The following is a 288,358-nucleotide window of genomic DNA, read 5'->3' as shown; positions in this document are numbered from 1 at the left end:
GGAACAGACCCAATGGGCTAAGTGGCCTAATTCTGCTCCTGTGGTCCTGTTGTTATTGTTCCTCTCCACGTAGCAACCTTGCCGTTTCTTTAGCATTGGTCTGTTTTTTTTTATGAGACTTGAGTTACTAGCTCAATTCTCAGCCCAGCGTGAATGGAAAGTGTGCAAGCAGTGGGCAGGATTTGAACCCAGGACCATTTGCTTCGAAGTCTAGTGCGGATGCCCTACACCACCGGCCGGCACTCCTATGGTCTTATTTCTGTATCATTCATGAGCACTGAGATACATTCCAGCCGCTAAGACACAAGTGATGTAACCTGGGCTCATCAGGTGTTTTGGGTCTTTCAACATCCGGCACCCTCACCCAAGTGACCCAGCCAGGGTTGATCAGGCCTCAATTTATATCACACCATAGCCATCCAGACACCATTGCTCCATAGCTATCTGGAGGCTCACTCAGCAGCCTCTGTGATGGTCCTGATGGCTCTCCTTTGCAGCCCCCGTAATGCCAAGGAGAGAGTAGGCCAGTAAAACCCCCACACCCCAACTCGATGGGCTCACATTGTGCCCTCCACCCCTGTCTCTGGCGCTGCTCTACCTGCTCCTGGTATTTGGCTTTCTTATGGTCAAACTTCTCCTGGCCCTCCCAAGGCACTGTCAGACCTTACTTAACAAGGCAGGTGCCAAGAACGATTGCCATCAAAAAGGGGAGGATGGGGCATGATGGAGAGAGCTATGTGGTTCAAAGTAAATATTATTAAATTACTTGTAAGTCAACATATACAGCCTTGAAATTCAATTTCTTGTGGGCATTCAGAGTAAGTCCCTACAGGACAGACGAACAACCTGTGAGCAATCAGGAGAGCAGACAGGGTAAGTGAAGGGGAAGCTACAGTCTGTGGAGCAGCGATTGGGAACCAGGCAAGCCGTCTTGGAGAAATTGTGTGGTGAGGAGTGATCAATACCGCCGGGAGCCAGCCACCACCGCGAACAGCAGGCTGGGATTCACTCAGCCCTTGTCCTTTGCAATCTTAGGGTCATTCAAAATGGATGTCCATACCCATGCTGAGTTCCATCTCAACAATTCTGTTTTTTCCTCACTCTTTTAACCTCTCTCTGTTTCCCCAGAAAGATGGATTGATTTATTTATTTGATGAAATGCAGCACAGAATTGGCCCTTCAAGGCATACCGCCCAGAGGCCTCCGATTTAACCCTAGCCTAATCATGGGACAACTTACAATGACCAATTAATGTACCAACTGGTACGTCTTTGGACAGTAGAGGAAACCGTAGCGCCCGGAGGAAACTCTCGCGGTCACGGGGAGAACGTACAAACTCCTTATGGGCAACGGCGGGAATTGAACCCGGGTCACCTGTACCATAACGCGTTGTGCTAACCGCTACGCTTCTTGCATCAGTCGGATTCTTGGGTCGTTGACTCTTGTGCAAGTCGTTTAGTGAATCTCTGAGATCTGTGGAGGATGTTACCAATCATGAACAGATGCTGGAAATCCAGAGCAAAACACTCAAGGTGCTGAAGGAAATCAGCAGGTCAGGCAGCATCTGTGCAGCGGAATAAACAGTCAATGCTTCAGGTTGAGGCCCTTCAGCAGGACGGAGATTTTTGGACTCAGGATGTGGGCAGGTTTTATTTCCAAGTCTGAAAAACTCAGTCCTGATGAAAGGTCTCGGCCCAAAGCGTCAACTGTTTATTCCTCTTCATGAGTTCTTCCAGCATGGTTATTCCTGCCACTTAATGCACAGTTCAGAGCAGATCTGCGCTGTCACCTAACCTTCTGGTTAGTTGTGCCCATACCCATGAAGAGTGTAAACCTGAATGGTCAACTTTTATCCCCCTCTATATATACTGCCTGAGTATCTCCAACATTCTGTGTGTATGTGTTATCTCCCCACCAACTCTACTCACTGTCTCCTTCCTTTTCCCCAACTCCCAATCCAGGTCTCATCCAATGTGAATCCTCACTGACCCTTCTCAGTGCCCACGTAGACACTATCAATCAGCATTCCTCCACCTTATCAGTCACTGCCTTCAAAAAATTTAGCAACCTCACTAGACATTAGTGACTTTTGACAATCCAGGTGGAAGTGTCAGGCTTTGATCGGCTGGCCTCATATTTCCTTCTGAATTAGAAGTCTGGAATATCCAAGCCCTGATTGTGTAATTTGAACTCTTACTCTAAGATTCAAGATCCAAGTTTATTTGTCGCACGTACATGGAAACATTGTGTTAGCAACTAACACAGCATGGGAGTGCTGGGCAGGGCCCGCAACTGTCACCACACATTCCAGTGCCAACGTAGCCCACCCACCATGCTTGGCAGAACAACACAGGACACAAGAAAACAGAAGGGCAACAACAAAAATAAGCCCTGTTCCTCCCTCCCACCCACACACGTACACAGTTTTTCAACCGCGGCCTCCAGCAGACATGGACTTGGGCCTGTGGACGCTAGGCTTTGACTTTCCCGTCGGCCTCACGGACTTGGCTCCGGCCAGTGGACCTCAACCTCTGATTCATCCCAGGGCATACTGATCACCGAACACCAGTCCTCGGACTCTGGACTTGGCCAGTTAGGAGGATCCCGAACACTAAGCCTCTACGCTGCTACAGCAGTGCAGTACAAGGTGATGGCAGCACTGTTGGAAGCGAAACAACTCCCAGCCACTTTGGGATGTGGATATGAAAGGATACCGTGGATTCTTTTCTTACAAGGGTGGGGCAACTTTCAGGAGTTCATTAGACCATACGATACAAGAACAGAATTAGGCCATTTGGCTCATCGATTCTACCCTGATATTCCATCATGGGTGACTTATTTTCCCTCTCAACCTTATTCTCCTGCCAGCTCCCTGTAACCTTTGATGTCCTTACTAATTAGGAACCTATCATCCTCTGCTTTAAATAGACCCAATAACATGGTCTCCACAGCCATCTGTGGCAATGAATTCCATAGATTCACCATCCACTGACTCCAGAATTTCCTCCTCATCTCTATTCTGAAGGGACACCTCTTTATTCTGAGGCTGTGCCCTCCAGTCCTCGACTCCTGCACTATAGCAAACATCCTCTCCACATCCACTCTATCAATATTTGATAGATTTCAATGAGATCTCCCCTCTTTCTTCTAAATGGCAGTGAGTACTGTATCAGAGCCATTAAACGCACCTCATACATTAACCCATTCATTCTGTGAACCTCCTCTGGACCCTGTCCAATGTCAGCAGATCCTTTCTTAGATAAGGGGCCCAAAAATGCTCACAATACTCCAAGTGTGGTCTGACCAATGCTTTCTAAAGCCTCAGCTTTACATCCTCACTTTTACATTCCAGTCCTTTCAAAATGAATGCTAACAATGCAGTCTTGACCAATTCCTTAGCAACACCTAAAATTGGCCAATTATTTAATTATTGTTATTAGCATCTTGCTGTGTGCAAGTTGACTGTTACCTTTGCTCACATCGGCAGCAATTCCCTTAAAACCACCGCCTTAACCTCAAAGCATTTTGAGAAGCTCGTGGACTGGGAAAGTTGCTGGAGCAGGGCAAGACCTTTGATGTTGAAGCTAATTGGAAGACCAATGTGGATGAACAAAGTGACAACTCGAGGCCTTGGAATGATGAAGAGGATGTTCTGAGAAATGTCGAAATGATAGTCTTGCTGTTAATGTGGCGACAAATTACTATGATGGAATATTAATAATACAGTCCCTACTAAAATCAGAATCAAGTTTATTATCACTGGTATATCTTCTGAAATTTGTTGTTTTGTGGCACCAGTGCAGTGCAAAGCAAAAAAGATACTATAAATTATAATACAAGATATAAATTAGTGGCCACGTAAACTTGAAGCTGCCCATCATTTCCAATGCTGATCCTTCAATGAGGACTGGTGTGTGTTTTCCCAACTTCCCCTTCCCGAACTCCACAATCAATTCTTTGGAATTTCTGAGGCTGAGAGCGAGGGTGTAGCTGTGATAACACTCAACCGACAGAACTACAGTATCTCACTCCTGTACACCTTCCTCATCACTATCTCAGATTCTGCTGACAACGGTTGAGTCATCAGCAAATTAGTCAAATAAACCTTCACTGAGTTACTGTCATTATATTAACATCTTTTCCTTTAGCTTGAGAGTGCTTCTGCATGAATCATAAAAGGTTAGTTTGCAAGTGCAACAGGTTACCAAGAAGGCAAAAGGAACTTGACTAAAGGAATTTAATTTAACAGCAGCTGTACAGGGTATGGATGAGGTCACAGCTGGAGTACTGCATGCAGTTCTGGTCTCCATACAACTTTCAAGATTCAAAGTAAATTTTATTATCAGAGTGCATACTGTGTTTGTCACCATATACAACCATAAGACATAGGAGAAAAACTAGGCTATTCAGCCCATCGAGTCTTCTCCACTATTCCATCATGGCTGATCCTGGATTCCACTCAACTCCGTACATCTGCCTTCTCGCCATATCGTTTGATGCTCTGAAACGATCAACTTCAGTCTTAAATTTACCCACGGACTTGGCCTCCGCTGCAGTCTTTGTAACAGAGCATTCCACAGATTCACTACTCTGGCTAAAAAAATTCCTCCTTACCTCTGTTCTAAAAGGTTACCTCTCAATTTTGAGCCCATATCCTCTAGTTCTGGACACCCCCACCATAGGAAACATCCTCTCCACATCCACCCTATCTAATCCTTTCAATGTTCAGCAGTTTTCAATGAGATCCCCATGCATTCCTCTAAATTCCAATGAGTATAGGCTCAAAGCTGCCAAACACTCCTCATATGTTAACTCTTTCATTCCCGGAATCATCCTTGTGAACCTCCTCTGGTCTCTCTCCAATGACAACATATCCTTTCTGAGATATAGGGCCCAAATACTCCAAGTATGGCCTGACTAATGCCTTATAAAGGCTCAGCATTAACTCCTTGCATTTATATTCTATTTCCCTTGAAATAATTGCCAACATTCCATATAGCAAGTCTGACAAGATGTTATCTCTCTGTGTAACGTGTCCACAATAAGCAACTTTTAACTTCATGACCTTCTCCAGCAGTATCTGTGGTCTATCAACTTTGGACAAAACCCCCTCATTTGAAACTTTCTCTACCCAGCTGATCTTCAACATTCGTCAATAGCACCACATTAATTCGTTTCATATCATCCTTCTTCAGAGTTCATGTTTCTGATCCATACCTCAGCACTCACCATACGTAACACTCGAGGAAGTGGGTTCTACTTTGGATGTCTACTTTCCAATCGCATAATAGGTCTTTTAGTTTCATAAACTGGGTCTTAGCCATACCTATTCTCCTTCTGATCTCAACTTCACATCTCCCATCATCTGTCAGACAACTGCCAAAATACACAAACTTTCGCACCTGTTCAATGTCTTGTCCATTATCATACGTCTCCCAAAACTGTATTCCATCTGCCTCATTTTGCCCATTCTTCCAATTTGTCTAAATCCTACTGCAATCGCATTGCTTCCTCAACACTACCTACCTTGCCACTGTCTTCATATCATCAGCAAACTTTGCCACAAATCCATCAATTCCATTATCTAAGTCACTGACAAACAATGTGAAAAGTAGCAGTCTCAATACTGACCCCTGAGGAACACCACTAGCAATCCGTAGCCAACCAGAGAAGGCCCCTTTTATTACCATTGGTCGCCTCCTTGCCGTCAGCCATTCTGCTATCCATGCCAGTATCTTTGCTGTAATGCCACAGGATTTTATCTTGTTAAGTAGCCTTGTGTGTGGCACCTTATCAAATGCCTTCTGAAAATCCAAGTAAATGACATCTACTGCCTTTCCTTTGTTCACCCTGCTTGTTACTTCATTGAAGAACATAGAACATAGAACATAGAATAGTACAGCACAGTACAGGCCCTTCGGCCCACAATGTTGTGCTGACTCTCAAACCCTGCCTCCCCTATAAGCCCCTACCTTAGATTCCTCCATATACCTGTCTAGTAGTCTCTTAAACTTCACTAGTGTATCTGCCTCCACCACTGACTCAGGCAGTGCATTCCATGCACCAACCACTCTCTGAGTAAAAAACCTTCCTCTAATATCCCCCTTGAACTTCCCACCCCTTACCTTAAAGCCATGTCCTCTTGTATTCAGCAGTGGTGTCCTGGGGAAGAGGTGCTGGCTATCCACTCTATCTATTCCTCTTATTATCTTGTACACCTCTATCATGTCTCCTCTCATCCTCCTTCTCTCCAAAGAGTAAAGCCCTAGCTCCCTTAATCTCTGATCATAATGCATACTTTCTAAACCAGGCAGCATCCTGATAAATCTCTTCTGTACCCTTTCCAATGCTTCCACATCCTTCCTATAGTGAGGTGACCAGAACTGGACACAATACTCCAAGTGTGGCCTAACCAGAGTTTTATAGAGCTGCATCATTACATCGCGACTCTTAAACTCTATCCCTCGACTTATGAAAGCTAACACCCCATAAGCTTTCTTAACTACTTTATCCACCTGTGAGACAACTTTCAGGGATCTGTGGACATGTACCCCGAGATCCCTCTGCTCCTCCACGCTACCAAGTATCCTGCCATTTACTTTGTACTCTGCCTTGGAGTTTGTCCTTCCAAAGTGTACCACCTCACACTTCTCCGGGTTGAACTCCATCTGCCACTTCTCAGCCCACTTCTGCATCCTATCAATGTCTCTCTGCAATCTTTGACAATCCTCTACACTATCTGCAACACCACCAACCTTTGTGTCGTCTGCAAACTTGCCAACCCACCCTTCTACCCCAATATCCAGGTCGTTAATAAAAATCACGAAAAGTAGAGGTCCCAGAACAGATCCTTGTGGGACACCACTAGTCACAATCCTCCAATCTGAATGTACTCCCTCCACCACGACCCTCTGCCTTCTGCAGGCAAGCCAATTCTGAATCCACCTGGCCAAACTTCCCTGGATCCCATGCCTTCTAACTTTCTGAATAAGCCTACCGTGTGGAACCTTGTCAAATGCCTTACTAAAATCCATATAGATCACATCCACTACACTACCCTCATCTATATGCCTGGTCACCTCCTCAAAGAACTCTATCAGGCTTGTTAGACACAATCTGCCCTTCACAAAGCCATGCTGACTGTCCCTGATCAGACCATGATTCTCTAAATGCCCAGAGATCCTATCTCTAAGAATCTTTTCCAACAGCTTTCCCATCACAGACGTAAGGCTCACTGGTCTATAATTACCCGGACTATCCCTACTACCTTTTTTGAACAAGGGAAGAACATTCGCCTCCCTCCAATCCTCTGGTACCATTCCCGTGGACAACGAGGACATAAAGATCCTAGCCAGAGGCTCAGCAATCTCTTCTCTCACCTCGTGGAGCAGCCTGGGGAATATTCCATCAGGCCCCGGGAACTTATCTGTCCTAATGTATTTTAACAACTCCAACACCTCCTCTCCCTTAATATCAGCATGCTCCAGAACATCAACCTCGTTCATATTGTCTTCACCATCATCAAGTTCCCTCTCATTGGTGAATACCGAAGAGAAGTATTCATTGAGGACCTCACTCACTTCCACAGCCTCCAGGCACATCTTCTCACCTTTATCTCTAATCGGTCCTACCTTCACTCCTGTCATCCTTTTTTTCTTCACATAATTGAAGAATGCCTTGGGGTTTTCCTTTACCCCACTCGCCAAGGCCTTCTCATGCCCCCTTCTTGCTCTTCTCAGCCCCTGCTTAAGCTCCTTTCTTGCTTCCCTATATTCCTCAATAGACCCAACTGATCCTTGCTTCCTAAACCTCATGTATGCTGCCTTCTTCCTCCTGACTAGATTTTCCACCTCACTTGTCACCCATGGTTCCTTCACCCTACCATTCTTTATCTTCCTCACCGGGACAAATTTATCCCTTACATCCCGCAAGAGATCTCTAAATATCGACCACATGTCCATAGTACATTTCCCTGCAAAAACATCATCCCAATTCACACCCGCAAGTTCTAGCCTTATAGCCTCATAATTTGCCTTTCCCCAATTAAAAATTTTCCTGTCCTCTTTGATACTATCCTTTTCCATGATAATTATAAAGGCCAGGGAGCGGTGGTCACTGTCCCCCACATGCTCACCCACTGAGAGATCTGTGACCTGACCCGGTTTGTTATCTAGTACTAGATCTAGTATAGCATTCCCCCCGGTCGGCCTGTCCACATACTGTGACAGGAATCCATCCTGGACACACTTAACAAATTCTGCCCATCTAAACCCTTGGAACTAATCAGGTGCCAATCAATATTAGGGAAGTTAAAGTCACCCATGATAACAACCCTGTTAGTTTTGCACCTTTCCACCTCCCAATCTGCTCCTCTGTATCTCTGCTGCTACCAGGGTAAATCTGCTCTAACAGATTTGTCAGCCAAAACTTCCTTTTACAGAAACCATGCTGACTTTGACTTATTTTATCATTGGTCTCCAAGTACCTCGAAACCTCATCCTTAATATTAGGCCCCAACAATTTCCAACCACTGAGGTTAGGCTAACTGGCTTAGAATTTCCTTCCTTTTGCCTTCCTCCCTTCCTCCCTTCTTAAAGAGTGAGGTGACATTTGTAATCTTCCAGTTCTCTGGGACCATGGCAGAATCAAGTGATTCTTGAAAGATCATGACCAATGCATCTGTTATCTCTTCAGCAACCGCTCTGAGGACTCTGGGATATAGTCCATCTGGTGCAAGTGACTTATCCACCTTAAGACCTTTTTGTTTGCCTCGCACTTTTTCCTTCATAATAGCAATGGTGCTCACTCCTGATCCCTGATACACACGGACCTCTGGCACACTCCCAGTGTCTTCCACAGTGAAGACAGATGCAAAGTACCCATTAAGTTCATCTGCCATTTCTTTGTTCCCCATTACTACCTCACCAGTATCGTTTTCCAGTGGTTCAATATCAACTCTCATCTCCCTTTTACTCTTTATATGACTGAAAAAACTTCTGGTATCTTATTTTATATTATTGGCTAAATTGCCCTCATATTTCATCTTTTCCCTTCTTATAGCTTTTTTAGTTGATTTTTGTTGGATTTTAAAAGCTTCCCAATTATCTAACTTCCCACTCACATTTGCTACCTTATATGCCCTTTCCTTGGCTTTTATGCAGTCCTTAACTTCCTTTGTCAGCCACGGTTACCTACCCCTGCCATCTGAGAACTTCTTCCTTGGTGGGACAAATTTATCCTGTGCCTTGTGAAATATTCCCAGAAACTTCAGTCATCTCTGCTCTGCCGTCGTCCCTGCCAGTATCCTCCTCCAATCTATCTGGGCAAGTTCCTCTTTCATGCCTCTGTAATTCCCTTTATTCCATTGCGATACTGATACATGTGAGTTATGCTTCTCCCTCTCAAATTGCAGTATGAATTCAATCACATTATGATCACTGCCTCCTCAGGGTTCCTTTACATTAAGCTCCCTAATAAGGGTTATTACACAACACCCAATCTAAGATAGCCTTTTCCTGTGTAGGTTCAAACACAAGATGCTCTAAAAAGTCAAGCCGTATGCATTCAATAGATACCCTCTCACGATTCGACACCAATCTGATTTTCCCAGTCCACTTGCATACTGAAGTTCCCCAATACAATGGTGTCATTACTCTTATTACATGCCTTTTCCAGCTCCCTTTGCAATCTCAACCCCTATCTTGACTACTATTTGGAGGCCTATATATGATTCCCATAATGGCTTTTTCTACCCTTGTAGTTTCTTAACTCCATCCACAAAGATTCGACATTCTTTTACCCTGCATTGGCTTCCTTACATCCGTCATCTACTTGTAAACCTGCTGGCTCATCCTCAGCTCTATCACACTGGTTCCCATACCCCTGCCATATTAGTTTAAACCACTTCCAACAGTTCTACTAAACCTGGCCCCAGCATACTGGTCCCCCTCAGATTCAAGAGCAACCTATCCTTGAGATTCAAGTACAACCCTGAGATTCATTTTCCTGCGGGCATACTCAGCAAATCTATAGAACAGTAACCATAACAGGATCAATGAAAGACCAACCAGAGTGCAGAAGATAACGAATTGTGCAAATGCAAATTAAAATAAATAGCAATAAATAACAAGAGCATAAAATAACAAAATAATGGGTCCATAAAGTGAGATAATTGGTTGTGGGAACATCTCAATGGATGGGCAAGTTAGTGTAGTTATCCCCTTTTGTTCAAGAGCCTGATTGTTGTTGGGGTAGTAACTGTTCTTGAACCTGGCGGTGTGAGTTCTGAGGCTCTTTTACCTTCTACTTGATGGCAGCAGTGACAAAAGAGCATGGCCTGGGTGGTGAGGATCTCTGATAATGGATGCTGCTTTCCTATGACAGCGTTTCACATGGATGTGCCCAATGGTTGGGAGGGCTTTACCCATGATGCACTGGGCCAAATCCACTACCTTTTGTAGGATTTTCCATTCAAAGGCATTGGTGTTTCCATACAAGGCCATGATGCAAGCAGTCTCTACTACACATCTATAGAAGTTTGCCGAAGTTTTTGATGACATGCCGAATCGCCGCAGACTCCTAAGGAAGTAGAGGCACTGCCATGCTTTCTTCACAATTGTATTTGCATGCTTGGCCTTGAGGAGCGATATACTGATTTTGGAGGAGGTTCACCAGATCTACTCTGGAGATGAAGGATTAGCCTTGGAGGAGAGATTGAGTTGCCTGGGGCTATACTTACTGGAATTCAGAAGAACATGACGGGATCTTACAGAAACACATAGAATTATGAAAGGGATAGATAAGATAGAAGCACTAGGCCCAAAATGCCCAACGCTTATTCGTTTCCATGGATTCTGCCTGACTTGCTGAGTTCCTCCAGCAATTTGTGTGCGTTGCTAGGGGCAGGAAAGTTGTTTCCTAGAACTAGAGGACATAACTTCATGATTTGGGAAAATACTGTAGATTTAGGATATAGATGAGGAGAAACTGTTTTTCCTAGAGAGTAGTGAATCTGTGGAATTCTCTGCCCATGGAAGCAGTAGAGGTTACCTCACTAAGTATATTTAAGACACAGTTAGATACATTTTTGCCTAGCGGAGGAATTAATGGGAGAGGCAGGTGGTGGAGCTGAGTCCACAGAGCAGCCATGGGTTTATTAAATGGCGGAGCAGGCTCAATGGGCCAGATGGCTGACTCCTGCTTCTATTTCTAATGCTATGATCTTATAAGGAGACCAGTACTGTACGGAATACTCCAGGTGAGGTTATACTGATTTATTTTATTTTATTTCATTTAGACATGAGGTAACAGGCGTTTCTGGCCCCAATGAGATTGTGCCGATCATTTACCCCTATGTGACCAATTAACCTAGCAGCCTTTGGAATGTGGCAGGAAACGGGAGCAGCCAAAGGAAACTCATGCAATAAAAGGGAGAACGTACAAACTCTCGACATACAGCAGCAGGAATTGAACCAAGTGAATATTCTATTAATTGAGTCATATCCCCGCTAATTTCACATTTAGAATCAGGTTTAATATCATTAGCGTATGTCGTGAAATTTGTTGTTATGTGGCAGCAGTACATTACAATAGACAATAATAAAAACTGTAAACTACAGTATGTACTGTACATATACTTAATAAGTCAAATTAATTAAATGGTGCAAAAAGTGAAAAAGAAAGTAGTGTGGTTGTGTTCATGGGTTCAATGTCCATTCAGAAATCTGATGGCAGAGTGGAAGAAGCTATTCCTGAATAGTTGAGTGTGTGCTTCAGGCTCCTGTACCTCCTCCCTGATGGTAGCAATACAAAGAGGGCATGTCCCGGGTGATGGACGTCCTTAATGATGGATGTCCTGGATGCTGGGGAGGCTAGTGGCCGTGATGGAGTTGATTGAGTTTACAACCTTCGGAAGCTTATTTCAATCCTGTGTAGTGTCCCCCCCCCCCAGTAAAATGGCAGCCAGTTAGAATGCTCTCCATGGTACATCTGTAGAAATTTGCAAGCGTCTTTGGTGACATATCGAATCTCCTCAAGCTCCTAATGAAATATAGCCGCTGTTATTCCTTTGTAACTGGGTCGATACGCTGGGCAAGATAGATCTCCAAAGATGTTGACACCCAGGAACCTAAAATTGCTCACCCTTTCCATTTTCGATCCCTCGATGAGGACCCCCTGCTGGACTTGACCTTCTTGCTCGTGGAGGTTGTGTGCTTGGCAGCTGCTGTCATGGCCAAGTTGGGTGAGCAACTGCAGTGTATCTTGTAGATCGTACAGCCTGCAGCCATTGTGTACTGGTTTTGGAGCAAGTGAGATTTTGGTTGGTGGATGGGGTGTCAATCAAGATGACTATTTTGACTTGGATGACTGTTAGGGCGTATTCTGGAAATTATATTAATTTCAACAGCAACCAGACTTCAGATCTGAATGTGGATTGCAGCTTAGAGCAGTGGTGTTCTTGGAGCTGCAGACTGGGATCTGGGCAAACCAAGAAACACTCATTGACTTGAGAGTTTTGCATATACGTGAAAGCAGCTCAGAGACAATGGTGATTAGCATTCATTTCTGGTGTCTGGAGTGCTGGGGTGAAAATCTAGGTTGTTGAAAAATTATATGTAATTCAAAGGAAGCATAACAGGTACGTTGTAACTATAGAATTGTCTTGCCATCACTTTTGATCTTTAGCATATAAAAATGTCATGTAATATTGGATCAGGGAGCCCCTGCTTATACGAGTGTCTCCACTATGATGCTTGCTTGTTTTGCTGAATAAAGATTTCTATATCCACCAATGCCTCTCCCTGGTGACTTCGTTTGATCACAACAGATGGTGTCAAGCTTCTTGAGAGTTGTGTGAGCTGCATTTGACCCAGACCGATTTGGAAATATAAATACAAGGCATCCTGCAGATGCTGGAGGAACTGGCCAGGTCAGGCAGCATCGATGGAAGGGAATAAACAGTTGAACTTCCAAACCAAGACTCTTCGTCGGGACTGGAAAGGAAGGGGCCAGAATAAGAAGGAGTACAAACTGTCAGGCAATAGGTGAGACCAGGTGAGGCGGGGGGAGGGAGGTAGGTGGGTGGGGGAGGGGGATGGAGTGAGAATCTGGGAGATGATAGAGATGATAGGTGGAAGAGTGAAAGGGTTGAAGAAGGAACTCGATAGGAGAGGAGTGGACCATGAGAGAAAGGGAAGGAGGTGATGGGCAGGTGAGGAGAAGAGAAGCAGTAAGAGGGAAGCCAAAACCTGATGGCATGAATCTCAATTTCCCTAATCTCTGATCATTTTCCTCCCCCCTCCCATTTCTCACCTTTCCCATTCCCTGTTCTGCCACAGCGCAGTACATTACAAACATGAAAGCAAAAATTGCATAAACTTAAATAGTATAAATTATATAGGACTTATATGAATAAGTAAAAAATAAATATATCATTATTAGTCCAAGCTGAGGTAAATATAGTCTGAGGTAAGTATAATTAGGGTTTTTATCCAGGTCAGTTCAAGTCCTGATAGGAGTGGGACCGAATAGTTATTGAATCTGTCCAACTACGGTGATAGCTCGACTTCCTCAGGAAGCTACACAAATTCAGCGTGTCCCCATCGCCTCTTACCAATTGTTATCGATGCACCATAGAAAACGCTCTGTCTGGATGTAGAACAGCGTTGTATAACAACTGCTCTGCCGGTGACTATGAGAATCTGCACAGCCCAGCACATCACAGGAACCTGTCTCGTCTTTCTCGCTGCCTCAGTAAAGCAGCCAGCATAGTCAGAGACTATGTCCTGAATAGTGGGAAGTTCACATCTGCAGATCTGCTGGGCTGTCCGCCCCACTCTCTGCAGAGTCCTGCAACTGAGGGAGGTATGGTTCTCATACCAGGCAGTGATGCAGCCAGTCAGGATGCTCTCAATTGTGCCCCCGTAGAAAGTTCTTAGGATCTGGGGGCCCACAGCAAACTTCTTCAACTGTCTGAGGTGAAAGAGGCGCTGTTGTGCCTTTTTCACCACACAGCCGGTATGTACAGACCACGTGAGATCTTCGGTGATGTTTATGCCGAGGAATTTACAGCTGTTCACCCTCTCAACCCCAGATCCATTGATGTCAATAGGGTTAGCCTGTCTCCATTCCCCCTGTAGTCCACAAACAGCTCCTTTGTTTTTGCAACATTGGGGGAGAAGTTGTCTTCTTGACACCACTGTGTCAGGGTGATGACTTCCTCTCTGAAGGCTGCCTCATTATTATTTGAGATTAGGCCAATCAGTGTAGAGTGGTCAGAAAATTCAATTAGCAGATTGGAGCTGTGGGTGGCAACACAGTCAAGGGTATACAGAGAATAAAGGAGGGGGCTTAGTACACAGCCTGAGGGGCTCCTGTGTTGAGGGTCAGAGGGGCAGAGGTAAGGGAGCCCATTCTTAACAAATTTCACGTCACATGCCGGTGATAATAAACCTGATTCTGATCTGATTCTTACCACCTGCCGGCAATCTGACAGGAAGTCCAGGATCCAGCTACACAAGGCAGGGTGAAGGCCGAGCTCTCTGAGCTTCTTGTCAAGCCTGGAGGGAATTACAGTGTTGAATGCTGAACTGTAGTCCAAGGACAGCATTCTCACATAAGCATCCCTCTTCTCCAGATGTGCAAGGACGGTGTGTAGAGCTGTGGCTATTGCGTCATCTGTCGAACGGTTGTGTCGGTAGGCGAATTGTTTCATTTTACCCTATTCTAGCTGAATGGACTGTGTAATGTCATGTGATCGGCAACAATGAACATATCGAGTCAAGATTTATAAACAAACAAACATTTATTAAACCCTAATAAACAATGAAAAAAAAACGAAAACCCTAACCGGAAGTAAATGTCTATGTGGCCATTCAGTAAACCACTACTCAGTACTAGCTCTTAAAGCGATAAATGTGAAACCAGTTCTTAAAGCGATAAATTCAAACACAGTTCCTCAAATGGTAATTTTAAAGTCCAAGAGATTTATATATTTATAGGAGAGATTTTCATGAAGTAACGAATTCCTCGAAATCACGACATCACTGCCACTCCCAGCCGGATCCTGCCTTGTCCACAGGATTCACGACGACGGAAATAAAATGGTTTTAAAGGCACTGACCTTTCCCTCCATAGAATAGATCCTGCATAGCCTTTTCTACCCCTTTTAGCAGAGGCTATCTCATGCAGATCACTCTTTCTTGAACGAATTTGATAATGGTCGATCCTTTCCAAACTCATCGAATGTCTCCTTCAGGGTCCCGTCTTCACTCTCCAATGTTACCGAAAAGACACATTAACAAACCTGGCAGCGATTGGTTAAACTGCCGGTCCAGACTTCTGTACCTTACAATAGAACATAAAACTCCGTTTAACATCAAACCTGTGTCATAATGCAAATACGCAGCGGAGCGGGGTATCTCATGGACGTTCTAACTGGAAAACTAACTGCGTCACCAGGGGTCTTCCCTCTTATACCCATGGTGAACATGTCATCACGTGACCTCACATCAGAGGGAAAATTACATCAGGTGACCTCCAAAAGACCGTTACATCATTCTCACAAGAAAATCACAAGATCTCCATGAGGTATGTAACAGTAATGATTTGATCTGTATGAATTGTATGCAAGACTGTCTTTACACTGTATCTTGGTACACATGGCAATAATAAACTATAGCAATACCTTGTGGTGCAGGACTTCAGGTTCCTGTACCTGCATGGCTCGGATGGTGGGGCTCCCTAACGATGGATATCTCCCTCTTGAGACATTATCCCTTGTCGATAACCCTGACAGTGAGAAGAGCTATCCCGTGATGGAATTGGCGGAGCCCACCACCCTCTGTAGCCTTTTCTGTTCCTGTGCATTGGAGTTCCCATACCAGGTTATGATGCAGCCAGTCAGAATGCTTCACGCTGTGCTACCGTAAAGGTAAATATAGGTGAACAAGTAGAAACATGCAAGAGTTGGTCTAGGGGAGGAGAACAAACACTGGCCTTGCCAGGATTTTCAGATCCGGAGAATTATCCAATGAAATGATCCAGATGGTCATATATGAAAGAGATTCTGCAGATGCTGGAAATCTTGATCAACATGCACAAAACACTGGGAAATTCATCAGGTCGGGCCGTATCTAAGGACGGGAATTAACAGTCAATATTTTGGGCCGAAACCCTTCCTCAGGCTGTCGTTGCTTTGGCAACACCATTAGCAAACCCCCCCCCCCAATGCATTCTGGAATATGCTGTCGCCCCCCCCCTTTAACCTTGGTGTCGGAGGATTCATTAACATAGCTAGTGATTTGATAAAGGAAATTCTCCAGCGTTTCTGAGAGTGTTGCAGGCTGTGAGAACAACCCTGTTGCGTTTTTCAATCACAAGCAAGAGAATATCTGCAGATGCTAGAAATCTGAGCAACACGCACAAAATGCTGGAGGAACTCAGCAGGCCAGGCAGCACAGATGGGAAAGAGTATAGTTGGCGTTTCAGGCTGAGACCCTTCAGCAGGACTGGAGAGAAAAAGATGACATCAGAGTTAAAAGGTGGGGGAGGGGGAGGAGAAACTCCAGGTGATAGGTCAAACTGGGAGGGGAAAGGGGTGAAGTAAAGAGCTGGGAAGTTGGTTGGTGAAAAAGACACAGTGCTGGAGAAGGGGATATATCTAATAGGAGAGGACAGAAGGCCATGGAAGAAAGAAAAGGGGGAAGAGCATCAGAGGGTTGTGTTTTTGCTTGAAAGCTAATGGTAAGGAATTTCTGGCATTTCCTGAAGGAGAGAAAAAGTATCGTTTTTCTGGAGAGGTCAGGCAGACTAGATAACATCGGTCTATAAATAGTCAGAGCTGTGCAGGATCAATTCTTGGCCAAGGAGGGAATGACATGACTTTACCCCACAGCTGATGATTACAATCTAGACTTGTAAAACTTCACAGAAAGTGGCTACCTATCCCTGATATCTCAGCATTTGCACAGCATGCGATAACAATCTACTGTTAGTCCCTGGTCCGAATGAACCACCTCAATCCACTGTACCTCTCCCCTGGGAATGGTTTCCCACTTCTAATCACAAGTCTGAGACTCTTGTTGGTAAGTACACAGGCATGGATGTGTGTGTGTGTGTGTGTGTGTGTGTGTGTGTGTGCGTGTGTGTGTGTGTGTGTGTGTACGCATGAAGAAGAAATAAACTTCTTAATAAACTTGGGAACAGAAGTAACAAGCCTGGGTGTATCCTAGATTCAGATTTGAACTTTAAATCCCCCATAAAGGAAATGACCAGAGCAGCATTTCTACACTGAAGAAATATTGCAAAGGCATGTCCGTTTCTGCTTTGTAATGATGCTGATAAACTAATTCACGCCTTTATATTGAATAGACTGGATTACTGCAATGTATATTTTTAACTGGCTTTCCAAAGCAATTTACTGACAAACTTCAAATCGTTCAGAATGCTACTGCTGGACTTTTAACTAAAACCAGGATGAGGGAGCATATCGCTCCTGTCCTTGCTACTCTGCATTGGCTTCCTGTATTTTTAGAAATTATTTTAAAGTTCTCTTGCTTGTTCTTAAAACTCCTAATGGTCTGGGACCGGAATACATCACAGAATCATTTTTGTTTAATAATCCTGCTCGAGCTCTCAGGTCTTAGAAAACCGAAACATAGAAAATCTACAGCACAATACAGTCCCTTCGGCCCACAAAGCTGTGCCGAACATGTCCTTACCTTAGAAATTACTGAGGCTTACCCATAGCCCTCTATTTTCCTAAGTTTTAAAAAACATGAGAGGGAGTAATAAAAATCCTGCTGCTGGTCTCTTAAATTTAAACAACCTCCCTCAAAAGATAATTGTCATCAGCTTTTGTGAACTATGCTCCTAAACTGGGATTCAATACCAGAAACTATAAGGGATGCAGGCTCAAATGAAATTTTAAAATGCCAGCTCAAAACTTATTTATTTGCTTCTAAACAACATTTTTTTGTCTTCCATTTTCATGTTTGGTTTATTTTTTATTTTATTTTCATGTTTGCATTTTATCCCATTGTAAAGCACTTTTAACTACATCATCATATAAAAAGTGCTCTCTAAGTAAGTGATTTTTTGTTGTGCACTGTACTTTGATCCGTGTAAATGCACATGTGACTTTGTATCTCTGTGCACAGTTCGCAGAAAGGTGTGAGTATGAATTTGCACACATGTATATACATATATGTATGTGTTTTGCACAAGCTGATATGTAACTGTGTGCATATAGACACACATGCCTATATCACTGTGGATATGTAGACAATAGCAGTAATGTGAGCACTCAAGTCAAGTGAATATGTAAATACACACGAGTCCATGTATGGAGGTGCATTCTGCACGCTGTTTATTAAAGGTGTTAACCATACAGAGAAAGAACCTAATTCAGTCTGTTTGTTTGTTGCGAGGGCTCCCACCCTGAGAATGGCTCCCTTGTCTGAGTACTGTTCTTCATTGCTTGTGAAGAGAGACAGAGACTTTGTCCAACGAAACTTGCTGGCTTTGTTACTGTGGTCATTTATTCCAAACTGATATCCACAGACTAAATTTGCAACAGCAATGCAGCTTTAATGCAACGTTGCCGGAAAGAATTGCAAGAAAATCTAAGGAAAAAAACTGCAGCATTTCTGCAACCCCCTTCGCATAACTGCAAACCAATAATAGAAGACTTGTGGGAATATCTAATCTCAGTAAAGTTAACATTGTATTGATTGGTACCTTGTTTGCTCATGATGTTTGCTTTGAGCTCCCTCACGGTCCCTGCGAGATCGTCTGGGAAAGCCAAATGCAAAATTGTTCTGCAATAAGTAAACATAAGAGATAGTTTGAATACATCTCAAAAATTGCTTTAAAAACCTTGTAAACCTGACTCCAACATTGGCAGAAGTCTTTGATCTTCAGGCCAAGAGATTCCTGAATCATTTCCCGGAATGAACACTGAAAGGTTCCCGTAAACTTCCTGCAAGTGAACGCTCTAGACCTTAGCCATAACGGAACCACACGCCAGAGTGATACCGATTTTCCAAAGCACATTCCTTGGCATTGTGAGGAAAGTCACAATACAAAGGAAGGTACATGCGAGGTCTAGTCAATAACCAAACTAATTCCATTGACTTTGAGTAGACTCCAGACTCCAGAGCTTGTTTCCAATTGAGTTGGCTGATTTTCATCAAAAAGTTGGGGTACTTATGTGTACTTAAGCAGAGCAATAAATTCTATCAAATTTCAGAACTGATACGCAATTGTGAGGGGCAACAATGATTAGTTCATAGTTGCTGTCATATTTTATTATCACATACGCTCAGAGGCTAGTTTATTAGGTACAGAAGTGCACACCACTGTAGCAATGCATGGTTATTTGAGTTACTGTTGCCTTCCTGTCAGCTTGAACTAGTCTAGCCATTTTCCTCTGACCTCTCTCATTAACAAGGTGTTTTCACCCACAGAACTGCAGCTTACTGTTTTTTTTTATTTTTGTTTTTTTTTGCACCATTCTCTGTAAACTCTAGAGACTGTTGGGTATGAAAATCCCAGTTTCTGAGATACTCAAATCACCCTGTCTGGCACCAAAAATCATTCCACAGTCAAAGTCACTTTGAACACATCTCTTCCTCGTTCTGATGTTTGGTCTGAACAACAACTGAACCTCTTGACCAGGTCTGCATGCTTTTATGCATTGAGTTGCTGCCACATGATAGGCTGATTAGATATTTGCATTAACGATTTGCGCAGGTGTACCTAATAAAGTGACCACTGAGTGTAGAAGGAGGCTGTTCTGCCTTTCAAATCCATGCATTCTCACCATTCCAATTTCCATCCCCCCGCAACCTGCCTACGATCCATTCCCTCACACATTGACTCCTCTTTGATTTTCCCGCCAGACACCTGCAACGGAAGTAATTTACAGAGGCCAAATAGCCTAACAGTCTGCACATCATTGTGAAGTGGGAGAAATCTGAGTAGCCAGGGGAAACCCACACAATCATGAGGGGAAAATGTTACCTTATTCGTTTATAGAGATACAGCGTGGGATAAGCCCTTCCAGCCCTTCGCTTCACACCGCCCAGTGATCCCCCGATTTAACCTGAGCCTAATCACAGGATAATTTACAATGACTAATTGACCTCCTAACCGGTACGTCTTTGGACTGTGGGAGGAAACCGGAAGAAACCTGTGTGGTCATGGGGAGAACGTACAAACTCCTTACAGGCAGTTGCGGGAATTGAACCTGGGTCACCTGTATGGTAAAGCCAGGTGCTAACCACTATGCTACCGTGCCGGCCTGAAAATGTATTTATTGAGATACAGCACAGAATAGACCCGCCCGGCCCTTTGAGCCGCACAGCCCAGCAATCCCATGATTTAATCCCAATTTAATCATAGGGCAATTTACTCTGCAGAGACGGCGCTGGAGTAGGATTAAAGCCAGGTTGCTAGAGACTGCAGCCCTGGCTGTATCAGCATTGTGGGTGGGGTTTGGAATCCCAGCCAATGCTGGTAGGTTATGGTGTAGGTCTCAGTCCAGGGTTGTAACTGATAACGGTAAAGATTAGGTTTTATTTATCACATGTTCATCAAAACATACAGTGCAATGCAGTAGCGTCCAGCACAACCCAGGGATTGCACTCAGCCAGCCCACAGGTTTCAGGTGCCCACAACTCACTAACCCTAACCTGGATGTCTTTGGACTGTGGGAGGAAACCGGAGCACCCGGAGGAAACCTATGCAGTCACGGGGAGAACGTACAGAGTCCTTACAGACAGCAGAGGGAATGGAACATCGATCGCTGGTGCTGTAAAGCGTCACTCTAACTGCTACATCACCATGCCATGGCATAAATAGTTTTGTCTAAACAAAAGCCACTTGATTGCACCTCGTTTTAACATTGCGGTTGTGGTAAACCATGTATATAGGTTGTAACTGGGTTACCCGACTGGACACGCCCCTCTGCTGACTGCTCCTGTGGCTCCTTCCACAGACCCCTGAATAAAGGCAATTGTGTCACTGCTCCTCCCTCAGTCCAGGGCAGATACTCAGCATGGACGTGTGTCCATTTACTGTTAATAAAAGCCTTTCAGTATTTACTCTGCTTCCAGTCTTTTGGAGTAATTGATAGTGCATCAGCGGTAATGACAGCATTTTTCTCTGACTCTACGACATTCCAGATGGACATGAAGGCACTAGGAAATGCACATCTTTCTTGTTTTCCGAGCCACAGGTTTGAAGCCAACACAAAGTCAGAAGAACTTTAGGTCCTCATAAATATATGAACAGGCACTATATTTATCAAGGCAGAGGTGAGCATCACTATAATAAAGCCAGCTTGACACTCTCTCAGCACTAACATTAAACTTCTGCCGCTCCCGGGTTCAAAGGGCATTGGGCCATGTTATTTACTGCTTACCACAATGGACACTGATGAGCATTTTTGGATAATCCTGAAGTTACTGTCATTTTCCCAAAACATGCCTCATCCATCTGAAGCTTATTTTTACCAAGGATTTCACTCGCGGTCCTTAATTTGCTTCTTCACAATTACAGAGTAGAGAATAGCAACCAACATCGGGGGACTCATCAGGAAAGAAATGTGGAGACAGCTCACAAAAGAGAAAGCTGGCTCTGTTACCAGCCTAGTACTGGATTGGTCTGCGTTAGAGACCTGCAGACATGAGTTCAAATCCCCAGTGGAAATTGAAATTTTCAATTCAGTTCATCAAATAGTCCAAAACAACACTTTATGGCTTGGCCCGTAAGACCGTATGCTTCACTAATACCTCTCTAGTGAAGGTACTGGTGTGGATTAAAGAAAAGATTAATTTTATTTGTCACATGGTCAAAGTTCAAGGTAAATTTTATTATGGAAGTACATATATGTCACCATATACAACCCTGAGATTCACTTCCTTGTGGGCATAATCTATATATCCATAGTAGAATAATAACTATAAGTCAAGTCAAGTCATTTTATTGTCATTTCAACCATAACTGCTGGTACAGTACACAGTAAAAACAAAACAATGTTCCTCCAGGATCATGGTGCTACATTGAACAACACAAAACTACACTAGACTACCCGAAACAACACAGAATCATTGAAAGACCGCACCAACTTGGGCATTCAACCAGTTTGCAAAATACAACACACTGTGCAAATACAAAAAGAAAGAAATAATAATAATAAATAGATGAGCAATAAATATCAAGAACATGAGATGGGTCCTTGAAAGTGAGTCCACTGGTTGTGGGAACATTTCAAAGATGGGGCAAGTGAAGTTGAGTGAAGTTCTCCCCTTTGGTTCAAGAGCCCGATGGCTGACGTGTACATTGAAACATCAAAACTTACAGCGGAGAGCATTCTGACAGACTGCATTATTGTCTGGTATCAAGGAGGGGTTGGAACTACTGCACAGGACCGGAAGGATCTACAGAATGTTGTAAAATTAGTCAGCTCCATCTTGGGTACTAGCCTCTGTAGGACCCAAGACATCTTCAAGGAGTGGTGCCTCAGAAAGGCAGCATTCATTATTAAGGACCCCATCACCCAGAACATGCCTTCTTCTCATTGTTACCATTAGAAAGGATGTACAGAAGCCTGAAGACACACACTCAGTGATTCAGAAACAGTTTCTTCCCCTCTGCCGTCTGATTTTTAAATGGACATTGAACCCATGAACACTACCTCACTTATTTTTTAAACATTACTTCTGTTTTGCACTATTTTTGATCAAACTATTTAGTATACAAATATACTTACTGTAATTGATTTACTTATTTATTTTTTCTTTCTATATATCATGTATTGCATTGAACTGCTGCTGCTAAGTTAAAAAAATTTCACGACACATGCCAGTGATAATAAACCTGACTCTGATTCTGAAATGTCTTGTTTTTGTGCCAGCAACCAACAAGGTCAGAGCAACTCAGTCCTGATGAAGTGTCTCAGCCCAAAATGTCAACAGGTTATTCCTCTCCGTAGATGCTGCCTGACCTGCTGAGTTCCTCCAGCATTCTGTGTGTGTTGCTCTGGATTTCCAGCCTCTGCAGAATCTCCTGTGTTTAGCACATCCTGAGGATTGTGTTTGGGACAGCAAGCCTTCATAGACTGTGTGACCCCATGTTCTTCGGTGAGCCTTGGCAAACCGCACAGTTCACAGGTAAAGTAATGGTGACTTTGAGAGAGTTTCCCTTGTCTTGTAAATGAGACAGTTTGGAATTGGGAATGGAATTGGTTTATATTGTCACATGGAACACAATGCAGTGAAAAACTTTAGTTTGCATGCTATCCAAACAGATCATTCCATACATAAGTACATCAAGGTAATAAAAAGGAAAAGCAAATGCAGAATAGGGTGTTACAGCCACAGAGAAAGTGCAGTGAGGGTTCAGCCTTGCACTATTCCCCCCCCGCTGCCTGTTGAAGGAGTTTGTATGTTCTCCCAGTGACCGCGTGGATTTCCTCCTGGTGCTCTGGTTTCCTCCCACAGTCCAAAGATGTACCAGTTGGAAGGTTAATTGGTCATTGTAAATTGTCCTGTGATTAGGTCAGGGTTAAACTGGGAACTGGTGGGAAGTGTGGCTTGAAGAGCTTGGAGGCCTATACCACGCTTTATCTCAATAAACAAATAAATATACCACCTTGAGATTCATTTTCTTACAGGCATTCACAGGAAAACAGAAATATAGTCAAATCAATGAAAAATCACACACAAAAAACTGACAAGCAACCAATTGACAACTCGTGCAAAAATTAGAACTAAACAAACAAATAATAAATAAATAAATATATGCATACATAAATGAATGAAGGAATAAATAGGTAAATAAATAAACAACACCGAGAACGAGGTTTCAAAAGTTTCAAAGGCACATTTATTGTCAGAGAAATGTATACAATATACATCCTGAAATGCTTTTTCTTCGGAACCATCCACGAAAACAGAGGAGTGCCCCAAAGAATGAATGACAGTTAAATGTTAGAACCCCAAAGTCGCCCCTCCCTCCCCTCCCTCCCGCGCGAAAGTGACAGCAAGCAACGATCCTCCCCTCCCCCTACCGGCAAAAAAAAGCATCAGCACCCACCACCGAGCATGCAAGCGAGAGCAAAAGCAACAGGAAAGACACAGACTTGCAGTACTCCAGACTATGCATTCACCCGGTACACGACACGCCACAGGCTCTCTCTCTCCCCCTAATAAGGGAGAAAGAGATGTCTTTGTTTCACGGTGAGAGGGGAGACATCTCCTTCTCTACATGGGTTGTAGAGTCCTTTAAGTGAGTCCATGCATTGTGCATTCGGTTCAGAGCTAAGGTGAATGAAGTTATCGACGCTGGCTCAGGAGCCTGATGATTGAAGGGTAATCACTGTTCCAGAACCCGTTGCTTTGGGACCTTAGGCTCGTGTACCTTCTGCCTGATGCCTTACCAATACCAAAACCAACTCATGAGCTTTGCTTTGTCCGCACCAGTGGGAAGATGCATAACTTTGGTGAATGGCTGGAAGAGGGAGAAGGTACTTAGCACCAGAATGTATTTATCTACTCCTGAGGGGCTCAGATTGTCAAATCTCTGTAAAGGTTTGGAGACTGTGTACTTAGGAAGGAGGGAGTGGAGGTGAAGAAAGGGCAAGGATGAGATGAGGTTGCAGTTAGAAGACGGTCGTTCAGATTGCTGTGGTTCATGATGTTCACACAAGAAGGATCAGTTTCGGCAGCAGAAGGCTCATGCATTATTCAGGACCCTGTCAGCAGAAACCTCCCTTCAGACTAAAGGCTCTGTTCTATCTGTGCACACCACTATGACTGTTAAACTCAGAAGCTGGGGAGGTTACTGCTGGTATATTATCAGATGACTGACGTGCTTAAACTGAATAAACTGAAGCTTTCACAAGTCTGGCGTTGTGCGGAAGGGTGATTTGAACTGGGCTGAGTGCAGTTGGAACTAGAGTATGTAAACCACAGAACACGACAGCATCATGCAGACTTTTCGGCCCACAATGTTGTGCCAACCTTTTAACCTACTCCAAAATCAATCTAAACCCTTTCATCTCTTATAGGCCTCCATTTTTCTTTCATCCATCTGCCGATCTAAGAGCTTCTTCAATGTCCTGAATGTATCCTCCTCTACCAGCGCTTCTGGCAGTGCATTCCACAAGTACTCGGGACATTGTCTTGTGAAAGGATACGACCAGCAGTTATTCCATCAGTTATCCTGGGAAAGCTCACTAAATCAGAATCAGTTTCTAATTACACTCAGCCCACCTCCACTGATGAGGCCAAGTCACCCGTATGCCCAACACCTGAAACCCTAAGTCTATTCCAAACTACAGTACATCATCGCAAGAGATTTCCAGGATGACGGAGAAAGTACTTTGGGGAGACTCACAGAGTCTACCTGCCCAAATGTAAAATACCCCTGTCCCATGATCTCCCAACCATTTTTCCACACGTAGCACCATCTGTCCATCTCACCTCGGCTGCATTAGCCGTCACAGAGCCTGCAGGTCTGGAGGGGTTGGGAGTTGTCCTCAAACCTGAGGGACTGGGTAGGAAGAAGAGCCCACGGCTGTCTGTGAGGAGTTTGTATGTTCTCCCCGTGACCGTGTGGCTTTCATCTGGGTGTTCCAGATTCCTCCCGCGGTCCAAAGACGTCCTGGTTGGTAGGTTAATTGGTCATTGTCAGTTGTCCGATAATTAGACTAGGGTTAAATCAGGAATTGCTGGGCAGTGCAGCTCAAGGAGCCGGAAGGACCAATTCTGCACAGTACCTCAATAAATAAATTAAACCTAAGAGGACTGGGGGAGCTAGAGTGACTGTAAATCATTTTCCCCATTAATGGGGCGGGACAGTGATTGTTCATGCTGTCAGACTGAAATAGCTGACTTCTATTGAATTTCCCACATGGCTTTCTGATCATCTCCCACACTTTACCCAATTTTCATTAACCCCCTCTTCCCTTCCACCTGCCCCAGCTCGCTATCTCATACCAATCCTCCACTCATCCCCCGTTTTATCACCTTTCCCTCATCCACCTCCTTTACCCCCCCCATCGTCTATTTCCATCCCACTCTCCCTCCTGGTTCCACCCACCGACAATCCATACATTTCACCTTCTCACCTCCTCCCCTTCCTCCATCTCCTCCTGGTTCATTCTGAACTTCACCTCTCTGCTAACAGTTCCCTTGATCATCCACCTGACTGATCAGATTCTGGCGCTAGTAACCTTTGTGTCACTGCCTCTCGTCTTCCAGCAACTGTCTCCATCTTCACCCTCACCCTCCTGCCCTCTGGCTCCCTCCTCCTCCATTTATCGTGTCCTCCCACTCTTTTTGACTATCACCAATCAAAGACATGTAAGACCATAAGATCATAAGACATAGGAGCAGAATTAGGCCATTCAGCCCATCGAGTCCACCCGGCCATTTCATCATGGCAGATCCTGGATCCCATATAATCCCATACATCTGGCCTCTCACCCTTGACGCCCCAACCAATCAGCAATCTATCAACTTCTTTTAAATACGAGGGGTGATTGATAAGTTCGTGGCCTAAGGTAGAAGGAGTCAATTTTAGAAAACCTAGCACATTTATTTTTCAACATAGTCCCCTCCTACATTTACACACTTAGTCCAGCGGTCGTGGAGCTTACGCATCTTGGACCTCCAGAAAGTGTCCACAGCAAGGGTGATTGATAAGTTCCTGGCCTAAGGTAGAAGGAGATGAGTTATATGGCTCTCGTTACATGCACATGCAGTTCAACACTTTGAGTGATTATGCAGAAAGTTTAAAGTTAATAACTCATCAGGGGTGGTTGATAAGTTTGTGGCCTACGATAGAAGGAGATTAGTTGTACGGCTCTCATTACACGCACATGCAGTTCAACTCTTTGAGTGATTGTGCAGAAAGTTTAAAGTTAATGACTCATCAGGGGTGATTGATAAGTTTGTGGCCTAAGGTAGAAGGAGCTAAGTTATTAACTTCAAATTTTCTGCATAATACCCACAGACTTGGCCTCCACCACAGACTGTGGCAGAGCATTCCGCAGATTCACCACTCTCTGGCTAAAATAATCCCTCCTTATCTCTGTTCTAAAAGGTCTCCCCTCAGTTTTGAGGCTGTGCCCTCTAGTTCTGGATACCTCCACCAGAGGAAACATCCTCTCCACATCCACCTTATCCAGTCCTAGATACATACAGAAAGGTGCTGGAAAAGGGCCAGTAACATCATGAAGGATCCCACCCACCCTGCTCATGGACTGTTTGTCCCACTCCCATCAGGGAGGAGGCTACGTAGCATTCACACCAGGACCACCAGACTCAAAACCAGTTACTTTCCCCAAGCGGTAAGAGTGATCAACACCTCCAGCCACTAACTCCACCACTACTTTATTGTTTCCTTATGTGCAGTCTAGCATCGCTTTATGGACTTGGAATCAATCTATATATATATATATATAACCTGTCTTATGTATTCAAATTGTGGTTTTTTTTATTACTGTGTTCTTTATCTTTTGTGCTTTTCGTGCTGCATCAGCTCTGGAGTAACAATTATTTTGTTCTCCCTACGCTTATGTACAGGAAATGACATAAAACAATCTTGAATCTTGAGTCCCACCTAGCTTGACCGGCCTGTTGTCCTTCTACATCTGTTCTCCAGCAATCACCACTGGCCCCCTGTCTCACCACCCCACCCCACACCCCACTTTATACTGGCCATCTCCCCTCTCCACTCTCTGGTCTTGATGCAGGGTTTTGATCCAAAAAATTAACAGTTCGTTCACCCTCCCATTACACTGCTCAACCCATTGATTCCTTCCAGCAGATTGTTGTTCTAGATTCTAACATCTGCAGTCTCTTGTGTCTCCAATATTGAATCCAAATACATAGCTTTACTTCTGTCTCACGCACCTAAGCACCCTTTAGGTCTCGTGCTTGACTTGGTGAACAATGACAAAAGTTTTGATGTACACTCAGTGGTTCTCTGCTGCTGTACCCCATCCACTTTAAGGTTCGAAGTGTTGTTCAGAGATGCTCTTCTGCACACCACTGTTGTAACACGTGGTTATGTGAATTACAGTCGCCTTCCTGTCTGCTTGAACCAGCCTGGCCATTCTCCTCCAACCTCTTTCATTAACGAGGTGTTTTTGACCACAGAAATGCCACTCACTGGATGCTTTTTTGTTTATCACACCATTCTCTGTAAACTCTAGAGACAGTTGTACATGATCAACAGTTTATGAGATACTTAAACCACCCCACAGTACACAGTCAAATTCACTCAGATCACATTTCTTCTTCATTCTGATACTTAGCCTGAACAACAACTGAACCTCTTGACCATGTCAGCATGCTTTTATGCGTCGAGTTGCAGCCACACAATTGAATGATTCAATATTTGCATTAATTGTGATGGTTTTGGGTTTCCGAACTGCAAAGTTCTAAACTCAGGTGAAGACTTTAAACCCTATTGGATATAAATAACCAAGTGTACCCTCACTAAAGAAGGTTATACTATAACTACCCAATCTTCAAAAACTAGTTCACTTCTCTGTTTATTCTCCATGGCATGTTTAGCTGCCAACACTCACTATTGGAGTGGTGAGTCCCCTTTCCCTACCAAGGAGAAGATACTTCTAGCTAACAAAGTAATTTAAAACACAGTTAATTAATTTTCAGTGATACACATTTAAGTTCAAACAATGTTCTTAAAATGTATTTGAAACTCACGTAGGATTTCCAAATTACAAGCCATTTCTAAAATACAAAGCATTTGTTAGACACAAAAGATCTCCAAAAGCACAGGTACAATTCCTATAAACTAAAAGATATACTAATGATGCAGATGAACAAATTATCCATTGCAGAAATCAAAGCCAGAAGAATGGATCCTAGTTCACTCCATGTTTCTTTCATGCTTCTTGATGTTTCTTACCCTATTCCTAATAAGCTTGAACTGCTCTCTACATTTATACAGTTTTTCTGTCACTTGTGTGACTTCTCAAGTATATGATAATTCCTCGGATAACTTTTTATACAAATGGTCTAAAAGCTTTTTGGAGACACAAATCCCAGCTGCCCATAATCAATGCTATGAAGCTAACTTCTTTGAGTACATAAAACTTCCAACATTAATAGATCAGTTTTTGATATGATAAATTTTATTATTCATTGGGTCTACAAGCCTCCTTGACCTAAACAACTTAGTCAGCTTGTCTGCTTTGAAACAAGCCAAATTAATTAATCCATTGTCCTATACTACATGTCTTGGGCTTGCAGTTTGTTCCTTAGACAGAACTAGTTTGCAAAGTTGTGTTTTTGGCTTCAAACTGATTACTGCTTGTCACTTACATTTTAAGAACTGAAGACTAGCTCCTGTTTATGACAAAAAGCTAAACAATGTTAGTTGGAAGTTTACTTACAACCGTTTGATCTTACAAGTAGTAGCTGTTGTGTTTAGAAAGTAAGCTTAGCAAAATATGAGGCTCCCTGATGCAGAATGCATCCATCGCATAACAAGCACACGTACAGGTTCACCTAATAAAATGGCCATTGAGTGAATTTTCCTCAGGGGATAAATCCCATGGGTCCACTATTTCAATGGATTTGTATTCAGGTTTACATTTTTCAATCGTAATTCTCATTCCTGGGATTTCCCCGGAGTCAGCATCCCTTGGAAATTCAGGAAGGAGATTACACATGAAGACCTTTATACTTAGATATCGGCTTCAGCTCATCGACCTGCCCAGAAATCAGCAGGAATGTCTGTGCTTCCTGAAATTTCCCAATTTCACTGCCAGTTCAAATAAAGAAGTCAAAATCATAGCCATTGCTGTTTTTATTAATACCATTGAAAGAAATTGCAGATTCTTTTATGTCATACACTGAAGGGCAGCGTTGTTAGTGTCAGCATCTAAAACAATCAAAGCCCTGTTGTTTTCCTGTAGTGTGAGTGCTGGCTGTGTTGAGTGAACCATCGGCAATTATGGATAGAATTACAGAATTGACAGGAAACACTTCACAACAATACAGGAAAAAAATGCTTGTATCATTAAATGGGAGTCTGTTTAGGGATTTGCCTCAGGAAACCTTTACGCTGGTGCTTTTTTAAAATAAAGCTTTAGAATGCAGAAATTGAAATGAGCATGGTTAGTGCAGGAGCAAGTTATTAGAGATGAAATTTTAAAGGTTTTCATTGTCATGTCGTTCCACAACCAATTCACAGAATATTAAATATTTGAGTGCAGTACAGGATCTTTGGCCTACTCTAAGGTCAAACTACACCTTCCCTTCTAACATAGGCCTCTATTTTTCTATCATCCCTGTGCCTCTCTAAGAGGTTCTGAAATGTATCCCCTAATGTATTTGCCTCTATCACCAATCCTGGCAGTGGGAATGAGACAGAGCTAGCATTGAGTCAATGGACTGAATGGTCTTCTTTTGTGCCTTCACGATTTTATGGTTTTGCAGTGAAAACAATAGACGAAATGCATCGTTCACTCAGTGGCCACTTTATTAGGTACACCTGTACACCGGCTCAATAATGCAAGTATCTAATCAGCCTATCATGTGGCAGCAACTCAATGCTTAAAAGCATGCAGACATGGTCAAGAGGTTCAGTTGTTGTTCAGACTGTTACAACAGTGATGTGCGGAGGAGCATCTCTGAATGCCAGCGTTTACCCTGCCAGGCATCCTAAGAATCTTATGTATCATGACAGTGTAGAGCTTTACAGTGCCAGCTGTAAGATCGGGGTTCAAATCCCGCCGCTCTCTCTGAGGAGTTTGCACGTTCTCCCTATGACTATATGCTTTTTCTCTGAGCGCTCCAGTTTCTTCCCACAGTCCAAAAACATACAAGTTAGGGTTAGTCAGTTGCGGGCATGAAGTTAAGCTTGCAGGCTGCCCCAGCATATCTTATACTGTGTTGGCCGCTGATGCAAACGACGCATTTCACTGTATGTTTCTTTGTACGTGTGACAAATAAAGGTGATCTCTCTTTCTTCTTTCTTATCATCAGTGAACAAAGTTTAACAGGTCTGTTTAGCCTTTCCTAGTAAAGCAAAATTACCACACTCTAGATCATCCTGGTGAAATTTCCCTGAACAGCTTCCCATGGGATAATATCTTTCTTTAAATAGAAGGGACCAAAGCCTCTTGCAGTTACCTTGGAAGCGCTTTCACCTACGCCATAGACATTTGCAGCCAGAGCTCCCGGGTTTTATACTCCGACTCTGTTGTAGCGAGGGTCAGCGTTTCATTACCTGCTGCACTGGAGTGCACTGACAAGGGGGTGGCTAAAAGGCATTTACTTACACAGCATCTTCTGGCTCCATTTACTTCTTTGCCTCAATAATTTCGATACCTGAGATTTCCTCTGAACAGCGTCCACTCTGCTCGCACTGCTACAGCTTTCACACTACTCTAACACTGTAAATGAACACTTTAGAATATAAAGTGACATAGGCTCTGTATTTACCTGTGCCTAAAACATAATTGCACAGACCTCTGTTATCTACTATACTCAGATGGACAGCTGCAGAAATGTTAACAGAGCCACGAGACTCAGACTGCACATTGGTTCAGGGGAGCCTTGTAACCGTGACATCTCTAAATTATCTGGCAGAATACTTCAGTCAAACCTGTTTTTCTCTCTTTTTCAGTGAAATTAGCACATACGTTAGAGCATGCATGGCAAACGAAATGGAAAGCACACTTTGCAAAGCATAGGAGTCTGAGCCCTCTGTATTTTCTCAGCTTCAAGTAGATGGAAGAAAGGAGATTTTGAGAGGTGATGGCGTTAGAGCTGATCAAAAAAAAACTGACGTGTGAAAGAACTTCCAATATTTAAATCAGATATAAATTCAATTTGAAGATTAGCTTTACATGCACATTGAAACATTGAAAGATACAGTGAAAAGCATTGTTTGCATCAAAGCAAATCGTCGAGGATTGTGCTGGGCAGACTGCAAGTGTCACCATGCTTCAGGCACCAACGTAGCATGCCCACAACTCACCAGCCCTAATTGTAAGTCTTTGGAACGTGGGAGGAAACTGCAGCACTCGAAGCGGTGATCGCTGGCGCAGTAACGTTATGCACGTACCACTACGCTAGCATGCCGCCCACTTACTGATTTGGTCTCGCACGTCCAATTCATACCTTTCCCAGCGGATTACTTACAAGCATGTGTGGCGCGTGGCCAAGTGGTTAGGGCATTGGACTAGCGATCTGAAGCTCGTGGGTTCAAGCCTTGGCCGAGGCAGCGTGTGTGTCATTGACCAAGGCACTTAACCATACATTGCTCCAGTCCACCCAGCTGAGAATGGGCACTGGCAAAAATGCTGAAGGTTAACCTCGCGATAGACTGGCATCCTATCCGGGGAGGGGGTGCGGGGAAGAGTCTCATACTCTCAGTCGCTTCACGCCACGGAAACCGACATGAGATTTGGCCTGATGGGCCACAAAGGCTCGTGACAGACTTTATTTACACGTTATATCACTCCAATGAACATATCCTAAGGCTGAATAGTAAAACTGATAAGATTATTTTTATTATTTAATAGCCTAAACAGACTGGTGGACCTTAACCAGTCAAGGCTGGTTAAGCACTGATTAAAAACCATGTGTGTTAATGCTTGAATAGTTTTCTGCAACTTGATGTACTGTAGTCTATTCTATACTTCTAAAAGGAAGTAGGACTTACCTTAGAGCCTCAAACATCCTTAAAGGTTTAGGAGCCTTTAGAACTGAGACACAGTAGTGTAATGGTTTGTGCAATCACTTTACAGTGTCAGCGATCACTAATCGAGGTTTGTTACCCGCCACTGTCTGTAAGGAGTTTGTATATTCTCCTTCTGGCCATTTAGTTTCCTCTAGTTGCTCCAATTTGCATCCACATTCTAAAAATGAATGAGCTAGGGTTAACACATTGTACTATGTTGACACCAGAAGCTTGACACTTGCAGACTGCTACCACAGGACATCCTTGGACACACAAATGATTGGTCAGCGCAAAGAATCCATTTCACTGTATGTTGTGTTCAAATTCAAGTTTAATTATCATTCAACCATACGTGAATACCCATGAATACAGCCAAACGAAACAGCGTTACTATGGGGCCAAGGTGGAAAATGTAGTACCAACAGTCATACACAGCACAAGGCACATAGAGCACATATAAGCTAGAAAGTAAACAGACCATCACACAAAAATTATATACATACAGCCTGAGTCTCTGAGTGACATGTACTGTAAATTGATGGTGCATAGATATTATCAGCAAAAACAAGCAGTTCTCAACAAGTCTGCAGATTAACGTATTCACACACACAATCCAGTTTGTCATTCCACTGACGGAGGAACCAGCCCCCAGTCCAGCACGGACGCTGCGCTGCGCCGCCTCTGGCGTCTCCTCTCCTTGACTGCTGAAACAGGCTTGAGGCCTAGTTCTTGAGGCTGTGCAGCTCCCCCGCCATCTGTCTCACCAGGCAAGCAGCACCTTCCATTATCAATGTTCAAAAAGGTCTCGCGATTGTAAGAAAAACATCCAAGTCAATCACTCACAGTTCGGCTGCGTGCTGCCTTCGCACACTAACTCTGATGCCATCCTGTGGCATGCAGTAACACGGTCCGCACCAAGTCCAGCTCCTCCGCCGACGAGCAACTCGCTGATGGGCTAGCCCTGCAGTAACTGAAGTTGTTAATGTCTAGCGTTATCCTGCAATCATAAAGAAGACATTTTAAAAAGACAGGGAACACCTCTGGTTGGCCCCTGAGAGGTCGTTACGCCTGAACGTATCGCCATCTTACCAGGAAGTGTTGATGCTTCGATGTACATGTGACAAATAAAGCTAATCTTTATCTCTTTAGAGCTTGCCGTGGGTGGATGATAATTCCTATGAGACAACACTGACTGCCTCATTTGTTGTAAAGCCGCAAGGTGGTGAACGGCCTTGTAGAGGTCTGTATAATTCCTTTCATGCAGCAGTGACATCTTGTGAACAATCTGCTAATTCTGCATCTCATTCTGGATTGGTCAACCTTCACAGTGACAAGGAACTAGCTGGGAGTGGGCCATTGCTCCCTCACTTCACAACTTAATGAACCGACCTGCGAGCTGAGATGTTCCTCGGTGTCCTGTAGGACCTCACTCTGAAGTATCCCCAGAAGACAATAATCCTCTCTTCCAGCGAAGCTAAATCTGTGCAAGCAGGAGGCACATGGGGGCATGAGGACTGTTGAGCTGTTGTGCTCGGAGTTCAGCATCCCATCATCGGCTAGACCGGGGATCAATGTGGGAGATCGAAGCCTGAAGGCTGATTAGAAGTCTGCAAGTCAAAGCTCAATGGCTGGAGTCTGGAATCTGGAGTCTGGAGTCTGGAGTCTGGAGGTGTGTCCTGTGCGTGGGTCGGGGGGGAGGGGATGGTGGAGGTAGAAAAGGAGCTTGTTCTGCTGTTGTTGTTTTGTTGCTTGTTGTGTTCTGTGTTGTTCTGCTGAGCTTTGCGGGCACGCTATGTTGGTGCCGGAGAGTGTGGTGACACTTGTGGGCTGCCCCCAGCACACCCTTAAGCCTGATTTATACTTCTGCGGCAACTCGACGCCGTAAGTACTGCGTCACCGCAAACCCTATGCAGAGCCGACGCGGATCCCTACGCCAGAGCCTGACACACACCTCTCCCAAAGTATAACTATGCGTCGCGGTAACGCAGACCGCAACAACTATGATTGGTCCGCTTGGTAGCATCGCATTGCCTCCTACGCTGCAATAGCTTCCCATTGGACGACTGAAGGGCAGGGAAGGGACACTGGCTGCAATGCTTTCCATAAAGCTTTACAGACCTCCGAAAGTATGGAGGACACATTTCGCTTTTACGAAAAAAGACACTTGCTTTAAACTTGTTTACCCCCAGAAAGACTACCATGATCATGAAGCCTTGCGTGGGCAGGTGTGTGCACATGCGCGACGTGCCCAAATTGCAGAGTGATGCAGACACACCAAAGCACAAGTATAAATGCTTGCAAGGCGCGTAGGCCACTTGCGTAGGTTACGGCGTCGAGCCGACGCAGAAGTATAAATCAGGCTTTAAGTGTGTTGGTCGTTAACACATACAAAATGTTTCACTGTATACTTTCATGAACATGTGAGAAATAAATCTGAATCTGAATTGCAACAAACACATAAATAGTTAAAGAAAAGGAAACTCACAGCTTTAGGTCAAGATGAATCAAGTCGAGTTCATTATCATATGCACAAGCACAAGTGCAGTGGGATACAGTTACAGTGAAAGCCTGATTGCAGGACCATCAGAGGCACCTAAGTACCGAACACATAGAATATGAATTATACATAAGTTATGCAAGACAGTCAAGAGAGAGAAAACAAAAGACTGTAAAAACAAGAGCTTAGTGCAAAAAACAAAGACACAATCAGAGACAAGTCCACGGTCGTGCAAGAGGTGGTCTGTAGAGTTCCTTTGCTGAGGTACGAATGGGGTTGTGCAGGTCAGCGCAAGAACTAGATTACACAAGAGATTCTGTGGGAAATCTTGAGCAACACACACAAACTGCTGGAGGAAATCAAGTCAGGCAGCGTTCTCAGAGGGGGAACAAACAGTCGTCGTTCTGGGCCGAGGACCATCCGTCAGGTGATAGAACATAGAATAGTACAGCACATTACAGGCCCTTTGGCCCACAAAGTTGTGCCAACCCTCAAACCCTGCCTCCCATATAACCCCCCACCTTAAATTCCTCCATATACCATATTCCTCCATAGGTGATGATGAGAAGCTAACTCCGAACCAGAATTAAAATCAGATCTATAAATACTGGTATAGAGTATGCCGTGAAATTTGTTGTTTTGTGGCAACAGTATAGTGCAGTACATAAAAAAACTATAAATTACAATAAGGAATATTAAAAAATAAATAGTGCAAAAGCAGTGAGGTAGTTTTTAAGGAATCATTGAGTGTGTGCCTTCAGGCACCGGTACCTCTTCCTTGATGGTGGCAATGAGAAGAGGGCATGTCCTGGGTGGTGGGGGTCCTTAATGATGGATGCCGCCTTATTGAGGAATTGCCCCTGGAAGATGTCCTTCATGGTGGGAAGGCTTGAGTCCATGATGGAGCTGAGTCTACAACCCTGTACAGATTTTCCAATCCAGTGCATTGGTGCCTCCATGCCTGATGGCAATGCAACCAGTTAGACTGTTCCTGAAACTGATGGTGTGGGCTTACAGCTTCTGTACCTCCAGCCCAACAGGAGCGTCGAGTTCAAGCCAGCAGATGAACTTGATTGGATTTATTTACTGGCATACCCTTCCTCTTGGCATCACGTATAGTGCCAGCAGCGTGATCCCTCGAGTCGAGCTTGATGTTTTCCTGAGGGATCATTCCCTTTCTTCAGAATAACTGTGTGTGACTTTGTTTAACGTGGGAGACTGATACATTGGCAGCCACTGCATGGTCCTTAACAGATCAGGGTCGGGGTGCATCGGCATGGCGTGCAAGACTAGTGGGTCCCTTCCCTGATGCAGCCTTCCTCCGACTTTACTGCCATTCTAATGTGTCGCCATCTTCCACAAGCTCTGCCATTGAGGTCTTGGTTTGTCGGGAATCCCCCTCTCCTCTTACTAACCATGGGTAACCCTACTATTTGGCATCACTCTCAGGATCGCAGATAAACTCACAAGCCTCTCCACCCCGACAAGGTGATGATCCTCAGAGAAGATTTTTACATTTTATTTTATTGAGAGATACAGCGTGGAACAAGCTCCTCCGGCCCAACGAGCTGCACTGGCCAGCAACACTCCTATTTAACCCTAGGACAGTTTATAATGACTGATTCACTTACCAACCGGTACATCTTTGTAATGTGGGGGGAAACCGGAGCACCCGGAGGAAACCCTCGCAGTTCACAGTTCATCCTTTGTATGCCCTTGCAGAGGATGCTGGAACTGAACTCTGAACCCTGACACCTCAAGCTGTAACAGCATCGCACTAACTGCTACGTTACCATGGCATCCAAGATCATGTAATTCACGTGTATTAAGTTGCATAAAACCTATTTAACATTAACACGAAGAGCAAATAATGGGTTAAAAGCTGAGAGGTCAGCATTCACATTGCTTCTCATTGATGTCAACAATGGGCATTTTTAAATCCTTCAGCAGTATAAATAGGTTACTTGTTCACCACACTTACAGTAATGTAATATTTAAGGTCAACGAGAGATCAGTTTACCATGTGTCAGTGGTTAACACTTGGCAGGCACTTTGGCAATAGTTGTTCCTTCAAATGTACTGCTCCAGAAATGTTCCCATCATTCCCTTTGAGCAATACACCAGGGGAAATAGGATCAAAGTTCAAAGTAATTTTATTATCGACGTAGGTATATGTCACCTTGGGATTCATTTTCACAGTAAAAAATACAATTTAATCAATGAAAAGCTACACACAAATACTGGCAAACAACCAATGTACAAGTGAAGACAAGACCATAATATATAGAAGCATAATATATTTGGCCCATCAAGTCTGTTCAGCTATTTCATCATGGCTGATCTATTTCTCTCTCAGTCCCAGTCTCCTGCCTTATAACCATATAACCATATAACAATTACAGCATGGAAACAGGCCATCTCGACCCTTCAAGTCCGTGCCGAACTCTTACTCTCACCTAGTCCCACTGACCTGCACTCAGCCCATAACCCTCCATTCCTTTCCTGTCCATATAGCTGTCCAATTTAACATTAAACAACAACATCGAACCTGCCTCAACCACTTCTGCTGGAAGCTCGTTCCACACAGCTACCACTCTCTGAGTAAAGTTCCCCCTCATGTTACCCCTAAACTTTTGCCCTTTAACTCTCAACTCATATCCTCTTGTTTGAATCTCCCCCACTCTCAATGGAAAAAGCCTATCCAGAACAACTCTATCAATCCCCTTCATAATTTTAAATACCTCTGTCAAGTCCCTCTTCCGTATCCCTTCATACCCTGACCAATCAAGAGTCTACCAACCTCTGTCTTAAATAAACCTAATGACTTGGTCTCCACAGCCACCCGTGCAACAAATTCCTTAGATTCACCACTCTCTGGCTAAAGAAATTCCTCTTCATCTCCATTCTAAGTGGACTTCCCTCTATCCTGAGGTGGTGTCCTCTGGTTATAGAGTCCCCAAGAATAGGAAACGTCCTTTCACATGCACTCTATCCTTTCAACATTCTATAGGCTTCAATGAATTCCAGTGAGTACAGGCCCAAAGCCATCAAGAAAAACTGTGCAAATAAAACAATAAGTAAATAAATACATAATACTGAGAACAGGAGATGTAGAGTCCTTGAAAGTGAGTCTGTAGGTTGTGGATTCAGTTCAGTGTTAAGGTGAGTGAAGTCATCCATGCTGGTTCAGATGGTTCTAGGCTAATAACTGTTCCTGAGCCTGGTGGTGTGAGACCGAAATCTCCTGTACATGCTGCCTGATGGCCTGGATGGTGAAATATGGTCTTCAGAGGCTTCTCTGTCAAAGGAAAATGAAATGTAATAACAGGAAAGCCACTGCACAATCAGCTCCAGTGCTCTAGCACCCTAATAGTGCAGTTGTAACAGGAATGTTACAATTAGAAATTAGACGAAGAATTGAGATTGCAAGATCAACGTTCTGGAGCCTGAGTGATGTGCTGTGTGGCAAGAGGTTGGACTCTGGGCTGCGTTGTTGAATTTGGAAATGCTACGTCTGGAGCAGTCTGTTGTATGGAGTCGAATCGTGGACCTTATGCAAGGAAGCGCAACGACGACTGGAGGCATTTGAAATGTGGTGTTTAAGGAGAATGCAGAAAATTAGATGGGTGATGAAGGTCGGTAATATGGAAGTGTTGGAGAGAGTGAGGAGAGGAAAGGAGTTGATGAAGAATGTGCGGAAAAGGAAGCTGGAATATGCTGGGCACTTGTTAAGAGGTGGTGGATTGCAGAAATTGTTCTTGGAAGGGATGATAGAAGGAAAGAGGGAAAGAGGAAGGCAGTGAACCACTTGGTATGATAATGTGAGGCAATGGACTGGGTTGGGTTATGCTGAGGCCAGAAAAAAAGCGCAAGATCGAAGAAGATGGAGGTGCATAGCCGCCAACCCCGGATTCGGGACGGCATCCACTGACTGATTGACTGAACAGGAATGAATTTCATACAATCTGCTGTCCATAACACCATTAAGACATATACCTGCCAGTTAAACAATCTCCTTCCTCTCTCCTCTTGATACGCTGATGAGTATTTAGCTGAGTCAACGTGTGGAATAGGAACATGGAATCCTGAACAAGGAATAGGAATAGGAACAAATAATCTTTAGAAACACACACAAGACACTGGAGGTACTCAGCAGGTCAGGCTGCATCTATGGAAGGGAATAAACAGTCAACATTTCAGACTGAGACTCTTCATCGGGACTGGAAAGAAAGGGGGCAGAAGCCAGAATAAGAAGGTGGGAGGAGGAGAAGTACAATTTGACAGGTGAAGGAAGATGATGCATCTTAATGGTGCTCCCCTTGGTAAAATGGCTAACCAGTAAATGGCAATAGAGTACATTATGGTGGGCTTAGTGTCCTCACAATTCAGGGGTAGGTGGCGGCAGGAAAGGAGCTGGGGAATGAAAGGGGGCTAATATTAGGAAGGACTGCAATGGCAAGGTTGATCAACAGGTTAACTATCATGTAAAAGACACGCCATCAGCACTACTTCATTAGGATTTGGACGAGGCTGATGCACGTTCCTACCCTGTCCTTGGGCACTAGTACAACAGATGCCTGTCTGAAACAGGTGGGAAGCTCAGAGCACAGAAGGAAGAGATTGAATATGACACAAGAGGTACTGCAGATGCTGGAAATCTACAGCAACACACACCCAACTTGCTGGAGGAGCTCAGGAGGTCAGGCAGCATCTACGGATAGGAACGAACTGTTGATGTTTCAGGCGGAGACCCTTCATCAGGACTGGAAAGGAAGGAGGAAGCTTAAATACATCTGTAAATACTGCAGTAAGCTGATCTTTAGAACTTGGCCAGGTATGCCATCAGGATTGGATGCCTGTCGTGGATTCACCCTCCTGTAACGATGCCCAGACATCAATGTAAGAGACTGAGATTACTGGGCCATCTAGGGATGTGGAGGCTCGTGCGGATGTGTCATAGTTCTCCCTATCAAAGTGTGCGCAAAAGGGCAATGTGGGAGTGATAGCTCTGTCATTAGGAAGGAAATGAAGAGACAAAAGGTGCACAGTGTGCTGATGACTGATAGTGTGTTTCTTTGTGATCCGAAATGAGCAAAAAACCATTGCCCATCAAGTGACAGAATACAGCCATAGACACAAGAGATTCCGCAGATGCTGGAAATCTTGTGCCAGGCACACTAAATGCAGGAGGAGCTCAGCAGGTCTGGTCAGGCAGTATCTATGGAAAGGAATAAGCAGTGAACGCTTCAGGCTGAGACTCTTCAGCAGGATTGGAAAGGGAGGGGGAAGACGGCAGATTAAGAAGCGGGAGGGAGGAGAGAAGGAGTGCAGACCGGCAGGTGATAGGTGAGACCAGGTGAGGGGAAAGGTGGGTGGGTGGGGGAGGAGAAGGATGAATGAGAAGGTGGGAAGGGGATAGGTGGAAGAAGTAAAGAACTGAAGAAGAAGGAATCCAATAGGAAAGGACAATGGCTGGTTTTGCCTATCACCTACCTTGTTCTCTGGCCCTCCCTTCCAGCTTCTTATTCTGGCTTCTTCCCCTTTCCTTTCCAGTCCTGATGAATGGTCTTGGTGGCAATGTCAACTGTTTAATTCCTCTGCATTGATGCTGCCTGACTTGCTGAGCTCCTCTGGCATTTTGTGTGTCCTGCTACTAAATACAGCCAATGTTTAACTATATGGGATTTGAAGGTGAAGCAGCCCCAAGTCATCGGGGAGTCATTAGGATGACGAGGCTGGCTGACGAGGAATATTGAATAAGGAAAACGAAGGAAGCAAACATCATGGTTACGCAGCTGGGTTTGAATGAATCCTGTGACAAATAAAAGACCAGTCTTAAGAGGAAGATTAGGACGGCATATGAGATGGATTTAGCAGGCAAGGTTAAAGATAATCCCAAGTGGTTCTTCACTTATATTAATAGTAAAAGAGTGACTAGGGAGAGACTCATTTGTTCGTTATGTGCCATATCGTATGACTTAGGCAATCATGGTCTTTCCATGACCATGATTGTTCTTGGCAAACTTTTTCTACAGAAGTGGTCTGCCATTGCCTTCTGGACAGTGCCTTTACGAGACGGGTGACCCCAGCCACTATCAATACTCTCCAGAGATTGTCTGTCTGGCGGCAGTGGTCACCAGGGCTTGTGATATGCTCCAGATGCTTATGTGACCTTCCACCATTTGCCCCCATGGCTTCATGTGACCCTGATCAGGGGGAGGGGCTAAGCAGGCGCTACACCTTGCCCAAGGGTGACCTGCAGGCTAGCGAATGGAAGAAGCACCTTATACCTCCTGTCATCATCATCATCATCAGGTGCTGTGCCCAGTTTGAGCTTTGACTGCCTTGGCCCACACACTCCTGTTTCGGGTCAAGCGGATCAATTCATTGGTATTCATTTCCAGTTCTTTGGCTGCTGTCTCCATCATTATTTGCCTTTGTCTTCCTCTTGCTTTCTTCCTGTCAATCTTTCCCATAATTACCGTGCATTCTAACTCCTCTTTCCTAATCACGTCCAATGAAGTTACGTTGCCTTTTCATGATCTCATACATTATTTCTCTTTTTGTGTTTGCTCTGTTCATGACATCCTCGTTACATATTCGTTTCGTCCATAATATTCTTTGCATCCTCCTCAAAAACCACATCTCTGCTGCTTCAATTTGTTTCCTCATGTTACTAGATATTGTCCAACATTCTGATCCATATAACATAATTGGATAAATGTAACATTTCAGTACTCTGAGGTGGGTTGTCATGCCTAGTTTAGTATTGGTCAGTATACTCTTCATTCTCGTAAAGGTGTCTTTTGCCATCCCTATTCTTCTTTTGATGTCCATGTCACACCTGCCATCTGATGTCACCCAACTTCCTAAGTAGCAAAAGTTCTGTACTTCCCCATTTATTCTCAGCCTGCAGATAGGATTCTCCTTCTTTTTGGATATCACCATACATTCTGTCTTTTTGCAATTGATAGAAAGATCCATTTTTGCACATTCTTCAACAATTATATCAATTAAGTTTTGTAGTTCTTCCTCCGTACTTGCAATTAACACAGTGTCATCTGCATATCTGAAATTATTGATGTTTTCACCGCCAACTTTGATTCCCAAGATGTCTCTTAAATTTTGTAATATTGTTTCAATGTACACATTAAACAAATCAGGGGAGACAACACACCTTTGTCTAATGCCTCTCTTGATTTTTGTAAACTGATTCACTTCTCCATCTATTCTTACAGTGGCATTTTGTTCCCAGTACAGATTTCTGATTAGGCAGAGGTCTTTCAAATCTAGATCTAGAGTTTCCTGTAATATTTCAAATAACTTATTGTGCTTCACTTTATCAAATGCCTTTGTGTAGTCGATAAAACAAACAAACAAATCTTTTTGTACTTGAATAGCTCGTTCTGATAGTATCCTTAACATCAATATTGTGTTTCTTGTACCTTTGTCTTTCACAAAACCACATTGTTCTTTGCCTATTTCAGCCTGTATCTTACTTTTAGCTCTTGTCATCAAAATTCTTAGAAGTATCTTAGTGATATGACTCATTAAACATATGGTCCTATGTAATTCACATCTTATTGCTCCATGTTTCTTAGGAAGAGTGATAAATAATGATTTTTTCATCTCTTCTGGTATTATTCCAGTCTCATAAATGTCATTAATTAAATCAGTAAGTTTTCAATTCCAGAATCATCAATGGCGATAATTTGTTCTGTTATTAATTCATCAGAACCTGCTGCCTTTCCTTTCTTCATTTTACTTATTGCATTACGAACTTCAGATTTTAAAATACTTAGACCTTCAATGTTCTTAATTTCTTGTTTTTCACCTCGATCGTCTTCAAACAATTCCTGAACATACTCAGTCCATCTGTTCATAATCTCATCTTTTTCCATGATAACGGTACTGTCCTTTGCTTTCAAACATCCACCTGAATAACAGAGGAGCTTTTTACCAGCGATATTCTTGATTTGTTGATGTAACCTTTTTGGATCAGTAATAGGGATTCTTTCTAGTTGCTTACGTTCCTGGTTTAACCATTCTTCTTTGGCTTTTTGACATAAACTTTTAACTTTTTTATCTAAGGACTTATATGCCATAGAATTTACTTTCTTCAGTCTCCTTTCTTCCATTAGATTTTTGATGTTACCTGTCATCCATTTATTCTTTGTACTTTTTTCTTGTTCAGGAATCACTGACTTTGCTGATTCTACCAAAGCATCCTTTAGAGAGTTAAACTTCATTTCTACATGATTGCAACAGATTCTATTTCTAGACTTTGATTCTATTTCTATACTATATATACTTAGTGTAATTCACACAGTTTTTCTTTTCTGTATTATCATGTATTGCATTGTACTGCTGCTGCAAAGTTAACAAATTGCATGACATAAGCCGGTGATATTAAACTTGATTCTGATTCAGATTCTGAACATTTTGTTCTTGTCAGTTTTCGCCCCACATCTCCCTGAGCCGGGCTGCTGCGCAGGCTCCCAGAGCTGGGGAGGTTGACAGCTCATTTGCTGCTCCCAGTCTCCAGGAGCTGGGGGCCAGTGGCCCCAGTTTCCTTGGAGATGCTGTGTATTGGATGCCGTGCTCCTCCCAGTCTCCTGGAACCGAGGGCCAATGGCCTCTGGGCTGTCCCTGCCTGTGTCGTCAGTTTCCCGTCTTTACTTCAGAGGGGCTGCTGGTGTCTGTTTGCTGTCTTGCCTTTTTCTTCCTGTTTATTTTTGTTCTTTGTCTCTTCGATGGTGTTTTCTGGAACAACTTCTTCACAACCCACCCATCTTCTTGCCCCACACACAAAATGCTGGAGGAACTCAGCAGGCCAGGCAGCATCTATGGAAAAGTGTACAGTCCACACTTCAGGCCGAGACCCTACAGTAGGACTGTAGATAAAAAGTTGAGGAGTAGATTTAAACGGTGGGGTTGGGGAGAGAGAAACACAAGGTGATAAGTGAAACATGAAGGGGAAGGGATGAAGTAAAAAGAGGGGAAGTTGATTGGTGAAAGAGATACAGGGCAGGAGAAGGGGGAGTCTGATAGATGAGGACAGAAGGCCATGGAAGAAAGAAAAGGGGGAGGAGCACCAGGGGGAGGCAAATGGGCAGGCAAGGAGATAAAGTGAGAGAGGGGAAAGGGAATGGGGAATGGTGAAGGAGAGGGTGGGGGACATTACCGAAAGTTCAAGAAATCAATGTTCATGACATCAGGTTGGAGGCTACCCAGACAGAATATAAGGTGTTGTTCCTCCAAGCTGAGTGTGGCTTCATCATGACAGTGGAGGAGTCCATGGATGGACATATCGGAATGGGAGCAACACACATCAAAGTTGCTGGTGAACGCAGCAGGCCAGGCAGCATCTTTAGGAAGAGGTACAGTCGACGTTTCAGGCCGAGACCCTTCGTCAGGACTAACTGAAGGAAGAGTTAGTAGGAACTCGGTCTGAAACGTCGAATGTACCTCTTCCTAGAGATGCTGCCTGGCCTGCTGCATTCACCAGCAACTTTGAAGTGTGTTGCTAGAATTTCCAGCATCTGCAGAATTCCTGTTGTTTGCATATCGGAATGGGAATGGGAAACGGAATTAAAATGGGTGGCCACTGGGAGATCTGGTGGATGGAGCCTAGGTGCTCGGCAAAGCAGTCTCCCATTCTATGTCGGGTCTCACCAATATACAGGAGGCCACACTGGGAGACAGGACCAAAGAAGGCTCATTCTGAGTGTAAACTTCATCATGGATCTGATGAGCTGAATGGCCTTCTTTGTTTATGGCAAGTGCTCTTGTTTAGACATACAATAATGCTGGAGGAAATTAGGATTTCCCAGTGGTAAGCCATTTTAGTTCCATTCCTCATTCCCATTCCGACATGTCAGGCCATGGCCCCCTCCACTGCCATGATTGAGGTGACTCTCAGGTTGAAGGAGCATCACCTCATATTCCGCCTGGGTAGCCTTCAACCTAATGAACATCGATTTATCTAACTTCTGGTAAACTCCCTCCCTCTTCTCTTTCTTCCCATTCCCCATTCTGACACCCCTATCACCCTCTCTCTTTTCCTCACCTGCCTAACACCTCCCTCAGGTGTCCCCCCTCCTTTTCTTTCTCCCAAGGTCCACTCTCTTCTCCTACCTGATTCCTTCTTCTTCAGCCCACTGCTTCTTCTACGCATCACCTCCCAGCCTCTCACTTAAGCATCCCTCGCCTGCCCATCCTTCCCCTCCACCCACCTTCCTATTCTGGCTTCCTCCCCCTTCCTTTCCAGTCCTGTTGAAGGGTCTCGGCCCAAAACAACGAATGCTTATTCCCTGACCTGCTGGGCTCCTCCAGCCTTTTGCTTGTCTTGCTTTGGATTTCCAGCATCTGCAGAATCTCTTGGGTTCTTGTTTAGAGATTACTGCCAGTGAGGGATGCTAAATGCACCATATGGTCACATTTGTCTTATGCTTCAACTCATTCTGTCAAAAGTCAACAGGATGCATTTTGAAGGCAGAAGACTAAGTGCTTACTCAAATAGATTTCCAGACATGTAGTTTATTGCTGCAGATAACTCTCCTGCCTTCCTTCAAAATAGCTCTGTGGAATTTTTCTGTCTGGGAGAAGTTGCAAGGAACCTTGGTTTAACTCCTCATGTGAAAAATGTCCCTTCTGACAGGGAAGCAGGGACATTTCTGAGGGCCAGTTCGCATCTCTTGGGTGTGACCTGTCTCAATGGTCAGATGCTGGTTATGGAATAATGAGCTTGAGCCCCAGTGCATTCATAAATCCGGGCACATGGACCTGCATTAGAAGAAGGAGGAGAAGATGGCGGCGCGATGCAGTGCGCGCGGCCTCGCCGGTGAATGATATCTGTAATCTGTCAAGTAGGGGACCATGCACAATTCTGATTTGATGGAGGCAGACATGAGAGTACGGAGGAACATCTGGAGAAACTTCTGAAATGCTCGCTTCGCTGCTGCTGCTACTGTGTGGTAACCGGAATCTCCGGAGCAGAAGGCCCTGAATCCTCGGCTTTGCTTGTTTCGGCGGCCGGGGCGAGGTCGAAGGCGCTCGGCAGAGGATGGCGCTTGGGAGGCTGTTTTGGAGGGGCTGGTCGGAGGCTTGAAGTTTTCGGATGGACGGACTCAGTGTCGGCTGTGGTCGGTTGCTTCCAAGGCATCAGCAGTTGTCGGTGCCTGGAGGTTTATGGCAGGGAGTTTCTCCCTTTTGCCTCCTGCTATCGGGGACTTGGGAGTCAATCGGGACTTGAGACTTTTTTTTACCGTGCCCATGGTCTGTTCTTTATCAAATTATGGTATTGCTTTGCACTGCTGTAACTATATGTTATAATTATGTGGTTCTGTCAGTGTTAGTCTTTGGTCTGTCCTGTTTTCTGTGATATCACTCTGGAGGAACACTGTCTCATTTCTTAATGCATGCATGCATTTCTAAATGACAATAAAAGAGAACTGAGTGTTCTCATAATCTAAAAGCTTAGCCTGGAAACAGCGAGACCTTTGTGTGAGAGTGTGTCATTTTGTGGAATGAGAAGTTGCAAGATCCCCTAAAGGGAGCAAATGAATCTGGTAGGGCGGGGGGTAGTGGGAGGACAAACATTACTGACATACTTCTTGTTAAGAGAGCACATGAACACTCAGTGGCTAATTTATTTGATACCTTCTGTACCTAATAGAGTGACGTCTGAGTGTACGTCCATAGTCTTCTGCTGCTGTAGCCTATCCACTTCAAAGTTCAACTTGTTGTGCGTTCAGAGATGCTCTTCTGTTGTAACATGTGGCTATATGAGTTACTGTCGCCTTCCTGTCAGTCTGAACCAGTCTATCCATTCTGCTCTGACCTCTCCCATTAACAAGGTGTTTTCACCCACAGAACTGCCGCTCACTGGTTGTTTTTTTTTGTTTTTTGCCCCTTTTTTTGTGAATGTTAGAGACTGTTGAGTGTGAAGACCTCAGATCAGCATTTTCTGAGATACTCATAGTCATAGTCATAGTCACACTTTATTGATTTGGGGGGAAATCGGTTTTCGTTACATTTGCACCATAAATAATTAACTAGTAATAAAACCATAAATAATTAAATAGTAATATGTAAATTATGCCAGGAAATAAGTCCAGGACTAGCCTATTGGCTCAGGGTGTCTGACCCTCCAAGGGAGGAGTTGTAAAGTTTGATGGCCACAGGCAGGAATGACTTCCTATGATGCTCAGTGTTGCATCTCGGTGGAATGAGTCTCTGGCTGAATGTACTCCTGTGCCCAACCAGTACATTATGTAGTGGATGGGAGATATTGTCCAAGATGGCATGCAACTTGGACAGCATCCTCTTTTCAGACACCACCATCAGAGAACCACCCTGTCTGGCACCAACAATCATTCTGCGGTCAAAGTCACTTCACCCACGTTTCTTCCCCCATTCTGATGCTTGGTCTGAACAACAACTGAACCTCTTGACCATGTCTGCATGGTTTTATGCACTGAGTTGGTGCTTAAATATTTGCATTAACTTAACACGCAGGTGTACAGGTGTAACTAATAGAATTAGCCACTGAGTGTACACTTGCCAGATGCTTTACATATTACAGTATTGCTCTCGCCAGCCCTGCTTTTGATACGAAGCAGTGTTGCTAGGCACTGGTGTTCATTTCTCTGTGCCCCATCACACCAAAGTAATAAAATTTGCTTAACTCCGCCACGCTGGGACCGCTGAGAGGGAGAGTGTGGACCTGCTGTGTGCAGAGAATTAATCCCAAATGTATCATTTGCACCATTTTGTACCAAGTGTGACAATATCGATCTGAACATTCTGTAAGCAAGGAGAAATACAAGAAGAAATAAGAAACGATGTGTCGCCTTTTCAGCTGGATTGCTCCAATCTAGAGGAAATGAATTTTCTCTATTTACACAATCCACTCATTTTAAACAGAGCGAATAATCAGTGCTTGACCTTCAGACCCCACGAGAGTGCAAGCAAAGGTTATGCATCAGGGCCCCATAATTTAACCCTTTTACTCCAGCGTCATCCTGGTGAGGGGTGGATGGGGCGCATGGGAGGGGTAGCACCTCTAGCTGGGTGGTCTTGTCGCACTCCTTGGAGTGGCTTGTCATCTACTGGTCCCCACCAACGCCCAGCTCTCACCTGTGGCTCCTCGTAGATGTTAGCATGTGACGGTGGCCACACCCCGGGCAACGGCTTCGACAGGCCGGCTAGGTGGGGGTAGCGGACGGGTCTGAAACCCTCGGTGAGATAGGAATTTGCTCATCCCAGCATGCGAAGACTGCCTCGGGGGATCAGGCAGAAGAAACCCCGGGGGTTCAACGGCTGAGAAGGCGTTGCAGCAGCGCATTGTGGAGTGCACAGGGCGCAGCAGAGCACTTAAGAAGACGCGGCCATCCAGTGCAGCCAAGGAAGTTGCCAGACGTAACGATACTTCGTGCCACTGGATCCTGACTTCTGAGGCCGAGACAGTGGGATCGCCTCTGTGCCAGGCTTTTCCACTTTAATATCTTCCACACACTGGTTACATTGTGCAAAAGGTTGGCTGGTGGCGCAGTGAGATCAGCACCGGGCTCGAGAATGGAGGTTCCCAAGTTCGATCCAGTGACAGACCGCCCCCAAGCGCACTCTCCATCCGTTCCGGGTTGATGTTGACCTCGCAACTCGGCCTCGTTAAAAAAAACAACGCCGCCACCCCTCGGACCCCGAGAGACAACCAACTAACATCCTGGTGAAATTGAGCTGCGCGTCTCCTCCTTAAGGCTGAGGCGTTCACGACTGGGTTCGGGGTGATAGCAAGATCAGCCAGTGAGATGGTGTGGGTGGAAGTTGGGCGCAAGGAAGGGAGTTTACTGCAAACAGGCGGAGCAAACTGGCTAACTTAGCCGAAGTGCGGATACAATGGGCCTCTATGAGTAAAAGAAGATTCCCCTAAGTTAATTAGGGTTACATCAGGATAAAAACTGTAAAGTAGGCATAAGTCTCAAAATCACGCCAGCCAAACTTGTTTCTTCATTTGGCATCATGTCTAACTCTCTGCTGCCCCGCACTCCGCTGGAATTTGGGGCAGCAATGAAGGTCCCCCGTCGCTGGTGGTGTTCAAGATTTCCTTCATCAGGTCAGTAGCTCTTCACAACTGTCAGTCACGCACATCCCGGGTGGAGACTCAGGAATACCATCGCACTCAGATGTAGAAGGATTCTTCATTGCTGTTTCCGTAGCAACTTTGTTTTTACCAGTCAGCGTTGTTAGCCCTGAGCTGGACAACCTGGAGGGCCGGCGGACCACTCTTAGTCTGGCCTCCCCCACCCTTGACCTGTTTGGCATGGGTGACCCTACCAAGAGCCAAAGCATGAAGCCCTGACTCCAGCCAGCATAGCTCTCCGGGTTATTGAGGCACGCAAGCCTCCAAACCACAACAAGGCTGTGGTCCTCTTGGAGACGCGTCTAACTCAGGGAATGCACTCTCAGGAGAACTGCTGTACCATGTCCACAGGAGGTAGCCGGTGTACCGCATCCGCAGGTTACTCGGGCTGTACCATGTTCCCTGACTGTGCTGATAGGTCATTACAGGTTCACCGTGCCTCGGAGGCTGTGTCTAGTGTACCGTGCCCGCAGGCTTTCACTAGTGCGCTGTGCTCGCACGTTGCTCTCGTGTATCATACACCATGCACACAGGTTATTACTGACAACGTCAGAGTCAGCTGAAACATAGTTCAATCACAAAAACTATCTGCACTGAAAGACTGATGAATCTTGAAGTTATATATTAGCTCTGTCAAGTACCAGGGTGAGTTGGGTTTAAGTATTGATAAAAGAAATTATGTTTTGCCAAAATATATTCCAACTTGTCATTAATAATTCAAGTTTTCTTTAATCTGACTGAGGTGTTCAGAAAGGAATTCTCTTATCAGAGCTCTGGCATCCAGTCCCTGACAAGCAACAAATCTCCTTGAAGGACGAAGCTGTGATAAATGAATCCACTTGCTGAAACATCAAAGACCTCTCATAATTCAGCCCGAGACTTCAGTTCCGGAGAGCCCTCTCCGCATTACCAGAACTCCATTATCCCTTCTCGACCCTCAGAAGTGAGGGCCTATTTATGTTCAGAGACCATCGAAACTCTTGGGGCGCGGACCATGGTGACTGGCAGCCACTTTAATCAGTACAGTCGAAGAGTTATTAATAAAATATAACAGGAAATAAAGTGTGAGGCAGGAGGCGTTTACTGCAAGAGCAGACTCTGATTTATTGTAGACTGGTTGTGATCTTCTTGTTAAAAACTGTGTAGGTAAATAAAGATTGTAGAATGTTCAAAATATTCAGTAGCTCAGGTACAAAACTGATGTTTCAAATGTTATGGTGGGGTGACTACCATAAGCAGTACAACCGCACAGGGCCAGGGCTCCTGGTTCAATCCCAACAGCCAGGGCAGCCCGTGTGGCGTGTGCATGACCTCTTCACGGCCCAGCTCCTCTGGTCTTCCCACACATCCCAAGAAAATGCTAATTTTATTTATTTGGGGATCAGACCCTCCCAGTCTAATGGGCCACACTGCCCAGCAACCCACCTAGTTAAGACTAACCTAATCACAGGACAATTTACAAAGACCAATTATGCTACTAACTGGTATGGCTTTGGGCTGCGGGGGGGGGGGAAAGAAACCAAAGCTCCTGGAGGAAACCCACATGGCTCATGGGGAGGACGAGCAAACTGCTTACCAATGGCGCCAGAATTGAACTCTGAATTCTGGAATGCTCCGAGCTGTAATAGCGTCACACTAGCCGCAATGTTACCATAGCGCCCTTGATCTTAAGTTACTGTGGGCAGGTGGGTGGAGAACTGGGGGCAGTTAACAGGATGCAAAGAGGGGGTGGGCTGAAAGGAAAGATAAGAGTGGACGATGAGGTGATGTTTCCTGTTGTTGGAGGGTCTAGGGCCAGAAGGCACGTTCAGGATACACTGATATCTCTTTAGGACATGGATAAGGAGGAATTACTTTCACCAGAAGGTGGTGAACCTGTGGAATTCATTGCCACATGTCATCTTTCAGCTTGAACCATTCCGAAAAGGATTGAAAGCCATCATATATAAACGGCTATTGAATTTACAAATGATGTCTAATGATACTGTTAAACGTGCTTGGGAATTGGAACTTCAAGAGTCATTTTCAGATAATCAATGGAATAAAATGTCATTTAGTTAATAATTCATCTACTTGTGCCCGTCACTCCTTGATTCAAGGTAGTGCATAGGGCGCATATGCCAAAAGATAAACTAGCACATATTTTTTCTAATATAAATCTTACTTGCGCTAGATTCAACACTGAGGTGGCCACTTTAACTCATATGTTTTGGTCCTGCATAAAGTTAAATAATTTTTGGAGAGATGTTTTTAGAACATTATCAAAAGTCATAGGTCTGGACATACAACCTAATTCACTTACAGCAATCTTTGGGATTATTCCAACGGAAGTAGGAAACATTTCCTGCTTCCGCTCAACGCATGACGATTACTTTTCCAGTTAATTTTTTTTCTCCGCGGTTTTAGATTTGATCAGAAGGATTTTCCCTTTTTTTTAAAAAACTGTATCCTCAAAATGGACTGCCCAGTCCCCCTTTTTTTTTGTTTTAGGTTAGTTTCGTGTGTTTTTTTTCCCTCAATAACAGGAAATCTTGAGCCTTTTTTTTCGATGAACTGTTAAGAGGAGAAGTGGTTCTTTTCTCTCTTTATATTAGCTTAATACAATATATGATTTTGACAGTGTATATTCCTTTCTTTGTTCATACTATTATTGAAATATGTATATATCCTTATGGTTTGTATATATCCTTATTCTTTTAAATCAATAAAAAAGATTGAAAGAGGAATTCATTGCCATAGATGATTGTGGAGGCCAAATCATTGAGTATAACTAAAGCAGAGGTTGACAGGTTCTTGATTACTAGGAGTTTCACCAGTTACAGAGAGAGGATGGTATGGTACCACGGGGCACCATGGTAGGATAGTGCAATGCAATTACAGCTAGTGATGTCGGTTATCGGATTTCAATTCTGGCACCCTCTGGAAAGAAGTTTGTATGTTCTTCCTTTTTAACGTGTAGGTTTCCTCCAGATACCCCGATGTCCTTGCACAGTCCAAAGACGTATCAATTAGTAGGTTAATTGGTCACTGGACGTCGTCTTGTGATTAGGCTGGGGTTAAATAAAACAGGAGGATGCTGGGCTGTACGGCTCTTTGGATTGAAAGGCCTGTTCTCCAAATACAAAATAATGAGACAGGAGAATGTATTTGAGAGGGATAATAAATCAGTTGTTATCAAATGGTTGAGCAGATGATCCAACAGGCCAAATGGCTTAATTCTGCTCCTACATCTTAAAGTCTAGGTGGGGACAGTGCATTGGTAGGATTGCCCTGAGAGTTTGCATTAAGTCAATGGGCTGAATGCCCTTCTTCCCAGCTGTAAGGAGATGGGAGAAGTATGGGATTAGCAAAGCCACATTTAAATGGTAACGAGATGAAAGGAAAAAAGTTATTAACTAAATGTAACAGGAAGCAAGTACGAGGCAGAAAGTGTGTAGTGAAATAATAGGCTGAGATTCTCTTGTAAAGCACTGTGGATATTGGTGATATGAAACGAAGACACTAAAATGCTCAAAATATTCAGCAGCTCAGGCACAAAGTCAACATTTCAAATCTACATCTCAAATAATTTACAGTGTTTCTGAAGTGATAGTAGAACCGAGACAAACACAGCTGTTGCTTGCGCAGAGCAAGTTTTCACAGACAGCAACAGGATAATAGCAATCTTATTTTGCGAGATAAACTCCCCAATGAAAGGTCATTGACTCAAAGAGTGAAGCGTGTTCCTCTCTCCACAGATGTTGCTAGAGTTTCTGAGTATTTCCGGTACTTGTTTTTTAAACACAGAACATAGAGCCCTACAGCCCACCAAGTATGCAACGACCACAATGCCAACCTCAGCCTATCTCATCTGTCTGCACATAGACCACGGCAGCTTAACGGTTAGTGCAAGGCTCTATGGCGCCAGTGACCCGGGTTCGATTCAGCTGCTGTCTGTAAGGAGTTTATATGTTCTCCCCACAACCACGTGGGTTTCCTCCAGTTGTTCTACTTCCCTCTCACATTCCAGACATGTACAGGTTTGTCATCATCATCATCTGCCATGTCAGATGATGTGGGCGAACATGGTCTTGACCATGATTGTTCTTGATAATTGTTTTCTACGGAAGAGGTTTGCCATTGCCTTCTTCTGGGCAGTGTCTTTACAAAACAGGTGACCCCAGCCATTGTCAATACTCCTCAGACATTGTCTGCCTGGTGTCAGTGGTCGCATAACCAGGACTTGTGATATGCACCGGCTGCTCGTACGACCATCCACCACCTGCCCCTGTGGCTTCACGTGACCCTGATTGGTGGGGGGGGGGGGGGGTGGTGTTGTGCTAAGCAGGTGCTACACCTTGCCCAAGGGTGATCTGCAGGCAAGCGGAGGGAAGGAGCACCCTGCACCTCCTTTAGAAAAGACGCATCTCCACCCCGTCACCCAACAGATTAGTAAGGGTTAATATGTTAGGCTGTGTTGGCACTGGAAGCATGGTGACACTTACAGACTGCCCTCAGTACATATTCAGACTGGGTGTTGGTCGTTGACACAAACTACACATTTCACTGATTGTTCTGATGTACCTGTGACAAGTAAAGCTAAAGCTAATCTCTCGAGTCCCTGCCTGTTCATGTGGCTGTCTGGATGCCGTTATTTCAACTTCCACTGCTTCCCCTGGCAGTGCATTCCAGCAACTTACCATTCTCCATGTAAAAGAAAACTTGCTTCACAAACTTCTTTTAAGCATTCCCTCTCTCATTTTAAATCTAAGTTCTCTAGTATCTGACTTTTGCCTGCCATATCTATGTCTTGCGTAATTTTATATATTTCTATCTGGTTTCCCCTGCATCTGAAAACAATACAAGTTTGTACAACTTTTCTCATAGTTGGTACCTTCCCGTCCAGACAACGTGCTGGTGGGCCTCTTCTGTACCTTCTCCAAAGCCTCCTCATTCCTTCAGCAGTGTAGCAAGCAGTACTGCACTCAATGTTCCAAATGTAACCTAACTACAGCTTTAAAAACGCAAACAACAGGAATTCTGCAGATGCTGGAAATTCAAGCAACACACATCAAAGTTGCTGGTGAACGCAGCAGGCCAGGCAGCATCTCTAGGAAGAGGTACAGTCGACGTTTCAGGCCAAGACCCTTCGTCAGGACTAACTGAAGGAAGAGTGAGTAAGGGATTTGAAAGTTGGAGGGGGAGGGGGAGATCCGAAATGATAGGAGAAGACAGGAGGGGGAGGGATGGAGCCAAGAGCTGGACAGGTGATTGGCAAAAGGGATACGAGAGGATCATGGGACAGGAGGTCCGGGAAGACAGACAAGGGGGGGGACCCAGAGGATGGGCAAGGGGTATATTCAGAGGGACAGAGGGAGAAAAAGGAGAGTGAGAGAAAGAATGTGTGTATAAAAATAAGTAACAGATGGGGTACGAGGGGGAGGTGGGGCATTAGCGGAAGTTAGAGAAGTCGATGTTCATGCCAACAGGTTGGAGGCTACCCAGACGGAATATAAGGTGTTGTTCCTCCAACCTGAGTGTGGCTTCATCTTTACAGTAGAGGAGGCCGTGGATAGACATGTCAGAATGGGAATGGGATGTGGAATTAAAATGTGTGGCCACTGGGAGATCCTGCTTTCTCTGACGGACAGAGCGTAGGTGTTCAGCAAAGCGGTCTCCCAGTCTGCGTCGGGTCTCGCCAATATATAAAAGGCCACATCGGGAGCACCGGACGCAGTATATCACCCCAGCCGACTCACAGGTGAAGTGTTGCCTCACCTGGAAGGACTGTTTGGGGCCCTGAATGGTGGTAAGGAAGGAAGTGTAAGGGCATGTGTAGCACTTGTTCCGCTTACACGGATAAGTGCCAGGAGGGAGATCAGTGGGGAGGGATGGGGGGGACGAATGGACAAGGGAGTTGCGTAGGAAGCGATCCCTGCGGAATGCAGAGAGAGAGGGGGGGAGGGAAAGATGTGCTTAGTGGTGGGATCCCATTGGAGGTGGCGGAAGTTACGGAAAATAATATGTTGGACCCGGAGGCTGGTGGGGTGGTAGGTGAGGACCAGAGGAACCCTATTCCTAGTGGGGTGACGGGAAGATGGAGTGAGAGCAGATGTACGTGAAATGGGGGAGATGCGTTTAAGAGCAGAATTGATAGTGGAGGAAGGGAACCCCTTTCTTTAAAAAAGGAAGACATCTCCCTCGTCCTAGAATGAAAAGCCTCATCCTGAGAGCAGATGCGGCGGAGACGGAGGAATTGCGAGAAGGGGATGGCGTTTTTGCAAGAGACAGGGTGAGAAGAAGAATAGTCCAGATAGCTGTGAGAGTCAGTAGGCTTATAGTAGACATCAGTGGATAAGCTGTCTCCAGAGACAGAGACAGAAAGATCTGGAAAGGGGAGGGAGGTGTCGGAAATGGACCAGGTAAACTTGAGGGCAGGGTGAAAGTCTGAATCCCAAAGCATTTTCATTTGGGTCACTGCCCGGCTAGCTCAGTCAGTAGAGCACGAGACTCTTAATCTCAGGGTCGTGGGTTCGAGCTTCATTCTCCATTTACTGAGGAATCTGAATCCCAAAGCATTTTCATTTACTCGCGGATACCTCCTCTTATTTACCCCTCGATCGTGCTCACGGATACCTCCTCTTATTTACCCCTCGATCGTGACCCCACTAAGGAGCACCAGGCCATTGTCTCCCACACCATCACCGACTTTATCCGCTCAGGGGATCTCCCATCCACTGCTACCAACCTTATAGTTCCCACACCTCGCACTTCCCGTTTCTACCTCCTACCCAAGATCCACAAACCTGCCTGTCCTGGCCGACCTATTGTCTCAGCTTGCTCCTGCCTCACCGAACTCGTTTCTGCATACCTCGACACGGTTTTATCCCCCCTTGTTCAATCCCTTCCTACCTATGTTCGTGACACTTCTCACGCTCTTAAACTTTTCGATGATTTTAAGTTCCCTGGCCCCCACCGCTTTATTTTCACCATGGATGTCCAGTCCTTATATACTTCCATCCCCCATCAGGAAGGTCTCAAAGCTCTATGCTTCTTTTTGGATTCCAGACCTAATCAGTTCCCCTCTACCACCACTCTGCTCCGTCTAGCGGAATTAGTCCTTACTCTTAATAATTTCTCCTTTGGCTCCTCCCACTTCCTCCAAACTAAAGGTGTAGCTATGGGCACCTGTATGGGTCCTAGCTATGCCTGCCTTTTTGTTGGGTTTGTGGAACAATCTATGTTCCGTGCTTATTCTGGTATCTGTCCCCCACTTTTCCTTCGCTACATTGACGACTGCATTGGCGCTGCTTCCTGCAAGCATGCAGAGCTCGTTCACTTTATTAACTTTGCCTCCAACTTTCACCCTGCCCTCAAGTTTACCTGGTCCATTTCCGACACCTCCCTCCCCTTTCTAGATCTTTCTGTCTCTGTCTCTGGAGACAGCTTATCCACTGATGTCTACTATAAGCCTACTGACTCTCACAGCTATCTGGACTATTCCTCTTCTCACCCTGTCTCTTGCAAAAACGTCATCCCCTTCTCGCAATTCCTCCGTCTCCGCCGCATCTGCTCTCAGGATGAGGGAGATGTCTTCCTTTATTAAAGAAAGGGGCTTCCCTTCCTCCACTATCAACTCTGCTCTTAAACGCATCTCCCCCATTTCACGTACCTCTGCTCTCACTCCATCCTCCCGCCACCCCACTAGGAATAGGGTTCCCCTGGTCCTCACCTACCACCCCACCAGCCTCCGGGTCCAACATATTATTCTCCGTAACTTCCGCCACCTCCAACGGGATCCCACCACTAAGCACATCTTTCCCTCCCCGCCTCTCTCTGCATTCCGCAGGGATCACTCCTTACGCAACTCCCTTGTCCATTCGTCTCCCCCCATCCCTCCCCACTGATCTCCCTCCTGGCACTTATCCGTGTAAGCGGAACAAGTGCTACACATGCCCTTACACTTCCTTCCTTACCACCATTCAGGGCCCCAAACAGTCCTTCCAGGTGAGGCAACACTTCACCTGTGAGTCGACTGGGGTGATATACTGCGTCCGGTGCTCCCGATGTGGCCTTTTATATATTGGCGAGACCCGACGCAGACTGGGAGACCGCTTTGCTGAACACCTATGCTCTGTCTGTCAGAGAAAGCAGGATCTCCCAGTGGCCACACATTTTAATTCCACATCCCATTCCCATTCTGACATGTCTATCCACGGCCTCCTCTACTGTAAAGATGAAGCCACACTCAGGTTGGAGGAACAACACCTTATATTCCGTCTGGGTAGCCTCCAACCTGTTGGCATGAACATCGACTTCTCTAACTTCCGCTAATGCCCCACCTCCCCCTCGTACCCCATCTGTTACTTATTTTTATACACACATTCTTTCTCTCACTCTCCTTTTTCTCCCTCTGTCCCTCTGAATATACCCCTTGCCCATCCTCTGGGTCCCCCCCCCCTTGTCTGTCTTCCCGGACCTCCTGTCCCATGATCCTCTCGTATCCCCTTTTGCCTATCACCTGTCCAGCTTTTGGCTCCATCCCTCCCCCTCCTGTCTTCTCCTATCATTTTGGATCTCCCCCTCCCCCTCCAACTTTCAAATCCCTTACTCACTCTTCCTTCAGTTAGTCCTGACGAAGGGTCTCGGCCTGAAACGTCGACTGTACCTCTTCCTAGAGATGCTGCCTGGCCTGCTGCGTTCACCAGCAACTTTGATGTGTGTTGCTAACTACAGCTTTATACAGCTGCAACACGATTTTCCATCTTTCACCTTCAAAGCCCCCTGACCGATGAAGGCAATCAAACCACAAGCCTTCTTTACCACCCCATCATCTTGTGTTGCAGCTTTGAGGGAGCGATGGACATGCATGCAAGATCCCTCTGTACATGGTGCTGCTATAGGTCCTGTCATTTACAGTAAACATTCCCCTTGCACTTGACCTCCCAAATGTACCTCTCCCCTTGCCAAGTTAAAGTCTCTTTGCTGCTTCTCCATCCAAATTTCTAACTGATCTATATTCTGCTGTATCTTTTGACAATCTTCCTCGCTATCCTCAAGTCCACCAAAACTTACCATTCGGATTAGTTCTGATTTCCCGCACCACGATTCTTCAGAATTTCCAAGCTCTTTATGAAAATTAAAACACCGCGGGATATTTACTTCCAAACAAAACAGTAAGGAGAGTCTTGGTTTAACCCTTCAGGAGAAAGACTGCACTTCTGATAGGCAGCACTCCCTCAATCCCGTACCGTGTCCGTCTGTATTTTGTGCTCAAGTCCCTGGAGTGGGATTTCAATGCATAAACTCATGATTCTTTTATTCCTGTTCATCTTGGAGGGCATCAGTGAACAACACAGAAATCCATTGTCCTCGTCTCTTGGGCTTATTGATCTTATATATTATACAAATAAAAAAAACTAATGTTTTATTGGGGCACCCCATTCAAAGTCCAAAGCTCAAAAACATTTATTACCGAAGTATGTATACATTATACCACTTTGAGATTTGTTTACTGACAGGCAGCCACAAAACAATGAAACATTAAAGAACCCATTAAAAAAAGACCATCAAACACCCACAAACACGAGGAAATCTGCAGATGCTGGAATTTCAAGCAGCACACATAAAAGTTGCTGGTGAACACAGCAGGCCTGGCAGCATCTCTAGGGAGAGGTACAGTCGATGCTCCCGATGCAGCCTTCTATATATTGGCGAGACCCGACGCAGACTGGGAGATCGTTTCGCTGAACACCTACGCTCTGTCCGCCAGAGAAAGCAGGATCTCCCAGTGGCCACGCGTTTTAATTCCACATCCCATTCCCATTCTGACATGTCTATCCACGGCCTCCTCTACTGTCAAGATGAAGCCACACTCAGGTTGGAGGAACAACACCTTATATTCTGTCTGTGTAGCCTCCAACCTGATGGAATGAACATTGACTTCTCTAACTTCCGTTAATGCCCCCCCTCCCCCTCGTACCCCATCCGTTATTGCCCATCCTTTGGGCTTCCCCTTCCCCCTTTCTTTCTTCCTAGGCCTTCCGTCCTATGATCCTCTCATATCCCTTTTGCCAATCACCTGTCCAGCTCTTGGCTCCATCCCTCCTCCTCCTGTCTTCTCCTATCATTTTGGATCTCCCCCTCTCCCTCCCACTTTCAAATCTCTTACTAGCTCTTCTTTCAGTTAGTCCTGACGAAGGGTCTCGGCCTGAAACGTCAACTGTACCTCTTCCTAGAGATGCTGCCTGGCCTGCTGCGTTCACCAGCAACTTTGATGTGTGTTGCTTGTCCATCAAACACCCAATGTACAGAGAGAAAAACAAAACAAAGCAAATTGTGCAATCAATGAAAGTAAACAAATAGCATTCAGACCGAAAGTCAGTCCACAGACACAACATCTGGAGCAGCTGGACTAGGCCTCAGCCTCAGCCTCAGCCTCAGCCTCAGTTCAGTGTAGATCCGAGTAAACGTAGTGGAGCAGCAAGCAAAATCGGCCCGTCCCTCGCCTCTGGTCCCGACACCCTGCCTTTTCAATCCATCTGGCCCAGTGTTTAAATCGTCCAAGCATCATGTCGTTCCTCGCTCTAGGACCTGGGCCCTGTTGCATAGGCCCTGTCGCCATGTCTTGGCCTGTACTTGACCTTTCCAAATCAGCCTGACGCTTCGATTGATCAAACCTTGCTCTTGGTTTAGGTGGAAGGGCCTCGTATCTGCCTCTCCTCCATTACGACTTTGCTCTGCTCCGTTCACCCCAACTTTAACTCGAATATGCCTCGACCTCACCTTTGCCTCATACCCACACGCTTCGACCCTCGATTCAGCCTCACCTCTCCATTGTCTGCGGTGATCATTTACCATTGATTTTTACCAGAAAAAGTGTTAATAATAAAGCATTTATTTGTATTGTTTTTTTTGTTTGTTGCCAAAAGGTAGTCACTAGGCTTCACCAGCACCATGTTAAACTAGATATCACATCTGCTTTCAAAGAGTCTTTGAAGGATAGTTCCAGTATTGGATGTATTAGCATTGGAAGCTAAACTGCCCCATTGAGTCATGTTTACAGGCATATCCAAGGCTGAGACATCAATACTGCCTAACCCAAGTTAAACAGCTTGCTAACACTCACCCTACCTAACCTTCTTTTGATAAACACATCAACTGAACAAGGTGTCTTTTGTTTCTCAGTTTCGCCCTGTGGTGTGAATGTTCCTGCCTTAGGTTCCTGACTGTGACTCAGATCCCTATTATCCCAACTACTAGCCAGTTTCTCCTTCACTCAATTTGGCTATCTGGTGGAGGAGAGATAAGAGTAGCTGACTGGTATGGCTGACAAAGTGCTCAACTATATCCTCCAGTTGTCCTGCATTGCAAGGGTCTGCTGCAGCCAATGTTTCTAAGCGACCTGGTTGCACTGATCTGTCCACATTGAGCACTGAGTCAAGGCAGCAAAAGTTATCTGCAAGAGTCCCCACCATCCATCCAGGACAGGCAATCTCCTGTCCTTGGCTTCTCTTGTCACTCTAACCTTTGGTGACCTGAAGAATCAGTTCTTGCTCCCCATATTTTAGATCTACGTCGTTCAGCAACCCCCGCTGGTCGACTGACAACACGCTGTCCTGCCTGACTATCACCCATATCATAGAATACAGTACAGAGCGGCACAGTACAGGCCCTACAGTCCCTCCGAGATGTTGTGCCGACCTTTTAGCTACTCCAAGATCAATCTAATTTTTCCCCTTTCCACATAGCCCAGCATTTTTCTTTCATCCAGTTGCCTAAACGACTCTTAAATGTCCCTAAAATATTAGATTAGATTGGATTAGATTATGAGGATACTCAGTCCTCATTTATTGTCATTTAGAAATACATGCATTAAAAAATGATACAACGTTCCTCCAGAGAGATATCACAGAAACACAGGATTAAAACTGACAAAACCACATAATTATAACATATAGTTATAACATATAACATACAGTTAAAACAGTGCAAAGCAATACCGTAATTTGATAAAGAGCAGACCATGGGCACGGTAAAAAACGTCTCAAGCCCCGATAGCCCCATTATCTCACGCAGACGATAGAAGAGAGAAACGCCCCCTGCCATGAGCTTCCAAGCGCTGCAAACTTGCCGATGCATTGGAAGCTCCCAACCGCAGCCGACCCTGAGTCCGTCCAAAAACTTCGAGCCTCCGACCAGCCCTCCGACACACAGCGCCATCCTCTGTTGAGCACTTTGACCCCGCCCCGGCCACCAAGCAACAAGCAAAGCCGAGGATTTGGGGCCTTCTCCTCCGGAGATTCTGGACCACACAGTAGCAGCAGCAGCGAAGCAGGCATTTCAGAAGTTTCTCCAGATGTTCCTCCGTGCTCTCACGTCTGTCTCCATCAAATCAGGATTGTGCACGGCACCCTACTTGACAGATTACAGATATCATTCAGTGGAGTGGCCGCGCGCGCTGCGTCCCGCCGCCATCTTCTCCTCCCTGTATAGAGATATAGAGATATAGAGATATATCTCTATCACCACTCCCAGCAACGCACCTACCACTCTAACCTACATCTGACATCCCCCCCAGTACCTTCCTCTAATCACCTTAAAATTATGCCCCCTTGTATTAGTCATTTCCGCCCTTGGAGGAAGTCTCTGGTCGTCCACTTCTCCTATCATCTTGTACACCTTTATCAAGTTACCTCTCATCGTCCTTCACTTCAAAGAGAAAAGCCCGAGCTCACTCAACTCATCCTCATAAGACGTTTTCTCTAATCCAGGCAGCATCTTGCTAAATCTCCTCTGCACCCTGTTCTAAAGCCTTCCAGTGACCAGAACTGAGCGCCAAATTCCAAGTGTTATCTAACCAGGGTTTTTTAAATAGGGCTGCAACATTACCTTGCTACTTTGCCATGGACGGTCTCAAGCCCAGCTGTGAAAGGAGGAGGAGGATCAGGCATGGGGCATGGGGCTAGCAACTCCATTCCATAAAACCCAGAGCTCTAGAAACACCAAAGACCAAAGCTCCAAAGACCTCAACACAGGGTGACACCTGGACTTGAAAAAACTGGCCCAGGACAGAGTCCTCTGGCAAGTTGCTGTCGGTGGCCTAAACCCCAGTAGGCATGATGGCCTTAAGGAGAAGAACATTACCTCTCAGCTCTCAGACTACCCCCTCTTCTTCTTTGTTCACCATCCATCGCAGGATTGGCAAGATATCCTCCAATTTCTCAATGATGATGTGTTAAGGGAGGGAAAAACAACTTGTTTTTCCATGAAACACACATCAAAGTTGCTGGTGAACGCAGCAGGCCAGGCAGCATCTCTAGGAAGAGGTACAGTCGACGTTTCGGGCCGAGACTCTTCGTCAGGACTAACTGAAGGAAGAGTGAGTAAGATCTAGTAAGAAACCAAATCTCTTACTAGCTCTTCCTTCAGTTAGTCCTGACAAAGGGTCTCGGCCCGAAACGTCGACTGTACCTCTTCCTAGAGATGCTGCCTGGCCTGCTGCATTCACCAGCAACTTGGTGTGTGTTGCTTGAATTTCCAGCATCTGCAGAATTCCTCGTGTTTTGTTTTTCCATGGGCCATTTTTTCCTGAATATATGGAAGAGACAACTTTAAATCCTTGGCATTGTGTGGAACGTTGGTTGTTAACTTTGTGTTTTCCTATTGTTCTTCAATCCATTGTACTCTACTGAAGGCATTGATCCACAACAGAAAGTGGATACAGGCACCAGGTTTCTCCTCTTGAGCATTGACCGACTACTTGGCTGAGGTCAATCCTGGTTTCTCTTCCATCTTGTGGTTCAACATTTTCCTCTATCCAATACGTATTGAGCACTTCATGGGGAAAAATGGCCCATGATAAAGAAGTTTTTTTTCTCTCCCTTAACACATCATCATCAAGAAAGGTCTCCGTAACAGGAAGAAACGTTTGCAGCTCATTAGCTGGGAAGTTGGTTTATTATTGTCGCACGTAGCAAGGCTGTTTTTGCATGCCACCCATACAGATCGTCTCATTACAACAGTACATCAAGATCGTACATGGGAAAACAATAACAAGAATGCAGAATAAAGTGTTTCAGATACAGAGAAAGTGCAGTGCGGGCAGGCAATAAGATTCAAGGCCATAACAAGATAGATTGTGAGGCCAAGAGTCTATCTTATTATACTAGAAGGCCATTCAGTAGGCTTATAACAGTGGGATAGAAGCTCCCCTTGACCCTGGTGGTATGTGTTTTCAGGATCTTCTCAATGGAGTGGGGGGTGTGTGTAAGAGAGATTCTCTGGGTTGGGAGAGGTTTTGGATTACCTAGGCTGAGACAGTGATAAGTATAGACCGACCCCATGGAGGGGCATTAGGTTTCTGTGATGAGCTGAGCTGTGTCCACAACTCTGTGCGGTTTCTTGCAGTCTCAGGCACAGCAGCTGCCATACCAGGCCACGATGCATCCAGATAGCATACTTTAAAAGGTGAATCAATAAAAGTTGATAAGGGTCAAAGGGGACTTGCCACATTTCTTCAGCGTCCTGGGGATGTAAAGACAACTGTGAATTTCCTTATTCATATTTAAGTTGATATCAGTTATATCCTCTGGACCCAGTTTGTTAGACTTCACCATCCCACCTGTGGTTAGAAACATAGAAAACCTACAGCACAATACAGGCCCTTCAGCCCACAAAGCTGTGCCGAACATGTCCTTACCTGAGAAATTACCTAGGGTTACCTATAGTCCTCTATTTTTCTGGGCTCCATATACCTGTCCAGGAGTCTCTTAAAAGACCCTCTTGTATCCACCTCGTCCACTGTCGCCAGCAGCCCATTCCTCACACTTGCCACTCTGCGTAAAATAACTTACCCCTGACATCTCTGTACCTGCTTCCAAGCACCTTAAAACTGTGTCCTCTTGTGCTAACCACTTCAGCCCTGGGAAAAAGCCTCTGACTATCCACACGATCAATGCCTCTCATCATCTTATACACCTCTATCAGGTCACCTCTCATCCTCCACTCCAAGGAGAAAAGGCCGAGTTCACTCAACCTATTCTTGCAAGGCGTGCTCCCCAATCCGGGCAACATCCTTGTAAATCTCCTCCGCACCCTTTCTATGGTTTCCACATCCTTCCTATCGTGAGGCGACCAGAACTGAGCACTGTATTCCAAGTGGAGTCTGACCAGGGTCTTATATAGCTGCAACATTACCTCTCGGCTCCTAAATTCAATCCCACAATTGATGAAAGCCAATGCACCATATGCTTTCTTAACCACAGAGTCAACCTGCACAGCAGCCTTGAGTGTCCTATGGACTCGGACCCCAAGATCCCTCTGATCCTCCACACTGCCAAAAGTCTTACTATTAATACTATATTCTGTCATCATATTTGACCTACCAAAATGAACCACCTCACACTGATCTGGGTTGAACTCCATCTGCCACTTCTCAGCCTAGTTTTGCATCCCATCAATGTCCCGTTGTAACCTCTGACAGCCCTCCACACTATCCACAACACCTCCAACCTCTGTGTCATCAGCAAATTTACTAACTCATCCCTTCACTTCCTCATCCAGGTCATTTATAAAAATCACGAACAGTGATTTAGTAAATTTGAAACAGTAAATGTGAAAAACTATGAAAAAGCTGGGGTTCTAACTCAATCATGTTCTTATTAAGAGAAGTGAATGTTTAATTAATACATTCCACCAGATAATGTAACACTGGCTGGCCCACGGGCCAATAATGTCTCCTGAGTTTTCTGATTGGGGATGTCAATATATTTTGTGGAAATTTAATACATGGCCATAACTGCAGAAACTATTGAATAATGGGATAGTTTCATTGTAAATGAGAGCAACCAGATTCTTTTCAGTAAAAGGAACAATAGAACAGATTGAATTTGAATCACAGAATGATGATAGATTTAGCATTACGTGCAACAGTAAGATACAATTTATACATGGACAACTGAAAGGTCCTATTTCCAATCCAATTGTCCAGAGGCAATTGCATTACCATTGATCTGGTGGGGTGGAGATATGTCTCTACCAAAGGAGGTGTAAGGTGCTAGCCTGCAGGTCACCCTTGAGCAAGGTTTAGCACCTGATTAGACCCCCAACCTGATCAGGGTCATGTGAAGCCATGGGAGCAGATGGTGGATGGTCGTATGAGCAGCCAGTGAATATCACAGGTCCTAGTGATGCAACAACTGACGCCAGACAGACAATCTCTGAAGAGTATTGACAATGGCTAGGGTCACCTGTCTTGTAAAGACACTGCCCAAAGGAAGGCAATGCCAAATCACTTCTGTAGAAAAATTTGCCAAGAACAATCATGGTCAAGACCATGATCACCCACACCATATGGCATGGCACAACAGACAATAGGTGCTGGAGTAGGCCATTCGGCCCTTCAAGCCAGCACCACCATTCACTGTGACCATGGCTGATCATCCACAATCAGTACCCTGTTCCTGCCTTCTTTAAGAGCTCTATCTAACTCCTGCCTTCTTTAAGAGCTCTATCTAACTCTTTCTTGAAAGCATCCAGAGAATTGGCCTCCACTGCCCTCTGAGGCACATAATGAATGAATTAATACACTAAATTTCTTAGTTTTTAATTGGCACAGACAACATCAATTATCCTGAGAATGAAAGGGTTAATGTATGAGGAGCATTTGATGGTTCTGGGCATGTACTCACTGGAGTTTAGTAGAATGGTGGGTGGGGGGTGGGGAAAGAGATAGGGGTGGAATCTCATTGAAACCTATTGAATATTGAAAGGGCTGGATAGTGGACATGGAGAGGATGTTTCCTACATTGGTGGAGTCTTGGACCAGAGGGCACAGCCTCAAGGATGGTCCTTTAGAACAGAGATGAGGAGGAATTTCTTCAGCCAGAGGATGGTGAATCTGTGGAATTCATTGCCACAGATGGCTGTGGAGGCCAAGCCATTGGGTATATTTAAAGTGGAGGTTGATATGTTCTTGATTAGTAAAAGGGTTAAAGGTTACAGGGAAAGGCAGGAAATCAGGCTTAATAGAATGATGGAGCAGAATCAATGGGCTGAATGGCCTAAATCTGCTCCTATGTCTTATGCTTTTATCAGCATAGCCAGTGCAATATTTTGAAGGTGATGTGTCTTTACCAACCACTTACCATATTATACTTCAAGATTCCTGGCCAAGTTGGTACCACATTTTCCACGTTCTGATAAATCGACACAGTGGGCATCTTTTACTGAGAAAAGCCCCCTACGCGGCATGATATAAGCACTGTAATAAAATGCCCAAGGGATCAGATGAGTTCCTCCTGCTCTTGTTGATGTTGTTCTTGTTTGTGGCAATTGGTGGATTCGCATTGCCAACTACGATGCATGCATTCACAGCACATTCAATTAACCCTGTCAACTCCTATTCCTTGTATCACCAAGCCTATTGCTTGGTCTGCAAAGGTCACTTTGAGCTATGAAGAAATAACTTAAAAGATTGTGCTTTGCAGAAGCTTCAAGGCATCACAGCTTTAGATGTACGCTCTGTGGACACCTTAGAAACCTGGTACAGTCTTCCATTGCTGTAGCCTATTCAAGGTTCATTGTGATGAGCATTCAGATATGCTCCTCTGCACACAACTGTTGTCACACATGGTTGAGTTACTGTCACCTTCAACCAGTCTGGCCATTCTCCCCTGACCTCTCTCAGTAACAAGGCATTGGCTCCCACAGAACTGCCACTCACTGGATGGTTTGTTTTTCCTCACCATTCTCTGTAAGCTCCAGAGACCGCTGTGCACGGAAATCCCAGGAGATCAGCACTTTCTGGGATACTCAAACCACTCCGTCTGACACCAACAATCATTCGATGGTCACTTTAGATCACATTTTGTCCCTATTCTGATGTTTGATCGGAACAACTTAACCACGTCTGCATACGCTTATGGATTGATTGCTGCCACGATTGGTCGATTAGACATTTGCATTAACAAACAGGTCTACAGGTGTATCTAATAAAGTGGCCCCTGAGTATATAGCTCTTTAAATTGGTAATCATATTAGTTACCTAGCTTGAGCCCAACAGGAAATGAATGTATTGAAAAAAAATGTAAATTAAGGCTCTTTTGTAGAACCTCAGAGTTGATCACCAAACCATTCAGATATACCAACCACCTGTCAATTGCATAAAAACTTCCTTAAAGCAACTATGAATGGGCAGAGAGCATTATCTAAATGTTGCCTATATCCTAAGACTGATTAAAGGAAGCAACATTGGCATAAACTGCCAACACAATGAGAATAGATGAATGTAACAGTGATGAAGTATTTTGAGAGGTTGATGGTGAAGCACAACTCCTGCCTGAGAAGCAGTGTCTTGGATCTGCACTCATTTTCCTACTGGAGCAACAGGTCCACAGCAGATGGACCTCACTGGCTCTTCACTCCACACTGAAACATCTAGACAGTAAAGATGTATACATCAGGAGGCACTTCATTGACTGCAGCTCGGTATTCAATACCATCATCTCCTCAAAAGCTTCAAGAACTTAGCCTCAATACCCCTTTGTGCAATTAGAATTTCGATTTCCTCACTTGCAGACCTCAGTTCATTCAAATTGGCAACATTTCCACAATCTCTATCAGCACAGGTGCACGAAAAGGCGGTATGCTTAGCTCCCTGCTCTACTCCCTTTACACATGACTGCGTGGCCAAGTACAGCTCCAATGCCATATTGAACTTTACTGATGACACCACTGTCGTAGGCCAAATCAAAGATGCTCATGTATCTGCATACACAAGGGAAATTGAAAATCTGGCTGCCAATGTCAGCAAGACCAAGGAGCAGATTATTGATTTCAGGAGGAAACCAGAGGACCACGAGCCGGTCCTCATTGGAGGATCAGAAGTGGAGAGAGTCAGCAAATTTAAATACCTCGGTATTATTATTTAGGAGGACCTGTCCTGGCTCAGCACACAAGTGCAACTATGAAGCACGGCAGTGCCTCTACTTCTTTAGGAGTTTGCGAAGATTCAGCATGACATCTAAAATGTTAGCAAACTTCTATAGGTGTGTGGTGGAGAGTATATTGACCGACTGCACTACAGTCTGGCATGGAAATACCAATACCCTTGAACATAAAATCCTACAAAAAGTAGTGGATACGGCCCAGTCCATGATGTGTAAAGTCCACACCCCTCCGACGCCCACCCCACCATTGAGCACATCTACACAAAGCATTGCTGCAAATTCATGGCAGATGCAATTTAATGTGGATAAATGTGAAGTTATCCACTTTGGCGGCAAAAATAGGAAAACAGATTATTATCTGAATGGTGGCCAATTAGGAAAAGGGGAGGTGTAATGAGACCTGGGTGTCATTATACACCAGTCATTGAACGTGGGCATGCAGGTACAGCAGGCGGTGAAAAAGGCAAATGGTATGCTGGCATTTATAGCAAGAGGATTAGAGTACAGGAGCAGGGAGGTACTACTGCAGTTGTACAAGGCCTTGGTGAGACCACACCTGGAGTATTGTGTGCAGTTTTGGTCCCCTAATCTGAGGAAAGACATGCTTGCCATTGAGGGAGTACAAAGAAGGTTCACCAGATTGATTCCTGGGATGCCAGGACTTTCATATGAAGAAAGACTGGATGAACTAGGCTTGTACTCATTGGAATTTAGAAGATTGAGGGGGGATCTGATTGAAACGTATAAAATCCTAAAGGGATTGGACAGGCTAGATGCAGGAAGATTCTTCCCAATGTTGGGGAAGTCCAGACCGAGGGGTCACAGTTTGAGGATAAAGGTGAAGCCTTTTAGGACTGAGATTAGGAAAAACTTCTTCACACAGAGTGGTGAATCTGTGGAATTCTCTGCCACAGGAAACAGTTGAGGCCAGTTCATTGGCTATATTTAAGAGGGAGTTAGATATGGCCCTTGTGGCTAGGGGGATCAGAGGGTATGGAGGGAAGGCTGGTGCAGGGTTCTGAGTTGGATGATCAGCCATGATCATAATAAATGGTGGTGCAGGCTCAAGGGGCTGAATGGCCTACTCCTGCACCTATTTTCTATGTTTTTCTATGAAAGCAGCATCCAACATCAGGGATACTTACCACCTAGGTCATGCTCTCTTTGTGCTGCTGCCACCAGGAAGAAGGTACATGAGCCTCAGTACTCACACCACCACGTTTAGGAACAGCTATTACCCCCTCAACCATCAGGCACTTGAACCAAAGGGGATAATTTCACTTGCTCCATCGTTGAAATGTTCCCACAACACATGACCCAGTTTCAAGGTCTCCTTACCTCATGTTCTCAATATTTATTTATTTTTGTATTTGCTCAGTTTGTTGTCTTTTGCACACTGTTTGAACACCCAAGTTGGTGTGGTCTTTCATTTGATTCTTTTATGATTGCTATTCTGTTATGAGGTTATTGAGTATGCTCACAAGAAAATGAATCTTAAGGTTGTATATGCTAACATATATACACTTTGACAATAAATTTACTCTCAAACTTGAACATACAGCCAACGAATACCTAGGAGAATGTTTTGTAGTCCAGGAACGCTTGCTTCCCTTGAAAAAGGGAAACAAAGATACTATGGTCTGAACCTTTGAATTCACTTAAATTAGGCTATTGCTTAAATTTCTTGCCCTAGGAAAAGTGCACAATAGCAGCTTTCTTTTTTTAAATTGTGTAAGTGTCTTTTCAATATAGATGGATGGGAGAATGAACTAATGTAAAAGGTATGCCTTGGTTGAGCTGTCTGTTGTGAACCTGTAAGATCCAAGCCAAACATTACTGAACACGGTTCCAGCAATCTACCCTGGTGAGTGCTGTAGGGAATTAAATCAGCTGCATTTTAATCCTCCACAGAGGTACAGAGAAGCTACTTTGTGCAACGCCTATATAATTCTAGGATTTAGTCTCTAGTTGCTAGAGTTGAAAGGTCTCAAAGTGTAAATGCTTTTCTCCCACACTTTTAAAATGTTGAAATGGCTCTTCAGATGATTCAAATTTTAATATTTTTAGTAAACCTCAGTCCAACAGCTCTGAAGGGGCAATAGACAATAGATGCAGGAGTAGGTAATTCGACCCTTCAAGCCAGCACCGCCATTCACTGTGATCATGACTGATCATCCACAATCAGTACCCTGTTCCTGCCTTCTCCCCATATCCCTTCACTCCGCTATCTTTAAGAGCCCTCTCTAACTCTTTCTTGAAAGAATCCAGAGAATTGGCCTCCTCTGCCTTCTGAGGCAGAACATTCCACAGAACCACTACCCTCTGTGAGAAAAAGTTTTTCCTCAACTCCGTTCTAAATGTTCTACCCCTTATTCTTAAACTGTGGCCTCTGGTTCTAGACTGCCCCAACATCGGGAATGAGTAATCTAGGCTTCCACTATGAATGTTAAAGGAGCTCAAGTAGCATCTGTGCAGGGCAATGTTTTCGATCTCATCCGGGACACGGACATCCCATTTCCCTGCACAGGGGTCACCAGACTTGCTGGGTTCCTCCAGCATTTGTAAGTTGCTCCAGATTCCGGCATCTGCAGTCTTGTGTGTCTTCAAGAATGTTTTAAAGATAGTTTCCACCCAGTCTTCGAAATTAAATACTTGATCTGGGCCTGCACCACAGCACAATGCTGACAGATAGAGACCCCTGTTGGTATTCAGAGAACAAGCCTATAGCCAAGGCAGTGCCTACTCTTGAAGAAAACAACAACCCACAACCAGTTAGCTGGGTACTCAACACTGCTGTGTATAAACTTCATCCCAAGTGTTTCTAGGAAGCAAGGTTTATAAAAGGTTTGTACTTTATTGGTCATTACTGGACTTCAGAGGGAGACAATGAAACTGGAATGAAAAACCATTACTGACGACGGTCACATAATTTAGAAGGGGGCATAGTCGCATAGGGGTTAGTGTAACACTACTACAGCAGAGCCAGCAATCAAGTTTCAATTCCTGCCACTGTCTGTAAGTCGTTAGTACATTCTGCCTGTGATCACATTGGTTTCCTCCGGGTACTCTGGTTTTCTCCCTCATTCCAAACACGCGCGAGTTAATTGGTCACTGGTGGGGGGGGGGGGGCGGGTAACTGGGTGGCATGGGCTCTTTTGACCGGAAGGGCCTGTTACCACACTGCATCTCCAAATAAACTAAATAACAAACAATGCCCTGACTGTAGTTAAATACAATATCCTTCAGAAGAGGAAATTTGCTCTCTGAATCATTCTGGTCAAATGTGAAATGGCTGAGCCATTCATTTCCAGTGCAAATACAGCTGGGCAGAAGTGGGTGTACAAATCAGCAGATGACAGTATGTAACAGTGATCCTGTTTGAAGTGGATCCTGGATTTGGAAAGCCACTCCTTTTAACTTTGTCTCACTCAACTGCTTCAGCTCAATACAAATTCACTGGAAATTACTCACAACTGCCAAAGCATCCAGTGTTAAAAATCTAATTGGAAACAAAGCAAATGTCATTTTATTTTTGGATAAACATTTTTTTTCTTCTTCTGTAATGTCAATATAATCAGTCACAGACTGCTGCCACTCAGTTCAGAGTCAAAGCATACATTCCACTTTTTATATTTTTTAATAATTAATAGATAAGGTTCCCCCTTTATTCAATAAATAACTTTAAATGAACAGACCACATCATCTGTGTTAAACTTTATGCAGAAAATTTTAAAAGGGCAATGTTAAATCCACCTACACATAGAAAATGCTGGATGGAGGAGCTCAGTAGTTCAGGCAGCATCTTTGGAAAGGAATAAACAGTAGGTACTTCGGGCTAAGATCCTTTATCTGGACTCCATTCCATTGCGATCCTGATGAAGGGCCTCAGCCCGAAACATCTACTGAGCCTGATCCGCTGATTTCCTCCAGTATTTTGCGTGCTCCTCTGGTTTTCCAGCATCTATAGCATCTCTTGTGCTTTAAATTCATAAACCTTACTTAGAAAAATAAGTTTTAAAAATGTATTAATTTCCATCATGCAACACACATCAAAGTTGCTGGTGAACGCAGCAGGCCAGGCAGCATCTCTAGGAAGAGGTACAGTCGACGTTTCAGGCCGAGACCCTTCGTCAGGACTTCCATCATTAAGTTCCATCATTTCTTTTTTAATGAGTGTACACAGACTTGCGACAAATATGAGCCCACAATCGCTCCTTAAGCATTAACCAAGGCCTGCATTATTTCACAGTTCAAACAGATGGCACTCCCTGGAACATCAGAAGGATTTGCAGCCGAATTAGAAAACTTGGTTGCCATTTGACGTTGCACAGGTGGCACTTCTATGGCAACTCTTGAGGAGAAACAAAAAAAACCGTTTCCAAGATAACAGGATCCTCATTGTAAGCATGCCAGATTTTTTTTTGAGTGTTAGAAGTTCATTATTTCCAAGGTAAACATTTGTTCACCTTCAAGTATTTATTCATCCTTATCTACACAGACTGGTATGGATCTCACCGCAGTGCACTTTGTTAAAGGGGGAGAAAAAGGGAACTCTAGCAAGATTAGCTGGACTTCCTCCAAGTCACCCCACTGATGTAGATGTAAAATGAAAGCAGGGGAAGGCTTGGTTCCAATAATAAATATTGCACATTCCCTCAGGCTCCTATTTGCCACACGTCTGTGTGCACTCAGAACTTACACACTTTTGAAGACTTGTTTTAAAGATGACGTATATGGATTTAATCTTGCCCTTCAGCAGAGTGTGTGGACAAGCTGCCTGCCAACAAGACTCTGCCAGTGCCATTTTGACACCGGCCAACCCAAGCTGCGGAAAGCAGGCTCTCACTCCCACCCACTGGGCACAAGTCCTGTCGCCCAGCTGGTGGACCAGTTTGCCTTCAGGTAAAAACATGCCCCACAGGGTATTTGCAGTACCAACTAGTAATCTTCCACTCTGCTGGAAAATACAATCCTAGTGTTACCCATGGATGGTTATTCAACCAAGAATGCAGTGACAGCATCACCAATTATCAAATGAATTTTCCTGTAATGTTTACTTGAGAGAACAAAAGCATCAATTTTCCTGCTCCGCCGCCCCCCAACTACCAAGCTCAGCGACACTCAGCTCAAAGGCATTACTTCAAGATGGGCTGGTATCCGAAGACTGGGAATTAAATGTAAAGATTGGAGCTGTATAAATCTTTGCTACATTTGTTGGAAATACAACTGTTGTGTAATTTATAAACAGTAAATATTCTGCAAATGCTGGAAATCCAGAGTAACACACACAAAATGCTGGAGGAAATCAGCAGGTCGGGCAGCAGTCGATGTTTTGGGCCGAGACCCTTCTCCAGCAAATGTCTACAACTGTTCCAAGCACACGTTATATATGGAAGCTCCAGCACAAATCCAGGAATGGCACATTAAATCACACATTGAATTTTCTCTGTATGCATGGCTTCTTAAACTGACAGTCCACTGTTAAAGATAAATTGCAATTAAGCTGCTTGTCTTTATCTGACTTCCATTACAAACAATTAACAAATTAGCTAGACAGGCAGTGTAAACAAAAGTAAATGAAGCTAAACTGTGAAGCACTGGGAGGACTTTATTTACTGAGACGTGGACAACACTGGCTTCATCAGTATTTTCATTGCTCGTCCCCATTTCCCACGAAGAATGGTTGGTCAGACCACTTTAGTGGCCAGAGTCAATCACAATGATGTGGGTCTAAAGTCACATATTGGCTAGACCAGACAGAAATTGCGGAGTTCTTCTCCTGAAGGACATTATACAACAATCCTGCATTTTCATGCTTAGCAATAATAAATTTAGCTGATCTTTCTTAAATAAAATTTAAATTCCATTTGGCTCATCTCTGCCATTTCATGTCTCATTTAGATAGATAGATATACTTTATTAATCCTGAGGGAAATTTGTTTCGTTACAGCTGCACCAACCAAGAATAGAGCGTAAATATAGCAATACAAAAAACCCCAACAATCAAACAACAAAATGCAAACTATGCCAGATGGAAAATAAGTCCAGGACCAGTCTATTGGCTCAGGGAGTCTGACCCTCCACGGGAGGAGCTGCATGTTCGATAGCCACAGGCAGGAACGACCTCCCGTGCTGCCAAGTGTTGTATCACGGTGGAATGTGGCCAAAGTCCAACAGTAAAAAGTTCAATATCCAGTCTGCAAACAGGCTCCTCAATTGTAATATACCCTGGATTGCACTATCCATTGTTAGCCAGAACAGTAAGCACCGAACTCCTTTACGCTTACCGCTCTCAGTGCACTTCCGGTCAGTCGGAACGGTATTACCCACCGAACTCCTCTTCTCCCTAAGTCTTTATTATCCCTCTCGACCCCATTCTCCTGCCTTCTCTCCATAACCTTTGATGCCCTTACTAATCAAGAACCTATCAATCTCCGAGTTAAATGTCCAATGATTGGACTCCCCAGCCATCTGTGGCAAAGAATTCCACAGATTCATTATCCTCTGGCTAAAGAAATTCCTCTTCTTTGTTCTAAAGGGACATCCTCCTATTCTGAGGCTGTGCTCTTTAGTCTCCACAATAGGAAACATCCCCTCTATGTCCACTCACTCCAGCTAAGCCCTTCAATATCCAATAGCTTTCAAACAGATCCCCCCTCATTCTTCTAAACTCTGGTGAGTACAGGCCTGGAGCCATCAACCATTCCTCATACATTAACCCTTTATTCCTGAGCTCGATGGTATTATGTGAACTCAGGATTCTGAATTACTTGCCCAGACCTCTGATTTACCAGTTCAGTAATTTAACCATAGTGCTATCAACTTTGGGTGGTAGGGTGGAAATACTTCTCTACCAAAGGAGGCATAAGGCACTCCTTCCCTCACTAGCCTTCAGGCCATCTCGGGGAAGTGTACCACCTACTTAGCTCCCCCCGATCAGGATCACATGAAGCCATTGGAGCAGGTGGTGGATGGTCATATGAGCAGCTGGTGCAAGTCATACCAGTCCTGGTTATACGACCACTGATGCCCGGCATTCAATCTCTGAAGAGTATTGATAATGACTGGGGTGACCTACTGCCCAGAAGGCAGCAATAGCAAATTACTTCCGTAGAAAAATTTGCCAAGAACAACCATGGTCATTAGACCATGATCACCTATGTCATACGACACAGCACATAATGACGAAGGTGATGCTATCAATTACTTAGCGAATCTTCAGCCATTGGAAAGAGTTTCTCTTCACCCATTCTATCCAAAGTTTACCAACTCTCCTCTTCACCTTTTCCACTCTGTCGCGTACAGTTTGAAGTACAAACCAAGCTGAAATGTTGCTCCAATGTGGCATTTATGCAGGCACATGTATAGGCAGGGAAGAGAGGCCATGTACAGGCACTTGGAATTAGTTAGATTGGACTCACGGGCAGCACATGAATGGTGGGCCGAAGGGCCTGTTCCTGTGTTGTACACTGGCAACGTACCAAAATTATCAAATGTCCCCATTCGTAATACAAGCTAGCACATTTAATTCCAATGCACTCCTGTATATATTCTGAAAGTTGACTTCAAAATGTCAAGTACTTCTAAGGAAATCCGCAGGAAACTCTTACCAAGCTCCTCCAATGTTTATTGTCAAGGGAGCTCGCCTTTTTAAGTATTCGAGATTGGAAGTCTGCTTTTAAAATCTGCAATGTAAATCACACTTGCACATGATGGAAAATTAGATTTACAAGAGTGTTACTGTTTATCAAAACACAAATCATTCAATTTAAATGATTACCATCTTTTTTTTTGCAGGAGAAATTGCATCCCTACTCATGTGCCTTCATTAGAAACTATTACAAATAGTTGTCCCCCCTCTAACCAAAGAGAACAGAGGTATATAACCCTTTTTTAAAACACGAGTGATCTGCAAAATTCTTCCAGACAGCTACATAAAAGTCAATGGAACACAACTGATAAGTGTGCTTGCAAATGAGAGTAATAACAGCACAGGTGGCCAAGCCTGATACACTAATGTTTGGCTTGGATCACATTTTGAAGTTTGCAGTGGATTTTGTTATGTCCAAATACAATTTGCAATGCTCACTGTTATTTCTCAGTACTTTCCACATCTGCACAGGTCCATATATTGACTTGATACCTCTAAGCAATCTTAAACACTTTTCTAAAAAAAAAAGGGTACAGTATAAATCCAAAATTTAGATGAGATGAAAAGTCAGAGCATGGAACAGCAACCAATTTAAGAACATATTAAATGAGTCATTAATCATAATCATGGATTCCTCAAAACTAACGTGGGCTGTAATTTCCTAACCATGTGCTTGTTTTCTCATGTAGTCGGACACACTGACAATTATAAGCATAAATCCACAACCCTTAAGGCTCAAAAGCTCTTGAGGATTGATTATTTGCTGAACTTTTCAACTAGCTGTCGTTCATTAAAGCTCAGCATCCATTCAGAGTAAGACTCACTGATTTGCTCTTGTAAAGAGCAGGTAGACCTCAACAGGCTGAAAGGCCTTCTTCCATACAGTAACAACGTTGGGAAACAATGCTTCTCTGAAAAATCCTCTCATTTGCCACCTTTTGCTTTTCCATACTGAACTAGTTCTGGGCCAGTGCTTGTAATTTCTGTTTCTTCAAAGCTCTATAGGCCTTGATGACCCTCTCCCGCTCCTCCAGCATAATCCTCTGGCGAGCCATCGACATTCTGGGCAACTCAACATCTGGGGAGATCACCTTTGTCCTTTCTGAGCCACACTTGCTGTCACCAATCAGAGACTTCAGAAGCAACTGTCTTCCACCGGGCTAGAAGGAACAAAGTGAGTTGAACACAAAGCCATAAAGATGACCGAATTCTGATAAAAGGTTACACTTCACGGCCCCACGGATAATGGCAAGCACTTAACTACTTCAAATTGTTTAAGAAAAGTTTTAAAATGTAAAAGCTATAATAGCCTTAACTTTTTATTGTCAAGATTGGATTAAAATCTTAAATCACAAAGCTCCACGGTATGGAAGCATAATAACAAATGTTTACTAATATTAAATATTAAAAGCTACAGGCCACTACATCTGTTCTGGCTGTTTTTCTTCATGAACATCCTCTATTGCTCACTAATTTCTTTTAATACCTCTTCACCAAGCAACTATTTAACATCCTTTTAACAGCATTTCAGGTTGAATATCACCAGCAAATGTTGTGAAATTTGTTAATTTGCAGTACAATGCAATACATGATAAAATAGAAAATAATTGAATTAAAGCAAATGTATATTAAATAAGTAGTGCAAAAACAGAAATAGAAAAAGTAGTGAGGTAGTGTTCATGGGGTCAATGTTCCTTTAGAAATCGGATGGCAGGGGGGGAAGAAGCTGTTCCTGAATTGCTGTGTGTGTGCCTTCAGGCCCCTGCACCTCCTTCCTGATAGATGAGGGCATGTCCTGGGTGCTGGGGTTCACTTATGATGACATCTGCCTTTTTGAAGATTACCAAACTACTTCAAAAATTATGTAACAGAGAATTCCAGCCTTAATTTGGCGATATTTTCCCTCAACTCCTTTTATTATCCTGATTTTCTTAATATTTTTCCCATCGACTTAGCACTGGAAACTTAATCTCAGGGTAGTATATGGTGGCGTATACATACTTTGACAATAAATTCACTTTGAATTTGAATGCGGAAGCAGCTGAAACAGTTTATGGTTCGGGTGACTGGTGTCCCCGACAATCTTCCGGGCCCTCTTTCCGCACCTGCTGTGGACGTGAACTTCCCTCCATTGCGGACATTTGTAGCATTCTAACTGGTCGCATCACAGCCTGGTACGGAGCGGCTACCACTCAGGATCGGAAAAAGCTGCAGAAAGTTGCACTCTCAGCCAACTGCATTATCTTCTTCAGCATCAGGGATACCTTTAAAACACGATGCGTCAAAAAGGCTGCATCCGTAATTAAGGATCCCATCACCTAGGACATGCCCTCTTCTCATTGTTACCATCAAACAGGTGGTACAGGAGCTCAAAGACACAACTCAGTGTTTCAGGAACAGCTTCTTCCCCTCAATGTACAATGAACCCATGTACACTACCTATTTTTTCTCCTCACTTTTTCTACTAAATATATATTTCTTATTATAATCTATACTGTCTTTTATTGTGTATTGCATTGTACTGCTGCCGCACAACAAATTTCATGACATACGCCAGTGATATTAAACCTGAATCTGATTAGTTTGGAGGTCAGAAATGGAGAATAGGGGTAAAGAAACATATTTAAAAGGGAAGTGGCAAGTGGTACTCTTTCAGGATTTGAATTGAATAGAATTGACTTTATTACTTACATCCTTCAAATACATGAGAAGTAAAAATCTTTACATTTTGTCTCAGTTCAAATGTGCAATTATAGTAACTTATAATAAATATTACGTACAACAGGATAGTCAATACAACATAGAAATACAGTTGTGTCAGCATGAATTAATCAGTCTGATGGCCTGGTGGAAGAAGCCATCACGGAGCCTGTTGGCCCTGGCTTTTATGCTGCGGTACCGTTTCCCAGATGGAACAGTTTGTGGTTGGGGTTGACTCGGGTCTTCAATGATCCTTCGGGCCCTTTTTATACAGCTGTCTTTGTAAATGTCCTGAATAGTGGGAAGTTCACATCTACAGAAGCACTGGACTGTTCTCACTGCTCTCTGCACAGTCCTATGATTGAGGGAAGTACAGCTCCCATACCAGGCAGTGATGTAGCCAGTCTGGATGCTCTCAATCGTGCCCCTATAGGAAGTTCTTAAGAGCTTGGGGTTTTCGGATTTGGAATTTGGGATTTGAATCTAAATGTCCACTTTGCACCATTAGACAATAATGGAGGTAATTATGCAGATGACTAAATTATATAACATTTAGTAAATGTGTGGGCACGTGACCAAATGGTTAAGGTGTGGGCACGTGGCCAAGTGGTTAAGGCATTGGACTAGCGACCTGAAGGTTGTGAGTTCAAGTCCCAGCCGAGGGAACGTGTTGTGTCCTTGAGCAAGGCACTTAATCACACATTGCTCTGCGATGACACTGGTGCCAAGCTGTATGGGTTCTGATGCCCTTCCCTTAGACAACATCGGTGTCGTGGAGATGGGAGACTTGCAGCATGGGCAACTGCTGGTCTTCCATACAACCTTGCCCAGGCCTGCGCCCTGGAGAGTGAAGACTTTCCAGGCGCAGATCCATGGTCTTGCAAGGCTAACGGATGTCTTTATTTATTTAGTAAATTTCATAAAGAGGCAAAACATGAAGAGACTAATTGAAATTGTGAAAACAATGCAGGAGAAAAATGTAGTACAAAAAATAATCTGCTGGAATGTTGGGCCTTTATCGCACTGATGCTAAAATTTAGAAACGAGAGGTACTGGTGCCTCTCTGCCCAGATTGTGTGTTTAATATTCAGAACCCACCACTGAGCACATGTACAAGAAGTGCTGCATCTTACGGTCATGGTACAAAAGCAAGTTTAGAAAGTCTCAACAGTGGGTATGCTAAAACAAGAAATCAAAACTGTGGTAAACAGTTCATATAAAAAAGGAACAAAGAGAGCAGGAACTAAAACGGAACAATTCTGGCATGAAACAGCACCCATTGAACAGTTTGGATTCAGTGTAATCAATTCTGCATGAGGAAACACGCTTACCTTATCAGTAGTCTGGCTCTTCCTGGGTTTAGCAGTGAGGGTGGGCGGTTGCATGGCTACTTCCCCAAATGGCACAATATCTGCAAAACAAGACCACAACATCATAAGACGTAGGAACAGAATTAGGCTATTCGGTTCATCAAGTCTGCTTCACCATTCCATCTTGGCTGATTTAATATCCCTCTCAACTCCCTTCTCTTGCCCGAGCAAGATCAGCTCCATTCAGAGAAATAAGCTTTAATCCTAATGAAGTTTCAGAGAGCTTTGATCCTTACACTACAAGCACGCTGAGACAATGGTCTATTCTCACAGCTTCTCATAACATGACTTCTCCCCTCTACACTTCCAGCCAGCACAGTTCATAGTCCTTCCAGCGTTCACCAGCCACTCCTCTTCTCATAGCACAGCCCACGCAGTTATGGGAGGTGCAACATCCTTTCCCTTCATCTGATCCTCTACCATCATCCAGGAGCCCAAACAGCCCTTCTAGGTGAAGCAATTGGTTCTAATTGTTCTGGTTCTAACTTACTGCCCTTTATGCTGCTGGCATTTAGGGCAGCAATGAAGGTCCTCTATTTCTGTCTGTCCTTGGCCATCTTCTCTATTATGCTCCAGGAGTGGTTGAGGGTCCTCATTTCTGCCGCTACGGTACGGCGCCCAGTTGTCCTTCGTCTCCCGTGTTGCCCCCGCCCTTCAGGGGTCCAGTGAAGTGCTGTCTTGATGAGGAGTTGGCCTCTCTTCTCATCACATGCCCAATCCATCTCCAGCGTTTCTTCATGATGAGTGTGGACATGTCCTCTTGATAACACTGAAAGTGTAGGGCGTGACCGGTGATCTTTCTTGGCCAGAAAATGCAGAGGACCTTCCCCCAGAGGCTCACGACGACAGCTTTGCAAGGTGGCTCTCTGTCATGTGCCAACGTCCTGACCCGTACAAGAGTACGGACAGAACATCACCTTGGTGTTGATGCTGTACTTGGCCAACCCCCATATGCTGTTCACTGATCTGACGATGTTGCTAGTTTCGCCAAGTCTACACAGGTTGTCACTCCTAGTCCCACCATCCTGTCGAATTATGCTGCCGAGGTAAGTGAAAAAGTACTGGTTCTAAGTTAATGCCACACATTCAGTGCTCATGACAGCTTCTATCCCACTTTTATAAGCATATTGAACACTTCCTGATACAAGACAGAATCGACCTCAACCTACCTCGTTATGGCATTTTACATTATTGTCTGCCTGCACTGCACTTTCTCTCTAGCAGAAACACTTGATTTGCATTCTGTTATTGTTTTGCCTTGTGTTACCTTTCTGCACTATTGTGATGAAATTATCTGCGTGGATGGCATGCAAAATAACAATTTTCACTGTAGCTCAGTACATGTGACAATAATAAATGAACTTACCAATTTAGTGTAGCCTTTTCTACACTGGAGCAGCCAAAGCACATGAAAGCTTTGCTCAGAGCACAAGTATGACCCCAACCTTCCAGACAGCTATCATTAAAGCCCACTTCCACACTGACCTCTCTGCCTTTGCCTCCAAACCATTTCCAACACTGCCCAATGGAAGCTCCAAGAAGAGCATCTCATCTTCCTTCTGAACAATGCAGCCCTCAGGACTAAGTTCAAAAGTCAAATGTATTATTAAATACATATGTTTCACCATATGCTACCCTGAGATTCATTTTCTTGTGGACATTCACAGTAGATACAAAGAAATACAATGGAATTAATGAAAAACTACACACAAAGATGGACAAAAGCGAGTCCATAGGTTATGGAATCAGTTCAGTGTTGAGGTGAGCGAAGTCATCCACACAGGTTCAGGAGTCTGATGGTTGAGGGGTAATAACTGTTCCTAAACCTGGTGGTGTGGGACCCAAGGCTCCTGTAGCTCTTTCCTGATGGTAGCAGCGGGAAGAGAGTATGGCCTGGATAGTGAGGGTTCTTGGAAGATGGATACTGCTTTCTTATGGCGGCACTCTCTGCGAATGTGCTCGATGGTGGGGAGGCCATTCCTCACAAATACAATAGCTACAAGTTACCAGCCAGTTCTTCTCTCATGGATGTACCTGGGTATTTCAGTTTCAATTGCTCCTTTACTGTGACTGCCAGGACTTAAATATTTATCTTGCTAAGTTGGGTCTGTAGCCCATCATAGACATGATCTCTGCACCCATCCCTTCCTGCATCTTAAAATAATTTGATTTCTCACTTTTCTAGTTGTGTTGACCTAAAATATTGACCATCTACCTCCCCCAGATACTGTCTGATTCACATCTCATTTCCATCTTGTTTTCCCTGTTTTGAAACACCAATACAACTGTTTCTCAAAATCCAACCTTAAAATTATGCGTTTAACTTTGTCCCATAAATGGGATTAATTCCAGGCTCTTATGACAATTTCAGCTGTTTGCCAGAGAACTACAAAATGATATGGCATTTGAAAGCAAAATGTCAGCACAAATATCTAGCAGGCAGCTACTGAAAGAGAGGGCCATATAGATGAAAGTCTTCCGTACCTTCTGATGGTTCAGCAATTCTGTGACATAGCTCACAAGAGGTTTAAAATGCAGAGCACTGCTGATGTACTAGTGAGTGAAGTGCCCCACCTAGTGGTCACTGAGAACAATTCCAGGATTGTAAATTTGGGGGAAATGGTCAGCAAGGCACCACAACGGACCAAATGACAGAGGCCAATAAAACTATTATACCCATGCCATTTTTAAAATCTAGGCTTGTCATATAATGGAGTAACTGAAACAAATTTGTAACCCGTGGGGAAAAAAGTATAGTCAGGAAGTAGTTCTTACTATGGGTCAACAGGAAGTTCACGAAAATGACACCGAAAACAAGAGTTAACATACGAGGAGTATTTGATGGATTTGGGCCTATACTCACTGGAGTTTACAAGAACGAGGGAGGATCTCATTGAAATCTATTGAACATTCAATGGTCTAGATGGAGTGGATGTTTTCTATAGTGGAGGAGTGTAGGACCAGAGGGAACACCCTCAGGCTAGAGGGGCATCCTTTTAAAACACAGATGAGGAGGAATTTCTTCAGCAAGAGCAGGGATTCTCCACCCTTTTTATACCACGGACCAAGGGGTCCGTGGATCAGTGGATGGCAACCCCTGAACCAAAGGGTGATGAATCTGTGGAATTCATTGCCACAGTCGGCTATAGAGGCCAAGTCATTAGGTATATTTAAAGTGGGGGTTGTTAAGTTCTTGATTAGTCAGGGCGTCAAAGATTATGGGGAGAAGACAAGAGAATGGGGTTGAGAGTGATAATAAATAGGTCATGATGGAATGGCAGAGCAGATGATGACCTAATTCTGGTCCTATGTCTTATGCTAAAGGTCAACAAATTGTTGATGTAATTTCACCTCTGAAGCCAACATTCATACATAAAGCTACAGGACAGTCAGAAATAACTCACAACTTCTCCTTTCAGGATTCCAAAAAGAACCGTTCCCTTTGTGATCCTCCCCCCAACCCCCCAGTCTGTTCTTCCATTTCTACAAAGCACAGTACACTCCCATTCAACCCCTGGAGATGCCACACCTGTCATTGTGCCTCTTCCACGCCTGCCATCCCAGGCACACATCACTGACCTTGCTTCACTTCAATAACTTCTGAATCAGTCAGGGAGTGCAGAAACAGGCGTTTCACCAAACCATCAACGACCTATCTACAGAGCGGTGACTTGGTAATGTATTGCACTGTACTGCTGCCGCCATAAAAAAGCAGATTTCATGACATATGTGAGTGATGATAAACCCGGTTCTGATATGGGTCTCTACTGCGGACTGAGAGTGGGAAGGGGGACAGGGACAGGGAAATCTTGGTTGGGAAAAGGAGAGGGGATGGAGCGGGAAGCACCTGAGAGATCAATAAACTAATTCTTTGGAATTAAATGACCTTGCCTGGTGTCTCAAGACTGTGTGTGCCCACATCCGTTCCACCCTCTGCTCCTTGTACTCCTCCTTCTCTGCCACCTGTCCACACACCTCCCACGGCACTGCACCCTCACCATTCCCAACACCCTTCACTCCCGCCAGATTTACAAACTCACTCTCTGCTCCTTGTGACAACAACAGTACTGTGCAAAAGTCTTAGGCACTCCAGCTCTATATATGCACATAAGACTTTTGCACAGTATTGTATAAAATGATTAAAAGGAACAGGTAGAGTAGACACGCAGCAACCTTTCCCCCTCGATGGCAATGGCTAATGTGGGAGACCATAATTTTAAGGTCATAAACAAGAGAAAAATCTACAGATGCTGGTAATCAAAGTAATACACACAAAATACAGAAGGAACTCAGCAGGCTAGGCAGCATCTGTGGAAAAGAGTGAACAGTCGACGTTTTGGGCTGAAACCCTTCGGTCCTGATGAAGGATCTTGCCCCGAAAAGTAGGTTGTTTACTTTTTTCCATAGATGCTGTCTGGCCTGCTGAGTTCTTCCAGCATTTTGTGTGCATAATTTTACAGTGATTGGAGGGAAGTATAGTTTGGGGGGAGAGAAAGAATATCAGAGGTAGCTTCCTTTTTACAGAGTGGTGTGTGGAACACGCTACTGGAGTAAAGGTAGAAACAGATACATTAGAGACCATTAGAGACATTTAAAAGACGATTACACAGGCACATGGATGAAAGAAAAATGGAGGACTATGTAGGAGGGAAGGGTCAGATTGATCTTAGAGTAGGTTAAAAGGTCAGCACAATATCATGGGCTGAAAGGCCTGTACTGTGCAGTAATGGTTTATTGTTTATGTTCTATACTAATCTCATTTACCAGTGCTTATCGATAGCCTCCTAATCCATGGCAGTTTATCTAGCTAGTACTTGCATCTAACATCCATTCAGACATGATATACTAGAATCTACCATCTGGTTGAAAAATATTCTTCCTCTCATCCACTCTAAAATTCTTACCCCTTACCCTATGTTTTTGAAACCTAGTTACCACTGCTATGGGGAAAATCTCCTATCTACCCTATATATACCCCTCATACTTCTGTTCATCACCATAAGGTACCCCTCAAGCCGACGATGCTCCAAAGAAAACAAGCTCAGCCTATGAAGTCACTGTGTTCCTCAATATGCTGTACCATTCATTATGTGCACCCTACTCTTAATAAGATTAAATTCCACTTGACATTCATTACATTGCCAACATACCAACTGATCAGTATCATCCAAGATCCAATAGTTACCCTCCTCTCATATATCAACAGCACCCATTTTCATGTCATCTTCAAATTTCTCTCTTCTCATCACCATCAGGGAAGACAAACTTCTCTCCTTATTCCCGCCATCAGGGAGGAGGAACCAAAAGCATGAAGGCATTTTAGGAACGGATTCTACCCCTTCGCTGTGAGATTTCAAAATAGTGTTTCAAAAAGAGATCACAAATAGTTTATGGGTTCATAGACCATTCAGAAATCTCTGAATGGTCCACAAACACTACTTTTGATCTCTTTTTGCACAATGTTTTAATATATAGATTTCTTATGGGTAGCTTATAATGTACTGCTACCATAAAACAAGAAATTTCACAACATAGCAGTGATATAAACCTTGTCTGATTCAAAATCATTATTTAAAGATAACAGCAAGGGTTCCATTACAGATCCCTGTGACACAAGGCTTCCAATCACAAAAATAAACCACCATCATTTGATCTCCTAATACCAAGCCAATTCTGGATCCTATGGGCTCTAATCTTCTGGACCAGTCACCCACATGGAACCTTGGTAAAGACCTTCCTGAAGTCCATGAAGACTACATCAAATACACCATCCTCATTCATACATAATTTGTCACCTCTTCAAAACTTTGAATCTGATTAGTCAGACAGGATCTTCTCCAAAGCCTCGCTGCAGGAACAACTCAGTGGGTCAAGGAGCATGTGTGATGGCTGTTGCTCATCAGCTCTTGCAAGAAGCAAGGCAGTTATCCTCATTGAAAGAGAGAAATGGCTTGGGCAATCTACACTCAGTGGCCACTTTATTAGTTACACCTGAGCACCTGCTCATTAAGGCAAATAATTAATCAGCTAATCATGTGGCAGGAACTCAATGCATAAAAGCATGCAGACATGGTCAAGAGGTTCACTTGTTGCTCAGACCAAACATCAGAAGGAGGCATAAATGTGATCTGAGTGACTTTGACTGTGGAGTAATTGTTGGTGCCAGATGGAGTGGTTTGAGTATTTCAGAAACTTGGATTTTCACACACAATAGTCTCTAGAGTTTACAGAGAATGGTGCAAAAAAAAAAAAAACCACACACATCCATTAAGTAGGAGTTCTATGGGCGAAAATGCCTTGTTAACGAGAGAGGTCAGAGAAGAATGGCCAGACTGGGTCAAACTGACGAGAAGGCAACAGCAACTCAGATAACAACACAGTACAACAGTGGTGGGCAGAAGAGTATCTCTGAACACACAACACATCAAACCTTGAAGAGGATGGGCTACAGCAACAGAAGCTCATACCAGGTTCCACCCTTTAATGTAATAAAATGGCCACAGAGTGTGTATGCCATTGCTATTTCCGGGTACTTGCTCGACGAACAGAGCCACATTTCCTACGTTACAACAGTGACCAGACTTCAGAAGTAACTTATTGAAGTAAAATATCTGAGGATGCATGAAAGGGTTGGAAGCAGCTCTATACAAATACAAAAACTAAATACTTTCTATTCAAAAGCATATTACAGGAAAATGGAAGCTATAGTCACTCTAATTGAAAAAATTAAAAGAATGCAAAGTTCAAATACCAACTACAAACAGCGATTCTAATTTATTTTGCCATTCATTTCACTAACGCAAAATAAAAAAAAATAGGTGAAATATGACTTGCCTGAAGTAATAATGTGCTAGTACCACTTAGACTAACAGCGATATAAGTGGAAAATCCTAATTATACAGAATGTCATGAAGAACATGAAGAGGGTTTAAAGAACTATAGGCTTTAATAGTTAAGTTTAGTAAGAGTAGTTAAAAATACCAGCATTATTCATCAAATGTAGGCAAGCAGAGGTGGCAGTTCCAGTCTTGCTCTGAATAGTCTCGAACATGAGGGATTTCAGCTTCGAAGTTTGACTGGAGCAGCCTGGTTTTTCACGTTGGAGCAAAAATGGTTGAGTGATTTGACAGAGATGTCATCATCATGAGATTAGATAGTGTAAACAGAGTGAAGAGTGGTTAAGAAAGGGAAAATAAGCTGCTCTCATTAAAGGATGGCTAAAGAACCAGCTATCACAGATTTAATGTGAGGGGTGAAGTGGTTTTATTTTTACAGACAATGGTTACAACTTTAAACCATTGCCTCCATTGGTGTGAGTTATTAAAAGGAATAAGTACCTCGGTGAACTTATAATTACAGGGCTGTACAGAATAGGGGAATGGTCTACAAGATACCATCTACAAGACCAAATGTCTTTCTTCTATGATTGACCCAGCAAGGTATGCATGCCCAAAATGGAGTAGAGTGGAATTGCTAAACTATTTTGCAATGTATCTCACAGACCCTGTGAGAGGGGACTGAGAGTATAAGACAGGGTTTGTCTTAAGCGCTATTCGTCATGGAAGACAGAAGGTAATCATATGTGACTGTAGAACAAATACACCTAGCATTGTATTATTGCCCCAAATCAAGCTGTCTGTTGAGAGCATTAATGGAACAGTTCTACCACCACCAGAACAGAGCACAAGGAGGCAGCACACTACCAGGACTTTCACTGCAGTCACTCACCTGTAAACATTTCTTTCTCCTGCTTCATCATCTTTCGTTCAATTTTCTTACCAACAAGTCTTCTCAACCTTTTCTTATCAGATCTATTTAATACAAAAATCAGAATCAGGTTTAATATCATCAGCATACATTGTGAAATTTGTTGTCTTTGCAGCAGAACAATGCAATACATAATAGGGGGAAAAAAAACAAACTACAGCAAGTATATATACATTTTAAATAGTTAAATATTTAGTGCAAATAAAACTAAAAAGTAGTGAGGTAGTTTTCATGGGTTCAATGTCCATTCACAAATCGGATGGGTGTGCCTTCAGGCTTCTGTACCTCCTTCCTGGAGGTAGCAATGAGAACAAGGCATGACCTGGCAGAGGGCAGTCCCTAACGATGGACGCCGCCTTTCTAGGGCACCGCTCTTGTCCTGGACACTGCGGAGGCTAGTGCCCATGATGGAGCTGACAGAGTTTACAACCCTGCAGCTTATTTTGATCCTGTACAATAGTGCCCCACCCCCCCGCCCACCATCAGCAAAATGCATAACTGTGCACAAAAAAAGTTCAAAGACACTTTTACCCCTTGAATTCTCACATTCGTTTCATCTCCACATTTATTGACTTGCACCACATTCTTTACTAAAAAGTGACAGATGGAGTTTCAAGTTCTGAACTGGCATTATTAGATCAAACAACGTACATTAGATCAAACTTTTTGTTTAAGAGCTTACAAGACTGTATACTGAAAACAAAAAGAGTATGACATAGAATACTTAATGGTTGCACAGGTCTACGCATATAGTTCAAAACTCAAAACTTGTGCAAACTAACAGAATGTTAGATGAAGTATTGTTATACATAATCTCAAAAAAACATTACTCGTAATGAAAAACACAAGATGACACTGTCTACAAATACACGTTCTTCTACTTAGAGCTGAAGGCAGCTCCAAGACATAGGAATAGAGTTGGGCCATTTGGTTCACAGTCTGCTCCAGCACTCCATCATGACCAATTTAGTATCCCTCTCAACCCCATTCTCCTGCCTTCTCCTTCTCATAACCTTTGAGACCCTTACTCATCAAGAACCTATCAACCTCCACTTTAAATATACCCAATGACTTGCCCTCCAAAGCCGTCCGTGGGAATGAGTTCCACAGTTTCGCAGCCCTCTTGGTAAAAGTCTACTGTAACAAATGAATGACACACTGACTTAGATCCTAAGTAATTAATGGCGATTGATCTTTTACAAGGTTGGGGAGGAGGTACAGTGGGTTTTGGGGAATGGCCGAGGTAGAACGAACTTTGATACGTTTGTTTTGGTACACTGTACACAGATAAAAGTGATTTAACACCAAATCACACTATCATTTCAGCACCAGTTTTCAGGCCAACTTCCACTAAAAGCCTCTGGAAATTTGAGTCCATCAGAAGTGCAATTTTTTTTTGTTCAGGGTCTATTTTGAAAATAGTTAACGGAAGGTAATAGCAAATAAAAATTTATCTTATGGTTGCACATATATGCTACACTTTGGAAATAAATGTTGCATTAAATATTTCAGTTTACGTATCTGCAGTATTAACTTGAATGCAAAACACTGCAAATAATGGAAATGTGAAATAACAGAAAACTCTCAGGTCAGCATGATAAAGTCATTAATAGTTTATGTGAGCTCTGTTTCTCTGCCCACAGACACTGAAAACCATTACGCCATGAAGTTTACGTCGTTACACCATTACGCCATAAAACCATGAAGTTTTTTTAAAAACTTCAGCATCATAGAAACATAGAAAATAGGAGCAGGAGTAGGCCATTTGGCCCTTCGAGCCTGCACCACCATTCAGTATGATCATGGCTGATCATCCAACTCAGAAACCTGTACTTGCCTTCCCTCCATACCCCCGATCCCTTTAGCCACAAGGGCCATATCTAACTCCCTCTTAAGTAAGCCAATGAACTGGCCTCAACTGTTTCCTGTGGCAGAGAATTCCATAGATTCACCACTCTCTGTGTGATGAAGTTTTTCCTCATCTCAGTCCTAAAAGGCTTCCCCTTTATCCTCAAACTGTGATCCCTCGGTCTGGACTTCTCAACATCGGGAACAATCTTCCTGCATCTAGCCTGTCCAATCCCTTTAGGATTTTATACGTTTCAATAAGATCCCCCTTCAATCTTCTAAATTCCAACGAGTATAAGCCTAGTCGATCCAGTCTTTCATCATATGAAAGTCCTGCCATCCCAGGAATCAATCTGGTGAACCTTCTTTGTACTCCCTCTATGGCAAGAGTGTCTTTCCTCAGATTAGGGGACCAAAACTGCACACAATACTCCAGTCTGATAATAATCAGTCTGATTAGCAATACATTTTATATCTTGTGAATATTCATAAATTTATTAGATGATATTCACAATGACAGATCCTCTTTCCTTTTACGAAAAAATGAAAATATTGCAATTATCCTTAACGATAGCATTTGTACATTGATAATAGAACATACTCTTTTTTTCTCTCAGACTTTGATTTCACATGGCTATCCTTTTCTTTCCCCTTGTCCTCCATCTCAGGATAACGTGGCAGCTGATTTTCGCTCATGAATATTACGTGCTTTGCCTCCTGCTCCATGCGTTGAATATAATTTTTCACTGACTCCCGTTTCTTCCTCTTAAACTTCGGAACCCGTACATCCCCATGCGGATCTGAGCCTCCTAAAGCAGATGTCCTTTTTGGCTTTTCTGGGTGTTTAAAGGAAAGCAAAATCAGAATTTCTCTTCACATAGTCACAGATTATTCAGCTAATATTTAATTTATACATTTGTAAATAACAACTGGTCCCAAAACAGATAGCTTACAAGATTTATGCTTGACTGTTATTTCCCCTCTATAGAAGCTGTCCCACTTGCTGAGCTCCCCCAGCATTTTGTGTGTTGCTCAAGATTTCCAGTATTTGCAGAAGCTTGTGTTTATAACTTACAAGAGGCCTGGGGTCAGCCATAGGAGTTTTAAATTTAACTTCATTTATTTAGAGATACACCGCCTAAATATGCCCATGTGACCAATGAATCTATTAACCCATACGTTTTTGGAATGTGGGAGGCAGTCGAAGCTCCTGGAGGATACCCATGCTGTCATGGGGAGAACAACATACAAGCTCCTTACAGGCAGAAGCGGGAATTGAACCCAAGTCACTGGTACAGTAATAAGAGTTATGATAACTGTTATGCTACTGTGCGTAGGTACACACACAGCGGTTGATATCTGAAACTCTCTGCCAGAAGAGGCGGTGGAGTGAGATATAATCACTACGATTAGAGGGCAACTGGACAGGCAAGGCATGAAAGATTCTGTACCCCCAACGTGGGCAAATGGGATTAGATTGGCATGGGCATGATAGTCCAAAACCTGCTGTAGAACTGTATGACTTGCTGAGATGCTGGTGCTCATAGAACCATCAAGAAGAGAGAAGATCGGCAAATTAAAAAGCTTATTATTGGAGAAGTATCAAAGGCAATGGAAAATAAGAAAGATTGCTATAATTAAAATATTAGTGGCTGAAGTGAGTAGATCAAGGGTTCCTAGGCTTTTTTATGCCATGGACTCCTACCATTAACCAAGGGGTCCACAACCCCAGGTTGGGAACCCCTGGAGTAGATTGATGTTGATAAAACAAATGAAAAAAATCTCAGAAATTCTGCCTTTAGGCATGTATAGTTTGATACTTATGCAATTTATTAAAATGACCATGGTTTTCTCATTCACTAAAAAGTTATTCTATATGTAAAATATACTTATGAATTTACAGATTACGATATATTAAATCACAATGTACAATTTAAAATCTGAAATGACTCAAGTGCCAAGAGAATAAAAAAACATACCTGAATACATGTATATAAATTTGTAGGGTACCACTGGACAGAATCAAGATTATAAAACTGAGACATACTATGCTGATTGTAACAAGAACAAAGGTGACAAAGAGCCACAAATAAGTAAAGAGTCTGATTTTTTAAAAAATGGTAAATTAAATATAATTGGGGAGGAATTGTTGGAATTGCAAGTTTATCTACAAAGAAATACCAAAACAGAATATAACTTAAGTGGAAGAAGACTACAAAATCAGGGATCAACTTTATTCAACAGTTATTACCCCTCAACCATCAGGCTCTTGAACCAGAGTGGTTAACTTCACTCACCCTATCACTGAACTGTTTCCAAAACCTATGGGTTCACTTTCAAGAGCCCTTCATCTCATGCTCTCGATATTTATTGCACATTTATTTACTTTTTTGTATTTGCACAGTTTACTGTCTTTTGCACATTGGTTGTTTGTCCGTCTTGTGCGCACTTTTTCATTGCTTCTACGGCGTTTCTTTGTATCTACTGTGAATGCCCACAAGAAAATTAATCTCGGGGATGTACATGGTAACATACATGTACTTGGATAATAAATTTACTTTGAACATACATATTTAGATACATTTGGAATTTGCTGCAGTGTGTTAGCATGACATGCAACCAGTGTGCATAAACACCATCATGTAAATGCAAACAGCATTATAAAATACTGTTGGAGAGTGACATAACCTATGAAATAATTTAACCTTTCAGGTTTAACAAATAATTAAGAAAAGCAAGTGAATGCTGATGGGCATTGCAAGTTGGAGAAGGAGAGGTTTTTCCATCTGTAGGGGCTGAGTGGATCTGAGACCTAGGTTAGATTAACCACGATGTGAATGAATGGCTGAGCAGGCTGAAAAAACATGTCCTTATGTCCTATGTCCTTATGCAATGGATGAAATATTGTGTAGTATAATATTTTAAACTAAAGCATAGTCGAGACATGTATAGGAAACATTAAATTACTTCCATTTTTTCTAAATGGCTGTGTATTGTATCATATATGCCACATTGGAATCAATAAGACCTCAGAGAGAACAAAAGAAATCAGATAATTTCCGTTAGCATTTGGCCATTCCTGAAGACATCAATGTAGAGATGACTTTATTTTCTTGCACATCATTACATTAATTGTGATGATAAAGTCAATATCCCACTCACTACAGCAATAATTCCCCAATTAAAGCCTTTGATTACTGCCACAGATATTCCCACTGACATAAAGGTCAAACAATTTTGATAACAAATCTACTCTCAAGTTAAACAAGACACGTGATTAAAATCTTCACCAAAAGCAGAACTTCCCAGTGGCCAAACATTTTAATTCTAACTCCCATTCCGACATGTCAGTCCATGACTTTATCTTCCACAGGTTGAAAGAGCAAAACCTTATTTAACACCTGGGCAGCCTTCAACCTGATGACATGAATATCAATTTCTCCTTCCAATAAAAATATTTTCCCTTCTCCGCTCCCCCTTTTCTTCTATTCCTCACTCTGGCCTCTTACCTCTTCAACTTGCCTGTCTCCTCCCCCAGGGTCCCATCTTCCCCTTCTCCTATGGTCCACTCTCCTCTCCTATCAGATCCCTTGCTCTCCAGCCCTTTACTTTTGCTACCAACCTGGCTTTACCTGTCACCTTCCAGTTATCCTCCTTCCCTCCCCCCATCTTTTTATTTTGTTATCTTTCTCCCTTCCTATCCAGACCTAATGAAGGGTCTCAGCCTGTAATGTCGACTGTTTATTCATTTCCATAGATGCTGCCTAACTTGCTGAGTTCCTCCAGCAGTGACAGAGTGACAGATTAAAAATATTGTTCAAAAAGACGCAGAACAAACTCCCCCAACAGCATTGTTTGATGGCTGTTTCTCTGTTTGGTTTCAATTTTGACTTAAACTGAATCTTCACCACCTTCACCTGATTACTGACTGACAGCATGTGCTAGTCCCTAGGTTCCTGAATGAAATAAAACAAAAAAAGCCTTCAGCTGCTCAAGAGGAACATATAAACAATATCACCCACAAGAGAATTTGATCTATTTATATACCGTACTCTGAAAAAATCTTAGGCACATATATACATAGTTAGGATGCCCAAGAAGTTTGCACCATATTGTATTTGTCAATGTGGAGTGGAGAGCGAGCTTGTAAATCTGGCGGGAGCAAACGGTGTTGGGGATGGCGAGGGAGGACTGCCGCGGGCAGGGTGTGGGACAGGTGGCAGAGAAGAAGTGCCACCTAAGTCTTTTGCACAGTACTGTAGATAAATCAAATCCACTAAAAGCCAATACACCATATCAAGCTTGAGCAAACTGATATGCGTCCAATGCTCAACATGTGATTCAGGCTCATGGTAACATGAGCAAGATGAGTAATAATTACTAATGGAATACTGGTGACCCCCACCCTCAGAGTGGAGAGGGGCAGGTTGTTGCCTTCCTAGAAAACAGTCCAAACCACAATTTTCCTGAACACAAAGGCACATCATCTGTGCAAGCATCACGAAGCAAGTAATTTGTTTGTTTATTTACTTTTATTTCTTATAAGTTCAATGAGAGTTAATTTTATTCCACATCTCACAGTTTTGGAGCGTGATCTGTGAATTTTGAGGATAGATTTCTGATACCCAATCAGCCATGATGCAGGGCTCATCCGTAACACTAAAAGCATTTTTTACCTGGTTTTGGCTTCCTTTTTTTCATCTTCCGCTTCAATTCCTCTTTACTTCTCATTATCTCACGGAGTTTGAATGGAATTTCTTGTTCGTCAATATTTTTGGGCTTCATATTGCTCTTCCTTGGTTTGCTAAGGAGTTAAAAGTGCATTGTCAGTTGATCATGTATTCTATTTCCAACACAATTAACGAAATATCTGGATTCTTTGCTTCAACTACACAGTGATGACACAAACTAAGATTGAGTTCAAGGAGTGCATCTGGGTGCAGATTCTTATGGACTGTGCTAGGGAACCGGAACTGTAGTTGAATGATCCGAGAATGAGGTTGATAAAGAGCTACAGGAAGGTAGTCACCCCTAAGTTGCAGGAGGCAGGTAGCTGGGTGACTGTTCTGAGGGGGCACAGAAATAGGCAGATAGTTCAGATTACCCCGTGGCAATTTCCCTCAGTAACAACTATACCACATTGGATTCTTTGGGAGGGTGGGGGTGAATAACCTTCAGGGGGAAACCACAATGAACAGATCTCTGGCACTGAAGGGGGGGGGAGAGAAGAGGAGAGCAGTGATGATAGGAGATTCAATAGTTGGGGGATTCTGTGGATGTGAAAGAGACTCCAGATGCCAGAGTCAGGGACATCTCAGATCAGGTCCACAGCATTCTAAAGGGGGAGGGTGAGCAGCCAGAAACTATGGTACATATTAGTACCAACTACATAGGTAGGAAAAAGGTGGACTTGAAGAGAGAATACAGGTATCCCCCACTTTCCGAAAGTTCGCTTTACGCCACTTCGCTTTTATGAAAGACCTACATTAGTACTTGTTTTTGCTAACTGAAAGAAATCCGGAGGATTTTCACTTTTACGAAAAAAGGCGAAAAGCGAAAATAGCATTCAGCGTTTGTTTTGCAGCGAGCCGTTACAGAGGCAGCGCACCGCCAAGCTCCTTCCCCAGGAACTACACTCAGCATCTCAGCATCAAGCCGCCATAGCTTTGAACTGTGTCTGTGAGCATCTGTGCTTTATCTCGATTTATTTTGTGCATCCGTTAGCAAGATGTCCTAAGGTATCAGAAAAGCCTAAGAGAGCTCGTAAGGATGTTACGCTTAGCATAAAACTGGACGTAATTAAGCGTTTTGATCGTGGTGAATGAAATAAAGACATTGTGCGCGCGTTGAACTTGCCTGTATCCACCATTCATACTATATGTTACTGTTATTTTAGGTTTTATGTGTTATTTGGTATGATTTGGTAGGTTATTTTTTGGGTGTGTGAACGCTCAAAAATTTTTCCCATATAAATTAATGGTAATTGCTTCTTCGCTTTACGCCATTTCGGCTTACGAAAGGTTTCATAGGAACGCTGCACTTTCGGATAGCGGGGGAAACCTGTATACGGAAATAGGTAGGAAGCTGAAAAGCAGGACCTTAAGGGTAGTAATCTCTGGAATGCTGCCTGTACCACATGCCAGGAAGGTAATAGGATGATATGCTAGATGAATGTGTGGCTGATGATTTGGTGCTGGGGCAGAATTTCAGATTTGTGGATCACTGGGATCTCTTCTGGGGAAGGTATGACCTGTACAAAAGGGACGGGTTATACCTGGGGGCCAATATTCTTGTGGGCAGGTTTGCCAGATCTGTTGGGGAGGGTTTAAAGTACCTTGGGGGATGGGAACCAGAGTGAAGTCACGGTTTCACTGTGTTCATGTCTTGTAATGTTCTATTTACAGGGACTTGAAGATCAGGGAGTGATCTCAAGTTTGAGGTTCTGAGATACAAAAGGGAAGCTGATAGGAAGAAACAATGTTCCCCTGCCGGGTATTACTGTCTAATAATAATAGCTGGGTACACTGCCATAAAACATAGAAAAGTTCGGAAAGACTTCTCAATATGAAGTTTGGCACTCCCATTCACATCAGAAATAAATGCCACATAAAACGTAAGCTTTAACTCTGTGATTGCTAGATAATTTGTTAAATACATTACAGTTTATGGGATAATGCAGATATACGAACTTGCACAATGTAAGCATTTATTAATTAAAGCATAAACAAGAGAAAGTCTGCAGGCACTGGAAATCCGAGCAACACACACAAAATGCCGGAGGCACTCGGTCCAGGCCAGAAGGCATCTATGGGAAAGAGTACAGTCGACGTTTCGGGCCAAAACCCTTCGGCAGGAATTAAAGCATATTCCTTCAAGAGCCTAAACCATTCTGCCGTCACCAGCATACTTGTGAAGTGCAATCCCTGTGGCAGTATAAACAAAACTACCAGAATGTTCATCAGAATTCCACAGAGTGCAATGTGACACCAACCAAGCAAGTTTTTTTTCTTCAAACATCAAGTTACAAGAAGATCTTTTCCCTTCAGTATTGTCATGCTTTCCTCTGGTCTCCTATGGAATTCAAAAAATTAATTGGACAGTTAATCAACCTATGTTCCAAAAACATAATAAATTGACTTTTGACAAATTGCCACGAATTTAACAGAATGAGACCTGGGCTTTCTGATTCACACAGTAAAAAGTAAAAAGAGATGATATACGTTATATACCTAGGAATCTAAAGATACGCTTAATCTAATGCCATTCACCTGCTTGATCGTAGACCAGCTATGACTATATTGTAATGCACAACAGACTCTATAAGTGGTCCAAATACCCCTATGCTTCAAAGACAAGCATACCAAAAAGACAAACTTACTCCAGTTGGCTTTAGGATTCGTTTCCAAGCCTCTCAATTTGGACCTTCTGAGGATCCCAGGTACTCACATTTTATTGACTCTGCCTCTCGCCGCTTCTCCCGTCAAGCTCTGAAGGCGACTCTCTCCGCCATGAGGAGGTACTTGGTGTCCCTATCCCAGACCCTTCCACTCCACCTTCGGGACACTTTCTTTGCTGTCTGTAATGGTCCTACCCGTTATTTCATCCTCCGTCGGATCCGCGCCTGCAATCGCCGTTTTTTTGACTTTGTCATGTTAGGCAAAGATCGCAAGATCCTACATCTACGGACTCCAGAGCCTGCTGGCCATGAAACTAGCAGGCATGAACTTCAGATTACCTCTGCCATTGATCTCACCGGCTCCAACACCTCAGGGCATATTCAAAACCCGGACTCCAGCAACCACCATGGACACCTTCAAAGTGATTGCGCAACCACCAACTGCGACTCCAGCCTTGAACTCCAGGCCGGGTCTTTATGTGCTGCTATTGTGACTCCCGTCTCCCCTTCCCCCACCAATACTCTGCAATCCCGTCTCCTTCAGATCCCACCATCAGCTCCTGGGCCCTCAGAGGCTCCATCTTCCTCTCACCCCAACCATCCCCTCTTCACTGACACCCCCAGCCTCCCCCCTCCCCCCCTCTGATCCCAGCTGTCATCCGTGCCGGGTCTTTACCATCCCCTCCGACCTTCAACTGTCGGAGGCAGAGCGCTCTGTCCTCAGTAAGGGCCTCACCTTTGTCCCCCTTCGCCCACACCTCAGCGAGTTCCGTGTTCGCCATGATGCGGAACTGTTCTTCCGCCGTCTCCGTCTCCGAGCCTACTTCTTCGGCAAGGAATCTTCCACCCCCACCGATGACCCCTTCTCCCGTCTTCAACCCTCCTCTTCTTCATGGACACCCTGCTCTGGTCTTCTGCCTGCTCTGGATCTCTTTATCGCTAACTGCCGACGGGACATCAACCGTCTCGACTTCACCGCACCTTGTCCCCATTCCAACCTCACGCCTTCGGAACACTCTGCTCTCCACTCCCTCCGCACTAATCCTAACCTTATTATTAAACCCGCCGATAAGGGGGGTGCTGTTGTAGTTTGGCGTACTGACCTCTACCTTGCCGAGGCGCAGCGACAACTCGCGGATACCTCCTCTTATTTACCCCTCGATCGTGACCCCACTAAGGAACACCAGGCCATTGTCTCCCACACCATCACCGACTTTATCCGCTCAGGGGATCTCCCATCCACTGCTACCAACCTTATAGTTCCCACACCTCGCACTTCCCGTTTCTACCTCCTACCCAAGATCCACAAACCTGCCTGTCCTGGCCGACCTATTGTCTCAGCTTGCTCCTGCCCCACCGAACTCGTTTCTGCATACCTCAACACGGTTTTATCCCTCCTTGTTCAATCCCTTCCTACCTATGTTCGTGACACTTCTCACGCTCTTAAACTTTTCGATGATTTTAAGTTCCCTGGCCCCCACCGCTTTATTTTCACCATGGATGTCCAATCCTTATATACTTCCATCCCCCATCAGGAAGGTCTCAAAGCTCTACGCTTCTTTTTGGATTCCAGACCTAATCAGTTCCCCTCTACCACCACTCTGCTCCGTCGAGCGAAATTAGTCCTAACTCTTAATAATTTCTCCTTTGGCTCCTCCCACTTCCTCCAAACTAAAGGTGCAGCTATGGGCACCCGTATGGGTCCTAGCTATGCCTGCCTTTTTGTTGGCTTTGTGGAACAATCTATGTTCCGTGCCTATTCTGCTATCTGTCCCCCACTTTTCCTTCGCTACATCGACGACTGCATTGGCGCTGCTTCCTGCACGCATGCAGAGCTCGTTGATTTTATTAACTTTCCCTCCAACTTTCACCCTGCCCTCAAGTTTACCTGGTCCATTTCCGACACCTCCCTCCCCTTTCTAGATCTTTCTGTCTCTGTCTCTGGAGACAGCTTATCCACTGATGTCTACTATAAGCCTACTGACTCTCACAGCTATCTGGACTACTCCTCTTCTCACCCTGTCTCTTGCAAAAACGCCATCCCCTTCTCGCAATTCCTCCGTCTCCGCCGCATCTGCTCTCAGGATGAGGCTTTTCATTCTAGGACAAGGGAGATGTCTTCCTTTTTTAAAGAAAGGGGCTTCCCTTCCTCCACTATCAACTCTGCTCTTAAACGCATCTCCCCCATTTCACATACATCTGCTCTCACTCCATCCTCCTGCCACCCCACTAGGAATAGGGCTCCCCTGATCCTCACCTACCACCCCACCAGCCTCCGGGTCCAACATATTATTCTCCGTAACTTCCGCCACCTCCAACGGGATCCCACACTAAGCACATCTTTCCCTCCCCGCCTCTCTCTGCATTCCACAGGGATTGCTCCCTACGCAACTCCCTTGTCCATTTGTCCCCCCCATCCCTCCCCACTGATCTCCCTCCTGGCACTTATCCGTGTAAGCGGAACAAGTGCTACACATGCCCTTACACTTCCTCCCTTACCACCATTCAGGGCCCCAAACAGTCCTTCCAGGTGAGGCAACACTTCACCTGTGAGTCGGCTGGGGTGATATACTGCGTCCGGTGCTCCCGATGTGGCCTTTTATATATTGGCGAGACCCGACGCAGACTGGGAGACCGCTTTGCTGAACACCTACGCTCTGTCCGCCAGAGAAGGCAGGATCTCCCAGTGGCCACACATTTTGGTTCCGCATCCCATTCCCATTTTGACATGTCTATCCACGGCCTCCTCTACTGTAAAGATGAAGCCACACTCAGGTTGGAGGAACAACACCTTATATTCCGTCTGGGTAGCCTCCAACCTGATGGCATGAACATCGACTTCTCTAACTTCCGCTAATGCCCCACCTCCCCCTCGTACCCCATCTGTTACTTATTTTTGTGCACACATTCTTTCTCTCGCTCTCCTTTTTCTCCCTCTGTCCCTCTGAATATACCCCTTGCCCATCCTCTGGGTTTCCCCCCACCTCCTTGTCTTTCTTCCTGGACCTCCTGTCCCATGATCCTCTCGTATCCCCTTTTGCCTATTACCTGTCCAGCTCTTGGCTCTATCCCTCCCCCTCCTGTCTTCTCCTATCATTTTGGATCTCCCCCTCCCCCTCCAACTTTCAAATCCCTTACTCACTCTTCCTTCAGTTAGTCCTGACGAAGGGTCACGGCCTGAAACGTCGACTGCACCTCTTCCTAGAGATGCTGCCTGGCCTGCTGCGTTCACCAGTAACTTTTATGAGTGTTGCTTGAATTTCCAGCATCTGCAGAATTCCTGTTGTTTGCATCCCAAAATTCATTTATTTTGCCTTTTCATTTCCAATAGCAAGTTGAAGTAAAACGATTCAATCACTGTACAGTCATCCCTCGATATCCGCGGGGGATTGGTTCCAGGACCCCCCCACGAATACCAAAATCCGCGGATGCTCAGGTCTCTCATGTAAAATGGCATAGTATTTGCATATAACCTACGCACACCCTCCCGTATACTTTAAATCATCTCTAGATTACCTATAATATCTAATACAATGTAAATACTTCGTAAATAGTTGTTATACCGTATTGTTTAGGGAATAATGACGCTTTGAAGGAGGCTCAATAATACTAATGTCAGGATCTGTGGAGGTTGAGGGCTGAGGATCTTCAAGCGTTTCAGGTCAAGGCCTTACAATTGCAGATGCTTTAGTTAGAAACGTTTTCATAGGAAGCTGTTTCTTCTTTTTCTTTGCATCATCAAACAAATCTTGCAGTGGTTGTAGGCATGTTGTTATCCTTCGGGTGACACGCAGGCTTCGTTCCATCGAAGGATCGTACTCGAGGATCATATCCTTTAACACTTGCGCCTGTTGAAAAACTGCTGCAAATTTTTCAAGTGTCCAAATTGATGGTTCTGCCTCCTCCAAATCTTCTGCATCATCAGCTTCTGTAGAGGATGTCAGCAGATCTTCGGGTTCCTCGTTGGTAATGGTTTCTCTATGCTCTTCTATGCGATCTTTCCAGGCCTTGGACCCCGGGGCCTGCTTGGCACTCTTATGGATGTAGGTACGATTGGGCATCTTCTTCCAGAACAAGCCCGTTTCATCACAATTGAAGACTTGCTCTGCAAGGTAGCCTTTCTCTTCTATGAGTTTCTTGAGCTCCTCTGGGAACGCTGATGCTGCCTCGGGATTAGCCGATGACGATTCTCCCGTGATCTTTAAATTCCTGAGGCTTTAGCGCTTTACATAGCTAGCCAGCTATCCCTTACTAGCCTTAAACTCCTTTCTCTCGCTCTCCTCAACCCCCTCACAGTAGTGCTCATAGAGGCTAAGTGCTTTTTCACACATAATTTTGCCATCAACAGGGATATGCTTCTATGACATGTCCTCTAGCCACACACTTAATGCTTTCTCAGTCTTTGCAAGCACTTTATCATGAACCAGAGAGACCATTTTTGCCGTTGTAGGGGTAGCACTAACACTTCCACGAATTTCAGCTTCTTTCTGCTTTATTGTGCAAATGCTCCATTCGTTCTTACCAACCTTACGGCCCACTTTGGCAAACATGCCACTTTTCAAAAGATCTAAGATTTTTATTTTCTTGGCAAGAGACAGCACTTTTCGCTCCCTCATAGGCTTTGAGAATTGCTTTGACCACTTAATTGCTTTTTAGGAGGCATTTTTTCACAGAAACAAAGGGTGCACACAACACAAGTAGTGAATGAATGAGTCGCGAGGTGAACAATGCTCAAACAACGAGTGCTAGAGAGAGACAGAGGATCTGTGAAATGGCCGGAGGCTACAGCAGGGTATGCCTACACATCACTTCATTCGTGTGGATTAAACGCAGTGCTTGGCGCACGGCAAATTCAAGTTTTGCTTTTTGGAACTTACTGGAATTTTTTTTCCGAATATTTTCGATCCGTGGTTGGTTGGATCCACGGATACGGAGGGCTGACTGTACATTTCAATCATTTCTACTTCGGCTCCCAAATCTTGGATCTGACTACAGAACCTTTTTAAAGTGTCATCATCTTCATTATGTGTAGTGTTGTATGCCATCGGCAATCATGGTCTTTCCACGGTCATGATTGTTCTTGACAAATATTTTTCAACAGAAGTGGTTTGCCATTGCCTTCTTCTGGGTAGTGTCTCCACAAGACGGGTGACCCCAACCATTATCAATACCCTTCAGACAATGTCTGCCTGGTGTCAACGATTGCATAAACAGGACTGGTGACATGCACCCACTGCTCATACAACCATTCACCACCTGCTCCCACGTGATTTGCTTGCTCACAGGTAGCTACAAAGCAAGAAACTCGAAGGAACCCAATTAAAGAAAAAGAAATAAAAATAAAAGACAAACATTTTATGTGTGAGAAAAAGGAAAAAAAACAAATGACGCAAACAACTGAAGCAAACAACATTCTGAACCAAAATTGAGTCCTCAGATCCGAACCCTGGAGTACGCCCAAAGCCTCACTTATCAGTTAATCGTATTAGTGGGCACAGAGCACCACTCCAAGGCAGTCTTCACAGCATCGGCACCATGGAGAAAGGAGTAACCATCGTGGAGAATGAACAAAATTGGCTCTCATACCGGATGCCAACACCCTGTCTTTTTAGTCTGTCTGGGCTGGTGTATAAATTGACCAGATGGACAGTGAAAGGCTCCGGCATACAGCAGAGGACTGACCATCACGGAGAGCGAATTAAATCAGCTCTTGCCTCCGATATGGGCCGGTACTTAAATTGTCTAAACAGCAAATCGTATCTTGCACTAGGACCCGGCTGCAGTGAAAGGCCCTGGCCCTAGACCACGGTACCCAGCGACTCGCTCCGGGCCTAGATTTCACCGTCCAGCCCAAAGCCACTCTCAAGCTCTTCATATCAGCTTGGCACCCAAAGTGATCCAACCTCAAACCCAGGCCAGCTGTACAGGCATTGGAACTCCATCTACAATGATTCTGCCACACACCATCTCAGCTCATCCCCCAAACTCACCTGGCTATTGTTCGCTCCTTCACTGTTTGCGGGGATAACAATACACAAATCACCTCAGAAAAAGTTTTTTGAGTGATGTCTTTGAATCGGGTTTCTTAGTTTTTGATTACCAGAGCACTGTCGCACGTGTTCAGTTGTGCCATCTTAACCAGGAGATAGGGTTAACAAATTAATAAAAACACTGACCAACAAACCTTCTGCTTCCTGAATATTTTGGGTGTGTCTTATGGATTTTGGGCTGCTGATCATGAAAATCACCATGAAATTTCCCTATCACACACCATTTTTTAAAAAATTGTCTACATTTGTTACTTTAAGTCATAATTCAAGCCAGAATAATTGATGCCAAGATTAAGGAAGGCATTTTTGTTGGTCCACAAATCAAACAGGTCATCAATAACAGGCAATTCGAAGAACTTCTAGCGGGACCAGAGAAAATCACATGGAAGACATTCAAGGCTGTTGTTGAAAAATTTTCTTGGCAACCTCACAGCATCAAACTACTTGCAGCTGGCTGACAACATGCTTCAAGCATACAAAACCAGGAAGTGCAGTATCTCACTAAAGATTCACTTTCTGCATTCACATTTAGATTTTTTCCTCTGCAAATCTTGGTACTGTCAGTGACGACCATGGTGAAAGGTTTCACCAGGACATTGCAGTCACGGAGAAACAGTATCAGGGCAACTGAAATCCATCAATACTGGCTGATTATTGTCCACCTCAGACACTGAGTACAAATGAAAATCATCAACAAGGCATTCTTGCTTGGTTGAACATCAGCACCATTGTGCAATTAAATGCATTACATGCAATAAAAGTTCTTTTCTTGTTTCTCCAAATTCCTATGTGATACAAGCGGTCTGAAATTATGCGTTCAGCTTCAAGCAGTTTATCAGAAACAAAAAAAAATCTGATGAAGCAACACTTTCAACAAAATTTGCTGTCCAGTGCATCTGTCATCTCAAAGCACTGCCAAATATATACACGTACACATATATAACACAAGTACAGCTATTTACAGTGCATCTATAATACCCCTTTTAGAGAATCCCAAAGCATTTTACAATAAATACTTTTGAAGTCAATGCTATAGGAAACAAAATAGCCAAGTTGCAATATAAATGAGACTGACTACGAGCTAAATTTTGGCCAGAATACTTTTCTGCGCTCCTTCAAACTGAGCCGTGGGGTCTCATCCATAGGCAACATGGCATTCCCTCAACACCACACCAGAGGTCTTAGACCTCGGGTTCATGGAGTGGGTCCAGAGTTGAGAATGGCTCAAAGAGGTATCCTCGCAAGATCCCACGGGCAGCGAGGGGAGAAAAGACCAGCCTGTGGATTGCAGATATTAATCTAACCTCCAGCATCGGGGATCAAGCGGGCTAACTCCAGTAACATGGCCCGAGAGACCCGGTACCCGGAGCCGAGAGGACGATCCATCCCAGTACTCCGGACCCCCACCTTGCTGCGCTCAATCAGCGAAGACGGGCTAACCTGTCTCGCCGCTGCTGGCGGTCCCTGAGCCCCGAGGAACCCGGCTTCGCTCGCTGGACCTTCCCCATCTCCGGGGGCCGCTCCACTCCAAACACACGCGGTCCGCGTCCGTCAGCGGACTCTCCCCGCCCCCTTTGTACACGTGATCTACCTCGCGGGAACCCCATTGGCCCGGGCTGCTGTCCGTCATTCGGCGGGCGGCCGGCGACTTCCGTTGCTAGGGAGCGTTTCTGGGCCGGCGGAGCTGAAGGACATTTTGGTTGTGTTAAGTTCTGTCGGATCGTCGGTGAGTATCGTCCGTTGTACCGGGTATTATGTTGGGAGAGGGAGCAGCCCCGAGTCTGTGTCCCTGTAGACTCTACCTCATGGTGACCTCTGCCACCGAAAAGGACAGTTTAGGACTCCAGCGCCGTGTAGTTGATTTATTATTGTCAAAAGCATTGAGATGCTGTGTGAGACTTCTGGAAGCTACTTGGACAGATCATTTCATACATTGAAAGAAGAAAAAAAAACATTTATATAATGCAGAATATAGCGCTTCGGTAACACACAGTGTCAAATACAGTCTAAGGTCCATGATGAAGATGATTGTAAGGTCGAGCTTGTCTTTATTGTAGAAAAAGTCTGTCAAGAGTGCTATAACAGAGAGGTAGAAGGTGACCTTCAGCCTGGTGGTACAAGTTCTCGAGCTTTTGTGTCTTCTGCCCAACTTAACACTGACTATATAGAAACATAGAAATCTACAGCACATTACAGACCCTTCGGCCCACAGTGTTGTGCCGACCACGTAACCTACTCTAGAAGCTGCCTAGAAATTCCCTTCCCCATAGCCCTCTATTTTTCTAAGCTCTGTGTACCTATCAGAGAGTCTCTTAAAAGACCCTATTGTATCAGCCTCTACCACCTTCACTGGCAGTGCATTCCATGCATCTTCCACTCTGTGTGTGAAAAACCTGCCTCTGACATCCCCCTTGTACCTACTTCCAAGCACCTTAAAACTATGACCCCTTGCGTTAGCCACTTCAGCCCTGGGGGGAGAAAGCCTCTGGCTATCTACACGATCAATGCCCCTCATCATCTTATACACGTCTATCAGGTCACCTCTCATCCTCTGTCACTCCAAGGAGAAAAGGCCAAGTTCACTCGACCTATTGTCAGAAGGCATGCCCTCCAATCCAGGCAACATCCTTGTAAATCTCCTCTGCACTCTCTCTATAGTATCCACATTCTAACTGAAGTGAGGTGTCCAGAACTGAACACAGTACTCCAAGTGGGGTCTGTCTAAGGTCTTGTATAGCTATTTATGTCACTAAATAGTTGTTTTGCTTTTACTTTTGTTGTGCTGGCTGTTTTTCCAAGACAGCAGAAAGCCAGTGGAGGGGGGGTAGGCTGGTTTTCATGAGAGACCGGGCCATGTTCACAGCTCTCTCTTGTGGTCTTGAGCAGAGCATCTGTGATGCATCCCATCCTGACTCACAGATACTGGGTAGCTGGGTATTCTGGAGCTTGCTGTGGGGTTCCCAACACCAAAAGGACTGGAGTGGTTCAAAAATATCACTCACCAGCACTTTCGTACATGATGTCTGCTGGCTAATTTGCAGGGTGAGGAAGGCAAGTACAATTCATCTCGAGAGGACTTGAATATAAAAGCAAGGATGTAATGCCATAACTGAGACCACCATGGTAGAAGTTAGAAGGTTGGCAAGGTGTGCCTTAGTGTAGTTCAATCCAGAGTTAACAAAGACATGGTAGAGGGTTTCAGCAGCAGAAAAAGCCAAGGGTTGGTCACAGATGTTGCACATGTGTAGAGGTGTTTGTGAAGTCACACTCAGCCTCTCTACCAGTTGCATTAAAAAAGTGAAGATGGTGGTTCAAAAGTAGTGGTGCTGTGGACCTAAGAGGATGATCTTCCCAATATTTATTAGGAAGAAACTTCTTCCCAATCATTGCTGGATATAAGACAGTGGCTTTGATCTTCCCAGTATTTATTAGGAAGAAACTTCTTGCCAATCATTGCTGGATATTGGACAAGCCACATAACAAATTGATGACAATGACGGAGTCAAGGTATGTGGAGAGCACTAGTAAACACTGGACGTTACATGTTACTCCTCATTGCATTACCTTTCTTTATTTTCTTCCTCAGGAGCACTTGGACTACTTTCAACATTTTTCTCCAGTAGAATTAGGTGGATGCCGAGCTTGCCTCTTTCATCTTGCACATCTGGACTAATCAAATCTCTTCAGATATTTTCTTATTACCGAACCATTACCAACAGCCAACGGTTTTTCACTCTCTCCAGGAACCTGAACTGTATGAAGGACAAAAAAAACAACCCACATCATCTTAAAGATAAAGAACGAAAAAATAGGGAGAGTGAAAAATGTTGGGTAAATAACACCCCTCCCCCAATACCTCCTACCTGGTGCTGTATGAAAGGATGCCATAACTGTGTATGGATTTCATATGCAGAAGAAATGACAGACTATTACCAGGATTCAGGACTGAGAGCCTTGAAGGCTATTAATGAACATGTTGATGATGAAAGTCTGAAGGCATTTATTAAAATGGAAATAAAATTAAGACAGAAAAAATAATCAAGTATGAGAGCATTTTTAAGCATATAGTTTAGCAATGTTTATTAGAATCCCGTTAAGGGAAGATTGAGGTAAGGAAGTTACTCCTGGTGAGTGGTAAAAGCAGAAAAATAAAAATCAAAGAGCTGCCAATGTTGGAAAAATAAAATTGAAAATATTGGATCCTGATGCTTTTGTGATCTGAAAGTTCTTCAGAAGTTATGATTAAGGCATAAAACGTGTTGATAATATAATCACGTTTATATTAGGTATATAGGTGATAATATAAAAATACAAATAAGCATAAGGAACTTAAACTACAAGAAAAACATAACAATTTTACAGCCCAATCCAACAAAAGCAAATATCACAAGCAAGACAGCAAATATCAGAGTTAATCTTATGTTGAAAAAGAGAAAGTAAACTTAAGGCGGCAGAGAAGACAAGACTGAGGTATTTAAATTGATGAAATGATAGATAAAGGTAGACTGCAGAAATTATTTGGCCTTAACAGAGGTGAATATAACTATAGGCCATAGATTTAGGATGAAGGAGATATGAGGAGGACCTCCTTCACTCAGAAAATGGCAAGAACCTGAATCCACTACCTGACATTTGCAGAAGTGTCAACAGCATTTAAGAAGTGTCTATATGAGCACTTGAATTGCCTGGACATTGAAGACTTTAGGCCAAGAGGTGAAAGATGGGATTAATGTGGATGAGTGCCTACTGGTTAGTGTGGATGTTGTGGACTGAATGGCCTATTTCCATGCTGTATGACTGAGGATAAGACAAAAGGGAGCACAACTGATGATGTGGAGTCAGAGTTATCAATATGATAAGCTGTTGATGATGCTTATTGAGGGAAGTTAGAGAAAAAGGAAACAGACATGAAAGAGCTGTGAAATACAAGTTAGAGCTGTTGGAAATACCAACCAGTTTAGAGAGTTTCAGTAGAAATATTAAAACTGCAGTAATATTGCTGATCGAATGCCACAGAACTATGCAACTGTACTTACAATTCTTATTTGTACTATTAAATTCAATTTGTCTTCATATTAAAATGCACCTGTGGTACCCAAATGAATTGGCAACAGCACATGACGAACATTGAACTCTATAACAACCTACCGATTCTCTCCACTAAAATCGAGGCAAGAAGACTGCAACTAGCAGGGCACTGGCTACGCCACCCCGAGCTACCTGCCAGCCTAGTCATCACATGGGAGCCCAATCATGGGAGGATGAACCTTGGGCGCCCTCCCAAGACTATGGTCAACATGCTCCTAGAAGACAGCGGCGCAGCTAATGTAGATGAACTGAACACACTGATGAGGGAGAGGGAGAAGTGGAGAGTCCATCATCGTGCCCAACGCCGGCCCCCTAGGCCTGAGTCGACATAGTAGTAGTAGTATGCTACCCAGTGCGGCCTTCTCTACACCAGTAAGACCTAACGTAGAATGGGGGAACTGCTTTGTCGAGCACCTTTGCTCCATCTGCCACAAAAGGTGGCATTTCCTGGAGGCCACCTGTTTCATTTCAACTTCATTCCCATTCCTATTCTGGTATGTTGGCCCATGGCCTTCTGTACTGCAACAAGGTGTCCTCACTCAGGTTGATGGAGGAATACCTCATATTCCCTCTGGGTCAGACCCAACCTGATGGCATAAACACCTGTCCTCTTCTCCTCACCTACCCACCACCTCCCTCTGGTGCCCCTTCGCTTTCCCTTTCTTCTATGGTCCACTGTTCTGTCCTATCTGATTCCTTATTTTTCAGCCCTTAACCTCTTCCAACTATCCCTTTGTAAATTATACTCTTTCTCCTTCCCACCTTCTTATTCTGGCTTCATCTCCTGATGAAGGGTCACAACCCAAAACATCAACTGTCTATTCGCTCCACAGATGCTGCCTGACTTGGAGTTCCTCCAGCATATTGTATGTATAAGCTTAAATGCTAGGCTTTATTAACCTCAGGTGAATTCTAAATAAAACTGCCAACAATGTGTGGTTGAGATCATCTATTGAATGGCAATGAAAGCCGCAGATTTGGTTTAATCAACATCTCTGTCAGTAGTGACATAGTCTGAAACGAACTTAAAAGAAATTTATCATTGGACACATTAAATATTGGAATTAAATTCTTCAATCATCATTTTACAAAGCAGAACACTTCAATAAATACTGCATTATAAATTCAATTAGCTTAAATGAAGTGTTTAAGCACTAAGAAGAAAACTTGCTTGTTGCTAAAATGGATACAGTGAATCATGGTAACACATGGAATCTGAAAATTAACCCTAAAGTTAAAGACAAACAAAATTATAGATAGCCTATGTGTATGAACTTAATGAAACAAGGTTTAAGTTGCCGTCAAAAACAGTAGCTTTGGAATTACAAATTGACTTGGATATAATCATGGCTCATCCTTCTGTGTCAACATCTGTAATACTAACATATTTTTGAGAGCTTATACTTGAAATTTAATTCAGAGACGGGTAGGATGATGGTGGTGTAAGTGGAGTGAACATGGAGAGGATGTTTCCAATAGTGGGAGAATCTAGGACCAGAGGCACAGCTTCAGAATACAAGAGACGTCCCTTTAGAACGTAGATAAGGAGTTATTTCTTTATCCAGAGGTGGTGCATCTGTGAAATTCATTGGCACAGATAGCTGTGGAGGCCAATCCATTGGGTATATTTAAAATGGAAGTTAATAAGTTCTTGGTTAGTAAGGGCATCAAAGGTTACGGGGAGAAGGCAGGAGAACTGGGTTGAGAGGGAAAATAAATCAGCCATGATGGACTGAATGGCCTAATTCTGCTCTCGTGACTTGTGGTCTTTAAATTCCTCAATACTGGATGAAAGACATTTCAACTAAATAACAAATTACTTTGTGATCTATTTAATTAACAATCAAAACTGATGAAACATTAGTATTTGATGGTGCACTTTATGTATAAATGATTAACAAAAAAGTATTAAAGATGGAATGTCCACAGTGAAATTGGGTCATTCTGAGATACCCAGGGGAACGTAACATTGTTCAAAGATTCAATTGAATGTCATTCATCCCACACCCTGAAAAACAAAAGACAAGTTTTACCCTGATATTACTTTTATTCTACTCTTATTGTCTGTGAACTAGCTATTCATATTTATACAATAAATTGGAACCAGCTTTACATAGGTCCAGTTTATTCTGTAATGATATTTTTAAATAGAGACAAAGGCTGGTCTCCAAGAATCCAAGTTAATAAGATGCTCTGAAACCTTAGTTTAAGCTTGAGACACTGCACAATGACCAGGACCTGAAAATAAAAGACAAACTAATAATCACCCTTCAAAACAATAGTGACTACATTTTAAAATTGGTGGTCAGAGATGTTCACTAGCTCTGGCTGTAAAATGGCATAGAAAATACAGAGTTAATAACTATAAGTCAAAAATATATAACTGTATTTGGAGAACTGTGAACAGAGCAATTTATGTAGTTACAAGTAATGTAGTTACAGAGGATCTGAAAAAACCTTGAGGCCATGCATCAGAAACTAACAGAAACAGAAGAGAGTCTGCAGAGGTTGGAAATCCAGAGTAACGTGCACAACATGCTGGAGGAACTCAGGAGTTCAGGCAGGATCTATCCCAACCTTTTTCATGCCATGGACCAATACCATTAAGCAAAGAGTCCATGGATTCCAGATTGGGAACCCCTGATCTATCAAAAGTCCTGATGGAGGGTCTCAGCCTGAAACATCAACTTTTTTTTACTTCTTTCCATAGGAGCCAGCAGTTCCGTATCAATGACATCTGTAATGAAATTTGTTGTTTTGTGGCAACAGTACCTGGCAAGACATAAATAGTTACTTTAAATCTTACACATAACAATCCCACCAACCACCTCCAAGAGTTTGCATTTCCATTATGTTAAAGTCGAAACTCAATAAAACTCAGGAGACCAGCTTCTTATAGTTACCTCAGTTTATTGCGTACCCTCCTGCAGGAGTTTGAGACCCAGTTGTCAGAGGGAAGGCACGTAAGTACTGCCACCATCTGACAAGTGGACCCTCTTGGTCAGGTTACAGCCGTATATTTATACATAGTAAGCCCCATACATTACTGTTGCAAGATGTTATTTGAACTGGTACGCCCACTAAGTCTGTTGGTGAGAAACTTAGTTACAGATAAGAGAGTCTGCTAGATCAAGGCTTAATTACAGATGGATGTGCTTCCAGTCCTTATCGGTTATTCCCTTTGCTAGGCCTTGACTTAATTACAGATGGATGTTCATTCCTGTCCTTATTGGTGAGTCCTCCTCTCCCTAATCAAACGAGGGTACAATGTACAATGTTATTAAACTCTCAATGTCTCCCTGCAAACCAAGGGAGAACTAGTATAAGCCGGATTTAGCTAACTGCTGAAGATAGACTTTACTTCAGTTCAGAAATTCCTATTCAGTCCCAATTATTCTTTTAGTCAGAGGTTACATAGGTTCAAGATGATTTCTTAATATCCTCAATTAATGGCTTCATTGAATACTTAAAGGCTCAAAAAGCACAAAGTAAATATAGATATTACCATCTACTAACCTGAGATTCATTTTCTTGCAGGTATTCACAGTAGAACCGAGAATTACAATAGAATCAGTGAAGGCTGACAAACAACTAATGTGCTCTACAAAAAAAAAGACAAACCGGGCAAATAGGAAAAAAAAGTAAATAAATAAATAGTACTGAGCATGAGTTGTACAGTGTCGGTTCACTTCAAAACCTGCAAAACTGGAAGTAAGTTATTCTCAATCTCAGGAAGAGAACTTCTGTATTGATTCCTCTAATTGTAAGTGTAGACAACAATTTTTAGAGACAATTTGACCTTTGATATTTATACACATCATTTCACAAGTCGAGTTTTGGATGACATCGAGTTGACAGAGTAAAAGCAGAAAGGCCGGTGAAGAACATGACTGTGCTTTAGCAGATTTGGTATGTCACCAAAGACACACACAGATTTCTACAGAGGTACAATGGAGAGCATCCTAACTAGCTGCATCACCTTCTGGTATGGGGGGGGGGGTGCTGCACAGCATCAAAATAAGCTGCAGAAAGATGTAAACTTAGTAAGCTCCAGCATGGTCACTGACCTCTGTAGTATCCAGGCCATCTTCAAGGAGTGATGCCTCAAAAAGGCAGCATCCATCATTAAGGAGTCCCATCACCCAGGACATGCCCTCTTCTTATTGCTATCACCAGGGAGGAGATACAGGAACCTGAAGACAAACATTCAACAATTCAGGACCAGCTACTTCCCCTCTGCCATCAGATTTCTGAATGGACATGAACCCATGAACACCACTTCACTACTATTTTTCTCTTTTTGCACTAATTTAACTTTTTTAAATCTATATACAGTATATATTTACTGTAAATTATGGATTTTAATTATGTGTTGCAATGTACTGCTGCCACATAACAAATTTCACAACATATGGCGGCATTATTAAACCTGATTCTGATGCTGAAATAATCAGAATCTTGAAATAACAAAGGCAAGTTCCATCTCAACTGTAGAAAATTTTCAGATTCATTTATTTTATCATATGTACAGTGCCTATAAAAAGTATTCACCCCACCTCCCAACTGCAAAAGTTTTCACATTTTATTGTTTTATAAGTACTGTTTTATTGTTTTATTTGGCCTGTGAGTTTGACGTCAGTGGTGGGTAAATTGATGGAAAGTATTCTTAGAGATGGTATATATAATTATCTGGATGGAAAGATCTGATTAGGAACAGTCAACATGGATTTGTGCGTGGAAGGTCATGTTTGACAAATCTTACTGAATTTTTTGATGAGGTTACTAGGAAAGTTGACGAGGGTAAAGCGGTGGATGTTGTCTATATGGACTTCAGTAAGGCCTTTGACAAGGTTCAACACGGAAGGTTAGTTAGGAAGGTTCGATCATTAGGCATTAATATTGAAGTAGTAAAATGGATTCAGCAGTGGCTGGATGGGAAACGTCAGAGAGCAGTGGTGGATAACTTGTGTCAGATTGGAGGACGGTGTGTAGCAGTGTGCCTCAGGGATCTGTACTGGGTCCAATGTTGTTTGTAATATATATTAATGATCTGGATGATGGGGTGGTAAATTGGATTAGTAAGTATGCAGATGATACTAAGATAGGTGGTGTTGTGGATAATGAAGTAGGTTTTCAAAGCTTGCAGAGAGATTTAGGCCAGTTAGAAGAGTGGGCTGAAAGATGGCAGATGGAGTTTAATGCTGAAAAATGTGAGGTGCTACATTTTGGTAGGACTAATCAAAATAGGACATACATGGTAAATGGTAGGGCATTGAAGAATGCTGTAGAACAGAGGGATCTAGGAATAATGGTGCATAGTTCCCTGAAGGTGGATCTCATGTGGATAGGGTGGTGAAGAAAGCTTTTGGTATGCTGGCCTTTATTAATCAGAGCATTGAGTATAGGAGTTGGGATGTAATGTTGAAATTGTATAAGGCATTGGTAAGGCCAAATTTGGAGTATTGTGTACAGTTCTGGTCACCGAATTATAGGAAAGATGTCAATAAAATTGAGAGTACAGAGGAGGTTTACTAAAATATTGCCTGGGTTTCATCTCCTAAGTTACAGAGAAAGGTTGAACAAGTTGGGTCTTTATTCTTTGAAGCATAGAAGGTTGAGAGGGGACTTGATAGAGGTATTTAAAATTTGATAGCGGGGGATTGATAGAGTTGACGTGGATAGGCTTTTTTCATTGAGAGTGGGGGAGATTCAAACAAGAGGACATGAGTTGAGAGTTAAAGGGCAAAAGTTTGGCGGTAATATGAGGGGGAACTTCTTTACTCAGAGAGTGGCGGCTGTGTGGAACGAGCTTCCAGCAGAAGTGGTTGAGGCAGGTTCGATGTTGTCATTTAAAGTTAAATTGGACAGATATAGGGACAGGAAGGGAATGGAAGGTTATGGACCGAGTGCAGGTCGGTGGGACTAGGTGAGGGTAGGAGTTTGGCTCAGACTAGAAGGGCCAAGATGGCCTGTTTCCGTGCTATAATTGTTATATAACATTGAATCACATGTAGCGATGTGCTACACACCGAGCTAGAAATAACGACATGCAGTCTGTAAGTTGCACTCGAGACTCGTTTATTCAAACTTCACGGCACTGGCTTTTAAGCAGTTCCCTTCCAGCCCTCTCCGGGCAGAAATGACATCAGAGGTGCATTACAAAAGTCTCTCCCCGCACACGGGCTATCTTGTGAGCTGGTTCGCTTGTGTAGGAAGTGGGTCGCCACATAACCACCCCCCCCGCCCCCCAGAACCGGCGATACAACCCCAATGTCCACAGTCTGGATCAGTCTCTGTTTGGGTGGTCTGCCTCTGCACCATGGTGCCTGAACCTCGACCGGCTGCGTCAAGTCCACATGGACTGGTTTGAGTTGGTCCACCGTGAAAACCTCCTCTTCCTCCCCCAATGTCCAGAACGTACGTGGATCCGTTGTTACTGATCACCTTGAACGGCCCCTTGTACGGCCGCTGTAGCAGTGCCCAGTGTGCGCCCCTTCGTACAAATACAAACTTACAGTTCTGCAAGTCTTTGGGTACGCAGGTCGGAATCTGTCTGTGTTGTGAAGTCGGTACAGGGGCCAGGTTGCCGAGCCTTTCACATAGTCTGTCCAGGACTGCTGCGAGTTCTTCCTCTTGTCCCCTTGAGGCTGGTATGAACTCTCCTGGGATGACCAGGGGTGTGCCGTACACCAGCTCGGCCGACGAGGTGTGCAGATCCTCTTTGGGTGCAGTGCGGATTCCAAGCAGGACCCAGGGAAGCTCGTCCACCCAGTTAAGCCCTTTCAGGTGGGCCATGAGAGCCGACTTTAAGTGAAGGTGGAAGCATTCCACTGGTCCGTTTGACTGTGGGTGGTAGGCAGTTGTGTGGTGTAATTGTGTTCCCAACAGGCTGGCCACAGCCGACCACAGGCTGGAGGTGAACTGGGCGCCTCTGTCGGAGGTAATGTGGGCCGGTATCCCGAAGCGTGCTACCCAGGTTGCAATCAGCGCTGAGGCGCAGGAATCGGTGGTGGTGTCGTTGAGCGGGACTGCCTCTGGCCATCCAGTGAACCGGTGTACCATAGTTAGGAGGTACCGCACTCCTCGCAACACTGGCAGGGGCCCCACGATATCCACATGAATGTGGTCGAACCTCCGTCGGGTGGGTTCGAACTGCTGCGGTGGGGCTTTGGTGTGCCGCTGCACCTTGGCTGTTTGGCACTGCGTGCACGTTTTCACCCATTCACTGACCTGTTTGCGAAGTCCGTGCCACATGAACTTGCTGGAGACCATCCGGACGGTTGTCCTGATAGATGGGTGTGCCAAACCATGTATGGAGTCGAAAACTCGCCGCCGCCGGGCTGCCGGGACGATGGGGTGAGGTTGGCCGGTAGCCATGTCACACAGAAGGGTCCTCTCACCGGGCCTACGAGGAAGTCTTGCAGCAGCAAACCCAAGACTGCGGTCCTGCAGCTGGGCATCTCGTCGTCTGCCTGCTGCGCCTCTGCCAGTGCTGCATAGTCCACCCCCCAGGACAGGGCCTGGATAGCTGGTCTGGAGAGTGCGTCCGCCACGACGTTGTCCTTTCCTGAGACATGCTGGATGTCTGTCGTGTACTCGGAGATGTAGGGCAGATGTCGCTGCTGGCGGGCCGACCAGGGATTGGATACCTTCGTGAATGCGAAGGTCAATGGTTTGTGGTCCGTGAATGCAGTGAAAGGCCTGCCTTCTAAGAAGTATCTGAAATGCCGGATTGCCAGATATAGTTCCAACAGCTCCCGGTCGAAGGCATTGTACTTGAGTTCGGGTGGCCGTAGGTGCCTGCTGAAGAACGCCAGGGGTTGCCAGCGCCCCTCGATGAGTTGCTCCAGCACCCCACCGACTGCTGTGTTGGATGCGTCCACTGTGAGGGCGGTTGAAACGTCTGTTCTGGGGTGCACCAGCATCGCGGCATCTGCCAAGGCTTCCCTGGCTTTAATGAAAGTGGCCGCGGCCTCTTCGTCCCAAGTAATGTCCTTGCCTTTACCCGACATCAGGGTGAACAAAGGGCGCATGATACGGGCTGCGGAGGGGAGGAAGCGGTGGTAGAAGTTCACCATACCAACGAACTCCTGCAGGCTTTTGACTGTGTTGGGCCGGGCGAAGTGGGCAGAGGTGTTGCCCCGTCTTTGGTAATCCTGTGGCCCAGGAAGTCGATGGTATCAAGTCCGAACTGACATTTGGCCGGGTTGATCGTGAGGCCGAAATCACTCAGGCGGGAGTAGAGCTGGTGGAGGTGGGACAGATGCTCCTGACGACTACCGCTGGCTATGAGGATGTTGTCCAAATAGATGAACGCAAAGTCCAGGTCGCGTCCCACCGCATCCATTAGTCGCTGGAACGTCTGTGCAGCATTCTTCAGGCCAAATGGCATTCAGAGGAATTCGACCAGATCGAACGGGGTGATGAGTGCTGTTTTGGGGATGTCTTCAGGGTGTACTGGGATTTGATGGTACCCCCAGACGAGGTCTACTTTGGAAAAGATGCTTGCCCCGTGCAGGTTTGCTGCAAAGTCCTGTATGTGCGGCATGGGGTAGCGGTCTGGAGTTGTAGCCTCGTTTAGTCTGCGGTAGTCGCTGCATGATCTCCAGCCCCCGGCTGCTTTGGGCACCATGTGCAGGGGGGAGGCCCATGGGCTGTCAGACCGCCGTACGATCCCCAATTCCTCCATCCTCTTGAACTCCTCCTTCGCCAGGCAGAGCTTGTCCGGGGAGAGCCTTCGTGCACGGGCATGGAGGGGTAGTCCCTGGGTCGGAATGTGGTGCTGTACTCCATGTCTGGGCATGGCTGCTGTGAACTGCAGTGCCAGAACCAATGGAAAGTCCGCCAGGATTCTGGTGAATTCATTATCAGACAGCGTGATGGAGTCCAGGTGTGGGGCCGGCAACTTGGCTTCACCCAGGGAGAACATCTGGAAAGTCTTGGCATGGACCAGTCTTTTCCCTTGCAAGTCGACCAGCAGGCTGTGGGCTCGCAAGAAGTCCGCCCCCAGGAGTGGTTGGGCCACGGCTGCCAGTGTGAAGTCCCACGTGAACTGGCTGGTGCCGAACTGTAGCTGCACTGTGCGGGTGCCGTAGGTCTGAATCGTGCTGCCGTTTGCGGCCCTCAGGATGGTTCCCGTCTCCGTTGCGGGTGTCATACCCTGTCGGGGGTAAGACGCTTATCTCCGCTCCGGTGTCGACCGAGAAGCGGTGTCCCGACTGTTTGTCCCAGACGTACAGGAGGCTATCCTGGTGGCCAGCTGCTGTAGCTATTAGCGGCGGCTGGCCCTGGCGTTTCCCGTGAACATGCAGGGCGGGCGACAACGGTGGGCTTCTGTGCCCCACCGCTGGTGGTAGAAACACCACTGTACATTGGCCTCCTCACTCCTTCCTCTGGGTTGTGTGCGCTCTGTTGCCGGGCCTGGTCTGGTCTGCTGTTGGGTGCGTGGCTTGGTAATCTGTCCGACGGACGCCCCACTCTCCCTCTTGGCTTTCCACAGCATGTCTGCCTGGGCCGCCACCTTCCGGGGGTCACTGAAATCTGCGTCGGCCGGCAGCAGATGTATGTCCTCAGGCAGTTGTTCCAGGAATGCCTGCTCAAACATGAGGCAGGGCTTGTGTCCTTCAGCCAGGGCCAGCATTTCGTTCATTAATGCTGACGGCAGCCTGTCTCCCAAACCATCCAGGTGCAGCAAGCGGGCACCTTGCTCACGCCGTGAGAGGTCAAAGGTCCCTATGAGCAGTGCTTTGAATGCTGCACATTTGCCTTCTTTGGGGGGTGACTGTATGAAATCCCCAACCCGTGCGGCTGTCTCCTGGTCAAGGGGGCTCACCATGTAATAGTAACGTGTGGAATCCAAAGATATCTGCCGAATCTGGAACTGGGCTTCTGCTTGGTCAAACCACACGCGTGGTCGCAGCATCCAGAAAGTTGGCAGTTTTAGCGAAACTGCGTGAACAGATGAAGAGTCGATCATCTTTGGTCCAAATCCCGTTTGGACCGTCGGGGTCACCAATGTAGCGCGTGGGCTATTTTGTGAGCCAGTTCGCTTGTGTAAAAAGTGGGTCACCACATACAGAGGATTTAATTTGGCTTTATTTTTGACACTGAGCAACAGAAAAAGACTCTTTTGCGTCAAAGTGAAAACAGATCTCTACAAAGTGATCTAAATTAATTACAAATATAAAAACACAAAATAGATGATTGCATAAGTTTTCACCCCTTTTAATATGACACACCAAATCATCACTGGTACAGCCAAATGGTTTCATAAGTCACATAATTAGTTAAACGGAGATAACCTCCACACCTCCAGATGGAGAGTCAAGATGTTTCAATTGAATGTAGTAAAAATACACCCGGATATGGAGGGTCCAACTGCTAATGAGTCAGTATCCTGATAAAAACTACACCATGAAGACAAAAGAACACTCCAAGTAACTCTGCAAAAAGGTTATTGAAAAGCACAAGTCAGGAGATAGATACAAGAAAATTTCCAAGTCACTGACTATCTCTTGTAATACAGTTAAGTTAATCATCAAGAAATGGAAAGAATATGACTCAGCTGTAAATCTGCCTAGAGCAGGCCGTCCTCAAAAACTGAGTGACCGTGCAAGAAGGGGACTGGTGAGGGAGGCCACCAAGAGACCTATGACAACTCTGGAGGAATGGTTGAATGGTTGAGGTGGGAGAGACTTCACCAACAACAACTGTTGCCTTGGTGCTTCACCAGTTGCAGCTTTATGGAAGAGTGGCAAAGAGAAAGCTGCTGTTGAAAAAAAACTCACATGAAATCTTGGCGAGAGTTTGCCAGAAAGCATGTGGAAGACTGAAGTCAGCTGGAAGAAGGTTCTATGGCCTGATGAAACCAAAATTGAGCTTCATGGCAATCAGACTAAATGCTGCCAAACACTGCACATCATTAAGATCACACCATCCCTACTGTGAAGCATGGTGGTGGCTGCATCATGCTGTGGGGATGCTTCACTGCAGCAGGACCTGGAAGTCTTGTGAAGGTAAAGGGTAAAATGATTGCAGCAAAATACAGGGAAATCCTGGAGGAAAATTTGATGCAGTCTGCAAGAGAACTGTGACTTGGGAGAAAAGTTGTTTTCCAGCAAGACAATGACCCCAAGCATAAAGCCAAAGCTACACAAGAATGACTTAGCAAGAACAAAGTTAATGTCCTGGAGTGGCCAAGTCAGAGTCCAGACTTCAACCCAATTGAGAATTTGTGGCTGGAATTCAACAGGGCTGTTCACTCACGATCCCCATGCAATCTGACAGAGCTCGAGCAGCTTTGTAAAGAAGAACGGGGAAAATTTGCAGTCTCCAAATGTGCAAAGCTGATAGAGACCTATCCACACAGACTCAAGACTATAAATGCTGCCAAAGGTGCTTCTACTAAATACTGACTTGTGTAATTGATTATTTTGTGTTTTATATTTGTAATTGATTTAAACCAATTTGTAGAAATCTGTTTTCACTTTGACGCGAAATAGTATTTTTTGGTTGATCAGTATCAAGAAAGCCAAATTAAATCCACTGTGATTCAATGTTGTAAAACAATAAAACCTGAAAACTTACCGGGGGGGGGGGGATACTTTTTATAGGCATTGTACATCGAAACACAGTGAAATGAGGCATTTGCATTAACAACCAGAACAACCCAAGGGTGTGCTGGCGTCAGCCAAGAAGGAACTAGATGTCAGAAAGTTGCTTGAGTTCTGGATTTTGATCTGATGTTTACTCTTTATAAAAATGTGCCTTTTACATATTGTTTAAATGTAACGATCTGCCACTCATTGCTACAGTAGCTGGAGGGACTTTTTTTTAAGGGAACCATAATATTTGGATCAAATAATTGAAGATAAACTGTTTCCACAGGAAGGAGCACCAGAAACCAGGAGAATCAGACTTAACCAAATTGCAAATGAAATCCATGGAAAAGGAGTTCCTTTCTGAAAAAGTGGGAATAATAGTCTGTTCTACTCTCCTTCTGCTATTTGGTACTGCAGCATGACTAGATCAAAAGTTTACAACATGTGACTGAGGACTGACTTCCACCAGGCATTTATAATGAACTTTAATGGACTGACGGCTGAAGCAGATTCAGCAGTGACTTTCAAAAGAAAAGTCAGCATACATCCTCTTAGAGGAAAATAAATTGCAAAGTTATGGAGAAAGGACAGGGTGTGACATAATTAGGCAGTTTTTTTCAATAAAATTAAAACTGAAGAAAGATTTTCTTCCATGCCACATCATTTTATGATTCTGCACAATGCTTTCACTCTCAGACTGAATTTGAATTATTTTACTTTTAACGCAGCAAACACCTTGTGTCTTTTGAGGAATTGTTTACTTAGAGATACACTATGGTGATAGGCCCTTCTGGCCCAATACCTGCGCCATCCTATTAACCAGCTAACCAGAACGTCTTTGGAATGTGGGAGACAACCAGAGCACTCAGGAAACCCACAAGGTCACGGGGAGAACATGCAAACACTTTACAATCAGCAGTGGAAAATGAATTGGGATTACTGGTGTTATAAAATATTATGCTAGCTACTGTGCTGCCCCATGGCAGGTAAAGCAGAGTTAAAGAGGCAAGGAAAGATGCCCTGTAGGTGAACAGAAAGCAAAGATACCCATTTAAATGAACACTACCATTCTGCAGTGTTGTAATATCATGTGGTTAGATATTTACTTACTGCCCATTACCTGCTGGCGTTTAGGGCAGCAATGGAGGTCCTTCAACTCTGGGTTTCCTTCATCATGTCAGCAGCTTCCTCTTGGCTTTCACCACGGTCAGTCATGCAAGTCCCAGGTAAAGGCCAAGGAATACTGTCTCACTCAGATGCAGAAGGATTTTTCGATGCTGTTTCCATAACAATTTTGTTTTACCAGTCAAGGTTGTTAGCCCTGAGCTGAACCCCCGAACCTGGAGGGCTGATGACCCACTCTTAATCTGTCCCCCACCCTTTCAATTGGCATGGATGACCCTACCAAGAGCCAAAGTATAAAGCCCCGATTCCAGCCAACACAACTTTCTGGGTCTTTGAGGCACACAACCATCCAAACCACAACAAGGTTGTGGTTCTCTTGGAGGATGTGGTTAGATGTTGGATCAGCACAAATGCTGGATGCTTGAAAAAAGAAAATGAGAAAATGTTAGATGTGCTTCAATCAGATAAGAGAAACATTGCAAAAATAAAAATAAACTGCGGGTGTTGAAAATTTGTAATAGAAACAGAAAATGGTGAAAACACTCAGTAGGCCAGGCAGCATCTGTGGAAGCAGGGAAACCCTTTTGTCAGAACTGGGAAAGTAAGAAAACAAATACAGTAAGGCCTCAGCCCAAATCATCGACTCTTCCTTTCCATAGATGCTGCCAGACCTGCTGAGCTCTACCACCAGTTTGTGTTTGCGTTAACTCTGGATCTCCAGCATCTGCAGAATCTCTTGTGTTAATGTTTCATTCTAAGTTGTAGTAAATGTGGAAGGGGGGGTGGAAAGGACAAAGAGAATATTTCTGTCGTGGTGAGGTCACCCAGGCAGTGGGATAATGTGTAGTTAGTAGAAGAGAAAATGAACGAAAGCTAGGAAATAAAGGCAGGTCCCAAAAATCTGCAGATGCTGGAAATCTAAGCAACACACACAAAATGCTGGAGGAACTCAGCAGGCCAGGCAGCATCTAAAGAAAAAAGTACAGTTGACATTTCGAACTGAGAAATAAAGGCAGGTAAAAGTCGCCAAAAGCAAGACAGTAGGTCCGTACTTAGCAGCTCAGGCTGTGCTGGTGGTGAGATAACTTAGTCAATGTCACACTTGCAGCAGAAATAGCTAACAGAAAGTGAGTTACCCAGTATGTTACTAGATACTTAGACAGCTGATGCTCCTCAATCTACCTTGGGCCTCACTATTTGCAGAAAAGGAAGCCACATATAGTATACGTAGGTCAGAATGAGAAGGGGATAGAGCGTGAGAGAAACATTTCACTGGATTGAAAGATGTTAACTTTGTTTCTCTCTGGAGATCTGCTTTAGGTTCTCTTCAGAGAATCAAAGCGGACATAGGAGCAATTAAAAATAAAATTCTAACTAGGGAGGTATTTAAAAGAACGCTTGCAAAAACTGGGATTAATGGCAGATTCACAAAATGAGTCAAAATGCCGCTCACTCCTATAAGTGGCACAGCACTGGGCTGCACTGTAGTACTGTACTGTATAGCAGTTAGCGCAATGCTGTTATAGCTCGGGGCATCTGGCTTCTGAGCGCAATCCCAGTGTACTCTGTAAAGGCAGTTGTATGGCCTGTCCATGGCGGGTGATGGGATGAGATGGGGGTGGGGCGGTGATGGGATGAGATGGGGCGGGTGATGGGATGAGATGGGGGGTGGGGTGGGTGATGGGACGAGATGGGGAGGTGGGGCAGGTGATGGGATGAGATGGGGGGGTGGGGTGGGTGATGGGATGAGACGGGGGTGGGGTGGGTGATGGGACGAGACGGGGGGGTGATGGGATGAGACGGGGCGGGTGATGGGATAAGACAGGTGGGGGGGTGATGGGATGAGATGGGGGGGTGATGGAATGAGACGAGGGGCGGGTGATGGGATGAGACGAGGGGTTGATGGGAAGAGACGGGGGGTGATGGGATGAGATGGGGCGGGTGATAGGATGAGACGGGGGGTGATGGGATGAGACAGGGGGCGGGTGATGGGATGAGACGGGGGGTGGGGTGGGTGATGGGAAGAGACGGGGTGGGTGACGGGATGAGATGGGGGGGTGGGGTGGGTGATGGGATGAGATGGGGAGGTGGGGCGGGTGATGGGATGAGACGGGGGTGGGGTGGGTGATGGGATGAGACAGGGGCGGGTGATGGGATGAGGCAGAGGGGGCGGGTGATGGGATGAGGCGGAGGGGGCGGGTGATGGGATGAAACGGGGGAGTTGATGGGATGAGGCGGGAGGGGAGCCTGGTGATGTGAAGGAGTCGGGGAGTGGAGAGGGATGGGCGATGAGGAGTGGGCTGAGATGTGGTGGGATAAGGGGGATTTGGTGTGGTGAGTGTGGGGGATGGTCGACGTTTCGGGTTGAAACTCTCCTTTCCACTCCCCCCCCCCCCCACTAACTGTACATTATCCGAAAATCTCTCCCCCACCCCCCAGATGCAGCCCGACCCACTGAGTTCCTCCAGTATATCTTGTTACTGCAGATTGCAGCTTCTGCGGTCTCTCAAATCCTTCGAGACTGGGAAAAAAAATACAACAAACCCTGAATAATATTCGGAATGTTTTGTTAAACTAGCTTCTTCCAGCCTCCTCCCCTGTAGCACTGTGTGTGAGTTTTCCCACTGCTGCTGTTTGGAAGCGTTCTGCTGCGCGGGGTAGCGAGCTGTAAGTGGAACACGCCAACTCCGCCGTACGTACTGGTGTTGTTGACTCCGGTTCAGGTGCCGTCACATGATGTCCTGACCCTTTCACTCTCACTCGCTCAGTGCACTGACGTGTTCCGTGAGGTTGCAGTGCGGTCCGGGAACTCCGAACGGAGGCATTAACCCGCAGTCCTCGCCCCGGCGGCTCACATTTCTCCCCTCATTCCCTCCCCTGCAAAAGCAAGAGAAAGAAAAGCTTTCCCGACCACCTCCGGCAGCGGGCGAGATGGAAGGAAACGCGTACGGCGCAGCCATGGCGGGCGGGGCGTTTGATCTGAAGAACTTTCTCCAGAAGCCGTATGTTATCGCTCGGATCGTAAGCTGGGTGAGTGACGGGGGGGGGGGGGGTCGGGGACCCCAGTATTGGGCTTCTGTGGCGGAGGTGGGTCGGGCTACCGGTCAGTTTCAGGAACGGGTGGCACTTGGCACAGCCAGATCTAGGAAGCGAGAATGGCCTCCGCAAAAACTTCAAATGGCGCTGCTAAACTTCAGCAGAGTCTGGCAAACGCATGGGCAAGAGTTGGTGACAGTTGTTTTTTGCAACTTGTGTTTCTTTGGTTTATTGTCCTTTGTGACCAGGCCCCGGTACAGGGCAAATATCCGTGTTTTTCCAACGGCTTCCACTCTGACGCCGAGAAATCACATGTCCGGGATGAACCGTACTTTCAACGGCGGGGTTGCTGCAAGGAGGAGAGAGGGAGGGAGCAAGGATGTGATGCTGAGGCTTTATAAGCTACTGCTAAGGCCTCAGCCTTGAGTATGGTCAGCAGTTTTGGGCCCTCCATCTCAGAAAAGATGTGCTGGCATTGGAGTGAGTCCAGAGGAGGTTCACAAGGATGATTCCAGGAATGAAAGGGTTATCATACGAGGAACGTTTGATGGTTTTAATTGAAAACTTTGGAATGTTGAAAGGCCTGGACAGAGGAAAGGATGTTTCCCATGGTGGGAGTCTTGGACAAGAGGACACAGCCTCGGGATAGAGGGGCGCCCTTTCAAAACAGAGATGCAGAGAAATTTCTTTAGCCCAAGGGTGATGAATTTGTTGCCACGTGCAGCTGTGGAAGCCAGGTCGTTGGGTGTATTTAAGGCAGAGATTTTCTTGATTGGACAGGGCATCAAAGGTTACGGGGAGAAGGCTGGGAATTTGGGTTGAGGAGGAGGAACTAAAAGGATCAACTATGATTGATTGGCGGAGTAGACTCGATGGCCTGATTCTGCTGCTATGTCTTATGGAATACCAGCTGCCTCCTTGCAAACATTCCGACGGCCGGTTTGGTTGGCAGTTGCTGGTTCTGCTCAACATTGGGCCGAATGGCCTGTTCCTGTGCTGTACTGGTCTATGTAATTAAGACGGGGATAGGGTGACTTCTCCCGGCTTCCCTGTGTGACTACTATGAAAAGCCAGAGAGAGACTTGGGCTCCTTCCTACCGAATGCTTCCATCCCGCCGTCACCTTCCCCGTTACACGGCGCCAATAATGAGGCTTTAATAAAAAAAAAGCTCTTTTATTTTGCAAGTCGTGTTGCTCGTTTTGTAGGCGCACCAAGGTGTGTGGAGAGAAGGCGGGACTGGTATCTGCCTTCTTCCGTGTTTTAGAATCTGTGGCCTGTTCGCAGAGGCTGGCACATTTATACAGCGCGTTTAACTGAAGTTATACGCCGAGGCTTCATGGGCGAATGACACGGAGCGTTTTTTTGTGGGAGGGGGCTCTGATTTTGTTTTAAGATTTTACGACTTGGCCTCTCCGAACTTGAGCAGAATGATAGCTCCGGCCTAGTTTTTTGGGGGGTGGGGCTTGTGTTGCTACTATTGGTTTATGTGATCGTATGTCAGCCCAGAATCGGGAGGATTTTTAACCCACACTTCCTCATTCTCTTTTAGTGGCGCTCTTGCTTTTCCCAGTTTGACATTGCGCAGGTTTGTATATTTTCCTCTGGTTCTGGCAGATACAGCACAGGAATGGCTTTCATTACTCAGGAACTTCCCCTCATAGATTCCAGACCCCGAAATTACACTCAGTGGCCACTTTATTAGGTACAGGAGTTAGAACCCCTTGTCGTCTTCTCCTGCCATCGTCCATCCACTTCGAGGTTTGACGTGTTGTGCGTTCACAGTTGCATGGTTATTGTCCCCTTCCTGTCAGCTTGGAGCAGTCTGGCCACTCACCTCTGACCTCTCCCATTAAGGCGTTTTTGCTCAGAGAGCTGGATGTTTTTTTTTAAAAATTGTTTTTCACACCATTCTCTGTAAACTTTATTGAGACTGTAGTGCGTAAAAAAAATTCCCAGGAGATCAGTTGTTTTTGAGGTACTGAAACCACCCTATCTGGCACCAACAATCAAAGTCCCTTAGATCACATTTCTTCCTTATTCTGAAGTTTGGACGGCAACTGAAACTCTTAGAACATAGAAGAGTACAGCACAGTACAGGCCCTTCGACCCACAATGTTGTGCCGACCCTCAAACTCTGCCTCCCATATAAGCCCCCACCTTAAATTCCTCCATATACCTGTCTAGTAGTCTCTTAAACTTCACTAGTGTATCTGCCTCCACCACTGACTCAGGCAGTGCATTCCACGCACCAACCACTCTCTGAGTAAAAAAACCTTCCTCTAATATCCCCCTTGAACTTCCCACCCCTTACCTTAAAGCCATGTCCTCTTATATTGAGCAGTGGTGCCCTGGGGAAGAGGCGCTGGCTATCCACTCTATCTATTCCTCTTATTATCTTGTACACCTCTATCATGCCTCCTCTCATCCTCCTTCTCTCCAAAGAGTAAAGCCCTAGCTCCCTTAATCTCTGATCATAATACATACTCTCTAAACCAGGCAGCATCCTGGTAAATCTCCTCGGTACCCTTTCAAATGCTTCCACATCCTTCCTATAGAGAGGCAACCAGAACTGGACACAGTACTCCAAGTGTGGCCTAACCAGAGTTTTATAGAGCTGCATCATTACATCACGACTCTTAAACTCTGTTCCTCAACTTATGAAAGCTAACACCCCATAAGCTTTCTTAACTACCCTATCCACCTGTGAGGCAACTTTCAGGGATCTGTGGACATGTACCCCCAGATCCCTCTGCTCCTCCACACTACCAAGTATCCTGCCATTTACTTCGTACTCTGCCTTGGAGTTTGTCCTTCCAAAGTGTACCACCTCACACTTCTCCAGGTTGAACTCCATCTGCCACTTCTCAGCCCACTTCTTCATCCTATCAATGTCTCTCTGCAATCTTTGACAATCCTCTACACTATCTACAACACCACCAACCTTTGTGTCGTCTGCAAACTTGCCAACCCACCTTTCTACCCCCACATCCAGGTCGTTAATAAAAATCACGAAAAGTAAAGGTCCCAGAACAGATCCTTGTGGGACACCACTAGTCACAATCCTCCAATCTGAATGTACTCCCTCCACCACGACCCTCTGCCTTCTGCAGGCAAGCCAGTTCTGAATCCACTTGGCCAAACTTCCCTGGATCCCATGCCTTCTGACTTTCTGAATAAGCCTACCGTGTGGAACCTTGTCAAATGCCTTACTAAAATCCATATAGATCACATCCACTGCACTACCCTCATCTATATGCCTGGTCACCTCCTCAAAGAACTCTATCAGGCTTGTTAGACACGATCTGCCTTTCACAAAGCCATGCTGACTGTCTCTGATCAGAACATGATTCTCTAAATGCCCAGAGATCCTATCTCTAAGAATCTTTTCCAACAGCTTTCCCACCACAGACGTAAGGCTCACTGGTCTATAATTACCCGGACTATCCCTACTACCTTTTTTGAACAAGGGGACAACATTCACCTCCCCCCAATCCTCCGGTACCATTCCCGTGGACAACGAGGACATAAAGATCCTCGCCAGAGGCTCAGCAATCGCTTCCCTCGCCTCGTGGAGCAGCCTGGGGAATATTCCGTCAGGCCCCGGGGACTTATCCATCCTAATGTATTTTAACAACTCCAAAACCTCCTCTCCCTTAATATCAACATGCTCCAGAACATCAACCTCACTCATATTGTCCTCACCATCATCAAGTTCCCTCCCATTGGTGAATACCGAAGAGAAGTATTCATTGAGGACCTCGCTCACTTCCACAGCCTCCAGGCACATCTTCCCACTTTTATCTCTAATCGGTCCTATCTTCACTTCAGTCATCCTTTTTTTCTTCACATAATTGAAGAATGCCTTGGGGTTTTCCTTTACCCTACTTGCCAAGGCCTTCTCATGCCCCCTTCTTAAGCTCCTTTCTTGCTTCCCTATATTCCTCAATAGAGCCATCTGATCCTTGCTTCCTAAACCTCAGGTATGCTGCCTTCTTCCACCTGACTAGATTTTCCACCTCACTTGTCACCTATGGTTCCTTCACCCTACCATTCTTTATCTTCCTCACCGGGACAATTTTATCCCTAACATCCCGCAAGAGATCTCTAAACATCGACCACATGTCCATAGTACATTTCCCTGCAAAAACATCATCCCAATTCACACCCACAAGTTCTAGCCCTATAGCCTCATAACTTGCCCTTCCCCAATTAAAAATGTTCCTGTCCTCTCTGATTCTATCCTTTTCCATGATAATGCTAAAGGCCAGGGAGCGGTGGTCACTGTCCCCCAGATGCTCACCCACTGAGAGATCTGTGATCTGACCCGGTTCATTACCTAGTACTAGATCTAGTATGGCATTCCCCCTAGTCGGCCTGTCCACATACTGTGACAGGAATCCTTCAACAAACTCTGCCCCATCTAAACCCTTGGAACTAATCAGGTGCCAATCAATATTAGGGAAGTTAAAGTCACCCATGATAACAACCCTGTTATTTTTGCACCTTTCCAAAATCTGGCTCCCATTCTGCTCCTCTGTATCTCTGCTGCTACCAGGGGGCCTATAGAACACCTCCAATACAGTAACTGCTCCCTTCCTGTTCCTGACTTCCACCCATACTGACTCAAAAGAGGATCCTGCTACATTACCCACCCTTTCTGCAGCTGTAATAGTATCCCTGACCAGTAATGCCACCCCTTCTCCCCTTTTTCCACCCTCTCTATCCCTTTTAAAGCACTGAAATCCAGGAATATTGAGAATCCATTCCTACCCTGGTGCCAGCCAAGTCTCTGTAATGGCCACTACATCATAATTCCATGTATGTTTCCAAGCTCTCAGTTCATCACCTTTGTTCCTGATGCTTCTTATATTGAGGTACACACATTTCAGCCCTTCTACCTTACTGTCTTTACACTGTTTATTCTGCTTCTCTTTCCTCAAAGCCTCTCTATACCTTAGATCTGGCTTTACTCCATGCACTTCTTTCACTGCTCTATCGCTCTGGGTCCCATCCCCCTCGCAAGTTAGTTTAAACCCTCCCGAACCATGCCAGCTAACCTAACTGCAAGGATATTGCTCCCCCTCGAGTTCTGGTGCTACCCATCCAATCTGTACAGGTCCCACCTTCCCCAGAAGAGATCCCAATGATCCAAAAAATCTAAAACCCTGCTCCCTGCACCAACTCCTCAGCCACGCATTCAACTGCCATCTCCTCCAATTCTTACCATCACTGTCACGTCTGCATGCTTTTATACGAGTTGTTGATTAGATATTTGCATTAATGAGCAAGTGTATAGGATGTACCTAATAAAGTGTCCACTGAGTGTATATATAAAAAAAATAGTAATGCAAAAATACTGGGAGTGTGTTCATGGGCTATCCAGCAATCTGTTGACAGAGAGGAAGAAGCTGCTCCTAAAACGTTGAGTTTGTGTTTTCAGGCTCCTGCACTTCCTCCCTGAGGATAGGATGATGACTGAAGATAAATTTCTTTACTTGGGGAGTAGTAATGTTTAGAAGTCTCTTCCTAAGAGGGTTGTGGAGGCCTAGTTGCTCTATATATTCAAGGCAGAAATGCATTGAGCTGCTGCCACATGATTGGCTGATTAGATATTTGCATAAATGAGCAGGCGTACTTAATAAAATGGCCACTGAGGGTACGTCTCAATTTTTTTTTGTAAGTGCAGCCCTGTGAACGTTTATCCCATTGTGCGGTTGTTTCTAGTTTATTATTTGGTAAAATTAGCTTTAATGATTAATAAAAAAAAACAAGAGGTTCTGCAGATGCTGGCAATCCAGACAACACAGACAAAATGCTGGAGAAACTCAGCAGGTCAGGCATTATCTTTGGAGGGGAATAAATGGTCAACAAAATTTTCACCCACATTGTTCTGCAAAGATTTTCTATCTCTTTGATAAACGACTGTAAGGTTATTTTTTTGTTATGTTTGCTCCCATTGTAAAGGGTCTTGCAGCAACTCTGTGTGAGTGTGACGACATCAGTGTTCCTGGTTTGATCCTGAAGTGTATATTGGTTCATTAATATTGTTACCTGTATCCAGCAAGATCTATTGAAAAGATTGCCTTGCATACTGTGTATACAGATCACATCATTACACAACTAGCATAAGGTAAAACAGTAACAATGCAGACGAAAGTGTAAAAACTGCTTTAAAATTGCAATGCGATCACTTGAGTCAAGCACCATGTTCCTAAGGGGTTGTGTGTTGGGGAATCAGGGTTGTTGGAGTGGGATTCCCCTAATGACAAATGTCTGTGTGTGATTTTATGTGAGGAGGCTGATGCATAGGTAGCCACCTTAAGGTCCTTGACGGATCAGGGTCAGGGTCCAGAGGCCTGGAATGCAAGGGGACTGGGGACCCTTCTCTGCTACAGCCTTCCTCCATCTTCACTGCCGTTGTGATGTGTTGCCATCTTCTACCAGCTCCACCACTGAGGTCTTGGTTGGTTGGTTCTTTGTTTGGAACCTCTCCCTTGACCTTTGCACCCTGGACCTACCAGGAGCTAAGCTTCAGGTGGCTAAACTCTGCACAGCACCACTTTTGGGATCTCAGGAACTGACAGGCTTCTCCAGCACTACAAGGTGAACAAGATCTTAATGAGGTACATAGTGAGGCCAGGAGTCTGATAACAGTGGGATACGAGCTGTCCTTGAGCCTAGTGGTATGTGTGTCTGCCTGATAGGAGAGGGGAGGGAAGATAAAATGTCCAGGTTTGTGAGGTCTTTGATTATGCTGGCTGTGCCACTGAGGTAACAAGAAGAATAGAGAGAGTCTGGTTCCCATAACGTGCTGACCTGTGACTACAACTCTGCAATGCTGTGGGATTTTGAGCCCCATTTGAGATGAACATGATATCCCATGCTCTAGATATCACTGGGGGGTGGGGGTGCTGTGCTGTTGTGTTCCAGGGAGGTGTAAAACAGAGGCCTCAGCAGGCTCTGTGAGGCGAACATAAAGCAGGGATGTATCCCTCTTCATCCTTCCCCATCTCTGCAACTTTGGACACGTGTTCTTTCAAAATTCTCTCAGTTCCATTAAAAAGTCATTTAGTTGAAATATTAACTCTTTATTTCTCCATCTTCAAATGTCACTGGCCTGCTGAAGTTTTTTTTAGCATTCCACTTTTAATTGTTTTTCAAACTGCCCTGGTTGAGTTTTGTTCATCAGCCAACAATCCTTGGATGTGGGACTTAGTGTATCAAAGTAGATGTCGTGTTTCTTCCATTGTGGTTGGTGTTATGCATTAGGAGTGTCTGATATTATGAAGTGTTTGTGATTCTTTGTAAGATATTATGCAAATGCAGACAGTTTTTTAATGCAGATGACCTTTTGATTTATGTCACACAATGAATGCTACGAGAGCCAAGGCTCTTCTGACCAACTTCTTCCTCTGCTTCTAAAGGAAATGATTAAACCTTGGGCTTTCGGTTATAACTTCTGATATTTTACCCTTGGTTTCTACAACATTTCACCCAAATAGAGAATTATTACTGAACTCTAAGGAATGAGAATTAATTACCTTCCTTTAGTTAGCCCTGCTCAGATGCTAGCTACAACCCTTTTTGATATCTGACTCAAAGAATTGCGCATTTCTGACATTAACAACATAAAAACCAGCTGTTCCTTTAGATACCACAGTTCTCTAGTTCCTTCATGAACACTACCTCTCTCACACTAGGAAATCTGCAAATGCTGGAAATTCAAAGCAATGCACACAAAATGCTGGAGGAACTCAGCAGGTCAGGCAGCATTGATGGAAACGAGTAAACAGTTGACGTTCTGGGCCGAGACCCTTCACCAGAATATCAGTCCTGAAGAAGGGTCTCGACCCAAAACATGGACTGTTTGCTCATTTCCATAGATACTGCCTGACCTGTTGAATTCTGCCAGCATTTTGTGTTCATCTTTACCTCACTGTGTTTTCCCCCAAGAGATGCACCGCAGAGCGTAACTGTCTTATCAAAGGCCATGATCATCTGCCCTAATGTGTTTCTGCTAAAGCCATGAGACACATTTCAAGTGTGTTAATGAGATTCAATGAATGGGCACTGCAGGTCTGCCCCACGTTCCAGCAATTTGCCTAATGGAAGTTCGCCCTCGCAGAACTTGCCAAACACTATCAAAAATTTCAGGAGATGGAATAAAATTTTAGTTTATGGAATTACAATTTTTTTTCAACCTTCTATCTCCTGGGTTGATAAGAGTCATGCAGATGAAGTGATTTATTGATATGAAACATCACAATGTGGATAGTTTTCTAGGAACGCAACCCCCAACCGTCCCCCCTCCCCCATAATGTGGGGGTTACCCTTTTGTGTTCTGTTCCCTCTGTTTGTGACCAAGGCTCAGTGGTAGTAGTCAGGAGGAGAATGAGCAAAGGTGGGTGAAGACTGGAAGTTCTATTTCACCACTCAGTCCTCACCCCCCCCCCCCCCAAATCATCCCAAAATCATGCAAAAGAAGAATAACCTGAGGCAGTGGACAGAGCTTGTACACTTGTTAACCCCATTAGTGTAAGGACACCTTGTGAATGTTATCTTACCATTAACCATCCTCTGCCCTGACCCATTAGGCCTGGTCGCAGCTCTCATCTCTTTCCTAATTGAGACCTGTTATAGACCCGGCTAGTGGCATCAGTGCCGGACTTGGGGACGAAAGGTCCCGGGTTCGAATCCAGCCGGCTCCCCTGCTCGCTGTCCATCCGTCCTGGGTTACGAGCTGGTGATCTCTTTAGAAACTCACCCGGCAGAAGGTGATGGCAAACCACTGCTGTAACTTGCCTCGTACGTGACTTCCGTCTACATCACAGCGGTGTGGACGGAAGTCATCCGCTAACCCGGAGAAATTCCAGATGCGACGTACCTTTCCTTTCCTATAACAACATAACACAAGAGGAAAGGGTGGGATTAATAGCTGACCAGGCCTCTCAAGCCTGCCCTGTCATTCTGTGTGATCACAGCTGATCTGTTCTGGCATCCTGTCCTCTTCTGTGCCACTTCCTTCCACGGCCCTCAATTCTTTAATCATTCTTTCAAACCTGTACCTACCTACCCACAAGACATAGTTGAACTGGGCCATTCGTCCCGTTGAATCTAGTCTGCCGTTCCATCATGGCTGATTTATTACCCCTCTCAACTCCATTCTCTTGCCTTCTCTCTGTAACCTTTAAAACCCTTACTAATCAAGAACCTGTGAACCTCCTCTTTAAATATACCCAATGACTTGGCCTCGACAACTGTTTGTGGCAATAAATTTCACAAATTCACCATCCTACCCTTGGGTATTGAGGCTGGTGGTAATTAAACTATGTTGACTTGGTCTTGAACTTGTTGGGATATCTTTCTCCAAAGATGATGCATTCACTCAGTCCTGGGTCTAAGTGGGTGCATTCACCCCTCCGTGGGAGCATCTTATTGGCTCTGTTGTAATGTTATCTCCCTTCCCACTGCTGCACTTGCTTCTGCAAGTCACTAAGGACCCTCACCATTCAGGATATGCCTTCTCATGACTACCATCGGTGAGGAAGTACAGGAGCCCGAAGACCCACACTCAACAATTCGGAAAAGGCTTCTTCCCTGCCACCATCAGATTTCTGAACGCAAACTTGATATTCCTTTTCAGCTCTATTTAAACATTTTTGTAATTTATGGTATTTTTATCTCTCTGCACTGCTGCCACAAAACAACAACGTTTACATTAAATAAATTGGTGATAATAAATCTGATTCTGTCTTGCTGTGTGTGAGGTTGCTCTCTCCAGTGTGACACAGGAGGATAAGACACGTTATGTAGCTGGGTGTCAGTACATATCGCAAGTAATGGCAGCGTCATTGTTCTGCTGTTCCTTACATTCTGTTGTCACGTGAACAAAGTCACCAGAGAGAAGTACTGGTAGACATGAAGCAGGCTCTATATTCTACAAATGAGATACAGCAGGTAACATTTTTTCAGAGGACGAAGGTCTGCTTGAGCCAATACTACATGACATTTTATGTGCTAAAAATCAAAGAACAATTCTATATTTACATTGCTTCCTTTGAACTACACACAAAGTTCTCCCACTTTGCACCCACAGACGCCCAAATGATTTTTAATCAGCATTGTCTGGCCTTCCCATTAACTGTGTTTCACGGCTTTTAGGAACTCATTGTTCAGAGCTGCATTTTAAATTTAATCTACAGTCTATACTCAGATTTGAAGATTGGTGGTTGAAGTTAGTTGCTGAAGTTATTTGCTATATGTCCTAACCCCAAAAATGCTCTAACACAATCCATGCTTGTTCTTTACATGTTGGGTATGTTGGAAATGAGAATACTGATTATTTTGTCTTTTTTTTAACCCCTCAGACTCAGACAATTACAAATCCCTGTTTTTCCTACCTTAGCTAGATCACTAACCTTGTGTGCCCCAAGATGATAAGGGTATCAGGATTGGGTCAAAAGAAAATGAGGTACAGGATTTTCATGATCAAATTGATTAGGGGAGTAGACTTGGAGTGATAGCTCCTGTACCTAAAGTCACTTTATGTATATATAATCAATCTCTGTAAATAAATCATTTTGTGTATTTTTGTTTTTATAATTCTCTTCTTTATTGTAGTGTTTTTTTAATATGCTACGTTGGAGTAATAATTGTTTTGTTCTCCTTTACACTTGTGTTCTGGAATCAACATTAAACATTATGGGAATGAATTTAGACTGTGCTGAGGCTCTGCAAAGAAAATACTACGGAGCGTTTATGTGAGTAATTCCATATCCCCAATGCGGGGCTCAGCCCAAGCCATTGACGGTTCCTTACTCCCCATACAGATGCTACTCAGACGCACTGAATTCCTGCAACAGACTGGTTTTTAACCATATTTCCCTGCTTGGGTCTCTGCTGGTACGGTTCCAAAATTTCCATCTGTAGCCAATCCATTAAACCTCTGCCCTCCCACACTCTGGAACTCCACCCTTCCTTCAATTAACATCCTCCTCATCCTTTCTAACATATTTGTTTATAACACCCTGACCATCTCTAATCCACACCATTTCCCTCAGAATCAGAATCTGAAACTGGTTTAATATCACTGGCCTATTTTGTGAAATTTGTTGTTTCCTGGCAGCAGTACATTGTAATACATAATAAAAATTATAAATTACAATAAGTTTATATAAAAATAGACAATTAAATTAAAAAGTCGTGCAAAAAGAGAAGGGAAAAACTGAGGTGGTGTTCATTCAGAAATCTGATGGCGGAGGGGAAGAAGCTGTTCCTAAAACATTGAATTACTGTTTTCAGGCTCCTGTATCTGCACCTTGATGGTGGCAATGTGAAGAAGGCATGCCCTGAGTGATGGGGGTACTTAACGATGGATGCTGCCTTTTTGAGGCATTGCCTTTTGAAGCTGCCCTCAGTGCTGGGGAGTCTAGAGCCCATGATGGAGCTGGCTGTGTTTCCAACTTTTGGCAGCTTTTTTTCAATCCTGAACTAATTAAAACAAATGATTAAGACCCTACAAACCTGGTCCCTACTGTCTGTGGCGAGAGGGCAGGTGTCTGGGGTTGAGTGGGATCAGGAATCAGCCGTGATGGAATGGCAGAGCAGACTCGATGGGTTGAATGGCCGAATTCTGCTCCTATCTTTTATGGTCTTTTAGTCTACACAAGTCCATATGCCTCCATTCCTGGCATATTGAGGTGCCTGTTAAGACCCATGCCTCCACTATCATGCTTGGCAATGCATTTCAGGCTGCTCTTTGTGTTTTTATTTTAATATTGCCCCCCCCCCCATTTCCTTTTGAACTAACTGTCCCTCACCTTAACTACATGCCCTCTAGTATTTGACATCTTGACCCCTGGAAAAAGATATTAGCTATCTACTTTCTGTGTCCCTCATAATTTTATAAACTTCTGTCAGAGATCTTCCCTCAGCTTTTCCAGAGAAAACAACCCAAGTTGTCCTATGTCCTTCTATACTGTACGCTCTCTAATCCAGACAGCATCCTGGTAAACCTCTTCTGCACCTCCACATTCTTCCTGTAACGGGGTGATCAAAATTGAATGCAGCCTAACCTGAGCTAAAGCTGCAACATAACTTCTTGACTCTTGAACTTAATACCTCATACACACTGACCACCCTGCTAGCCTGTGCAACCACCTCCGTGGAGCTCTGGACTTGGACTTCAAGGTTCCTCTGTATATGTTGTATATCAACACTATTAACACTACATCTCAGTGTGGCATGGCAATTGTCCCGTATCGGACCACAAAGCACTCCAGCATGTGGTGAAAACTGCCCAGCCGATCATCGGCACCCAATTGCCCACCATTGAGAACACCTACCATAAACGCTGCCTGGGCAGGGCGAAAAGCATTATCAGGGATGCATCTCACCCTAACCATGGACTTCTTACTCTCCTCCCATCCGGTAGGCGCTACAGGAGCCTCCGCTCCTGCCCCAGCAGGCACAGGAAGAGCTTCTTCGCTGAGGCTGTGACACTGCTGAACCTCTCATCACAGCGCTAAGCAGTATTGCACCCATGTTGTACTGTCTCAGTACTTTTATATTTGTGTGCTGTAGCACTTACTTTTTATTCACAGTTATTTTGTAAATAACACTATTCTTTGCATTCCTGGTCAGATGCTAAATGCATTACATTGGCTTTGTATCTGTACTCGGCACAATGACAATAAAGTTGAATCTAATCTAATCTTAAGGGTCCTGGGCACACAGCCAGCAACCAGCTTGCTGCCTCCAGTCTTCCGTGTACTCCCATGACACATCAGTCAGTGGCGGTAACACCAGCCTTGGATCAGCCCATCTCCAGAGCCATGAAAATCCGGCCCCCTGAAGGCACACTAGTCTTCCAGGCCGCGTCCTTGGGATATGGAAAAGCGGCTGGTTGTGAGGCCCTGAGAAAGGGTCCGTGTGCAACTCCAGGTCAGTGTCTTCAGAAGAACCCTGAAAGGGAAAAAAGAGGTATCAAAGATTGAAATAGAGCTGTTTCCAAAGATGCAAACAAAGGATTCGCCGATAGGTGCCGTCATCCTTAAGCTCTGCTACTTCATAATCTTCTATGCTAATCCCAATGCCATTATTCTTTGTATCATTTACAAATTTACTAAACCACCCATTCATGTTTTCATCCAATACATTTTATGTAATAATTGTAAGAAATGTTATAATGGAGAACCAAATCTTTCAACCAATTTTCTACTCTTGAGTCAACCCCTTACAAAATATGAAATAAAGAATAAACATGCATTCAGTTCAATTCTAAATACCTCTGTCTTTCTAAATGCACCCAGATCCCTGGGGATAACCCTGAGGTGTATTCACTATGTTTCGCAGCCTGGGTCTTTTGCTCGTATGGTGTCAGAATTCCCACTTGTCCAGAATCCTGATGGAAGCTCTCAGCCTGACAGGTTGATTTTTCATTTCTCTCCAGAGATGCTGCCTGACCAGCTGAGTTCCCCCAGCATTTTATGTATGTTGCTCATGACTTCCAGCATCTGCAGAATCCCTTGTGTTTATGGACGTAATCACTGGGGCAGTGTAATGAAATATGGAGGGAAGTTTGAATTCCTGGACCTTGGCTGAACCCTCATGTACTTCTGACTGGCCAGGGATCTTGAATATCAAGAAAGGTTGGAGTCTAGGTTTAACATCTCCTCTGAAAGGCGGCTATCTTTGGCAATGTGGCATTCCCTCAGTACCAGGCTGGAGTGCTAGCCCAGATGATGTGCCTGAGTCTCTGGAATGATGCTTAACTCCATAACCCTGATGTGGAGTAAAGGGAATGCCCCTGAGCCAAGGCTCTATCTAATGATTGGGATCAATGGTTCTGATTCTGCCTAATACCAGCTTCATTCCCAGTTGGACCATTAAGGTGTCAGAATTACTAATAATACGTTGTCCACTCTCGCCCTGTGTCTTCTATAGCTTGTCCCTCAACTGTTATCCCCTCAACCTGAAACGTGCGCTGAACGGTAGGAAATGGAAGTGGAGCCAACAGGAGAAGGGTAGACCTGGGAACCATTGTTCTTTCTTCCGGTTTCTATAGTAATACAGTCTCACCTCTGTTCCAGATAACTACAGTGAGGTAATCATGACACCTTTTGTAAGCTCCAATTCCTTTCAAGTCCTTTTTCTCTGCCTCCTGAAACTTGCATTAACTATATCTTATCTCTCAATACTTGTCACCGTGAACAGTTATTGCCGTCTGCTCCTCCTCCAACATTGCAGGTGTAAATTTTTTTTATACCATGGAGGGAGTGGAGATGCGTCTCTGCCAAAGGAGCTGTAAGACGAGCCTTGCCTCCACTAGCCTGCAGGTCACCCTTGGGCAAAAGGTGTAGCACCTGCTTAGCCCCTCCAGCCTCCATCAGGGTCACGTGAAGCCATGAGAGCAGGTGGCGGATGGTCGTATGAGCAGCTGGTGCTCATCACAAGTCTCGGTTAGGTGACCACTGATGCCAGGCAGACAATCTCTGAAGAGTATTGATAATGGCTGGGGTCACCCGTCTTGTAAAGAAGGCTATGGCAAACCACTTCCGTAGAAAAATTTGCCGAGAAGAAACGTGGTCAAAGACCACGATCGCCCACGTCATACAACACGGCACATCATGATGATGACCATAGAAGGAGGCCATTGGGCCCATTGAGTCTATGTTGGCTTATAGAGAAATATTATTCCCCATACATTTTCCCTGTAACCTCTTCTCCCCACTGTCACATCAACTCTTTCCCCCTCGCCATGTACTCACTGTCATATCAATTCTTCCCTGCCCTCTCAGATTCTATCACTCACCAACACACTAGGGGCAATTTGCAGTGGTTAATTAACCTACTGACCTGTATGTTGTTAGAACATAGAATAGCACAGGAACAGGATATTCAGCCCACAATATTGTACTTAACCGGATAAAAGCAAGTTTTAAAAAACTCAAACACTAATCCCTCCCACCTACACCGTGTCTATATCCCTCCATCTTCCTTATTTGCTTATCCTAACATCTCTTAAAATCCTCTAATGTATTTGCTTCAGTCACCACACCAGGCAGCGCATTCCAGGCATCCACAACTCTCCGAATTTAAAAAAAAATCTTGCCCCTCGTATCCTCCTTGAACCTACCTTTAATGCACATGAGAGGATACTGGACTACCCAGAAGAAACCGGTTGCGAACACCCACGCTTAGATTCAAACCTGGAGCTAAAGGCAGCAGCTCTGCTGTCCCTGTCTCTGTGTTTGACAGGATGGTATGAAGCCTAATTGTGCAAACTTCCCCGGGACTTGTCCACTATTTCGCAACTCTTCCTTTTTATAGCACTTCTATTCATTTAAAGCAACAAATCACAACCCTAACAGCCCGTTTGACATGTGGGAAGGGATTGGGTATGGAGTGATACAAGTTTTCTCCAGCTAATTTTCCAATTAATCCTGAGGACTTCTCAACTTTAGAGTAAATGTAAGTGAGCTCCAGTATCCAATTCCCTTTACGCCTGGAAGATGTATTACATCCAGCCTGCATTGTCTGGCCTGTGACCAAAGCAGAGTCATGCATGCAGTATGTGTGTGAGATCCTGTGTACCATGCTGTGTGTAAACCGAGATGGAGGTGTCACGTGGTGTGCATGTTGCTCAAACGCGGAGCTAGAAACTTGCTGTTGTGCCACTCTTGTCAGTTGAGCAATCTCTGACAGGAAAGCTGACTGTGGTGTTGAGGAATATTATGCATTTATTTTTGTTCTCTTCTGATGGTGGGTTGTTAGACAATCAGAACCCTGCTGGTCAAGCACCATCTGCAGAGGGGAATAAACTGTCAAAGTCTCAAGACCCTCCGCCAGGATTGGAAAGGACAGGGGCAGAAGCCAGAATAAGGTGAGGGGGGAGGGAGAGAGGAAGAGCTCAAGATGGCAGGTGGTAGGTGAGACCATGTGAGGGAGAAGGTGGGTGGGGGGAATGAAGTAAGAAGCTGAAAAGTGATAGGTGGAAGAAGTAAAGGGCTGAAGAAGGAGGAATCTGATAGGAGAGGAAAATGAACCGTGGGAGAAAGGGAGGGAGGGAGGAGGTTCACCAGAGGGAAGTGAAGAGAATAGAAAGGGTGAGAGGGTAACCAGAATGGAGAAACGAAAAAGGGTGGAGGGGGGGGGGCGCGGAAGAAATTTTGGAAGTTAGAGAAAGCAATGTTTATGCCATCGAACCAGAGGATACCCGGATGGAATCTGAGGTCAGCTCCTCCAACTTGAGTTTGGCCTCGTCATAGGAGTAGAGGAGGCCATAGACAGACATGTCAGAATGGGAAGTCGAATTGAAATGGTAGCCGGCAGGAGATCCTGCCTTTTACGGCGGACAGAGCAAAGGCACTCGACAAAGTGGTCCCGCAGTCTGCGTCATATCTCACTGGTGTAGAGGAGGTTGCACTGAGAGCACTAGTTACAAAAGATAACCTTTCCCTCGCCTTATTCTAGCCTTTCCCCCCTTCCTTTCCTGCTTTGTTGAAGGGTCTCAGCCTGAAATGTTGACTGTTTATTTCCCTCCATAGATGCTACCTGACCTGCAGTTTGTGTGTGTTGTTCAAAGTTTCCAGCATCTGCAGAATCTCTTGTGTTCATGTTATAAACATCAAGCTAGATTTTGCTCTTTGGCCATTTCCCCACCTCCTCGCAGACCCGACGAAGAAATTAAACAAACTAGCCCGTGTGTTAACTGGTGAAGCAACTAGGGCTGAGTCGTCATGGTTCTGAGGTACTGCCTATGGAACCCCTCGAGTCCTTGAAAACGTGCAAAGCTAGGGGAGCTTTCTGTAGACTTTGTGGACATGAGAGACTGCAGAGCCAGGATACTGGAGCAGCAAGCGATCTGCCGGAGGAACTTAGCACATCGAGCAGCATCTGAGAGAGAAGAGGAGCTGCCGACAAATTGAATCCCTATGCAATATTTCGACCTGAACCAACATCAGTTCCTTTACTTGGATGGTGCTTGACAACCCCCGCCCCCTGAGTTCCTCCTACAGATAGTTTGTAAAAGTTCTGTAATATTTTTAATTTTGATATTCAAAGTTTTAGTAACTATTAATATGAACAATTAAAGTTCCATGTTCTGTATTTTATGTCTGTGTTTTTTGTTCTGTTTTCTATGTTCTGTGTTCTATGTAAGAAGTTAATATTTTATTACGGCAAAAAGAATTCTTGACCTGCATATACTGTCTGTGCCAGTGATGTAATGGTATCCACATCGGCAAATCCAACCAGCTCCTCCTTTTGGATCTCCCCCTTCCCCTCCCACTTTTAAATCTCTTACTAGCTCGCTCTTCAGTTAGTCCTGACGAAGGGTCTCGGCCTGAAATGTCGACTGTACCTCTTCCTGGAGATGCTGCCTGGCCTGCTGCGTTCACCAGCAACTTTGATGTGTGCAGCTCCTTGCGTACTTTCCATCTGTGCTGGGTTAAGCATTGAGCTAGCAACTTGGCCTGGTAAAACAGACAAAAGCTAAAGAAACAGCAAGGTTGCTGCCCGACGTGCCAAACAAGACACGGGGAGGAACTTTACCTACCTTCCCTTTCTACAGTAGATTGAAATAAGCATTTAAACTTGGCGCACTTGTTTGTCTTTTCCTCCGTGCTGTGCCTGATTGGTGCAGGGTGGGAGAGGCCAATTTGCCGGTGGGATTTCAGCTCCATTGGGCTCCTCTGCTAGAGTCCAGGACCGGAGTGGGGTGACGGATAGCTGGCATCTGTCACTTGGCATATATGGGCTCAGTCTGGGACTGGCACACTTGAGCAGCTGAGTGTCTGACTGACTGACCAGTCACAGCCAAGGCAGTTCGGCACAGTGCCTCGAGCCAGGACTGGGAAAAGCAACGTTTCGGTGAAACAAGGTGCAAATGAAACAGCTCAGTGTGGTGGAGACTTGTAATCTCCCTGGTCACAGGTTGGGAGCAAAGTTCAGGTTTCAAATCTCCTACTATCCTGTGCACGAGGGAAGTTGTTGAATGGTTCCTCACAAATGAACAATGACAGTCATTCTGAGACTTTGAATAACTTTTGAAGTTCAAAGTACACATTTATTTACTTATTGATATATAGTGTGGAATAGGCCCCTACTGCTCCTTCAAGCCACACCGACCAGCAATACCCTGATTTAATCTGAGCCTAATCACGGGACAAATTAACCTACCCACCGGTATGTCTTTGGACTGTGAGGGGATTCCCGAGCACCCAGTGGAAACCCACGCGGTCACGGGGAGAACATACAAACTCCTTACAGGCAGCAGCGGGAATTGAACCTGGGTCGCCTGTACCATAAGGTGTTGTGCCAAGCACTATGCTACCGTCCCACCGCATATTCTACCTTGGGACTCATTTTTTTTTCCTCCAGGAATTTACAGGAAAATGAGGGAGTACAATAGAATAAAAAACCACACATTAGCAAAGACAATATGTAAAAGAAGAGAAATTGTGCAAAATAAAAAGTAAATAAATAACACCGAGAACGTGAGTATAGAGTCCTGGGAAGTGTGTCCGTAGCTTGTGGAATCAGTTCAGAGTTGAGATGAGTGAAGTTGTCCAGGTTACTAGTTCAGGAGCCTGATAGTTGTAGGGTTATAACTGTTCCTGAACCTGGTGGTGTGGGACCTAAGGTTCCTGTACCACCTCCATGATGGCAGCAGTGAGAAGAGAGCATGGCCTGGATGGTGGGGGTCCTTGACGATGGGTGCTGCTTTCTTGTGGCAGTGCTCCTTGTAGATGTACTCAATGGTAAGCCTTCATGGAAGCTCTACTTAATGACATTTGAACCAACATGCTAAATAACAGACTTGTGGTTTCTTGGGCAGTAAGTTTTCATAATGCATGCTATTTTCTCAGAATTAAAGCTTGCTTAACTAACTTTCTTTTAGGCTTTGAAGTAGAGTAGTTATCCCGTGAGTTGTAATTGGCTATAACAAAATTAAATTGTAGTAATGAAGTTAACTTCTGAAGAAATTAGATGTCAGGCCTTGCACAATTTGCCAAGTGAGGACCCTTATAAACTGTTATGACAAATCCACTTGGAGCATCTCATGAGACAGCTATAGTTGGGTGAGCCATAATTTGTTGAAGGAACTCTGCATGTTCTAAAGTGTCACGAAATGCTAGAGGAACTCAGGAGGCTAGGCAGCATCTATGGATGTCCTGACGAAGGGTCTTGGCCCGAATCGTCGACCGTTTGCTATTTTCCATAACTGCTGCCTGGCCTGCTGAGTTCCTCTAGCACCTTGTGTGTGTTACATTTTAAAGTGTAACATTTTAAAGTGTAACTTTTCAGTGTAAAATCTCATAAACAACTTAATAAACCTCTGGCAGATGTGAAAGAAAGCCTTTCTTCTCCTATCAGTTTCCTTCTTCACCAGCCTTTCACCATTTCCACCTATCACCTCCCAGCTTCTTACTACTTTCCCCTTTCCCCTTGCCTGGCTTCACCTATCTCCTTCTAGCTACCCTCCTTCCTCCTTCCCCACCACCTTATTCTGGCTTCCCTCCCCTTCCTTTCCAGTCCTGATGAAGGGTCTCAGCCCGAAACATAGACTGTGCCTTTCCCTAGATGCTGCCTGACCTGCTGAGTTCCTCCAGCATTCTGTGTGTGTTGTATTTTGTAGTCTTTCACAATGTTCCAATATGTTTTGAGCCAATAGGGCACTTTAGAAGTTTAATGACTATGGGAGTTTCAGCAGTTAATTTGTGGACTGGCTCTCCCCCTTTGAGGTGAGTGGGTTTCTCTTCACAGTCCAAAACTCCTTGCCCTGTGTCCTGAGGTTCGGGTGTTGTTCTTGACACTCATCCATCTCATTCGGGTCCACTGGAGGCTGATGAATACAGACAGTCTTGTGGTTAGTGGACCATATTGGCGTGGTTGAGGTTGGGGGGGGTGGGGAACCTGGCTTGTTTTGCTGTTATTATTTTATTTTGTTGCTTGTTGTGCTCTGTATTGTTCTGCCAAGAATTGTGAGCATGCGGTGTTGGTGCCAGAATGTGTGACAACACTTGTGGGCTGCCCCTGGCACACACTTGTGCGTGTTGGTTGTTAACGCAAGCAGCACCGTATGTTCTGATGTACACATGATAAATAAACTTGAACCTTGAATCTCGAATCTTGTCTCCCTTTAAAATTGGTAGTGTCAATCAGATCCCCTCTAGCAAATGCAAACTTTCTCAATCGCATCTTTCCTCAGATGGGTCTTGCCATGTGGAGAGGGCAATTCCTATAGTGGGCAAGTCTAGGACCAGAGAGACAGCCTCAGAATAGAATGACGTCCTTATAGAACAGAGATAAGGAGGAATTTCTTTTGTGTGGTGAATCAGTGAAATTCATTGTCACAGACGGCTGTGGAGGTCAAGTCATTGGGTGCACTTAAAGTGGAGGTAGATAGATTCTTGATTATTAAGGGCATTAAAGCTTATAGGGAGAAGGCAAAAGAATGGGGTTGAGAGGGATAATAAATCAGCCATGATCTATTGGTGGAGCAGATACGATAGGCCAAATAGCCTAATTCTACTTCTTTGACTTAATGTGGAGAAACTTCCCCGTCTCCTGTGGTATTTGTATCCTCTTTTGGGCAAGACTGCCCAGAATACACCAGGTGGCATCTCACCAAGTACCTGACTATACCAATATGTCTTAGTTCTTGTACTCAAACCCTCTTGCTATGAAGGTCAATGTACCATTTGACCCATTGACCACTTAATATTTGCTTTGGTGCACTGGAGCCTCCAAGTCTTTGTACATTAACACTTCCCAGCTTAACACTATTTAAATACTGCAATGTCCTGGGATCTTTTATTTACCTGGGAGAGCAGGTGGGACCTCCAGTTTAATATTGAATTAGAAACAAGTTCCTCTGATAGACTAGCAACACACATCAAAGTTGCAGGTGAACGCAGCAGGCCAGGCAGCATCTCTAGGAAGAGGTACAGTCGACGTTTCAGGCTGAGACCATTTGTCAGGACTAACTGAAGGAAGAGTTAGTAAGAGATTTGAACGTGGGAAGGGGAGGGGGAGATCCAAAATGATAGGAGAAGACAGGAGGGGGAGGGATGGAGCCAAGAGCTGGACAGGTGATTGGCAAAGGGGATATGAGAGGATCATGGGACAGGAGGTCCAGGGAGAGAGACAGGGGGGGAGGGGAACCCAGAGGATGGGCAAGGGGTATAGTGAGAGGGACAGAGGGAGAGAAAGAATGTGTGTATATAAATAAATAACGGATGGGGTACGAGGGGGAGGTGGGGCATTAGCAGAAGTTAGAGAAGTCAATGTTCATGCAATCAGGTTGGAGGCTACCCAGACAGAATATAAGGTGTTGTTCCTCCAACCTGAGTGTGGCTTCATCTTTACAGTAGAGGAGGCCGTGGATAGACATGTCAGAATGGGAATGGGATGTGGAATTAAAATGTGTGGCCACTGGGAGATCCTGCTTTCTCTGGCGGACAGAGCATAGGTGTTCAGCAAAGCGGTCTCCCATTCTGCGTCGGGTCTCGCCTGATAGACTGTAGCATTCCCTTTGAGCTCGATTGAGACTTGAGTCTATATCTTTCTGACACTGAGGTGACCCACAGACACCAGGACCCTGCCACGAGAATTCTTCCGGACTACACTGGTTGAGTCCCTGGCATTGAGATGCCTTTTGTTTAAGTTGTAGTTCTTTGTCCAAATCGGCAATAGCCGATTTAGTTGGCAAGATTCACCAGGACTTTGCCGCATTGGAGAAGTTTAGATATGGAGCAAGATAGGACAGACTGAGCTTGTTTTTCCTGGAGCAAAGGAATTGAGAGATGGCCTGAGAGAAGTATATAAGATTGTGAGGACGATCATCATCGCTATGTGCCATGTCATACAAACTGATCGTGGTTTTCCCATTTGTCTTCAGTCTGAGTTGTTCTGATGAACTCCTCAAATCTTTTGCCTGTCCATCCCTTGATGTAACTCATGAATGTCATGAACTGTCGACCACGATTTTTTCTTCCATCACTTTTTCCCTTCACTGCAAGATGTTTGAGTTTCTATTTCCTCAGTATATGTCCCAGAAATTCCAGCTGCCGTTTCCTGATTGATGATATCAGCTCTCTTCTTGTCCTGGCTTTTCATAGAACATAGAAATTTACAGCACGTTACAGGCCCTTTGGCCCACAATGTTGTGCCGACCATGTAACCTACACTCTGGAACACTTCCTCATTTGTTTCTCTGTCCTTCCATGATGATTTCGTCATTCTTCTCAAAAATCTCATTTCTGCAGCTTCAAGCTTTCCCTCACTTTGCCTTGGTATTGTCTAGCATTCACTTCCAAATGTTATAGGCAGCCGTTAGTCTCATGAGACCATGGATTTGCGCCTTGGAAGGTTTCCAGGGCGCAGGCCTGGGCAAGGTTGTATGGAAGACCAGCAGTTGCCCATGCTGCAAGTCTCCCCTCTCCATGCCATCGATGTTGCCCAAGGGAAGGGCATTAAGACCCAGACAGCTTGGCACCAGTGTCATTGCAGTGTGGTTAAGTGCCTTGCTCAAGGACACAACACATTGCCTCAGCCAAGGCTCGAACTAGCGACCTTCAAGTCACTAGACTTACGCCTTAACCACTTGGCCACGCGCCAACACAATATCACTTCCATATGTTACTGTGAAATGAATGTAGCATTGCAACACCTGAGCTCTGTACCATTAGAAATTATGATATTCTTTATTACCTTGCTCAAACATGCATTTAGCAGTTCTAATCTTCCTCCTAATTTCAACATCAGCCCTACCATTAGATGCTATCGTGCTCCCTAAGTAACTGAAATTCCATGTTTGTTTAATTGTTCCATTGCCCGTTTTCAGTTTGCTTTTCTGTATTTCTTTCTTTCTTCTTCGTGACAACCATACTCTCAGTCTTCTCGCAGTTGATGGTCAAACCTCCCTTTGAACTTTATTCGCCTTTCTCTAGTATTTCTTGGAGCTTCTCTTTAGATGTGGCTTTTAGCACTGAGAGAGATAGATAGTCAAGATCATTTCTGCACCAGAACATAAGGGTATCAAGAACAAGAGGGCGTCGGTTTAACGTGTGAGATGCTGGAGGAACTCGGGGTCAGGCAGGAGGAAATGGATGGTTCACATTTAGGGTTCAGGCCCGTCTTTTGGACTGAGAGCATAGGTTTAAGGTGGGAGAGGGGAGCTTTCAAAGTTCAAAGTACATTTATTATCAAAGTGTGTATACATGATACAACCTTGAGATTCGTCTCCTTAAAGGCAGCCACAAAACAGAGAAACCCAAAAGAACACATTTTTAAAAAACACATCAAACATCCCATGTGCAGGGGGGGGGGGATGGAAAACAATTCATGCAAACACTAAAACTAAATAAATAGCTTCAGAACTGGAGTTTTACAGAAGATAAGAAGCCAGACGTCATTGCAGCTGGAGCAGTTCATGGCAAAGCTGAGTAAAAGTCGCGGATCGGCAAGCAAGCCTGGCCTTCTGATCCCGACACCCTGACGTTTTCAATCTGGCTCGGTCCAAACATCGGGTCGTTCCTTGCTCCCGGACTGCTCTGGGGCCTGGACCCCAGTACCACAATTTGGCCCGTACCTGACTTTTCCATTTCAGCCTGGTGCTTAAATGGATCAGACATCGGTTCTTTCCTGCTTTCCTCGTTCTCAGGGATGCCACAACTCTGTTGCCACTACCTGGCCTTCCCTGCACCTCCACCTCTGCTCCATTTGCCATGACCTGGCCTGCGCCTTCACCACCGCACGCCTCGATTCCCCCCCCCCCCCCCACTTATAGTCGCCTCTCCATTGTTAGGCTTGTTGGTGTTGATCTGTATCAATTAAGTGTTGATTAATAAGGTATGTAGTAGTTTCCTTTGTCTTAACTTTTGTAAGTAGTCACTGGGCGTCACCAACACCGTCTTAAAATGGATTCAATAGGTCAGTAGGTTTCAATAGGCGCATTTAATGTCAGAGAAATGGATACAATATACATCCCTCCTGAAATTCTTTTTCTTCTCAATTATTGGACTTGAGAGGACATTGACACAGAATGGTTGATATCTGAAACACTCTACCAGAGGAGCTATAGTCGCTAAGTATGAGAGGGATTTAGACAAACGCATGAGCAAGTCTGAGGACATGGGCAAATGGGATTAGTGTAGATGAGCAGAAGTTCAGTGTAGACTTGATGGGCTGAAGGGCCAGATGACCCTATAACTCAAGCAAAGTCTACCAGCCCTATGTAAAGGAGGATGTAAACAAATTTGTACTATATAAATTATGAAATAGAAAGTCTGCTTTACACATTTTGAGCAAACTTCATTGCGGACATGATGTCAAGTGCCCGTGACTTGTGTAGGTGTGTGGTGGTGGCTCTGCATTTTTGTCTTAATGTACAGACCACCCAATCCATTCCAGCCTTTTCCAGAATCCGGTTAATTATCACTGACTCGTATGTCATGAAATTTGTTGTTTTGTGGCAGACCAAAGACATAAAATTATTTCATTTCATTTTTAAAATCTTTTTATTGATATATAATCTTCTACAGCTTTAATATGGTACAAAATTCCAGCAAATTGATATATATACAGTTAATGAAGCTGAAGAAAAAAAACTTATCAAAAAAGAATAATATATGATAATGAAAAAATATATTTTTTATAAAGAAAAGAAGGAAAAAGAGAACCCTAACTGCTAAAAGAAAAAAAACCCAGTAACTACAAGAGAAAGAAAAAGAAGAGACATAAAATTATTTCACGGGACTAAATAAATAAATAGTGCAACAAATAAAGAAGTAGCAAAGTACTGTTCATGGACCATTCAAAAATTTGAGGCGGAGGGGAAGAAACTGTTCCGAAAAAATGTTGATTATGGGTCCATGTACTTATCCAAATTTCTCTTCAATGTTGAAATCAAATCCAAATCCACCATTTCCACTGGCAGCTTGTCCCACACTCACACTGTGCTCCGTGGAGAAGTTCTCCATCATGCTCCACTTAAATAGTTCACCTTTCACCCTTAACCTATGACCTCTAGTTTTAGTCTCACCCAAACTCAGCCTTCCATTCTTCACAGGAACGGAAGGGAAATTATCTTTCATCTCAGAGTGCCTGGAGAGCAGTGCTTTGGATAGTCTGAGGTTGTGGAAGTTGGAATGTCTTAGTTTGTGAAAATTAAGGTGTTTTGTTTTGTTCTTGTCTTTTGCAGATCTTCTCAATCATTGTGTTCAGCTGTATTGTTAGCGAGGGTTATTTGAATCCGCCACAGTCTGGAGAGCTGCACTGCATCTTCAATGACAATGCAGGTGCCTGTCAGTACGGTGTAGGCATCGGAGTGCTTGCGTTTATCATCTGCTTTGTCTTCTTTTCTCTTGATCTTTACTTCCAGCAGATCAGCAACGTCAACCAACGCAAACACATCGTCATGGCTGACCTTGGAGTTTCAGGTAACAATTTTTGCTCTTTGTTTTAAGATATTTGACATAGAAGCAGAATTAGGCCATTCAGCCCATCAAGTCTGCCAATCCATCATAGCTGAATTATTTTCCCCATCAACCCCATTCTCCTGCCTTCTCGACACCCTTACTAATCAAGAACCTATCAACCTCCAGCTTAAGTATACTCGATGACTTGGCCTTCACGGCCCTTTGTGGCAATGGGTTCAAGTTTATTTATTATCAAAGAATATATAAGGTATACAACCTTGAGATTTGTTTGCTCACAGGTAGCCACAAAGCAAGACACCCAAAATAACCCATTTAAAAGAAATAATAAAAATAAAAGACCAATACTCAATGTGCAAGAAAAAGAAAACAAAATACAAGTCATGCAAATAATTGAAGCGAACAACAGCATTCCAAACCAAAAATGAGTCCTCAGATCCGAACACCGGAGCAGTCCAGAGTAGGCCCAAAGCCTCGCTTATTAGTTTGTCATATTAGCAGGCATGGAGCACAGCAGCCTGAGTAGTCTTCACAACCTCAATTTCACAGATTCATCACCATTTAGCTCAAGAAATTCCTCTTCACCTCTGTTCTAAAGGGACATCCTTGTATTCTGAGGCTGGGCCTTCTGGTCCGAGGTTCCTCCAATATAGGACTCATCCTTTCCACATTCCTAAGCCTTTCAACATTCGTTTTATATGGGAGTTTCCTTCCTGATCAGAATTTCCATTGGTTATTTAAATTGGAACATCGCTTGAAGTTCTTGGGTTTGCTACTTCATTGCAAAATGAAATTTAGGACATCTGATTTAGCATTCATGATGCAATTTCTGTAGCTCTGTTAAGGAATATCCCATCCAATATATAATGCCAGCCCAGACAGACTGAAAAGGCAGGGTGTCAGGACTGGAGGTGAGGGTCGGGCCAATTTCACTCACTCTTGTGTGATGTTCACTTCTCTCTCCGTGGTCCTGAGGCTGACAGACTGCTCCTGCTGCTACGTGCTTTGTGTCTGCAAGCTTCGTGGTGATTAGCCCCACTCTGTGATGATCTGAGATTGAGGCTTTGGGCCTACTCCGGCTGCTCTGGGGGATTTGGGTCTGTGGACTCAATTTGATCTGGAATGTTGTTGCTCCTATTGTTTGCAAGATTTGTGTTTTTTTTTCTCTTTCTCCGCACATTGGGTGTTGGTCTTTCTTAATTGGGTTCTTTTGGACTTCTTGCTTTGTGGCTGCCTGTAAGCAGACAAACCTCAAGGTTGCATAATTTATACATACTTTGATAATAAATGTACTTTGATCTTTATACAATGAGTTGTGTGCAATACAGTTTTGTATCCTCCTCCAGGGATAATTCACAAACTATGAACTTGCTGTCAAAGAATCTACGTCTCTCGTTCTCATTATTAATTTATTTACAGTGCCTATTCACCCCCCCCCCCCACTTTGGAAGTTTTCATGGTTTATTGTTTTACAACATTGAATCACGGTAGATTTAATTTGGCTTTTTTGGCACTGACCAACATGTCAAATTTGGTCTAAATTTATTACAGTAAACACAAAATAATTGATTGCATAAGTATTCACCCCCTTCAAGTAGGTATTTAGTAGATGCAACTTTGGCAGCAATTACAACCTCGAGTCTGTGTGGATAGGTCCTTGTACATCTGGAAACTACAATTTTTCCACATTCTTCTTTGCAAAACTGCTCAAGCTCTGTCAGATTGCATGGGGATCGTGAGTGAACAGCCCTTTTCAAGTCCAGCCACAAATTCTGAATTGGATTGAGGTCTGGACTCTGACTTGGCCACTCCAGGACACTAACTTTGTTGTTTTTAAGCTATTCCTGTGTAGGTTTGGCTTTATGCTTGGTGTTATTGTCTCGCTGGAAAACAAATCTTCTCCCAAGTTGCAGTTTTGGTTTCATCAGACCATTATATCTTCTTCCACCTGACTTCCAAGTCTCCTACGTGCCTTCTGCCAAACCCTAGCTGAGATTTCATGTGAGTTTTTCTCAGCAGTGGCTTTCTCTTTGCCACTCTCCCATAAAGCTGCGACTGGTGAAGCACCCGAACAACAGTTGTTGCATGCGCAGTCTCTCCCACCTTAGCCACTGAAGCTTGTAATTCCTTCAGAGCTGGCGGCCTCCCTCACTAGTCCCCTTCTTGGACGGTCGCTCAGGTTTTGAGGACAGCCTGCTCTAGGCAGATTTACAGCTGTGCCATATTCTTTCCATTTCTTGATGATTGACTTAACTGTACTCCAAGGGATAGTCAGTGACTTGGAAATTTTCTTGTATCCATCTCCTGACTTGTGCTTTCCAATAACCTTTTTGCAGAGTTGCTTGGAGTGTTTTTTGTCTTGATGGTGTAGTTTTTTCAGGATTCTGACTCGCCAGCAATTGGACCTTACAGATTCAGGTGTACTTTTACTACAATCAATTCAAACACCTTGATTGCAACAGGTCTCCAAAAACAGATCTCCTTTTAACTAATTATTTGATTTCTCAAACCAATTGACTGAACCAGTGATGATATGATGTATCATATTAAAGGGGGTGAATACCTATGCTATCAATTAGTTAGTGTTTTATATTTGTAATTAATTTAGATAACTTTGTAGAGATCTGTTTTCACTTTGACACGAAAGGGTCTTTTTCTGTTGATCAGTGTCAAGAAAAGCTAAATTAAATCCACTGTGATTCAATGTTGTAAAACAATAGAACATGAAAACTTCCAAAGGGATGGGGTGAATACTTTTTATAGGCACTGTATATATTGTATTTGCACCGTTTGCCTTCATTTGCACATTAGTGGTGTGTATTTTTTCATAGATTCTACTGTACTTTTTGTATTTATTGTGAATGCCTGCATGAGAATGAATCTCAGTGTATGGTGACACATATGTACTTTGATAATAAATTTCCCTTTGAATTTTGAAGAGATCAGCAAGAAAGGTAATCTGTGTGCTCTATTACAGGGGTCCCCAACCTTTTTTGCACCATGGACCGGTTTAATATTGACAGTGTTCTTGCGGACCGGCCGACCGGGGGGCTGTTCAAGTAGGGTTAAACTCACCTCAGCATGTCTTTTACAGTTAGGGTTGCCAACTTTCTCACTCCCAAATAAGGGACAAAAGTAGCAGTCAACTACGGGACAGTGTTTACCCCGAGAAAGGCTACCATGACCATGAAGCCTTGCCAATTTTTTTTCTACAAGTCGGTTTTGACTTAATCTTCCTGACTACACTGTACATACATTATTTCTACTTTATGTAGGCTGTGTATTTATCATATCATTCCTGCTTTTACCATATGTTAGAGTTAGGTTTTATGTGTTATTTGGAATGATTTGGTAGGTTATTTTTTGGGTCTGGGAAAGCTCAAATTTTCCCATATAAATTAATGGTAATTGCTTCTGCGCTTTATGCCATTTCGGCTTACGAACAGTTTCATAGGAACGCTCTACCTTAGCGGGGGAAATACGGGACAAGAGCGGTCCCGTGTGGGACAAACCAATTTAGCCCAATATACGGGATGTCCTGGCAATACGGGACAGTTGGCAGCCCTATGTTCAAGTTCAACAGTGCGTGACAGGGAATGAGAAAAGGTGCAGCTGACTCATATTGTTTCCTCACGGCCCGGTAGAACATGCTTTGCAGCCGGTACTGGTCCACGGCCCGGTGGTTGGAGACCGCTGCTCTATTACACAAATTGACTGGATGACTTGGTGAATGAAGACATAACTGAGAATTGGATGAGAGGACAGCAGTCAAATAGTATCTGCATAGATGCTGCCTGACCTGCTAGGTTCCTCCAACATTTTGTATGTTTCTCTGGATTCCCAGCATCTGCAGAATCTCTTGTTTTTACCAACAATACTCAAGGATGTTTGCAGCTTAGATCCACAGAGTAAACTGCGTGGAAAGAGGCCCTTCAGCCTACCCTTCCCATGCAAACCACGGTTTATATGTGTTTAGCCCACATCTCACTAAACCTCCTCCTACAGCGGCATGCAAATGTTTGGGCACCTCTGGTCAAAATTTCTGTTACTCTGAATAGCTAAGCGAGTAAAAGATGAACTGATTTCCAAAAGGCATAAAGTTAGAGATGACACATTTCTTTAATATTTTAAGCAAGAAAACTTCTTTCATTTCCATCTTTTACAGTTTCAAAATAACAAAAAAGGAAAAGGGCCCGAAGCAAAAGTTTGAGCACCCAACATGTCAGTACTTAGTAATACCCCCTTTGGCAAGTATCACAGCTTGTAAACGCGTTTTGTAGCCAGCTAAGAGTCTTTCAATTCTTGTTTGGGGGATTTTCGTCCATTCTTCCTTGCAAAAGGCTTCGAGTTCTGTGAGATTCTTGGACCGTCTTGCATGCACTGCTCTTTTGAGGTCTATCCAGATTCTCGATGCTGTTTAGGTCAGGGGACTGTGAGGGCCATGGCAAAACCTTCAGCTTGCGCCTCTTGAGGTAGTCCATTGTAGATTTTGAAGTGTGTTTAGGTTCATTATCTTGTTGTAGAAGCCATCCTCATTTCATCTTCGGCTTTGTTACAGACGGTGTGATGTTTGTTTCCAGAATTTTCTGGTATTTAATTGAATTCATTCTTCTCTCTACCAGTAAATGTTCCCCGTGCCACTGGCTGCAACACAAGCCCAAAGCATGATCGATCCACCCTCGTGCTTAACAGTTGGAGAGGGGTTCTTCTCATGAAATTCTGCACCCTTTTTTCTCCAAACATACCTTTGCTCATTGCGGCCAGAAAGTTCTATTTTCACTTCATCAGCCCACAGAGCTTGTTTCCCAAATACATCAGGTTTGTTTAGATGTTCCTTTGAGCCTTTTGAATAGAACAATAATCTCACAGAACGAGAAGCCTTTTGCAAGTAAGAATGGGCGAAAATCCCCCAAACAAGAATTGAAAGACTCTTAGCTGGCTACAGGAAGCGTTTACAAGCTGTGATACTTGCCAAAGGGGGTATTACTAAGTACTGACCATGCAGGGTGCCCAAACTTTTGCTTCGGGCCCTTTTCCTTTTTTGTTATTTGAAACTGTAAAAGATGGAAATAAAGAAGTAATTTTGCTTAAAATATTAAAGAAATGTGTCATCTTTAATGTTATGCCTTTTGGAAATCAGTTCATCTCTTACTCGCTTAGCTATTCACAGTAACAGAAATTTTGACCAGGGGTGCCCAAACTTTTGCATGCCACTGTATCTGTGTACTTAACCTTTTTAATTGTATCTGTCTCTACCTTTGGCAGCAATACGCTGTACCCTCTGTGAAGAAGTTACCCCTTGAGCCCCTTTTAAAATTTTTTTTCTCCCCTCACGCCTTAAACCTATGCCCTCGCTTTTTTGTACGGAAGGAGAACTAAAAAAACAATGTAGGCATTCATCCCATCTGTACGGCTCATGATTTTATACTCTTATAAGGTTACTCCTCCACTGCCTACGCTTCAAGGAGTAAAATTGTAGCCTGTCCAATGTCACTCTGTGACTAAGGCCCTCGAGACTTGGCAGCTGGTAACTGATACTAAAGATAAGCAGTATGAAAATCTTTAACATTGTTCCTTCATGAGGGCATAATACAAGTCATTGTACTTGAATCTGGAGCAGTCTTGTGCACTATGATTTGCACTAACTTCTGTTGATGTGTGCTGTGTTGACTGGCTACATCACAGCATGGTATGGAAACAGCAATGCCTTTGAATGGAAATTCCTCTTAAAAAGTAGCGCATACGGCCCAGTCCATCATAGGTAAATTTAATTTGAACTTTGAACTTTTGTCCTGTTGCCCCGTAGGCTCTGATACTTCATTGAAATTCAAGCACTTCGCGTACTTTAGTTACACTCACCACCCTTTCTTTCTTCCCCTTTCGTTGCTGGTGTTTGTGGTGATGTTGAAGGTGTGATTTGACCTTTTAGCTGAGTGTCTGAAGCTGGCAGCCACTTTCCAACTCTTCTACCTTTTATATCTTTTACAAACCTACTGATTTCCACAGTTATCTCGAGTATACCTCTTCCCACCCTACCTCCTGTAAAAATGCTATTCCCTTTTCTGGGTTTCTTTGCCTCCGCAGCATCTGTTCCCTGGATACAGGTTTCCACTCCAGGACAGCAGAGATGTCCTCCTCCTTTTAAAAAAAAACAGGGTTTCTCCTCCCTCCACTGTTGATGCTGCTCTCACCCACATCTCCTCCGTTTTCCCGGACATGCACGCTCACCCCATCTTCCCAGCACCTTAACAGTGACAAGAGTCCCTCTCGTCCTTACCTACCAACCCATCTGCTTCTGTATCCAACACCTCATCCTCTGCAAATTCCACCATCTTCAAAGGGATTCTACTACTAAATATATCTTTATGCTCCCCCTCCCCCCACCACTCTCCACAGGGATTCCCTTGTCCATTCATCCCTCCCTGCTAATCTCCCTCCAGGCATTTATCCCTACCAGTGGCCTAAGTGCTACACTGACCCATACACTTCCTCCCTCACCTCCATTCAAGGCCCCAAAAGCCTTCCAGGTGAGGCAACAACTTCACGTGCCAATCTACTGGAGTCGTCTATCGCGTCCGGTGCTCCCGATGTGGCCTCCCCTACACTGGTGAGATCCGTCGTAAACTGGGGGACTGCTTCGTCGAGCACCTCCACACCATCCCCCACAAGCTGGACTTCCCAGTGGCCAAACATTTTAATTCCAACTCCCTTTCCAACGTGTCAATCCATGGCCGCCTCTTGTGCCGAGATGCAGCCAGGCTCAGGATGGAGAAGCAACACCTAATTCTGTGTCCAACTGATGGCATGAATATTGATTTTTACCTTCCCCGCCTTCTTCTATTCCCCAATCTGACCTTTTACTTCTTCTCACCTGCTTATTACCTCTCTAGGTATCCTCCTTCCCTTTCTCCTACGGCCCACTCTCCTCTCATAGCAGATTCTTTCTTCTCCAGCCCTTGACCTTTCCCACCCACCTGTCTTCACCCATCACCTTTCAGCTTCCCCTCCCCCCACCTTTTTATTCTGGCATCTTCCCCCTTCCTTCTCAGTCCTGATGAAGGGTCTCGACCTGAAACGTCGGCTGTTCATTCTTTTCCATAATTGCTGCCTGACCTGCTGAGTTTCTCCAGCATTTTGTGTGTGTGATTTGTTGTGGATTTTCCAGCATCTGCAGACTTTTTTCTGTTAGCCATTTTCATAAATGTGACTGACTGATTCAGGCCAAAGTTATATCAAATTACAGTGTAAATACACTCCCAGAGTAAACAATGATTCATTTAAAAAGTCATAACTATGATTTAACAGTGTAAACGGTGCCCTACCCATTCCCTGAAATACTGATTGGTCATGTTATGAAACCCATCCAGTCACAGGCAGAACGTACAAATTCCCCACAAGCTGCAGCAGAACCCGGATCTGAGAGTCAACTGCATTAACGGTTGCAGCACAGTTGTATGCAGAAACTTTGGCAGAGTTTTTGAAGTTTACTCTCCTGACTGCAGTAAAACTGTAGTGTTGGCTCACAGAAGCAATAAATATACTTACCGAATAATTGATCTCTATGTTTTCGCTTGGAGATGCACAACTGCTAATTAGGTTTGAACAGAAGGCCACTGATCCATGGAAACTAGTATCAACATCCAAAGTAAATTTATTGTCAAAATATGTATATGAGATCATATATTGCCCTGAGATTTGTTGTCTTGCAGGCATTCACAGTAGAGCAAAGAAATACAATAGGCTCATTGAAAACTACACACCAAGACTGACAATCAATGGGCAAAAGGAGACAAACCTCGCAAATACAAAAAAAAAATCCTAATAATAAATAATACTGAGAACATAAGCTGTAGAGTCATTAGGTTGTGGAGTTAGTTTAGTGTTGAGGTGAGCGAAGGGGCCTGGTGTTGAAGGATAATAACAGTTCCTGAATCTGGTGGTACGGGACCTAAGCCTCCACCTGTACCCTCTTCCCGATGGCAGCAGCGAGAAGAGAGCATGGCCGGGCTGGTGGGGGTCTCTGATAATGGGTGTTGCTTTCTTCTGACAGCACTCCTTGTAGACATGCTCAATGATGGGGAGGGACTGGGCTGTATTGGCCACTTTTCCATTCTTGGGTATTGGTGTTTCCACACCAGGCTGTAACACATTCACTGTTTTGCCAAACCTTCAGATTCCTGTATCTTGTTTCTGGGATTTCTAGTCCTGCATCACTTATCTGAGTAAGAACTCATTGAGTTTGTCTAAAAAGTGATCCTCACATTTCACCTTCATCCCAACATCCAGATTCTTATTTATTGACCCTCTGTCCACACTAAAATGGCGTTTTCATCCCCCGAAAACGGAGATTTTCAGAAACGGTCTCCAGAGTGAATAAACCTGAAAACGCCTAATATCCATTGCAGTGTGTACGGGGTAACTGGAGCTTTTTAAAATCACTGTCATGACATGCCGGAACAGATGGCAGCGCTCCTCCTCCTCCTAATCCTCCTCCTAATCCTCCTCCTAATCCTCCTCCTCCCTTCTCCTCCCCCTCCCCCTCCTCTCCCCCCTCTCTCTCTCTCCCCCCCTCCTCCTCCCCCCTTTATCACCAAACAATTGATACTAGAGCATGCAATCATCACAACGATATTTGATTCTGTGCTTCGCAGAACTTAACAACTTCAGAACAGATGGCAATGAGACTGAAGCCAGAAGGGTTAGAAATGTACTCACCAAATACTTTGACCCATAACTTACTGAATAAGTATACTTACTTTGCCCTGTTTTCTGTCCTTGCTTGTATGAAGGTGGTTTACCTATTTATGCAAGTACTTCTCTGACAATAGATGTGTAACAGCCTGATGTAACATTGTATGGAAATACAAGATAACACTGATGCAGACATGCTTTGTACATTTAGTCATAGTCATACTTTATTGATCCCGGGGGAAATTGGTTTTCTTTACAGTTGCACCATAAATAATAAATAGTAATAAGACCTTAAATAGTAAAATAGTAATATGTAAATTATGCCAGGAAATAAGTCCAGGACCAGCCTATTGGCTCAGGGTGTCTGACCCCCCAAGGGAGGAGTTGTAAAGTTTGATGGCCACAGGCAGGAATGACTTCCTATGACGCTCAGTGCTGCATCTCGGTGGAATGAGTCTCTGGCTGAATGTACTCCTGTGCCCAACCAGTACATTATGTAGTGGATGGGAGGCATTGACCAAGATGGCATGCAACTTGGACAGCATCCTCTTTTCAGACACCACCGTCAGAGAGTCCAGTTCCATCCCATAACATCACTTGCCTTACGAATTTAACAAGGTGCTTTATTAATGCAACAGAGTTAGTCAGTTTTTCAATGTTCGTCATCAGCTGGGTCATACTGTCCGTGAACTCCCTATCGGTTGCTTCCATACGCTCCAGGATTTATTTTTTTTAGTTTTAAGTCCTCCTGCGTGAGAGCCAAGAGCATTTCCTTTTAAGTTTTTCTACTCTGTAACTGGGCAAACGCGCACTAAGTGTACCGTTTCCTCTTCGCTTGCTTTCTGTGTGTCCTGAGCATGCCCAGTAGAGGGGATTCGCCCAAATATCCATGTTAGTGTGGACGGAGATATTTTGAAAAACGCCTAGTGTGTACGCCTGTCGTTTTTACTCGAAACTGGCGTTTTCAAAATTATCCGGCGTAGTGTGGACGTAGCCTGAGTCTAATCACTGGACAATTTACGATGACTAATTAACCTGCCAACCGGTAAGTCTTTGGACTGTGGGAGGAAACCAGAGCACCTGGAGGAAAACCATACAGTCACAGGGTGAACACACAAACTCCTTGCAGGCAGCAGTGAGAATTGAACCTGGGTCGCTGGTCCTGTAAAGCGGTGTGCTAACCGCTAGGTTACCGTGCCGCCCCTCGTACCTGCTTTGACGGCATTGATGTACACCTCGACTGTGCCATCCTACAGGTTGTTAAGAAAACAGATGAACTATTAGCTCTGTCTCTGGTGGCAATGAATCTCCAATGTCTCTACCCCTATCACCCCTATCTACCCTTCAACTCCAGACTTACAGCATGGATTCTGGCCCTTTGGCACAACTGGTCCATGTTGATCAAGATGTCTAACTGAGCTAGTCCCATTTGACCCACATGCTGATAATCCTTTTTCATCAATGAACCGGTCCGATTGTTTTTGAAAAGTTGCAATTATATCTGCCTTTAATGCTTCCTCAGGCAGCTCATTCTATGTACCCACCACTCTTGCGTGGAAAAACTTGCCCTTCAAATCGCCTTTAAATCTTTCCGCTCTCACCTTAAACCTCTGCCCTGGTTTTTGAAAAAACAAGACTGTGACCAATTGTTGTGACGGGAACAAAGTCACCGGAGAGACACTGAAGCTGGTGGATATAGAAGTGCTAATTCATCAAAAACCAGCAGCAGGTATTATATTCAAGGCACTCTTAGAAGAAGAGGCCTGCCTGACCCAATATTACATGACATTTTTATATGCTAACAGTTCAAAGGTAGTAGCAGGACAATTCTATAGTTACAATGCATCTACAATGCTTCCTTTGAGTTGCGTATAATTTTCAAATACCGCCACCTTTGTACCCACGCACCAGTCACCCAAAATGAATGCCAATCCCCAGTGACTCTCAGCTGCATTTGTGCACAGGCAGACATGTGAGGTCCAGGTGGATTGACCCCAGTCTGCAACTCCAGGAAGCTCATTGTTCAGAGCTGCATTTTTACATTCCATCTGCAGTCCACTTTCAGATCTGAAAAATGGCTGCTGTTAAAATTAATATACTTATACTTTGTCGCCAAACAATTGATACTAGAATGTACAATCATCACAGCGATATTTGATTCTGCGCTTCCTGCTCCTTGGATTACAAATTGATAGTAAATATTAAAAATTTAAATTATAAATCATAAATAGAAAATAGAAAAATGGAAAGTAAGGTAGTGCAAAAAAAATCGAGAGGCCGGTCTGTATATTTGGAGGGTACGGCCCAGATCCGGGTCAGGATACGTTCAGCAGTCTTATCACAGTTGGAAAGAAGCTGTTCCCGAATCTGGCCATACAAGTCTTCAAGCTCCTGAGCCTTCTCCCGGGGGGAAGAGGGACGAAAGGTGTGTTGGCTGGGTGGGTCGTGTCCTTGATTATCCTGGCAGCACTGCTCTGACAGCTTGCGGTGTAAAGTGAGTCCACGGACGGAAGATTGCTATATACCCTAGCTCCAGAATATGCCCTAACACCATATACACCTTTGACATACTAGTCATGAATTTATAAATCTCTAAGTTGTTTTATTACTGTAATATTTACTGAGGGACAGTGGAAAAACTTGTCTTGCAAATTGTTCATACGGAGACAGATCAATTTGTGACTTTAGTGCATTGAGGAATTACAAGGGAAAGCAGAATAAAGTGCCACAGTTACTGAGACAGTGCAGGCAGACAACACGAGGCACTGTCATAAAGAGGTGGATTGTGAGGTCAAGAGTCCATCCCATCTTACTGTAAACTGTTCAATGGTCTCAGAACGGCTCTGAGCCTAGTGGCACATGTCCTCAGGCTGCTATACGCTGTCCCGAAGGGAGAGGGGAGAAGAGCGAACATAAGGGTGGCTTGGGTCATTGATTGTGCTGGCTGTTTTACTGAACCGTACCTCAGGTCACACCTTTATGGTCACCAGTCTCTTCCCTCCCCCCGTTTTCACTTCAGGGAAAACAGTCCCATCTTATCCTGTCTCTCCTTCTAACTCAAGCCCTCGAGTCCAGGTAAAATCGTTGTGAATCTTTTCTGCACCCTCTCTAGCTTAACCACATCCTCCCTGGAGAATGGCAATTAGACTACACACAATACTCCATGCGCAGTCTCAGAGATACCCTACTTGGTGCCCTCAACTCTTGTACTGAGTACTCTGTAAGATTAAAGGCAAGCACGCCATATGCCTTCTTCATCACTTTAGGGAGCTGTGTCCTTAAACCTTACCATTCTTCGATGGGCGCTGACTGTTATGTATGCATGGAGCAGTAGGATTAAATGTTTTTACTGAGTCTAGTCAGCCACCCCACACGCTGGACAACTTGCAGTGCTTGAGCAACAAACCAAGCGCGCCAAGATGAAAATACGCACACTGGAAAGCCCATGCTCCTCCCATAGGAGGCCCAGTCGATTCACCATGCAATCAATTGGCTGCATGCGCAGTTGCCACATTCTCGCGATCAATCCAGTACGGCTCATGTGACCTTTGATCCTGTGTACAGGGCAGTTGGGCAGATATTATTTAAATGGGGAGAGAATTCAAAGTTCTGAGATGCAACGGGACTTGGGAGTCCTTGTGCAGGATACCCTTAAGGTGAACCTCCAGGTTGAGTTGGTGGTGAAGAAGGCAAATGCAATGTTGGCATTCATTTCTAGAGGAATAGAGTATAGGAGCAGGGATGTGATGTTGAGGCTCTATAAGGCGCTTGTAAGACCTCACTTGGAGTACTGTGGGCAGTTTTGGTCTCCTTATTTAAGAAAGGATGTGCTGACATTGGAGAGGGTACAGAGAAGATTCACTAGAATGATTCCGGGAATGAGAGGGTTAACATATGAGGAATGTTTGTCCGCTCTTGGACTGTATTCCTCGGAGTTTAGAAGAATGAGTGGGGACCTCATAGAAACATTTCCAATGTTGAAAGGCATGGACAGAGTGGATGTGGCAAAGTTGTTTCCCATGATGGGGGAGTCTAGTACGAGAGGGCATGACTTAAGGATTGAAGGGCGCCCATTCAGAACAGAGATATGAAGAAATTTTTTTAGCCAGAGGGTGGTGAATCTATGGAATTTGTTGCCATGGGCGGCTGTGGAGGCCAAGTCATTGGGTGTATTTAAGGCAGAGACTGATAGGTATCTGAGTAGCCAGGGCATCAAAGGTTATGGTGAGAAGGCGGGGGAGTGGGATTAAATGGGAGAATGGATCAGCTCATGATAAAATGGCGGAGCAGACTCAATGGGCCGAATGGCTGACTTCTGCTCCTTTGTCCTCTGGTCTTATGGTTTTATAACCTCTGCAACGTTGCGCTTTCACTTGCCTCACAATTGGTGAATGGTAATCTGATGTATCTCTGACCTATGCTGGCTCTCCTAACACACGTTATCATTCCACATCTTTCTTCTGTCCCAAATTCTCCAGCCCTCCAGGCAAAATGACACAAGCCTGCCTGTAACTTGAGTTTCATTCTTTGTTTAACCAAGAGAGGTGTTTGCCAATTTCATTGGAATGTCACTCAGCTTGATTCAGCCCAGGTTGTGGTGGAGAAGGATTTTGCAGTGCCCTCGACCAACTGTGTCACTATCTTTTGAAATCATCAGAGGCTTGTGCATGTCAGCACCCATGTATCTTTTCATCACGTCTTTCCATCCTATGATGAGGTTTTCTGCCCCATGTAAGTTGTTTTTAGAGATAGTATTGTAACAATGGTTTTGCTGTAAGAATTCTTCTTCTTCCAACATCAGTTTCTACCACCATTGGTAACTTGACCATATCCTTTGCTCCCTCCCGTCAATGTTGAGCAGTGCTTTATTCACTATCCATTAAAGATGGCGCCGGTAACTGGCAACTTTGTGCGTGCTCTCCCGAGCAAACTGCCCTCATTATACTGTTCTCATTTTCCTTCTTTGAACCTCTTACTGGTTAGTATTAATTTTAAAATCTCCCAGTCGTGGTTTTCCTGTTGGTTCTGAACTTCATACACTCTTCCCATCTCGATTTCTTTCTGCCTCACCACACTTCTTTATTTCCCTTTAATCCAACCCATTTCATTCTTGTTCTTCTGCTTTTTAGGTTAGACTTGTTAGTGCAAAGTCATTTCCCCCCAAACCGTTTCTATTCAGCGTACGTCTTTCACAAGTTGTTCCTTTCTCACGAAGCCTTTCACGTCTGAGATCTGCTCTCCTGAAATCCAGTGCGTCAGCTGTTCCAAACTTTCAATATTATCAACTTACAGCAGAGAAGAACGCTGGCTTTCCGGTTCTTGGGTTGCTAGTTTTGCGAGATGAGTTTATGATTACTGACATATGTCATGGAATTTGTAGTTTTGTGGCAAGAGTACAGTGCAATACATCAAACATTACTTTTAGTTACAATTGTGGGAATGCTATATTGGCGCCAGAATGTGTGGCGGCATTTACAGGTGTGTGTTGTTGGTTGTTGACTCAAACGATGTTTCGATGTATGTGTGATAAATAAACTTGAATCTTGAATAAGAAATGCATATTTTTTCAAAAAAAAGTGTTAAAAGAGTAAAATAGTGAGGTAATGTTAATGGAAGAATAAAAATTGAGTTTAGTTCTTCTTTCCCTCTGCCGTCAGATTTCTGAATGGACATCAAACCCATGAACACTACTTCATTACTTTCTCATTCCCTTTTTTTTGCACTACTGATTTAACTAATTTATTCAGTTTTTTTCTTTTTTCTCTCTATTATGTATTGCATTGTACTGCTGCTACACAGTTAATACATTTCATGACATATGCCGGTGATATTAAAACTGATTCTGATCTCCTCCCTGATGGTTGTACTGAGAAGAGGGCATGTCCTGGATGGTGAATGATGATGTCACCTCTCTTGGGGCACTGCCATTTGGAGATGTCTTTGCTCTTCCTGGCCTAGTTTTCTTCACCCACTGGTTGATGCTGTGAATTAGTCTGGAGCTCTCTTTTGCAGTGCGCATCCTAAGCCACACCTCAACTGCCCTTTGTCCAGGCCTGGTTAATGCATGGGTTGAGACTGGTGCACGTTTGGACAAGCCCTGGTACTTGTTAGTGCAGCAACCTGGGTTTGATTCTGATCCCTGGTGCTGCCTGTGTGGAGTTTGCATGTTCTCCCTCTGACTGCTTTGGTTTTTGTTAGGGACTTCTGCTTCCTGCCCGTCCTCAAAGATGTGTGGGTTGTTTGGCTCTTGGGTGCTTAAAAAGGCGTGTGGTGTGTTGGCCTTCATATGTCAGGGGGTTGAGTCAGGAGCCCTGAGGCAATGCTGCAGCTCTGTAAAATCCCGGTTAGACCACACCTGGAGTGTTGTGCTCAATTCTGGTTGCCTCATTATAGGAAGGGCGTGTAAGCCTTAGCGAGGGTGCAGGGGAGACTTGCCAAAATGCTGCCTGGATTAAAGAGCAGATCTGAGGTTAGGCTGAGCAAGCTAGGGCTTTTCTCTTGGAGTGAAGGAGGATGAGAGGCGTCTTGATAGTGGTGTATGAGATACATAGATGGTGGGCAGCCGGAGACGTTTTCCCAGGGCAGAAAAGGCTAATACAAGGAGGTGTTTGACAGAAAGTACAGAGGAAAAGTTTTTTTTGACGCAGGGAGTGGTAGGTGCGTGGAATGTACTGCCTGGAGTGGTAGTAGAGGTGCCTTAGAAAGGCACCATCCATCATTAAAGACCACCATTACCCAGAGGATACCTTCTTCTCATTGCAACCATCGGGAAGGAGACACCAAAGCCTGAAGGCACACTCTCAATGATTCAGGAACAGCTTCTTCCCCTCTGCCGTCCGATTTCTGAATGGACATTGAACTCATGACCACTACCACACTACTTTTTTTAATTTCTGGTTTTTTGCACTACTTTTTTTTAACTTAAATTTTTAATGGGTGTATATATATATATATATAGATGCTCCCTGTCTACTCTATCTACCTCTAGCAGATTTCCCCTCAGCCTCCGGTGCTCCAGAGTAAACACCCCAAGCTTATCCAGCCTCTCATGATAGCAGATGCCCTCTAAACCAGGCAGCATCCTGGTAAACCTCTTCTGCACCCTCTCCATAGCCTCAACATCCTTCCTGTAGAAGGGTGACCAGAGCTGCATGCAATACTCGAGATGTGGCCTAACCAGAGTTTTATAAAGTTGCAACATAGCCTTTTGGCTCGACTAATAAAAGCAAGCATTCCATAAACCACCTTATCGACATGTTTAGCCACTACCAAGGAACTATGGGCTTCAATCCCAACATCTCTCTGCTCAGCACCACTGCTAGGGATCTTGAATTAGGGGCATTTATGAAACTTAAATGGGCACATGGATGATAAAAAAAAAGGAAGGATGTGTGGGGGGGGGGAAGGGTTAGATTGATCTTAGACTAAGTTAAAAGATTGGCACAACATTATGGGCTGAAAGGCCTTTACTGTACTGTAGTGTGCTATGTTCTTATAACTGTCATTGACTAAGTTCAGAGCCTTTTGATGAGAAATGCTATTTTGTGAAATGTCTGAAGATCAGTGAAGTTCAAAGTAAATTTACTATAATGATATTTATATGTCACCATATACTATCCTGAGATTCATTTTCTTGGGGGCATTCACAGAACAAATAAATAAAATCGAATCAATGATAAACTACGCACAAAGACTGACAAGCAACCAAAGTACAGAAGAAAATAAATACAAAGAAAATCTAATAGTAGTAAATAAATAGTATTGAGAACATGAGTTGCAGAGTCCTTGAAAGTGAGTCCACAGGTTGTGGAATCAGTTCAGCATTGAGGTCAGTGACGTTATCCACGCCAGTTCAGGAGCCTGATGGTTAAAGGGTTATAACTGTTCCTGATCCTGGTGGTGTGGGACCCAAGTCTCTTGTACCTGCTTCCCAACGGCTGCAGCGAGAAGAGAGTGTGGCCTGGGTGGCGGGTGTCCTTGATGACGGATGCTGATCTAGAGGTCATTATCTCGGAGTAATTACGATAGCAATCTAACCTGCTCTTCTTCCTCTTTCAGGTCTCTGGACTTTCCTGTGGTTTGTTGGCTTCTGTTTCCTCACCAATCAATGGGTGTCGGTTATTAACCAGCCCCCTATAGGGTCGGATAGTGCCCGGTCAGCCATTGCCTTCTCCTTCTTCTCCGTTTTTAGCTGGGTAAGTAGAAAACGGCCGGCTGGTGGTGTAGTGGCATCAGCACTGGACTTCAAGGCAGATGCTCCTGAGTTCAAACCCAGCCGGGTCCCAACCTGGGCAGCAGCAGCATCTGTGCGGAAGAAAGGCCTGGCAATCTGCTTCTGTGAAAACCCCATGGACCCTGTGGTCCATGAGGTCACAAAGAGTCAGGCTGAACAACAACGATAACAACAACAGTAGAAACAGCTTCGGTAAAGCAACTTCTTAGATGCCAGCAGCTTTGAAGGAACCCTTTTCTCAGGGGAGAAGATGGTGCCTTCAATGAGAGGCCATGCCCTCTTCTCAATACTATCATTGAGCAGGAGGTACAGGAGGCTAGGGTCTCACTCCACCAGGTTCAGGAATATAACCGTCAGGCTTCTGAACTGGTGTGGATAACTTCACTCACTGCTACTCTGAACTGCCTCTACAATCTACAGACTCCCTTCCTGGGACTCTTTACAACTCGTGTTCTCAATATTATTTTTTTGGTTGCACGGTTTTATCTTTTTGTTTGCATATTGGTTGTTTGTCAGTCTTTATTTATATAAAATTTAACATAAATTCTATTGTATTCTTTATTTTCTTGTAAAAGCCGGAAAGAAAATGAATCTCAAAGTAGTATATGGTGACATATACGCACTTTGATAATAAATTTACTTTAATCTTGGAAATCAATTAAGTATTGAAATGCATAATTGCCATCCTCTCTTCGTCACCCACTATTCAGACCAAACTAAAACACATGTAGTTCCTTCTTCTCCAGCGGTTTACCTTTTCCACCTGTCACCTCACAGCTTCTCACTTCATCCTCCCCCTTCCCCCACACACCTACCTGGCTTCACGTATCACCTTCCACCTTGTACTCAATTTCCCTTTCCCCCACCACCTTATTATGGCTTCTTCCCCCTCCCTTTCCAGTCCTGATGAAGGGTATTGGCCCGAAACGTTGACTGTTCATTTCCCTTCATAGATGCTGCCTGACCTGCTGAGTTCCTCCAGCATTTTTTTTGCGTGAGAGACTATGACCTAATCTCTTGTACTGAAGTGACTACGTCTGGGTAGTTACCATGCATCCCATTCCCTACTGCTGATGTTATCCTTAATAAATGCACACCTCTTAACTTTTAGTTTAGTTTCCAACAGCAGAGATGGTCAGAAAGTTAAGTCGACCTGTATCAGAGGTGCTGCTTATGCCGGGCCCTTAACATTGCCTTTGCTCCCGCCCATCCACCTCACGATCTCTTTGGCCCCCTAATGTCAGGCAGAAGGACTACTAGGATCGGAAGCAGCTTCTTCGCCCGGACTATGAGACTGCTGACCTCCCTGACTCTACCCGTATCTTATCAAGTACCAGCAGTGTAATACTGTTTACTTTCTAATTTGTGTCGTAAATGCCAATCTATTGGAGCATATTTTATTATTTGTAAATTTACTTGTAGTAGTGTTACCTTATGGATGTTGTACTGCGTTGTGCACCTTGGTCTGGAGGAACGTTTCGTGGTATACACGTAGGCATTTGAAATGATGGTAGGCTTGAACTAGAACTTAAGTTGTTGCCCACACTCAGAAGGGACTGATGCTTTCAGCAGATTTCGGCTGTTATCTCCAATGATATAATTCCAGCCTTATGATCAGCAATTAGAGTAATTGGAAGAGGGAAGACCTCACGAGTTCAAATTCTTTTTTTCGTAACGTGAAATCAGAATCAAATAAAGGGCAAATGGTCCACTTTGCATGTTTCAGGAGTTAACTGCAACTTTCAAAATACTCAAAAACAAAAAAACCCCACTTTCCTGCCACCAGAACGTACATTCAGTGGCCACTTTATTAGGCACACCTGGTTCATGCAAACACCTAATCAGCCAATCGTGTGTGGCAGCTCAGTGCATTAAAGCATGCAGACATGGTCAAGAGGTTCAGTTGTTGTTCAGACCGAACATCAGAATGGGGAAGAAATGTGATCCAAGTGACTTTTCCTGTGGAATAATTGTTGGTGCCAGATGGAGTGCTTTGAGTATCTCAGAAACTGCTGACTTCTGCGTTTTTTCGCGCACGACAGTCTCTAGAGTAGGGGTTACCAACCTTTTTTAAGCTGTGGACCAATACCATTAATCCACTACTTATATTTAGAAAGCATTAATAGCCAACAGGTAAGACTGAAAAGCAGGAAAATAGACTACAGTCATGCTTAAAAAGAAACCCTGCCAACATTTAATAATGTATTACTATGATATGCTGGACTTGGCATTTTTGAGCTTAATTAATTTGGTAATTAAAGACTTGCTTCCTGAGCAAGAGATTCAGCCTCAATAGGTAACAGGAATGGGTTGAAGTACAGATGAGATGTGCAGTGCGAATCAATAGAACAGTGGTTATTAAGGAACATTGACGTACTACCTTTTAGTGAGAAAGTTAATTTAGTGTGACAAAGCCCATTTAGCCACTGACATTTTAGTTCCATTTGGATCTTGATCCAGTTGGAAGGTGATATTTGCATAGAGGTAGATGATGGATACTTTTTTGATCCCAAAGGAAATTGTCACAGTAGCATTACAAGTGCACAGATGTACAAATATTAGAAGAGAAGTAAGAAAGAATTTTAAAAAAAATTTACCTCAGACAGTCTTACTGAAGGAGGTCATCACTTCCCTGAACATGGGTTGATTCATTATAGAGCCCTAATGGCCGAGGGTAAGAGTGACCTTGTATAGCACTCTTTGGAGCAGTGCAGTTGTCTTCGGTGTGGGAACCATTTTCCACAAGTCATTTTGTGTCTGTATTCACTAAGATATACACCCAGTGGCCACTTTTCTTAGGTACAGCTGTGCACCTGCTCATTAATGCAAATATCTAATCAACCAATCATGGGACAGCAACTCAGTGTATAAAAGCATGCAGACATGGTCAAGAAGTTCAGTTGTTGTGCAGCTTAACATCGAATGGGAAAGAAATGTGATCTGAGTGACTTTGATTGAATGACTTTGGTGCCAGACAGGGTGGTTTGAGTTCTCAGAAAGTTCCCTTGGGATTTTCGCACGCAAGTGTCTAGAATTTACAGAGCAAAAAAAAACCACTCAGAAAACATCCAGTGAGCGTCAGTTCTGCGGGCAAAAACACCTTGTTGATGAGAGGGGTCCAAAGAGAATAGTCAGACTGATTCAAGCTGACAGGAAGGCGACGGTGTCTCAAAGAGCCACATGTTACAACGGGTGTGCACAGGAGCACAACACATCGAACCTTGAGTGGATAGGGTACAGTAGCAAAGACCACAAACATCACTCACTGGTCGACAATCATCCCCAGCATCAGAGACTGTTGTATGGCTGTAGAGAAGCAAATAGTAGATTGTGAACAGCCAAAGGTGGCGAGACCAGCTTCCAAGGGGAGGGATCATTTATAGGCCTTTGAGTACCAGTCAAATATTTTGGACCAAAATCCAGTCAGTAATGGGCAAAACCAACATGGCCTCTGTCCCTTGGCATCTGTCACACATTGGCGAGACAGAAGGGTAAATCCTGTGCAATCTAAGTTTAGAGTAGTGGAGATGGTGGACAACTTTAAACTGGATCAGTTGGTTGTCTGCTGTTAACAGAGCAAGCCTGTATCATAGACAAACTCTTGTCTAAGGCAGCTTCAGATAATTCAATGCCCAACTCCTCTCTCCAGGCGTCTCTAATCTTCACTGGTCACTTTATTAAGTACTATAAATGCATACTTTGGTAGTGCATTCTTGAATCGTCACTCTGGTGAGTGTCAGTTTCTAGATGTCATTTAAGTGGTTAAAAAAAAGTTCTTAGGAAGCACGTTGTAATCCCCTCATTTTAAAGGAGGAATTTCTTTAGCCAGAGGGTGGTGAATCTGTAGAATTCATTGCCACAGATGGCTGTGGAGGCCAAGTCACTGGGTATATTTAAAGTGGAGGTTGTAGATTAGTAAGGGTTTCAATTTTTACAGGAAGAAGGCAGGAGGATGGGGTTGAGAGTGGAGCTAATAAATCAGCCATCATAGAATGGTGGAGCAGACTCGATGGGCTCCTATGTCTTATCATCTTTTCAACTCCACTCTCACCTCGTATATATCAGCAGATGGACCCAATAGTTTCCTTTCCCTGATGCGAAGTTGCACAAAAATAATTCATGACGTGAGGGTATGTCTGTGAATTCAGCTGCTTCCTGAGTTCACTGTTTTAATCAAGTCGAGTTTAATCAGGTTCAAGTTTAATAATCATTCAACCTTGAGTGAATATAGCAAAAAAAAGTAAACATGAGGAATTCTGCAGATGCTGGAAATTCAAGCAACACACATCAAATTTGCTGGTGAACGCAGCAGGCCAGGCAACATCTCTAGGAAGAGGTACAGTCGACGTTTCGGGGGAGACGAAGGGCCTGACGAAGGGTCTCGGCCCAAAATGTCGACTGTACCTCTTCCTAGAGATGCTGCCTGGCCTGCTGCGTTCACCAGCAAATCAAAAAAAAAGTGTTTCTTTGGGCCAAGGTGCAAAATGTATTACCCACTGCACACAGCACAAATAATTACGATTTTAAAAAAATATGGTCACAAAGAAAAAAAAATATTGCCCAGGTCCCTGAGTGTTCAGCTTGTTCTTCCATGGAGCGAGTACTGGAGGATCGTGCTGGGAGGGGTCATTCCCCCCACTTCCAGGGATTCCAGCGTGCTCACAGAGGCCTCTTTCACACCACCTTGGGCGCCTCCTCTCCTGGATGACTGCAACAGGCCTGATCCTCATCACAACCAAGGCAACACAGCTCCCCCGCCATCAGTCTCACCACCGAGCTGGTAAACTGGACTTGCAGTGCTCTACGTTACCAATGCCCAAAGGGGTCTTGCGATCACAATATAGACATCCAAGGCAATCATTCACAGGTTTTTTTTTGAACTTGTGCCATCTAACAGTACACAGCACTTCCACGCAACAACACGGCAAGGGTACGCTCCATCACTATTGGGCAACTTGATGAGTGGTGCATTGATTGAGTGAGAGATCCATGTTGTATGCAATACCTTGCCAATGCTCCTGTGATCCTGGGTCAATTTGAAAGTCTTTGCTAGGACAAGGACCACCAAAGTCTTGAAAAGTAAATGTCCATTTTCCTTAAGTATTGAGTCCTCAGGAATATGTTGGGCAATGTTACCAGATTGTACTGGAGGCACTATCTGTCCCCCGCAAGCTGCTACTCTGTTTTTCACAAAGCTATAAAAGTTTATTTGCATCGCATATACACAAGGTACAGACAGTAAATATTTACAAGGCAGTAAGTATTCTCAGACTAAAAGGTGGTTACCACCATCTATAAAACACCACCCTCCAAAGTTCCCCACTGTACCCATTGTGACCGCGTGCTCCCTCTCCAGGGACAGCCGATGCACGAATGTATGCTCGGAAAAGGGGCAGGCAGTCAGCCCGGGCAGCGCCCGCCACTTTCCGCTGCCCAGTCCCGTGAACGGCCATCTTGGCCAGGCCCAGGAGCAAGCCCACCCCAGGAATCCTCCTCACGCCCCCCGTCCCCTTCCGAACTGGGTGCCTGTGTATGCGAGGAGCGCGGGACTGAAGTGCAGGCAGAACCTCAGCAGCAGCCCCTTTGGAAGCCCAAAGGTGGGGGGCTGCAGCCTCTCAAGTTCTGTGTAAGCGTGGTGCACTGACTTCCCTGGCCCACAGAATGGACGGGTGGACAGGGTGTCGGTGAACTTGCTCAAAAACTTGTTGTACGGTACTGCCCGATGCAAGACCTTTCAACCCAGGTCTGCTACAGCGACCAGATCTGTCTGCTATTGAGTGTAAGGCAGGGGGGTGGGGACTGAGCACGTGATTGATATCATGTTAAACAAACAGAGTTGCTGTATGAAGACCAGGTGCAGTGAGAGGTTTTGTGTTAAAGATCTTAAAGATTGGCTTTATTTGTCACAAGTTTATGGATTTTAATGGTCTAAGAACCTGAATCCCTCCTTCCTGCGCCAGGAGGTTCTGGTCCCCTAGAAAGATTGAAAGAGAACAAAGAAAATTAAAAATGCTTGCATATTGTAGAGACAATGAGGCAGGAATTCACCTACATCAGGCCTCTTCAGCAACTTTTAATCTGATGTAATCACTTTCCTTGTCAAAAGTAATGACATGGAACAGTTTGGATAGATAAAATTGTGTAGCAAGATTTTGTCATATGGTTACCAGGCACAACGAGACGCTGGATACACACATAGAAACCTTTTTGGATTTCAGTATGGTCTTTGTCCTTGAATAGATTTGTGCAAGATCAGACCTTCACACATTTAAGCTGTAAAATGGAGAATGGCAGATCTGGGCTGAATGGCCTTGCTCGTTTACAAAGATGTTGCTGGGACTTCAAGACATGAGTTATAGGGAAGAGTTGAGTAGGTTAGGAATCTGTTCCCTGGAGTGTAGGAGAATGGGGGGAGATTTGATAGAGATATACAGAATTATGAGGGGTACAAATAGGGTGAATGCAAGCAGGCTTTTTTTTCCACTGAAGTGGGGTGAGACTGGACCTAGAGGTCATGAGTTAAGAGTGAAAGGTGAATATTTAAGGTGAAATGGAGGGGGAGCTGCTTCACTCGGAGGGTGGTGTGAGCGTGAAGTGAGCTGCCAGTGGAAGCGGGTTCCATTTCAACATTTAAGACAAGTTTGTATGAGCACCTGGATGGGAGAGCTACCATCCGGGTGCAGGTCGATAGAAATAGTCAAAGTAATAGTTCGGCACAGACTAGATGGGCCAAAGGGCCTGCTTCTGTGCTATAGTTTTATATGACTCTGTGAAACATACAGTGAAATATGTCATTTGTGTCAACAGCCGACTCAGACTTAGGGTGTGCTGGGCACAGTCTGCAAGTTTCGCCGTGCTTCTGGCACCAACAGAGCATCCCCGCAACTTGCTGACCCTAACACATTCGTCTTTTGAATTTGGGACACAACTGGAGCACTTGGAGGAAACCGATGTAGTCACATGGAGAACGCACAAACTCCTTACAGGCGGCAGGGGAAAATGATCCCCGAGTTGGCGCTGTAAAGTGCGGTGTGATCCACTGTGCTACCATTCTGCTACGGGCTATGCACGCTGCGCTGCCATTGAGTTCCCAGGAGACGGGCAGTGGTGGATGAGCTTCCAATCAGGACTAATTGGAACCCGTGAGAGTTTATGTGGATGGAGGAAACTCCCTGGTGGTTCCATTAAGGAAACACGAGAGAGAAGCCTTAGTAAAGAATTGGGCATGTGGGACTGAGGTGAGGAAAAATATCTTTGCAGAGAATGGTTGAGTCTTTGGAATGTTTTACTCCAGCAGCTGTGGAGGCTTGTGTATTCAGTTCCATTAGAAAAGAGATTGACCTGGATATTAAGGGAATTGAGGGATATGGAGCTCTTTCAGTGACCACTCCGCATCTAATCAGAGCTTTATTTGTTTGTATTGTACACCTTTTTTATGATTGCAAGTCACTGCTAGATACTAAAAACATCAACTACTTCAGATAGATGAAGTGTAAAAGAGAGGTGAGAGTGACATCGGACCGCCGGAAAACGATGCTGGAGAGTTGGTAATGGACAACAAAATGGCGGATGAACTGAATAAGTATTTTGCATTACTCTTCACTGTGGAAGACACTAGCAGTATGGTGGAAGTTCCAGGTGTCTGGGGCACGAAGTGTGTGAAGTTAGCATAACTAGAGAGAAGGTTCTTTGGGAAACTGAAAGGTCTGAAAGTAGATAAGTCACCTGGACCAGATGGTGTACTTGCCAGAGTTCTGAGAGAGATGGCTGAAGAGATCGTGGAGGCATTAGTAATGATCTTTCAAGAATCACAAGATTCAGGAATGGTTCCTAAAGGCTGAAGAATTGTAAATGTCACTCCATTCTCCAAGAAGGAAGAGAGGCAGAAGAAAGGAAACTATAGACCAGTTACAGAAGGACTTGCATGAGGAGAATGGGCAAAGAAATGGCAGATGGAATATAGTGTTGGGAAGTGTATGGTCATGCACTTTGGTAGAAGAAATGAAAGTGTTAACTATTTTCAAAATGGAGAGAGAATACAGAAAAAAACTGAGTTGCAAAGGAGCTTGGGAGTCCTTGTGCACGATTCCCTAAAGGTTAGTTTGCAGGTTGAGTTCCTGGTAAGGAAGGCAAGTGCAAAGTTAGCACTCATTTCAAGAGGATTAGAATTATAAAAGCAGTGATATAATGTTGAGACTTTTTAAAGCACTGGCAAGGCCTCACTTGGAGCAGTGTGAGCAGATTGAGGCCTGATTTCTTAAAAAGGATGTGCTGAAACTGGAGAGAATTCAAAGGAGCTTCACGAAAATGAATTCAGGATTGAATGGCTTGTCACATGAAGAGTGTTTGATGGCTCTGAGCCTGTATTCACTAGAATTCAAAAGAATGAAGGGTGACCTCATTGAACCCTATCAAATGGTGAAAGGCCTTGATCAAGTGGATGTGAAGAGGATGATTCCTATGGTGGGAGAGTCGAAGTCCAGAGGACACAGCCTCAGAATAGACGGGCGCCCATTTAGAACGGAGACGAGGAGGAATTTCTTTAGCCAGAGAGTGGCTAATCTGTGGAATTCTTTCCCACAGGCAGTTTTGGGGGCCAAGTCTTTACGTATATTTAAGGCAGGGATTGATAGATTCTGGATTGATCAGCATGAAGGGATATGGGGAAAAGGCAGGAGATTGGGGCTGAGAAGAAAAATCAGCTTTGCCATGATGAAATGGTGGAGCAGACTCGATGGGCCAAATGGCCTAACTGCTCCTGTATCTTATGGACTATCCCATCAGCGAGTTGCTCAATGACGTCGGAGCTGGGCTTATTGCATGCTTTTGTGTTTTCGCCTGGACTTATGTACAGTTGAATGGTGCCTGGTCCAAAAAAGGGTGCGAATGATTGTCTTGGAGTTTATATTGTGAATGCAGGACCCTGTTGGACACTGGTAATGTGGAACAGTGCAAGTCCAATTCACTGGCTCAGTGGTGAGACCGATGGCGGCGGAGCTGCGTTGCCTTGATTGCGCTGTGGACTAGGCTAGGCCGCAGGGTCACCTGTTGGAGTCACGTATGGGAGGAGATGCTGAGCCGGTGAGGGAGAGGCCTCTGAAATCTGAACCGAGGGGCCAGGCCCTCCTGTTGGTGCTGTACTTCGGTGTGCACTCAGTGAAAGAACAAACTGGATGCTCAGGAACTTGAGCTATTTTTTTTTCTTCGTGACGTGTTTTTTTTCTGAAATCACAGCCACCTTATGTACTATGTGCAGTGTGTTGTGTGCTGTTGGTAATATGCTTTGCACCTTGGCTGCGGAGGAACTTAGTTTCGTTTGGCTGTATTCCAGTATGGTTAAAGATCAGCCATGATCTGGAAGGAACTGTGGAGGTGGCAAAGAGCCAAATGGACACCACCTACAACTCTTCCTTTCCTAAGCTCCACCATGCCACCTTTTTTTTTGGTCTGATACCGCAGAGCATTTTGGGCACGCTGTTGAACTTAACACGTTCAAAGCTTGTGTACAGCTGACCCCTGCATTACGGGGATATGAAGGTGGGTGGGGGCGCAGGGTGGGACATCACTTTCCTAGAAGCTGATCCATATCGTCACTTTCTGTAATGCAAAGCTGCATTATCTGCATGTGCATTAAGAAATATGAATTTGAAAACAAAAATCAGTTTTGTTTTTATTTGTATTTACTTTTATTCATGCATGTTCAGTGAAGACAATTTGTATTCTATAATTCAAGTATTGTGGATTGTGTGAGGGCATATTTCTGTTTCCCAAATGGCTTTAACACTGGGGTTGGGGGAGCATTTGTGGTGCATAAAAAAAAGTCCAAAACTCAAGATATTATATGTTAAGCAAAACGGTGAGTGGTACTGCACAGAATCCTTGCAAAACCAGAAGTTTTTGTACTTATCAGGGGGCATAATTTTTAAGGTGTTTGGGAAAGTACAGCGGATTGTCAGAGGTAAGTTCTTTACACAGAGTGGTGAGTGCATAGATCACTTTGGTAATGGTCGAGGCAGATACATTAGGGGCATTTGAGAAACTTAGATGGGCACATGGATGATAGAAAAATGGAGGGCTATATCAGGGGGAAGGGTTAGATTGATTAAAATTAGAGTAGGTTAAAAAGTTGGCACAACATTGTGGGCCGAAGGACCTATACTGTGTTGTACAGTTCTATGTTCTAACAGAACTGAAGCCCAGCTTTTGCGCTGAGGGGATTTTTGTGGGACAGGGATGTTCCGTCGGACTGAAAACTCCCAATCTTAACTCTTGCTGTTTTCTTCTGTCTAGGCCTTTCTGACTATTTCTGCCTACCAGAGGTTTCAGATGGGCGTGACCGACTTCTCTGACCGATACACAGATCCATCGAGTGACTACCCGCCGTACCCCAACGTTGCAGAGAACTACCAGCAGCCTCCGTTTGGTAATGCACCCCAGCCGGGCACCAATGAGTACCGCCCGCCCACGTACTAAACCCGCTGGGCACCCTCCTGAGAGCTCCACCTGAACGTGAGGCCAAAACTGGACTGTGCATTGACGAATAGGAAAAGCCACTGTTGCCACAAACCAAGCTTTCTACTGATTTAAGGATTTGGCCTTCTATTTTTTTTCTTCTGTACCCTTTTGCCCCCTCCCAGTCTTGTCATTGCTTCCCCTGACTTTATTTTATCTTCCTGCCCCCTCCCCCTGGCAGGGTGGCAGGTGTTCTGCTGAGCATGCCCTGATGACACTGGTGGGTCTGAAAGGGAGCCTACTGGGTCAACACTCCCGTTCTGTTGTGAGGAGGAAATCGAGGCTTGTGAAAGGGGGAGGGCATGGGGTGGAGCCCATAATCCCTTCCTTTTGCAAGGTTTCTTCTATAAAAGGTCTTTGTTCTTCCAAAGGCACAACCTTTTCCAAGCTAGAGATTTGTCATCAAAATTACGGCCCACTCAGCGGATCAGTAAATCTCATTCAGCAGTGAATGGTTGGTGTTGACTACTGCTTGGGCGTTGGTAGGAAATGGTTTCAATCTGGGCTAATATGATCTAGTACCAATCTTCACGATTAACATAGTGCGAAGGTAAGACCCACCTTTGAACTTGTGGCTTCTTAGCCATTCTTTGTCTCGAATGAGTTTCTGTGTGCTAACGGACTCCCACTCTTGATTTGTGTTTCTAATTTGGACATGTCAGGGATGTTGATATCCAGCTCCATGAAAGCTGCTGTTCCCACTTGAGTTGCACCTGCTGAGCACTGAGGCCACTATTAGTAACCATTGTCCAACAAGACGAGCCTAGTCCCAATGCCATTGGAGGTTATCAAGTGCAGTTGGTGGGTGCTTTTCCTTTTGACATCATTGTGTGCCAAGCGCACTTGCCCCCCATTGTTAGAACCCAACCTATCAGCATTGAGCCTCCAGAAATGTTGATGTGCACAGACAGTCCCCACTGTTGTGAGAAAGGTTTTTTGAGCCAGGTTTGGCGCATCAGATCACCATGCACAGTGTCTGTCTGAGCAGTGCTCAACATGAAAGGGCTGGACTTCGCATTGTAGGCTTGGCCCCTCGAGCTTCGAGTCAGCATCTCCCCACACTAACTGTGTGAACTCCACTCGGCACAGTATCTAGTGCTGTAGACCGTAGTTTAGGCTCGCAGCTGTTGTTGGTAGAAGGTGCTTCTAATCTGGTTTAATGTGACCGCCATCATAGAAGAAGAATTTAGAACATCCCACATGGATGTTTGTTTTATCTTCACCACAATTCCCTCGGTTTTACAGATAAAGGCTTAATGATAAAGGCAAGGGTGATAATGTAGAAGTGACTGGCGAACCATTACCTAGGGTATGTGAAACAGTATCTGCAGTTAAGAGGGATAATGTTGGTAGGGGTGAGTTGGTGGTGTGTTTCTATGTACAGTAGAGAGATAGGGACCTTAATAATCATTCAATGATGCTAATTAGTCAAAACAAAAATAAGTTCTACATTTTTAACATTATTGGGGTCTGCATTTACAATAATTGAATAACCTGACACAGGGACCTGTTTCTGAAAAGTGTATTCATCTAATGCTCTAAAGCCTTTCCACACCAAAACCCTGATCACTTAATTATGCTCTGCATCTCAAACCTTAATCGTCTCATTTTCTTTGGTGCCCTAAACCCTAACCCCTTGCTCTGGGTCCGACACCTACTTTTATATAATGTCATGCTTGGGAGTTTTAAAATTCATCTCTTTAGCTCCTGTTGGTCTCTAATGTGGTTTTTATGGTGGGTATGTTTTCTCCTAAAATGAGTTCATAATCTCTTTATTATGGGGGTGGTAGAAATTGGAGAGGTCTATATCTTCCCCAGTCCCCCGACACTTCCTTGCATGGCAGGCATAATTAATCATAATGTTACAGCCAAATTCAGATCACTTCTTCCTGATCTGACTTGGTTTGTGCTTATCCTATGCAGACTCCAGACCTAGGTTCTGATTATTTCACTGTTTTTTGCAGTCAGGAATTGAAAAGATAGAACTTACTGTCCAGCTTGTGTCCCATTATAGCTTAATAGAAATTGCTGAGATGGGGTAAAGCAAACTTTATGAAGTCTCTCCTTGTTCTCCCAAATTTGGGCTTGGGAGAAATTACAGGCATGTGCCTCTGTTCAGGGATTGCATAACCTCATACACTTTCAACTTGTGAAGACAAAATTCCAAAATACTGCAACCCCAAGTTGACAAGATAAAAAAGTCAAGAAACATTGGGCCAAATACACATGTTGGAAGTTGAGATTTGTGTCTGTTTCTGAAGTCTCTGCCCCATAGAACTAGACATAACCATGAGGAAAAATCCTTAGGAAATTGTTTCAATTTCATTATTCAGTGCTGTCACTAATTTACTTATGAATTGTGTCCTTGATAAAAGGAATCCTGAGAGAACAATTGAGAAACACCAAACATTACATTTTGCAGATTGTTGGATTCCATTGTTGTAGATCCTTGGGAATTGAACTACATGTGGCTCTTGTGTGTTGCTCTTCCCTTGACAATGTGTTTTGGAAGTTTTGAGCAGTTGAACCTCCACTGGTTGTGGTTTGGATTGTCACGTGCTGTAACCAGTTGCATTCTCGGTAAGAGGAAGCTCATCAAGCTGTCCTGGAAGTGAAATCTAGGGTGTGAATCTTTCACTGCTCAAATTATTTATTTTTAAGAAATGCTTGGATAAGATGCTTATTTTAATTAACCTGGCAATGGGGATTGTAAATACCGAGTGCATATTTACAGCGCCTTTGTAGATTTTCAAGAGCTTGGTGCACTTTGAGTCACCTGAACAGTGTTGGATACTGGAGCACAGGGATTCCTGGGTTTTCAGGTGTACGTGGCATGGATCCTGACCTGAGCAAGCACTGTGTACATAGTTCCATTTAACAGAAAACAGGGGAAATGGGGCAATGTTATGGTTGGGTTAAGAACCAGCAAAGAGGCTAGAGGTTGTGCATAATGAGGGATCTAGTTGGAGATTAACTCCTGGTTTCGTGGCATACAAGGAGCCATGGTTTTGTTTTCTAAAGGCCTACAGATTTTTATGAGAAGTTCATAACCTCTCTTAATTATGGGGTTGGGGAGATGTTCCATGCTCCAGCTTTTGTCAATATTCCCCTTCCTCCAATGACTTAAATATTGCTGATGTTTCAGCCAATCTTCACCTCTCAATCAGTAACACATAGTGATCTCTCTCTAGTTACATAGCTCACTGTGGAAGCTTGCTGTGCATTGATATCCTGCATCACAACTATGAATATGTTTTAAACTGAACTTCATTGTCTGCAAGACATTTTTTGAGATAAGGCCAGGGAGGAGCCGGTTAATTGATTTTTGTTTTGACCCGATACCCAGTGCAGAAGAGATTAGCTTATGGGAGATCAATATTGCTGGAGGTTGCAGACGCTCCTGTATTTGAGCATCAGAGTTCAGAAGAGCTGGTTGTGAACCCTGTCAGCTGATTTTGGTGTCACAATCTTGTTCTTCATTTGCATCAGGAACAAAAGCTTGCTTGTTCACATAGATCAGGCCAACTGTTCACCTCCCTATCTCTGCCCCACCCACTACGGCTGCACACACTTAATAGCGTCGATATCAAATTGCTTTTGTTTGCTGGCTGGCCAGGACCATGTGGATTAATTAAATGAAACATCAAACTAATTATAACTCTGTAAATAGAAACTTCTTTCAGAATTTTCATGTTATTCTGCATAAAAGTATGTGGTGCCAGAATCAAAGATAGACGACTAACTGAAGAAAGCCTTAACTTGCCAACTTTTGTGTTCCGGCAACTCTTGCAATTCCTGTTTTGACTTGTGTATAGTTTTCAAGTCCGGGGTGTTTCTGTGGGAAGTGACGTCAGTACGACAGCTGACCAACCACGGTGGATTTTGTGTTTTTTGGGAGGGAAGATAGCCAAAATATTGCGCTCTGTAAAGCAGTGGAGAGCTGGAAGAGGCTAATTAGTTCTTCTAGGCACCAAAATGATCAGTTGCACAATTTGTGTGACCTGGTATCGGGGGAGGGTGATTATTTCATTGTTTGAATTTTTTGTACCTCTTTATATTTGCGATTGCATCGATAACCAAAATCACTTTTGTAAAAGGATTCTTTTGTATTCTTTGTGCTACTGAAACAGGGCTTTAAACGATGGAGTAATATTACTTAGCTTTTGGTTAACTGTGGCAGTGGCTGATTGAATGTTTTTAAAAAAAAACAAAATCAAACTAACCATGCGCGAGGGGAAGTGTTGTCTGATGAGCTCCAAATTTTAAGTTGAAACGATACCAGTCTGGAGCTGTTCCGTCACCCAGTCGAGGGGATATGAGGCTGAGCTTCTTTGCTATCTTCAGGCTGAATCCCTGCTGGAGCTGAACAGTATAGTGTGTGATGGGATGGAATGGATCCGAGGATTAATCATGTGTACCCCTACTGGTCTATAATGCCAAATGGTATTTCTGAAGCGAAAGACTATTCTGTCACTATTTGTGTGTGTGTGTGTGCGCCATATATGGATTTCATATCTAACACAGCAAAAAGAATGGTTTGTGCCTGTAAGTATTTATATGCATCAGTGCAAACAAAGTCAACTATTATTTAAATTAATATGTTCCTCGGTTATTTCTCGCACTCAAACAGGATCCAAAGTGCTATGGCCAGAGGTGACCTCCAGTATTCCAGTTTAAGCTAACGCTGAGTATTTGCACTGCCCTCTGTCTTGGTCATCGCTCAGCGTACTTAATTTGCAAAGTAGTGGAAGTCAGCTTCATCTGGTTCTGGGCAAACCTTTCTGTGAGACTTGCAGTAAACGACCTCTGGTTTTCCTTTCAGGGTTAGACTTGACTTCCCATCTCCTAAAGACTTTCCAGCGATCTAGTTACTACTAGCTGGAAGGTGCAATTATGTGGGCTTTGACTATACTCAGTGGTACAATGAGCCAGACACCAACTAGTGCCTTTAGGATAAAGCAAAATAAAATTTATTTTAATTCACTTTATGATAGAGCATTACATTTTAATGACCTTGTTGCCAAAGTAACATGGACAAGGGAGTGATGGTTAATAGTTTTATTTAAAATATGTATGTCTAAGTCACATGGGCTACATATTTAAACTATCAGTGTCTGTACCAAAGATTTAAATTACTAAAGAATATTGGATAAACTGGCATGGGTTTCTTCATAATACCTTGTGGCACTTGTTTACCTTTATATTGCGTGTTCATTGTTAACTAATTGTATTACGGCTCACGTAGTAGTGCATTTTCCTCCTCTCCCTCTAAAGCACACAAAATGGTCACTGTTCAACAATAATTCAACCTGCTGTACCAATAAACTTTTTTTGACTGATGTCTGGTGTTACTGACTTCTATATTCCAGTGGTTGAGTATAATGCTGATTGAAAGCTGTTCCAATTGGCCAGTTTCCTGGAAGTAGTTAAAAATGTTCTTTTTTTAAAAGACCAACTACTGTTTGAGTATCAACTTGTGCATTTAAATGAAACACAAAACAGATTAGAATTCTAAAAATACTATAGTACTATAAAATTTTAATTCCTAATAGTTGGGATTTATCTACCATGGCTATGCTTTTGATTGACTGTGAACGTATCAGTGCAGAGACTGCCTTCATGTGTTTGATGACTGCATCCTCCAAATTTTCATTTTCATTGTAACATTCAAGGTGATTGTTGAAACCTTCAAATTCTTTGTAGTTCCTAACTTGTTGAAGTGGTGAAATAGTTTCATTTTCATGCTTGGAGATGCTAGACATGGCCAAACCTGAGTGCTTAAAATTACAGTGAGCACAACAGTTCTAAATTGTTTTGCTAATTAGCAGTTACAAAAATTGCTGCTTTTTGAACTAAGCACATGTGATGTCCTGATTTAAAAACTGTTCACTTTAAGCAGTGTAGTGTTTAGTGGCCATATAATTGCACAGAACAAATGTTATTTAGGAACTTTGGCAAGTCTTCTGGCCCAATTAAGCATCATAATGTCCTAAATAATAGGCTGGCCAGATTAACTGATGGCCCAATTAACCAGAATCCATGGCACAGTACTGTAGTTGGCAACATGGAGTAGAGAGCAAGTTTGTAAATCTGGTGAGAGCGAATGATGTTGCGAGTATTGAGGGTAGAGTACTGCGGGAGGGATGTTGGACAGGTGCAGACACACTCAGTTGAGACACCTAACAAGGTCATTTGATTCCAAACAGATGATTATTGATCATTACAGAAAGTCACTCTGGTGCTCCCCTTTTCCCAACCATGATTTCTCCTCTCCCTGCCCCCCTTCCCACTCTTAATACACAATAGAGACCCATATCAGAATCGGGTTTATCATTCACGTCATGAAATTTTGTTTCTTGCAACAACAGTATACTGCAATAATAAACTTTAGAGTACTGTGCAAAAGTCTAAGGCTCCCTAGCTATATACATATAAAACTCTATAATATATGCCCAAGACTTCTGCATAGCACTGTATTTGCAACAGTACTAAGGATAAGAGGAAGACTTTTTGCGGATTAATATTCTCAGCAGCATTAAGACTTCTATCACCCGCACATCTGTAGGTGGCTAACCCATACGGGGTTCTGAGTTGGATGATCAGCCATGATCATACTGAATGGCGGTGCAGGCTCAAAGGGCCAAAATGGCCTACTCCTGCACCTATTTTCTATGTTTCTATGCCAATGTTATATCTGGACTTAGCGACAAGCTGATGTTGAACAGCAGAGTAACTGGTACCTTGTTTGTTATATTTAGACATCTCTCGTCCTGGATATTATGCAACATGGTCCATCACTTTATCCCCAAAAACTGAAACAGTAAACTGGCAATAGCCCTATTTTATCGCATTTGCTGACATCAGTTCCATAATATCTGCGCCCCCCCCCCCCCCACAGCCATAAAGGTACCACAGTAGTGTAGCGGTTAATATGGTGCCATTACAGCTGAATTCTGGTGCCACTTTGCAAGGAGTCTTCCCGTGGAATGCAGGGGTTTCCTCCAGGTCCTCCAATTTCCTCCCACAGTCCAAAGACTGGGTAGGTTAATTGGTCATTGTAAATAGTCCTGTGATCAGGTCAGGAAGGACCTACTACATGTTGTACCACTAAATAAAGAAACACACCTCATCTCCATCCCTGTAATGTCTCGCACCTTTACCCTTTGTAACCAAAGCTCTTAGTATTTAAAATTGGTCAGTAAAAGATCAAAACTGTATACATTAGAAATCTGCAACAAAATACTCAATTTTCAGGTTAAGATCCTTTTGTTAAAATGATTTTAGAAATGGTTATGAGTGAGGTTCCCACACCCAAGACATTAACTATTATTTTTACAGATGCTGAACAGCCTACTGAGTGAACCCAGAACTTGTTTCAGAACTAATCAAAATGTTTCTCCCTTTTGACCAAACTGTCAGTTATTAACAAAGATTTCCTCTTCTACATGCCTGACAAACACAATGCAATTATTTCATTAATAAGGATGTAATGCTGTGACTTTATAAGGCATTGGTTAGGCCACACTTGGGAGTATTGTGAACAGTTGTGGACCCCCTTATTAAAGGAAGGATGTGCTGGTATTGGAAAGGGTCTAGAGGAAATGATTCTGGGAATGAAATGGTTAATGTACAAGTTGCATTTGATGGCTTTAGCCTGTAGATGCTGATGTTTACAAGAATGGGGAGGGGGGTCTTATTAAAACCTATTGAATATTGAAAGGTCTAGATAGTGGATATTTCCTATAGTGGGGGAGTCCAGCATCAGAATACAAGGACATCCCTTTAGAACAGATGAGGAATTTATTTAGCTGGAGGGTGGTGAATCTGTAGAATTCATGGTCACAGATGGCTGTGAAGGCCAAGTGTAATATTGAATCAGATTCACGGTCTGGCAAGAGAGACACAAAACACTGATTGCAAGTATATTACATTATTTATTTACAAGTGAAAACATACTTAACAAAGCATGCACACACAGCGTCCCTTCCCAATGGTCATGTGCACTTCCTGCCTTAAAGCAAAGGAAGAGCAAAATTCTGTGTTATTTGATACCCAGTACATTTGAAACAGGCTAATCAATAGGAAAAGCAGCTGCAGTTTCTAAACTTAATCACGACATAAGTGACTTTCAACAGAATAAGCCACCCCCTTCCCTGCCCCCCCCCCCCAACCACAAGACACCAAGCTACTGGGTATATTTACAGCAGAGATTGATAGGGTTTTGACCAGTACAGCTGTCAAAAGGTTATGGGGATAAGGCAGGAGAATGGTGTTAAGAGGGAGAATAAATTAGCCGTAATGAAAAGATGTGGCAGAAGCTATGGTTGGGCAGAATAGCCTAACTTTGGTCCCTACCTTACATTCGCTGAACTATTTGATCTGACAGAGAATTGGTTGGCAGACAGGAAGCAAAAGGTGGGAATAAACGGGACCTTTTCAGAATGGCAGGCAGTGACTAGTGGGGTACTGCAAGGCTCAGTACTGGGACCCCACTTGTTTACAATATATATTAATGACTTAGACAAGGGAATTAAATGCAGCATCTCCAAGTTTGCGGATGACATGAAGCTGGGCGGCAGTGTTAGCTGTGAGGAGGTTGCTAAGAGGATGCAGGGTGACTTGGATAGGTTAGGTGAGTGCGCAAATTCATGGCAGATGCAATTTAATGTGGATAAATGTGAGGTTATCCACTTTGGCGGCAAAAATAGGAAAACAGATTATTATCTGAATGGTGGCCGATTAGGAAAAGGGGAGGTGCAACGAGACCTGGGTGTCATTATACACCAGTCATTGAAAGTGGGCATGCAGGTAAGGCAGGCAGTGAAAAAGGCGAATGGTATGCTGGCATTCATAGCAAGAGGATTAGAGTACAGGAGCAGGGAGGTACTACTGCAGTTGTACAAGGCCTTGGTGAGACCACACCTGGAGTATTGTGTGCAGTTTCGGTCCCCTAATCTGAGGAAAGATATCCTTGCCATAGAGGGAGTACAAAGGTTCACCAGATTGATTCCTGGGATGGCAGGACTTTCATATGATGAAAGACTGGATCGACTAGGCTTATATTCATTGGAATTTAGAAGATTGAGGGGGGATCTTATTGAAACGTATAAAATCCTAAAGGGATTGGACAGGCTAGATGCAGGAAGATTGTTCCCGATGTTAGGGAAGTCCAGAACGAGGGGGTCACAGTTTGAGGATAAAGGTGAAGCCTTTTAGGACCGAGATAAGGAAAAACTTCTTCGCACAGAGAGTGGTGAATCTGTGGAATTCTCTGCCACAGGAAACAGTTGAGGCCAGTTCATTGGCTATATTTAAGAGGGAGTTAGATATGGCCCTTGTGGCTAAAGGGACCAGGGGTATGGAGGGAAGGCAGGTATAGGGTTCTGAGTTGGATGATCAGCCATGATCATACTGAATGGTGGTGCAGGCTCAAAGGGCCGAATGGCCTACTCCTGCACCTATTTTCTATGTCTCTATGATCTTGGAAATTGTGTCCTCCAAACCCAATAGCAATAGGATTGATACTCCCATATACGTTTAACCACAGACAGGATTAATATGTTTACAATTCATGGAGGTATGATGTGCAGACAAATTTCAAAATTCTGCCCTTGCTGTACTGTTAATGGAAGAATCAAGATAGCACCAGCAAGATACTCAAGTATATGATATAGATGAAAATTTTCCAATTCGATTGGAGAAAGTGATGAATGATGGATGGTCAGTTGAGGAAGTCGCTCTTTACTGGATGGTGTTAAAACTCATTGGAGCACACATATCTAGGTGAAAGGAGATGCACTCTATTCACAATCCCAATTGAAAGGCAATTAGATTAGATGAATCACTTGTCAACAAGGCTGCTTGACCTTTGAACTCATCTAGCTGAAGCCTTGATCACTAATGAACTCCCAGGATGTTAACTGGTGGGGGATTTAAGAATGGACAACGATTAGACTCCTTGCTAGAGATAGTCTGTGCATAGATGGCATATCTAGCAGACAACTTCATCACCTGGGAGAAATTAATAACTTAAAAGGGCATTACTTACAGCAAAACATTCACTTCAAATCCAAAGACACTCCGATGAAGCAGCATGAAAATAGATAGGCGAGAGTTGCCATGGAGACAAACAGAAGATCTAGAAGCAATTAGTTGATGCAAGAGGCAGAGTAAATTCATGAAAAGTGAAAATACATTAACTATTTTAACCAGTAGTAATATTGGCATCAAAACTTGATTTTGATGCCACATATGCCAATTCCTCTTCTGTGCCACACTGACCTCTTCTCACCCTGCCCCCCGTGCCCCTCTTTCTTCCCTTTCTCCCATGGTCCACTCATCTCACATCAGATTCCTTCCTCTCCAGCCCTTAACCTTCCCAAACCACCTGGCTTCACCCGCCACCCTTTAGCTATCCTCCTTCCCCTCCCTCCCACCTTTTTATTCTGGCATCTTCCCCCTTCCTTTCCAGTTCTAAAGGTGGTCTCAGCCCAAAACGTCAACTGTTTATCCATTTCCATGGATGATGCCTGACCTGCCGAGTTCCTCCAGCATTTTGTTTGTGTTATGCCAACTGTTAAAAAAAATCATTACATGCAATATTTACATCCTTAATGCAACATCTGTCACCAAAACTTTACCTCCTCCCCTTACCAATATTGCATGGTCAATCTCAGTCTCCAGTGTTAGCTTACTGTAAAGTTAATAAGCACCAACATAAATGAATACCTTCATACTAATACTAAATCAGGGGCTTCCCAACCTGAGGTCCACAGATCCCTTGCTTAATGGTATTGGTCCATGGCATTAAAAAGGTTGGAAATCCCTCAGATGTGTACATTTGGTAGGGGGAGTCAGAAAAATCCAGTGCTAGTAAACATTGATGAACATGGTGTAAATTTCAGCAACACACATCAAAGTTGCTGGTGAATGCAGCAGGCCAGGCAGCATCTCTAGGAAGAGGTACAGTCGACGTTTCAGGCCAAGACCCTTCGTCAGGACTAACTGAAGGAAGAGTGAGTAAGGGATTTGAAAGTTGGAGGGGGTTTCAGGCCGAGACCCTTTGTCAGGACTAACTGAAGGAAGAGTGAGTAAGGGATTTGAAAGTTGGAGGGGGAGGGGAGATCCAAAATGATAGGAGAAGACAGGAGGGGGAGGGATGGAGCCAAGAGCTGGACAGGTGATTGGCAAAAGGGATACGAGAGGATCATGGGACAGGAGGTCCGGGAAGAAAGACAAGGGGGAGGGGGGGGACCCAGAGGATGGGCAAGGGGTATATTCAGACTTCAATTAAAGTCTGAAAAATTAGCAGTCTTCATCCAATGCAAATTTTCCATTATTAAACATGGGTTAATTGGGGAAAAGGGTAACCTTTAGAGATTCTGCTCATTGAACTATGGAGAAGCTGCTAAGAGCCCTGATAGAGGCATTTTCTGTTTCTATAAAGCACCTCCATTGCCTAGATGGTGGGCAACTAACGACTGAAAAAACAGCCCTCCGTAACAGCTCACATCTCAAAGGAAAGGGAACGCTAAAGGAACAATGACTGCAACGGTCAGAGCAGGGTGGACTTCAGTTACAGCCACTGGCTACACAGCTTGAAGGCTGCAAGTTTTCGAAGAGTTTCCTTGGTAATATGCCCCTGTCTCCATAGGCGGGATGATTTGAAGGTAACAGTTGTCCGGTTTTCGCTGCCCAACTTGTGACTTCGTTTTCCTTGCAATCCTGCTTGGTTGTCAGATTATCACTTGCAAAGTAGCAGACCCTACAGGTGGCTCGGTACATGTCCATTCCGCCAATCACCTCAATCTGGAGGAACACAGCAAGGTGTTAAATTAATACACGTAAACAAGACCAGAGGGCTCTGTTACCAAAGGTTCCCGGGTCTGAAATCATTTAAATACCCTGAACAGGCCTTAAACTCCACTCAGTCTTGAGTACCATCTAGTATCTCATCAGATTGTGGCTCATTTCAACCCTCTTCAACCACATCCACTACGTCTTTAATAAAAACCTCTCACCATCACTCCTGGAAACTTAAATTAACCGAGCATTCATTAGTTGCGGTAAAGAGGCCTCAACATACTTGAGCTTACTTTCCAAACCATGTTAATGGGGTTGTTTCTTGAGACAAGACAGTAGTGCCTTCAAGTCCCTTGTCATAAAGACTTCTAAAAATGAATGCATTTATTCACTGGACGCTGCTGACTGTAATTCACTCTTCACTGTTGCCCTGGAATTTTTGAGATAGCTAGGAGTTAACCATTTTGATGGGTTTAAGGCCACAATTAGACAGGGTAAGGATGGCAGACGTATTTTAGGTGAATGCTAATAAGTATCTTTTTGGCCTCGACAACAATCCAACTTCACCTGGCTTCACCTATCACTTAGCTTGTACTCCCTCCCCCCAACCTTATTCTGGCTTCTTCCCCCTTCCTTTCTGGTCCTGATGAAAGGTTGCAGTCCAAAACATCGACTGTTATTCCTCACCACAGATGCGGTCTGATCTGCTGAGTTCCTTCAGCATTTTGTGTGTTAATCGAGCACCTTGTTGGATCTCACACCAATTTTCTTTCAATTCCAGATTGAATCAAAAAAATGTAAATGCTTCAAAAATCATAAATTCATATTAATGGCACTAGCTGCAGATCCACTGCCTTAATCACTGTTATTCTATGCAAGTCCAGCTTGGCCATCCAGTGCAGTACTGAGGGAGTGCTCCTGTCAGAGGTGCTTGCTCTCACATAGATGGGAAAGATGCTGCAGCACTGTCAAAGTAGCAGATGCTCATGCAGGACATGCTCACCCATATTCAACCCTCAGTCAACATCACAGGAGCAGAATTAGGCCATTCAGCTCAGAGTTTGCTCCATGGACAATCCACTATCCCTCTCAACCCCATTCTCCTCCCCTTCCCCCCTAACCTATGACGTCCTTACTAATCAAGAAACCATCAACCTTCACTTTAAATACACCCAATAACTTGGTCTCCATACCCATCTGTGGCAATGAATTCCAGATTCACCACCCTCTGATGAATTCTACAGATTCACCACCCTCTGGCTAAAGAAATTCCTCCTCATCTGTTCTAAAGGGATGTCCTTCTATTCTGAGGCTGTGCTCTCTGGTCCTAGACTCCCTTACTGTAGGAAACATCTTCCCTACCTAGACCTTTCATTATTCAATAGGTTCCAAAGAGATCTCCCTCATTCTTCTAAACTCCATTGAGTACAGGCCCAGAGGCATCAAATACTCATATTAACCCTTTCATTCCCAAGATAATTCTCCTGAACCTCTTCTGGACTCTCTCCAATGCCAGCACATCCTCTCTTAGATAAGGGTCCCAAAACTGCTCCCAATACTCTAAATGGAGTCTGACCAATGTCTTATAAAGCCTTAGCCTTGCTTTTATATTACAGTCCCCTCAAAATGAATGCTAAGATTGCATTTGCCTTCCTTACCACTGCCTCAACCTGCAAGCTAACCCTTAGGGACTACTGAATGAGGACTCCCAAGTCCCCTTGCAGCTCTGATTTTTGAATTAGCTCCTCGTTTAGAAAAGTGTACACTGTTCTTTCTTCTACCAAAGTGCATGACCATACACTTAACTACACTGTAGCCCATCTGCCATCTCTTTGGCAATTCTCCTAATCTGCCCAAGTCCTCGTGCAGGCTACCTGCTTCCTCAGCACTACCTGCCCCTCCACCTATCTGCAAAGTTGGCCACAAAGCCATAATTTCTGTCATCTAAATCTCTGACAAAGGATGTGAAAAGTGAAGTAGTGAAGTGGACTTAGTCATCACATTGCTGACTGTGGGATCTTGCTGTGTATCATGGTAGCCATCGTCATTCTTACACACCACCAGTGCTGAAGACATGGATACAGCACAGTCCAACGAGCCCGCATCCAATTACACCCATGTAACTAACGTACAAACCCATAGGTCTTTGGAATGAGAAGGGAAACCGGAGCACCCACAGAGACATGGGGAGAACACAAACTCCTTGAGTAGCAGAATTGAACTCTGGCCACTGGCACTGTAAAGCTAACTACTATGCTACCATGCCACCCAGTTGATAAACACGTCCTTTCTTCTTTGTCCCAAGATGCTTGACAACAGGAGTAACACTCCATCTGGCGTTCAGCATTGAATCACACCAGAGTTGGGAGGAGATTAGTGGGATCAATGATTTTAAAGTAATTGCATGCAGCCATCATTCCTATTCTTAGCCCAGACCCTGCACCAATACTCGTGTTTAAAGTCTTCACGATACTCCCTTCTGCTCCACCACCCCTGGCTGCCCAACAGTCTCCTTGCCAAAGCACCGAGCAGACCAGAAAGATGAACAAAATGTAAGTGGGATTAGTACGGTGGTCAGTGTGGAGATGTTGAGCCGAAGAGCCTGATTCTGTACTGTACACTCACTCTACCTATGCCTCAGATGCAACTTCCCCATTCACCCTCTGACCCAGTCTGTGCCTGCTGGGGTAGCTGAAGGCCTAATGTATGTGTACCCAAGTCCAAATCCAGATCCTTTGGAGGCTGAAGAATACAGACTGCCTTGGGGTTTGTCAGTGGGAGGGAGGACTGGGCTTGTTCTTGTGTTTTGATTTTTGTGTTGCGTTGCTCTTATTGAACATGCTATTTTGGCACCAGAACGTGCAGTGATATTTATGGGCTGTCCCCAGCACACCCTTGGGTGTTGGTTCCTGACGTAAACCCATTTTCACTGTCTGTTCCAATATATACATGTGGCGCATGGCCAAGTGGTTAAGGCACTGGACTAGCGATCTGAAGGTCGTGAGTTCGAGCCCCAGCCGAGGCAGCGTGTTGTGTCCTTGAGCAAGGCACTTAACCACACACTGCTCCAGTCCACCCTGCTGAAAATGGTACTGGCAAAATGCTGGGGGTTAACCTCGCGTCCTATCCGGGGGAGAGTCTCGTACTCTGTCGCTTCACGCCACAGAAACTGGCATAAGCACCGGCCTGATAAGCCTATAAGGCTCGGGACAGACTTTAACTAACTTTAACTTCCAATATATATATTTTATATATGATAAATGAATCTTGTAAGCCCTTTAAATCCCACACCCTCACTCCATCTCTAACATCCAGCTCCATGACCAAGGCTGTGATCATAACTGTTTCCTATTTTGATTGCATCCCACGATGCAGCTGGAAACATTGTCCGACAGGTAACAAACATCTGAAAGGTTACTCATTCACAGAATCAACCCGCCATCACTATTTTGCAGACTTCTCTTTTACGATTATATTTAAAATCCCTCCCCAATAGTGGGGCTGATTAAAGTTTCCAAGAACAAGCAAGGTATCAAATTGCCTTTCCCTGCGAGGTACAATTTTATAAAAATGGTTGAAACTCCACCAGCGCCCCAGTGCCTCATCACTATATTCATGTGGATGCTGATGGTTCTACGTGACCAAAAAAGGGATGGTTCTCAGCATAATGATCTGCGGAGGGCACGGTAACATAGCAGTTTGCGTGCTATTACAGCACCCGCAATCCCTGATCAGGGTTCAATTCCTGCCAGTGGCTGTAAGGAGTTTGTACGTTCTCCATGACCACATGGACTTCCTGCGAGTACTCTCCTTTGCTCCCACATTCCAAAGATGCACTGGTTAGGATTAGTGAGTTATAGGCATGCTATGTTGGCACTGGAAGCATGGCAACACTTAAAGGTCGTCCCCAGCACATCCTCAGACTGTTGGTCTTTGATGCAAATGACACATTTCATGGTATCTGATGTTGTAACAGCTCAAAGGAGAAGAGTGACAAACACAGACCTCTTTTTCAACGCCAATTCTACTGGTGTAGGCAGCCTCTCGGTAACACTTCATGCACACAGCATTCAGTTTCACCACACTCTCTGCAAGCGGAACCAGGTTCAGAATGTTGCCAAAAGCCTAAAGATAAGAGTAAAATTATTTAAAGAAAAATCCCATGCTGAAAATGACTACATTCAGTACGACATTCTATTTAGAGAGATTAGAAGCCTTGTGTATCACATAGTAAGCAGCCCCTATCAACACCAACACCACGTAATTGTATACAAAATTGAGGGGTGTAGATTGGGCACATGCCGGTGGGCTTCTTCCACTGAGATTGGGCAAGACTAGATCTGGAGCCCATAGGTTAAGGGTGAACCTATGAAGTATTTAAGGGGAACCGGAGGGTGAACTTCTTCACTCAAAGGATGGTGCAAGCGTGGAACAAGCTGCCAGTGGAAGAGGTGGATGTGGATTCAATTCAGCATGCAAGAGAAATTTGGATAAGTACATGGATGGGAGAGGCATGAAGGGCTATAGTCCAGGCCAACAGAACCAGGCAGAATAATTTATTTTTCGCATGGACTAGATGGGCCAAAGGGCATACTTTGCTATGTTGTGCTCCATGACCATCTCCCCTGCAAGTATGTTCAAGAATGTAAGCACCTGTCATCATTTTTCATCTCAACTATGACCAAATGTTTAACTAAGGTGTCTGCCCACACCGCCACAGCACTCCAAGGCTAAGGATTTTATTGTTGGTTGGGCTGTGCTTTTATTGACCAGAGCAGCAGAACCATCAAATCTCCTGCCACCCAGATCGTGCAGAAAATGATATGGTCTCCACTGAATGTGGAATGATCAGGAATTCAGAAGTCCGAGGATATTTTGTGTAAAGTATCAACTCTCTGCCCAACGGAACACAAAACTCAGTGTGGTTTGGGTGGTGTTGAAGATATTAACAGCACAGAGTCCACACAAGATGACCGCACTGGGCTTCCCGACAAGGCTTGTAAGCTTGTTCTCACTTACTTTCCGCTGGAATGTTCCATCCAATGCTGCCACAATCACAGTCTTCCCTTTGTTAGCCATTTCCTCAGAGAATTCTACGCAATCTGGAAACTGCAGGACGAGAGGTATTTAATCACAATGCTGGACACTTCTGCCTGTGTTGTGGTTAAGGCGAGAAGAAAGGAGAATGGAGTTGAGAGAGATAATAAATCAGTCCTGGTGGAACGGCGGAGCAGACTCGATGGGCCAAATGGTCTAATTCTGTTCCCATGTCTTATGGGCTTGTGAATCAATCAACAGTTTGCTCCTCCATCAGTCATCATCATTATGTGCTGTGTCATATGAGGTGGGTGACCATAGTCTTGACCATGATTGTTCTTGGCAATTTTTTTTTTTTTTTTTTTGGGGAGTAGTTTGCCATTGCCTTCTTCTGGGCAGTGTCTTAACATGACGGGATACCCCAGCCATTATCAATACTCAGAGATTGTCTGCCTGGCGTTGGTGGTCGCATAACCAGGCCTTGTGATGTGCACCAGCTGCTCATACAACCATCCACCACCTGCTCTCATGGCTTCATGTGACCCTGATGGTGGGGGGGGGGGGGGGGGGGGGCTAAATAGGTGCTACATCTTGCCCAAGGGTGACCTGCAGAAGGAAGGAGCACCTCACACCTCCTTTGGTAGAGACGCAACTCAACCCTGCCAACTTCCTCCATCAGTTTGTGTAACAAAAGGGTCTCAGCCTGTAATGTCTACTGTTTACTCCTCTCCATAGATGTTGCCTGACCTGCTGAGTACCTCTAGCATTTTGCATGTGCTACTCTGGATTTCCAGCATCTACAGAACCTTGTGTTTGCGTGTAACATTAGGAAGTGCTCCAAGATGATGCAAAAATCAGACCTCCCCAGATTCAAGAGCATTTACAAGTCACATTATTCTCTCAGTGTTCAATATAGAAAAGTTTCCACATTGAGCTTCTTTCTCTAATCTGATTGGTTAGCCTTCTCAAATAATAACGAGGCAGCCTACATCACCCTGACAGTGGTGTCAAGAAAACAACCTCTCCCTCAGTCGCAAAAACAAAGGAGTTGGTTGTGGACTACAGGAGGAACAGAGACACCCCTATTGACATCAGTGGATCTGGGGTTAGAGGGAGAACAGCTTCAGGTTCCTCGGTATACACATCAGAGGATCTCACTTGGCCTGTAAATACCAGCTACGTGTTGAAAACAAGCACAGCAGCGCTTCTTTCACCTCAAACGATCAAACAGGTTCGGCATGAGTCCTCAAATCCTAAGCAATTTCTACAGGGGCACAATTGAGAGGATCCTGACTGACTGGATGACTGCCTGGTATGGGAACCGTACTTCCCTCAATCGCAGGACTCTGCAGAGAATAGTGCGGACAGCCCAGCGCATCTATAGATGTGAACTTCCCACTATTCAAGTCAAGTCATTGGGTGTATTTAAGGCAGAGATTGATAGGTATCTGTGTAGCCAGGGCATCAAAGGTTATGGTGAGAAGGCGGGGCAGTGGGACTAAATAGGATAAAATGGCAGAGCAGACTCGATGGGCCGAATGGCCTACTTCTGCTCCTTTGTCTTATGGTCTTATTCAGTACATTTACAGTGACAAGTACATAAAAAGGGCCCAAAGGATCATAGGGGACCCGAGTCACCCCAACCACAAACTGTTCCAGCTACTGCCATCCAGGAAACAGTATTGCAGCATTAAAGCCAGGACCAACAGGCTCTGGAACAGCTTCTTCCACCAGGCCGTCAGACTGATTAATTCACACTGACAAAATTGCATTTCTAAGCTATATTGACCATTCCGTTGTACATATTTTACTGTACATACTATTTTATTACAAATTACTATAATTTTCAATTTGCACATTTAGACAGAGACATAACAAAGACTTTTACTCCTCACAAATTTAATTTAAATCCTTCGCATATAATTCAATTTTAGATTGAAAATGCACAGATCCAAGAACAGTTAGCACAAGGATTTTGAACAGCCTGGACTACAAGCGTACTTACAAACTGTCCTTCATCAATTCCAATAACCGCTGCTTTTAAAGCTTCTTGATAAACTTCACTCAGCTTAGTCGCAGGAACTGCGTGCATTGTAAATCTGTAAAGAGAACAGAGTCACTAAGTATAGCTTTAGGAAATAGTTTTACATCATTGAGAAATTACAGTAACAGTTCCAACTGAGGACTGAAAATCACACAAACTGAATAAAGATAAATCCAGCCAGATGGCATGGTAGTATAGTGGTTAGCACAACGCTTTACAGTACAAGCAACCAGGGTTCACTTCCTGCCACTGCCTGTCAGGAGCATGTACGTTCTCCCTGTGACTGTGTGGGTGCACTCCAACATCTCCTACAGTACAAAACCGTTCTGCTTGGTAGGTTAATTGGTCAACATAAATTATCCTGTGATTAGGCTTAGAAGGTTCTTGGGCAATGTGGCTCCTAGCACCAGAAAGGCCTGTTCCATGTGGTATCTAAATAAATAAATAGCTACATCACCTGTTTGAGAACCTGGACAACCAACATGGACATAGTAAAACTTCACAAAATCATTGTAAGCAAAAGATGACAAATAATTCAAATGACCCAAGCGTGGGGTGGAGCAGTTGCTGAGACAAGAGCTTTAACAGAGGTAAGGCATAGGTTACACCAAACCAGAAAGCTCCCAGTTGTCACAAATTGGGACGGAATAGAAGAGGAAATCAAAACAACAGCATCAGTAAAACATGTGCAATGTACCAGGGAGTCAATAAAGGGAAAATCCACAAGGTCACAGAGGACATCAGCATAACTCAAAATTAGTTACGAGTACTGATATTTGATTCTAATTTACCCTGGCCAGATTTAGTCTCACCCCATTGACTAACTGACTCTCCTCTAATTGACTTATGGTCCACATCCTCACATCTACATTAATACAAGGGGACATAATTTTAAAGGAATTGAAGTATAGGATTATGATGGAATGGTGGAGCAGACTCAATGGGATGAATGGCCTAATTCTGTATGTCCTATGATCCATGGATGTCAGAGGTAGTTTTTAATTTAAAAAAAGAGGTGAGTGCATGGAACACACTGCCAGAGGTAAAAGGAAGAGATAGATATTACATTAGGGACATTGCAGAGACTCTTGAATTGGACATTCTGAAAGAAATGCGGGGGGGGGGGGGGGCGGGTGGTGAAGAGAAGAAAAGCATGTCACTATACAAGAGTCAGATTAATCTTACTGCTTGTTACACCACTGGCATTTAGGGCAGCAATGCAGGCCCTCCATCTCCGGCAGTGTTCACGGCTTCCTTCACTGTGTCAGTAGCTTCCTCTTGGCTTACACTACTGTCAATCATGCAAGCCTCCAAATGGCCTGTATGGTTCTATGTTGCAAGAAACCCAATCTCTTCTATCAAGTTATTTGTACATACACTTATGGTATGTGGTGTGGTATGGTACGTTACGTTACCAAAGACCAGAGAAAATTTCTACAGATATATTGTGAAGAATATTCTAACTGATTACACCACCACACCATTTGATATGAAGAGGCCATTGCACAAGATTAGAAAAAACTGCTAAGTGTCGCAAACACAGCCAGATCCATCACTGGCACTAGCCTCCCCAGCAACGAGGATATCTTCAAAGAGGCAGCATTGCTAAGGACCTTCATCACCCAGCACGCACTTTCTTCTCATTACTACCATTAGAAGGAAGGTACAGGAGCCCGAGGACACTCAGTGTTTTAGAACATAGAAGAATACAGCACAGAAACAGGGCAATCATCTCAGTGTTGTGCCAAGCCAGATAAAATGCAAATCAAAAACACCTAAATACTAATCCCTCCTACCTACACCACATCCATATCTCTCCATCTTACATATGTCTATGTGCCTGTCCAAACATCTCTTAAAAGCCTCTAATATATTTGCCTCTACCACCATACCAGGCATCCATGACTGAGTAAAAATACTTCACCTCTCATTTCCCACTTGAACTTGCCCCCTCTCATCTTCAATGCATGACTTCTGATATTAGGCACTCAAATACTGGGAAACAGATACTCTCTGTCCACTCTACTTATGCCTCTCAATCTTGTAAACATCTATCAGATCTCCCCTCAGCCTCCAACACTTTGGAGAAAACAACCCAAGTTTATCCAGTCTCTCGTGATAACATGTGCCCTCTAACCCAGCCAGCATCCTGGTAAATCTCTTCTGCACACTCTCCAAAGCCTCAAAATCCTTCCTATAGTGTAGTGACCAGAACTTGTAGGCAATACTCCAGATATGGCCTAACCAGAGTTTTATAAAGTAGCAGCCCAAGCTCCCGATTTTTGAACTCAATGCCTTGATGAATAAAAGGATTCCATAAACCTTCTTAACCACCTTATTAACCTGTGTAGCCATTTTGAGGAGGTATGAACTTGGATCCCAGAATCCCAAATTGAAAAGAGTGAATATAGGACTGAAGGTGTTGAATCTGAATGTGTGCAGGATACGGAATAATGTAGAACTTGCAATACAGTTGCAGATTGGCAGGCATGATGTTGTAGGCATCACTGAATCATGGCTGAAAGATTAATTGCCAGTCCTCCAGGACCTCACGTGTAGCTAGAGAGGACACTAAGATACTGGTCAAGGACCCAGCAATCTCACCTCTTGCCTCCTTCAACAACCCGCGGTAAATCCCATCAGACCCTACGGACATCCACTTTAATATTCATTAGGAAGCCCACCACTTCTGCCTCCTTGACCTCTAAAGGCCCTAACGTATTTATTTATACACTCAGCACTGATCTCCTGGTCCTCCATATCCCTCTCCTTGGTAAATACTAAAGTACCATTAAATACCTCCCTCACATTCTCTGCATCCAAGCAAATGCTCCCTCCTTTATCCTTGAGTGACATCACCTCTCTGTTACCCTCTTATTCCCTTCTTTAGTTCTTTTCTGGCTTCTTTATATTCCTCATGTGCTTTGTTAATCCTAACTTCCAAAGCTTTACACTTTTCCTTTTTCATCTTGACGAAATTCATCACCTCTCTGGATATCCAAGGTTATCTTATCTTTCCATCCCCATCCTTCCCTCTAACAGAAACACGCCTTTCCTGTACACTGTGCAATGGATCTTTAAACACGTTCCACATGTCTGATATGGACCTGTCACAGAAAAGGTGTTCTCAAATAAAGCTTCTTAGTTCCTGCCCAATGCCCTCATATTCTGCCCTATTCCAATTTAAAAGCCTCCCACAAGGACCATATCTATAGCTATCCTGAAAGTTAAGAAGTTGTGATCACTGTTCTCTAATTGCTCACCCATTGAAAGCTCATCTGGCCAGGCCCATTACCTGACACCAGGTCTAGTACAGCCCCTTCTATCATTGCACTGTCCACATACTGATTTAAGAAGCCTTCCTGGATACACAAATTCAGCCCCATCTGAATCCCTTACATGAATATGGTCACAGTTTATATTAAGGAATATTATCTTTATATTATTCGACACTAGCCCCCTAGGTCTGAGTCGACGTAGTAGTAGTTATATTAAGGAAATTGAACCCCCCCACCTTAATCTGATTATATATCTGTTCCTCAATATCCCAGTGCTTATTAGGGGGGTCTGGAGTACAATCCCATCAGTGTGACTGAACCCTTTCTATTCCTGAGTTCCAACCAAATGAACTCAGGGTCTGACCCCTCGATTTTGATTTTGCCTTTCAATACCTTCCCCACATCCACGTTCTGGTTGACCCTTTCCTTACTGACCTGGGGCTCTGGTTCCCAGTCACCTGCAAAACTAGCTTAAACTCTCCCGGGTAGCATCAGCAAACCTCCCAACTAGGATATTGGATCCCCTCCAGTTCAGGTGCAACGTGTCCCTCTTGAACAGGTCTCCACTCCCCCCTAAAAAAGGTTCCAGTGATCCAAGAACTTGAAACCCTGTCTCCTGTACCATCTCTGCAGCCATTCATTCACCTATGTTATCAACTTATTCCTACCCACACCCACCCATGGCACAGGGAGGAATCCAGAGATTACCACCTTGAGGTCCATCTCTTCGCCCTTTTTCCTAACTTTATAGACCCACTGCGTAGGACCTCTTCTCCTTTCCTGCCCATCTCATTGGTAGCACGGTCTTCACTTCTGCCATCAGATTTCTGAATGGGCAATGAACCAACCCATGAACACTGCCTCATTACTTTTGCTTTCATTTTGCATTTTTTAAAAAATATATTCATATTGTAACTTAGTTTGGTTTTGGTATTTCACTGTGCTGCTGCCACAAAACAAATTTCACTTGTCAGTGATATTAAATTTTCTTCAGATTCTTAAACTTACCCTATTTCATTTTCTACCTACTGCAGATTTAAACCAAGTTTAGTCAATGAGCAAGTGTTATTAATGACTGCAATTTTTTTTTGTTTTAAAAACTCTTTTTCCTCTCCAAATTCTTTTGCTCAAATTGCTGGTATGAATTTCTACCGAATGCGCTTTTCGAAGTAGCGAAGTTCCCTGTAACATACAATGCAAGAAATGTAACCATGGCCACACAAGAGAAAAGCCTTTTTTAGTGGCTGTTTCATGAATTCACTTACTCAAGGTGGCTTGTATCTGGTCCAAGTTGTAACAGCAAGCTCTTGTCTGCTTTGTGTTGAGACTGAGTTTTCACCTAGATCAATAGTTCTTTCTTCGGTATTTTTTTTTAAAAAAGCATTTGCGTCTGAAATAGCAACCGCTTCCTTGGTCAGAAAGTCAATACATCACTTCTGTTTGCAACATTTTAAGCAGTCTATTCCATTATATACTGTGAAACTATTGACTTACTGCCAGTGATAGATTGAACCTGGCTACAGCAGTGAGCGGAATTTTTTTCAATTTTGCGTTACTGTTTTAAAAAAGATCTTTACCACATGTATGTCAAAACAGTGAAATGTGCAGATTGTGTGAAATCAGTTAGGATTGCGCTGGGGCAGACCACAAGTGTCGCCACATTTCCAGTGCCAATACAGCAGGTCCACAACTCACTAACCCTACCCATGTCTTTGGAAAGCGCAAGGAAACCTGAGCACCCAGTCACAGGGAGAAGATACAAGCTCCTTGCAGGCAGCGGCAGGAATCAAATCTCCATCAATGATCGCTGGTGATGCAATACCATTATGCCAACCTCTAAACTACCCACTCTTATGACACTTCAGAGATAAACCAGATGAAAGTAACAAATATTTGATCCAAGACATGGGCTTAAGAGAAGTGGGGCCCTAAAAGGTGTGAAAATGTGGAGAATTCAAAGGAACACACAACAGAATGAAGATAGGGCCAGTTAGGGCTTTTCTCTTTGGAGAGCAGGACAATGGGAGGTGACTTGATAGAGGTGCACGAGCTAGAGGGGCTCAAAGTGATCTCGGGCTTTTCTCTTTGGAGCAAAGGACAATGAGAGGCAATTAGACAAGAGCTGCAGAAGAGAAAATGCAGAGGCCGAGTGGATAGCCAGACTTTCTCCCCCAGATAATACCCAGGGGCCATAATTTTAAGATAATTGGAGGAAAGTAATGGGGGGGGGGGGGGGGGGGAAGAAGAGAAGAGATGTCAGAAGTAAGTTATTTACACAGAGTGACGGTGCATGGAAAGCCTTGCCAGGGGTGGTGGTGGAGGCAGATTCATTAGGGGGATTTAAGAAACTCTTAGATAGGCTCATGGATGAAAGAAAAATGAAGGGCTAGGAAGGAAGAGTTAAGTTGATCTTATGATAGGAAAGGTGCACTCTGGCAAGGGTATGGGTTAATGAAGGAACAGGAACGCAAGAATAAAAATAAAATTTGGGACAAAAAGAAGAAAAAACAAAGATCAGTTCGGAAAAGGACCTCAGGACAAGCAGCAAGATGCAGGTGGGACACTGGCGCAGGCAGGACGCCAGTTCAGAGTATGAAGAAAGCCAGACAAGACAACAAAGGTATGATTCCATATACAGTACAGTAGACCTGATGTCTGGCCACGTCAGCATTTCTCACATACCTCTAAAATATGGGATCCCAACAGTTTAATGTTCATGCTCTTTCAAATGGGTAAACCCCACAGGAGCTAGAAACAGCTGTCACTAATCTAAGGGCCCTGACTGCCTGGCCAACTGCCACTCAGCAGGCTACATCGCAGATAGGCCAGCCAGGATTTCCGCCCAGTCAGAGAGCAAATGGACACGGAGTTGCAGACCATCTCGTGCTTCTCTAAGGATCGTCACCTTGCCACAGTGGAGAGGCTTGTGAGTTCCTGAGATACCACCCCCCCCCCCCCCACCCCCAAGAGCAATGTGCCTGGAGGTTCAGTCCTGGTACGGTCACCCACAGCGGTAAGGTCAGGCGGAAGGCATCAGACAAAAGGCTGATTTATACTTCTGCGTCAAATGTACGCTGTAGGTACTGTGTACCCCACGCCGTGGAGAGGCGCACGTCACCCCAAAAATGTAACTCGCGCATCGCAGCGATGCAGACCACAACTGTGATTGGTCCGCTTGGTAGCATGGCATTTCCTCCTACGCATTTCTGGTTGCTTTTCTCCTCCATGTCTGTACACTGATTGAATTAAATGGTTGGAGACGATGAACCAAATCGTCAAACCTACCTGCTGGCATCCGAAAATATTTGAAATGCATTTCCTTGTCCATGTCTCTCACGAAGAAACTCAGTGGCATAGAAACCCCACCGCCAGCTAGCGTTTTGGCGGTGAATTGCAGAGTGATGCAGACACAACTACGCATGCTTGCTATGGCGCAGAGCTGCGCAAAAGTATAAATCAGGCCTACGGTATAGCCTGTACGCACAAGTATAAATCAGCCTACAGAGCAATCCAACCAAAACCTCAAAAGTGGAGCTGGTCAAAGATGATGACACATCACAAAGGCAGTAAAGAAAGAGGAAGGCTGCAAGAGTGAAGGGTCACTCACCATCTCGCACTCCATGTCACTGGACCCTGACCCGGATCCACCAAGGATCGTGTGGTGGCTGCCCGTGCACCAGCCTCCCCACGTTAAAAAAAAAGCCACGCATACAGTCATTCCCCCTCAAGAGAATCCTAGTTATGGGTATCCATAGGCAGCTGATGTCCCACTGTGACACCAAAACAAGCTATCAGACAATTGATGCGAATGAGAGATGAGAGACAATGGAGAAACATTCAAAATGTTAATGATAGAGGAGAGAGAGATTAACAGAAAAGAAACACAATTCAGCTATTGACAGACCGGTTACTTTTAACCTGAACTGTTTGAAGTTTGACGGACGTGATACCCCAGCAGGGGGATAAAAAGAGCAGGTCCGCTAGGCACGGACACACACCATGAGATAACGAGACCCTGGAAGAGCAGTGTGCCCCCACAAGTTGGTAGGAGTTTGGAGCCCGGTTCGTGGGAACCGACCACAGACTCACAGGGTGTAAAGGTACAATCGGTGGGAACCTTGGCGTGTGTGTCTGCCCTTGCCTGGGTGCTGGGTTCACCACGGAAGAACGGTCGTATCCGGAATGGAGGGGTCACAGTTAGTGACCACAACAGGATAGAAGACATAAAAGGGTCCGCCCAAAAACCAACTGCGAAGACATCAAAGGTCTGCCCGAATCAAATTGCACACCTCCCCAACGGCACAACTGCAAACTGTACTAAGCTGAACTGAGCTCTGCGTCACTTAAGACTGATCATTTTACCCCTAGACTACGATAGAGCTTGGTTTGATTCCTATTACCCTAGTTCTGTGTACATGTGTGTATTATCATTGCTAACCTGTTGCATTTATATCCTTACGATTAGAGTACTGTGTTACTTATTTCTTTAATAAAACTTTATTAGTTCCTAGTAATCCAGACTCCAACGAGTGGTCCATTTCTGCTGGTTTGGCAACCCAGTTATGGGGTACGTAACACCACCAATAAACAACCTCTTTGGAGGGCATCGCACTGGACTCGAGTGATCACATGAACGGGCCTAGAATCTCAGGAGAGAGCTTCTGCTTAAGGAATTGTCAGGCAGATTTGGAGATGCTACAAACATATTACTTGATTTCATTTTAATATTCTGAGCTGTCAGCATTTAGTAATTGGACTATTACTAAATGAGCTATAATTTACTGTTATTAGTGATAATTAGATTGTTGATATGATGCAGCACAACTCCCAGTCCAAAGTCAGCACTCAACACTCACTTGTCATGTGTAGCCAGATCTTGCTTGCTGTACCGAACATCCTTTGCGTACTTTACCACAAGACACCGATATTGAGCAATTTGAAACCTCTTCACCCTGCGCATCAGTTCTGTACTGCGGGAGAAAGAACGGGAGCTTAATAAGAACTGCTGCCTAGTTATCAAGATTCAAAGTGCATTCATTACCAAAGAATGTATAAACTATACAACCTTGAGATTCGTTTGCTTACAGGCAGTCACAGAGCAGGGAACCCGAAGAACGCAATAAAAAAAATAAGACCAACCCCTAGTGCTCACAGAGAAAGAAGAAGAAAAAAACAAAATAAATCACGCAAACAACAGAAGCAAGCAACAACAACATCCTGAGCCAAATTGTGTCCTTCGATCCAGTAGGCCCAAAGCCTCGGTATTCAGTTCATCACATTAGCAGGGCAAGTCTCCACAAAGTTCACAGACACGAGGCACAGCAGCCGGGTGCAGTCTCACAGCCTTAGCGTCATGGAGAGAGGAGACCCCACACCATCTGGGCCAGCGTTTTAAGTTGTCTGAATTTCACACCAGGAATCGGGATCCACCTCAGCAAATTGCTCTGGGACTAAATTTCACTGTTGGAGAAGCTGCTCTTGATCTCTTCATATCGGCCTCAGCGTTTGGAGCGATCCGACCTCACCCGACTCTCGACTCCCTGCCTTTCCAGCCTGTGTAGTCCAGTGGTTAGATTGCCCAAACAGCATATTGTGCCTTGCATTAGGACCTGGATCTCACCATGGCAAATCACTCCGGGCCTAGCAATTTGCTTCGGACCTGGATTTCGCCGCTGTTCTCTACCTCACCAAATCGGCTCGGTGATGAGAGTGATCCACCCTTGGACTCAGGTAAGGCGGACAGGTATCAGAACTCCTTTGCCCCGCCTTCTCCCCTCCGAATTGTCCACTCCAACTCCAAGTGTGTCAATTTTGCAGCACACCAGCAGGGGGCGCATCTCTCGAGTTCGGTTTACCCTTACTCACCTCATTGTTTGCAGTGATAGTTTACCACAATTTTCTTCCAGTGTTTTTTACTTCAAAAATTTATTAAATGTTTTTAATTGAATTCCCTTGCTTTCGAACTACAAGTAAGCTGTCACATGTCTTCGGTAACGCTATCTTAAACCAGATCATGCCATTTTATACATGCATCATAAACAAGATTCCCCCACCCACCAACATAAAATGTTTGTTTCCCCAATGTCATTCAGTTGGCTTTGCCTCAGCTTTTCTACTGCAGAAATCATCATCCATTCCCATTATCACCTGATCTGCATTTAAATTATTCAACCAGTCTATATTAAAACAACACCTTGGTCCCATGCAAACAACTGCTGTAAGATTCATTATCATTTGTATTAAGTTTTGTTTTCCATTCACCCACACAACCCTACTGGGTTTCAGATCAAAGACACAGGGGAGCTGTTGGAAATCTAAAACAACACACACAAATTGCTGGAGGAACTCAGCAGGTCAGGCATCAAGTATGGAAATGAATAAAGAGTTGAAGGTACGGGCCGAGATGCTTCTTCATAACAGAAGAGGGCGGGGAAGGTGCCAAAACAAAAAGGCCGGGGGTAGGGGGTTGGGGGAAGAGAGTAAGGAGAAAAGCCAGGTGATAGGGGAAGCAACACACACAAAATGCTGGAGAGGGGAAGCAACACATACAAAATGCTGGAGGAACTCAGTGGGTCAGGCAGCATCTACAGAAATGAATGAACAGCTAACGTCTCAGGCCTTCATCAGGACTGGAAAAAAAAGAGGTCAGAGTAAGAAGGTGGGGGGAGGATAGGAAGTAGTACAAAGTGGTAGGTGATGGGTGAAAATAGGCCAGAGGGGAGGGGTGAAGTAAAGAGCTAGAAAGTTGATTGAAGGAGATAAAGGGCTGGAGAAGTGGGTATCTGCCAAGAGAGGACAGAAGAGCATGGAAGAAAGGGAAGGCGGAGGAGCACCAAAGGGAGGTGATGGGCAGATAGGGTGAAAGGGGGAAAACAGGAATGAGGAATGAAGGGGACAGGCAAAGGGGGCAATTACCAGAAGTTTGAGAAATCAATGTTCATTCCATCGGTTTGGAGGCTACCCAGATGGAATACAAGGTGTTGCTCCTCCAACCTGACCATGGCCTCATTGCAGCAGTAGAAGCAGCCATGGACTGACATGTTGGAATGGGAATGGGCAGCCACTAGGAGATCCCGCATTTCCTAGTGGACAGAGCGTAGGGCGCTCGGCGAAGCAGTATCCCAATCTACGTCGGGTCTCACCGATACACCAGGAGCACCAGATACAGTAGGTGACCCCAAGAGACTCACAGGTGAAGTGTCACCCCACCTGGAAGGACTGTTTGGGGCCATGAATGGTAGTGAGGGAGGTGGTGCAGGAGCAGATGTGGGACTTGTTCCGCTTCCAAGGATAAGTACCAGGTGGGAGATAAGTGGGGAGGGGCAAATGGACAGGACAGGCGCGTAAGGAGCGATCCCTGTGGGAAGGAAAGATGTGCTTAGTGGCAGGATCCCATTGAAGATGGAGGAAGCTTGGAAATTTCAGAGAATTATGTGCTGAATGCGGGAGCTAGTGGGGTAGTAGGCGAGGACAAAACAAAAGGAACCCAGTCCCTGGTGGGGTGGCAGGAGAACAGAGTGATGGCAGAGATGTGGGTGAGGGCAGTATTGATGGTGGATGTAGGAAAGCCCCTTTCTTGAAAGGAGAACACCTCATTAGTTCTGGAATGAAAAGCCTCATCCTGTGAGCAGATGCAGTGGAGACAGAGGTGGAGGCCCGAAAAGAGAAGTTGGGGGCGGGGGGGAATGACACAGGGGAGATGACAGGCAGGTGAAAAGAGGTAGAAGGCCAGAGTGGGGAATAGAAGCAGGGGGGGAGTGAAGAAAGGGATTCTTTTTCAAACTGGAAAGCAAAATTGATATTCATGCTGTGGTATCCAAGACATCTTCAAGAAGTGGTGCTTTAGGAAGGCGGCTTCCATCGTTAAGGAGCACAGAAGCCTGAAGGCACACACACAGGAACAGTTTCTTCCCCTCTGCCATCCGATTTAGAAATGGACACTGAACCCATGAAAACTACCTCACTATTGTTTTTAAATTTCTGGTATTTTGCATTTTTTATTTTAGCCTAACTATTTAATAGACATAAATACTTAATGAAACTCAGTTTTTTCCTCTATATTTATTTATCATGTATTTCATTGCTCTGCTACCACAAAGTTAACAAATTTCACGATATATGCTGGTAATATTAAATCTGATCCGAAGCCAACAGGTTGGAGGCTACCCATATGGAATATGTGATGCTTCTCTGCTCTGAGAGTGGCCTCATTCTGGCACAGGAGGCCGCCATGGACTAACATGTCAGAATGGGAATCGGAATTAAAACATTTGCCCACTGGGATGTTCCGCTTTAGGTAAGTGGGGCTAAATTTGTCAGGCATGTTCAAGAAGGATTCCTGACACAGTGTGTGGACTGGCCGACGAGAGGAGAGGCCATACTGGATCTAGTTCTGGGTAATGAACCTGGTCAGCTGGCAGACCTCTTGGTGGGGGAGCATTTTGGTGAGTGACCACAACTCCCTCAGCTTTAGCATAGCTATGGAAAAGGATAAAAACAGACAAATTGGGAAAGTGCTGGGGAAGGGCCAACTATGAAGGGATGAGGCAGGAACTAGCGAGAGTAAATGGAAAACAGATGTTCAAGGGTGAAAGCACAGAAGTAATGTGGAGGAAGTTTAGGGGCCACTTGTGCTGGGTTCAGGATAGGTTTGTCCCACTGAGACAAGGAAAAAATGGTAGGAAAAGGGAACCATGGCTGACGAAACACATGAGGCAACTCGTCAAGAGGAAGAAGGAAGCACATGCTAGATATAAGCAGCAGGAGGGGCTCATGAGCAATATAGGGTAGCCAGGGAGGAGCTTAAGAAAGGACTTGGGAGAGCTCAAAGGGAGCATGAGAAGACCTTAGCATGTAGGATTAAGGAGAACCCCAAGGCATTCTACACGTATGTAAAGAACAGAAGGATATCAAGAATGAAGGTGGGGCCACTAAAGGATAAAGAAGGCAACATGTGCCTGGAGGCGGAGGAGGTTGGGGAGGTCCTAAATGAATACTTTGCTTCAGTATTCACAAGTGAAAAGGACCTTGATCAGGGTGAGGTCGAAATAGAACAGGCCTGTGTGCTGGACAATGTGGAGATAAAGGAAGTAGTAGTGTTGGATCTTCTTAAAAACATCTAAGTCCCCAGGGCCAGACATGATATACCCCAGGTTGCTGTGGGAAGTGAGAGAAGAGATCGCTGGAGCAGTAGCTATGACCTTTGAATCCTCTTTGGCTGCAGGGGAGGTGCTGGAGGATTGGAGAATGGCAAATATAGTTCCCTTGTTTAAAAAAGGTAATAGGGAGAATCCTGGGAACTATAGACCGGTGAGTCTTGCGTTGGTGGTCTGCAAACTATTGGAAAGGATTCTTAAGAATAGGATCTACAAGCACTTGGAGAAGTACAGTCTACTCAAGGATAGTCAACATGGCTTTGAAGGGAAGGTCGTGCCTCACGAGCCTAACTGAGCTTTTTGAAGAGGTAACAAAAGAAGTTGATGAGGGTAGGGCAGTAGTCTTTGTGATTTTTATAAATGACCTGGATGAAGAGGCGGAAGGATGGGCGAGTAAGTTTGTGGATGACACGAAGATTGGAGGAGTTGTGAATGGAGTTGTAGGTTGTCGAAGGTTACAAGAGGATATAGATAGGATGCAGAGATGGGCAGAAAGGTGGCAGACGGAGTTCAATCTGGATAAGTGTGAAGGACAAACCAGAAGGCTGAGTATAGGGTTAATGGTTAGTTACTTAAGTGTGTGGACCGAACAGAGGGACCTTGGGGTTCAAATCCATACATTCCTCAAGGTCGCTGCACAGGTTGATAGGATAGTAAGAAGGCCTATGGGGTGCTAGGCTTCATTAATAGGGGGATTGAGTTCAAGAGTAGAGGAGTCATGTTGCAACTATACAAACCTCTGGTGAGACCACACTTAAAGAGTATTATGTTCAGTTCTGGTCACCTCATTATAGGAAGGACGTGGAAGCTATGGAGAGGGTGCAGAGGAGATTTACCATGTTGTTGCCTAGATTGGAAAACAAGTCTTATGAGGCAAGCTTAGCAGAGGGCTGGGACTTTTCTCTGTGGAGTGTAGAAGGACGAGAGGGACTTGATAGAGATCTACAAGATTATGAAAGGCATAGCCAGTACCCGTTTCCCAGGGCACAAACAGCAAACACCAGAAGGCATATGTACAAAGAGAGAGAAGTTTAGGGCATCAGGGGTAAGTTTAAAAAAAAGAGGGTTGTGGGTGCCTGGAATGACTTGCCAGGGATGGTGGTGCAGGCTAAAACATTAGGGGTATTTAAGAGCCTCTTGGACAGGCAAATGGACGAAAGAAAAATAGAGGGTTACAGGGTAGTGTGAGATTAGTATTTTTTTTAAAAAAAGGAATATATGGGTCGGCACAACATCGAGGGCTGAAGGGCCTGTACTGTGCTGTAGTATTCTAGTGTCTAGTAATGGAGAGGGGGTGCTCAAACGAAGCAGACCCCAATTTACAACCCCAGCAGATTCACAGGTGAAATGTTGCCTCACCTGGAAGGGCTGTTTGGGGCCTTGAATGCTGGTGAAGAGGTATACAAAGGATAAACACAAGCAGGCTTTTTCCCCACTGAGTTTAGGCTAAGCTAGAACTAGAGGTCATGAATTAAGGGTGGAAGGTGAAATATTTAAGTGGACCATGAGGTTGTGAGAGTGTGGAACAAGCCACCAGTGGATTAGGTTTCTACTTCAACATTTAAGAGAAATGTGGACAAGTACATGGATGGGAGGGGTATGGTTCTTGGGACTATGGCCAAATCGACAGGACTAGGCCCGGACTAGACACCCAAAAGGCCAGTTTCTGTACTGCAACTCGTTTTTGGGACAAACCATCAAAATCTTTAGCAAAACTTATTTTAAAGGTGCGTCTTAAAAGCACAATTATTTTGTTTACAGCGCCGGCTCCAGAGTTTGATCCTGCAAAGCCAAAGCGTTTTCACGATAAGCGGAGATTAAATTTGAAAACGACTTGGCGGAGTTAACGCTCCAGCGGGTTACAGGGTTAGCACAGAATTAAAAAAATAACCGTTTTCAAATAATATCATTGCACTGTTTCCAAAGTTGGCACCAATATCAGCGCTGGAGGAAATTAACCGGACATGTTGTACTGCCGCCTCTTTTAACAATGAGAGATTACAACCACGCAGCATTTTCCAGAGCTGTTTATAAAGGTAACGTGAGGTAAAAAGATTAAAAGAAAACTTGCAGTTTTTAACTGAGTTACTACTGGAAACACGACATTTAATAAAACCGCCTGAAATGAAAGAACGAATGAAAGCCGAGGTCAGGGCGGAAACGCGGGAAGTCACCGAAACAAAAGGGTGGTGGAACTATAGAATACCAGTACAAGAGAAAAGGGCAGGTAATAACATTTATTCAATCTACTACAAAAATGGCAAAAAAAAAAACAATGGTTTTACCTTTTCCCTGAGAACATCGGTCCGAAGATGATCTGAAATCACACAAAAAAAAAATCAGTTAAATGTGTTCAAATCTGGCGCCTTTAGGAAAGGAATTGCGATGGTCACGTACGCTACATCCTCTTCACAAACGGCAAACGCCGGCCAGAGAGCCGACGGTCGTATTTTGCCTACCTGAATTTGTCCCTTCATTTTGTTGGGAGACGGCAGCGAGGGAGACAAGCAGTTCATCCTGCGGCAGATAATACAAAAAGCTCTAAGGTAAAATAATTTAAACCCACGTAGTTGCAAATATGCTTCTTTCCCGTAAAGATTAGCAAATAACACGTAGAATGACAAGAGACAAAACTGAAAATTTCCACACACACACTGCAGCGCGACTGAATTCAAATCACTCAACGCGCTGCTGAATAAAAGTTTGGTCACTTTTCAACCAAGTTTTCGTCATGAGGAAGAATAAGCCAATTGGCTATCTATCAGTTAGCCACCCAACCGTACAGCTGGAAGGAACCAATGGGCTAAATTTGTCTACTGCCGCAAAGTGTCCAAATACTGTAACGGCTAACTCGTTAAAAGGTGGTACATTAAATATATAAAAAAAACATGTGAAAGTTGCAGTTATAACAAAGTTGATACGTGTCTGTGATGCTGCTACAAGCAAGTTTTGCCTTTGCACATGCGCATACATGTACTTGCCCCTAACAATTCGACTTATCATTGACCGTTCGGAAAAGAAACCAGCTTCCAGTGTAGGCAGATAAGCGACAGCTGATTCTGTCAGCATGTCGTGTACCTACACAGGGTTTTGCGGCCTTGTGAATTGCCAGAAAGTTACCACTAATAATAAATCAGAATCAGGTTTAATATCACTGATCTACCGTGCAATGTATTGTTCTGAGGCAACAGTATAGTGCAATACATAAAAATATTAAAGAATTACAATAAAATGCATAATTAAAATTGGATTAATTAAGTACTGCAAAAATAGTGCAGTAGTGTTCATGGGTTGGTTCATTGTTCGTTCAGAAATCTCATGGTGGAGGGGAAGAAGCTTTTCCTAAGTCATTGAGTGTGTTACTGATGATAATAAACTGAAGATAGGCCTCGTGCAAAGAGATGAAAATGTATTTTTATGCTTATGCAAAATATGATCGTTATGTTTTAAACCACTGCTGCTGCAGAACAAGTGATAATAAACATGATTCTGATTGGTTCTAAATTAACCTAAAAAATAGGAGCAGGAGTAGGCCATGCAGCCTGTCAAGCCTGCTCCGCCATTCAATAAGATCATGGCTGATCTGGCCGTGGACTCATCTCCACCTACCTGCCTTTCCCCCCATAACCCTTAGTTCTCCTAAGGTGCAAAAATCTATCCAACCTTGTCTTAAATATATCTACTGAGGTAGCCTCCACTGCTTCATTGGGCAGAGAATTCCACAGATTCACCACCTCTGGGAAAAGCAGTTCCTTTTCAATTCCATTTAGATTCAAAATCATACTTTACTTTTTTAAAATGTCTGTCACAAGCAGCAGCAGGTGTTGGCCGTCGCATAGCAGTGAGCCCGACGCTGTTACAGCTCAGGGCATTGGAGATCGGATTTCAATCCCTATAAGGAGTATCTACGTTCTCCCCATGACTTCATGGATTTCCTCCGGGTGCTCTGGTTTCCTCACAGTCCAAAATCGTACCGGTTAGTAGGTTAATTGGTCATTGTAAATTGTCCTGTTATTGGGCTAGGGTCAAGGGGCCTTTTCCATGCTGAATGTCCAAAATAATCCTTCATCCAGCTGCACACATCAAAGTTGCTGGTGAACGCAGCAGGCCAGGCAGCATCTCCAGGAAGAGGTACAGTCGACGTTTCTGGCCGAGACCCTTCGTCAGGACTAACTGAAGGAAGAGCTAGTAAGAGATTTGAAAGTGGGAGGGGGAGGGGGCGATCTGAAATGATAGGAGAAGACAGGAGGGGGAGGGATGGAGCCAAGAGCTGGACAGGTGATTGGCAAAAGGGATATGAGAGGATCATGGGACAGGAGGCCTAGGGAGAAAGACAAGGGGGGGAGAAACTCAGAGGATGGGCAAGGGGTATAGTCAGAGGGACAGAGGGAGAAAAAGGAGAGTGAGAGTAAGAATGTGTGTATAAAAATAAATAACAGATGGGGTACGAGGGGGAGGTGGGGCATTAGCGGAAGTTAGAGAAGTCGATGTTCATGCCATCAGGTTGGAGGCTACCCAGAGGGAATATAAGGTGTTGTTCCTCCAACCTGAGTGTGGCTTCATCTTTACAGTAGAGGAGGCCGTGGATAGACATATCAGAATGGGAATGGGATGTGGAATTAAAATGTGTGGCCACTGGGAGAGCCTGCTTTCTCTGGCGGACAGAGCGTAGGTGTTCAGCAAAGTGGTCTCCCAGCTGCACAGCTTGCACTAGTAGTGAAAAACCGATTGAAAATCTGCTTTATTTGTCACATGTACACCAAAACATATAGATGGAAAAGAAGGGGGAAGAAGCCAGATTAAGAAGGTAGTAGGGGGAGGGAGGGGAAAGAGTACAAGCTGAAGGTGGGTGGGTGGGAGAAGGGTTATCAAATACGAAGCTGGGAGGGGATAGGAAGAAGAGATAAAAGGCTGATGGTAGAGGAAGGGAAATCCCAATGTTTCCTCTACCATCACTGCTGCCCTCACCCACTTCTCCTCCATTTCCCAGACATCCACCCTCATCTGATCTTCCTTCAGCCATAACAGGGATAGCATTCCCCATGTCCTTACCTACCACCCCACGAGCCTTCATATCCACAAAACCATAAGACCTAGCAGCAGAATTAGGCCATTCAGCCCATCGAGTCCGCTCCGCCATTTCAGCATGGCTGATCCCAGATCCCATTCAACCCCATACACCTGCCCTCTCACCATGTCCCTTGATATCCAACTAATCAGGAATCTATCAACTTTTGCTTTAAATATACCCGCGGACTTGGCCTCCACCGCCATCTGTGGCACAGCATTCCACAGATTCACCACTCTTTGGCTAAAAAAATTCTTCCTTACTTCTGCTCTTAAAGGTTGCCCCTCAATTTTGAGGCTGTGCCCTCTAGTTCTAGATACCCCCACCAGAGGAAACATCCTTTCCACATCCACCTTATCTAGTCCGTTCAACATTTGGTAGGTCTCAATGTGATCTCCACGCATTCTTCTAAATTCCAGTGAGTACAGGCCCAAAGCTGCCAAACACACCTCGTATGTTAGCCCCTTCATTCCTGAAATCATCCTTGTGAGCTTCCTCCAGACTCTCTCCAATGACAATATATCCTCTCTGAGATAAGAGGCCCAAAACTGTTGACAATAGTCCAAGTGTGGCCTGACTAGTCTCTTATAAAGCTTCAACAACGTTTTCTTGTTTTTATATTCTATTCCCCTTGAAATAAATGCCAAATGGTACTTATGCACAAGAAATCCACTCACCAATAAGATGCTGGAGGAACTCAGCAAGTACATCATTCTTTGTAAATTCTGTGATCTACATAGAAACATAGAAATCTACAGCACGTTACAGGCCCTTCGGCCCACAATGTTGTGCCGACCATGTAACCTACTCTAGAAACTGTCTACAATTTCCCTACCACATAGCCCTCTATTTTTCTAAGCTCCATGTACCTATTTAAGAGTTTCTTAAAAGACCCTATCATATCCGCCACTACCACTGTCACTGGCAGCGCATTCCACGCACCCACCACTCTGTGTGAAAAACATACCCCTGACATCTCCCTTGTACCTACTTCCAAGCACCCTAAAACTATGCCCCCTCATGCTAGCCATTTCAGCCCTGGGAAAAAGCCTCTGACTATCCTACGACCAATGCCTCTCATCATCTTCTACACCTCCATCAGACCACTTCTCATCCTCTGTCGCACCAAGGAGAAAAAGCCGAGTTCACTCAACCTGTCTTCATAAGGCATGCTCCCCAATCCAGGCAACATCCTTGTAAATACAATAGGGTCCTACCACTGAGCACATAGTTCCCTCCCCTCTTTCTCAGCTTTCCATAGGGATCACTTTCTGCGAGACTCCCTTATCCATTCAACTATCTCCACTGATCTTCCTCTTGACACTTACCCCTGCAAGCAGTAGAAGTGCCACACCTGCCCCTACACCTCCTCCCTCGCCACCATTCAGGGACCCAAACAGTCCTTCCAGGTGAGGCAACACTCCGAGTCTGTTGGGGTCATCGATTGTATCCAGTGCTCCCAGCGCAGCCTCCAATTCCTCAGTGACACCCAAAAGAGATTTGGAGACCACTTCATCGAGCTCTTTCTGCCATAAAAGGTGGAATTTCCTGGTGGCCACCTATTTTAATTCTACTTTCTATTCACATTCTGACATGGCGGTCCATAACCTCCTCTATTGCCACACTGAGGCCAGTCCCAGTTTGAAGGAGCGACACCTCATATTCAATCTGGTCTGTCTCCAATCTGATGGCACGAACATTGATTTCTCCTGCTGTTGTTGTTCATCTCCATGTCTTGTGGCATACCGGGAAGCAGCTTTGCCGTTTCCTTAGCAACGCCGGTTTTTACAAGACTGAGTTGCTAGCTCGATGCTCAACCCAGCGCAGGTGGAAAGCATGCGAGGAGCCAGCCAGATTCAAACCTGGAACCACACCACTGGCCGGCTAATTGATTTCTCTAACTTCTGGTAATTTCTTCCCCCCCCAACCCCTACCTTCTCTCTTTTTCCATTCCACATGCTGGTTCCCCTCTCACACCTTTGGTTCTCCTCACTTGCCCAGCACATCTCGCCCAGGTGTCCTTCCTCCTTCCTTTTCTGCTATGGCCTATTCTCCTCTCCTATCAGATTCCTTCTTCTTCAGCTCTTTATATTTCCCACCTATTACCTCCCAGCTTCTCACTTCACCCCCTCGCTCCTCCACCCTCCCACCTACCCCCTCACCTGGTCTCACCTGCCACCTGCCAGCTTCTACTCCTTCCCCTGCCCCCACTTTCTTATTGTGGCTTCTTCCCCCTCCCTTCCCACAGCCCGTAATGTCAACTGCTTAGTCCTCTCCATAGATGCTGCCTGACCTGCTGAGTTCCTCCAGCATTTTAATGATGAGTAGGTTACTTGTGCATAAGCACCATTTGATAGAAGTGCTACGTTTGCACGGCGTGGGATAGTCATAATCACAAACAAAAGAAAATTGCAGATGCTGGAAATCCGAGCAACACACACAAAATGCTGGAAGAACTCAGCAGGCCAGGTAGCATCTGGACCCTCATAATCATTCTAGACCCTCTTGCCATCAGATTAAGGACTTCTTCCATTGACACCTCATGTTAGCGAGTGTGCAATAAAAATCACCTTGTTTTAAAAATCATGAAAGAACACTTCTGGCATTTAAACTCGAAACTGGAGCAGAAGTGGGCCATCTGTAACCTGAGAAAAAATGCTTTCTGTGAGAATTCTTAAGTGTGATTGTCCTTTCAGCCAGATGGGTGACATCACCATTTTAAGTCATAACAAGTTGCCGCCTAATTGAAATACAGTAAAAGGGGAAATGTATAAGACAGATATTACTATCTTTGTGGGAAGCTTTCCTGTTATGGGTGCTATTCATTGCTACTGACCACATGAGCTGAGACTTTATAATTTACACTAACAATTGCACATATCACTCCCAGCAGCAGCTACTGGTATTGGTGCTATCAAAGAAAAGGAGATGGCTCCTTCAGCCTGGCCTCCATTCAATAAGGACTTCTTAAACACAAGATGTACTTATCTGCAGGTGCTGGAAGTCTAGAGCAGCACCCACAAATCTGTTGGAGGAACTCAGCAAGCCAGGCAGCATCTATGGATAGACATGAAGAGTCAACAGTGCTTCCGGTAACTTCTCCCCTTCTCTCCTTTTCCATTCCCCATTCTGGCTCACCTCTTACCCTTCCTGTTCTCCTCACCTGCCTCTCACCTCCTCCTCCTCCTCTTTCACCCATAGTTCATTCTCCTTTCCTATCAAATTCCTTCTTCTCAGCCCTTTACCTTTTCCACCCATCTCCCCCTAGCTTCTCACTTCACTCCCTTCCCCCACCCAACAACCTTCCCCCTCGCTTCGTCTCACCTATCACCTACCAGCTTGTTCTCCTTCCCCTCCACCCACCTCTTATTCTGGCTTCTTCCCCCTTCCTTGCCAGTCCCGATGAAAGGTTTTGGCCTGAAACATCGACTGTTTATTCCTCTCTATAGATATTGCATGACCTGCTGATAAGTACATCTATTTTTTAATATGCTGCCCAATGCCCCTTATCTCTCCGTTCTCTTCTCTTTCTACCCAGAAAGTAGAGATAATCAATGGGAACTCATTTTGCTAATATGGGGAAAGACCCAGTTTTATTGACTGGTTCACCTCCAGTGAATGGACTTTACAACAACACAACAAATACTCCAACACAACATGGTTAAGAGGCCTAACACATCCATGCTTACAATTCTGCGACATATACACTATATTCAGTGGCCACTTTATTAAGTATAGGCAGTCCCCGGGTTACGAACGAGATTCGTTCCTAAGTCTGTCTTTAAGTCGAATTTGTAGGTAAGTCGGAACACATACATACGGTTCTTGTTTAGTGCCAGTTAGTCAAATGGTATATAGTACATATTTTACCTTTCTTTGCAGAGCTTTTTTTTTTCTTGTCATAAATGGCCTGGTAGCAGCTGAGGCCCTTGGTAACTGTACAGTAAGCTTTGGTGAACCTCTCTGTATTGGGATCTTGCTCCTCTAACTTTGCCATCCCTGCTTCAATGAGACGAAAGGCTTCAGCTAACTCTTTTGTCAAAAACTTCTTGGTTCTGGAGTTTTTAGGTCCCAGTCTTCTTCCTCAAATGCTATCGTCACTTTATCCTTTAAAATTGTTCTGATTGTTGACCGACTGTAGCCTAACACTTTTCCAATGAGTAATGGCATTTCACCTCTTTCCGATCGCTTTATTATTTCCACTTTATTTTCAATCGTGATCGTTTTCCTTTTCCTTGATGCATCACCAGCATTTGCATTGGATTTACACTTTGGAGGCATGGTTGCAAGGGTAAATAAGAGGAAATTTTAAGCCAAATACAAAGTTACTGTACGGTGATGTGAGCCAACTTAAAATGGCGGATGGTGTTTTCCTTCCTCGAGCCGATGAACTGCTGAAGCCGTGCAATGTTTTCACGAGCGTCACAAAGTACTGCGTGCGTTCGTTATTACAAACCATTGTATTTAACTCACATTTTTAATATAATAGGCTTATTGCACTCCGTTCATAAGTATGAGTTGTCCGTAAGTCAGACGTTCGTAACCTGGGGACTGCCTGTACACCAGTACACCAGCTCGTTAATCCAAATATCTAATTAGCTAATCATGTACAGAGTAAATTTATTATCAAAGTACATATATGTCACTCACTATATACAAACTGAATATTAATTTTCTTGCATGCATACACAGCAAATCCAAGAAACACAATAAAATCAGTGAAAGACCGCACCCAGCAGGATAGATAAACAACCGATGTGCAAAAGAGAACAAATGGCAAATACAAATAAAAATTACTAATAACAAATAAGCAATAAATATCGAGAACATGAGATGAAGAGACCTTGAAAGTGAGTCCATCAGTTGTGGGAACAATTCATTGATGGGACAAGAGAAGTTGAGTGAAGTTATCCCCTCTGGTTCAAGAGCCTGATGGCTGAGGGGTAATAACTGTTCCTGAACCTGGTAGTGTGGGTCCTGAGGCTCATGAACCTTCTTCCTGATGACAGCAGCAAGAAGAGAGCATGAACTGGTTGATGGGGTTGTCGTTGATGGATGCTGTTTTCCTGTGACAGTACTGGTGTAGATGTGCTCAGTGGTGGGAAGAGCTTCACCCGTGATGGTCTGGGCCATATTCACTACTTTTTGTAGGATTTCCCATTCAAGGACATTAGTGTTTCCATATCAGTGGTGGAACCAGTCAATATACTCTCCACCACACATCTATGAGGTTTGTCAAAGCTCTAGATGTCAAGTCAAATATTTGCAAACTTCTAAGGAAGTAGAGTCACTGCAGTGCTTTCTTCATAATGCTATTTATGTGCTGGGCCCAAGGCAGATCCTCTGAAATGAGAACACTGAGGAATTTAAAGTTGTTGATCCTCTCCTCCTCTGATCCCCTGATGAGGACTGGCTCATGGACCTTCAGTTTCCTCCTCCTGAAGTCAACACTCAGCTCCCTGATCTTGCTGACATTGAGTTTAGTTGTGGCACCACTCAGCCAGATTTTCAATCTCATTCCTACATGCTGATTCATCACCACCTTCGATTTGGGTGTTGTCAGCAAACTTAAATATGGCATTGGAACTGTGCTTAGCCACACAGTCATACATGTAAAGTGAGTAGAGCAGGGGACTAAGCACACAGCCTTGTTGTGCACCCATGTTTATGGAGATTGCGGAGGAGATGTTTTTGCCAATCCCAACATACTGGGGTCTGCAAGTAGGAAATCGAAGATCCAATTGCACAAGGAGATATCAAGGCCAAGGTCTTGAAGCTTATTGATTAGTTTTAAGGGGACGATAATATTGAACGCCAAACTGTAATCGATGAAGAACATCCTGGTGTGTGCTTCTTCACTATCCAGATGCTTCAGGGTTGACTGAAGAGCCAATGAAGTAGCATCTGCTGTGGACCTGTTGGGTCAGCAAGCAAATAGGAGTAGATCTAAGTAATTTCTCAACCAGGGATTGATACGTTTCATCACCAACCTCTCAAAGCACTTCATCACTGCGGATGCAAGTGCTACTGGATGATAGTCGATGAGGCAGGTTACCACGTTTTTCTTAGACACTGGTATAATTAAAGTGGCTACCTCAGACGGTTAAAGATATTGGTGAACACTCCAGCCAGTTGATCAGCATAGGACTTTAGTACTCAGTCAGGTACCCCATCTGGGCCAGATGCTTTCCATAGTTTCACTCTCCTGAAGGACACTCTCACATTGGCCTCAGAGCCTGCAGTCAGAGGGTCATCAGAGGCTGTGGGAGTTCATGATGATACCTCCATGTTTTGACGTTCAAAGTGAGCACAGAAGCATCAAATTCATTTGGTAGTGAAGCTCTGTTGTCACCCATGCCACTTGCTTTTATTTCGTAAGGGGTAATAGCATTCAAATCTGGCCACAGCTGTCAAGCATCATTCAGTGATTCAAGTTTGGTCCAGATTTGCCACTTTGCACATGAGATGGCTTTCTGGAGATTGTATCTGGACCTCTTGTATCTTACTTGGTCAGCAGCCCTGAATGCCACTTATCTGGCCCTCAGCAATTTGCGGATCTCATGGTTGATCCAGGGCTTCTGTTGGGGAAGACTGAATGACTTTGTGGGCACACACTCAACTACAACTGTGTTTTATTCATTCTGATCCTTTGATCAGTCCTCGAACACCAACTGGAAGCAATCCCGTAGCTGCTTCTCCACTTCCCACAACCACCTCTTCGTTGTCCTTATCTCTAGGGCCTTGCTTTGTAGCCTGTGCCTGTATGCAAATAGGAGGAGGACAGACAAGTCATCAGATTTCCTGAAGTGCAGTCTAGCCATTCCTAATCTTAGAGTAGCAGTCGTTGAGCGTGTTTTTTTGCTGTGTGGCATCACAGCAACTCAATGCATAAAAGCACGCAGGCATGGTCAAGAGGTTCCGTTGTTGTTCAGACCAAACTTCAGAATGGGGAAGAAATGTGATGAAAGTGACTTTGTCTGTGGAATAATTGTTGGTGCCAGATGGGGTGGTTTGAGTATCTCAGAAACAGCTGATCTGCGATTTTCACACATAATAGTCTCTAGAGTTTACAGAGAATGGTGCATGAAACTAAAAGCATTCAGCGAACAGCTTTTCTGTGGGTCAAAATGCCTTGTTAATGAGAGAGGTCAGAGGAGAATGGCCAGACTGGTTCAAGCTGACAGGAAGGTGACAGTAACTCAAATAACCATGGCTTACAACATTGGTGTGCAGAACGCATTGATCCTTGAAGTGGGTGGGCTACAGCAGCAGAAGATCACGAACGTACATTCAGAGGCCACTTTATTAGGTCTCCTATACTATCTTATTTCTTCTATTGTGAAAATCCAGGTGGAAATATTGCAGAAACTCAAGACTATGAAGTAATTACATGCATTCTGCCATTTCAAATCTGATGACTATTCCTCCCCTCTATAATTTCTGCACTAGGATACACAGTATATTAACTCTTGAGGTCATGGTATGCAATTTTGTTCTCTGTGATCCACCTACTCCATATCTTGGCACTAAGATTGGGCCACGTTCAGTAAATTGACTTACTGGGGTGGATATAACAATCTAAATCATTATAATCAGGACAACCCACATTATACAGTGCTTAGTAACTTGCTGATGGCCAGTTAATATTTGCATTAGTTTGGTTCACATCCAAAAGCTTAGTCATAGTGGTAGGTTTGAAAAGAGCAGCGTGTTCTATTCAGTGACACACATAAAATGCTTGAGGAATTCAGCAAGTCAAGCAACATCAGTAGAAGGAAATAAGTAATCAATATCTTGGGCCAGATGAAGGGACTCAGTCCTCCAGCATTTTGTGTGCGTGTGTTGCTCAGGATTTCCAGCAGAGTCTCTTGTGTTGGCTGGTGTACTGTGGTGTGCACAATATTTTTCTTTAAACCAGGATTTAGTCTTCTGCTCTTTTGCTGATTAGCAGTGATGAAAGAATAGAACCATTGTGGACACCATGGACAGATTTGTGTCGCGTCTATAGTTAACTTACATGATGGATTTTCTGAATTTGCACCAACAATTAGAAAGAAACAACATTGATCCAACGCTCCCTGTCTAATTGATGCAGTTTGCGAAAATCTAAGGTAAACTGTGATGCCAAAATTATTTTTGAAACTTATACTTTTGTTGAAGAACTGTATGGTGGAAAATACAATGATATTGGGGTATGAATTCAAGCATTGATCACAGCCAGGATCCAAATTTAAGTGAAATTGTACTTCAGGCCACTTTGGGAAAATACAGGCAAGGTGAGCATTAAGATCAGACATTATTTTCAATATTCAAAAGTTAAAAGTAAATTTAACTCAGGGCTCCACCACCAACTTACAACAACAGATTCAGGGGAAGATGAGCAACACAGATAAATTAGAAAATCTTACTATTGTATAAAATAGGAATGCTTTGTCTGTGTATGCATTACTATTCAGTTGGTTGGTGGAGGGGAGAGGGATGGGGGGAGAGAGGGGTGGAGGGGGGGATGGTGATGAAGGTTGGGGGGTGGTTGGGATAAACAGTCAAGATGCAATTGGCAACTGGTTGTATTGAATGTAATTTGTTGGTGTTGCAATAAAAAAAGTTTAAAAGTAAATTTATTATCAAAATACATATATGTCAGCATATACAACCCTGAGATTAATTTTCTTGTGGGCATACTCAGTAAATCCATAATAGGTAATAACCATAATAGAATCAATGAAAGACTGCACAAACTTGGGGGTTAAACCAGTGTGCAAAAGGCAGCAAACTGTGCAAATACGAAGGATGTCATGCCAAATCTTCGCCAACTCCTACAGAAGTAGAGGCACTGCTGTGCTTTCTTCGTAATTGCTCTTACATGCTGGGCCCAGGCCAGGTCCTCCAAAATGCTAACACCGAGGAATTTAGAGTCGCTGACCGTCTCCGTCTTTGATTCTCTGAGGAGAACTGGCTCATGGACTTTTGGTTTATCTCCTCCTGAAGTCAATAAACAGAATAGGAATCAGAATCAGGTATATTATCTGGCTCCTTGGTCCTGCTGACATTGAGGAAGGAGTTGTTGTTGTGGCACCACTCAGCCAGATTCTCGGTCTCGGATTGGTGCAGAAAGACGGCTTGCCTGCCGGTTTACACTTACTTCATTGATTGGTCCAATCTATTGCAATTTCCACTCCTGTGAATTAAAGTAACCCGTAATTGAACGTGGCCCACTGTTAATGCCAGGAAAATGGAGTAAGTGGGTCACAGAAAACAAACTGTGCAGTGTTTGCCCTTGAGAGTAAGTGTCCATGTTTTTAGAACTGGAAGTGTACTCTCCAGTACCATCCTCTTCCACCAGCTCCAACGCTGAAGTTTTGGTTGGATCACTCTTTCCCTGCAACCTCGCCCTTGACCTTACTATCACGGGTAACCCTATCAGGAGCTAAATGTTAGATGGTATCGCTTGGGAACTCACAGATCTCCCTTCAATGGCAAGGTGAAAAATCCTCAGAGAGGTCTTTACAGTACAGATCAAGCCTGTAGATCCTTTCCAGTTCCTCACTCTCGCTTGTTCTAGATGTAGTATCATCAGAAAGTGTACAAACATTGGGGAAGCTGGAAAGCAAAACAGCTGGTGTTTTTGATTTTCCAATGACCAGGAGTGAAATTAAACCATGAAATTTATTGTAAGATTCCCCAAACTTGTTTTGGTTGATGTATTGTGCCATCCTATTACCTGAGTGCAGTGAGACACTTTTGAAGCATGACCTTTGCCCAGATGTTACCGGGACTTTGATTGTGACTTTTGAACAAGCTGTATTTGAACAGATATTTACCAATGATCTAAGTGGTTTCAAAACATTCCACTCTTCTGTATTTCAAAGTTCACCAGGTGAAGCACTGTTGTTGGGTAAGTGTGAAATTAAAGTTATAAGCTGTGGTTTCATTTTTAGGGTTAAAATCAAGATTGTTGGTCTAGTGTTGTTGTTGCCGCTGCCTCGAGCTTCTGGAGTGGTGAGGGGTAAAAATTAGTGGAAGATTTACGATGATGGAGGAAGCTGAAAATGTATTTCACACTGTGTTTTTGCCGTGTTTCACTACACCCATGCCTCCGTCTGCTTTCTTTCCTGTCCTGATGAATGGTCTGAACCTGAAATGTAAATTGATGTATAGGAGAATGAGGAGAGATTTGACCGAGGCATACAAAATTAAGAGGGGTATAGATGGGGTTGATGCAAGCAGGCTGTTTTTCCATTGAGGTTGGGTGAGACAAGAACCAGAGGCCGTAAGTTAAGGATGAATGGTGAAGGGTTAAGGGGAATCTGAAGGGGAGTTTCTTCACTCAGAGGGTGGAGTGAATGTGGAATGCGTATGCCAGACAGGCTGTGGAGTTGATTTCAACATCTAAGAAAAGTTTTGATAGGTACATGGATGGCGGGGGGTGGGTACGGAGGGCTATGGTCCAGGTGTGGGTCGATGGGACTAGGCAGAATAATAGTTTGGCATGGACTAGATAGGCTGTAAAACCTGTTTCTGTGCTGCAGTGTTCTATGATTCTATGGTGCCTGATCTGCTGAGTTTCTCCTGCATTTTGTGCGTTAAACCTCATCTAAATCGCCTTCTAGGATTCCCGCCAATTTAGATTGCCAAGTGGAAAGTCGGCGCAATGGAGACCATGATGCATGGAAAGCAGGCAATGATTTGGGGCGGGTGGTCAGGGAGAGATCATGGGAAAGTTAGAGGAGGAGGCAGGGAGAAAGCAGGTTGGGGATCCCGGGAGAAGGGGATCAAAGGTTGTGGGTGACAGGGAAGGCAGATCCTTTGCAGGAAGAAGGTTGGAAGCCCTGGGCAAGAGGGAGATGAGTCACAGGGGAAGGCTGCGGGCCTTGGAGAAGGGAGATTATGGATCAGGAGAAGGTTGGAGGTCAGGAGGGAGAGCGCATGGGTCACCGAGAGCAGAGGTTATGAGACCAGGGGACGCTCAGCGGAAGGATCGGGGTTTAAGCAGTGTGGTGTGGGGGGAGTGATTATTACAGATCAATGTGAGATTTAGGTTGATCAGTGAGAGAGTGTGATCAGTGAGGCTGGCTTTTGTATGGACGGATATTGGGACAGGATGAACTCATGTGTTGGCGGGGGGAATAATCTGATTTTTAGATTATACTTGCCTATCATTACATGTGTAATTTTCTACCATTGTTTCATGTTGAAGGCCTGAATTGTATATCTGATTACCTGATATGGTGATTAGATTAGCAGAAGAAAAGTTGAGCAGCTTTAATTTCCTGGATGTAATGATTGACTATTTATAGAATAAATTATTGATTTCTTGTAAGATACCTGCAGAGTATTGCTAACCCTACATCATTAATTCTGTCTCTATGTGGTTGTTGCCTGAGCTACTAAGCATTTTAATATTTTTCTGGAAAATGATAAAATAGGGTCTTTTAAGAGACTCCTAGATAGGAACATGGAGCTTAAAAAAATAGAGGGCTATGCGGTAGGGAAATTCTTGGCAGTTTCTAGAGTAGGTTACATGGTCAGCACAACATTGTGAGCCGATGGGCCTGTAATGTGCTGTAGATTTCTATGTTTCTATGTGCGCTTCATTCTTAGAGCGAGGTTATGAATACGTACAACAATATAACAGCATAATTTTCAAGCATGCTCAAAGTCAAAGGTTCTGAAACTCTGGTGCACATTCTCGTGCCAAACAAAAGCTAAAGCAACACACCCAAAATACAGGAGGAACTCAGCAGGTCAGGCAGCATCTATGAAAATGAATAAACAGTCAATGTTTCGGGCCAAGACCCTGCTTCAGGATTGAAATGAAAAGGGGAAGGTACCAGAATTAAAAGCTGGGGGGAAGGGGAAGGAGGGTAGCTGGAAGGTGATAGGTGAAACCAGGTGGGTGGGATAGGTAAAGGGCTGGAAAGGATAGTGGACCACAAGAGAAAGGGAAGGAGGAGAGGATCCGGGGGAGGTGATAGGCAAGTGAGAAGAAGTAAAAGGCCAGAGTGGGGAATAGAAGAGGTGGAGAGGGGAAGGGGAAAAATTAACTGAAAGAATAAATCAATATTCACGCCTTCAGGTTGGAGGCCACCCAGACATTTCTGGTGACGGAGAAGAGTGGGTAATATCCAGCAGACGCTGATCCATGACAGATTTGTGGATGCCACATCTTGTGGGGGAAGAACGATGGGGTTGGAGTGAGGATTGTAGCAGATGGTCAAACAAAAAATCCCAGGAGATGGTTTTACAGTATTTTTTTTAATATATTCTTATTGTAACTTAGAGTCATTTTTATTTACTGCTGCCGCAAACAAAAAACAAACCATGGTATATGTCTGTGATAACAAACCTGATTCTGATTCTGAACGTAGGTGATCGGGAATGGTTGTTTATTATTTATTTACTTACTTACTTATTGAGATACAGTGTGGAATCGGCATTTTTGGCCCTTCGAGCTGCATCCACCAGCAATCCCCCAGTTTAATGCTAGCCTAATCATGGGACAATTTACAAAGGAAACCCACATAGTCAAGGGGAGAACATACAAAGTCCTTACAGGCAGAGGCAGGAATTGAACCGGGGTTGTCTATACTGCAAAGTGTTGTGCTTAACCACTACACTACCTTGCCACCCTAATGGTGGACTGTTGGACTGATTAATTCACATCTCAGGGATTAAAATATAAAACTTAAATTGATGTGCATATTTAGGCAGGTAGTAAGTCTGGAAATTTGTATACAATAATGCCAAGTTTGGGAACCTCTGCTCTAAGCAACGTACTGAATACGAATCATACAAATGTCTGGTGATATCTTTGACCGCTTTGCATTAATACTGTATGTAATCTATTATCATTCTTCATTAAATATGGCTTGAGATTAAACAGGCAGTCATTTACTGCTCAGTGCATCTCTGACGTTGACGCTTTCATTTCCGATGCTGATACCAGGCTGTGGAAGTTTCAAGGAGGATATTGAATAACAGGCAGAATGAGCTCGTGGAGGGCAATGAATAAAGAAGTCAGTACATTTATTCTCACATCTTTAATCTCAGGGAAGAAAAAAAAATCTATTTACTCATGTGCATTTCACTGCTTCTGTCATCACTAACAATGAAGCATTTCTTGTCAATGAATTGTTACACTGAATGGTCCTTCTAGGACCTTTGATTTATTTATTTATTGAGAAATAGCATGGAGTAGAGTCTTCTGGCCCTTTCAGCTGTGCCACACGGCAAACCACTAATTTAACTCTAGCCTAATCGTGGAACAATTTACAATAACCAATTAACCTTCCAACTGGCACGTCTTTGGACTGTGGGAGGAAACCAGAGCACCCGGAGGAAACCCATGTGGTCACAGGGTGAGTGTACAAACTCCTTATAGACAGCGGCGGGAATTGAACCTGGGTCACCTGTATTGTGAAGCGTTGTGTTGACCACTACACCACGGTGCCACCCCAAATGGCAATGCCCCCACAACCTTAAATGGTGACAACACCCAATATGGTTAGAAACTGCAATGTAAGCATTGTAGTGAAGGGAAGTGCTGAAGACATGTAGGTAGCACTGCTTTCGAGTTGTATGGAGGCATCACTTTACCAGGAACATTATCTCAAGTTTCTGTGATTTCACCATGCTGAGCTGTGTCTAATTGAGGGCAGAATTCTGCGGATTTTGAGCGCAGTTCTGTACGTATCCTATGTCAGGATGTTTTGGAACTCCTTGTCCCTTATCCCACACAAGGGGTGGTCAGGTTGAGTAAACAAAAGTTAAATATAAAATGGGAAACTTGAGATCCATCTGCTCTCTGAGTAGTATTTACGTGACGAAAATAGCAACAAGTATCAGTGAACCAAAAGCACTCAGCATTTTGAAAATGTAACAAGTTTTAAAAGGCAGATGTGTCAGGACCACCACTATTTCAATGCTCCCTCCAGTGGTCACAAAAACAACATAACTAGCGATCTAACTTATTTTATTGTGGTACTTCTTGGACAGGGTTGACTTCAAATATAAAACAAATCAGTACGTGACTATTCTATGCTCTGAGGCATCCTCCAGCTGTTTGATTCCACTCTGATTTGGGGGTTTCGAGATGGCTAAAGAGACTAACATGGGAGCTTCAGATTCTCCCTGATAGAGCAGGAAACTGGGTTGCTGGTGGTCCACCGCTGAGACATAATTTCGACGTGTTCCTGATGTTCTCAACAGCATCAAAAATGCTGTCCCTCCAGGTGAAGCAACATTCCTCCTGCAAGCCTGTCGGGGTCATCTGTGCCTCAAGGATCTGTACTGGGTCCAATGTTGTTTGTAATATAAATGATCTGGATGATGGGGTAGTAAATTGGATTAGTAAGAATGCACATGATACTAAGATAGGTGGTGTTGTGGATGATGAGGCAGGTTTTCAAAACTTGCAGAGAGATTTAGGCCAGTTAGAAAAGTGGGCTGAAAGATGGCAGATGGAGTTTAATGCTGCAAAATGTGAGGTGCTACATTTTGGTAGAACTAATCAAAATAGGACATATGTGGTAAATGGTAGGGCATTAAAGAATGCTTTAGAACAGAGGGATCTAGGAATAATGGTTCCCTGAAGATGGAATCTCATGTAGATAGGGTGGTAAAGAAAGCTTTTGGTTTGCTGGCCTTTATTAATCAGAGCATTGAGTATAGGAGTTGGGATGTAATGTTGAATTTGTATAAGGCATTGGTAAGGCCAAATCTGGAGTATTGTGTACAGTTCTGGTCACCGAATTATAGGAAAGATGTCAATAAAATTGAGAGAGTATAGAGGAGGTTTACTAAAATGTTGCCTGGGTTTCATCTCCTAAGTTACAGAGAAAGGTTGAACAAGTTAGGTCTTTATTCTTTGGAGCGTAGAAGGTTGAGGGGAGACTTGATAGAGGTGTTTAAAATTATGAGGGGGATTGATAGAGTTGACGTGGTTAGACTTTTTCCATTGAGAGTGGGGAAGATTCAAACAAGAGGGCATGGGTTGAGAATTAGAGGACAAAAGTTTAGGGGGAACATGAGGGGGAACTTCTTTACTCAGAGAGTGGTAGCTGTGTGGAATGAGCTTCCAGCAGAAGTGGTTGAGGCAGGTTCTATGTTGTTGTTTAAAGTTAAATTGGATGGATATATGGACAGGAAAGGAATGGAGGGTTATGGGCTAAGTGCAGGTCGGTGGGAATAGGATAGGTTAAGAGTTCGGCACGGACTAGAAGGGCTGAGATGGCCTGTTTCTGTGCTGTAATTGTTATATGGTTATATGGTTACATCTTCTGTATCCGATTCTCCTGGTGTGGCCTCCTCTACGTCGGTGAGACCCAACGTAAAATGGGGGATCACTTTGTTGAGCACCGTCGCTCCACCCGTAACAAGCAGGATTTCCCAGTGGCCAAATATTTTAATTTCACTTCCCATTCCCATTCTGACAAGTCGGTCCATGGCCTCCTCTACTGCCTCGATGAGGCCACTCTTAAATTGGAGAAGCAACACCTCATATTCCGTCTGGGTAACCCCCAACCTGACAGCATGAACATTGATTTCTCTAACTTCTGGTGTCTTCTTTCCCCCTCTCTTTTTCCATTCTCCATTCTGGCTTCTCTCTTCCTCTTCTCTTCTACTCACCTCCCTTGGGTGTCCCTCCTCCTCCCCTTTCTCCCATGGTCCACTCTCCTCTCCTATCAAATTCATTTTTCTTCAGCCCTTTACCTTTTCCACATCACCTCCCAGCTCCTCACTTCAACTCTTTTCCCCCAACCACCTACCTTCCCCCTCACTTGGCTTCACCCATAACCTTCTAGCTTGTACTCTTTCCTCTCCCCCCCAGCTTCGTATTCTGGCTTCTTCCCCATTCCTTTCCGGTCCTGATGAAGAAACTTGGCCCGAAACATTGAATTTTTATTCCTTTTCGTAGATCATGGGTTCCTAACCTGGAGTCCATGGCATAAAAAGGTTTAGGAACCCCCACGGAGATGTTGTCTGACCTGCTGAGTTCCCCCAGCATTTTGTATGTGTTGCTCCTTCTTCAGTTTGTCTAGGCATAGCCCAGAGATTCCTGTGAATTTTTGAGAAGTTCCCCTTCCTCAAGTAAATTTTGAGCATATCCTGGAATCTTTTTCTCTGTTCACCTGATAGCTTCTTTCCATAACTGAGCTTGGAAGAAAGTTTTGGAAGTCTGGTGTCAATACATGATCCTCCCTCAGTACTGGGGACTTCGGCGTGGTGGAGGATTCTGCTGTGGGTTCACTTACTCCTCCAGTGAACTTGGAAGATTTTACAGAAATAGCATTGGTGGTATTTTTTCCAGTGCTTGAGGGCCTGGCACAATAGCTGGTGCCAGTGACCCAGGTTCAATTCCCGTTGCTGTCTGGAAGGAGTTTTTACATTTTCCCCACGACTGCGTGGGTTTCCTCTGCATTTTCCAGTTTCCTTCCACGTTCCAAAAACGTACGAGTTACTAGATTAATTGGCCATGTGGGTGCACATAGGCGAGCAGGGCCTGTTACCATGCTGTAGCTGAATAAAAATACAGTTCTTGCTGTACATAATCTAGAAGCACATAGGAGTACAGAGATCACTGCTGTCCCGTAGACCACAGGTTTTGTGCCAGGTGCTTGATTTTCTAATATTACTTTCCTCAATCAACTAAAGGATGTACTGGTACATTTAAGGCAATGATGAGGTTGTGGTTAGTTTTGGCAACCTGCTCTGCAGCAGATCTACCCCCATGGCATGGGAACAGGAACATGGTGATCAGTGCTCGGCCCCTGATAGCTTAGCAACGATCCTAGAAATAATCCATCACCAATTAACTTAGGTTCATTTCCTTTGAATGAAATGTTATAAGGATGTCTTTATGCTCGAATGGAAACTTAATGCTTTCTAAATTTGTGATCTACCAGCATCCATCCATATTTCATGAGGACTAAAATGAAATTATGGACTCCACGTAAAAACCTTTACATCTGTTTAAAAGCGCCAGGATAGAGCCACGTTGATAAACAAAGTGCATTTGTGGTTCCTACACTTGGATCTCAAATTTCTGCGTTGATTTCTTTTTCTGAATTTTACTTATGAATTATAGTTGGACCTGTGATTTGGTTCATGTGGATGAAATAATCTTGGAATGGAGATCAGGCCTGTGTAGATGATAACAAAATAACTGCACGTTCATTGCGTCCAATAATCCAAATCAGGTGAAAATGGTTTGACTGTCTGATGTGCTTAGTTAACTTGAGAATGTACAATAACTGTATTTGTTGACATTTTTTTGATTTAGGAGCTAGAAGCACAGTACTCTCCCAGTTGCTGGTCACATCGCATGGACAGGTCTACAGTAGTAGAATCCCACATCAGGGAACTTACTGAAGGTTAGCTGTGCGATGGGTATATACAGCAAACAATTACGTCTTTGTAACATAAATGTTTTATTACATTGGACGAACTCCATTCTACATTAAGTACCGTAACATCTGATCATCTGCTTTTGGTGTACAAGTGCTTAGTGACAAGCCACCAGACAGACTCTGAGGAATAGCAGCAAATGGTAGACAACAGCAAATTAATCTCAAGATAGTACATGGTGACATACAAGCCCTTTGGTAATGAATTTATTCTGACTTGCTATGACTTTAACTTTGAGAAAGAACTTACGTTGTTCAAAGTTCAGAGTAAATTTATTAACAAAGTATATATATGTCACCATACAGAACTCTGAAATTCACTTTCTTGTGGGCATACTCAACAAATCTAAAGAATAGTAAATATGACAGGACCAATGAAGGATGAACTAGAATGCAGAAGACAACAAACTGTGCAAATGCAAATATAAATAAATAGCAAAAATTATCCAGAACATGAGATGAAGAGTCTTTGAAAGTGGGAAAGTGGGAAGTGGTGGTGGGAACATTTCGATGTGGGACAAGTGAATTTGAGTGAGATTATCCCCTTTTGTTCAAGAGCCTGATGGTTGAGGGGTAATCACTGTTTTTGTATTGGTGGTATGAGTGTGATTTATCATTTCTGCTCTTATTTTGCAGAGACTGATGTTAACGTTACAACTTCTCAATTTTTAACAACACAAGATTCTGCAGATGCTGGAAATAGAGCAGCACACACATACAGCAATGCTGTAGTCTCTCCCCTAACACCATCTTCTTATTGTCGTTTCTTCCCCCTTCCTTTCCAGTCCTGATGAAGGGCCTCAGCCTGAAACATCGACTATTTATTATTCTCCATAGATGCTGCCTGACCTGCTGAGTTCCTCCAGCATTTTGTGTGTGTTGCTCTCAATTGTCAACAAACAAGATTTGAACATATTTCAAGCAACACACATCAAAGTTGCTGGTGAACGCAGCAGGCCAGGCAGCATCTCTAGGAAGAGGTACAGTTGACGTTTCAGGCCGAGACCCTTCGTCAGGACTAACTGAAGGAAGAGCTAGTAAGATTTAATTGTTTCTGGGATGTAGGCAATGTTTTTGTTTGTTATAGATGGTCATTTAAGAAACAACTAAAAAATGGGGATGGTCAATATTTGCACATTGGCTGGCACATCCTGTATTTAAATGGGACATTGGCTGTTGTATAAGTTAATAATATGGTATGCCCTTTCTTAGGAATAATTTTGCTGGCCTGGAACCCAACCAATAAGGGAGGAGACCAGGCCAATCTGAATGAGTCCAGGACAGTTTTCACATGTCGTCACTGACTAACTAGACTCTGAAAATTCACACTGGACCCTCAACCGCACTTTATTTACTTGTGCACAAGGAGAACAGCATGGTCCCTGTCACCCACGCTGTTCTGAAGTCTGAACAGAGAAATGCCATTTTTATGCAGAATTGACTGACAATTACCGATACTGACCATTTGGTAAACTGTGTATGTTTGAATTCCTTAATTGCCAGTTCAATCGTCATTCATAATCATCATCATCATTATGTTCCGTGTCGTATAATGGTCTTCCATTTGTCTTTAATCTGAGAAGTTCTAATAAACTCTTCAAAACTCTTGCCTGTCCATTCCTTGATGTAACTCATGAATGTCATGCATGCGCTGTCAACCATGCCTTTTTCTTCCATCAATTTGTCCAGTCACTGCAAGATGTTGAGCTTCTCTTTCCTCAGTCCCTGTCCCAGAAATTACAGCTGCCGTTTCCTGATTGATGATATTAGCTCTCTTCTTATTCTGGCTTTTCACAACACTTCCTCAATAGAGATGTTAAACGTCATTGAAACTTTGAAGTTAGTAAAATTGTCCCTTAGTTGGCGTGTGTTCCTTAAAGTCTTCCAGTACATTCTTACCTTGTCTCCAGACCTCTGCTGTGCAAAGGGGACTTCCTATTGGATCACCAACAGGTGGTAAGGATGGGCTCCCTCACTTCTGCCCCTCTGATCCTCAACACAGGTGCCCCCAGGGTTGTGTCCCGAGTCCCCTTCTCTACTCCCTTTACACCCACGACTGCGCTGCTGATCAAATTCGCAGATGACATGACTTTGATCGGCCTTATTTCGAGCGGTAATGAGACAGCCTACAGAGGAGAGGCTGACACCCCGACACAGTGGTGCCAGGATAACAACCTCTCCCTCAATGTCCAAAAAACAAAAGAGCTGATTATGAATTACAGGAGGAATGGAGACAAGCTCACCCCGATCAACATCAATGGGTCTGCAGTTGAAATGGTGAGTAGTTTCAAGTTCCTTGGTGTACACATCACCGAAGATCTTGCCTGGACTGTACACATCGGCTGTGTGGCAAAAAAAGCACAACAGCACCTCTTCCACCTCAAGCGACCGAAGAAGTTTGGTATGGGCCCCCAAATCCTCAAGACCTTCTACAGGGGCACCATTGAGAGCATCCTGACTGGCTGTATCACCGCCTGGTGGGGAACTGCACCAACCTCAATCGGAAGCAGGTGCAGAAAGATGGTCTGGAAGATCACTGGGGATACCAGTCACCCCGACTATAAACCGTTTCTTTTGCTTCAGTCTGGCAAACACTACCGCAGCATTAACGCCAGGACCGACGGGCTACGGGACAGCTTCTTTCTACAAGCCATTAGACTTTTAAATTCACATGTCTGTACATTGCAATGGAGTCATAAGGCAAAGATTTTTACTCCCTCACATTGTGGGATGGATGTAAAGTTTAAATAAATTCTAAAAAAAAAATTCTATGCCCTTTAAAGACCTTTCTTGCCTGGGCTGTCTGCCCTCTATCTGCAGTGTATCCTTGCCTGGACAATATGCTAACCTTTGCCTTGCCGCAATTTCTACAATATCACCTGATAAACAGAGGTGAGTACATTCAGCTCTTTGCCAGTCTTTGAAATAAATCAAAATTTACCTCAGATTGATCATCCCATTGGAAATTTTCACTGGGAGGAATGCTTCCTGGCCGGGCACTTACAATCCCTACCCCTAACAGACCCTGATTACTGGAAGATCAACTAATAATCAATCACTTACTTTTGAAACGGACCCTCTGGCAGGCAAAATCTGATAGATTCCCTTCCTCAGAACGTAGAATATAGAAGAGTACAGCACAGGGAAAGGAACAGGCCCTTCTAGCCACTGGAACCAATTTAATGAAGGAACTAAGTTTCTCCAACAACATTCATGGATGCTTGTTTGCTAATGTTGGACTACATTATGGCTGCAGTCCCTCAGTATATCTGGACATTTTTAATGAACTACGCAAACTACACACCCACAGGGCTCTCTGTTCTTGTATTATTTTAGAATAGTATCCACTAGATTCTATTGCTTCCTGTCATTCTTCCATCCAAACTGTAACATCTCACATCCTTCAGCGTATAATTTCATCTGCTGCTTATCTGCCCACTTCACCTACCTGTCTACATATCCTTGAAGTCTTTTACTATCCTCCTGAGTGATGTATGACCTGCAAATCTCAGAAACTGTGCCCTGTACATGCAAATCCAAGTCACTAAAGGACACATACTCTATAAACTCTATAGGCAGAGATCATGATGCCCAAGTTTGGGGACTCTGTTGTACACTTCCCTGCAGTTTGAAGAGCAGCCTTTCACGAAATATTGTTCATTATTATTATTTAACTTTGATCAAATTTGAGTAGCATGTCAGCATAGAGGTTAGCACAATACTTGACAGTACCAGCAACCTGGGTTCAATTCCTGCTGCTGTCTGTAAGGTTTGTATGTTCTCCCTGTAACGGCCTTTGCCCCAACTGACTCCCGTTGCCTAGGGTGAATGCCGTCGACCCCGCCAAACAATGCAAATGCTTTGGTGCGGATACGGTGTGAAGCACCCAATGATCAGCCACGACACAAATATCAAACAATACACCAAGTGCGAGTAAAGAATTAAACTTTATAGCAAGTTTTGGTGATGGGTTAGTAGCAACAACTAAAAGAAAAGGCGCCACATAAGTAACTTATCAGTCTTGTGCACATAATATTTTAATACGTTGGAGCTCACGCCTCCGATTCCATCCACAACGTCCTTCCGAGACTCCGGCCACCATCCGAATCCCCGAGGTCCGGTATCCGCCGCCCTGGAACCGCTGTCCGTTCCCCGGAACTGCTGTCCGTTCCCCGCAAGCCCGTCCTCCCTGCTCGCCTCCCGAAAAAGCCCGCACTCCTCAACTCTGCAAACACACACACAAGATAACATAACATGACTTCCATTGGCTAGCAAATGAATACAATTTCCATTATCACTAAGTATAACCCAATCATGCTGTTACAGAGAACCCCTTGCTCAGCAGTTAACAGTACGAGAAGCCATTTTAGTATAACACTTCAGAGAAGCCATTTTGTAATAGGCAATTAACAGGTAACAGTCCAGCTAATATTACTGAGAACCCTACATCCCTGTAACCGCGTGGGTTTCCTGGGTGCTCCGGTTTCCTCCCACAGTCCAAAGACATACCAACTGGTAGGTTAATTGGTCTTTGTACATTGTTCCATGATCAGACTAGGGTTAAATCAGGGGTTGCTAAGCAACTGTAAGGGCCTGTTCTGCGCTGTATCTCAATACATAAAAAATATAGAACATAGAAAATTGTATCTTAGCACCCATTAAAAGCAACACCATTCTTAAAAGTTGTTTTTAAGAGAATTAGTGTAAAAATAGATTTTTTTTCTTAATGTTTAGGCACCACTAAAGGTCGCAAAGTAGCTCAAACTAAGTTAGATGAAGCCTATGGACAAGACGATTGTGAAAAATTGGATATTTATCTACCTCCAAACCAAGCAACAGGTTTGTAGAACAACATAATCCAGTAATACAGCTTTAGCATAATGCTGAGTTTTTCAGGATACTTGCTGCTGTAACCTGATTCAAGATTCAAGGTTGTTTATTGTCAATCCTCAGTACCACAAGTGCAAAAGAGATCGAATTGATTGTTACTGCAGATCTAAAGCAGCATAAAGAACACAATAAAACATATAATAAATGTAAAAAAAATACAAGAAAATCTGCAGATGCCAGAAATCCAAAGCAACAATAAATACAATAAATATAAATACACAAGATAAACTTTTTTACATAGACTGATTGTACACACGGTACACAACGAGATGGCAGGTACAGGACTGCCTGTTCATCAGGTGACTCTGACAGATAATGGTAAAGTAGTGGTGGTGTGGGGTGTGGAGGGGGTCAGTTAACGGTTGCAGGAGTTGATCAGCCTGACGGCTTGGGAGAAGTAACTATTTTTGAGTCTGGCGGTCCTGGCGTGAACGCTGTGTAGCCTCTTCCCTGATGGGAGTCGGACAAACAGTCCGTAAGCAGATGAGCGGGATCCTTCATGATATTGCTGGCCTTTTTTCCGGCACCTTTATGTGTATATATGCCCTTGATGGCAGATAGGCTGGGGATGCATTGGCAGTTTTGTCCACCCGTCGTAGAGCTCTCCTGTCCACTGCAGTTCAGTTTCTGTATCACATGGTGATGCAGTTTGTGAAGTATTATTATAACTTTGTGGGCATGATCCTTTGTGTCATGAACTGTGTTTTGGGAAATCACTTTTTCTCAACTTGTCTCTTCTGAAAACAGTGACCCTTTGTCCATTCTAATACTTTATGGTGCTGTATTACAATTTCCAAATTACTGTATTTCATGGGGCATTTTAGAATCTAAATCCACATTATTTTGATATAGAACAGAGGTCTAAAGTTGTTTTTTTCCTAAACAGCTTGTGCATTTCCAGGAACTGTTAAGTTTGCATTACAATTATGCGAAAGACTTTGAACAGATCTGCAGATCTGTATGAAGAAATGAACAGTGTGTTACTGACAACATGGCGTAATCCAGAGAACCAGAGATAAAGCTGGGCATGTAACTTGCTGCAATCACCTTAGTACACAAACAAAGGCAGTGCACAGGTCCTGGTTACAGCAGGGTTATCTTCCTATGACCTGTTTGTTATATGAACAGTTTGCAAGTCGGAGATATCGCTGCAGACCGTCAGAAGATCAGTTTGGAAATTCTGACTAGTTGTTTTTGAGCCCATGAGCAAATCCAGTTCAGATTCAGATTCATTTATTTTCACACACACATCAAAACAGTGAAATGCATCAACACCACCTAAAGATGAGCCGGGGGCAGCCCACAAGTGCCACCACACATCCCAGCACCAACACAGCATTCCCGCAATGCTTAGCAAAACAACAGCAACAAAAACAACAAAAACAAATCATTGGTAAAGAACCAAAGAGAAAGATACAAGATTCATTTATTATCAAAGCACGCATAAATTATACAACCTTGAGATTTGCTTGCTCACAGGTAGCCACTGAGCAAGAAGCCTGAAGGAACCCAACTAAAGAAAAAAGAATAAAAATAAAAATAAAAGACCAACCCTTGATGTGCAAGAGAAAGAAAAAAAAAGCACGCGAACAATTGAAGTGAACAAGAACCAGTAAAATCCACAAAATGAGAAGCAAATCTAGGTTGTTTTTGTTTTCTCAGTGCTAGGCTTTAATATCCCCCTCTATAGTCACCCAGTGAACATGATGCTTCTTGTATTGTCTTGTACATATAGTGGCCACTTTATTACGTACCTCCTGTAATGAATAAAGTGGCCTCTGAGTGTGTCTCCGTGGTCTTCTGCTGTTGTAGCCTATCTATTTCAAGGTTTGGCGCATGTACATTCAGAGATGCTCTTCTGCACAAGTCTACTGTAACGTGTGGTCATTTGAGTTAATGTTACCTTCTTGTCAGCTTGAACCAGTTTGGCCATTCTCCTCCAAGCTCTCTCATTAACAAGGTGTTTTCAGCAATAGAGCTGCCACTCACTGGATGTTTTTTGTTTTCTGTAAACTCTGGAGACTGTTGTGTGCAAAAATCCCAGGAGATCAGCAGTTTCTGAGATACTCAAACCACCCCGTATGGCACCATCAATCATTCCACGGCCGAAGTCACTTAGATCACTTTTCTTCCCCCATTCTGATGCTTGGACTGAATAACAACTGAACCTTCTGACCATGTCTACGTGCTTTAATGCTTTGAATTGCTGCCACATGATTGGCTGATTAGATGTTTGCATTGATGAGTAGGTGTATGCATTGAGCAGCTGCCATATGATTGTCTAATTAGACATCTGTATTATTGACCAAGTGTACATCTGTACCTAATAAAGTGGCCACTGAGTGTTTAATTTCAATAAAATATCAGGAGTCAAAATTCAAAAGTTAATGCGTCAGCAAAATAAAAGTGCACCTGCTGCTATGAACGTGCAAATACTAACGTCCTGACATTGCAAGTTAATATTATTGAATCATCTGTAAAGTTTGTCTTGGTGCATAGAGTTAAAAGGACTGGAAAAATGGGCCTCTAACTCTAATTTCCTTTTCATATTGCAGCTTCCACTCTGCTCATCTACTTTCACGGGGGGTATTGGCAGTCGCTGAGGTGAGTTCTGAAAAACGGTGCTGCACTTGTGTATACACAATCTCATCCATCTGCTCAGTCAGTGCCAATGTTCTGTATGTCCCTCTCAGGCTGGAGGAGCAACACCTCATATCATGTCTGGGTAGCCTCCAACCTGATGACATGAACAATGATTTCTCTAACTTCTGGTAATTCAACCCTCCCTCTTCCATTCTCAATTCTGGCTCCACTCTGAACTTTTCTCTTCTCCTCACCTGCCTTTTCCCTCCCCCTTCCCTTTCTCCCAAGGTCCACTGTCCTCTCCTGTCAGATTCCTTCTTCTTCTGCCCTTTACCTTTTCCACCTATCACCTCCCAGCTTCTTACTTCACCCCCCTCCCCCACCCATCTGGCTTCACCCATCACCTTCTAACTTGGACTCCTTCCCCCCCCACCTTCTTATTCTGGCTTCTTCCCCCTTCCTTTCCAGTCCCGATGAAAAAAAAACTACTGACGATGCATATTCTGTTTATCTTTTCCCCTTTCCCTACAGCTTGAACAATTCCCCACCCAAACATGCTGAGATAATGCTGTTGCTGATTCTAGTGCTCCCAGTGCAGCCTCCTCTATATTGGTCAGACCCATCACACACCGGAGGGCAGTGGCCCACACTTTATCCATTTCCACAGATGCAGCCTGACTGCCAAGTTCCTCTAACATTTTGTATGTGCTACTCTGGATTTCCAGCATCTGCAGAATCTCTTGTGTTACTGTATGTCTACTTTCTTTGCTCTCTTACTGCCTGTTTGAGGCTGAAATGAAGGTCCTCCATCTGTCCCTGTCCTTGGCCACTCAGAAGTAGAAGGATTCTCCATTGCTGTTTCCGTAACAGTTTTATTTTACCAGTCAGAGTGGTTAGCTCTGAGTTGAACCCCCAAACCTGGAGGACTGGTGGACCACTCTTAGTCTGGCTTCTGCCCTTTGACCTGTTTGGCATGGGTGACCCTACCAAGAGCAAAAGCATAAAGCCCTGACTCCAGCCAGCATAGCTCTCCAGGTCACTGAGGCACACAAGCCTCCAAACCACAACGAGGTTGTATCCTCTTGGAGGTCCTCTTCCTTTGCTCTGCCTTTTTGTGTGAGAGATGAGTGAGGGAGGGGGGAAATAAGAAACTCAATGGATTCTTCAGCCCTTTTGTACCATAGTTAGAGTGAAATAAATAAAGGATGGCTTAAAAATAATCCTTTTATTGTGTTTAGCTGTCACTAACTGGTGCCATGGTGATCAGACACTGAGAATAGTTACAATGATTCTGGTGTCCAAAGGCAGACTACAGCAGCTGCTTGAAATTTTAAATTAAACAGAAACTGGTGAAAAGTATTAGCAGGTCAACAGGAGGAATAAACTGAGTTGAAATGAGTTTTCATCAGAACGGGAACATTCTTTACACTTTATTGTCGCCAAACAATTGGTACTAGAACGTACAGTCATCACAGCCATATTTGATTCTGCGCTTCACACTCCCTGGATTACAAATATTAAATATTAAAGATAGTTAAAATTAGTAAATATTAAAAATTTAAATTATAAATCATAAATAGAAAATAGAAAAATGGGAGGTAAGGTAGTGCAAAAAAACCGAGAGGCTGGTCCGGATATTTGGAGGGTTCGGCCCAGATCCGGGTCAGATCTGGGAGATGAGTTATTAACTTCAAGCTTTCTGCATAATCACTCAAAGAGTTGAACTGCATGTGCATGTAACAAGAGCTGCATAACTCATCTCCTTCTACCTTAGGCCACGAACCTATCAATCACCCCTGCTGTGGACACTTTCTGGAGGTCCAAGATCCGTATGCTCCACGACCGCTGGACTAAGTGTGTAAATGTAGGAGGGGACTATGTTGAAAAATAAATGTGCTAGGTTTTCTAAAATTGACTCCCTCTACCCCAGGCCACAAACTTATCAATCACCCCTCGTATATTGGGGGCAACTTTGTCCATCTGTTATTAAAGGTGGAATTTCCCGGTGACCACCCAATTCAATTTGCCTTTCTATTCCCATTCTGTCATGTTGGTCCACGGCCTCCTCTACTGCCACAAAGGGGCCATACTCAAGTTGGAGGAGCAACACCTCATGTTCCAATCAGAAACAAGAGAAAATCTGTAGATGCTGGAAATCCGAGCAACACACACAAAATGCTAGAGGAACTCAGCAGGGCAGGCAGCGTTCCTGATGAAGGGTCTCAATCCGAAACATCAATTATAATCTTTTCCATGGATGCTGCCTGGCCTGCTGAGTTCCTCCAGCATTTTGCGTGCATTACCTAACATTCCATCTGGCTAGCCTCCAACCTGATGGCGTGAACGTCAATATTTCTCCAACTTCTGGTAATTTCTCCCACCCCCCTTCTCATTTTTCCATTCCCCATTCTGGTTCCCTTCTTCTCTTCACCTGCCTGTCACCTCCCTCAGGTGCCTCTTCTCCTTTCCTTCCATCCATGGTCCACCGTCCCATCAGATTCCTCCTTCTTCAGCCTGTTATATCTTCCAGCAATCACCTCCCAGCTTCTCACATAATCATCCTCCCTCCCCCACCCACTCATCTGCCCCTCACCTATTTCTCACCTATCACTTATCACCTTGTGCTCTATCTCCTGCCCCCCCCCCAACTTCTTACTCTAGCTTCTTCTCCCTTCCTTTCCAGTCCTAATGAAGGTCTTGGTCCAAATTATCAACTCCATAAATGCTGTCTGACCTGCTCAGTTCCTCCAGCATTTTGTGTGTGTGTTTCAAAGGGAGTAATAGAAACAAGATACTAATGTCTAGAATATCTAGATCAGGGGTTCTTAACCATGGACCCTTTTGGCAGTCCAGTGAATCCAATGGAGTCCTTCTCAAAATAATGTATTTAAATCTATGAAATTAAAATACAAAAGAAGCCAATTATATTGAAATATAGTTATCAAATTATTTTGAAAAACTTGTGATATAGTAATATATATGCTTCTGTATTAATGCATTAAAAACAAGGCTATACATTCGATATCTACATATAGTGGCAGGTCTAATAGCTACCCTAATTTCAAAGTAATGATGAGTGTGCTGTAAACGATATTTTGAGATATTTGTAACAATTGTAATGTGATATGAAAATATCTGTGATTTCTATTGGTGACGAAGTCACAGATACGGCTAATACTACTGTGGTTTGTTGCCTACATTCATAATTGTAGAAAATGCTATATTTCAGTTACAGGTTAGTGAAAATAATGATGTAAATTTTTTTTCCATCCAAGTTCACGGACCCTCTGGAATCTATATATGGACCCTCAGTTAAGAACCCCCGATCTAGAATATCAGTCTTGATGAAGGGTTTCGGCCTGAAATGTCAACTGTTTATTCCTCTCCATTGATGCTGCCTGACCTGCTGAGCTCCTCCAGTATTTAGATAGATAGATAGATATACTTTATTGATCCCGAGGGAAATTGGGTTTCGTTACAGCCACACCAACCAAGAATAGAGCATAAATATAGCGATACAAAAATGACAAACAATCAAACAACAAAATGCAAACTGTGCCAGATGGAAAATAAGTCCAGGACCAGCCTATTGGCTCAGGATGTCTGACCCTCCATGGGAGGAGCTGCAAGTTCGATGGCCACAGGCAGGAACGATGGCCCAGTGTTGTATCTCGGTGGAATATGGCCGAAGTCCAAACAGCAAAAAGTTCAATATCCGGTCTACAAGCATGTTCCTCGATCATAAAATGACCCGGATTGCACCATCCGTTGTGTGTGTGTGTTGCAGGATTTTCAGCATTTGCAGAATCTCTTGTGTTTATAAATTAAGCAATCACACTTCTGCAACTAACAGTTCTTTTAGGATCACACTTCTACATTTGTAAAGTGAAATGGATCAGGAGATTGAGGAAAGTCTGAGGAAAATTTGCAGTTGCTCTGTCAGCAATCTTCCGCAAGTGATAGGATAGTGGAAATAAAAAGCAGCACTTTGAAAACAACCAATATTTTTTTTATAAACACAACAGATTCTGCTGATGCCTGAAATCCAGAGCAACACACACATAAAATGCTGCAGGAACTCAGCAGGTCAGGCAGCATCTATGGAGAGGAATGAAGAGTCGATATTTCATCCTGATGAAGAGTTTCAGCTTATTAATTTCCATAGATGCTGCCTGACCTGCTGTGTTCCTCTGGCATTTTTTGTGTGTTAAAATGGATTTGTCACTGTAGATACAACTATTTTGGAGGGAGCCTTTTAATTAATGGAGGAAGTTGGTGAAACTTTGCACATACTGGACTAGTGAGTGAACCAGATGACAAACCATCAGGATTTCAAATAGGCACGAAAATTTAAAATGTTAGTCCCAATTAAAAATAAACACAAGAGGTTCTGCAGATGCCGGAAGTCGGAGCAACACATACTAAATGCTGGAGGAGGTCAGGCAGCATCGATGGAAATGGCTAAATAGCCGACGTTTCAGGCCGAGACCCTTCATCAGGACTGAAAAGAACAGACAAAATGCTAGAGTGAGCTATTTTAAGTATCAGAAGAGAATCAATTTTAAGTATTAATCAAAGTCAAAATCTTAAATAGAGAAGAAGTTGTGTTACACTGGACTAAAGTGAAGTAAGAATAATTTCAATATATGTACCTATTAGTTAGCAACAGTGCAGAATAGGCCATTCCCCCTTCTAGCTGTGCTGCCTAGGAATCCCCCGATTTAATCCTTGCCTAGTCATAGGACAACTTACCATGACCAGCTACCAACTGGCATGTCATTGGACTGTGGGAGGAAACCAGAGCACCCAGAATAAACCCATGTGGCCACGGGGAGAGTGTTCTTACAGGCAACAGTGGGAATTGAACCTTGGGTGGCTGGTACTGTGGTACTGTAAAGTGTTATCTAACGACTAGGCTACTGTGTCGCCCCGATCAAACTGGCATGGGTAAAATCTAAAATGGTAATGGATTAATTTACCATAAGAGATGACTTAACTCTGGGAATGGCACATTTATGAAACAGCTTGTAATGTAGTGTAGTCAACACTAATATAGTGAAGATTCTTTAACATCTGCTGGACGATGCTGAGGATGTTCTACGAGTCTGTGGTGGCCAGTGCTATCATGTTTGCTGTTGTGTGCTGGGGCAGCAGGCTGAGGGTAGCAGACACCAACAGAATCAACAAACCCATTCGTAAGGCCAGTGATGTTGTGGGGATGGAACTGGACTCTCTGACGGTGCTGTCTGAAAAGAGGATGCTGTTCAAGTTGCATGCCATCTTGGTCAATGTCTCCCATCCACTACATGATGTACTGGGTGGGCAGTTTTTTCAGATATATAAAGAGTTAAAGAGAGGCGAGAGGGGATATTGGACCACTGGAAAGTGATGCTGGAGAGGTAGTAAGGGGGGACAAAGAAATGGCAGATGAACTTAATAAGTATTTTGCATCAATCTTCACTGTGGAAGACACTAGCAGTAAGACAGAAATTTGAGAGTGTCAGGGAGCAGAAGTGAGTGTGCTTGCTATTACTAAGGAGAAAGTAAACACAAAATAATCTGCAGATGCTGGGGTCAAAGCAACACTCACAACATGCTGAGTTCCTCCAACTAAGGAGAAGGTGCTCGGGAAGCTGAACGATCTGAAGATAGATAAGGAGCAGATGGTCTAGGGCTCTGAAACAGGTGGCTGAAGAGATTGCGGAGGCATTACTAATGATCTTTCAAGAATCACTAGGTTCCAGATTGGTTCCAGAGGACTGGAAAATTGCAAGTATCACTTCACTCTTTAAGAATGGAGGGAGACAGAAGAAAGTAAATTATAAGCTAGTTAGCTTGACTTCAGTAGTTGGGAAGATGTTGGAGTCCATTATTAAGGATGAGGTTTTGGGGCAGTTGGAAGCACACGATAAAATAGGGCAAAGTCAGCTTGAGGAAATCTGCCTGCCAAATCTGTTAAAATTCTTTGAGGAAATAACAGGCAGGATAGACAAAGGAGAATCAACAGAATGTTGTTTACCTGGATGTTCAGAAGACCTTTGACAAGGTGCCACACATGAGGTTGCTTAATAAAATAAGAGCTCGTGGTATGACAGGAAATATACTAGTATGGATAGAAGATTGCCTGACTGGCAGAAGGCAAAGAGTAGTAATAAAGGGGACCTTTCCTGGTTGGCTGCTGGTGTTCTGCATGGGCCAGGGTTAGGATTGCTACTTTTCACATTGTATGTCATTGATTTGAATGACAGAATTGATAACTTTGTAGCCAAGTTTGCGGACGATACAAAGATAGGTGGAGGGGCAGGTAGTGCTGAGGAAGTGGAGAATCTGCAGAAGGACTTAGACAGATTGGGAGAATGGGCAAAGGTGTGGGAGATGGAATAAGCGTAGGGAAATCTATAGTCATGTACTTCGGTAGAAGAAATAAAGACACAGACTATTTTCTAAGCAGGGAGAATTTTCAAAAATCAGAAGCACAAAGGAACTTAGGAGTCCTTGTGCAGGATTCCCTGAAGGTTACTTACAGGTTAAGTCAGTGGTAAGGAAGGCAAATGCAATGTTCGCACTCATTTCGAGAGGATTGGAATGTAAGAGCAAGGGTGTAATGCTGAAGCTTTGGAAAGCATTGGTCAGACTGCACTAGGAGTATTGTAAGTGGTTTTGGGCCCCTTATCGAAGAAAAAATGTGCTGACATTGGAGATGGTCCGGAGGAAGTTTACAAGAATTATTCCAGGAATAAAAGGGTTAATGTATGAGGAGTGTTTGATTCCTTTGGGCCTGTACTCACTGGATTTCAGAAGGGGGGAGGGAGATCTCTTTGAAACCACTGAATGTGGAGACATCTTCATATGGTGGGTAAGTCTAGGATCAGAGGGCATAGCTTCAGAGTAAAGGGATGTCCATTTAGAACAGAGATGAGGAGGAACTGCTTTAGCCAGGGGTAGTGAGTTTGTGGAATTCATTGCTACAGATGGCTGTGGAGGCCAAGTCATTGAGTATATTTAAAGCAGAGGTTGATAGTCAGGGCATCAAAGGTTATGGGGAGAAGGCAGGAGAATGGGGTTCAGAAGAGTAAAAAATCAGCCATGATAGAATGGTGGAGCAGTCTTGCTGGGCTGAATGGCCTAATTCTGCTCCTATGTCCCATGGTCTTCTATTCTGAAAGATCAGGGATTAGTTTAATATGTATTAATATGATGATATTTACAAACCTTCTATCCCCAACTTTCTAACAGCTTCTATCCCATTATTATAAGACTATTGAATGGTTCCCAGTACAATATAAAGAACTGCCTTGGTATGGCCTTGCCCTTATTGTCTGCCTGCACTGTGGTTTCTCTTCAACCGCAACACTTTATTCTTCAGTCTGTTGTTGCTTTCCTCTTGAGACACTGATGCGATGAACCAATCTGTATGGATGGCATGCAAAACCATGTTTCTCACTGTACCTTGCTGCAAGGTGACAATAGTGAAGCAACAAACTTCAAATCTAAAATGGTTTACATCTGCTGGGCCTTCACAGTCTGGACGGCATAAACACAAATAACTGTAAATGGTATACTTTGAACTATCATAATGATCACATTTGCTAATACCAAAAATAAATAAAAAATTTAATTAAATTTACATCACTTTTTCATAGCAAAGACTTGTCTGGTTTCATGGTGCCTCCACTGGTTAAAGCTGGAGTAATTGTTGTTGCTATTGACTACACACTTGCACCAAAAGGTAAGTGCAATCCAGACTCTTAATGAAGGAAATTCCACATTTTTCATGGGATTTTTATATTTTTATGTTCTATATTTTAAACTTTTAAATCGCAGCACTTTGCTGCTGATTTTAAAACCCCACATAGCACGGGGGCATAGATGCCAAACAGTTGCCAATAGCTACGTTGTTGTAAAGGATTAACTCAAGCAATAAAAGTTAAAATTAAGCTTCAATTCTCATCTATCAGTTTTTTCCCTTTATTGCCTTTACTGCACATTATTTCTAATGAATTTTATTGTAATGATTCCATAACTATTTTACAATGCCTATTACAGCCATGTTCAAAAGATTCTGTGTGCAAAATCTGTATTTCCACTTTAAACAAGTCCAATAAAGGGGCCTTTGATCTTTAAAAACAAAAGCTCCAAACTCTAGTGTGGGGCTGTGACAAGAGATTTGTTTGTGCTGGACAAAAGCACCTTGGGGATATATATTTTACCTTCATAGAATCATTGTATTGTTCTTGCAAAGACCAGCTCCCTGAACAGAAATTACTTCAGTCACATCATCCTGCTCTTTCTCCATGGTTCTGTAAATTAATTTTCATCCAGAGTCTGTCTGATGCCTTTCATTTTTTCACATTAAGCAACTCTGAGTGTTTATCTTTGTTTTAAAAATGTAGGTATTTTCCCACTGTTTTGAAGCCTACGGTTTCAATTTAATAAAAAGACATTTCTTTCCTCCATCTTCAGGTAACATGGACTTAATTGTGTCTCAGGTCTGTCGTAGTGTGGCCTACATCACGCAACATTATCCTGGTATGAGGTGAGACAGAACTAAAAGTTCATAGCTATAAGACTGGGAAAAATCAACAGGGTGGGGGATTAAAGGTAGCTGGCAATGGTGGTTAGTGGTGTTTCGCAAGAGCTTATTTGGATTGTCAGACACGAACAGGTAGGATTAGTGTGTAAGCAGTAAATTAACTTCAGTGCAGTACAATGTGACGCAATAGAATATTGATAAGAAAAATACAAAGGGCCAGACTCTGCTTGGAAAAGTTCCAGGTGTCAGAGGTCATAGAGTGTGTGAAGTTACCATAACCAGAGGGAAGGTTCTGGGGAAACTGAAAGGTCTGAAGGTAGAAAAGTCACTCAGACCAGATGGGGTACACCCCAGAGTTCTAAAAGAGGTGGCTGATGAAATCGTGGAGGCATTAGTAATGATCTTTCAAGAATCACTAGACTCTGGAATGGTTTCAGAAGACAGGAAAATTGCAAATGTCACTCCACTCTTCAAGATGGGACAGAGGCAGAAGAAAGGAAAATATAGGCCAGTTAGTTTGACCTCAGTGGCTGGGAAGATGTTGGAGTCGATTATTAAGGATGAGGTCTCAGGGTACTTGGAGACTCATAATGAAAAAGGCCATAATCAGCATGGTTTCCTCAAGGGAAAATCTTGCTTATAAATCTGTTGGAATTCTTTGAAGAAATAACAAACAGGATAGACAAAGGAGAATTGGTTGATGTTGTGTACTTGGATTTTCAGAAGGCCTATGACAAGATGCCACACATGAGGCTGCTTAAAGAGCTAAGGGCTCATGGTATTACAAGAAAGATTCGAGCATGGATAAAACAGTGGCTGATTGGCAGGAGTCAAGGAGTGGGAATAAAGGGAGCCTTTCATGGCTGGTTGCTGGTGACTAGTGGTGTTCCACAAGGGTCTGTGTTGGGACCAATTTTATGTTATATGTCAATGATTTGGATGATGGAATTGATGGCTTTGTTGCAAATTTTGCAGACAATATGAAGATAGGTAGAGGGGAAGGTAGTTTTGAGGAAGTAGAGAGGCTACAGAAGGACTTACAGAAGGACAGATTAGGAGAATGGGCAAAGAAATGGCAAATGGAATATAGCGTTGGGAAGTGTATGGTCATGCACTTTGATAGAGAAATGAAAGGGTTGACTATTTTCTAAGTGGAGAGAAAATACAAAACAAACTGAGGTGCAAAGGGATTTCAGAGTCCTTGTGCAGGATTCCCTAAAGGTTAATTTGCAGGTTGAGTCTGTGGTGAGGAAGGCAAATGCAATGTTAGCATTCATTTCAAGAGGACTAGAATAGAAAAACAAAGATGTAATGTTGAAATTGTATAAATCACTGGTGAGGCCTGAGTATTGTGGGCAGGTTTGGAGCCCTTATTTTAGAAAGGATGTGCTGAAACTGAAGAGGTTTCAAAGGAGGTTCATGAAAATGATTCCAGGAATAAATGGCTTGCCATATGAAGAGTGTCTGATGGCTCTGGGCCTGTATTCACAAGAATTCAGAAGAATGAGGGGGTGACCTAACTGAAACCTATTGAACGGTGAAAGAGTTCTAGAGCGGATTGGAAAGGGTGTTTCCAATGGTGGGAGAGTCTAAGACCAGAGGACATGGCCTCAAAATGGAGGAGTGTCCATTTAGAATGGAGGTGAGGAGGAATTTCTTTAGCAAGAGAGTGGTGAATCTGTGGAATTCTTTGCCTCAGGCAGCCGTGGAGGCCAAGTCTTTATGTATATTTAAGGCAGAGGTGGATAGATTCTTGATTGGCAAGGGATATGGGGAGAAGGTAAGAGATTGGGACTGAGAGAAAAATTGGTTCAGCCCTGATGAAATGGCAGAGCATACTCAATGAGCCAAATGGCCTAATTCTGCCCCTATTTGTTATGGTCTTATGGTTACATTTATCAGAAGTAATTGATTAAGCTGACGGTTGTGTATTCTGTAAGACATTAAGGCTTAAATTAGTCAGTGTTAAACTGATGAATAAATTATCCATTTCCAGTTAGCCTTTAATAACCGTGAAGAATTAAGTTCAAGGAAATGTCAATTCATTCATTAGGGTTTTTTTTCCATTGGAAAACATGCTGTGGAACACATGGAGAGGGAGCAATTGTGGGTAATTCTTTCTGGTGAAGATAATTTGGTCTATTCCCAAGAATATGCTTTTGCTGTTTGGAGTAAAGAATAAGGGGGCGAGGTCTGAGCTTCAAATTCACTGAAACATGTCCATCCAAACAGCAGAACAAGGTGCAGTGCAGTTTCACAGTGGGTTATTGGCAGAGAAGCTGACCTTATTTCTAGAGGGAAAATTGCAATTTCACTGCTTTCTGGATAACATTTTCTATACAGGAAGCGGGGTGGAGAGATGAAGTTCACATTGACTCACAGCAAGTTTTCCCCTTTGAATGTCTTTCAGTGTTTACATCTGTGGTCATTCTGCGGGTGCACATCTGGGTGCTATGGTGCTGTGCACAGACTGGGCGGAGTACAGTGTATCACCTAATATAAAAGGCAAGTACTGAATTCCTTCACCTTAATTTAAATGTTGTTGTCTAACTTTCAGTTAATTCAGTTTCAATAATAGGAAGGTTCACAGGAACTGATTTTCATCTTGTCTCTCATAAAACACTGTCAAGTTCAGGCAATCCTTTTCTCCTGTTCCTCAAATCATTTGTGCCTTTCTAATCAATATTTTGCACATAAAATTGAGTGATGTCACCGCTGGGAATGGAGTTTCTATTTTGGTAACGCAATGTCAGAAACAAGTCTTCTCTGGTCAAATAAAAACAATGAAATGCTTCAAACTTTCCTTTAGCTACATAAGGAATAGTACTAACCTAAAAATGAAATGGAACACAATGTACTTTAAGATGATCCTTGAAGAAATTTTGATGAAACTGCCTGGCCAACACCAGAAATGAGCAAAAGTTGAATAAGATATAAATGGTGAAGATTTCCACTGGGTCTAAAAGATAGGTTTATGCTTCAGGCTGAAAAATATGCTTATTCTTTTACTCAATTTGCTGTCTTGCTGCTGCCATCAGGAAGAAAGTACTGGAAACTCAGGACCCATACCACTAGGTTCAGAAACAGTTATTACCCCTCAACCACCAGGCCCTTGAACCACAGGGGATAACTTCACTCAACTTCACTCGCCCTGTCATTCAAATGTTCCCACAACCTACAGACTCACTTTCAAGGACTCTTCATTCATATTCTCGATATTTACTGTTTGTTTGTTTGTTTATTTATTTATTTTTTATTTTTCTTTTTATTTGCACAATTTGCTGTCTTCTGCACATTTTGTCCGCCCTGTTGGGTATGGTCTTTCATTGATAGTATTATGTTTCTTGGACTTAGTGGATTTTCTTGCAAGAAAACAAATCCCAGAGTTGTATATGTTAACATATATGTACCTTGATAATAAATTTACTTTGAACTTTGTACTCAGGAAATTGGACAATACTCAATGGATGTGTGTTTTTGGTACAGACACATTAAATATACAACACACACTACACCCAAGCTTTGATGTTTTATGTAATTGACCAAGATCTGTGGATGCCTGACATTTGCTGATGCTTCAAGTAGATTATTACTGAGCAGTAAGTCATAGAGAAATACAGCACGGAAACAAATCTTTTGTCCCACTGATCCATGCCGACCAACAGTCCCATCTAACCTGCATTTGACCCAAATCCCTCTAAGGTTTAGAGTCTAAACTCTTCCTGCCCAATCTTTCAAATGTTAAAGTAAGTACCTCAACCACTTCCTCTGGCAGATCATTCCATTATACTGACAGCCCTGCGGGTTAAAATACTGCCCATCAGGTTCCTATTACATCCTTTCCCTCTCACCTTCAACCTATGCTCTGTAGCTCTTGATTATGCAAATCTGGGAAGCAGACTGTGCATATTGACCTTTTCTATGCCTATCACCATCTTATGCACTTTGTTGGATCACCCCTTACCCTCCTACACTCCAGTGAGAAAAGTCCCAACCTACTCAACCGCTTTCTGTGACTCTGTCCCTTGAGTCCTGATACAATCTTCATAAATCTCCTATGTTCTGCTTCTAGCTTTATGGCATCTGTTCTACAACAAGGTGACCAAAGCTGAGTACAACATTCCGAGTGTGGCCTCACCAAAGTGTTGAACAACTGCAACGTAACATCCTAACTTCTACACTCAGTGCCCCGACTGATGAAGGCCCGTGTACCAAAAGGGTTCTCCACTGCCTGTCTACCTGCAACACCACTTCCAGGGAGCTATGTTCTTATACTCCCTGTTCCTTCGGTTCTACAACAGTCCCCAGAGCCTTACTGTTATGTTTTGTAACTTCAAAACTTTAAACTCATTCAAAGGAAGACAGGGAAGTCCGAAAATACGGGTGTAACTTTTGTCTTTTACTTCAAGCAAGATGTGCATGTATCATGTGATAGCGTGACAACGTATGGAATTAATGTATTTTTATATATAACCCGTAATGATTATTTATATGAACAAGAATACTTAATCAAACAATATACAAGATTACTCAAATATTATTGAAATATTAAATACACAACACCTACCATTAACTGTGAAAGTCCTGCTGTTACGTATTGTAACTTCGAAACATTAAACTAATTCAAACGAAGACACGAGAGTCTGAAATGCAGGTCTGACTTTGAGCTTACTTTAAGCAAGACATACAATTTACGTATTTAAACATATAACCTGTAATGAATTATTTAAACGACCAAGAATGCTTAAACAATCAATACAAGAGCTGTTATTCCTCTCCATGCCTTTTGGCACATCAGGCGGCAACCTTGTTTGCTTTTTTTTTTAAACGAGGCCCAGTTGACGCTCAACCCATCAAGGATGGAAAGTGTGCAAGGAAAGGAGCTGGCCGGATTCGAACCCGGTACCACTCTCCTGGAAATCCGGTGCTGATGCCACTACACCACCAGCTGGCAATACAACAGAACTCAAATATTATCAAAATATTGAATACACCACACCTACCCTCATTCATCTTCCCAAAATGCAACACCTCACACCTAGCCGATGAAAATCCATTTGCCATTCCTCGGTTGACCAAGATCTCTTTGTAAATCCGGATAGCCTTCTTTACTGTCAGCATCACTGCCTGCTTTAGTGTCATTGCAGATTTACTAACCCTGTCTTGTACTTTTTCACCCCAGTCACTCTCTGATAGAAACAATATAGAAACATGTTTGATATCTCCACAGGTGCATTGCTTGTCAGTGGAATTTACGACCTCCGTCCAATTGTCCACATGAGTGCCAACGATCCTCTTCAGATGACTGAGTACGTGTGTTGGATGATCACTGCCAATTACATTGATTATATTAACAGAATCAGGTTTAATATCACTGGCATATATTGTGGAATTCCGTGATAAATAGTGGGATATTGTGGCATATACTGCTGAGTTCCTCCAGCATTTTGTGTGTGTGTTGCTTGGATTTCCGGTATCTGCAGACTTTCTCTTGTTTGTTAATATCACTGGCATATGTTGTGAAATTTGTTGTTTTGTGGCAGCACTACAGTGTAATACATAATAATAAAATAAAAATAAATTACAATAAAATATATTTTAAAATTTAACTTAATGCAAAACAAGAGCAAAATCTGAAAAATAATTAGTTAATGCTTATGGATACATTGCCCATTCAGAAATCAGATGGTGAAAGGGAAGAACCTGTTCTTAAGATGTTGAATATGTCTTCAGACTCCTGTATCCCCTCCCTGATTGTAGCAATGAGAAGAGGGCATGCCCTGCGTGATGGGGGTCCTTAATGATAGATGCTGAGGCATTGCCATTTGATGGTGATGACAAGGTACACATGACAAGATAATAATTTTGCAACTAAACTCAATATGAAAATGTTTGTCCAAAGTCCAATGTCTTTATTATTCATGCTTCACACATTCTGGATTGGTCTTTCCCCATTTAGCTTTCTGATTATTCTAATTCAGTACAGAGATCCTAATATTTTCTTTTATTTATTCATTTTTGAGATCCGCCTATTGCTGGCAAAAGCAGCATATCTTACACTGAAGAGGTGAAGAGCTAACTTCTCGAACTGTTTCTGGTGAAGATACATCCACCATGCTGGTGGAGGGGGAGTTAGACCATAAAACATAAGAGCAGAATTAGGCCATTTGGCCCATTGTTCCATTCTGCTCTGTTATTCCATTGTGGCTGATTTATTATTCCTCCCTATTTTCCTGCCTTCTCCTTGTAACCTTTGATGCCCTTACTAATCCAAGATCTGTCAACCTCCACTTTAAATATTTTCACTGACTTGGCCTCAACAGCTGTCTGTGGCAAAGAATTACACACATTCACCACCCTCTGGCTAAAGAAATTCCTTCTTATTTCTGTCTTAAAGCGACATCCTTCTATTCTAAGCGTGTGTCCTCTGGTCATAAATGCACCCAATATTGGAGACATCATCCTCTCCATGTCCACTGTATTTCGGCCTTTCAATATTTGATAGATGTCAATGAGGGTCCCCTCATTCTTCTAAACTCCAGTGATTACAGGTCTGGAGCCATCAAACACTCCTCATACATTAAACCTTTTGAACCTGGGATTATTTTTGTGACTCTCCTCCGGATTCTCTCCAATATCAGCATGTCCTTTTTTAGATAAGGGGTTCAAAGGGTTCTGAGATTTAAATCCAGTGACGATAATGTACTTTCAAGTAAGGGTGGATGGAATACAGCTTGAAGGTGAACATTCAGATGGCAGTGTTCCTCTTTGACTTAATCCTTTGTCTTTTCTTGGTGTTAAAAGTGGTGTGTTTGGGAGAGGTTGTTGCATTGACTTAGCTGAGTAACTGCAGAGTGTTTTGCAGCTGGATACTCGCTGCAGACACTGTTGCATTGATTGTAAAGGCTTCTTCTTCTTCTTCTTCTTCTTCTTGGGCCCTTACCTCCCAGTGGCGCAGAGGCCATTGATGACCCCTTTGTCTCCATTGTCCAGAATTGATCACATGGTTGGAGTTCATCAATGTTTCTGTAAACCATTGTATCCACTATACAGGGAATTGGCTTATGCAGCTTTGCCAAAGCTATATTGGCCAGTCTTACCCATTTCCACTTCTCATGACGGGACATAGGTTTGGACTTTGAGAGGCGATTTGATATTTAAGCTGCTGGATTGGTACCAACTGATCGGGCCATTTGTCCTGAACACAAGAGATCCTGCTAGTAATCTTGAGCAACACACACAAAATGCTAGAGGAACTCGGCAAGTCAGGCAGTATCTATGAAGGGAAATAAGCAGTCAAGGTTTGGGCCTGAGACTCTTCAGTAGGACCCTTGAGTCTTGATGAAGGGCCTCAGCCCAAAACACTGACTGTTAATTTCATTCCATAGATGTTGCCTGATGAACCGTTTGTCCTGATTGGATCATTGGAACTGCACTCATTCAGGCTGGAAGAAAATATTTTATCAAATATGTGACTTGCACCTTCTAGATGATGGAAAAGTCTTACAGTGAGTCCCTAACTGAACCAGAACTACATGTCTCCTGGTCCAATCTTTCAGCCATGGTATGTAGTGAACCAGTTGAACTTCTGGTCAACGCTGACCCTTAGGAAACTGATGATGGCAAACTCAGTATTGATAATGCAATTGGATATCACAAACGGGCTCTAATCCCTCTTGATGGGTTTGGCCATCGCCTCACACTGATGTTGAGAATGCTTCTTACCATTTATCAGCCCATGCCCGAACCTTGACCAGATGTTGGGGGCGGACAAGCATAGACTGAATAGTTCTGAATGAAACTGGGCCCTGCATGATCAGTGAACTTCCCCATTTCTGACCTTATGATGGAACAAAGCAGCCAGAGTTGCTTTGTCCCAGGACACTGCTCCAAATACTCTTGCAGTTGTCATCCCCAGTTACCTGGACTCTGAAAACTTGCACTCATTCCTCAATCATATTTCATTCACCATAAGTAAACATATCATTCCCACAACTTACTAAGCATAATCCATATGTCTTTTGAATGTAGGAGGAAACACACATAGGCACAGGGAGAATGTACAAACTGCTTACGGACAACGGTGCGAATTGAACCCCAATCCTATAGCTAGCGCTGTAAAGCAGTAAGCTAAACACTATGGTTGGGTTGAGTTGTTCTCCGATCTTGGCAATTTACTTGCAAATTTTTTATCACCATATGCCTCGTCATATGCTGAAGAAATTTTTGTAAGTAAATTGCCAAGATCAGAGAACAACTCAGTTCAATCATCGACCACCCAAGCTACATATTTTCTGAATTATTTCCAACCACTGTGCTAATATATTATTCTTTGAAGTGAATGGACTGACACATAAACCGATGGTAATATGTGCCATTTCTCTTTCTATGAAATGGATTGAGCATTTTAAATGATAATATTTTCATTTGTGTTTTGAATAGAAAGGGAAATGTCATATATCATAGATTTCAAATTTAGCTGGTTATAAGTGACAAGTTCAGTTTTCCAATATTCTTGGTTGAAGTTCTTGTGATTATCATTATAATAAAAGTCTTTGCTGGCAGATTAGGGTTTGATGGATCATGATATTTTTTTAAATCACAGGGATGATGCTATCCGAAACAGCCCGATGGAGTTTGTGAATACCATGAAAGGATTGGACAAGAGCTTGGAGATTGTTGTTGCAGTAGCTCAGTATGATTCAAGTGAATTTAGGAAACAATCTCAGGAATATTACCAGGTACATTTGCTTTCATCTAAAATTTGTATCTTTATAATCTGTTTCTCTTCAACAGCCCTATCAGATGTCTGTGCAAATTTTGAAACACCAAACTTAAAGTAGATTTATTATCAAAGTCTGTACTGTATATGTCACCATGTACTAGCTTGAGATTCTTTTTCTTGGAGGCATTTACAGGAAAATAAAGAAATTCAATAGAATTTATGAAAATCTGTACATAAACAAAGACTGACAAACAACTGATGTGCAACAGAAGACAAATTTTACAAAAGAAAGTTTAAAAAAAAATAACACTGAGAACAAATTGTACAGTCCTTGGAAGTGAGCTCATAGCAGGAGTTCCCAACCTTTTTTTATGCTTCGGACCCCTACCATGAACTGAGGGGTCCTTGGACCCCAGGTTTCGAACCCCTGGTCTATAGTTGTAGAATCAGTTCAGAGCTGAGCTGAGTGAATTTTCCCTCACTGATTCAGGAGCCTGATGGTTGTAGGGTAATAGTAGTGCAAACGCTTGAGTCGGGTGTGATGTTCTCCTAAGGGGTTGTCCATTCGTGGGTTGCTTGTGGCAGCAGAGGCTGATCTGGGATGCACTCAACTGAAGTGCTAGGATGGATTCTCTTAATGGAGGATTCCTGTGTGAGACCTTGGTTAACCTGGGGAGGCTGACGCTCAGGCAGCCATCACGCGGTCCTTGACAGATCAGGGTCTGGGTCCGGTGGCATAGAATCCAAGATGACTGGCAACCTTTCACTGCTGCAGCCTTCCTCCACCCTCATCGCTGTTGTGATGTGTCGTCAGCTTCCGCCAGCTCCTCTGTTGAGATCTTGGTTGGATCGCACTCTGTCTGGACTCTCCCCCTTGACTTTACCGCCATGGGTGATCCTACCAGGAGCTAAGTACTTAATAGCTAAACACCAGACGGCATTGTTCTTGGGATCTCAGAAACTCACAGGCCTTCCCCAACACAATAAGGTTCAAAGTTCAAAGTAAACTTTTATTATCAGAGTACATATATGTCATCACGTACAACCCTAAGATTCATTTTCCTGTGGGAATACTCAGCAAATCTATATGATAGTAACTATAACAGGATCATTGAAAGATCAGTTAGAAGACCACAAACTATGTAAACACAAAAATAAAAAATAGCAATAAATAACGAGAACATGAAATAACAAGATAAAGAATCCTTAAAGTGAGATCATTGATTGTGGGAATATCTCAATGGACGGGCAAGTGAGTGTAGTTATCCCCTTTTGTACAACAGCCTGATGGTTGAGGTGTAGTAAACTGTTCTTGAAGCTGGTGGTGCGAGTCCTGAGGCTCTTGCACCTTCTACCTGAGAAAAGAGCATGGCCTGGATAGTGAGGATCTTTGATGATGGATGCAGCTTTCCTACAACAGTATTTCATGTAGATACGCTCTGAAATTGAGAGGGCTTTACCTGTGATGTACTGGGCTGAATCCACTACTTTGTCCGTTCAAAGGCATTGGTGTTTCCATACCAAGCTGTGATGCAGCCAGTCAATACCCTCTCCACAACACATCTCTAGAAGCTGATCATAATTTTTGATGACACGCCAAATCTCCACAGACTTCTAAGGAAGTAGAGGTGCTACCATGCTTTCCTCATGAGTGCATTTACATGCTGGGCCCAGGACATGTCCTCTGAAATAGTAACACCCGGGAATTTAAAATTGCTAACCCTCTCTACCTCTGATCCTCCAGCAAGGACTGGCTCATAGACCTCTGGTTTCCCTCTCCTGAAGTCTACAATCAGTTCCTTGGTCTTTCTGACATTGAGTGAGAAGTTGTTCTTATGACACTACCCAGTAAAATTTTCAGTCTCTCTCCTGTGTGTTGATTCATCACCACCTTTGGTCTGGCCCACAACAGTGGTGTCATCAGCAAGCTCGAATATGCTGTTGGAGCTGTACTTAGCCACACAGTCATAGGTGTAAGGTGAGTAGAGCAGGCGGCTAAGCTTGCAGCCGTGTGGTGCGCCCGTGCTGAAGGAGATGGTGGAGATGTTGTTGATGATCCTTGGAGAAATGTAGTATAATCACTGTTGTTGAACCTGGTGGTGTGGGATCTAAGGCTCCTGTACCTCCTGCCTAATGGCAGCAGCGTGAAGAGAGCATGGCCTGGATGGATGTCGCTTTCTTGTTGCTTTCACTGCTCATGTAATGGTTTCTCCGTAGCAGCAAGGTTTGGGTTATGACTAGAGATAACGAGGCCTTGGAATGTGGGCCGTCCAATGAGAGGGATGTTGTTCTTGATTGCGGATTTGGGAGCAGGGATTTTGCGGTCTTTTGCCAGGGAGAGATGAGGAGAGAAGCCGCGAATGGAGAGAGTTGGTAGACCGCCAGATGGAGAGGACTAGGAGTAAGGGTCCAAGGGTTGGCTACAGTCGGAGGAGGTTGACGGAAAACCAGTGGACTGAACCGTGAGCTCCAACGTTGCACATTAGACTGTTTCATGAGAATAGGCCCTTTTCTTTTTTTTTTGTTTCTTTATTAACCATACAGTCAAATTATAAATCTCAATCGTTTAATCGCATATTGTGTACTGTTTGTTATTAGGTGGTACTGATTCGTAACAGAGGACACATCACGCAGCATCCACCCAAACAAGATTTCTTAAGTTTGACCGGGTCGAGGGCTATCTTCCCCTAGATTAAGCCCCTAGCTGAACCGAGAGTTACACTTGTGGCAGTGCTCATTTTAGATGTGCTCGAGGATATTCAAGAAGAATTGAAAATGGAATAAACATGTAACATTGTTTAGCAACTTTCCATGGGAAACACTTGAAATAATGCTTTTGGTCAAAGTTAATAGGGTTTTGTGTTTCTATCAGGATGTTGAATGTAAATTTTTATTAGGTACACCTGTTTGTTAATGCAAATATCTAATCAGCAAGTCAATGCATAAAAGCAAGCAGACATGGTCAAGAGGTTCAGTTGTTGTTCAGGCCAAAACATCAGAATGGGGAAGAAATGTGATCTAAGTGACTTTCACTGTGGTATGATTGCTAGTGCCAGATGGGGTGGTTTGAGTATCTCAGAAACTGCTGACCTTCTGGGATTTTCAAGCACACCTGTCTCTAGAGTTTACAGAGAATGGCGCAAGAAACAAAAAATATCCAGTGAGCAGCAGTTCTATGGTCAAATACATCTTGTTAATGGGAGAGGTCAGAGAAGAATGGCTGGACTGGTTCAAGCTGACAGCAAGCTGGCAGGAACTCAAATAACCATGCGCTATAACAGTGGTGTGCAAAACGATATCTCCGAATGCACAACACATTGAATCCATTGATGGACCACAGAAACTGAAGCCCACAACAGGTTCCACTCCTGTACGTAATAAAGTGACCACAGAGCGTGTAACCCTTTCTTTAGAATACAGTGCACCACAAGTTCTGAGTTTAATAGAAGCCTTGCAGCTTTTGCATATGATGATTGAGTGTTAAGATAATCAGGTAGATATTTTGTTGGCAAGCATTATAGAATTATTTCTGGTGTTCATCAAGACTCTTTGTGTTGACAAATAGAACACGGCAAGATTTTGCGACAGGTAAGTGGCCAGATAACCTTTATTCAGCAATTTTCAATTGAATATTGATTCCCTCCCTCCCATCCCCCCTCCCCCCCCAGTGCAATGTGATAACAGTCATTCTCAAAGGTTTAGTGTCACTCTGGAAGTAGTCATTTCCCTGTTGCACCCCCTAAAGTGATTCCACATGAGAAGTAAAGGAGTCACCCATTAGATGTTACCTGACTTGCTGCGTTTCTCCTGCATCACTTTACTTCACTTCATTTGGCTTTGTTTCAGATTTCTAGCATTGATCGGCCTTTCTCTGGTCAAATAAAGAAAATCATTTTTTAGATCACTCTAACCTTAATAAAAGAATTGAGTAGTTTCACAGAGATGCAGGTCCAATTGGTTCATAATCCCTTCATTTCTGTCTCTCTTCTAGAGTGCAATGGACATTGACTGGCTTTAGTTTCCTTGTTACATTCTCTCTCTCTCCCTCCCCTCTATTTCCCTCTCCTGCTCTCACAAACTCTCCCCACTTTCTCTCACTCTCTCTCTCTCTCTCTCTCTGCCAGTCTCCCTCTTTCTCTCTCTCTCTGTCTCTGTCAGTCTGCCCTTCTATCACCCACTCTCTCCCTATCTCCAGCAATTTCCATTTCCAGCAATTCTGGTTTTATTTCGTATTTCCAATAATTTCCTTTTACAAATATTACTTGCTTGAAGCCACTCCCCAGTGCAAGCTTGATGCCTCCAGAAAGGGTGAACTATTTATTATTTTGATCTCTAGAAACTGTGCTAATACCTTCACACTTCCATCGGCTGCGCTATAATCCAAAAGCAATTTAAAATCACTGGAAGATAATTCTGAAAAACAGTCAATTTAAATTACTTTGCTGGAGACCCAAGTGGATTCTCTCTCCACATTCCCCCATTATTGAGGACTATAATCATTTTAAAAATTGGCTACTTTACCTTTCCCTTATGATACTTAATATTTTTGCAAAGCAATTTTTTCTCTTAACGTAGAAGACTGCACCATAATTTAAATCAGTGCAGAATAGAATAGCTGCAAGATTTTCACATTAATGGAGCAATTTCATTCTAGTGGTTTAGCACAGGAAAATTGAGGAAAAAATCATTATAATTGATTTAAAGATATTTTGTTGATTTATTTTACCTTGTGAGATACAGCATGGAATAGGCCCTTCCAGCCCTTTGAGCCGCGTCGACCAGCAATCAACCGATTTAACCCCAGCTTAATCAAGGGACAATTTACAATAATCAATTAACCTAGCAACCAGTACATCTTTGGAATGTGGGAGCACCCGGAGGAAACCCACGTAGTCATGGGGAGAAGGTACAAACTCCTTATAGACAGTGGCTGGAATTGAACCCGGCTGATACTGTAAAGTATTGTGCTAACCACTATGCTACTAAGCAGCTTTAAAGCAAAATGCTGACTGTATGGAGCACCTTGTAATAACCCATCCAACTATTAAATCAGAACGAAAATAGAATGGAATTATGTGCACTGATATAAATAATGGTGTTAGTGAACTTAACTACTTTTGAGGCGGTAATTCCATGGGTGGCAAGTATCTATTATATCGACTTGGGGAAAGGTCTTAATTCCTCATTTAAAGCCAGAGAGAAGATTGGAGATCAGGGGGAAGATATGGGATAGAGAGACGAGATTGGAGATGATACAGGTGGATGAATCAAGGAAAAAAATGGTGGGAAGTAGATTGTGTGACAGGGTGACTTGTGACCCATGGAATTACAGAGGATAGGATTGCTAAGATTTTTTTTTCAATCTTGATCAGAGATAAGGGTCTTTTCTTAAGACAGAATGATGGAATCCTTGCTGCTGCACTCCCACGGTGACCTCGCTCAGGCACTTTAAGAAAAGCAGAAGCAGGTTTTAATGTTCTGGGTAAAATACACCAATAAACTGGGTGAAATATTGTAACTATGGCAAAGGTTGTGCATTGCTTGACATTGCTACGCATGTCTAGTAAACGCCCTGTGTATACATGCTTATAAGTGCAGCGGGCTGTGACACAATTTCCTGCACCGTGCTATGTGCATAGAAGGTACAATTAGGTTTTTTATAAAATTTCATCATGTAGCACATATCATAAATTTGCCATAAAATAGAATTTCTTGGGAGATATCTTAGAAAGCTATTGGAGCGAAGAAACTAATAGCTTTCATAAAGACTGCTGGCCTGAGCATTAGCGGGAGAAAACAATATATCAGTGTAGAAGGCCCCTGGGTCAGTGTCCCATCTCTAAACTTGAACTTCTGTCAACAACTGCCAATAACTTCTGTACTCCAATCACCAAACAGAGGCCACAGGGACGTCAAGAGGCACTATGACCAAAAAGATGGCATTAATCCTGCACAGATGCAATCACAGGCAGCAATCAAAATATACACCTGCATCCTGAGAGGATGGTATCACGTCCTAGCAGGAGTCAATTATCTTCTATTGTCATTGAGAGAATCTTAAGTTTCACCTCAAAACCTCTTGAGTATCATATTAAGCAGCCTTTTTAAATGATTAGTAATACACACAAAATGCTGGATGGACTCAGCAGCTCATTGGATGAAGGGTGTTGGTCCGAAATGTCGACTGTTTATTCCTCTCCTCAGAGGCTGCCTGACCTGCTGAGTTCGTCCAGCATTTTGTGTGTGCTACTCTGGATTTCCAGCATGGGCAGAATCTTTTAATCATTAGTTTGAGATTATGGGGCTGTTTTCAGAAAACTTTCACCAGATTAATGCCATGTAATAACTAAGATTTACTGGGAGGGTTTTAGATGAACAGTACATTATTCAGTGCACTCCCCATTCTTTGCTCCAATGCTAGAGTGTTTTCTCAAGTTCAAATTCAAGTTTATTGACATTCCACCATACACATGTATATAACTAAATGAACCATCATTCCTCTGTGTGCAAAACACAGTAAATATAGTCACACACAGCTCATATAGCTACGATCCAGCACATACAGTCTCAAAATAATATTACCAGTGTCATTGGGCTTAAATCCTGGACCTTCTTCCCTCAGTAGCACAGAAAGGATGTTATGAATTAAAAGAAAGAGTCTCACCAGTACCTTTCAAAGGCAATTAAGAAAGTGCATTGCTGTCAATGAATAAAGTATTCTTCAGTAAGTCTATTAAGAGGCTGACAGAACTCCCATTACACTATCCTTCTAAAGACTCTAAGTAATTTGTATGTGAAAATGTCGCTGATGACTTTATGATGCAGAAAAAGGTACATTTATATGTGATTTTTTAAAAAAATATTGTTCTTTCAGGCTATTAAGGCTGCTGGATTCAATGCATCTTTTCATGATATATCAAACAAGGATCATTTTGATATTATAGAGAGACTCATGGAAGAGAAGTACATTCTGACACAGGTAAAGATTTCTCAGAGTTTCCTTGCCTTTCCCCTGCTGAACTAGACTTCAATCTCATTTGAGCTGTTTTTCTGGAGGAGGGTCACTGCAGAAGACATTCAGCACGTTTAGATCCAGGGGAAACTCAGGAGGCTGACTGACTACAGGCTGTAAGCGGGGACAAGTCACATTTTATGAGGCGAGAAGGAATAGTCAGAGAGCACCACGGCACAGAAACAGGCTCTTTGGCTCATTTAACCCTTGCTGAACCATTATTCTGCCTAGTCCCATTGACCTGCACCTGGACCATAGCCTCCATACCTCTCCCATCTATGCACTGATCCAAATTTCTCTTAAATGCTGTAATTGACCCCACATCCACTGACGGTTCATTCCACACTCTCACCACCCTCTCAGAGAAAAAGCCTTCCCTCATGTTCCTCCTAAGTCTTTTACCTTTCAACCTTAACCTATGATCTCTAGTTCTAGTCTCACCCAACCTCAGTGGAAAAAAAGCCTGCTTGCATTTACCCTATCTATACACTTTATAATTTTGTATATCTCTATCTCATTCTCATACTGTATATTCTAGGGATTAAAGCTTTAACCTTTTCAAGCTTTCCTTATAACTCAGGTCCTCAAGGCTTGGCACCATCCTTGTAAATTTTCTCTGCACTCTTTCCATCTTATTGATATCTGTCCTGTAGTTAGGTGACCAGAATTGCACACAATACTCCAAATTAGGCCTCATCAATGTTTTACACAATTTCAACTTGACAGGGACAGCAGAGTGACGGGAATAAGTGAGTGACCATTAAGGAATACTGTCTCTAGAAGGCGGGACCCAACTACTTCTACGTGTTTGTATCAGTTTTCTAGGTTAGAATCTCTTGTCGTTGAACTGGCAATAACTACTGATCAAAGCAACACTCACAACACGCTGGAGGAACTCAGCAGGTCGGGCAGCATCCGTGGAAACGATGAGTCGACGTTTCGGACCGGAACCCTTCGCCAGGACTGTAGGGGGAAGGGGCAGAGGCCCTATAAAGAAGCTGGGGGAGGGTTGGAAGGAGAAGGCTGGTAGGTTCAGATGAAAAACCAGTAATTTGAAAGACAAAGGGGTGGAGGAGGGGAAGCAGGGAGGTGATAGGCGGGAAAACAATGGGTAGTAGGAGGCAGAACCATGAGGGAGGTGATAGGCAGCTGGGGGAGAGGCAGAATGAAATAGGGATAGGGATAGACTCAACGTTTCCATGAATGCTGCCTGACCTGCTGAGTTCCTCCAGCGAGTTGTGAGTGTTGCTTTGATCCCAGCATCTGCAGATTATTTTGTGTTTACTACTGATCAATGTAGCAAGACATTTCTGAGAAGCACAATTAACCTCAAAAATAATATTTTGCAAGTTTTTAAAGTAATATCCTTGATCACTCCGATGACCAGCCACATGAACTAGACTTCCAAGTGAATCTGCATCTACTTCAATTGTCTTTGAAAACCACACCATTAAAGCTGGAAGTCTTGGCAATGGCTATCAATGAAGACCTCCATCTTTAGCTATTAACAAAAGCTCTACTTCACTTTAAGGGCAAGTAGTTCCTTCTAAAAACAACTACTTAGCAACCAATCAGCTTCCTGCATGGTCTTACTTTTCCAGGAATTACAGACAGCGGCGGGAAGTTAACCTACTTTGCTGGTGTTGTACTAGCATTGGGCTAACCAGTACTTGCCACTCCAACGCCATCCTATTCTCTAGATAAGATTCTGTAATAGGGTTTAGCTTGAACGTCATTGAATGTTTAGTGTTGTGGTCTTGTAATTTAGGGAACTTAGATAAGTACCTGTTTGATATAGATGTTTGGTTGAGTGTTTGACTGGTTGTTTTGTAAATAAATAGCTAATGTGTGTATTTGCAATCAGTGTCTTATGCCTCATACTGAACGTGCTTCCCCGTAACATCAGGTATATACAAATCGTAATCTAATTTCATGTTTGTTTCTTTTAGGTTCTGCTGAAAATGATGTCTATAAAATGAACAGTGAACTCCAAAACCTGTGGGAGGAACCTCAGGATTCCTAATGAAGCCCTTTAATGTTCTGATCTTATTGCTAAGTACGCTAGTCAAATCAGGATCACACAAAATAACACAGATAATTTGTTCTCAATAATACAAGTTATAAATATAAAGGTTATGATGTTTGGCTGTCTAAACTTAAGCCATTGGTGATTAGTGGAATGTTTCCTAATTCCAGCAACTAATCAGAAGAAACTCACAGGAGCCGGGAAATGTTTTATCTACTTAGATTTTTTCCCTTTTTTTTAAGGGAGGCACTCACCTATGACATGGTGGTGTAGTAACGTATGCCATTCACGTACTTCTTGTGTAACCCATAATGAATTATGTAAAGAAAGAATGCTTAACGAACAATATATTTACAATTTACTCAAATATTACTGAAATATTAATTACACTACAATTAGCCCTGTAACTTAGTCTTTCATGCATACAGGTGAGTAACCCTGTCCACCGTTCTTTCGCACATTGAAATCCTGTGAAAAGAGAAACGATCTTCCAATTAGAGCACATTTCCACCAAAGTGTAATGTGGGGTTCATAGTCATAGTCATACTTTATTAATCCCGGGGAAAACTGGTTTTTGTTACAGTTGCTCCATAAATAATAACTAGTAATAGAATCATAAATAGTTAAATAGTAATATGTAAATTATGCCAGTAAATTATGAAATAAGTCCAGGACCAGCCTATTGGCTCAGGGTGTCTGACCCTCCAAGGGAGGAGTTGTAAAGTTTGATGGCCACAGGCAGGAATGACTTCCTATGACGCTCAGTGCTGCATCTCAGTGGAATGAGTCTCTGGCTGAATGTACTCCTGTGCCCACCCAGTACATTATGTAGTGGATGGGAGACATTGACCAAGATGGCATGCAACTTAGACAGCATCCTCTTTTCAGACACCACTGTCAGAGAGTCCAGTTCCATCCCCACAACATCACTGGCTTTACGAATGAGTTTGTTGAGTTTGTTGATTCTGTTGGTGTCTGCCACCCTCAGCCTGCTGCCCCAGCACACAACAGCAAACATGATAGCACTGGCCACCACAGACTCATAGAGCATCGTCCGGCAGATGTTAAAGGACCTCAGTCTCCTCAGGAAATAGAGACGGCTCTGACCCTTCTTGTAGACAGCCTCAGTGTTCTTTGACCAGTCCAGTTTATTGTCAATTCGTATCCCCAGGTATTTGTAATCCTCCACCATGTCCACACTGACCCCCTGGATGGAAACAGGAGTTGCCGGTACCTTAGCTCTCCTCAGGTCTACCACCAGCTCCTTAGTCTTTTTCACATTAAGCTGCAGATAATTCTGCTCACACCAAGTGACAAAGTTTCCTACCGTAGCCCTGTACTCAGTCTCATCTCCCTTGCTGATGCATCCAACTATGACAGAGTCATCAGAAAACTTCTGAAGATGACAAGACTCTGTGCAGTAGTTGAAGTCCGAGGAGTAAATGGTGAAGAGAAAGGGAGACAAGACAGCCCCCTGTGGAGCCCCAGTGCTGCTGATCAAAGTTAGCTACAAAGCAAACAATTCTTGCACCTTTATTGCCGTAGGAATAATTCTGGATATTCCTAGATCTAGATGTCTGAATGACAAAATGATTGCATACTTCTGGAAATTTATTTTGATTGTAAATATACTGTTAATTAAATATTATATAACATTGCTATCTTGCTGCAGTAATGTTCCAGAAATAGTTTGAATCTAATTAATCAAATAAAAAGCTCTGTGGAAAATGTACACTTGCACCATAGAAGCTATGATTTTTTTCTATAACCCAGGTGGCAGATGACTGTACTTGAACCAGGAGATTCAGTTCAGTTCATAGTAACATATTTTGTTGGAATAGAACTGCTCTGACAAAGCAGTGTGATGTTACCTCCTGTGAAACATCAATTTGGTTAGTCATGTTGCTTAAAATGAACATCTTAATGCAATATGAAGGAAGCTGTGAATACATCTCTTCTCCTTTATGAAGATTGAAAATACATCCAGTTGTCACTTTATTAGGTATCTCCAGGACTGCATATGTCTCTTTTTCTCTTTTATGATGGGCAGAACATACATCCAGTAGCCACTTTTAGGTATCTCCCGGACTGAATAAAGTGAGCACTGAATTTATGTTTGTGGTCTTCTGCTGAACGGAGAAATGCCATTTTTATATAGAATTGACTGGCAGTTACAGATATTAAATCACAAACACAAAAAAGACTGCAGATGCTGTAAGTCCAAAGAGAAACACACAAAATGCTGGAGGAACTCAGCAGGTCAGGCTGCATCTGTGGAAAAGAGTGAAGAGTTGACGTTTTGGGCCAAGACCCTTCTTCAGGACTGAGAGCGAAGGGGGAAGATGCCTGAATCGAAAGGTGGGGGGGGGGGGGTGGGAGTGGTATTAACTATTTGGTAATCTTGTGTATATTCAAATTCCTTACTTGCAAGATCAAGCAACATTCACAATATAGGTGTTAATAGAAACTACAAGCTAACAATTAAAAATACTCTGAAGTTAGTGAAGTAATTGTCCCTTATTGGTGTATGTTCAGTGAATCCTTGCATCACATCCTTACCTTGTCTCAGTAAGCTAAATGGCTCTGGTCCCCGGCTGTGCAGAAGGAAGCAATGCTCTTCAGAGGGCTTTCTTCCCTGGGCTGGTTACACAATATCCACTTAACTCTTGCCTTGCCATACTTTCATACCATTAGTGTGTGTACATTTAAATGATCCATTAACAACATGCCCTATACCTTCACCATGGCAGCAGGTTTATGGGAAACATTTTCTTGACGTGGACATTGATTGCAATCCCGTAATTGGTGTTAATTTATAATCTGGAACCCTTTAACTAACAGCATGACAGGAATGCTCTCAACTCTCAAGCTCCTCTTCAGTGAAAATATACACTCAGTGGCTACTTTATTAGGTACCTCCTTGTAGTTAACAAAGTGGCCACGGAGTGTATGTTCGTGGCCTTTTGCTGCTGTAACCCATCCACTTCAAGGTTCAACATGTTGAGTGCTCAGAGACGCTCTTCTGCACTCCACTGTTGCAACATGTGGTTATCTGAGTTACTGTTACCGTCCTGTCACCTTGAACTGTTCTGGCCATTCTCCTCTGACATTAACAAGGTGTTTTCACCCACACAACTGCTGCTCACTTGGTGGTTTTCTGTGTTTTGCACCACTATCTGTAAAATCTAGAGACTGCTGTGCATGAAAATCCCAGGAGATCAGCAGTTTCTGAGACATTCATAACACCCCGTCTGGCACCAACAATCGTCCCACGGTCAAAGTCACTTAGATCACATTTCTTCCCCATTCTGATGTTTGCTCTGAACAACAACTGAACTTCTTGACCATGTCTGCATGCTTTTATGCATTGAGTTGCTGCCACGTGTTTGGCTGATTAGGTACTTGCATCAACGAGCAGCTGTGCTTAATAATGTGTCTACCGAGTATATATTACACATTTTGTAGTTCATCATCTAAACCTGAATCCCAGTGGTCTCACCCTTTGACCATTAATCACTAATACCCACATCTACTGGGGATTGTATGGAGTAGATTTGTAAAGCCATTGGTGACGTAGCTGATCACGTCTCGCTCCATTTCTGGTCACCTACAGTATCTGTAACAAAGATATCATCACAAGGAGTGAATGGCTTTGGTTTTGGGAGAAGCTGGACAGACTGGGGAATTTTCCCTGGAGTGTAGATGACTGAAAGGTTCATAGACCACAAAACATACCAGCAGAATTAGGCCATTCAGCCCATCAATTCTGCTCTGCTATTCAATCATGGCTGATTTATTTTCCCTCTCAATCGCCTCTTCTCTCCATAACCTTTGGCACCTTTACGGCTGATTTATACTTCTGCGCCAACTCGACGCCGTAACCTACGCAAGTGGCCTACGCACATTGTGAGCATTTATACTCGTGCGTTGGTGTGTCTGCGTCGCTCTGCAATTTGCGCACGTCACGCATACCGCACACACCTGCCCATGCAAGGCTTCATGATCATGGTAGTCTTTCTCAGGGTAAATAAGTTTAAAGCGAGTGTCTTTTCTCATAAAAGCGAAATGTGTCCTCCATAATTTTGGAGGTCTGTAAAGCTTTATGGAAAGCATTGCAGCCAGAGTTCCTTCCCTGCCCTTCAGTCGCCCAATGGGAAGCTATTGCAGCGTAGGAGGAAATGCGATGTTACCAAGCAGACCAATCACAGCTGATGCGGGCTGCGTTGCTGCGACGCGTAGTTACATTTTGGGAGGGGTGCGTGTCAGGCTACCGCGTAGGAATCCACGTAGGCACTGCGTAGGGTTCGTGGCTATGCCGTACCTACGGCGTTGATTTGACACAGAAGTATAAATCAGCCTTTACTAGTCAACCTCCTCTTTAAAATATACCCAATGACTTGGTCTCCACAGCCATCTGTGGCAATAAATTCCAGGTTCACCACCCCCCCAGCTAATAAGGTTCCTGCTTATCTCTGTTCTAAAGGGACCCCCTTGTATTCTGAGGCTGAGCCCTCTGGTCCTAGACTGTGTTCCTTACGTGACGACGGCTTCTTGCACTTAGACAGAACTCATATATTTCATCACTTTTGCTGCCAATTTAGATTCTGGTCTCGGGTTAAAATGGTTGACCTCTGACTTTTCTCTTCCCGTCTGGATCTCTCCATCTCAGGGGATAGACCAGCTATAAATATTGATGAGAAATGCACAGTCTTCTACAACCATATTGATTCTACTTCCCAGCACCTAGCCTCCATTAAGAATTCACTTCTATTCTTCCGGTTCCTAAGCCTCCATTGCATTTGGCCTGACGGTGAGCTATTCCGCATAGGACTTCTGAAATTTTTATTTTCGTGTCACAGCAGGGTTACAGGTCCTTCCAACAGAATGAGCCCATACACCTAATGATACCCATGTGACCAATTAATACGGGCTGCTGCCGCTGTAATAGTGTTGCACTAACCGCTACACAGCCATGCCTTCCTTCTTTCTGAACCACGGCTTCTCCTCTACCCCAGAGCGGGCATGTTCTCTTGTTGTTTTGGCCAATAACAATCCTTTACACAACATCACAAAGACAAATCATTTCTTCATTATCACTTTGCTGCGTGCGGGAGCTTGCTGTTTACAAATTAAAACAGAAGGAAGTCACGTGGACCATTCAGTCTGCACTGGCTCTAAGAGCGGTCTCTTTAGTTCCAACCCCACACATTCCCCTCAAACACCCATCAACACCACCTCCCCTCTTCCACACCTCCAAAACCCTGTTGTTGGTTTGGAGGCTTGCTGCCTCAATGACCCGGAGAGCTATGCTGGCTGCAGTCAGGGCTTTATGCTTTGGCTCTTGGTAGGGTCAGCCATGCCAAGTAGGTCAAAGGGTAGAGGACAACCTAAGAGTGGTCTACAGGTCCTCCAGGTTTGGGGGTTCAGCTCAGGGCTAACAACCCTGTCTGGTAAAAACCAAACTGTTTCAGAAACAGCAATGAAGAATCCAACTACAACCGAGTGATACAGTATTCCTGAGTCTCTACCCGGGACTTATATGACTGACAGTAGTGAAAACTGAGTTTACCAACCTTATGAAGGAAGCCCAGAACAGCACCAGAGATGGAGGACCTTCATTGCTGCCCTAAACGCCAGTGGCGAAATGGGTAGTAAAATAACCTTTTCCATTCGTCTCCTAGCAATACTTACCCAAGGACTAACTTACACTGGTCAGCTAGTCCTCCAGCCAGCACCTCTTTAGGATGTGGAAGGAAATTGGAACACCCCAGCGAAGTAGATGAAGATGCAAACATGTACTCTTGGCAGTGTTGAGAATCAGAGAGATCTTGGGGTCCGTGTCCATAGGACACTCAAAGCTGCTGCACAGGTTGACAGTGTTGTTAAGAAGGCATATGGTGTGTTGGCATTTATCAACTGTGGAATTGAGTTCAAGAACCATGAGGTAATGTTACAGCTATATAAGACCCCCCTTGGAGTACTGTGTTCAGTTCTGGTCACCTCACTACAGGAAGGATGTGGATACTATAGAGAGACTGCAGAGGAGATTTATGTTGCCTGGATTAAAGACTGCGCCTTATGAGAATAGGTTGAGTGAACTTGGCCTTTTCTCCTTGGAGTGATGGAGGATGAGAGCTGACCTTATAGAGGTGTATAAGATGATGAGAGGCATTAATCATGTGGATAGCCAGAGGCTTTTTCCCAAGGGGGCATAGTCTTAAGGTGCTTGGAAGTAGGTACAGAGGGGATGTCAGGGGGTAAGTTTTTCACAGAATGGTGGGTGCGTGGAATACACTGCCAGTGATGGTGGTGGAGGAGGATACAACAGGGTCTTTTAAGAGACTCTTAGATAGATACATGGAGCTTAGAAAAGTAGAGGGCTATGCGCTAGGGAAATTCTAGGCAGTTTCTAGAGTAGGTTACATGGTTGGCACAACATTGTGGGCCGAAGGGCCTGTAGATTTCTATGTTCTATGCTGGACTCAGAGAGCACCAGAGGTCAGGATTGAATTCCAGCTCCTGAAGCTGTGAAACAGCTGCATCACTGTGTTTTCCTGACAGTAATACATCCCAATACTGAATGTAAGGAGCTTCTTCTTTTACGTTACCGTGTAGGCTAATTAAAATGGCTTCTTTGTTATGTTAACTGCTGAGAAAGTTCTCTCGCTAGCAGCTTGTTTGGGTCATATTATTGATAAGAGGACGAACGAACCAATTGGGATAGATGTTATTCTTTCTTGTGTGTCTGTAAGCTATTGTGATGCGCGGGTTTTTGGGGCAGAAGGCGCGATGGGGAGAGAGAGAGAGAGCGCGGACGCGGTGCTGTGAGCTGGCTAACGGGGTCAGACCCCGAGCAGGAGTTCGAGGTTCAGGGTCTTCGGCGAGGAGAGGAGACGGAGACAGACTCGTGTGGAGCGTCTGGTCGACCACCGTGGTTGGTCCCAAGCGGCGGGTTGAAGTGGTCAGAGGGGATCGAATGGTGAAGAGAGGATCATTACTAGAGTTCCAACTGTTTGTGCATGAAGAGATTGAACTGTGATAAGTTTGGCGCCTTTTATTTTCCTTTTATATTTTATTCTCTATTAATTATATAGTTCCAGTAAGATCTATGAAGTGTAATCATTTAATCGTATATGGTGTATTGTCTGTTATTTGGCGGGGTGGGGTACATCACACAGCATCCACACAAACGAATTGCCCAGTTTGGTGGGGCTGAAGGCTGCTTCCCCTAGACGACAGCCAGTTGAGCGAGCCTGAGGCTTACCGGGGGGGGGGGGCTACACTGAATATATGTCAAAAATACGTCACTATTTGTGACATGCTGAAGGTCTGCAGTGGCTGCAATATTTCTATATCAATCCATGTTTTTTTTCCCGTGACCCTTCTGATACGCTTGGTTTGGGAGCTAGGTGGATACAACACACTGGGGAGGGGGGAGGTCCTTTGTGGTCCTGATACTCAGGGGGTTCATCATGGCCATCAATGGATTGGGGCAACAGGTCAATGGGATCGTCTGTCTCTCGGCCCCAGATGGGTCCGCCTGGTTCAAGCCAAGCCAGGTCAGGTTTGTTGTCGTGTGACGAAGCACAGGTATCACGAGGAACTTGTTTGCAGAAGTGTCACGGGCACGTGGGTACAAATAACACTCAGGATGTAAATTATAAAGATGAGAAAATCTGCAGATGCTGGAAATCCAGAGCAACACACACACACACACACACACACAGCCGAAGGAACTCAGCAGGTCAGGCAGCGTCTAGGAAAACAGTAAATAGTCAATATTGTTTTCAGGCTGACAGCCTCCTTCATGACTGAAAGGGGGGGGGGAATGTCGGAATTATATGGTGGGGGGGGGGAAAGGCTAGCTGGAAGGTGATGGGTGAAGCCAGGTGGGTGGGAAAGATCAAGGGCTGGAGAAGGAAGAATCTGATAGGAGAGGGGAGTGTACTAGAGGAGAAAAGCAGGAGGGGCCCAGGGGGTCATAATAGGCAGGTGAAAAAAAGTAGAAGGTCAAAGTGAGGAATAGAGGAAGGGAGAGGGAGGGGGAATTTTGTTCACCAGAAGGAAAAAAAATCTATATTCATATCATCCAGTTGGAGGGTAAATTATACATAAATTTACATCAATATAAATTGTACATATCAAGACAGATAAGTGAGAAAGGAGAAAAAAGCTGTGCGAAACAAACTTATTGCAAAAAAAGAGCCAGGTCCTTAGTAGCAGCTGATTTGTTGGTAGTGCTCCATTGCTGAGATAGGACTGTGCAGCTCGGCTCAAGAACCTTGATACTTGTAGGAAAGTAGCTGTTCTTCAACCCGGTAGTTCAGCCTTCTGTACTTCCTTCCTGAAAATAGCAGTGAGAAGGGGACATGTCCCGGATGGCAGGGATCCTCGATGTCTTCATTGATTGCTCTCGGTGCTGTCAATAGTGCGGAGGGCCGTGCCTTTGATGGGCCGTCCACTACTCTCGATGGCCCTCGTGCACTCCTGCACATTGGAAGTGCTGTAACAGATTCTGGTGCAGCCAGCCTGGATAACGTGCGCCTATAGAGGTTCGTTAGAGTGTTTGGTCACACACCAAATCATCTTAAACTTGAATGGAAGTAGAGGCACTGACTCACCTTCTTCATTCTCTCTAAACTTGGGTGTGGTAAACCATATATATATGTTGTAACTGGGTTACCTGACTGGACACGCCCCTCTGCTGACTGCTCCTGTGGCTCCTCCCACTGAACCCTGAATAAAGGCGATTGTGCCACTGCTCCTCTCTCAGTCCAGGGCAGATACTCAGCAGGGACGTGGACCATTTACTGCTAATTAAAACCTTTCAGTATTTACTCTACTTCCAGTCTTTTGGAGTAATTGATAGTGCATCATTGGGTGACTCCCAAAACACGTAATCTTCTCACGTTCCCTCATTGTCAAGTGATTTACAAAAGGACAGAGAAAACACATCAAGGTTATTAAAGTTTGCCTGGAAGAAATGCATCCTCACCAATTCGTGGAAATCCATGCCCGTAACCAATTCAATTGTAAAAAAAAAAGACATCTAGAAGGTGCAGAACAACTTGAGACTCCACGACAGAAAAACATTAAGGTCAAGCAGAAATTCAAGTAGGACACAACATGTCAAAGTTTTATTCAACTTTTCTAAAATTAGTTATTGCTTTATACATGATAGTTCATTGAATAAAAATGGTTTAAAGCATTTTACCTCAAATTACTTTCTGTGGAATTTTCAAATGTTTCCGCTTTGAGAAGAAAGTCTCTGTTTGATTAACAACTCCTGAAGGAAGAACGTAAGATTTCAAACAAGGATTACCAACGCTCTCAAAACTCCTCCGGGCTTCCGTCCCGGTGACGTCAAGCGCTTTCCGCCAATCAGCGGCGGCGTAGCGGGTGGGCGGCTAACGGCGACGAGTTTGAATCGGAGGCGCGATGGAGTTGTACCTGATCGAGCACCGCAAGTACTACTCCTTCGAGGAGCGGCTGGGCACCTTCAAGAACTGGCCCTTCGTCACCGACTGTGCGTGTACGCCCGAGAATGTGAGTGAGCCCGGTCGGCGATGCGCCATGCCGTTCCCGGCGGTTGCCAGCCACCCTGTTTATCTCCGCCGGGCACTGGGGTTGAGGGTTGAGGGTGAAGGGTCAGGGATGTCTCGGGGGTTGGGGTTGAGCGACAGGATGTTGGAGCGTAGTGGAGAGGGGGTGTGATACAGAATAAGGGGGGCGAGGACAGGGTACAGCGCCGGCTGAGACTTGGATGTGTGGTAACAAAAGTAGAAGCAGGACAGGTCGTTCAAATTCTTATTATTGTCATACCGGTACATACACTGGGTAAACGCCATGAAAATTAGCATTTTGCAACCGCAGCACAGTGCATTACAGACATAAGTTAACAAACTTGAATAACGTAAACATTAAGACGAACAGATTTTAGACATAAGTAGCATTGAATAGGATCGTGGCCCATCCTCTCCACCACCATCCCTGTTCTCGCTGCTGTCATCAGGTGGAAGGTACAGGAGCCTCAGGACTCGCATCAACCAGGTTCAGGAACAGTTACTACCCCTCAACCATCAGCTCTTGAAGAAAGGGGATGGCTACTTTGAAATGTTCCCGTAACCAATGATCTCACTTTCAAGGACTCTTCTCATTATCTCACGCTCTCGTTATTTATTGCTATTTATTTATATTTACACAGTTTATTGTCTTCTGCATTCTGGTTGATCTGTCATTAATCCTGTTCCAGTTACTATTCTATAGATTCGCTGAGTATGCCCACAAGAAAATGAATCTCAGAGTTGTATATGGTGACATATGTGTACAGTACTTTGATAATAAAATTTACTTTGAACTCTATCTCATGTTCTCCCATTACCACTGAGTCTTTTGTGCCAAGAATTTCATCCTTCAATCAGCTACTGGACCTTCACATCCTCATCCTCTCAGTCCCAAATATCTGACCATGCCGGGTAAACCAGAAACTCTTCAGTTGGGAGAGCGAATAAATCCTCTCCACTCTGTTAACCTCTGTTAGTCCTGTCACAGTATTGTATTTTAATGAGCTTTCCCCCTCATTCTAGTGAATCCAAAGCTAGTTAAGGATGAACTTTATTCACCATGTGCATTTACATGCCTTAGGAATTTGTTGTCTACTGGGCAATGGGGTTGGGGCTAGCTGGAATAGTTCTTTTAACTGCATCGAGGAAGAAACTTTTAACATGGCGTGAAGTTTTTGTTTTAATATCCCTATTACATTATTATTTCCAGAAGGGAGCTTTTGGAAGAGGTAGTTTGTAGGATGAGTAGTGACTGAAATTATCTTTTTCCTGCCCACTTCTTGTCCTGGACCCATACAAGTGCTGTAGTGATGGTAGGAAGCAGCCAGTAACCTTTTCTGCTGACCTGACAGTTCACTGTTGTAATTCCTTTTTGAGCCTTGTGGCGCATCGGGTGGCATTTTTGCTGTTTCCATAGCATTTGACTATTCTTATGAGGCCAAGTTGCTAGCTTGACACTCGACCCAGCACGGATGGAAAGGGTGCAAGGATTCAAACTCAAAGTCTGGTGCTGATACAGTTCACTGTAGATTTCGCATATTGCAAGACGATGCTGCACCAAACCAGACAGTAATGGTTAATGAGATCTTGACACCTGGCAGGTCTGCTATTCCAGGAGTCAAGTGGGCAAAACTATGTCTCTCACCCTGTATGACAGGTTCCCAAATGGGTGCACAGACCCCTTGCTTCATGATATTGGTCCAAAGCTTAAAAAGGGTTAGAGACCCCTGCTCTATGACAAGAATATCTTTTCTTGGGAAAGGAAAAAAAACTGAATATGCCACTCCAGGGGTGGTCTTGTCAACAACCTGTATAATTGTACAAAGGCCTTGTTGCTCCTGTTCAAGTCCATTTGAATGTCTTTTTCTTGATATCAGATGGCTGCAGCAGGATTTATTCACACCCCAAGCGAGAATGGTCCTGACATTGCTCAGTGCTTCTTTTGTTACAAAGAACTGGAAGGCTGGGAACCTGAAGATGAACCTTTGTAAGTACTGAACATTATATTTAAACTCAAGATAACTGCTTGCAGTCAAGATGACAGTATTTTCAGAAATACTCAACGCTAGTGAACTAGTTAACAAGATCTCTTGATCACTCATGTAGATACTGATCACTGATGGGATATTTTCTCCATAATGTTTGTCCAAGAGCCTTTTACTTGCTACAGAAGGAGTCCAGCAAAAGTTCACCGATTTCTGGGATGATAGGGCCTGAACAAAGAGAGTTTGGGTCAACTAGATCTGCAATTCAGTGAAGTTTGAAATAATATCAGGGAAGCTTAGTGAAATGTACAAAATTTTGAAAAGGCTAAAACAGCAGCTTCCTTGGGGGTCCACAGACCCCTTGCTTAATGGTTTTTGTCCATGCATAAAAAAATCCCTGGGCTAGAAGAACCTGAATGTTTTTCGTGATTGGGGGTGGTCATAATCTTAAGCTTTAAGGCAAGACATTTAGGATTGAGTTGAGAAATTTCATGTGGGAGGTTGAGGAAACAGTGTGGAATTCTCTCCCAAGGTTGTGGGGTCCAAGTTTGAACACATTTGCTGAATAATTTGGAAACCAAGCTTTTCACTGTATCTTGGTGCCTATTACAATAAGAATCAACTTTATTTACCATATACATTTACAAGTCTTAGGAATTTGTTATGGTGTATTGGTCAGGGCTTGGCGTGCAACAAAAACAGCAATATTCAAAAATTAATAAGTTATGTAAAAAAAAGTTAGAAGTTAAAGTATAGATGTTGAATAAATTGTGCATAAATACATAAATATCAGCATGTGTTTACAATGTTGTAAGTGGTTGAAAGTGTTTGCAGTGTTGTGATGGGGTAATAGAGGAGGGGTAGGGAAGGATGCTAACTAGAATGGTTAACTGGGGAAAGAAACTTTGGATGGTGTGAATATATAAGCAATTTGCTGTGCTTTGGTCAAGGCACAACATGCAACAAAAACAACAATTTTCAACAATTATAAAGAATAAATTATATTTTTAAAAGCTTATAAAGTTACAGGTTAAAGTATGGATATAGAATAAAAATGTGCACAAATAAATAAATACCAGCATGTATTTTTGGTTTAAAGTGTCTACTGTGCAGTGATAGGGGCAATAGAGGGGTTGGTGGGCTAACTAGAAGGATTGACTGGATTTACTGCCTGGGGGATGAAACATTTAAGATGGCGCGGTTAATAACTTAGTACTTTCCAGAAGGTAGTTTGCAGGGTGGGTAGTGTCTGCAATAATAAACCAATACCACATTTAAAGAGGTAGATTTCTGCCCACACAGGGTATCAAGGGGCATGGGTATACGATATTGAGATACAGGATCAGCCATGATTGTATTGAATGAGGAAAGTAGGTTTCAAGCAACGGGAGAAGGTTATTTGGCCCATCTTTCTACATTTGTTTCTCACCTTCTTGTTAGAATATGTAGTTGTAAGATCCTATAAGGGAACAAGCAAAGCTGCAGAGAAATTGTTATTTGTATCTCGGTTGCTATTTAGTCTCCTCAGACAGCCCCTTGGGAGGGATGATGACTGGCTTCCTCTCTAGATATGTTCTCAGCTGATGATGCTAAGCATGGGAAGCACAAGCTCTTCCACAGATGAGGAAGAAGTGGTTGCTGGGCGGAGGGTTGGGGCCTTCCTTCCACTGCTGACACGGGGCTTCTGTGTGATCCCTGCATGTGGACTTGAGGTTCTCAATACCGTTACAAATGCTGCCCCTTTACCTTAAGCACCTCTGAGCCAGAAATGCCTTGGGATCTTGCATTTTCTCAATGAGACAGAGCAGGTGCTTGAATTCCTTTCCTCTGTCTGCTTGGCAATCTGTTGCAGTGAATAGTCAATCTTGTTTTGGGTACGTGAATGATGTGACCTATCCAGCACTGCCAACTGAGCATTCCTAGGGCCGGAATGATAGGGCACGGTAGTGTAGTGGCTAGAGCATTGCTTTACAGTGCTAGGGATCATCTATTGGTGTTTATTTCTAGCTGCTGTTTAAAAGGAGTTTGTATGTTCTCCCTGTGACCGCGAAGGTTTCCTCTAGGTGCTCTGCTTCCCTCCATCATTCCAAAGGCATATGGTTGGAGTTACTGAGTTGTGGGCTGCCTAGCCCAATCATCATTGATCTTGATTTAATGTAAATTGTGCATTTCGCTGTATATGTTTCAATGTACATGTGACAAAAAGTGCTGATCTTTAAATCTTTAAGGATGCTAAATGGTTCACCTATCCTTCCAGTGAACTTGCAGGCCGCTCGGAAATAGCATTGCCGGTATCTTTCAAGTGCCTCATGTGGTGTCACTGTAGCTAGTTCGGTCTTGGAGGCTGAGATCACTACTGCCTGCTAGATCATGATTCCTGCCAGGTCTCAGATCTTGATACTTTCAACACTCTTCCTCATTTGACCAAAGCCTGTAGTGACACATTGAAAGTGGAAGTGAAAGTTCATCAATTGACATGTGACCTTCCTCAAGAAAGAAGATACTTTATGCTTTTATACTTTATTGTCGCCAAACAATTGATGCTAGAACGTACAATCATCACAGCGATATTCGATTCTGCGCTTCCCACTCCCTGGATTACAAATATTAAATATTAAAAATAGTAAAAATTAGTAAATGTTAAAAAAATTAAATTATAAATCATAAATAGAAAAATGGAAAGTAAGGTAGTGCAAAAAAACCGAGAGACAGGTCCGGATATTTGGAGGGTCTGGCCCAGATCTGGGTCAGGATCCGTTCAGCAGTCTTATCACAGTTGGATAGAAGCTGCTCCCGAATCTGGCTGTACGAGTCTTTAAGCTCCTGAGCCTTCTCCCGGAGGGAAGAGGGACGAAAAGTGTGTTGGCTGGGTGGGTTGTGTCCTTGATTAAGATAAGTCTGGTGTTATCTACAAAGCATATGAAGTTAACTTTCACATTTTCTCCCAGAGTTGAACATCAAAATCACTCATCGAAGTGTGCTTTTATTGCACTGAAGAAGCAGTTTGAGCATCTAACAACTGAAGAGTTCCACAAGCTGGACGAGCAAAGAGTAAAGAACATCATGGTTTGTTACTTTATCATAATCTTCAGTAATACAATAAAATGTTTACTACATCGTATATCCACTCATGCTTCCCCATCAGCACTGCTTTTGAATTACCTAGGAGGTATCAAATTGCATACTTTTTTTACTGAGGTTGGGTGAGGCTAGGATTAGATGTCCAATCTCAAGCAAGAGAAAATCTACAGATGCTGGAAATCCAAGCAACACACACAAAATGCTGGAGGAACTCAGCAGGCCAGGCAGCATCCCTTCAAAAATTTCTTCTTATTTGGAATATATCTGTCTTGCACTTCCCTCATTTTTTGCAGAAACTCCAGCCATTGCTGCTCTGCTGTCTTTCCTGCAAATGTCCCTCTCTAGTCAACTTTGGCCAGTTCTCTCATGCCATTGTAATTTCCTTTATTCCACTGAAATACTGACACATTGGATTTTATTTTTCTCTCTCAAATTTCAATGTGAACTCAATCATATTGTGATCACTCTTTCCGAAGGGTTCCTTAACCTTAAGCTCTCTTACCACCTCCGGATCATTGCACAACACCCAATTCAGCACAGCCGATCCCCTAGAGGGCTCAATAACAAGCTGTTCTAAAAAGCCATCCTTTAGACATTATACAAATTCTCTCTCTTGAGGTCCAGTATTGACCTGGTTTTCCCAGTCCACTTTCATGTTAAAATCCCCAATGATTAACATGACATTGCCTTTCTGACACGCCTTTTCTATCTCCTGCTGTAATGTCGACTGTACTCTTTTCCAAAGACGCTGTCTGGCCTGCTGAGTTCCTCCAGTATTTTGTGTGTTACTAGAATTAGAGGTCATGGGTTAAGGGTGAAAGGTAAACTATTTAAGGGGAACATGAGAGAGATCTTCTTCCTCAGAAGGTGATGAGAGTGTGGAACAAGCTGCCGGTGGATAAGGTGGATTCGGGTTCAATTTCAACATTTAAGAGAAATTTGGGAGGTATATGGAGGGCTATTGTCCAGATGCATGTTGATGGGACTAGGCAGTTTACTAGGTTGGCATGGACAAGATGGGCCAAAGGGACTGTAGTGTTCTATGACTCTATGGAATAGGACTGATAGTAATTTTCATTTTCTATATAAAAGCACTGAGAGCAAAAAATAATTTTCCTCCTGGATTTTCTCAATTTAGTTTCTTAATATCATTTACTGTTAGTTATTATACCATAACCAATTCCAATTTTGATTCTGAAGTAGCCAAATTAATTGAAGCTTGTTTAGAATTCAGAAATTTCTGCATGATATTTTGGAGCCCCAGCTGGTAGTTTGAGACTATTTACTATTTTTACACTATTGCATAAATGATAGCAACCTATTTGGTACTTTAATATGGAATGTATAAAGATAGCCCATTAAACCAGTTTTGATGTTTTTAAATAACTTAAATCAAACACAATATAAGTTAGCTTTAGGGATTTCTGTAATCTCTGATGCCTTGATCAACCTTTCTTGTTTGCATTAGAAACTGTTCTGATGTATGCTCACCCACCTGTAAAACTTAACACATGCTCTCTGATTGTGCTGTGTTCCTTCTGATAAATCAGTTATGATTAACTAGTCTTTGACTTCACCCAATCATGTTACTACTTTTTGTTCACTCCACCCCTTCAACCCCACCCCCATGATCTAAATCAAGGGCTCGCAACCTTTTTTATGCATGGACCCCTACTATTAACCAAAGGTCTGCAGGCCCTAGGATGGGAACCCCTGATAAATTGTTTTGCTTACTTTTCCACTTCTGAATCTGTAATTCTGTTTCTCATTCCACAGATGGAAAGAATAAGAGTTAATGCTTGACCTCTAAGTTTCCCCAGCAATTTCTGTTGGTATGATGGAATTCGTGTCAGCGCTGTTGTGTGTGTGAACCGTTAACATAAGGGGATTGAGGGAGCTAATGGGATGGCAAGTGACCTGTTGCTTAAACAAAATACTTCTGTTTACTTTCTAGAAGAAACAAATCTCTGAAAGGATTCAATCATTTGAACAAGAGGCAAAAGTTACAAAAACTGCAATTGAAGATCTTGTTACAAACAGCAGATAGACCTATTGCAACGTACTTTAAGCTCAATTTAATTGATCAGTCCTCAGACTGAATGTCATGTCTCTGTATTGTCTTCTAAAGTTGTATCTAGAATTTTAGTCAGATCATTTTATGTGAAAAGTGTAGAATAAAATGTTTGTTTTTCCTATTGCTTTGTAGTGGTCAACGTTGCTCATGTATTTATTACTAATTAAAAAATTAACTAATTTTTATTCTGATCAGCTATCTGCACAAGGGCATTACTGTCTGCAGATCTCTTAACTGTTTCAGAAGTGGTTATAATTCAATTCAGTTTCTCACTTCCACATTTCCTTTTTAAATTATCATTCTGTGAACATTAATTTTTTGAACAATGCAGAAAGTAGACTTTTGGTGAATAATTGCTTCCTTCTGTAATATATTGTATATTTGCACCTTGAGTGGGGGTGTTTCTTTAATTTTGTTTTAGATTCTTACATTAACAGACCATTTCTCAATTCCTTATTTGACAAGATGAGGGTCTATTCCTGAATTATTGACTGAGCAAAGCATTGTCAAGAAGCTTGACTAACACAGTGAGGGAAAAAGCATGCTTATTGGAAGCAATTGCTTCTAGGATCAATATTTATCCCTCTGTGCAGCCAACTGCCTTAATATCAATCCTATCCTTGTCCGAACGAGAGGACAACAAGTGTATTTGAAGATGGGATGTCTGGTTTATCTCTAACAATTAGAGCATAGGCCCTTAATTTTTCACCTCTCCTTAAAATGCATGGCTGATTTTTAGCAATTCATTAATTTATAAGTATCAATGATTTTCATTGAGATTAAAGGGGAAAAAGTCTTTTAAACTTTTAGTTCTAAACTCTGATTATAGTTCACAAATGCTATGATGATAGAAAAAATAATAATGGATGGATGTTCATTAGGTGTGCTGACATGTAAAATTATATTAAAAATATTTTTGTTTTACAGTTGGTTCTATCATTTTTGAGGTTATGTGTCAGTGCATAATCTTGAACTAGTGTCTGTGTAGTGAAATTCAAATAAAGGAACTAGTTGCTATTTTTAAGATTTCAATAAAACATTCACTTATTTTCAACCTTGCAGTTATCAAACGGAGCAGCTGAAGGTATGTGGATTAAGGTTGTCAACAGCTGGTAGGGCTGATGCCACAATTCCAGATACCCAGATTCAAACCTGACCTCCGTTACTGTTTATGTGGAATTTGTGTGAAAGTTGCAGTAGGACAACATATAACCTGGGACAGTTGTAGTTAATCGAGACCTTTGAAGTGAGACCACCGGAGATACCTCTGCTGACCACAGATGAGAAAGGCTGATGTGACTGTCAGTGTGTACTCCGGCCAGATGAGTGAGACCTCTGTAGTAAACTTTCCAGTAAGGGCTTCCTAAAACACAGCGTCCCTTTTCACAATAGAGGGTGCTAGATGCAGATGGGATAACAGATGGATGTGAAACATACCCAAATACCTCTATTGTCTTTACCAATTTCAAAGTGTCATCGGCTCTCCGCTTGAAGCTTCGATTGACTTTATCACCTCTGTGAATGGTGATTGATCTCGTGAGTAAGGAATTTAAGCATATATCATTTATAACATTCAATATCTGTAACTAATAAGTCAATTCTGTATAAAAATAGCAGTTTTCTCTGTTCAGACTTCAGAACAGTGTGGGTGACTGGGACCGTGCTGTTCTCCTTGTGTACAAGTAAATAAAAAGTATGCCTGAGTCATAAGAGAGTGTGTGTTTTGTGTCCAGTTATTTTATTATCAATGAATGACAGTTATTTTGACACTTGCAAGTTCTCCCCATGCCTGTGTGGATTTTCAGGTGCTCTAGTTTTCTTCCACATTGCAAAGACTTGCCCGTTACGAACCCCATCAACTCACGTGATTTTTCCTGTCCAAGTAGTTGTTCTCTAGCCCCGCACTTCCCATTGTCTTTCTTGTGTCTTTAAGGACTAGCAAATGGGTAGGTTAATGTGCTATTGAATGGGCATGTGAGTAGAAGGGAAGGAGCACGAGGAGAGTTGGAACTTGCATTTTGACAATGGATTTGATAGGACAGGATTACTAAACTATGGGCAAAGTTCAAAGAAGTGCAGATGGCAAGACACCGAAAAGCAAGCTTTACTAATTTTCTGCTGTTTACCTGGATTGAGCAATGGGGTGTAGAAAACAACATCCAGATACGGATAGCTTGAAGCAGTTGTAGTCAACTGAGATCTTAGAAGTGAGACTGCTGGAGACACTGCTTATTGCAGGTGAGATAGGCAGGGGTGACTGTGTCAGTCTGTACTCATGCCAGACAAATGAGTTTTCTGGAAAGGTTTTCCAAAATATAGCATCCCTTTATGCAATACGGGGTGCCAGAGACAAGAAAGGAATAATGGAAAGATGTGAAATACACCCAATGACTAAGAGACAATTGCTTTACTAACTACATAATGTTAGCAAGACCAAGTACCTGATTATTATTGACTTCGGAAGGAGGAAACAAGAGGTCCATGAGCCAGTGGATCAGGGGATCTGAGGTGCTAAGTGTAAGGGGGTTTCGATTTTTATGTTACTGCAGAGGCTAATTAAAATGGCGTTTTTGTTATGTTAATCTGGGGAATGCGGTTTTGTTGTGCTTTAACGCTGAGAAAGTTTGCGCTAGCAGCTTATTGTGGTTTAGAGGGTGATAAGAGGGTGCTATTAACCAATTGGGATAGTTGTTATGGTTTTGGTGTATTTGAAGATACTGTATGCGCGGGGTTTTGGGGTAGAAGGCGGGAGAGAGGGACAGAGGATGGACCAGGTGCTGTGAGTCCGCTAACGGGGTCGGACCCCGAGCGGGACGTTCGGCGAGGAGACGGAGACGGACTCGTGTGGAGCGTCTGGTCGACCACCGTTGTTGGTCCCAGGCGGCCGGTCGAGGTGGTCCGAGGGGTCACAGGGTGAAGAAGAAGGTCCTTGAGCTCCAACGGTTTTTGTGCACGAAGAGATTGAACTTTGATAAGTGTGGCGCCTTTTATTTTCCTTTTATATTTTATTCTCTTTTAATTATATAGTTCCAGTAATATCTATAAACTGTAAATCATTTAATTGCATCTGGTGTAATGTCTGTTATTTGGGCGGGGTGGGGTACCTCACACAGCATCCACACGAACGAATTACCCAGTTTGGCGGGGCCGAGGCTGTTTCCCTAGACGACAGCGAGCCGAGCGACCCTGAGGGTGGCCAGGGGGGCTGCATAAGGGTCAGCAACTTTAAATTCCTCTTTGTTATTGTAGGGTAATTGGTGCAAATGTACCTAATTCACAGGCACTGACATTGAGTTGGGGTTCGGTTTAAGAGGATGGTCTGAAATGATGACATAATTACGTAAAAGTACTTTTACAGTGCTTCGTGTTCAGTGTTTGGAGTACAATAAATGAGATGTTATGGTTTTTATTAAACAAAACTCCGCTGTTTTTGTTGTGAAAGGCTACGTGGGTAACCCAGAATTAATTGAACTTGTCCGCCAATGCAGTCGCTTTGAAACTGCCGAAACTTTGGGATCTAAAATCTAAAAATGCCAGTGCTTGGTTTATACATGCTGCGAGAAGTTATTGTTGACAACATCAAATAATTTACGTGGGAGCATTGCTCGGAAACTCCATGGCTGTGAGAGTGGTGAGTTTAGTCGAACATCCACCTAACCACGATAATTACCGATTGCTGAAGACTCACCTTTTACAGACTTTTGGACTATCAGAGTCTGAGTGTGCCAAATCAGCATCAGGTTTAATATCACTGGCATATGTCATGAAATTTGTTAACTTAGTGGCAGCAGTACAAGGCAATACATGGTAAAATAGAAAAAAATAACTAAGTATATCAATTACAGTATATATATGTTAAATTAAAAATAGTCTGAAAACAGAAACAATAAAAGTGAGTTTGTGTTCATAGGTTCAATGTCCGTTTAGAAATTGGGTGGCAGAGGGGAAGGAACTTCTTGAATTGCTGAGTGTGTGCCTTCAGGCTTCTGTACCTCCTTTCTGATGGTAACAATGAGAAGAGGGCACGTCCTAGGTTTTTGAGGTTCCACTCTGAAGATTTATTGGATGTTACGGAGGCTAGTACCCAAGATGGAGCTGACTAATTTTACAACACTCTGTAGCTTCTTTCAATCCTGTGCAGTAGCCCCTCCGCCCCATACCAGACAGTGATTCAGCCAATCAGAATGGTTTCCACAGTATATCTGTAGAAGTTTAAGGTGACACAACAAATCTCCTCAAACTCCTAATGAAATATAACCACAGTCTTGCCTTCTTTATACCTGCATCAATATGTTGGGAACAGGTTAATCTTCAGAGATCTTGACATCCAGGAACTTGAAATTGCTCAGTCTCTCCACTTCTGATCCCTCTATGAGGATTGGTTCATTTTCCTTCGTCTTACCCTTTCCACAATCAGCTCTTTGGTCTTACTGATGTTGAGTGCAAGGTCAGTAGCTGGTATATCACGCTCTTGTATGCCCTCTCATCTCTATCTGAGATTCTGTCAGCAATGTTTATATCATCAACAAATTTATAGATGGCATTTGAGCTATGCATAGCCACACAGTCATGGGTATAGAGTAGAGCAGTGGACTAAGCACACATCCTTGAGGTGCGCCAGTGTTGATCGTCAGCGAGGAGGAGATATTAATACAAATCCACAGATTGTGGTCTTTCGGTTAGGACGTCGAAGATCCAATTGCAGAGGGAGGAACACAGGCCCAGGTTTTGTAGCTTAGCAATAGGATTGTAGGAATGATGTGTTAAACGCTGAGCTATAGTCAACAAGCATCCTGACATAGGTGAGGTGATCTAAGAGTTCTAACAGTTGCTGTCTTTGTCCGGCCTCAGCAATGGTAATCCTTCGGAGCTGATGGACCATATGTTGCCTCTCCCGGGAAATCAACATCCTTGTTTTATTTTTAAGGAATTCTTCATGCAGCAAATACTTAATCATGTTCATATAGCTCTCATTAATGTACCCACAAAAGACTTCAGGGAGCTTGCTAAAATGGCTAATAATCTACACTCAGCCAGAGAGCAGTGTGTCATTCCTCCTTTCCCTACATCAATAAGCCCGGTCAACAAGGCCCCTTAACATAAGAGCACCCGTGGCTGTGAAACAGACGACACTGGGTTTGTGTATTTACCAAGCTAGTTTTGGTATGAACACTAGGAATTACTGAGCACCTTGCAGCTTTGACAGTGCCAGCACATTGGGACACCAGAGGTCTGTGAACGCTGTGGGGTCCAGCTGCTAGGATCGTCTATTGTTTATTATGGGCATCCTTTCAGGGCGACGCTTCTTGTGTGACACGGGTGCTCAAGTCAATGTGCTGCCAGCATCACCTATTGATGAGAAGGCAAGGAGCACCAAAACCTCGCTGGAGGCTGCCAATGGCAGCATGACCCAGACTTATGGGACATGATGGGTAACGCTCTGCTTCAGTGGGAGACGTTATGCATGGGACTTTGTCCTGGCTAAAGTGGCTCGATCTCTGCTCAGTGCAGATCCCCTGTGTGACCAAGGACTGTTAGTCGATCTTAAGAACTGTTGGCTTGTGGATGTCAAGGACTTCAGGTCGTTACCCTGCTCCCCCGGTGAGTTCCCCACAATGACTCTGTCATGCATATGCACAACTGCATGTGAGCTTACTTGACTGCTGGGTGAATCCCCAGACCTCACCAAGCCCTCATTCTCCATTATAGTCACAAAACATGGGGTCATGCACCATATTTCTAAACTGGCCTGCCAGTCCATGCCCGTGCGCGTAGACTGGACCCAGAGGAGCAGGCAACTGCAAAGGCTGAGCTTGCCAACATGGAAAAGCTAGGCATTGTACACCAATGGAATAGTCCCCAAGCTTCGCCCCTCTAAAGTCTTAGATGACATGCTGAACCTTTGAAATCTTCTAAGAAAGTAGAAGTGCTACTGTGCTTTCTTCCTAACGGCACTCAAAATGTTTGAGTTGTATAAGATGTTTGTACATTTCAGAGGGACCATTTTCAGTCTTTTAATGTAGCTGGATGGCTCCAGTCTGCTTAATCTCTATAGATACAAGTTTCAAGTTTGAGAGGGTTTTAGGAAGCATCACACAATGATGGATGGAAAAGAAAAATTATAAATCTAAATTAGCAAGTATAAATCCTACATAAACAAAAAGCTATAAAAAGTAAGAAATGGAAATAAAGATATGAGAAATTACAATGCAGAATTAAGTGACTGAATTGTTAAATACTTTGTCATAGAGAGAGTTAGTTCATGCAGAAGTAAGTTCTTCAGTCTATTAAATTAACCCTATTTAATATATTAGCTCCATATCATTCAAAACTTTGCCTATTTTAGATGTCTATCTAAATACTGCTTAAATATAGTGATTATATCTGACTCCAGTATCTTTTCTGGTAGCTAGATATCAACCAGTTTCTGTGTTTTAAAAAAAAATTGCTCTTATGAGTCATTTTAAAATTCTTGTATCTTAAACTGATGCCCTAATGTTTTTAATGCGCCAACAATGGGAAAATTATTTTGATTATCTGCCTTATTGCTTCTACTCATAATTTTGTACTGTATAGTTTATTTAATTTTTTAGAGATACAGTGTGCAGCAGGCTCTTGCAGCCCAACGAGCTGCACCACACAGCAACCCACTTATTTAACCCAAGCCTAATCACAGGACCATTTACAGTGACCAATTAACCTACTAACCGGTAGCTCTTCTGACCGTGGGAGCAAACCAGAGCACCTGGAGGAAACCCATGTAGCTCACAGGGTACAAACTCTTTACAGATGATGCCAGAACTACACTCTGACTTACAGAATGCCCCAAGCTGTAATAGCGTTGTGTTAACCGCTACACTAGCGTGTCATTCTATTATGTCATCTGGAGGGAAAACAAGCCCAGTCTATTTAATTTCTCCGTTGCACGTTCTGGCTTTTATCTCTCTTATGGCTAGGAGGGTGCTTTTGTTTAAATGGAAAGATGCTGTTCTGCACTGAGATGCTGTCCATGCTCAGTGGTTACGGGATGTTGTGGCATGCCTAAATTTAGAAAAGATTCATTGTTCAATTTCTGAATCTAACCAAGATTTTCAAAATCTGTGGGGGCCGTTTTTAAATTATTTTCATAATCTTTGACTTCTTGTTAAAATACAGAAGTTGGTTAATAGCATATTTTATTATCTGATAAGGTTTTTTATCTTTTTTTTTCCCAAACAGCTTCGACTTTGGTGGTGGGTATAGATAATTTTTTATATAACTGTTTATATTCCAATATATGAATTAA

At 43.7% G+C, this 288,358-nt stretch overlaps 5 protein-coding genes and 2 long non-coding RNA genes across 12 annotated transcripts; 3 read left to right on the top strand and 4 right to left on the bottom strand.

Moving 5' to 3' along the window:
• Window positions 1-71,675: 71,675 nt before the first annotated feature.
• Window positions 71,676-104,645, bottom strand: LOC140187291 (coiled-coil domain-containing protein 137-like). The gene is made up of 6 exons (XM_072242451.1): window positions 104,525-104,645; window positions 94,315-94,442; window positions 90,240-90,474; window positions 87,752-87,834; window positions 79,985-80,064; window positions 71,676-77,113 (listed from the first exon to the last, which is right to left on the bottom strand). The coding sequence occupies exons 1-6, from the start codon at window positions 104,590-104,592 to the stop codon at window positions 76,910-76,912; spliced, it is 798 nt and encodes a 265-aa protein (XP_072098552.1). The 5' UTR covers window positions 104,593-104,645; the 3' UTR covers window positions 71,676-76,909.
• A 5,921-nt stretch (window positions 104,646-110,566) lies between these two features.
• LOC140187293 (uncharacterized) lies at window positions 110,567-123,829 on the bottom strand. 2 transcript variants are annotated; one of them, XR_011883053.1, is made up of 3 exons: window positions 123,598-123,829; window positions 112,240-112,365; window positions 110,567-110,944 (listed from the first exon to the last, which is right to left on the bottom strand). It is a non-coding gene; the product is annotated as an uncharacterized lncRNA (long non-coding RNA). The 2 variants fall into 2 exon arrangements; XR_011883054.1 differs by lacking the exon at window positions 110,567-110,944 and adding an exon at window positions 111,689-111,773.
• On the top strand, window positions 123,628-182,152 carry syngr2b (synaptogyrin 2b). The gene is made up of 4 exons (XM_072242453.1): window positions 123,628-123,927; window positions 149,142-149,379; window positions 166,126-166,262; window positions 176,591-182,152. Exons 1-4 carry the CDS (start codon window positions 123,829-123,831, stop codon window positions 176,771-176,773), a joined length of 657 nt encoding a protein of 218 aa, XP_072098554.1. The 5' UTR covers window positions 123,628-123,828; the 3' UTR covers window positions 176,774-182,152.
• Window positions 182,153-184,726: 2,574 nt separating this feature from the next.
• Window positions 184,727-210,848, bottom strand: tk1 (thymidine kinase 1, soluble). Of its 3 annotated transcripts, none has more exons than XM_072242206.1 (7): window positions 210,588-210,848; window positions 210,414-210,445; window positions 203,830-203,943; window positions 195,657-195,750; window positions 193,634-193,723; window positions 192,620-192,739; window positions 184,727-188,620 (listed from the first exon to the last, which is right to left on the bottom strand). In XM_072242206.1, exons 1-7 carry the CDS (start codon window positions 210,642-210,644, stop codon window positions 188,384-188,386), a joined length of 744 nt encoding a protein of 247 aa, XP_072098307.1. In that variant the 5' UTR covers window positions 210,645-210,848; the 3' UTR covers window positions 184,727-188,383. The 3 variants fall into 3 exon arrangements, with proteins under 3 accessions (XP_072098307.1, XP_072098308.1, XP_072098309.1); XM_072242207.1 differs by having other exon boundaries at window positions 203,830-203,938; window positions 210,588-210,621; XM_072242208.1 differs by lacking the exon at window positions 203,830-203,943.
• A 10,158-nt stretch (window positions 210,849-221,006) lies between these two features.
• On the top strand, window positions 221,007-266,102 carry afmid (arylformamidase). 3 transcript variants are annotated; one of them, XM_072241933.1, is made up of 12 exons: window positions 223,077-223,091; window positions 226,143-226,212; window positions 230,478-230,568; window positions 235,336-235,440; window positions 238,047-238,095; window positions 245,718-245,803; window positions 246,538-246,610; window positions 249,018-249,112; window positions 251,838-251,916; window positions 255,213-255,348; window positions 262,207-262,311; window positions 264,294-266,102. In XM_072241933.1, the coding sequence occupies exons 2-12, from the start codon at window positions 226,183-226,185 to the stop codon at window positions 264,321-264,323; spliced, it is 879 nt and encodes a 292-aa protein (XP_072098034.1). In that variant the 5' UTR covers window positions 223,077-223,091; window positions 226,143-226,182; the 3' UTR covers window positions 264,324-266,102. The 3 variants fall into 3 exon arrangements, with proteins under 3 accessions (XP_072098036.1, XP_072098035.1, XP_072098034.1); XM_072241935.1 differs by lacking the exons at window positions 223,077-223,091; window positions 226,143-226,212 and adding an exon at window positions 221,007-221,307; XM_072241934.1 differs by lacking the exons at window positions 223,077-223,091; window positions 226,143-226,212; window positions 230,478-230,568 and adding an exon at window positions 221,334-221,472.
• LOC140187283 (uncharacterized) lies at window positions 234,764-273,657 on the bottom strand. Its single transcript, XR_011883048.1, has 3 exons — window positions 273,585-273,657; window positions 259,121-259,203; window positions 234,764-234,826 (listed from the first exon to the last, which is right to left on the bottom strand). It is a non-coding gene; the product is annotated as an uncharacterized lncRNA (long non-coding RNA).
• A 103-nt stretch (window positions 273,658-273,760) lies between these two features.
• Window positions 273,761-282,772, top strand: birc5a (baculoviral IAP repeat containing 5a). The gene is made up of 4 exons (XM_072242007.1): window positions 273,761-273,916; window positions 275,811-275,920; window positions 278,867-278,984; window positions 280,954-282,772. Exons 1-4 carry the CDS (start codon window positions 273,809-273,811, stop codon window positions 281,044-281,046), a joined length of 429 nt encoding a protein of 142 aa, XP_072098108.1. The 5' UTR covers window positions 273,761-273,808; the 3' UTR covers window positions 281,047-282,772.
• The last annotated feature ends 5,586 nt before the right edge of the window (window positions 282,773-288,358 follow it).

The sequence above is a fragment of the Mobula birostris genome, chromosome 24 (assembly GCF_030028105.1).
Source record: "Mobula birostris isolate sMobBir1 chromosome 24, sMobBir1.hap1, whole genome shotgun sequence".
Lineage (NCBI taxonomy): Eukaryota > Metazoa > Chordata > Chondrichthyes > Myliobatiformes > Myliobatidae > Mobula > Mobula birostris.
This window is presented reverse-complemented; position numbering and strand designations above follow the sequence as displayed.

Bases quoted from the DNA above. Each gene is read 5' to 3' on its own strand.
- afmid (XM_072241933.1), top strand. From the start codon at position 226,183: ATGAGCTCGTGGAGGGCAATGAATAAAGAA. The intron at 246,611-249,017 runs GTGAGACAGAAC...AATGTCTTTCAG, and splicing joins CAACATTATCCTGGTATGAG to TGTTTACATCTGTGGTCATT. The intron at 255,349-262,206 runs GTACATTTGCTT...TTGTTCTTTCAG, and splicing joins AATCTCAGGAATATTACCAG to GCTATTAAGGCTGCTGGATT.
- birc5a (XM_072242007.1), top strand. From the start codon at position 273,809: ATGGAGTTGTACCTGATCGAGCACCGCAAGTACTACTCCTTCGAGGAG. The intron at 275,921-278,866 runs GTAAGTACTGAA...ATTTTCTCCCAG, and splicing joins GAACCTGAAGATGAACCTTT to AGTTGAACATCAAAATCACT. The intron at 278,985-280,953 runs GTTTGTTACTTT...TTTACTTTCTAG, and splicing joins AAAGAGTAAAGAACATCATG to AAGAAACAAATCTCTGAAAG.
- LOC140187291 (XM_072242451.1), bottom strand. From the start codon at position 104,592: ATGGGGAAGGTCCAGCGAGCGAAGCCGGGTTCCTCGGGGCTCAGGGAC. The intron at 90,475-94,314 runs GTAAAAAATGCT...TTAAACACCCAG, and splicing joins AAAAAGGAAGCCAAAACCAG to AAAAGCCAAAAAGGACATCT. The intron at 77,114-79,984 runs GTAAGCGTGTTT...TGTTCCTTCTAG, and splicing joins AGAGCCAGACTACTGATAAG to CCCGGTGGAAGACAGTTGCT.
- syngr2b (XM_072242453.1), top strand. From the start codon at position 123,829: ATGGAAGGAAACGCGTACGGCGCAGCCATGGCGGGCGGGGCGTTTGAT. The intron at 123,928-149,141 runs GTGAGTGACGGG...TGTCTTTTGCAG, and splicing joins TCGCTCGGATCGTAAGCTGG to ATCTTCTCAATCATTGTGTT. The intron at 166,263-176,590 runs GTAAGTAGAAAA...TCTTCTGTCTAG, and splicing joins TCTTCTCCGTTTTTAGCTGG to GCCTTTCTGACTATTTCTGC.
- tk1 (XM_072242206.1), bottom strand. From the start codon at position 210,644: ATGAACTGCTTGTCTCCCTCGCTGCCGTCTCCCAACAAAATGAAGGGA. The intron at 203,944-210,413 runs GTAAAACCATTG...TTTCTCCCGCAG, and splicing joins CCGATGTTCTCAGGGAAAAG to TACAGAACTGATGCGCAGGG. The intron at 193,724-195,656 runs GTAAGTACGCTT...CTCGTCCTGCAG, and splicing joins GAATTGATGAAGGACAGTTT to TTTCCAGATTGCGTAGAATT.